Raw genomic sequence first — 285,057 nt, forward strand, 5'->3', positions numbered from 1 at the left:
AGCTGGAGGGGGGTTATATAAAAGGCTGAGTGACATCCTGCCTCTGTGAAGGAAATGTGCTCTGGACATGGAAGGGAGACTCTCTCAAACCTATCCCAAAGATCCGCCCATTGCACATTACACTTTCAATGGGGTGGACTTCAAAAAAACTAAGAAAAGATTAGGGATTAAATAGGAGTGTCTCAACTGAGGAGGGGACAGGGTCCTGACACAGAGCATTCAAAGAGGTTGTTCCTTTTTGTGGGTTCTTAGATGCCTTTGAAGACTGCCACTCTTACAGAAGCTCTTTCCACACTCTGAGCATTAAAAAGGTTTCTCCCTTGTGTGGGTTCTTAGATGCCGTTGAAGATTGCCACTGCAACTGAATCTCTTTCCACACTCGGAGCATTCAAAAGGTTTCTCCCCTGTGTGGGTTCTTACATGACTTTGAAGAGTGCCACTGAAACTGAATCTCTTTCCACACTCTGAGCATTCAAAAGGTTTCTCCCCTGTGTGGGTTCTTACATGACTTTGAAGAGTGCCACTGCAACTGAATCTCTTTCCACACTCTGAGCATTCAAAAGGTTTCTTCCCTGTGTGTATTCTTTGATGCTGCTGAAGATTGCCACTGCTAGTAAATCTCTTTCCACACTCTGAGCATTCATAAGGTTTCTCTCCTGTGTGGGTTCTTACATGACTTTGAAGAGTGCCACTGCTAGTAAATCTCTTTCCACACTCTGAGCATTCAAAAGGTTTCTCTCCTGTGTGGATTCGTACATGACTTTGAAGAGTGCCACTGCTAGTAAATCTTTTTCCACACTCTGAGCATTCAAAAGGTTTCTCTCCTGTGTGGGTTCTTAAATGCCTTTGAAGATTGCCACTGCTATTAAATCTCTTTCCACACTCAGAGCATTCAAAAGGTTTCTCTCCTGTGTGGGTTCTTTCATGACTTTGAAGATTGCTACTGCTAGTAAATCTCTTTCCACACTCTGAACATTCGAAAGGTTTCTCTCCTGTGTGGGTTCTTACATGACTTTGAAGAGTGCCAGTGCTAGTAAATCTCTTTCCACACTGTGAGCATTCAAAAGGTTTCTCCCCTGTGTGGGTTCTTACATGACTTTGAAGAGTGCCACTGCAACTGAATCTCTTTCCACACTCTGAGCATTCAAAAGGTTTCTCTCCTGTGTGGGTTCTTACATGACTTTGAAGATTGCTACTGCTAGTAAATCTCTTTCCACACTCAGAGCATTCAAAAGGTTTCTTCCCTGTGTGGGTTCTTAAATGCCTTTGAAGATTGCTATTGAAGGAAAATCTCTTTCCACACTCTGAGCATTCAAAAGGTTTCTTCCCTGTGTGGGTTCTTACATGACTTTGAAGATTGCCACTGATAGTAAATCTCTTTCCACACTCTGAGCATTCAAAAGGCTTCTTCCCTATGTGTATTCTTTGATGCAGCTGAAGAGTGCCACTGCAACTGAATCTCTTTCCACACTCTGAGCATTCAAAAGGTTTCTCCCCTGTGTGGGTTCTTTGATGCCTTTGAAGACTGCCACTGTCACTGAATCTCTTTCCACACTCTGAGCATTCAAAAGGTTTCTCCCCTGTGTGCGTTCTTTGATGCAGCTGAAGAGCGCCACTATGACTGAATCTCTTTCCACACTCTGAGCATTCAAAAGGTTTCTCTCCTGTGTGGGTTCTTACATGATTTTGAAGACTGCTACTGCAACGGAATCTCTTTCCACACTCGGAGCATTCAAAAGGTTTCTCTCCTGTGTGGGTTCTTAGATGCCTTTGAAGATTGCCACTTAGACTGAATCTCTTTCCACACTCTGAGCATTCAAAAGGTTTCTCTCCTGTGTGGGTTCTTACATGATTTTGAAGAATGCCACTGCAACTGAATCTCTTTCCACACACTGAGCATTCAAAAGGTTTCTCCCCTGTGTGGATTCTTTGATGCACAAGGAGCTGTGATCTGTATCTGAAGTAATTTCCACAAGGAAAGCATTTATGTGCCCCCATTACACTAGGCTTTTGGAAAAGTACATTACCCTTTCTTCCACGAGAGACCATCCTTCCATTCTCCATGCAGATAAATGGCTTTTCTCCTGAATGAATCCTTTGGTGTTGAAAAAGTTTTGATTTCTCTGAGAAAGTCTTGCCACAGTCTGAACAGCTATAAGGTTTATGTGTTATTTGATGTCTAAGGAGCTCTGCTCTGTGAAGGAAGCTTTTGCCACATTCCATGCATTGATGGGTCTTCTTTCCACTGTGTATTTGCAAATGGCTCTCATATTGAGCTTGATCTGAGAAGTTCATTCCACACTCTAAGCACTGGCATGCCGCCTGCACCATGTGGACTAGTTTATGGACATCCTGCTCTTGGCCAGGAATGGGTTTATCTCTCTTCTCGACCATGTGACTTTCTTTTTGCCTCTTTAGTTTGCCTTGACTCCCAGAGTTTCCTTTCAAATATTCATTCTTCACTTTATCTGGCAATAGCTGATGCACCTCTCGATCACATTCATTCCACTGATCATTCCCTGCTGGAATGAAAAGACAGATTCCGTTAGCACCCATGCAAGGAGGTCAGATCACCCACACACAAAACATTTCAGTGGCTTTTCCCTGCTGTACATTGAAGAGTACACTAAAGAGCTTCCGGGTCGGGGAACAGCCGCAGACGTGCGTCGGACCAGCGCTCAGGCTAAAAAGCTGCCGGTGGGCAAGAAAAACAGCCCCCCTCTCTGGCAAGCGGTACCCCTCGGAGAAAGAGGGGATGCTGAATTAAGCGCTGCCAGGCGCTTCGTCCTCAAAGCGCACTCTGCCGAGAAATTGGCGGAGAACACTCGGACGGAAGCAGCCGAGAAGCGGGCGCCATTGATTCTACAGGCAGCTGGGAAAACGGTGGAGAAGCCCCGATTCAAAAAAATAACAGCAAGTTAATTTTTTCTTTATTTAATTAAAAAAATTTCAGAACTGATGTGTCTGACGGACAGTTAAGAAATAACAGTATTCTGATTACCTGCTATAACTCCACTAATAAGTTCTAAAGTGAAACTTGGCTTTTTGCCAGCTGTGGCGCAGTAAAAATTCCAGCTGCCAGCCACTGACACAACATTCAAAGGTGCAGGGGGAGAAAATATTTTGCTGGCATGAGATAATTTTGAAAAAAGCGAAGACCTAGAATGGCTCTCTAAGGTCTGGATTATAAAACAAAAAGGACCTTCAGTTTTTAATGCAGATCTCAAGTGGATGTTTTGAACAGTAAAAGTCATCCCCCCCTCTTGCTGTGGATTACAAATTGCAGCCCAGCCAGCCTAACCAGCTTAACCAGTCTAACTCTTTTCAATGGGAGACAGAGACAAAAAAGGAATATTTTAAAGACTCTAAACAACTGCAACTACAACAGACTTCCCAACAACAAAGGAGAGCTTCTGCCTCTAATATAAGTGTAACTCCAACTACTTCACCCTCTGACAGTGACTTCGGTTGCAGCTAAGATGGGACCAAAACCAAAAGTGGAAGACACTCTCAGCTTTCTTCATGACATGATGGCAAAGACACTTCAAGAGGTTGCAGCCATAAGGCAAGAGATTAGTCAAAATACGGTTGCTATTGGTCAAGATACAGTTGCCATATCTGATCAGAAGGACTCAATTACATCTCTGGCTGTACGTCAAGATAAGGTCGAAAATAAGCTGCAAAAATATTCACAAGATCATAAAGACATAAAAAAAAGATACTTTGGAATTTTCAGTAGAAGCATCCCAAGAATGAGAGGAAAAGAGAGAGGACCATATTGCATGCAATGTTAGAACTCAAAATAAAAGAAAATTGCATTCGTATACGTGGGCTGAAAGAGAAATCTGAAGGAGATTTAAAAGGTTTTTAAAAAACACATCTGGCAGAGTTCTTACAGGAGGTTGAAGAAGTTGTGGAGGGAATGATAATAACAGCTTACAGGATAAATTCTGCTTTTGCAAGTAAAAACAATGTTCCCAGAGACTGTCTAATTCAACTTTTTTCCAGAGCTCATTGTGATCTTATTCTGAGTAAACACTACCAAAACCCACTCATAATAGATGGCACACCAATGAGAATAATAAAGGAAATTCCTGGAAGACGGCTTAGAAAAAGAAAGGACTTTTCTGAGATTGTGGAAAGACTGAAAATCAATGGGATTCAACACAGATGGGAGTTTCCACAAGGTATCTCTTTTTTCTTCAAAGCCAAAAGATTCAGAATCACAGATACTGATAAGGCCGAACAATTTTTAAGAAGATATGATAAGGATCTTCCTAAATCATCAAAACAACCTTCACCAAAAGATCTTCCAGAAGAGGCCAAAGCGGCAGAAGCATATGGTGGGGCACAACCAATAGATGTAACAGAAGAGGTTCTGTCAGATGATAAAGATAGTTGAACTGTTTCAGATGAACTTAGAGGGAATGGAAGGGGGGAGGGAGGATGGGTTTAATAAAGATAATGAAGAAAACTGAAAAAAATAACAATAATGAAAGGGAATAATTGAATATTAATATGTTACAGGTATTGTCTTGGAATGTTAATGGTTTGAATTCTCCCAATAAGAGGAGAAAGATATTTCACCATTTACAAAAATCTAAAGCTAATTTTTTTGTCTACAAGAAACACATATTTTACCAAAGGACATGACAAGATTGGAGTATCAAAAACTAGGACAACGTTTTACATCTTGTAATGAAAAGAAAAAAATTAATGGAATTGCTATGTATGTCCCTTTGGTAATGGAACCAAAGATTATATATAAAGATAATGAGGGTAGAATCTTGTTGATAGAAATTACATTTGGTTATCAAAAGATACTGTTGGTGGGTATTTATGCTCCTAATACAAATCAAAAAATATTTTATAATCAGCTAGCATCAATATTAGCTGAATATGCCACAGAAAAAAAGATATGGATGGGGGATTTTAATGGAGTAACAGAACCAAAGTTGGATAGGTCTGCTAAGAAAAAGAAGGGGAAAAGTGAGGGGAAATAAAGGGATATACGTATTTTTCATCTAGACAGCTTACTTATTCAAGAATAGATATGCTATGGCTTTCAAAAGGATTAATGAACATATCAGACAATGCGGAGATTTTACCTAGGGTATTATCAGACCATAATGCGATTACAATAAGAGTTAAAATAGGAGATAGAAGAAATAGACCTTGGTCAATAAATGAATTTTTATTAAAAAACAAAAAGATAGTAGATAAGTTAAAGACTGATATACACAGTGGCGTAGCGTGGGTTGTCAGCACCCGGGGCAAGGCAAGTAATTTGCGCCCCCTAACCCGTGGATTTTAGCACTCGAGTCTCTTCCACTAGATTAGTTAAAGAAACCCTTACCCCCTAAGCACATGTATTGTTTGTGCTGATGTAATTAAAGTAAAATGACTGAACCTGGGGCCTTCGGTATACCAAGCAGCTGTGGGACTTGCAAATACCTCTGTACTTAATAATTTGTGTTTAAGAGGTGTTTGGAAGATGCAATACAAACCTTATGCCTGCTTGTCTTTGGGCCATACTCCTCCTGTGTTGTTTAGGTGGAAAGCAGCCACTGGCTTCCTTTTGGGACTTCATGTACCCCCCCCCCCCCATTCATTTTCATATGCCCAAAACATATATTTACTGTTTACTGATATGATGCTTGCTATACACCTCTGTGCACATCCTGGCCACAGGAGGCAAAGATGTATAGTAAATTGGCCCATGCTGCAAAACTAAATTAACTGTATACAATTCAAATTCACCAATTAGTAATAAGTGGAAGATGAGTTTGAAAAAGAAAAGTCCAGGAGGCAATTCTCACTAAGCATCAAATTCTAATCCACAAGTGGTTTCTCTAACAATGTGTGTGTGTGTGTGTAAAGTGCCGTCAAGTCGCAGCCGACTTATGGCAACCCAGAGGCCACTTACCGGCATCATCTTCGCCCCGAACCGCATTGAGGCGGGTGGCGCCGGCTCCCACCACCCGGGACCGAGGCGGAGACCAACGGCCGAGGCCTGGAGGAGTGCGGCGGCCTCGCGTGCCCAGGAACCTGTTGCAGGCGGCGCTCCCGGGCCGGTGGGACGGCCCTCGCGGGACCGGCGCCTCTCTCAGGGCCCAGCGCCGCCCCGCGCCCTTCAGCTTTGTCTCGCCTTCGCCCCCCACCCCTCCTTCCCCGCCGCCTCTGCTCGCCACAAACAAGACGGCCGCCGCCCTCCAGCCTCCTCTGAAACTCCCCCCCCCCTTCCGCTGGCCCGGCAGGGAGGAGCTGCTGAGTCCCACCCCCAAGGTGGGCTGGGCCGGGTGAGGCCGACGCTGTGGGCTCCGCCGTGCGGCCCTGCCTCAGCGGCGAGGGGGAGGGAGATTAATGCCTGAGGCGGCCCTGCCGTGAGTTGGGGAGCGGGGCCGCGGCTTTCCCGCCCCCTGGAGGCCTGCTGAGAGTTTGAAAATGTTATACAAAAAACACCGCTTTGAAAGGGTTTTTTGGATACCGCGGCTTATGAATGGTTGGAAGACGTCTTCACTGCAGTGAGAGAGAGTGAGTGAGTGAGCCAGGCAGGGGCAGAGAGCTGCGAGTGCGCCCCCCCAGATGTTGCGCCCGGTGCGGCCGGCCCCCCCTGCACCCCCCACGCTACGCCACTGGATATACAAAATTATTTTATTGACAATGTAGATAAGGGAATATCTGATGAGGTAGTATGGGATGCTGGTAAAGCAGTATTCAGAGGACTCTTGATCCAACAAAATACAAGATGGTTTAAAGAAAAAGAGACTCAAAAGAAAAACATATTAGAAGAAATTAGACAAGGAGACAGACAGCTACAAAAAATACAAGATAAAATACTCAAACAAGAACAGGTAAATAAATTGAAAAGGCTTCAACAACAATATGAATTTTTAATAAACTCAGGAATTGAAAAAAAAATGTTTAATAGACAAAGATTTTTTGAACATGCTAACAAACCGGGTAAATTGTTAGCCTGGCAGCTTAAACATAAACAAAAAAAATTACCAGTATTGAAAATTAAGAAAGAGGGTAAATTAATAACAAATAAACAAAAAAATATGGAAACATTTGTAGCCTATTATACAAATTTATATAGGGAACACACGGTGTTAAGAGAAGGAAATGGATGTCTATTTGAAACAATTTCAATGGAAAAAAATATCACAAGAAAATAGAGAATTTTTAGATTCCAAGATAACCATGGAAGAACTAAATGTTGCCATTGGTAAAAGTAAATTAAATAAATCACCAGGCTCAGATGGATTTACAACATTTAATTATAAAACTTTTAAAGAACAATTATCTCCATTGGTTCTTGTAGGTTATCCAGGTTGTGTAACCGTGGTCTTGGTATTTTCTTTCCTGACGTTTCACCAGCAGCTGTGGCAGGCATCTTCAGAGGAGTAACACTGAAGGACAGTGTCTCCCAGTGTCAAGTGTGTAGTAAGAGTAATACATAGTCAGAAAAGGGTTGGGTTTGAGCTGAATCATTGTCCTGCAAAAAGTATCAAAGGTAATGTGCTAATCATTGTCCTGTAAGTATGAAGATAATGTGCTAATGAGGGTGTGGCATGTTAATATGGAACCATTGTATCCTGAAGTGATCTGTTAATGTGTGAAATCCATAGCTAATCTGCATGGTTATTGTTATTATCTTTGTTAGTCTGGAGGTTTTCAGGACAGGAAGCCAAGCCTTATTCATTCTTAAACTCTCTTCTTTTCTGTTAAGTTTAAGAATGAACAAGGCTTGGCTTCCTGTCCTGAAAACCTCCAGACTAACAAAGACTACAGTCAACAATAACCATGCAGATTAGCTTTGGATTTCACACATTAACAGATCACTTCAGGATACAATGGTTCCATATTAACATACCACACCCTCATTAGCACATTATCTTCATACTTACAGGACAATGATTAGCACATTACCTTTGATACTTTTTGTTAGAAGTTAAGAATTATAGACCTGTTTCATTATTGAATAATGTCTATAAACTTTTTGTTGACATATTAGCGACTAGATTAAAAAAGGTTCTCAATCATTATATAGATGAAGATCAAGCTGGTTTTTACCAGGTAGAATGATTAGTCAAAATGTTAGAACGGTTATAGATTTGTTAGAATATGCAGAATATACTACAATTCCAGTAGCTATGATATTTTTAGATGCAGAAAAAGCGTTTGATAATGTTAATTGGAAATTTATGAAAAAAAATGGAATATATGGGGATGGGAGTAGGTTTTTTGAAAGCTATTGAAAGTATCTATACTTATCAAACAGCTAGTTTGTTATACTGTCGACTAACAAAGACTACAGTCAACAATAGCCATGCAGATTAGCTTTGGAATTCACACATTAGCAGATCACTTCAGGATACAATGGTTCCATATTAACATACCACAGCCTCATTAGCACATTATCTTGATACTTACAGGACAATGATTAGCACATTACCTTTGATACTTTTTTGCAGGACAATGATTCAGCTCAACCCAACCCCTTTCTGATTATATATTACTCTTCCTACACACTTGACACTGAGAGACACTGCCCTTCAGTGTTATTCCTCTGAAGAGGCTACCACAGCTGCTGGCGAAACATCAGGAAAGAAAATACCAAAACCACGATTACACAGCCCGGATAACTTACAAGAACCAAAGCTAGTTTGTTGATTAATGGTATATTATCTTCACAATTAGAAATTCAAAAGGGCACCAGACAAGGTTGCCCTCTATTACCTTTACTGTTTATTGTTTATCAAGGTCCGGGAGCAACCAGAGTCCAGTATAGCAACTACCGCCACTGCATCCCCCCCCCTTGGGACTCCGTAACACAACGGATATCAGGAAGGTGTTTCCCTGATCGCTCACCCAGGTTGGGACCGGATTGGCGGGACCGTGCTGGTCCGCTCACAGAAAGCCCTCCTCGTTTTTTGCCTGCAACAAGTCCCTGGAGCAGCAGCAATGAGTGCAGGGAGCGGGTGCTGGGTCGGCGCGCAGAGCAGTCATCCTGCGGTGGGTGGGTGGGCCCTCCGTTCTCCTCAGATCCGTGATACGGGTCGCTCTGCCAGCAGCCGGTCCTGTAGATCCGCTGGGACATTTCGCCGCATAGTGCCCCACTCTCCCGCAGCGTAGGCAGGCTCCCTCTCTGAAACGGCGCGCTCGCTCTTTCGCGAATCTGCCCCAGGCCCCTTCGTCACGGCGGGACTCCGTCACGGCGCCCCCCTTGGGAGGGCCTCGGGGAGGTTCTTTTGCCGGGCGATCCCTCGCAAATTGGAGCATTGACTTATGGGTCTCGACTTGCGCCGCCAATCGGATCCATTCCTCGACCGTTTGTGGGTTGCCCAGTGTCAAACATCCGTCCAACACTTCCCACCGCAGTCCTTCGCGGAAGTGTTGGACCTTGGTGGCTTCACTCCACTCTCTTATTTTGCAAGAGAGGGACTGAAACTCCTGGGCATAATCCATTACAGAGCGAGCCCCGTTTTAAATTGTGCATGGCAATCTTGGCCCTCTCCCCCCGGTGAGGGTCTTCAAAACGGCGTTGCAGGGCCCCCAAGAATGCATTCAGTGAGTGTAGAATCCGGGGTTCGGATTCTGTCGCCGTGGCTGCCCACTCTACCGCCTCTCTCTTTAGCAGGCTGATGGTGTATCGGACCCGGGCTTCCTCTGAAGGAAAAGTACCTCCTTGGTCTTCCATGAACCCGGTCAGCTGGAGCAAGAAGTGGGGCAGCTGGGCGCAGGACCCGTCGAAAGACACCTTCAGACCCCGGGTTGCAGGCCGCCTAGGTGGGATGGGTGGGGGTGTTCTTGTGCTGACGGGCGTTTGAAGGTCTCTCACCGCTCCCAATACAGCTTCTGTAGCAGTCTCTGACATGATCATGGTATCTTATGAACATGTGCAGAATTAATTCCATATAAAACTTAAACACACATACACATACAGAGGTTTGTGTAATGTATAATGAAAGTCTGTGTCATGCTGACAGGCAACTCTGTGTCATGCTGACAGGCTAGTTCAAGGTTAGCTCTAATCAAAGCTAACTACTAAAGTTACTCTGGCTTGCCCTTGAAGGGGCAGCGTAAAAGCCTTAGCTGCCAGATGTCAGAATCTTAATCTACTAAGAGTGCATTAATAGTTGGAAGTGTGCTTAAAAATAATTCTCTCAACATAAGGATAATATGCTTCCTTGCTCTACTGTAATCTTGCAGCAGAGAATGCAGCAGAGAAAGCGGCAGAATATAAACCTGCTAAACTTATGTAAACAAAACAGTTTGTAAAGTGACAATGTCAGCTAAAATTATGTTTCATGAGTTATATAGTTAAACGTTGTGCTACAGGTTTCTAAGTAGTCTCATTTAATGCGTATAGTCCTAACGAAGAGGATGGTATAGAAATTAAATATGTAACTTGATCATGAAACTCAGAAATAAGGATTTATACTTTAGGCACAGAGGACTGAAAGGAAAGGATGTCCATATTTGGGCAATAAGATATCAGAAGACAGGAAAAGAAACCACCAAAGCTCCTGGTTTTGGATACGAAAGGGAATAAAATTATCCTTTCAAGGGCTAAGGAAGAAAAGTTCCTGAGGGGAAAGGAATAATCTTCACTCTTAATGGGTCTAGAAATAGTATAAATACCAGCCACAGTCCAGCTTGCATTTTAGAGTCCTATGGCTGGCAGACTGCAGCTGTCTGGCGTAGTACCTCCATCTCAAAAGGCTTGAGATGTAAAACATTGAAACTCTGATCCTTGCGTGGACAGAAGTTCTCAGATATCTTGAAATATCAAGATCTGGATATTTCAACATATCTTACTTACAGTCTTCTTGTGAGACTGCTCTATTCCTAGAAGAGGATAGAGACCCTTAGAATTCCTATTCTTTGAATGGGAATCTAAGTGCAGAGATCTTTCCATGTATTGGAACACTGAGAGTCCATCAGATTTATGGATTCTTACAAACTAAGCCTATTTGGCTTACCAATGCTAAGAAGCATCCTGAACACAGGGATAATAGCTAGACCTCTGAGATTGTGTCAGAACGTCCTCTACTTAACAGAGGGACTTCTGAACCTCCTCAGAGCAAGAGACCAGAGAAGGGAAAGGAGATTCTCTGTACTCTGTGAGATATGCACGATGCACATACACAGATGACACAGCAAGGTATAGTGTGTCTGCTGTACAGAAATGTTATGATGTTTTGAATGATTTAAGTTAGGATGTTTCTAACCAAATCTTTCTCTAAAGAATTAACCATATTTTGACAGGATTTCTGTAACCTTATATTCTGAATGAAGGTGCATTGCACTAAGGATACTTTATGAGTATATTCTGACTAAGATACTCCTTTATGGAGGCATAGAGAATGTGAATGATTACTTGCTACATAAACATGTTTAAGACTAATGATGTCTATCCTTATATGATATTTTAAGGCTTTTGCAACCGAAAAGCATATATTGTATAATGTAAATAAATGTGTTTTTTATATATACTTCTACTCTTGTCCATTATTATAAATTTACTGGCGTATTCAAGAGATGTCCTAGAAGCAATAACAAGTTTCTAGGAACAGTTGATTCCGGTCTAGTGGTGTCTCGCTGAATAAGATAACTCCATTTCTTAGTAAATGGTACATTCTAAGAGTGTAGGCACTTAACGGCCCGAACCGCGACACTTCCATGTCCCTCTGGAGGGTTCGCAGCTCTCGCCTGAAGATCCCGGTTCTGGGAAGTCAACGCCTGGTTCCGCTCCCGCAGTAGGGCTTCCTCCTCCCTGGTACCGAGGGCTGGGATACCAGGGGCATGGATGGTCGAGGGGTCGTCCCATCGGTCAGTCATCACCCATACCCGGCTCTGCTCCTCTCTCCCTCCGTACATGGGGGTCAGTGGCCCTCGGTAAAAGCAGTCGGAGTCCGTCACCGTCCGTCGGTTGGTCCCGATCCACCTCTGCGACTCGGTGGGCGTAGGTCCGGAGGTCCGGGCCGGCCTCTCGGGGGGAAAACCGGCGCGCTCGGTCGGGTGCCGCCCCGGAGCTGCTTCTCCCCAGCCCTCCTCAGCGAGGGGGGTTGCCCCTGGCCAGTATTTCTGGCAAAGATCTTCATCAGCAAGGAACGGGTTAGTGGACCGTGCTGACATTCTGTTCAAAACTATTTCGATAGTACAAAAATAATAAAGAAGAGGGGATGCTAGCCTACTGTCAGGCCTCAGCAAGTCGATGTGTTCCTGGCAATAACTTTCCTCCAGACGATGCAGCGAGTTAAAAGTTTATTTCAGAAGAACAGCGATTTCAGCAGGTCAAAAGACTTAAGGCTAGCATACAGGTATGGGGGAATATTGAAACATATATAGGGTGGATACAATGGGGTTGATTGGATTATTGGAAACAAAGACACAATACCAAAGCTAACTACCGGTAAAGACTTGAGCAAAAGTATTCAGAGTTAAATGCGTGCGTTAAGTGGCTGATCTTCCCGGGCTCCCAGTATTGTTCTGCGGGACCCGGTATCAGATCAGCCATTACCGGGGCGGGTCTCCATTGAGCTGCAGATCTTGGGCAGGAGACCAGGTGCAAACGGGGAGGGACGGGGTGCAAAAGGACTCCATTTTGTCCGTGGGGGAAACCATCTTGTTTTTATCCGGGACCGGCGGAGAGCCTCTCTGACAGATATGGAGGAATTTAAAATAACATGGTCAAAGGCCCCGCATATTGGGATAAACTGGCAAGAATGAACTTTGTTAACATAGTAAATGTTATAGATATAATTTTGTAATATTTTCTATATACTATTAAAAAAGAATAATTTAAAACCGTTAAGACACTTCTCCGGAAGTCCATTAATGTGGTGGTGGGACACTATTTTAGGGGGGTGATGGGATTCTAGGGTACTATGAATATTGTAATTTTACGGTATTATGAACTTTTAATAATATGTATGTACCCTTTTGTATTGTTTATTCTTTTGTGTGGTTTTTTTGCTTTTTGTTATGTTTTATGATATTAAAAAATTATTAAAAAAAAGAAAAAAGGAAGAAAATTAAAATACACCTTAAAGGGACATGAAAGCCTTCTGCATCAGAAAGACTTGGTTTCCAATCTACCAATTTATACAGCTCCTCACCTGGGTGCATTCTTTGATGGGAAGTAAGGGCTGATTTCCGATGGAAGGTCTTTCCGCATTCCTCGCAATCATATGGTTTCTCTCCTGAGGGAATTTGAATCTTGGAAATAATACTCCTGTTTTTAATGAAGGTCTTTCCAAAGGCCTCACTTTTATTGTCGATTTCCCTGGAGCGGAATGTCTGGTTAGCACGGAGGCCTTTGTTCCTTCTTGTTTTGGTTGACCTTTCTTCTTGGACTGGGATTTCATGCAAAACCCCTACTTGGAATGGAATGGGCTTATCCCTATTCTTGTCTGCGTGGCTTCCCTCCTGCTTCTGGGGTCCACCTCTGTCGATCAGGTTTCCTTTGGAATCGTTATTCTTGGTTTTTCCCAAAGAGAACCCCTGGAATCCCCTAACAGTCTCTTCTACATGTGCTTCTGCAATAAAGAAAGACGTCCCATCAGCATCTACTGAAGAAGTCAAACCACCCATCACACATTGTTCACTTATGAGTTTGCATTTCTTTGATCAGACCTTCTTTTCCCCCAACTCAACTGCTGGTCATACCTTATTCCCAGCCAGACCTCCCAGGAGAGCAGTTATTATATTCTGCCTATTCCTTCCCTCCTCCTACTCCTCATATGTACTTTTTCTCCTTAAAGTGGCAAAGAATTGTTCCCCCCTTTGTTCAAATTTGACTTGTTGTGCAGCTCTATTGTTTTTCTGCTATTGATTATTAAATAGAAGACAATAAGAAGAGAAAGCTTTTATGCTTTACTTTCTTCTACCCTAGAGTCTCAAAGAGGCTTACAAATAAAATTCCTTTACCCTCTAAACAACAGGCATCTTGAGGTAGGTAGGGCTGAGAAAGTTCTGAGAGAACAATGACTGGCCCAAGGCCACCCAGCTGGCTTCATGGGGAAGAGTGGAGAATCAAATCCTTTTCTCCAGATTCCACTCTTAACCAATACACCAAGCTGTCTCTCCGCAAGAAGATAGAGACAGAGAGAGATGGTTCTTACATGGGGAAGGAACCTGGTCAGGATTAAAGCCCACAATCCCAACCAGTGTAAGGGGCATGGCTGCATTCCAGATCACAGTCAGAGCGGATGACGATAATCCCATCTGGTGGACTAGTGTGTTGGTAACTGAGGAATTAGGATGGGGGCCCCTTCCAGAGTCTTCCTGTGGGCCTCTCAGCCCTGCATTGGCCCTGCATTGGTCTTAGGCCAGGACACCCTATCTGGCTTGGGAGACGGCCACAACACTGGCCTCTGTTGCCCCTGGGCCAGCCAGGACAATCGGGTCACTCTACCCGGCCATGATGAATATTGCTTTCACTGCCACCCCACCACCTCGAGGCTCCCAAAAGGGATCAAGTAACAAAGCAGGCCTCAAAACAAGGTATTGCTGTTTAAGATTTTGATTCACACATCAACCCAATGGCACAATCCTAATGGAAGCAATTTGCACCTTTGACATCTTACCCAGAAATGCCACGCTCCCGTGGTTCTCCAGCATGACTTCCTTGTAGAGAGCTCTTTGGCTTGGATCCAGCAGGGCCCACTCTGCCTCATTGAAATACACGGTGACCTCCTCAAAGATAACTGGAGACTGAAAGAAAAAGCAGATTCCTTCGTCAGACATCATGCAAGGTGGATCTGCAACTGGTTGCACCCAAAGAGTGTTAGTTAATGGTTCCTCATCCACTTGGAGAGAAGTGACTAGTGGAGTTCCTCAAGGATCTGTGCTGGGCCCTGTGTTGTTCAACATCTTTATAAATGATTTGGATGAAGGAATAGAGGAGATGCTTATTAAATTTGCAGATGATACTAAATTGGGAGGGGTAGCAAATACGGTAGAAGACAAAGCCAAGATGCAGGATGATCTTGACAGGCTGGAGAAGTGGGCTAGAACTAATAAAATGCACTTCAACAAAGACAAATGTACAGTTCTGCATTTAGGTAGGAAAAATAAAATGCATATTTATAGGATGGGGGAGACTTGTCTGAGCAGTAGTGTGTGTGAAAAGGATCTCGGGGTCTTAGTAGACCAAACACTGAACATGAGTCAGCAGTGTGATGCGGTAGCTAAAAAGGCAAATGCAGTCTTGGGCTGCATCAACAGAAGTATAGTGTCCAGATCACGCGAAGTGATGGTATCGCTTTACTCCGCTCTGGTTAGACCTCAACTAGAGTACTGTGTTCAGTTTTGGGCACCACAATTTAAGAAAGATGTAGACAAGCTGGGACGTGTCCAGAGGATGGTGAGGGGTCTGGAGACCAAGTCCTCTGAGGAAAGGCTGAAGGAGCTGGATATGTTTAGCCTGAAGAGGAGAAGACTGAGAGGGGATATGATCACCATGTTCAAGTACTTGAGGGGCTGTCATATAGAGGATGGTGCCGAGTTGTTTTCTGTTGCCCAAGAAGGTCGGACCGGAACCAACGGGTTGAAATTAAATCAAAAGAGTTTCCATCTAGACCACTGGTTCCCAACCAGGGGTCCGTGGACCCCCAGGGGTCCGCGAGAACTAAATTAAGGTCCGCAAAACAAAGTTATAAACCCATAATAAATTAATATTTTCAATTAAAAGTTCTCTATTATAAAAATATATATTAAAATATTATTCTAAGTTTAATGTTTAACTAACAGTTATGATTAAAGTTTATTTTCAAATTCCCTGAATTTTTATTTTGAACCTTGGGGTCCCTGCACCGAACAAAAAAGTCCTAGTGGTCCCTGGTCAATAAAAGGTTGGGAACCACTGATCTAGACATTAGGAAGAATTTTCTAACAGAGCAGTTCCTCAGTGGAACAGGCTTCCTCGGGAGGTGGTAAGCTCTCCTTCCCTGGAGGTTTTTAAGAAGATGTTCGATGGCCATCTGTCAGCAATGCGGATTCTGTGACCTTGGGCGGATGATGAGAGGGAGGGCATCTTGGCCATTTTCTGGTCACTAGGGGTGTGGGGGAGAAGTAGTTGTGAATTTCCTGCACTGTGCAGGGGGTTGGACTTGATGACCCTGGTGGTCCCTTCCAACTCTATGATTCTATTCTATGATTCAAGGCAGAGGCAACTCTCTGGAAGAGGGCATTCTGAGAGGGTGCAGGATGGAGAGCTTGGCCTGTATAAAAGGAGTGGCGTTCAGAGCCTCTTGTCTGGGCCTCTTAACAACAACTGTAGAAAAAACCACACCGGAAAAAGGAGGGGGGACCTAGCCCCCCCCCCGGGTCATCTCGCCTACCCAGTCTGGACACTCAGCAGCTGTCTCCACACTTCTGCAAAGAGGACGGATCAACACCCTCTCTTCGCTGCCTGCAAGGGAGAGAAAAGTGGAAGAAAGGAAGAAGGCCTTGACTTCTTGTTTTGTTTTCTTGTGTGAAGCATGCTTCATGCCTCCCTTTCCCCAGGGTGTGAAACCTTGCCCTATCTATACCCAAGTGTTATTGGTAACACTTTGTAGAAAGATGTGGGAGAGGTGGAAGAGAAGCACAAGGAACCAAAGAGCCCCCCTGGGTACTCAAGAAGCTGCTGACATGTTTCAGACTTCTCTGATACTTGAAATCTGTTCTGTGAATGGTGGAGATCAAAAACACAACAGCAGCTCTGCTGGATCAGACCAAAGGCCTCCATGAATTTGTCTAATCCCCTTTTCTTGGCATCACAATTAGTGAACGCTGAGTGCCACAAGTTGCACGGAGGACCGTTTCTCTCTTTTTCCTGACTAGAACTCTCTACCCATCAAATTCACCGGGTGCCTCAATCCCATCCAGGCACAGTGAGTCCTTACCGCATGAGAGGGCATCAAGGGCACACTCCTGGGACTGGGCCCACTGCCCTTCCTCTGAAGGGGCTCTTTCCGTCTCACAGAACTTAGCTTCCATCTTCAGGGATGGTCCCCAACTCTGAAACAGCAGTGAGAGATACGGGTAAGAGATGGAATGGAAGACACCAAGGAATGGATCCTGCCCCATTCCCAGACTCTGCACCTTTCTATCAGGACCAGCTAGGGTTTTCCTCCGACCCTGTGGAATTACCTGAATGGACAAGGAATTCCCTAGAAGAAGTGGCTGCTGAATCAGGTTGTTAAACCTAAACCTTCCATTCGGATGATTAACACTTGGACAAATATTGGGCGGAGAAACTTTAGGGTAATGTCAGATATTGTTGCTTGAATTGGAATACCTGGAAAGAAAAGCCCTCACCTGTTCTGCCTGACTCTTCTCTTCTGCCTGACTCAGGAGGAAACCTTCGGCCAGGGCCACCGCTTGGGAACTGGTCTCCGGCCTGCAACCTCTTATCCAGCGCCGCATTTCTTGGGGCAGGATGGTCAGGAACTGCTCCAGGATCACAAGGTCCAGGATTTGCTTCTTGGTGTGTTTCTCTGGCTTCAGCCATTGTTTGGAAAGTAAATGGAGTTGGCTGCAGACTTCTCGGGGCCCATCAGCCTCCCAATAGCGGAACTGCCGGAAGCGTTGGCAATATACTTCTGAGTTCAGGGGCTCCTGATTCCGGATCTCTGGCACAGCTCTCTCCCAGGATTCGATACCACTCCCAGCCTGGATAGGCAGGGGACCTTTCCTTGCTCTCTTGGAAGGTCCAGGTCCTTCCGGATCCTGCCCTTCCATCTCCTTCCCCTTCTATCGAGTCACTTCCGACTGTGAAAAGGTCCCTTTACTCACTTGGCTATGAAAAGAGGATTCTCCCTGCGGGGAAGGAGGGAGAGACAGATAGCAGCGTGACAGAAGGAAACAAAAGAGAATGGAGACCCACGATGGATCAGAACGAAAGTGCCACTTGTCGTTTGTAATATCATGTTGTTATGTGACATACCAAGCTTTTTTAGAGATGCCTGTTAGGTTCTCTGGGAAAGTTAAGTGTCCCTGGCTCTTTAAAGATGCTACAAGCTTGTGTCTGATTACTTTTCATCAATCCGTCCTCACGGTTTTGGGGATGAGAAGAAAATTCAGGCTATTTAAGCAAGCTCACCTGAAGCAATCCAAAGCAGGCCCACCCATAATCCTCCTATTCAATAGGGCTCATTCCCAGCAAAATGGTTTTAGGGCTGCACTGAACATCTGTGTTCCTGCAGCATCTTCCCTGTTCCTCTACACAACATGCCAGCGAGACCACTCCCTATTACTCCTTTGTGATTCTGCCCTATCGGAGAGAGTCGCCATCACCTGCTCGGGGGATTCCTGGACTTTTTGGGACCGAGCCTTGAGGGGACTTCAGCTTCTCCTAGACTCTGTAGTGTATATTGTAAGGTCCGATTTCCGAAGCTACCCTTTTCTATAGGGGAACTGAACTCGGAGGTCTGGAAATCAGCTGCTGTAATCCCAGGAGAACTCCAGGCCCCACCTGGAACTCAGGATCCCTCTTATTGAACTTTGTGTGTGTGTGTGTGGGGGTCACTTTTCTCCCTAGAGTGGCAGGGTCAGCATCTTGGTTTGGCCGCCTTCTCTGCTCCCAGAGGCTTTTGAGGGTATAAAAATGACCATTTTAAAGTTGGGGGTCCAAGAAAGGGCACCTCTTATATCATTAATTATACTTGAAGATCAGAAGGCGGAAACCCCCAAGCTGGGGGTGGGGGTGGAAGAGGGCATTTCTGGGGAGGGGGAGGAATTTTGTCTCACCATGTCCACCCTCCCAACTCTAAGGTCACCCCCAGCCAAATGTAGCTTCTACTTAAATCAAAGAAGGATATCAAAGAATTTGTTTTTTTTCCCAATGAAAGAACTGAGGGAGTAGTGGAGCTGCCCTAAAATACTAATGTGCAGCTTTATTAAAAAGCCGGAGTCCTTCTGAGGGGGGCGACCGGCAGCTTCAGGCCGTCCAACCACTCTGGGAAGGTTCATATAACATCCATTGCAAAGATTCACAACCACCACCACCACCACAATACAGACTAATAGGCAATGAATAACATTAACACAACTCCCCTTCCAGTAATCAGTATAAGAAATTCTCATACCTAGAATTTTCATGTGCAGTTTTATAATAGAAATCAAATCAATACATAAAAATAAGTTTAAAGGGCTGAAGTCTTTCTGAGTTAAGCTACCTGCAACTTTAGGCCCTCCAATCGCTCTGGGAAGATTGCGCCTTTTCCCCCTTGTGAAGTACCCAGTTTGTTAGCCCCCCCCCCAGTGGACTCGGGGTTACACAAGGAGCATAGGGGTCTCTGCCCCCTTTTCCACAAAGCATCTTTGGTGTTTATGTGTGTGGAGAGTCAGCCTCTTGAATGGGGAGTTGAGGTCAGGGGAGTTGAGGCACTGTCTCCGTGCCCCTTACTGTGCCCATTAAACAATGCTCAACTGATTTCCATCTTCCATAGCTCCTGGAGCGTGAGAAGCATGCTCAGGCCTCACTGCTGGGGTGCTTTGGGGTGGGGGAGGATCCTTTTCTTTCAATTCCCAAACTCTTCTGCATACCTAGGTAGCTGCCCTCCCCCCAATCCACACCCTGCTTGGGTGCCCTACACAGAGAAAATGGACGAAAAAGATTATAGAAATTTTAAATAAAACAGAAGGCATGTCCGATCTTGTTATATGGGACGCCAGCAAAGCTTTTATAAGAGGGAAAATGATATACCTGAATTCCAAAAAGAAAAAAGAAAGACAGAAGAAAATCAAAGAATTACAAGATCAACTAAGAAAATTGGAAAAGAAACTCCAAATTAAGCCGGATAAAACTACCCTACATGACATTAAGATGACTAAGCACCAAATAGAGTTGCTAGAAACAGAAGAAATCAAAATAAAAGTCAAATATGCCAAGCAAAGATTTTTTGAAAGAGCAAATAAACCAGGTCGCTTCCTAGCCAACCAGCTTCGACAACAAGAGAAGAAAAGGAAGATAACAGGTGCTAAAGTTAACGGGATAACTTATAACAAACAAGAAGAAATTGAAAAAATATTTGTGGAGTACTACAAGCAACTTTATTCTAAAGATGACTTGCGAGAACAAGGACTTTCAACCTATTTAGCAGACGCACAACTACCCAAACTATCAACAGAAGAACAAGAGATTCTTAATCAGAAGATAACAACCCAAGAAATTGTAGACGCCATCAATAATCTAAAATTAGATAAAGCACCAGGTCCGGATGGCCTAACACCACAATATTATAAGTTGTTAGAACAACAACTAATTCCGGTTCTACTTTCTCTTTACAACGAGGTAATTGAATACGACAAGATTCCTTCGTCATGGCAGGAAGCACATATTTCTTTAATTCCAAAAGAAGCTGCAGATCAATATCTCCCCCAAGCTTATAGACCAATATCGTTACTGAATATTGACTACAAAATTTTTGTTTCCATAATCACCAAAAGATTTCAAAAATACATCAGAGACTTGGTACACCCAGATCAAACAGGTTTTATTCCTAAAAGACTAATGAGAGACAATGTTAGACTGGTTCTTAGTGCAATAAAATATGCAAAGTCAAAATCATTAAAAACTGCAATGATATTCTTAGACGCAGAAAAAGCATTTGATAACGTTTCTTGGCACTTTATCGCTAAAACACTACAACAAATGGACTGTGGAGAAACTCTACTTAAAGTTTTTAACACGATATATTCGGTGCAAAGAGCTCGTTTATTGATCAATGGTCAGCTGTCAACAGAATTAAACATTACAAAAGGTACAAGACAAGGATGTCCTCTTTCTCCATTTTTATTTGACTTATCTATGGAGGTCCTCTCTAATCATATAAGAAATGATCCAAAAATCAAAGGTTTAACAATAGGAAATGAAGAACACAAAATCAAAAGCTATGCAGATGATGTAGTCCTAATTTGTCAAAATCCTGAACAAACACTCCCACATGTTTATAATCATCTCACCGAATATGCAAAGTACTCCGGTTACAAACTCAACAAAACGAAGACGAAGATTCTGACTTTTAATTTAACAGCAGACGAGGACAAGCATATTGAGGATATCATTGGATGTCGAATTACTAAGGAATCAGTGAAATATTTGGGTGTCAACATATCCTCACAAAACAACACACTTCTAAGGTCAAATTACCTGAAAATATGGGGAGAAATAGAAAAAGATCTGAGCCTATGGTCAAAAATGAACATTTCATGGACAGGAAGGATATCAACGATAAAGATGAATGTTCTTCCTAGACTAAATTTTTTATTTCAATTTTTGCCGATTGACATCCCTGACAGGACATTAGAAAACTGGCAAAAACAAGTCAACAGATTTGTTTGGAATGGCAAAAAACCGAGAGTCAGATTTAAAGTACTTCAAGACGAAAAGAGGAGGACTGGCATTGCCTAACTTTAAATTATACTACCATGCCGCCTGCCTAACTTGGATAACTGAATGGATAAAGCATCCTAAAAGCCGGCATGTCACTCCAGAGCGGGCAGACTTGGGACAAGGTTTCCATAAAGTTTTGTGGGATTCTAAATCAAAAATCCAAAAAGATAAAGTACTAGAAGATTGCGATGTTAAAACAGCGTTACTGAAAGTGTGGAAAAGATACAAAAAGAGAATAAGTCCCTCCCCGCCCTCCATAATGTCACCTATAGAAGCATATCATGATAATGTCAAACTGAAACCGGGTGTTCACTTTACTTACAATGAAATGATAGAGCCCACGGGAGAAATCAAGACTATGATTAAACTTCAAGAAAAATTTCAAAAGTTGAACTGGCTGACATATCTACAATTGAGGTCCAATTTGCAAAAAGATTGCTTATACCCACAACCATTTCATGAATTAACAGAATTTGAGCAGTTAGTATCCAAAAATGAATCACACGTCTTAGGAAAAATATACAAGCTTCTCCTGAAATATGATACAGAAGAAGAACAAGTGAAAACAAATATGATAAAGTGGATGCAAAATTTTGGAGAAATGATCAACATGGACCTATGGGAAAAACTTTGTCTTTCCGAATTGAAATATACTGTCTGTCAAGAAGTGAAAGAAAATTGGTATAAAACCTTCTACAGATGGTACCTGACCCCTAATATGCTTTCCCAGATGACAACTCCAGGGAAAAAAGGTGCATGTTGGAAATGTCAAGAGTCAGACGGCTCTTACTTTCATGTATGGTGGACGTGCCCAAAACTACAACTATATTGGAAAAGAATTCATCGGGAATTACAGACAATCTTAGATGCGAAGTTTACATTTGATCCAAAATTTTATCTACTCAGCATAGTGCCGTCAAATTTACCTTTGAAATTGCATGATGTCTTCAAATATGCTACAACAGCTGCCAGAACAACATTAGCAAGAACCTGGAAACAACCTCACATACCTGAAATCGATGACTGGAAAGAAAAACTTCTGGAATATGCAACTATGGCCAAAATGACTTTTGAATTAAACCCCAAACTTAGTGAATCTACTGAGCAATTTGATGAGAAGTGGGCATCTTTTTATACTGATATGAAATGCTGCTAATTTAAACGAACTAAGTTCAAACATTACTACAAATTCTGTACCATATCCTTTTATTTTAACCACTGCCAAGCAGAAAACGAACGTTTAAAACATTAGAAAGCAGTTTGATGTAAATTTGACAAACCAAAGATACTCTGTAATTATGTACTATCATATATCATTTAACAAGACTGTATTGTTTTTATAATGATAACATTTACCCTTCCCTTTTTTTTCCTGTACCCTCTATAATATAAATAAAATAATAATAATTAAAAAAAAAGATTATAGAAATACCACACCTCAGTTGCAGTTGTGTGTAAAAGAATTTCAAGGGATCCTCATTAAATCATACGATTTTTGCACTGAAAGAAAAGAAAACCACTGTCATGTTGTAGATCACGTCTTAGTCCACAGGCAGCACCACAAAAATCCCACACCCACTGCCGCGTGGTGCTGCCACGGCACAAAGATGAAATTCCCAACAAAGCAGGAATCCTCGTGGATCCTTTTGTGTCAGGCCATACTAAAACCATCCACCCATCAGGCATCCACCGCTTAAGTGGCCCTGCCACGGCACCAAAACATGGCTAAGAACACAAGGAAAGCCCTGCCGGATCAGACCCAGGAGGCCCAGCAAGTCCAGCAGTCTGTTCCCACTCAGTGGCCCACCAGGTGCCCCCAAACAGCAGCAGCACCATCCTGCCTGCGCTCCGCAGCACCTGAGACATCCGGCCTGCCCCTCTGATGCTGGCTGGAGAGAACAGGTGTTCATACCTAGTCTCCGTCTGGACTAGGAGCCATGAATAGCCTCATCCTCCCTTCTGGATGGGGCAGGAAACCTGCCCCCCCCCCACACGCTCATGTGCCTCTCTGGGACTGTGGACACCCTTTAGTTTAACCACTCGGGGGGTATCCTGTCCTCCTGCCCCCCACCCCCAATCCGAGACAGGAAATAAACTGGTGGTTATTCCGATGAGGGTCAACGATGGGGAAAAGCTGCAACCGGCTGGAAGGGGCCAGAGCAAAAGCCTTAAATAAAAAACGGGGCTGCAGAAAGCAGGGGCAGGCATTAAAGACCCCAAACCTCCCAAACCCCCCCCCCCAAACAACATTTTGGAAACCACACCGTGGAAACGGCCTGCCTCTGCTGACCCTTTCCCGGCCAAAATGCCTCCGCAGCAGCCCTGCAGAGGACCTGTCTGGGGGTCTCACTCCAAACACCCCCGCCCCCCCCATCCAGCCCCCTCTCCCCCTGCCTTTCCCTGACTCACGACCCCCCCTCCCAGGACTCACCATCCCCCCCCCAGCTGATGACCCACCCAGGCCCTCCGCCCCTCCTCCCTGCAAACCTGGACCCCTCGCAAAGGCCTCTGCGATGCAAGGAAGGGGGCTGCATCTCTCTCCCCCCCCCCAGCCTCATGCAGAGAGGGGGGAGGACAGAGGAGAGCCCGACGGAGCAGCCCCCCCCCCCGGCTTTTGGGTGTGGTGGCATCGCTCCCTCCCCCGGATTGGGGCCCGCCTCCCTGCATTTCCCACCCACCTTCCAGCCCCGGGACCCCCCCGGACTCAGTGGGGAGGAGGAGGAGCTGCTGCTGCTGCTTTTCCAGGGGTCAGAACCACAAAGGCCTCTCTAAGATGTTAGACTCGCTGCCCTTCATTTCTGTGGGGCGGGGACAGCCAGCAGGGGAGACCCCCCCCCGCCCAAGCCTCGCCCCCTTCCACCGGGGATGCAAAGCCCAGACCCCCCCCTTTCTCCCTGCATTTGCATTTGCTGGGGGAGGGGGAAGGGCAGGGGGAGACCGGGAAGGAATTGCTGGGGGCGACCAGAGACGTTGGAGGAAGGGGAAGGGGAAGGAGCCCCCCCCCAGCCCCGAATTACCTCCAGCAAGAGGAGATGTTGCCCTTCTCTCTCCCCCCCCCCAAACCCCACCTTATGCAAGATCCAGCTCACCTGTCCCCCCCCCCCGCACAGATTCCCTGGGCTTCTTAGATCCCCAGAGGTGGGGGGGGGGGCTGGCAGCAGAGGCCCCTTGCTGCTTCAGGACTTTACTCTCTCCTGCCAAGGGGAAGCCCCTTCCCCCCACGTTAGACCCAGCCAGAGATGGTCTGGTGGAAACAGAGCTGAGACCCTAGCCAGCTCCAGGGGGACGCCTGGTCCGTTTAGGGATCATTTGAAATCCAGCTGCCACTGTTAATGTTGACCAGGAAAGGCCGAGACAATATTTCAGCGGATGCTACTTGAAGGGAGATTGTGAGTGTCTTAACAGCTGCTACACACACACACATTGAAGGACTAGACAGGGAATTGTGGGTGGTTGCCTGTCCATCTGCACACCTGTCAGGATTTCAGTACCTCGTAGCATTCCAGTAACATAAACTCCACTTCAGACGTAACAGAAAGTTTAAAGTTTATTTCAGCAAAGCTTACGAGATCCGCATCCTTGAAATATCCAACGGCAGAATGACCAGAGAAAGACAAATACAGCATATATAGAACATACAAAGAATTAATTACAAGTAAACTTTGAAATGCAAGAACAACAAGTTTCTTTGAAGCTTCCACAAGGTGTTATAAATGACACTAGGAAGATCGATCTCAGATTTACAACGGGAAGGCTTTGAAGTGGAGGTGTTACAGTTTCCAGTCTCTGTCCCTTTTTCCCAGGGGAACAGAAGGGGGGGGGGAAGAGAACAGAGTTTACTCATCCCGGGTCTGACTGGGTACCCTCACTGACAACACCCTCCCCAAGGTTTTTGTAGACAATGCGATAAAATGGGGGTGACCAAAATAAGAGAATAAGGCACTAAAATCAGAATAACGCAGCGTCATGGCAAATCTCATTTTTTGCTATTGGGGGGGGGGGCATCAGAAGGCAACTCTGCCCATTTGCTGGCCAAACACCAGTTAAAGCAAAATATTGTCGAAGGCTTTCACGGTCAGAGTTCATTGGTTCTTGTAGGTTATCCAGGCTGTGTGACCGTGGTCTTGGTATTTTCTTTCCTGACATTTCGCCAGCAGAACGTCAGGAAAGAAAATACCAAGACCACGGTCACACAGCCCGGATAACCTACAAGAACCAACCAGTTAAAGCCTTTCAGTGTCTTTAAAACCCTCAGCAGGAACCCAAGAGGGCCGACCAGGATGGACACGTCTGCCTATTCCTGCTAGCTAGCATGACAGGCTTGAAGAAGAGTTCTGTGGCACCTGAAAGCCTGCATGCTCCTGAACAGAGCAAATAAAATCTGTGATGTTGCCTCTGACAAGGTTTTCACGACTGCTTCTTAACCATCAGCCTGGAGTCACCTTTCTCGGGTATGGCCACCTGCCGGGTTTTATTTGGTTTTGATTCTGTATCGCTGATGGCTGCTGCCTCTGGCCATGAAGGGCTCGAATGGTCCTGATAAGGTTGCCAGCCTCCAGGTGGTACAGGGATACGGCCCGTTTCAAATTTCTTCAATTCAATCCTTCATCAGTCCCCTAAAACGTCTAATAAGCTCAATTTAAATAATTTTTGACTGCAGTTGTTGTATCCCGACGAGGAACATGGTGACTATCCTGTATTTCTATCTGCATTCACAAATTATTTAAATTGAGCTTATTTGACTGTTTAGGGGACTGATGGATTGAACTGAAGAAATTTGAAACGGCCGTATCCCCAAACCATCCATTTAAGCAACGTTACATTGACTACATGACTTTGAAGATATAACTATTAGAATCTCTTGGACTTTGCAGATTGCATTGTATAGCTATAGGGTTGTATTGTATACATTGTTGTTGTCTTGATATAGTTCACTTTTTGGTAGCTTTTCAATAGAATAATTTTTGCCCTTTGTAAAATTGTTGTGTCGCTCCTGTGCTTATTTTCTACCTGTTCAGTATTAGTACAGTGGTCGGTGTCCTCTTTTTCTACCACCAAACTCCAGGTGGTGGCTGGAGATCTCCTGCTGTTACAACTGATCCCCGGGTGATTTCAGTTCACCTGGGAAAAATGGCTGCCTTGGAAGGTGGACTCTATGGCATTATGCCCTGCTGAGGTCCCTCCCCTCCCCCAAACCCCACCCTCTTCTGGCTCCAACCCCAAAGTCTCCAGGTATTGCCCAACCCGGATCTGGACACCCTAGGGCCTGATGAGGATTCCTTGGGAAGCATCTGAGACTGTCTCTGCTTGATCTGGAAAAGTGTGGTGGGAAGCACAGTGCACAATAGGGAAGAAATCCAACAGATGCAGCCCCACCACTGGGAAAGCTGGCCCTCCTGAATTTCTGCCTCTCCTGCCTGTGTTCCTATCGCGGAAGACAGCGGGTTATCAGTTGGTCCAAAAAACCCGCCACCAGACTCCAGCTACTAAAAAAGTGCTTAGTTTATTTTTGCAGTGTATAATACAACACTCACTCCCGGCAATAGCTTCCGAACAATGAGCTTCACTTTCTGTTTAGTTTTATACATTTCCACCCCCAGATATTAATTAGGCCACCTGCTGTTACACCCACAGCGTTACATCAGCCTACTAGCCATATCTGGTTTAATCCAGTTCATTCTGCTGCTTCCAGGCCCTTTCAGCCTCTTACATCAGACCAGATCCTTCTGATCTGACAGTTCCTTGACAGCTTTACTGATCAGCTGTCTGTCACAATATTATAACAGGCTTGTATTTCTGACATCCAGGGGCCCAGCATGGAAGAAGAAAAGAGCCACCCTCCACCCCATCGCTGTGAAAAGGGCATGGCTACAGAAGTAGGAAATCCCTCCCCAGCTCTGCCGGGACACAGAGAGGCAGCCTGAGTGGCGGTTTGGACTGCGCGCTGCCATGGAGACGCTCCGGTTTAGTAGAGCTTTGGTGTCTCTGTTGCGTGCTTTTTGCAGAGTGCCAGGCGCTGCCCTGTCCAAGAAATCAGGAGAGTGTGAAGAAAAGGCCCTGTCCCCTTCGGACACCAGAGGGCGCTGCTGCGACGTCACAGTGTGTAGCTCCTTTCAGAAATGAATGCTATTTTTTACAAAAAAAATTGCCAGGGTCGAACCATAGAAGCCTTTTTCCTGCAGGAACTCCGAGAGGGTGGGGGGATTTTGGCTTAGTCTGAGTGGGAGTTGCTAAGAGGTTCAGCAGAGACGGATCATCCTGTGGATCATCCTGTGAAGGGAGCTGCAATTTGGGGTGGGGGAAGAGAGGCAGTTATGGGGACAGACGAGCACAAGAGGGGACTTTGTGGCTGCTCCAATTATTCCAACCCTTTGGGTCTGGTTGAGGTCTTGAGACCTTCCCCCAGGAACTGGGGCCTCTGCTTTGGAAGCGCGATCCCTCTTGTGGTGTTTCATCTCATAGAATCATAGAGTTGGAAGGGACCACCAGGCTCATCTAGTCCAACCCCCTGCACAATGCAGGAAATTCTGAACTCATGGTATGGTGACGACACTCTGCATGTGCTCAGAGGGATTTTGTTCACACACCCCGAGACAGTGCCTGAATGGCCATGAATCTGGCATGGGGAAATCTAGCACCAGCTGTCAGGAGCACCGCAAGTCTCCTGCCTCATTCTTTAGTGCCATGGCCCTGATTCAGCTGAGCCCCCTCCCCCATGTCAACTCCCAGTCTTAAAGAAGACAGCTGGGGATCGGGACACTTCGACCCTGAGAATGGTTTCCTGCCTGTGGATGTTGCTGCCCTCAGGCCTTCTGTGATGGACTCAATAAACTTTCCTTTCTCATTTCTCAGAAGGCATCTGATGCTTTTTCTGCCAGCACAGAAAGCAGAGAGAGGGGAACTATGCAGTGGAGAAGGGGGGCCCGACAAGGGAGATTTTTTTCGTTGGTTCTTGTAGGTTATCCGGGCTGTGTGACCATGGTGTTGGTATTTTCTTTCCTGATGTTTCGCCAGCAGCTGGGGAGGCATCTTCAGAAGAGTAACACTGAAGGACAGTGTCTCTCAGTGTCAAGTGTGTAGGAAGAGTAATATATAGTCAGAAGGGGGTTGGGTTTGAGCTGAGTTATTGTCCTGCAAAGTATTAAAGGTAATGTGCTAATCATTGTCCCGTATCAAGATAATGTCCTAAGGATAAAACGAATAAAAGTGATGGAGTCATATGCCAATATAACTTTGCATCTGCAAGGATTACGATAGCTAAATCCTAGAAGCAAATAAATAAACCTCTAATTAAAGACTGGAGAGAGAAATTGCGGATTTATGTGCTGATGGCCAAATTAACAGATTTCCTTTATGGGAAGGATATGGAAGAATTCAAAATGACATGGTCAAAGCCTTCACACATTGGGATAAACTGGCAAAAATGAATGTGGTGGGAATTTTTGGTATTGAACATTAGTTTATATTAAAATTATTAGTTTATATTAACTATTATTAGTTTGTGTTATAAACCAATTAATCTGTAGCTTATTAATCTATAACTTAGAAGCCATTCTAAGTGAAGACCTGACATTTAGCTGACATCAGCTCCAATCAGGACTCTGACATAAAGGGTCATAAGAAATTGCATTGCTAGCAGTTAATCACTCAAAGCACATCAGATGGCCCAAATTTATGTTTATAACACTAAGGTCATTAAAACAGAAAACAAATTATCTGTTCACTTAAGCGAGGAGATTGTTTTGGAACATTGATGGATGGACAGGACAATCAGTTAACAGACCCGGACACTGAAAGAATTATTATGGAACAAGGTATTTCTAAACAATTTTAGTCATGATTTGTGAAAACTCAGTTCCTAAAGATTGTAAGAGGGAGGGGTCATCTGAGACCCTCTCCTGATGATCCAGCTTATAAAAAGGACAGTGCAAATATCCTTTCTTTGTCCTTCCACGGAAAGACCACACACCCTTTGAATGGTTGCCATCTCTCTCTCTCTCTGGAAGTGACCCAGAGGCCTCTGTATCTGTTGTCTGTCAATATGTGTACGTTTGTTAAGTGCTGTCATATATATTCAGTTAAATATTGCTTTCTCCTTTGCTTTATATTCCTTTTGTAAGTTCAATAAAACTGTTTGGTTTACTGCTCATATGGTTTGGATCTCTGTATGCAAGGTCCTTTTCTATCCAGATCTCCCTGGGTTGCTTTTTGGTAAGTGAAGCAGGCAGAGAGGGCCATGCACAACGAACTACAAAGGGGGACAAAAGATTTTCGCCCCACAATGAACTTTACTAATATAGTGAATGAGTTACAGATAAAAGTTTAGAAATTTGAATATATTGTTAAAATGTTTAATTTTAAACTGTTATGACACTTTTCCAGAAGTCTTGGTGATGGGACACTTGTAAGGTGGGTGGTGGGTTTTACATTTTCCCAATATGTCTACAAGAACATTATGGGGAACCTTATCAAAAGCCTTACTGAAATCTAGATAAACTATGTCTACAGCATTTCTCTGATGCAGCAAGGTAGCAACTTTATCAAAAAAGGAGATAAGATTAATCTGACATGACTTGTTCTTGAGAAACCCGTGCTGGCTCTGTAATCAGATCCATCCTTTTTAAATGCTCAAGGACTGACTGATGATTTGTTCAAAAACTTTTCCCAGTATAGAAGTCAAGCTGACGGGTCAGTAGTTACACGGATCCTCCTTTTTCCCCTTCTTGAAGATGGGGACATTTGCTCGCCTCCAGTCTTCTGGCACCTCACCTGTTCTCCAAGAATTCTCAAAAAGAATGGACAGAGGCTCAGAAATTACATCTGCAAGGTCTTTCAATACCCTTGGATGCAATTCATCTGGCCCTGAGGACTTCGTTTCATTTAAAGAAGCTAGGTGTTTGTGCACTACTCCAATGCCAATCTTGGAAGGTTTGGTCAATACATATAAATCAGTATTTTAGGCATAGAAAAATGCCCCTAGGTTTTAGAACCTAAACATTCTAAATTGTAGATTAAGATGAAAATAGCTAAATAATAACAAAAGTTAAAACAGATAAAAGTACTATTTACAAAAGGAACAATATATATATAATATTCTGTTCTGTATGAGGCGAGTTGGAAGTCGGTTTCTGTATTGTTTTATATTTCACTTTTTCTTTCTTTTCTTCACTTTCTTTTTTATATTTTCTAAGATGAAAGTACTGGTATTATTTGCATATATTGGCATATTCTGTAGTATTTTCCCTACTTCAATAAAACTTTTTAATTCTCTTGAAGTAGAGATATGGTTGTTCACAGGCCTTGGAGCTGGAGGGGGGCTATATAAAGGCTGAGTGACATCCTGCCTCTGTGAAGGAAATGTGCTCTGGACATGGAAGGGAGACTCACTCTCTCAAACCTATCCCAAAGATCCGCCCATTGCACATTACACTTTCGATGGGGTGGCCTTCAAAAAAACTAAGAAAAGATTGGGGATCAAATAGGAGTGTCTCAACTGAGGAGGGGACAGGGGCCTGACACTGAGCATTCAAAGAGGTTGTTCCTTTATGTGGGTTCTTAGATGCCTTTGAAGACTGCCACTCTTACAGAATCTCTTTTCACACTTTGAGCATTCAAAAGGTTTCTCCCCTGTGTGGGTTCTTACATGACTTTGAACAGTGCCACTGCAACTGAATCTCTTTCCACACTCTGAGCATTGAAAAGGTTTCTTCCCTGTGTGTATTCTTTGATGCTGCTGAAGATTGCCACTGCTAGTAAATCTCTTTCCACACTCTGAGCATTCAAAAGGTTTCTCTCCTGTGTGGGTTCTTACATGACTTTGAAGATTGCCACTGCTATTAAATCTCTTTCCACACTCAGAGCATTCAAAAGGTTTCTCTCCTGTGTGGGTTCTTACATGACTTTGAAGAGTGCCACTCCTAGTAAATCTCTTTCCACACTCTGAGCATTCAAAAGGTTTCTCTCCTGTGTGGGTTGTTACATGAGTTTGAAGAGTGCCAGTGCTAGTAAATCTCTTTCCACACTCAGAGCATTCAAAAGGTTTCTCCCCTGTGTGGGTTCTTACATGAATTTGAAGATTGCCACTGCTAATAAATCTCTTTCCACACTCTGAGCATTCAAAAGGTTTCTCTCCTGTGTGGGTTCTTAAATGCCTTTGAAGATTGCTATTGAAGGAAAATCTCTTTCCACACTCTGAGCATTGAAAAGGTTTCTTCCCTGTGTGGGTTCTTACATGACTTTGAAGATTGCCACTGACAGTAAATCTCTTTCCACACTCTGAGCATTCAAAAGGTTTCTTCCCTATGTGTATTCTTTGATGCAGCTGAAGAGTGCCACTGCGACTGAATCTCTTTCCACACTCTGAGCATTCAAAAGGTTTCTCCCCTGTGTGGGTTCTTTGATGCCTTTGAAGACTGCCACTGTCACTGAATCTCTTTCCACACTCTGAGCATTCAAAAGGTTTCTCCCCTGTGTGCGTTCTTTGATGCAGCTGAAGAGCGCCACTATGACTGAATCTCTTTCCACACTCTGAGCATTCAAAAGGTCTCTCTCCTGTGTGGGTTCTTACATGATTTTGAAGACTGCTACTGCAACGGAATCTCTTTCCACACTCGGAGCATTCAAAACGTTTCTCTCCTGTGTGGGTTCCTAGATGCCTTTGAAGATTGCCACTCCTAGTAAATCTCTTTCCACACTCTGAACATTCAAAAGGTTTCTCCCCTGTGTGTGTTCTTTGATGCAGCTGAAGAGTGCCACTGCGACTGAATCTCTTTCCACACTCGGAGCATTCAAAAGGTTTCTCTCCTGTGTGGGTTCTTACATGATTTTGAAGAATGCCACTGCAACTGAATCTCTTTCCACACACTGAGCATTCAAAAGGTTTCTCCCCTGTGTGGATTCTTTGATGCACAAGGAGCTGTGATCTGTATCTGAAGTAATTTCCACAAGGAAAGCATTTATGTGCCCCCATTACACTAGGCTTTCGGAAAAGTACATTACCCTTTCTTCCACGAGAGACCATCCTTCCATTCTCCATGCAGATAAATGGCTTTTCTCCTGAATGAATCCTTTGGTGTTGAAAAAGGTCTGATTTCTCTGAGAAAGTCTTGCCACAGTCTGAACAGCTATAAGGTTTATGTGTTATTTGATGTCTAAGGAGCTCTGCTCTGTGAAGGAAGCTCTTGCCACATTCCATGCATTGATGGGTCTTCTTTCCACTGTGTATTTGCAAATGGCTCTCATATTGAGCTTGATCTGAGAAATTCATTCCACACTCTAAGCACTGGCATGCCGCCTGCACCATGTGGACTAGTTTATGGACATCCTGCTCTTGGCCAGGAATGGGTTTATCTCTCTTCTCGACCATGTGACTTTCTTTTTGCCTCTTTAGTTTGCCTTGACTCCCAGAGTTTCCTTTCAAATATTCCTTCTTCACTTTATCTGGCAATAGCTGATGCACCTCTCGATCACATTCATTCCACTGATCATTCCCTGCTGGAATGAAAAGACAGATTCCGTTAGCACCCATGCAAGGAGGTCAGATCACCCACACACAAAACATTTCAGTGGCTTTTCCCTGCTGTACATTGAAGAGTACACTAAAGAGCTTCCGGGTCGGGGAACAGCCGCAGACGTGCGTCGGACCAGCGCTCAGGCTAAAAAGCTGCCGGGGGCAAGAAAAACAGCCCCCCTCTCTGGCAAGCGGTACCCCTCGGAGAAAGAGGGGATGCTGAATTAAGCGCTGCCAGGCACTTCGTCCTCAAAGCGCACTCTGCCGAGAAATTGGCGGAGAACGCTCGGACAGAAGCAGCCGAGAAGCGGGCGCCATTGATTCTACAGGCAGCTGGGAAAACGGCGGAGAAGCCCCGATTCAAAAAATAACAGCAAGTTATTTTTTTCTTTATTTAATTAAAAAAATTTCAGAACTGATGTGTCTGATGGATAGTTAAGTAATAACAGTATTCTGATTACCTGCTATAACTCCACTAATAAGTTCTAAAGTGAAACTTGGCTTTTTGCCAGCTGTGGCGCAGTAAAAATTCCAGCTGCCAGCCACTGACACAACATTCAAAGGTGCAGGGGGAGAAATTTTTTTGCTGGCATGAGATAATTTTGAAAAAAGCGAAGACCTAGAATGGCTCTCTAAGGTCTGGATTATAAAACAAAAAGGACCTTCAGTTTTTAATGCAGATCTCAAGTGGATGTTTTGAACAGTAAAAGTCATCCCCCCCTCTCGCTGTGGATTACAAATTGCAGCCCAACCAGCCTTACCAGCTTAACCAGTCTAACTCTTTTCAATGGGAGAAAGAGGCAAAAAAGGAATATTTTAAAGACTCTAAACAACTGCAACTACAACAGACTTCCCAACAACAAAGGAGAGCTTCTGCCTCTAATATAAGTGTAACTCCAACTACTTCACCCTCTCTAACAGTGACTTCTGTTGCAGTTAAGATGGGACCAAAACCAAAAGTGGAAGACACTCTCAGCTCTCTTCATGACATGATGGTAAAGACACTTCAAGAGGTTGCAGCCATAAGGCAAGAGATTAGTCAAAATACGGTTGCTATTGGTCAAAATACAGTTGCCATATCTGATCAGAAGGACTCAATTACATCTCTGGCTGTACGTCAAGATAAGGTCGAAAATAAGCTGCAAAAATATTCACAGGATCATAAAGACATAAAAAAAAGAGTTGATACTTTGGAATTTTCAGTAGAAGCATCCCAAGAATGAGAGGAAAAGAGAGAGGACCATATTGCATGCAATGTTAGAACTCAAAATAAAAGAAAATTGCATTCGTATATGTGGGCTGAAAGAGAAATCTGAAGGAGATTTAAAAGGTTTTTAAAAAACACATCTGGCAGAGTTCTTACAGGAGGTTGAAGAAGTTGTGGAGGGAATGATAATAACAGCTTACAGGATAAATTCTGCTTTTGCAAGTAAAAACAATGTTCCCAGAGACTGTCTAATTCAACTTTTTTCCAGAGCTCATCGTGATCTTATTCTGAGTAAACACTACCAAAACCCACTCATAACAGATGGCACACCAATGAGAATAATAAAGGAAATTCCTGGAAGACTGCTTGGAAAAAGAAAGGACTTTTCTGAGATTGTGGAAAGACTGAAAATCAATGGGATTCAACACAGATGGGAGTTTCCACAAGGTATCTCTTTTTTCTTCAAAGCCAAAAGATTCAGAATCACAGATACTGATAAGGCCGAACAATTTTTAAGAAGATATGATAAGGATCTTCCTAAATCATCAAAACAACCTTCACCAAAAGATCTTCCAGAAGAGGCCAAAGCGGCAGAAGCATATGGTGGGGCACAACCAATAGATGTAACAGAAGAGGTTCTGTCAGATGATAAAGATAGTTGAACTGTTTCAGATGAATTTAGAGGGAATGGAAGGGGGGAGGGAGGATGGGTTTAATAAAGATAACGAATAAAGCTGGAAAAAATAACAACAATGAAAGGGAATAATTGAATATTAATATGTTACAGGTATTGTCTTGGAATGTTAATGGTTTGAATTCTCCCAATAAGAGGAGAAAGATATTTCACCATTTACAAAAATCTAAAGCTAATTTTTTTGTCTACAAGAAACACATATTTTACCAAAGGACATGACAAGATTGGAGTATCAAAAACTAGGACAACTTTTTACATCTTGTAATGAAAAGAAAAAATTAATGGAATTGCTATGTATGTCCCTTTGGTAATGGAACCAAAGATTATATATAAAGATAATGAGGGTAGAATCTTGTTGATAGAAATTACATTTGGTTATCAAAAGATACTGTTGGTGGGTATTTATGATCCTAATACAAATCCAAAAATATTTTATAATCAGCTAGCATCAATATTAGCTGAATATGCCACAGAAAAAATGATATGGATGGGGGATTTTAATGGAGTAACAGAACCAAAATTGGATAGGTCTGCTAAGAAAAAGAAGGGGAAAAGTGAGGGGAAATAAAGGGATATACGTATTTTTCATCTAGACAGCTTACTTATTCAAGAATAGATATGCTATGGCTTTCAAAAGGATTAATGAACATATCAGACAATGCGGAGATTTTACCTAGGGTATTATCAGACCATAATGCAATTACAATAAGAGTTAAAATAGGAGATAGAAGAAATAGACCTTGGTCAATAAATGAATTTTTATTAAAAAACAAAAAGATCATAGATAAGTTAAAGACTGATATACAAAATTATTTTATTGACAATGTAGATAAGGGAATATCTGATGAGGTAGTATGGGATGCTGGTAAAGCAGTATTCAGAGGACTCTTGATCCAACAAAATACAAGATGGTTTAAAGAAAAAGAGACTCAAAAGAAAAACATATTAGAAGAAATTAGACAAGGAGACAGACAGCTACAAAAAATACAAGATAAAATACTCAAACAAGAACAGGTAAATAAATTGAAAAGGCTTCAACAACAATATGAATTTTTAATAACCTCAGAAATTGGGGAAAAAAAGTTTAATAGACAAAGATTTTTTGAACATGCTAACAAACCGGGTAAATTGTTAGCCTGGCAGCTTAAACATAAACAAAAAAAATTACCAGTATTGAAAATTAAGAAAGAGGGTAAATTAATAACAAATAAACAAAAAAATATGGAAACATTTGTAGCCTATTATACAAATTTATATAGGGAACACACGGTGTTAAGAGAAGGAAATGGATGTCTATTTGAAACAATTTCAATAGAAAAAAAATCACGAGAAAATAGAGAATTTTTAGATTCCAAGATAACCATGGAAGAACTAAATGTTGGTAAAAGTAAATTAAATAAATCACCAGGCTCAGATGGATTTACAGCATTTAATTATAAAACTTTTAAAGAACAATTATCTCCATTGGTTCCTGTAGGTTATCCGGGCTGTGTAACCGTGGTCTTGGTATTTTCTTTCCTGATGTTTCGCCAGCAGCTGTGGCAGGCATCTTCAGAGGAGTAACACTGAAGGACAGTGTCTCTCAGTGTCAAGTGTGTAGGAAGAGTAATACATAGTCAGAAAAGGGTTGGGTTTGAGCTGAATCATTGTCCTGCAAAAAGTATCAAAGGTAATGTGCTAATCATTGTCTTGTAAGTATCAAGATAATGTGCTAATGAGGGTGTGGCATGTTAATATGGAACCATTGTATCCTGAAGTGATCTGTTAATGTGTGAAATCCAAAGCTAATCTGCTAATCAGCTCAACCCAACCCCTTTCTGACTATATATTACTCTTCCTACACACTTGACACTGAGAGACACTGTCCTTCAGTGTTACTCCTCTGAAGATGCTATCACAGCTGCTGGCGAAACGTCAGGAAAGAAAATACCAAGACCACGATTACACAGCCCGGATAACTTACAAGAACCAAAGCTAGTTTGTTGATTAATGGTATATTATCTTCACAATTAGAAATTAAAAAGGGCACCAGACAAGGTTGCCCTCTATCACCTTTACTGTTTATTGTTTATCAAGGTCCGGGAGCAACCAGAGTCCAGTATAGCAACTACAGTCACTGCATCCCCCCCTTGGGATTCCGTAACACAACGGGTATCAGGAAGGTGTTTCCCTGATCGCTCACCCAGGTTGGGACCGGACTGGTGGGACCGTGCTGGTCCGCTCACAGAAAGCCCTCCTCGTTTTTTGCCGGCAACAAGTCCCTGGAGCAGCAGCAATGAGTGCAGGGAGCGGGTGCTGGGTCGGCGCGCAGAGCAGTCATCCTGCAGTGGGTGGTTGGGCCCTCTGTTCTCCTCAGATCCGGGATACGGGTCGCTCTGCCAGCAGCCGGTCCTGTAGATCCGCTGGGACATTTCGCTGCATAGTGCCCCACTCTCCCGCAGCGTAGGCAGGCTCCCTCTCTGAAGTGGCGCACTCTCTCTTTCACGAATCTTCCCCTGGCCCCTTCGTCGCGGCGGGACTCCGTCGCGGCACCCCCCTTCGGAGGGCCTCGGGGAGGTTCTTTCGCCGGGCGATCCCTCGCAAATTGGAGCGTTGACTTACGGGTCTCGACTTGCGCCGCCAATCAGATCCATTCCTCGACCGTTTGTGGGTTGCCCAGTGTCAAACATCCGTCCAACACTTCCCACCGCAGTCCTTCGCGGAAGTGTTGAACCTTGGTGGCTTCGCTCCACTCTCTTATTTTGCAAGAGAGGGACTGAAACTCCTGGGCATAATCCATTACAGAGCGAGCCCCCTGTTTTAACTTGTGCATGGCAATCTTGGCCCTCTCCCCCAGGTGAGGGTCTTCAAAACGGCATTGCAGGGCCCCCAAGAATGCATTCAGTGAGTGTAGAATCCGGGGTTCGGATTCTGTCGCCGTGACAGCCCACTCTACCGCCTCTCTCTTTAGCAGGCTGATGGTGTATCGGACCAGGGCTTCCTCTGAAGGAAAAGTACCTACTTGGTCTTCCATGAACCCGGTCAGCTGGAGCAAGAAGTGGGGCAGCTGGGCGCAGGACCCGTCGAAAGACACCTTCAGACCCCGGGTTGCAGGCCGCCTAGGTGGGATGGGTGGGGGTGTTCTTGTGCTGACGGGCGTTTGAAGGTCTCTCACCGCTCCCAATACAGCTTCCATGTCCCTCTGGAGGGTTCGCAGCTCTCGCCTGAAGATCCCGGTTCTGGGAAGTCAGCGCCTGGTTCCGCTCCCGCAGTAGGGCTTCCTCCTCCCTGGTACCAAGGGCTGGGATACCAGGGGCATGGATGGTCGAGGGGTCGTCCCATCGGTCAGTCATCACCCATACCCGGCTCTGCTCCTCTCTCCCTCCGTACATGGGGATCAGTGGCCCTCGGTAAAAGCGGTCGGGGTCCGTCACGGTCCGTCGGTTGGTCCCGATCCACCTCTGCGACTCGGTGTGCGTAGGTCCGGAGGTCCGGGACAGCCTCTCGGGGGTAAAACCGGCGCGCTCGGTCGGGTGCCGCCCCGGAGCTGCTTCTCCCCAGCCCTCCTCAGCGAGGGGGGTTGCCCCTGGCCAGTATTTCTGGCAAAGATCTTCATCAGCAAGGAACGGGTTAGTGGACCGTGCTGACATTCTGTTCAAAACTATTTCGATAGTACAAAAATAATAAAGAAGAGGGGATGCTAGCCTACTGTCAGGCCTCAGCAAGTCGATGTGTTCCTGGCAATAACTTTCCTCCAGACGATGCAGCGAGTTAAAAGTTTATTTCAGAAGAACAGCGATTTCAGCAGGTCAAAAGACACAATACCAAAGCTAACTACCGGTAAAGACTTGAGCAAAAGTATTCAGAGTTAAATGCGTGCGTTAAGTGGCTGATCTTCCCGGGCTCCCAGTATTGTTCTGCAGGACCCGGTATCAGATCAGCCATTACCGGGGCGGGTCTCCATTGAGCTGCAGATCTTGGGCAGGAGACCAGGTGCAAACGGGGAGGGACGGGGTGCAAAAGGACTCCATTTTGTCCATGGGGGAAACCATCTTGTTTTTATCCGGGACCGGCGGAGAGCCTATCTGACAGATATGGAGGAATTTAAAATAACATGGTCAAAGGCCCCGCATATTGGGATAAATCCAAAGCTAATCTGCATGGCTATTGTTGACTGTAGTCTTTGTTAGTCTGGAGGTTTTCAGGACAGGAAGCCAAGCCTTATTCATTCTTAAACTTAACAGAAAAGAAGAGAGTTTAAGAATGAATAAGGCTTGGCTTCCTGTCCTGAAAACCTCCAGACTAACAAAGACAATAACAATAACCATGCAGATTGGGATAAACTGGCAAGAATGAACTTTGTTAACATAGTAAATGAGTTATAGATATAATTTTGTAATATTTTATATATACTATAAAAAAAGAATAATTTAAAACCGTTAAGACACTTCTCCGGAAGTCCATTAATGTGGTGGTGGGACACTATTTTAGGGGGGTGATGGGATTCTAGGGTACTATGAATATTGTAATTTTACGGTATTATGAACTTTTAATAATTTGTATGTATGTACCCTTTTGTATTGTTTATTCTTTTGTTTTTGGTTTTTGTTATGTTTTATGATATAAAAACATTATTAAAAAAAAGAAAAAAAGAAGAGTACATTAAAATACACCTTAAAGGGATATGAAAGCCTTCTGCATCAGAAAGACTTGGTTTCCAATCTACCAAGTTATACAGCTCCTCACCTGGGTGCATTCTTTGATGGGAAGTCTTTCCGCATTCCTCGCAATCATATGGTTTCTCTCTTGAGGGAATTTGAATCTTGGAAATAATACTCCTGTTTTTAATGAAGGTCTTTCCAAAGGCCTCACTTTTATTGTCGATTTCCCTGGAGCGGAATGTCTGGTTAGCACAGAGGCCTTTGTTCCTTCTTGTTTTGGTTGACCTTTCTTCTTGGACTGGGATTTCATGCAAAACCCCTCCTTGGAATGGAATGGGCTTATCCCTATTCTTGTCTGCGTGGCTTCCCTCCTGCTTCTGGGGTCCACCTCTGTCGGTCAAGTTTCCTTTGGAATCGTTATTCTTGGTTTTTCCCAAAGAGAACCCCTGGAATCCCCCAACAGTCTCTTCTACATGTGCTTCTGCAATAAAGAAAGACGTCCCATCAGCATCTACTGAAGAAGTCAAACCACCCATCAGGCATTGTTCACTTATGAGTTTGCATTTCTTTGATCAGACCTTCTTTTCCCCCAACTCAACTGCTGGTCATACCTTATTCCCAGCCAGACCTCCCAGGAGAGCAGTTATTATATTCTGCCTATTCCTTCCCTCCTCCTACTCCTCATATGTACTTTTTCTCCTTAAAGTGGCAAAGAATTGTTCCCCCCTCTGTTCATATTTGACTTGTTGTGCAGCTCTATTGTTTTTCTGCTATTGATTATTAAACAGAAGAGAATAAGAAGAGAAGGCTTTTATGCCTTACTTTCTTCTACCCTAGAGTCTCAAAGAGGCTTACAAATCAAATTCCTTGACCCTCTAAACAACAGGCATCTTGAGGTAGGTGCGGCTGAGAAAGTTCTGAGAGAACAATGACTGGCCCAAGGCCACCCAGCTGGCTTCATGGGGAAGAGTGGAGAATCAAATCCTTTTCTCCAGATTCCACTCTTAACCAATACACCAAGCTGTCTCCCTGCAAGAAGATAGAGAGACAGAGAGAGATGGTTCTTACATGGGGAAGGAACCTGGTCAGGATTAAAGCCCACAATCCCAACCAGTGTAAGGGGCATGGCTGCATTCCAGATCACAGTCAGAGCAGATGACGATAATCCCACCTGGTGGACTAGTGTGTTGATAACTGAGGAATTAGGATGGGGGCCCCTTCTAGAGTCTTCCTGTGGGCCTCTCAGCCCTGCATTGGCCCTGCATTGGTCTTAGGCCAGGACACCCTATCTGGCTTGGGAGACGGCCACAACACTGGCCTCTGTTGCCCCTGGGCCAGCCAGGACAATCGGGTCACTCTACCCAACCATGATGAATATTGCTTTCACTGCCACCCCACCACCTCGAGGCTCCCAAAAGGGATCAAGTAACAAAGCAGGCCTCAAAACAAGGTATTGCTGTTTAAGATTTTGATTCACACATCAGCCCAATGGCACAATCCTAATGGAAGCAATTTGCACCTTTGACATCTTACCCAGAAACGCCACGCTCCCGTGGTTCTCCAGCATGACTTCCTTGTAGAGAGCTCTTTGGCTTGGATCCAGCAGGGCCCACTCTGCCTCATTGAAATACACGGTGACCTCCTCAAAGGTAACTGGAGACTGAAAGAAAAACCACATTCCTTCGTCAGAGATCATGCAAGGTGGATCTGCAACTGGTTGCACCCAAAGAGTGTTAGTTAATGGTTCCTCATCCACTTGGAGAGAAGTGACTAGTGGAGTTCCTCAGGGATCTGTGCTGGGCCCTGTGTTGTTCAACATCTTTATAAATGATTTGGATGAAGGAATAGAGGGGATGCTTATTAAATTTGCAGATGATACTAAATTGGGAGGGGTAGCAAATACAGTAGAAGACAAAGCCAAGATGCAGGATGATCTTGACAGGCTGGAGAAGTGGGCTAGAACTAATAAAATGCACTTCAACAAAGACAAATGTACAGTTCTGCATTTAGGTAGGAAAAATAAAATGCATAGTTATAGGATGGGGGAGACTTGTCTGAGCAGTAGTGTGTGTGAAAAGGATCTCGGGATCTTAGTAGACCAAACACTGAGCATGAGTCAGCAGTGTGATGCGGTAGCTAAAAAGGCAAATGCAGTCTTGGGCTGCATCAACAGAAGTATAGTGTCCAGATCAAGCGAAGTGATGGTATCGCTTTACTCCGCTCTGGTTAGACCTCAACTAGAGTACTGTGTTCAGTTTTGGGCACCACAATTTAAGAAAGATGTAGACAAGCTGGGACGTGTCCAGAAGATGGTGAGGGGTCTGGAGACCAAGTCCTACGAGGAAAGGTTGAAGGAGCTGGGTATGTTTAGCCTGAAGAGGAGAAGACTGAGAGGGGATATGATCACCATGTTCAAGTACTTGAGGGGCTGTCATATAGAGGATGGTGCCGAGTTGTTTTCTGTTGCCCAAGAAGGTCGGACCGGAACCAACAGGTTGAAATTAAATCAAAAGAGTTTCCATCTAGACATTAGGAAGAATTTTCTAACAGAGCAGTTCCTCAGTGGAACAGGCTTCCTCGGGAGGTGGTAAGCTCTCCTTCCCTGGAGGTTTTTAAGAAGATGTTCGATGGCCATCTGTCAGCAATGCGGATTCTGTGACCTTGGGCGGATGATGAGAGGGAGGGCATCTTGGCCATTTTCTGGTCACTAGGGGTGTGGGGGAGAAGTAGTTGTGAATTTCCTGCACTGTGCAGGGGGTTGGACTTGATGACCCTGGTGGTCCCTTCCAACTCTATGATTCTATTCTATGATTCAAGGCAGAGGCAACTCTCTGGAAGAGGGCATTCTGAGAGGGTGCAGGATGGAGAGCTTGGCCTGTATAAAAGGAGCGGCATTCAGATCCTCTTGTCTGGGCCTCTTAACAACTGCAGGAGAAAACCACGCCGGAAAAAGGAGGGGAGACCTAGTCCCCCCCCCCCGGGTCATCTCGCCTACCCAGTCTGGACACTCAGCAGCTGTCTCCACACTTCTGCAAAGAGGACGAATCAACACCCTCTCTTCGCTGCCTGCAAGGGAGAGAAAAATGGAAGAAAGGAAGAAGGCCTTGACTTCTTGTTTTGTTTTCTTGTGTGAAGCATGCTTCATGCCTCCCTTTCCCCAGGGTGTGAAACCTTGCCCTATCTATACCCAAGTGTTATTGGTAACACTTTGTAGAAAGAGGTGGGAGAGGTGGAAGAGAAGCACAAGGAACCAATGAGCCTCCCTGGGTACTCAAGAAGCTGCTGACATGTTTCAGACTTCTCTGATACTTGAAACCTGTTCTGTGAATGGTGGAGATCAAAAACATGGCAGCAGCTCTGCTGGATCAGACCAAAGGCCTCCATGAATTTGTCTAATCCCCTTTTCTTGGCATCACAATTAGTGAACGCTGAGTGCCACAAGTTGCACGGAGGACCGTTTCTCTCTTTTTCCTGACTAGAACTCTCTACCCATCAAATTCACCGGGTGCTTCAATCCCATCCAGGCACAGTGAGTCCTTACCGCATGAGAGGGCATCAAGGGAACACTCCTGGGACTGGGCCCACTGCCCTTCCTCTGAAGGGGCTCTTTCCGTCTCACAGAACTTAGCTTCCATCTTCATGGATGGTCCCCAACTCTGAAACAGCAGTGAGAGATACGGGTAAGAGATGGAATGGAAGACACCAAGGAATGGATCCTGCCCCACTCCCAGACTCTGCACCTTTCTATCAGCAGACCAGCTAGGGTTTTCCTCCGACCCTGTGGAATTACCTGAATGGACAAGGAATTCCCTAAAAGAATTGGCTGCTGAATCAGGTTGTTAAACCTAAACCTTCCATTCGGATGATTAACACTTGGACAAATATCGGGCGGGGAAACTTTAGGGTAATGTCAGATATTGTTGCTTCAATTGGAATACCTGGAAAGAAAAGCCCTCACCTGTTCTACCTGACTCTTCTCTTCTGCCTGACTCAGGAGGAAACCTTCGGCCAGGGCCACCGCTTGGGAACTGGTCTCCGGCCTGCAACCTCTTATCCAGCGCCTCATTTCCTGGGGCAGGATGGTCAGGAACTGCTCCAGGATCACCAGGTCCAGGATTTGCTTCTTGGTGTGTTTCTCTGGCTTCAGCCATTGTTTGGAAAGTAAATGGAGCTGGCTGCAGACCTCTCGGGGCCCATCAGCCTCCCAATAGCGGAACTGCCGGAAGCGTTGGCAATATACTTCTGAGTTCAGGGGCTCCTGATTCCGTATCTCTGGCACAGCTCTCTCCCAGGATTTGATGCCATTCCCAGCCTGGATGGGCAGGGGACCTTTCCTTGCTCTCTTGGAAGGTCCAGGTCCTTCCGGATCCTGCCCTTCCATCTCCTTCCCCTTCTATCGGGTCACTTCCGACTGTGAAAAGGTCCCTTTACTCACTTGGCTATGAAAAGAGGATTCTCCCTGCGGGGAAGGAGGGAGAGACAGATAGCAACGTGACAGAAGGAAACAAAAGAGAATGGAGACCCACGATGGATCAGAACGAAAGTGCCACTTGTGGTTGGTAATATCATTTTGTTATGTGACATACCAAGCTTTTTTAGAGATGCCTGTTAGGTTCTCTGGCAAAGTTAAGTGTCCCTGGCTCTTTAAAGATGCTACAAGCTTGTGTCTGATTACTTTGCATCAATCCGTCCTCACGGTTTTGGGGATGAGAAGAAAATTCAGGCTATTTAAGCAAGCTCACCTGAAGCAATCCAAAGCAGGCCCACCCATAATCCTCCTATTCAATAGGGCTCATTCCCAGCAAAATGGTTTTAGGGCTGCACTGAACATCTGTGTTCCTGTAGCATCTTCCCTGTTCCTCTAAACAACATGCCAGCGAGACCGCTCCCTATTACTCCTTTGTGATTCTGCCCTATCGGAGAGGGTCGCCATCACCTGCTCGGGGGATTCCTGGACTTTTTGGGACCGAGCCTTGAGGGGACTTCAGCTTCTCCTAGACTCTGTAGTGTATATTGTAAGGTCCGATTTCCAAAGCTACCCTTTTCTATAGGGGAACTGAACTTGGAGGTCTGGAAATCAGCTGCTGTAATCCCAGGAGAACTCCAGGCCCCACCTGGAACTCAGGAGCCCTCTTATTGAACTTTGTGTGTGTATGGGGGGGGTCACTTTGGCCGCCTTCTCTGCTCCCAGAGGCTTTTGAGGGTATAAAAATGACCATTTTAAAGTTGGGGGTCCAAGAAAGGGCACCTCTTATATCATTAATTATACTTGAAGATCAGAAGGCGGAAACCCCCAAGCTGGGGGTGGGGGTGGAAGAGGGCATTTCTGGGGAGGGGGAGGAATTTTGTCTCACCATGTCCACCCTCCCAACTCTAAGGTCACCCCCAGCCAAATGTAGCTTCTACTTAAATCAAAGAAGGATATCAAAGAATTTGTTTTTTTTCCCAATGAAAGAACTGAGGGAGTAGTGGAGCTGCCCTAAAATACTAATGTGCAGCTTTATTAAAAAGCCGGAATCCTTCTGAGGGGGGCGACCGGCAGCTTCAGGCCGTCCAACCACTCTGGGAAGGTTCATATAACATCCATTGCAAAGATTCACAACCACCACCACCACCACAATACAGACTAATAGGCAATGAATAACATTAACACAACTCCCCTTCCAGTAATCAGTATAAGAAATTCTCATACCTAGAATATTCATGTGCAGTTTTATAATAGAAATCAAATCAATACATAAAAATAAGTTTAAAGGGCTGAAGTCTTTCTGAGTTAAGCTACCTGCAACTTTAGGCCCTCCAATCGCTCTGGGAAGATTGCGCCTTTTTCCCCTTGTGAAGTACCCAGTTTGTTAGCCCCCCCCCCCCAGTGGACTCGGGGTTACACAAGGAGCATAGGGGTCTCTGCCCCCTTTTCCACAAAGCATCTTTGGTGTTTATGTGTTTGTGTGTGTGGAGAGTCAGCCTCTGGAATGGGGAGTTGAGGTCAGGGGGTGCCCACTGTCTCCGTGCCCCTTACAGGCCCATTAAACAATGCTGAACTGATTTCCATCTTCCATAGCTCCTGGAGCGTGAGAAGCATGCTCAGGCCTCACTGCTGGGCTGCTTTGGGGTGGGGGAGGATCCTTTTCTTTCAATTCCCAAACTCTTCTGCATACCTAGGTAGCTGCCCTCCCCCCAATCCACACCCTGCTTGGGTGCCCTACACAGAGGAAATGGACGAAAAAGATTATAGAAATACCACACCTCAGTTGCAGTTGCGTGTAAAAGAATTTCAACGGATCCTCATTAAATCATACGATTTTTGCACTGAAAGAAAAGAAAACCACTGTCGTGTTGTAGATCATGTTCTTAGTCCACAGGCAGCACCACAAAAATCCCACACCCACTGCCGCGTGGTGCTGCCACGGCACAAAGAAGAAATTCCAAATAAAGCAGGAATCCTCGTGGATCCTTTTGTGTCCGGCCACACTAAAGTCATCCACACATCAGGCATCCACCGCTTTGTGGCCCTGCCACGGCACCAAAACATGGCGAAGAACACAAGAAAAGCCCTGCCGGATCAGACCCAGGAGGCCCAGCAAGTCCAGCAGTCTGTTCCCACGCAGTGGCCCACCAGGTGCCTCCAGGGAGCCCATAAGCAAGACCTTGGCAGCAGCAGCACCATCCTGCCTGCGCTCCGCAGCACCTGAGGTATTCGGCCTGCCCCTCTGATGCTGGCTGGAGAGAACAGGTGTTCATACCTAGTCTCCGTCTGGACTAGGAGCCATGAAGAGCCTGATCCTTCTGTATGGGGCAGGAAACCTGCCCCCCCCCATGCTCATGTGCCTCTCTGGGACTGTGGACTCCCTTTAGTTTAACCACTCTGGGGGTATCCTGTCTTCCTGCCCCCCACCCCCAATCTGAGACAGGGATAAACTGATGGTTATTCCGAGGAGGGTCAACGATGGGGAAAAGCCGCAACCCGCCGGAAGGGGCCAGAGCAAAAGCCTTAAATAAAAAACGGGGCTGCAGAAAGCAGGGGCAGGCATTAAAGACCCCCCCAACTCCCCCCACACAATATTTTGGAAACCGCACCGTGGAAACCGCCTGCCTCTGTTAACCCTTTCCAGACCAAAATGCCTCCGCATCGGGCTTCATGGGGGGCAGAGTTGGGGAAGCTGGAGGCGCCTCTTTTCTCAGTCCGCCCTGCAGAGGACCCGCCTGGGGGTCTCACGCCAAACACCCCCGCCCCCCCAACCCAGCCCCCTCTCCCCCCTGCCTTTCCTTGACTCACGACCCCCCCCTTCCAGGACTCACCATCCCCCCCCCAGCTGATGACCCACCCAGGCTCTCCGCCCCTCCTCCCTGCAAACCTGGACCCCTCGCAAAGGCCTCTGCGATGCAAGGAAGGGGGCTGCATCTCTCTCCCCCCCCAGCCTCATGCAGAGAGGGGGGAGGAAAGAGGCGATCCCGACGGAGCAGGGGGGTCCCCCCAGGCTTTTCGGGGGGGTCTCTCTCTCTCCCCCGGATCGGACCCCACCTATCTCCGACCTCGCTGCCCTTCCACCCACCCCCCATTTCCCACCCTCGAGTTGCCCCCACCCCAGCCCCGGGATCCCCCTCGACTCACTCGGCAGGAACCTCTGCTGCTGCTTCTCCACGTGTCAGAACAAGAAAGGCCGCGTTCCCAGATAAGACAGGAAGTGGCCTCTCTAGGGTCGTCAGACTCGCTGGCCTTAATATCTGTGGGGCGGAGGCAGCCAGCAGAGGGGACCCTCCTTCCAAGCTTTGCCCCTCTGTCGGGGGTGCAAAGCACAGACCCCCCCCTCCCCTCCCTCTCTGCAAAAAACTGGCTTTGCATTTGCTGGGGGAGGGGGAGGGGGAGGGGGAGGGGAGGAATTGCTGGAGGAGACCAGAGACATTTGGGGGAAGGGGCAGCTCCCCCTTCCCCAGCCTTGAATGACCTCTGGCGGGAGGAGTTGTGGCCCCTTCTCTCTTCCCCCCCTCCCCAAGGAGGATCCAGCCCCCCCCCTGTTCCCCAGCACAGATTCACCCGGCTTCTTGCAGTCTCGAAGAAGGGGGGGGGCTGGCACCAGAGACCCCTTTCTGCTTCGGGACTTCATTTTCTCCTAGAAATGGGAAGCCCCCCCCCCTCCATGTTAGACCCAGCCAGAGACGGCCTGGTTGGGAGGCTGGTGGAAATAGAGCTGAGACACTAGAAAGCGCGAGGAGGACTCTTGGTCCTTTTAGGGATCATTTCAATCCAGCTCCCACTGTTAACGTTGACAAGATCTGGAGATCCGTGAAGGCCACCCGTCGTCTCCTGGATCCTTGTCCATCCTGGTTCCGGAAACCATGCCAGGATCACATCAGTGGCCTCCCTCCCTCCATTATTTGCAATAAAAGTGATGGCTTCCTGGAATCCTGGAAGGGGGAATGGCAGCACAGACACAGAGGGTGGAGTAGACCCATTCGATTACACAATAAACCTCCAGCCAATCTGCAAATTAAGACGTCTTCAAGAGCAGGGTGTACCTAGGAATAAGACTCTAGAAGCAGCATCAGCAGAGGAAAATCTAAAGGACTCAACTGCACTGAAAACCGTTATCGTTCTAGGAGGAAAATATGGCCGAACTCTAATTTGGGGGTTAGCACACAGTTCAGGGACACAGCCCCCCCTCCCCTCAGTGCCATGAACAGCTTAAGCTGCCACTGGAGCATACGAGAGAATTTCAGAAGAAAATCAGCTTGTGTTTCATAGATTACAGCAAAGCTTTTGACTGTGTGGATCATGAAAAGCTATGGCTGGTTTTAAAGGAAATGGGTGTGCCACTACATCTGATCGTTTTGATGCACAACCTGTACTCTGGACAAGAGGCTACAGTTAGAACAGAATATGGAGAAACGGAATGGTTTCCAATTGGCAAAGGTGTCAGACAAGGATGTATTTCATCTCCCTATCTCTTTGATCTATATGCAGAACATATAATTAGGAAAGCTGGATTACATTTAGATGAAGGTGGAGTGAAAATTGGAGGGAGGAACATTAATAATTTGAAAATAGCTGATGACACTACATTATTGGCAGAAAATAGTGAAGATTTGAAACGACTACTTCTGAAAGTTAAAAGAGAATGTACCAAAGCAGGACTACAGCTGAACATCAAGAAAACAAAAGTAATGACTACAGGAGAATTACACAACTTTAAGGTTTCACTCCTCCAATTTTCACTCCACCTTCGTCTAAATGTAAATTAGTGGAAAGCATTATTAAAGATAGAATTGTCAAGCATATAGAAGGGAAAGGTCTGCTGGGCAAAACCCAACATGGCTTCTGTAAGGGAAGGTCCTGTCTCACTAACCTATTAGAGTTTTTTGAAAGCGTCAATATGCATGTGGACAGGAATGAGCCTGTGGATATTGTGTATTTGGATTTCCAAAAAGCTTTTGACAAAGTCCCCCACCAAAGACTGCTAAGCAAACTTCATAGTCACGGGATAAGAGGACAAGTCCTCTTATGGATTGAAAGCTGGCTGAAAAATAGGAAGCAGAGAGTAGGAATCAATGGTCAGTTCTCACAGCGGCGGGATGTGAGCAGTGGGGTGCTTCAGGGATCTGTGTTGGGACCAGTGCTTTTCAACCTGTTCATCAATGACATTTGAGGTGTCTCTATCCTGCCCCCTTGTTGGGCATTAAGTAGCGAGCTTTGTTACATGTCAGACAGTCAAGGGTTAATATTGAATGTATAGATGGTGACCAGTTCAAGGAAATGATGTAATGTGTTAATTAGCCTAATGGTCAGCAGAGTAGCCATTGCAATCATGCTTGTTAGTCACGTACACAAGCTATCTGCATTTTTACTGCTTTTTCCCACATCCTTTGTTTGGAAGAGAAAGCAGTATCCAGTCTGAGTTTTGATGCCAACCTGAAAGGATGGAGAGGCAATCTTGTCTTCTAAGAATGCCTACTCATGTGTAAGCTTAGTACCTGCCAGCTTCTGGCAAGGTTAGGAAACTTAGCCATGTAGAAAGGATTATTTGTTTTACTCCCAGTGATCCCCACCCTTGAATTTAGCTAGTAAAGATTGGTTTTTACTAAGACAAACGACTTTGTCTCTTTTGTGCATGTGCCTGACTCATTTTTACTTTCAATAAGCTATAACCATCGATCCTATCCATCTGAAATCGGTAGAAGATGAATAAGTCAGTTCCAGAACTCAACAAAAGTCCCTTTGGGCTGGGAGGGAGGCCGAGGGTAGGGAAGCAATGTGGAAAGAGAGCTCGGATGTTGGGGAGACAAAAGGCCTGGAGTCCAGGGGTGTGGAAGGATGGTAATGACCTTGGGCTTGGAAGCAGGACCTTGTGAGAGAGAGAAACGGGCAAGACACGGATCTGAGGCAGAGGGAGTTGCAGGGGAATCTACCTCGAGGCTGAGGAATGGGGGGAGAAAGGGAGTGGAGAGGAGGAGGCTGAGGCTGGGGACAAGGGGCTTGGCAAAAGAAAAGAGGGCCCTGTAGAGTGCACACACAAATTAGAATGATCTCCAGCTTCAGATCCTGAGTAAACCGATTGCTCTGCAGTAATGTCTTTCCATTTCTTTATTCCTATGAAGCTGCATTGGTCCTCAGCCTGGCAGAGGCTCTCCTGGGTCTCAAGCAGAGGATTTTCAAATCACCTACCATCTTCACTGGGGGAAGGCGGGGTATAAATTGAATGAATTAAAAATATATATAATTGGAGATGCCAGGAATTGAACCTGGGACCAGAGGCTCCACCCCAAGCCACGGCCACTCCTGTTGTGGTGCAGGCAAGGAGCGAGGGCTGTAAGCGTAGTCTGGGGAACAGTCCAAGGTCATTCACAGTGAAGGCAGAGTCCGAGATAGCAATACAGGCAAGGGAAGTCCAAAGCGTTAGTCAAAGCCAGTCCAAGAAGTCAGGATACCAGGAATCCAAAGGATAGCAGGGAAACAAGGCCAGTACACAAAGAGGTTGGTGACAAGTTGCTTGCACAACAGCCAAGCCTAACTGATGGCTTAAATCCCTTCCCCTGCTGCTGTAGCAGAGCCAGCTGATGCTGATGAGGCTGAGTTCACAGGTGGTGCTTCAGCCCTGCTCTTCCTCATCACTGCTACTGGGGAGGTTCCTCTGTAAAGCTTTCAGTCTAGCACTCTGCCGTTTCTGCTGCATTGCCAGACGAACCTGTTTTCTTCTTCAGTGACCTTGGCGAGGCCTCTGGAGACACTGCATGTTGCAAGGTGTCAGGTCCAACTAGAGTCCTTGAGCTGGCAGGCTGCAGGCATGGTGAGTCATCTCCTGACTTTGACTGATCCTTTACTCTGGCAGGCTGTAGGCCCTGTGGTTGTTCCTGTGGGACGTCTGCTTGAGGATGTCCCTCTGTTCTGGCTTCTATTTCCTCTTCGTCAGAGGAGGTCTCTGCAGGCTGACTCATGACACCTCCCCACCCTTCTGTACTCCTCTGGAATCCATTCATCTGGGTCAAATTAAATGTTTTGTTAGGGTTCCAGGATCAGATCTTCTGCAGCATGTGCTTTTTCAACTCTAAAAACCATGGGGAGGGTGTGTGTGATATTCATTTCGGAGCTGAAGGGTTCAGCGTGACTTTCTCCACAATTAAGCCAGTGATGCAAACTCTCTCCCCTCCCCGCTTTTGCAGGAAGTGACCAGGGGTCTGACACCTCCACCAATGGTAAGTGTGTTATGGCTGGGGGGGGGGGTGTCAGTGGGTACCAGCCTCGGAAATGAGGGACCCTTCTTGAGACAGGCTCTGTGGGAAATGTGCCCAGATTTTAAGAGGGTTTCTGTGTTATTTCAACCCTGTTCTCTACACACTGGCCCAGTTAGGATTTCCAGAAGAGTCTCTTGGGGCCATTTCAGATCAGGCAAACAGTGTGGTGGGAGGGAGGCTTAAGGCTCCTGGTCTGCTATGGTCCCAGTCAAAATCAGGCCCCCACGTGCCTGGAAATGAAGTTTCCAACATGGAACTCAGACAAGGCTTCTGTCAGCAGGGACGGCAGGCCCAGAAGCTGTGAATCCTAAAAGAGTCTCCAGAATTCAGTTTCCTTTTTACCATGCCTGTTGGGAAAAGAGAGAGAGAGAATCCTTGTTTTCCTCTCACAAAAAAGAAGGGGGAAAATAAGTCCTGTTTTTTTATCCCTATCCTGACCTGCTGGGAAATGCTAGGATTTCCCAGTTCCAGAATCTTCTGGGTCCCATGAACAATCTGCATTCTCACAAGAGTCACACATGAACACATGAAGCTGCCTTCTACTGAATCAGACCTTTGGTCCATCAAAGTCAGTATTGTCTACTCACACTGTCAGCGGTTCTCCAGGGTCTCAGGCAGAGGGTCTTTCACAACACCGATTTGCCTGGTCCCTTTAACTCGAGGTGCCAGGGATTGAACCTGGGGCCTTCTGCATGCCAAGCAGAGACTCTACCACTGAGCCACAGTCAGTTGTCTGATAGGCTGGCAGCCATTTGCAATCTGGTGGAGTCTGCTCATAGCTGGTTTTCCACGTGAAATCAGAGCTTCTGCAAACTGGTATTGCAACCCTTTAGGGTAGCCTCTGCGCATCAACGAAATTATAGCCAGTGGAGCCGAGGAGTCATTTCCTCACAAAAGATTTTTGCCCTTTATTCAGTCAGTCCATTTTTGCTGCTCTGAACTTTGACCTTGTGAAGAGTCTTCTTCTTCTCTGACTTTGAATAATAGAATCATAGAGTTGGAAGGGACCACCAGGGTCATCTAGTCCAACCCCCTGCACAATGCAGGAATTTCACAACTACCTCCCCCCCCAGACCCCCAGTGACCCCTACTCCATGCCCAGAAGATGGCCAAGATGTCCTCCCTCTCATGATCTGCCTAAGGTCATAGAAAGCATTGCTGACAGATGGTCATCTAGCCTCTGCTTAAAAACCTCCAGGGAAGGAGAGCTCACCACCTCCCGAGGAAGCCTGTTCCACTGAGGAACTGCTCTGTTAGAAAATTCTTCCTAATGTCTAGACGGAAACTCTTTTGATTTAATTTCAACCTGTTGGTTCTGGTCCGACCTTCTGGGGCAACAGAAAACAACTCGGCACCCTCCTCTATGTGACAGCCCTTCATGCACTTGGTTATCATATCCCCTCTCAGTCTTCTCCTCTTCAGGCTAAACATACCCAGCCCCTTCAACCTTTCCTCATATGACTTGGTCTCCAGACCCCTCACCATCTTTGTTGCCCTCCTCTGGACATGTTCCAGCTTGTCTACATCTTTCTTAAATTGTGGTGCTCAAAACTGACCACAATACTCTAGGTGAGGTCTAACCAGAACAGGGTCAGGGTCTTCCAGATAGCCCTCTTGGGGAAGGGGTTCCTGCTCTGAGGTTAGTACCCCAGAGGATTGCCTGCCTTTCCCTGAAGTCCGAGGCTTGACTCGTTTGCTTGAGTGGCCATTTGGAGGCCTTTGCTCTATGGGTCCTCGGTATGGCAGCTGCTCTCTGCTTGTGGCCTGATCTGTGTGGGGAGTGTGGCTGAAATGCCCCCTGCCTTAGCAAAACCTCATAAGATGGCCTTTGTGTTTCCCACTCCCACCCCCTGATTTGGATGCATTTTGATGATTCCCTGGCAGCTTCAAGTCTCTTGTTTTATTTCTTTTTTAGTTTCTATGCCTGACGCATAAGAAGAGAACAAAGAAGGTCTACTCAGGAGTTTCTGGAGATCAGCTATCCCACGCAAAGAGCTTCTGCCACCTTCAACTCTTACTTGTTTTGACTCCTAATCCCTTCTCTGGCAGTGGCTTCGTTTTTGAGGGATTTTTTTTTCTAAGGGATTTGAGTTGATTTTATTTTTCCTCTGATTTTTGAGACACGGGCAGCTCATCCCTGTTGATCCTTCAGGACTTCTTGGTAACTTTCAGTACTACAGAATTCTTCTGGAGACATTGGCCGTTTTTTCAATGAGCCGGGTTGGGTTTCCCCGACCCCGTGTTTATTCACCGCTGTCAAACAGCCGCTTTGGAGGACAAATTCCCAAGTTCCACATGGCCCAACCTGGACAGGGAGAGCAGCGTGGAGCATAAGAAACTTCAGCCTGCCCCATGTGCAGATCCTTCAACCCAAAACAGCATCTTCTTGCTCCGTCCTACAGTCCTTATTGAGACTGAGCCCGTGGCATTTGGGGAATGAGTGAGAGACAGCTGCTGCTTGGATGCATCACATCTGGTTTGAGCCTGACTTGGATGACGCAGTGCTGGACACGAAACAGGTTTCATGATGTACCAACCAATACAAGACGGAAGTAGAAAAGCTTTCCTGGGGAATATGAAAACCGGAGCAGATGGATCCAGCAGAGCACTTATGTTCCCAAGCAATAGTGCAGTTTCAGGATAATTTGGCCCAGATCAATTAATATATGTGCTGGTGTTTTTGTTCACTGGAAGTCAGGATTTTTTGGCCGGGAAAGCCAGTTTCTTTCAGCCAAATGTACCTCACAGGGTTGTTGTGACTGGAATGAGATGGGGTGGATCGTAACCTGCCCTGAAACACCAAGAGCGGGTGGGATGAAACTAAATCCCTTGAACTGTCAGCCTGTAGGAACTAAAAGTCTTGTTGGAAACTCAACTTCAACTGGCCTGTTGAGATCCCCCCTCCCAAGGAGCTGATTGTTCAAGGCTGCCAGAAAACATCTGTAATGAACATGTCAAAAAGTGGCCCTTTCTCAAGGCGTGGGGGGGGGCGCATTTGAGGAAGGAGCTTCCATCCATCCCTTACCAGAAGAACCTTCCTCAGTGTGCTGCTTGAGAAGGGAAGGTCTCTTGTCAAGTAATATGTAATGTTTCAGAATATGGGTGTCGAAATGTCCCTTTGCGTCCCAGCATGGTGTGGTGGTTAAAAGCGGTGGACTGTAGTCTGAAGAACCGGGTTTGATTCCCCACTCCTCCACGAGTGTCGGACTCTAATCTGATGAACCGGGTTGGTTTCCCCACTCCTCCACATAAAACCAGCTGGGTGACCTTGAGCTAGTCACAGTTCTCTCCGAACTCTCTCAGCCCCACCTACCTCACAGGGTAAGCTGGTTTGATTCTCCTTAAAAGGTAGAGCAAGTCGGCATATAAAAACCAACTCTTCTTCATCATCCAGAAAGCATGTTTGACTAGTTTCTCACTCCCTAAGCACTGCTTTTCTCCTCAGTGGGGGCACGGATTGACTTACAGTATTCTCCCTGTCTCCCATTTTATCCTCAGAACAGTCTTGTGAGGCCGGCAAAGTTCAGGATTCCTCACTAGAGATGTGAAGGCCTTGAAGGCTTGGGGGGAAAGGAAGGAATGGGGGGGGGGAGAGAAAGAAACAGCTTTTCATTTTTAAGGCCATATTTCCAGTTTTTCCAATGAAAAAATTGGAAATTTGGTGGAGTGAAAAAAAAATCTTCATTTTTTTTCTCTTTTAGAACTAGTGAAATGCTTTTAAAGACAACGCAGCTCTTAAACACAAGGTGCATTTCTGTACCTAGAAGGATCCCTAATCTTCATGATGAATTAACTCAGCATTTTTAATTGTTTTGAAAATTGCGGGATATAAATAAAATTTCTATAAATTCTTTGAAGGGAGCACACAGGGCTCTCATTGCTTCTCAGCTGCTGCTTCCCTTCTGAAGCTTATTGCCCTGAAGTTGTAAAGTCTGCATTTCATGTCGTGAGCCAGTATGCTGTAGTGGTTAAGAGTGGTGGTTTGGAGCAGTGGACTCCAAACTGGAGAACTGGGTTTGATTCTCTACTCCCCCACATCAGCGGTGGAGGCTAATCTGGTGAACTGGATTTGTTTCCGCACTCCTACACACGAAGCCAGCTGGGTGACGTTGTGCTAGTCACAGCTCTCTCAGCCCCACCTATCTCACTGGGTGTCTGTTGTGGGAAGGGAAGGTGATTGTAAGCCAGTTTGAGTCTTCATTAAGTGGTGGAGAAAGTCGGCATATAAAAACCAGAACATGCCCTTGGGCCCAACAGCAAGGCTCACCAGGGTGAAACGGGGGGGGGGGGGGGAAGAAGGGAAGGAAGGGGCAGTCTGCCACAGGGAAATTCAACAGGTGCGGAGGGAGACTCCTGGTGGGGAGAGCAATGGCTCGGCCCAGGTGTTTCAAGGCAGGGTGTGGCTGTGGAGAGCAGGGACCAGAGGGAAGGAGGGCGGGGCTCAGCTCAAGGGCCAGGTGGGAACCTGTGGCTATCCAAAAGGAGAAATGGGAGGAGGCTGCCAGGAAAAGAAAAAGGGTGGTGGTGGAGGCAGCGGCAGGCTGTGGCTTTTCTCCAATATAATGCCGTGAACCGCATCTTCAGGTGCCTGGAAGGGTGAATCAGGCTACCTGCACAAGGAAACAGTGACTGGGCATGTGATTCCAAGGCCCCCCTGGACTCCAGGTGCCATGTCCCCCCGCCCCCAGGGAGTGCAACCACAGGCAAACCCCCATTCTCATGTTTTTACAGCACTCATGGAATATGCTCAGGCTGGGTCTTTGGTGAGTCTCCAGCGCTGCATGAGCTAGAAACGGAGTTCTGAATTCCCGTTTCCATGAAATGCCACGAGGGGCTGTGGCAGAAGCCAAAGAAGAAGAAAAGAGTCGCCCTCCGCCCCATCGCTGTGAAAAGGGCACAGCTACAGAAGTAGGAAATCCCTCCCCCAGCTCTGCCTGGACACACAGAGAGGCAGCCTGATTTGCTGTTTGGGTTGTGTGCTGCTATGGAGACGCTCCGGTTTAGGAGAACTTTGGTGTGTGTCTGTTGCGTGCTTTGAGCCGAGTGCCAGGCGCTGCCCTTTCCGGGAAATCAGGGATGTGCAAAGAAAAGGCCCCGTCCCCTTCGGACACCAGAGGGTGCTGCTGCAACATCGCAGTGTGTAGCTCCTTTCAGAAATAAATGCTATTTTTAACAACAAAAACTGCCAGGGTCGAACCATAGAAGCCTCTTTCCTGCAGCCAACTCCAAGAGGGTGGGGAGGGGGGGAATCTCGGCCTGGTCTGAATGGGAGTTGCTAAGAGGTTTAGCAGAGATAGTGTGGGGCAGCACACTGGCTATAGCTTGTTCATTGAAGGGGCGGCCATTTTCTCGTGGGTAAAAACAGCAAAACAAAGAGAGACTCTGGGAGTGTTGCCAGCTCTATTGTGGGACACCCTCGAGGGACTTTCCAGCCTGACTCAGTTGTTGTTCTCGGGGCCAAGGCCGGCTTGGGCAAAGGCCGCATTGGGAAGAACCCGTGGGGGGGACGGAGGGAGGGAGGGGGCTCTTCATTGGGGCCTCTGGGGAACTCCCAGGCACAAGAGGAACCCATCTGGCTCAGGGGGTGAAGCTTCACACATCTGGGTGTGAGCAGTCTGGGTTCAAATCCCCCTCTCCCTCAGCCGTGGTGTTCCCGGAGAGGACTTTTGGGCAAACCCACCTCGCAGGGCTGTAGTGACTGGCATGAGGTTAGGGTGTGGATCGTAACCCGCCCTGAGACACAAAGAGTGCAACTCTACATCTCTGCAGCTGCCACCCTCTAGAGAGCCTCAAGCCCCTTCTGGCAGAGGTCTTGCTGGCAACTGAATGTCAATCTCGACTGGCCCGTCTGGACGTTTCCCCCTTCATTGTTCAGGGCTGCCAAAAAACAGCCTAATAAACATGGCCAAAAGTGGCCCTTTCCCAAGGCCTGGGGGGCTTTTGAGGAAGGAACCTCCATCACGCGGTGGAAGAATCTTCCTCAGACAAATTCGGGGTTTTTTAAAGAAGGGAAGGTCTCTGTCCAATAATATATAGTGTTCAAAATATGGGCATCAAAATGTCCTTTTGCTTCCCACCCAGAGAGCACATTTGACCAGTTTTCAGTTTCTCACTCCCCAAACACTTCAGTTTCTCACTCCCGGTAGAGGAGCGACACCGGCCATGTGCAGCGGGGCGGTCGGATGTGGCCCCTTCTCTCTGTAGTGGGGATGGGGGGCTCCTGGAGGATCCGTCATCCCACCGACAAGAGGGTCCCGCTGGCTCTTTCCTCGGCCGAGCACTAAGCCCCGCCCCGCCGGGGCTTTCGGTTTCTGTCTGCATTGCAACCAACCCGGCTGGCCTCGCCTGGCATGGGGTGAGGAGGGAAGGTGTGGGGCGGCAGGGCAGAGCGGTGAAGTCACCTTTCTGGAAAAAAGAAAGCGTTTTTGTGCACGCCAGCCTTGCGGTGATATTAAGACATGAAAGCAAAACGAAGACGTCCTCCTGGGCGCCGTCAGCCATTTTAGGACCTGTGTGCAGCACGGCGGGAGAGCAAAATGGCTGCCTGGAGCCAAACTCCGGCGGCCCTTATCTAAAACCAGCCTTGGTTTGGCCGCTGGGTGAAGAGTGGGACTCCGGGACTGGGGTTTACACGCCCTGAAGATGATCAGGCTGCTGGAACGGTTAGAGCGGCCATGTTTCCTACAGGAAAACAGGCACGTGCCTTTCTTGTTGAGTGAAAGTAGAGTCTCTAGTGTGGCAGTGAGTGAAACGCTTGTGTGTTCTGCACACGCTCAGAGGCACTCTTATGACGATCTTTTGAAACTGCTTGTGGGTGCGGGGGGAATAAATGTGCTCAAAGACTTCTGGCTCTGTCCAGGTGTCTCTGATCAACCGGAGCTTGTTCAGGAAGAGCACGGACCTGATTTCTTCTTGGCTTCTTACACCCCTTCCCCTTCTCCAACAAAAGACCCCCCCCCAGTTTAGGAGGTCCGTTTTTAATTTATTTATATCCCACCTTTCTCCCCAATGGGAATCCAAACTGTCTTACATCCTCCTTCTCCTCTCCTCCGCTGTATCCTCACGCCACCCCTGTGAAATAGGTAAGGCTGCAAGTGTGTGACTTGGCCAAGGTCACCCAGAGAGCTTCCATGGCATGAGTAGGGATTCGAACCTGGATCGTCCAGATCCTAGTCCGATACGCTTGACCACTACTTCAGCACTGACTCTTCAGGCTGCTGCTGTAACTCTGGTGCTTCGACAGACTGAAGTTTCTGCCCCCCTGACCCCTGCCCAGTAACCAGAACTGTGAATCAGACGCCCACCTCTGGCGTCAGCTTCCCCTACCTGAGCAGGTGTGGAAAGTAAGGTCCAAAAGAGGCCCCTGCGATTGTGGCGAAGCAGTTCTAGTGCCAGATCTCTTGGCAAGATCCGAGTTCAAACCATCCCTTACCATGACACTCAATGGGTGACTCTGGGTCAGTCATTCTCACAGGGCTCTTGTTAGGATAAAAATGGAGGAGAGCCACATACACCACGCTGAGCTCCTTGGAAGGAAGTCTGGCTAGATAAACTCACTGAAAGAATCATAGAGTTGGAAGGGACCACCAGGGTCATCTAGTCTAACCCCATACACAGTGCAGGACATTCACAACTACCTCCCCCACACACACACACACACCCAGTGACCCCCACTCCATGCCCAGAAGATGGACTCCTTGGACTGTGACTCTTGGTGTTCAGGTGCCCTTGGCCAAAAAGGGCCCCCCCACACACCTGGGTTGTAGGGCGTGGCCGTGGCTTCTCCCTCCCCTGCTTTCTCAGAAGAGGCAGCAGCTTCTGGAGTCTCACGCTTGGCTTATGTTGCAAGCATCCATTGGGATCGGGGCCAAGGATTTTGCTGGCAAAACCCCTGCTCTTTGCACAGGGGGGTGGGGAGGGGATTTCTTGGAGGGAGAGGTGCGGGGGGGGGAGGCTGTGGTGGAGGTCTTGCACCCTTCAGTCTGTTTCTCCCCTCTTCCCTTTGGCCCCCTGGCTCCTGGGAAGGCACCCGACATCCCTACACACTCATTCTTTCCACAGAGGGCAGAATGGCCTACTGGTTGCAGAATCACTTTGAGGGGGCCCAGAGGGCAAACTGTTGCCCAACCCCCCCTTTTTGGTTGTCAGGGGGGGGGTCTGGGGGCTAGCCACGCCTTGCAAGACAATTTCACACTATGGGGATTTTGAGCTAACAACTGGAATTAGTAAACACTGCACAGAGGTGTCCTTTTGGCATCCTCTGAACATGCAAGAAAACCCTGTTGGCTTTTCAGGCAGCAGAAACTCATGGTTGTGGGGGGGGGGCAGTGGGTTGTCAGCTTCTCCGCCCCACAGACCCCACTGCAGCCAACCCCATAGATTAAACCCGATTCCTGCGTTTTACTGTCCTGCACTTGCTACAATTTGACGTTTTAATTGTGGGCTTCTTTGTGGGGCTCCCGAGGAGTAGGAGCGCAGCTGTGCTCTGACTCCCCAGGACCCAGAAGCCCCGCCCCCCAGTCCACCCCAAACCCCAGGGTTCGGAGTCTGCGCTACACTGCAGGGGTGGTGGTAGCCCATGTAAAGCCGGTCGGACTAGAAAGAGCCCCAGAAACCGGTCTAAGAAGCGGGGGGGGGGAGGGGGAGAGAGACCCTATGTTAAAAATAAAATAAAACCCAGAGCGGCTCTTTGGTCGTCGACCTTTCCCTGCTGCTCTCAAGCGATACTGCCAAGAAACGTCGCTTTGCACCGGCCGCTTCTCGACCCTTCCGGCCCAGGGGGAATCCGGATTGAGGCTGGCACGGAGGGTTTGCAACGGCTCTCCCGCCCTCCCCGCGGAAACAACCTTTGCACGGCCTCCTTCCAGGCAGCTCCCCCCCCCATGTATATAACCCCCCCCCATCCCAGCGGAGTCACGAGTGGGGGGGGGAATCCCCAGCCGAGCTCCGAGCCAACTTTCTCTTTCCAGCTGCCGGTAACGGGTCTGCCCGGCGACTGCTGACCACCTCGGAGCGCTTTTTACCCATTGGTGGATAATCCCCCCCTCGGCCAATCGGAGGCCCCGCTCCGCCTCGCCCCGCCGAAGGAGCGTCGCCAGCCCGGGCAGCGCAGAAGCGGGTTTCGTTTGGGGGCTGCGGGGAGCGGCGATGGGTCCCCTCCTGCTCCTGGGGGGCGCCAGCCTCCTGCTTGCCCTGGGGGGCTCCGGTGAGTACCTGCGGGGGCCCAAAGGGCTCATGCGTTGGGGCGGGAAAGAATTTCCACCGGGACAATGCACAGAGGGAAGGGGGGGGGTCTCTTGATCGTGCTTTTCCTGGACTCAAAGGCGGGTGGGGGGGATTGGTTGCCCCCCCCATCTAGACCTCTTTGCAAAGCCCCCTTTCTTTCACTTGCGTGTTTGCATGCGGGGCGAGGCGGGGGCCGCGGCGCTTTCCCGTCTTCTTCTGCGGCTCCTGGCAAAAGTCCGCTCGTGTGCGCGGGATTGCGAGGAAAGGCTGGACGTGTCTCCCCCCCCCAGTGGTCCCCCCCCCATGGTCGTCTGAGCTCAGCGTGGAATGAATGCGGGACATGGGGGCTGGGAGCATTCTGACGTTTCCCTTTTCCCGGCATCGGACCACCGGGGGGGGGGGGAGAGGGAGAAGTCGAGGGGGTTGGAGGTTTCTTCGCTGGGTGGGGGGGGAGGTGTGCAGAGATGCGTGCAAAGCCTGTGCGCCTGCGGGAGAGAAAAGGTGCTCGGGAAGGTCCCTCCCGGGCTGGGAGCTCACGTGTGAAACCGCTCGGGAGCGACTCGCGGGCAGTGAGTCGGAGGATGTGGCAGCCTTAGCCAGGGCCTGCCTGGCCGGTGGGACTCTCCGCCACCAGAAGCAGGAAGGGCCGCAGCTGGCTGCGGTGGCTGGAGAAGAGGGTCGGAGGCGAGAAGGGCAGGGGAGGCCCCAGGGATGGCTGCTAGCTGGATGCCTCTGGCTGGGGGGACGGGGGGGGGGGGGTTGCAAGCAGGGGCTTCCCTGCTGGCGGGCTCCCTTCAAGCATCTGAGTGGCCAGTGCTGGGAAGGGGATGCTGAGCCAGGTGGCCTAATGGGCGGATCCAGCTCAGCTGCTCTTCTCCTGCGTTGTGCTAGGAGCCCCCCCCCCCTTGGGCTTCCAGAACCCCCTTCTGGGTCAGAACCTGCTGGGAGGGATCAGTTTTATTTCCCGAGGGAGGGCTGGGTATCCCTTTGGATGCCCTCCTCTTCGTTACTTTGCCCCCCCCAAAAAATCTTATTTAGCCATTTATGCCTGTCTATCCCACACTTCAGAGTGGCTCAGAGCCCCCCCCCCCCGCACCCAAAAGCTGGCCTGTGCTGTAGGGGAGGGAAGAAGAACCTCCCGTCCCCCCCCCCATGCAGATGTAAAGTTTGGCCAAGCTTGATGGGACCCCCGGGAGAGAGGTCATGAAGGTTTCAGGCTGGGGGCCTGGCTTTAAGGGCAGGGGCTTCCTTGGCCCAGGCTTGCCTTAAAGGCCAGTTCACGGGCACAGCAGATGCTTTGAGGGCCACGATCCCGGACTGTGCCAGGGCGCTGCTGGGGCTCCTCTTGCTCCAAACCGGCCCTGGCGTGAGAGTGCAGGTCGCCGACAGACACACAATCGGCACATTCACACCCACAGCCCTTGTTGCCTTCCTGACCTTGCTAACTTCACCCCTTGCGGGTAGGTGAGTGAGAAAACCATTGGTCTCCGCTCACCCCTAGAAGAATACAATGAACCGTGAGATGTGTCACCCAAAGTCCAAGGGCTACTTATGACCAGGACTGAGAGCCAGTGGGGCATAGCAGTTAGAGTGTTGGACTAGAATCAGGAAGACCAAGTTCGAATCCTGACCCTGCCATCAATCTCCTGGAGTGATTTTTGGCCAGTCGCTCTTGCACAGCTGAACCTGCCACAAAGGGTTGTTGGGGAGGGGGGAGAGTGGGAGAATGACAAATAGGAAATTATCTCCAGTTGTCCTTGTGAAAAATCTCATCACCCTGTGTCAACCCGGTGACCTGGGCACTGATTTGCAGAAGCGTCTGCTGAAAGAACAGGGCAGTCTTCGAAGCTTGTTTACTGGGAAGAAAGTCCCAAGGAGCTCAGTGGGGCACGACTGCCTCATGAGTGTGTTTAGGATTTTAGACTCAATTTGTTCCCCTTTAAAATGCAGCCAGAGTCCTCCTTGTGTTTTCAAGACCCTGGACCATCTGCCTGTCTAGTCGTGGCAGCCAGACTTTTCCCCCCAGAGGTCAGGCTGGGGTGGGGGCAGAGGGAGGTCTTAAAGGGCTGTGGGGTGGGAGAGACGTGCCTGCGTTTCCTCCTGTGGGGTGATGGAGCTCATTCTGTGGCTTTCTAGATCCAGGCCACAGAGGACAGAAGCTGCCTGATACCTTTTCTTAGGCCCAATCGAAGAAATAGCTTTTGTGCTCACAAGGATTCCTCTTCAGGCCGGACCTTAAAAGGCCTCTTTACCAACATCCTGGGTAAGAAGCTCTTTGCTGACTTCCTTGGATGTGGCCTAGCCTCTTCCCGTGCTTGTGAGGAGACAGAAGCAAAGTACAGAAGCCAGACAATTAAAAGTATTAGGGTAAATTAAATAGCAGGTTTTCCCAGGCTTTTGGGGTTGGACTTTGGTCTTTGCTGATGTGGCTACCTAGGTCTTTTTGCCAAGGAGAAGAGCTTGTCTTTTGAAGGGGAAGAAGCCCCCCACCCCCAGGGTCTCAGAAGTGGTTTCCAACTTCCTCCTGTTCCCCATTGATCTGGTGAGAGAGATCTCAGAGGAGCTGGCAAGCCACAAACTTCAGAGTTCATGTGTGCTTTGAAGAAACCTCACATTCAAGTCTTTTTTTTTTTTTTTAAGTGGCTCTTGAGAACAAGACAGGGTGGGGATGGAATCAGTGGTCTTTTATGCATGGCTGTTTCCCCCTGTGTTCCCCGGCGATTTGCCCAAGTTTTCAGAGACCTGTTTTTACGGCATGCGTAATTAACACAAAGAGCCGAGGTGACAGCAAGCGAAACAGCCTCGGCTCCCTGCAGAAGTGTTTGAAGCCCCAGTTCTGAAGCCCCCCCCCCAGCCTAGCCAGAACAGAGACTTGAATCAGAAGGGAAGACAAAGAAAATTTGTGAGCTTCCTGGGAAAGGAGCCGGCCTGATCGATACTACAGACTTCAACTGGTGTCGCAGTTGTCTTTCTTCCCAGGAACCATAAAAATTGCAGTTTTTTGAGTGGTAGGGTGTGTGTGTGGGGGGGGAGGTCTAGGGATCTCGAAAAGAGAATTTGTACCCCATGAAGAAGCCGTAACAGCTGAAGTAACAGAAGCCTGCATTAACAGAGCTAATAAGGACTAGAAACTTTTTTAAAAAATATTTTTTTATTTTCTTCATTTAATATATCAGCATAAAAACAACATCCAATACTAAATAGTAATAATAAAAATAATAAAAAAGTAGTATCACTAATTTGACAGTAGAATGACTTCCCCCTCTCCCTCTTCCATCTAGAAATAAATTGTATAAACATTTGCTAACGGAGCTAATCCCAATATTATTTTTAATCTGTTCTTATCCAATATTATTAAATCAATACCTAATATAAAATTAATACAAAGTACAAATAAGGGATTCGATCAAAGAATATCCTTTAAGTGATCCCATTGAAAATTGATTTTCACAGTAAGTTCTCCAAGCCTCCCATTCCCCCCAAAATTGTACATTATCATTCTGTTTTATCAAAGGTGTAAGCTTCGCCATCTCAGTCAATTCCAGCATCTTTTTTATCCAGTCTTTTTTGTCTGGTATCTCGACTGTCTTCCATTTAGCTGCATATATCAGCCGTGCAGCCGTGGTGGCATAAATTAAAAAGGTTCGTTGGATAAAAATGGTATCCGTGCAGAAGTAGCGCAGGGAGTGCGAGGACTAGAAACTTGATGGGGAGGGTAGAGCATTTGCACCAGCAATACATAGTGCAATTCTCAGCAGAGTGTTATTATACCCTTTTAATTCCGTGAAAGTCCGAGGGCTTAGAAGAATGCGGCTGTCCTTCTGCGTTGCCCTGACAGTCTGAATTCACACGACAGAAGCATTTTGGGAGTCCCACACTGGCTACTGGTGTGACCAGAAGAGCAGCTTCCAATGCACTTGGTGGAATCAAGGAATAATCGTGTGTAGCAGGATCCTGGATGAAGGGACGGATCTGAGCCTCAGTCACCAACACCCCCCACCCAGCCAAGCGCTGAGACCCCTCCTCTGCCCATTAGGGACCAAGGGGGGTAGAAAAACCCCTTCCGTCAATGAAGGGTGGGAAGTTGGGGTGCTTCAGGGCCAGCGACACAGGCAAGCAAGCGAGAAGGCAGCAAACAGGAGAGTTCCTGAACCTATTGCCCCAGGAAGGGAGAAGGAAGGGGGCATGCCAACAAAATAAGGAAAGCGGTGAAGGCGCTCTGTGTGGGAAGCAGAGCCAAGGCCTCAGACTATCTTGCTGGTCTCTGCGCCACCAATGCCCCATCGAAGCTGCTGTTCCTATAGCTGTGCATTCATGCCCAGGCTTCAGAAGAGGTGTCTGGAGCCTCAGAGCAGAGCTACTTGTCTCCGGGGGAGAGAGCAGATGTGGAGATTCCCCCAGACCCAGTCCAGGGATTTGCCAAGGCCTGTGACACACACACCCCTTTCCTATGTTCTACTTCAGGGGTCTTCAGTGTGGCGCTCGTGGGCACTATGGAGCCTGCCGACAGTTTTCCTGGTGGCCGCTAAGCGTTTTTAGAAAGTGCCTGGAGCCAGGTGGGGCTTTTCTCCAACACAGCTTCTTATTGGCCCTTGGACATATGAAGAAGAAGATTTGGTTTTCATATGCCGACTTTCTCTACCCCTTAAGGAAGAATCAAACCGGCTTGCAATCACCTTCCCTTCCCCTTCCCACAAAACACACTCTGTGAGGTAGGTGGGGCTGAGAGAGTGTGACTAGCCCAAGTTCACCCAGCTAGCCTCATGTGTAGGAACGAGGAAACAAATCCAGTTGACCCGATTAGTGTCCGCCGCCCATGTGGAGGAGTGGGGAATCAAACCCGGTTCTCCAGATCAGAGTCCACCGCTCCAAACCACCGCTCTTAACCACTACATCACACTGACTCCTATATGATTGGCTGTGCAGATTTTTAAAAATGTTGCTTTGGCATCAGCTGTTAACACAACACAAGGATCTTCACTATGTGACTAGAGCAGTGGTCGGCAAACTCATCAGTCAACGGAGCCAAATATCAACAGTACAACAATTGAGATTTCTTTTGAGAGCCAAAACGCCTTTGAGCAACCATTCATGCATGGGAGGTTTTGCCTTGGATTTGCCGCTCTCTAGGTGCACATTTTCCCCATTTGCATCCTCAAAACTCTGCAGGGGGGGCTTATTGTTGAGTTTTGAGAATCTGGATGGGGAAAATGTGCATCTGGGTGGCAAATCCAAGGCAAAACCTCCCGTGCATCAACGGCCATGCACAAACCAGAAGGAGAAAAGCTATCCTCACCTGCACACGCACCCCCCCCCACACACACACACACACCCGGTGCCACACGAAGCTGCCTAATACTGAATCAGACCCTCGGTCCATCGAAGTCAGTATTGCCTGCTCAGGCTGGCAGCGGCTGTTAAAGAGGCTGGGAGTCCCAACTTGGGGGTGGGGGGGGGAAGCCAAGCAGGATGTAAATTTAAAAAGGGAGGGAGACCTGCCTTTGCAAAAGCCCCCCCCCCCCGCAACGGGTAAAGCTGTCAATAAAACCCAGGGGGTCCAACCTCTGGGATCTGTCATTTCTCCCACACTTTGGCTCAGGGCGAAGGTCTTCCCCGTGTCTTCCGCCCCCCCCCCCCCGCGCCCTTAACGCATTCAAACAAAACTTTCTCAAACCCCCGAAACTTGGCAGCCAACTGCGCCCGACGCCAAACTCCCGCCGGGAGACTCCCCCCCCAGGCCAGGGGTTGAGGGTCTGGCTGCCCTCCCTCCTCTCCTGCAGCCCCCCTTGATCCTGACCCCACACCGGGAGGGGAGGGAAGGGTCTGGCGGCGACCTCTTGCAGCCCCCCCCAGATCTCCCCCCCCGCCCCCACTCACTGCGCCTCCTTCCAGCCGGGTCCAGCCATTGTGTGCCGCCCCCCAGCGAAGACAGGAGCCCCCCAACCCCCGGAGAGGGGGGCGCGGGGCGGCCTCTCCCGCCGGATGATCTGGGGGGGGGGGGCGGCGGCTGAGACACGGTAGCGCCGGCCAGCTGCCTCCGCCCGGCTCCCGCGTCCTCGCCGCGCACGTGTGAACGCGCCGCCGTGCCCCGCAGCCACGGGGGAGACTCCTAAGCGGAGGGCGGGGCGGAGGGCAGCGCCCCCGGCCCGCTCTGCCCCGCGTCCCCGCCCTGCCCCGCACCTGCCTTGGCCGCAGTCATTTCCTGGGGGGGGGGAGATCCCTGCCCTGTGGAGATCGGTTGTTATTCCAGGAGATCTCCCGGCCCCACCTGGAAATCGGCAACCCTTTCGGCTGCAGATATTCCCCCTTTCCCCCCTCCCCTTTCCTCCACTTCTCTTTTCTCTTCTTTCAGAGGCCTTTGAGCCCCCTCCCCTCATCCCTTTCTTGCTCTCCTTCTTTCTCCACCAGCCCCCCACCCCACCCCCAGCTTGGCTGCCCGGACAGGGTCGGAGGTCGGGGGGGGGTGCCCTTCTTCGCTTCCAGCCCCCTTAACTCTGCCCCCCTTTCTCTCTCCCCCCCTTATAGGCTCCTCCTCGCATTCCTTCAGGAATTTCTACACGGGAGTTTCGGAACCCGGCCCGGGGCTGCCCCAGTTCATTGCCGTGGGCTACGTGGACGAGCAGCCCATCACTCGCTATGACAGCGACACGAAGCGGAAGCAGCCGAAGGTCCCCTGGATGGAGAAGGCGGGGAAGGACGACCCCCAGTACTGGGACACGCAGAGCCAGATCTTGCAGGGCTGGGAGGCGGGGTTCAGAGCTGACTTGGAGACCCTCCTGGACCGCTTCAACCAGAGCCGTGGAGGTGAGTGGAGGGGGAGGGGCCAGCCAGGGTGTCGCCCCCCCATCCCCCCCCAGGGCAAGAGGAGGGGAGGGGCTTTGCCTTAAGAGAGAGGGGAAGGAGGGCAGCCCCCTCCCCTTTCTGCTTCCCAGGCTTCAGGCTCTTCTCCCCCCCCCATTATGGCAGACACTCCTCTTTGCGGGGGGGGGGGGAGATGAAAGGCACCTTGGCTGCCCTGATGGGCCCCACTGGGGTGGGGGTTTGTGGGACTGGAATTGAGACACCCCCCCCCCAGGGAAGGAGAACCTGGAAAAGCGCACTTCCCTCATCCTGCAATTTGGAGGCTGTTTCCTTGGGGGGGGGTGAATTCCCTCCCCCATTTCTCCCACAGGCAATGGGGGGGGGAAGGGGCTGTTGCCTGTTGCCAGGAAGGCAGGATTGGGGGGAGGGGCTGCTTCTCCCTGGGGAGGAGTCCCATTTTTACTTCTGAAACATGTGATCCCCCTGTCAATGGGGCAGCCCCCCCTTATCCTCAGAGGCAAAAGAAGGCCTGGAATAAAAGGTGACCCCCCCCACACACACACCCTGTTTCACAGTGGCCCCCGCCATGGGAAGAGGGAGGGGCTGGAGATGCCCCCTAGTCCCCCACAGGATCCATGCAAGTTCTCTGCGGAAAGGAGATCCATCAGAAAAACAACCCCCCCAGGAAAGGCCTGACACTACCTCCCCCCCCCCAGGAAGGGGGAACCATTTCCAAAACGGCTTTCGTGGCTTCTGCTGAGCATTTCTAAAAATCGCGTCCCCCCCCTCCCTGGGAGCCCCTTTCGGGGGGAGGGTGGACTGTAACGGAGAAGGCCCGGGCTCCGCTGCATGCCAGGGGGCCCAACCTTTAGCGGCCAGCTAGTTGCAGCCAGTGTATTTGGGAGGAGAGGGTCCTTTTGATACGTGGGCCATGAAAAGCTTCAAGGGTCGTAAACAGCACCATGAATTGGACTCCAAAACAACCTGGCAGGCAAGGCAGCTGTTGTACAACAGCCAAGAGACTTTCTCACTAAATTTAACACACTGTTTCCAGTAATCTGGGTGCTGAGCAAAGAAGTCCTACTCTAAAGTAAGTGTGTGCACACAAATGCCAAAAACAAAAATCAGGAAAAATATCTTTACCTTTCTGAACTCCCCCTGGCCAAGTGGGAGGAGTCTGGCAGACACAGGCACGTGGGTTCTTGCTCACAGATTTGGGGCGAGCGAGGGGGTGAGGGGGCCAGGCAGGAAGAAAAGGGGGATGCTCCAGAGGAAGCTTGTGCCAAGGGCAGCTGCTCTTGCCTCTTGGCTTCCCTGAGCCACCAGCATCTTGGCAGGGCTGAGGGGGTGGGTTGGGCCTATGGACTCCCCTGCAGTCAGCAAGGGGCTACCTCTTCAGCTGAGGAACTTGCTTCAGCCATGGCCCCCTCCCTTTCTCCGAGAGCCCCCCCCCCCCATTTCATTGCGTAAATTTGCCTCCTGGTCCTTCAGGCTCCCTTCCATGGGTTGGTGATGAAGCCTCCATTTTTGTTTACAAGGTTGGAAGAGACCACAAGGGCCATCCAGTCCAACCCCCCGCCATACAAGATCCCACAATTAAAGCACTCCCGACAGATAGCCATCCAGCCTCTGCTTAAAGACGGGGACTCCACCACCCTCCGAGGCAGTGCAGTTGTGAAATGTAATGGAGGGTCTTGTGCTCTGTTGAGGGCCATCAGGACCCCAGTTTCAGTTCCACGCCCAGCTGACAGCAGCATGAGAATGGCAGCGCTCAGAGCTCCTGGGATAGATGCAGCAGAAGTCTTTTACTCCGTTTTGATGCCATCAGACTTGGCTGGCCATGAAAACGTTGTCTGATTGTTCTCTTGTTGGATTGCTCTCTAACAGCTGTGAGGTCCCCCTGCTTCCATCTTCCAGGATGCTGACCAATGAATGGACAGGCAGTGAGAGGACTGACAGGGCATTTTTAAAAAAAGTTTTGGTTTTTTAAAATTTCAAATTAAAAGACAAAAGTAAACACATATAATGTTGGTTGCAGGAAGCCATGTTGGTCTTTTTCAGAATCCAAGGCCAAAAGCCACGTAATGCCTTTTGTTGAGACCACCCCAAATGACACCAAACAGCGCAAGCTTTGGAGTTTGCCAGAACTCTTCATCAGGCTGGAAGCTGAAACAAAGAAAGAGAACACCAAGGTTGTGGGGGAGGAGAGAGAGGAAACGTTTCCAGCCATGATTATGAGGTTGGCACAAATAAAATGGTGCCAGGCTCCATATAAAAAAATAATCCCTCCAGAGGAATCTGGGCAACTCAACTCACATCCCCTTCTTGCCATAATTCATAAAAGGAACACTTTCAAAATTCTTGGTTTTATTTTATCCTTCTCCTTCAGGATACGTTTTGCTATTCCAGAGATTTTTCCAACTGCAAATACACCACTAACGTGCAGCAGAACTATTAATGTGGATTTCCTGAGAGAATGTAAATAGTGCTCAAAGCTCTGGAAACTGGTGACAGGCTAATTTCAGCACACCCCAAGAGCTGCGCATGATGCGCCGTAGACGTGGCTGTCCACTCACCTGTTTCCGCTCTCCTCGGAGGTCACCAGGACCCCTCGTAGCTTACAGGACTTGTTGGTTCCGTATCAGATGGGTGGTGACATCTGCCATGCGAGAAAAGACATAGAAATTGGAATTTTAGCTCTGTTTTTTCTTTGACTCACAGACCCAGCCAGGTGAATTTGTAAGTTAATCTTTAGAAACAGGAAAAATTCTACAGGAAAATAAAGCACTGGAAATTTTTCTGCACAGTTCTCTGGCAAGAACTGTGACACTGTGCTGGCGACCAACTCCTGTGCACCCAGGCGTCAGATTTTCCAGATTTTTATTTAATAAGTCGCGTCGAATCTCTGCCAAGATAGAAAGACCATTGAAAGGAATATGGAAATACAATTAATTTCAGAAATAAACATCTTCCCAAAAGTTATTTTTTGGGGAGTTCCACCATTTTGAATGAAATCAGAGTTATGATATGCCAGTTTCCAAGGACAGCTGTATTTATATAAACTTTTCCTTACTGTATGCAGAATAAAGCCCAGAATAGAGATGTAAAATTTTTGAAAATTTTGAAGCTGCAAAAAAAGAAAAATGGTCCCACTGGGGGAAAATTCAAATATCTGAGGTGCTTACTTTCCTATTACACATAAACTTTTTAACCCGATTAAAAACATTAAATGCATAATTCATTATTTCATTGAAATGCAAAGTAAATGTGCCACCCAGTCGCAACTGACTCTTAGCCCTCCCCACCTCTGCCCCCCTTGTGGGTACTCCAAAGCAAGATATGATCAGGGGTGGACTGCCGTTGCCTTCACTAAATTGGCACACTGATTGAATGTAATAGTATAAGCATCTTTCTTTTCTAGAAGGAAAACTGCAAGTATACTTAAGAAATAGTGGCAAACTGGTGTACCCGATGCTATTAGAGCACACAGATTTTAATTTTTTGCCATCACAGAGGGAGAAAAGATGAGGGTGGAAAAATTATGTGGTCAGCACAAAAAAGTACATTGTTTGTACAGAAACTCTACAACAGTAGAGTCATAGCAGGTAGGAGAATTAAGCTAAACTTCATGATATTGAAAACACTGAGTGCTTTAATAATAGATCATCATTAAACACATTATTTTATATAAATCGTTGCCAAAATTGGTGATCTTTAATCAAAAAAGTTGACAATGTTGCATATGTGTTCAGTGTAAGGGTTTTTTTCAGCATTCCCCCCCCCCAAATTTCCCAGTCTTTTAATGGGAAAATGAAAAAGTACTCAGATGTTTTCATGTTAAGCATTTTAAGAGAAAAAATTAGCCTTTGGAAATATTTCTATCCATGTTAAAATATTTTGTATACGTTTTTTTCCAGGGCGTGCCAAATTGTTCCATTTTATCCATTGGAAGTACTGAAAAGTCCTTTTAAAAAAAATCTAGAGTTTCTCCCTCTGGCCTTCAAATCTCTAACCCAGCAATGTCCTATTTTATACTTTTATATTGTTGTGTGGGATTATAGTCTGGGCCAGTGTAAAACATCCTGCGTTTGTTTGTTCATTATGGAGATTTCTGGCATTCCCCCCACCCCCAATTAGGAATCAGAGTCATAAAAATTATTTAAACTTATTAAAAACTGAAAGAAGTTGGTTATTTCCTGGTTTTAATGGTCTCCTGAAAGGGAGACCATGTTTCCAGAATGCCATCTTGTTTGTCCCATAAAAATGTTTCTCAGTCATGAAATCATTATTGTCCTGATTCTTTGTTTTACTTTGAGTCACCAAGGACGTCAAGATTTTGCCATTTGGAATGTAAACCCCCTCAAGAGACCAGGTGTGGTCCAAGACTAAATGAGATCCAGGGCTGGGCTTGAACTCCTCTAGAAGAGCCCCCCCCACCATCTGAAGCCGGGAAGGGCGCCTGCAGGGGGGGGGACACACACCTGGATCTCTTTTCTGCATTTCTCCCTTCCTTTCAAACCTGAGGGTCATGGAATCATAGAGTTGGAAGGGACCCCCAGGGCCATCAAGTCCAACCCCCTGCACAAATGCAGGAAATTCACAACTACCTCCTCCCTCCACACCCCTAGTGACCAGAAGATGGCCAAGATGCCCTCCCTCTCATCATCTGCCTAAGGTCACAGAATCAGCATTGCTGACAGATGGCCATCTAACCTCTTCTTAAAAACCTCCAGGAAAGGAGAGCTTACCACCTCCCGAGGAAGCCTGTTCCACTGAGGAACTGCTCTAACTGTTAGAAAATTCTTCCTAATGTCTAGATGGAAACTTTTGATTTAATTTCAACCCGTTGGTTCTGGTCCGACCTTCTTGAGGTTGATCTTTTGGATCGTTTTGAATAAGATGGCTTCTCAGTAGTTCTTGGTGGGATCCCTTGGCAGGCCATCTACCCTGAAGGCAGGATGTTTGCAACAAAACAGAAAATGGCAATATTGATCAGGGCTGGAATCCTCCTTCCAAGGTCTCCTCTCCTCCCCCCCCCCCACTCCCTCCGCAATAAATTGAATTCTCCATTCAGCAGCTGCAGCCCTGAAAGTCTTAAGGGGGGTGGGCTTTATGAAGCCCTTCCTGGATTTTGCTCCATGCTGGGAAGCCATTTTCAACATCGAGATCAGCTGAGAATTTCAGGGAAACTCAGACAGAAATAAACACCTGAGTTCTTTCAGGGATTTGTTTCCAGCCATTTCTGAATCCAGCGCCGGGTTTCGCACTTCATTTTTAGCTCTGCCTGACTGATGAGGCTTAAGACTTTACAATGGGGGTTGACCATGTTGAGTCAAGTGGTTCAAGCCAAGGTGCGCAGGACACTTTCAGTGCACCAAGAACTGTCTGCTCAGAAGGAAACTCCGCTGAGACCAGTGGCTCTTCCTCCTGAGGAAGTGCACAGAGGATCGTGGCCTTAATGGGGGGAGGGCTGGCCCAAATCCAGTTTAAGTGTCAACCACGTGATTTTTTATTCCAGTGATGATAACTTGGGGGGTGTCTGGATTGAACATTGGAAGATGTGGGGGTTGCACCCAGGAAAGCGACCCCGGGAATCTCTACTTTAGAGGACCCCAAGCAGGGGGGGGGAGGGGTGCATCTCCTTCCTAGAGATGCTCACAGGTAATGACCCTCCCCTGGCCTTTCTCATCCCAGTTCCCCCCACAAGTGTGCAGAAACCACCATCAATCAGGCTGGGGGGAGGGGGCATCTCCTGAGTCCTCCCCCCCCTTTGTTTGCAGCTTTTCACGCAATTATCCCCCCCCCCTTGGAGGGCTGCCCTCAGCCCCTGCTCCTTCTGGGCAGCCCCTTTGGGAGGGGGGTGAGAAGAAGAGACTCCCGATGGAAGGGGTTTGCCTCTCTGCAGCCTCCCTCCCATCCTTCAAGACCCCCTCCCCGTGTCGCTTTCCTTTCTCGGAAAGGGAGAAGCCCCCCCCCCCAATACACCCCCGTTCATCTCCGGGTGTCTCTTGCAGGGACCCACACGGTGCAGCGGATGTACGGGTGCGAGGTGGGGCCGGACGGGCGGCCCAGCGGGGGGCTTTCGCAGTACGCCTACGACGGGGAGGACTTCCTGGCCTTCGACAAGGAGACCCTCACCTGGACGGCCCCCCTGCCCCAGGCCCAGATCACCAAGAGGAGGTGGGAGGCGGAGGGGATCGTAGCCCAGCGCCGGAAGGCCTACCTGGAGGAGGAGTGCGTGGAGTGGCTGCGGAGGTACCTGGGCTACGGGAAGGAGACCCTGCTGAGGACAGGTGAGGAGGCATCTCTTGGGGGGGGGGGCGGACCGGTTGTGCGGGAGGTGGGTGGGTGGGTGGGTGGGGGGTGTCTGCGGGGCTCCTCCCCGCCTGTCCAGAGACCCTCTCCCGGCGGAGAAAGGGCGGGGGGGGGCTCTTTCCCCTCCTCCCCCGTCCGACCTCCAGGATTTATTGGGGGGGGGGCTGAGCCTTCAAAGACCAGGCTTCTCCTCCCCACCCCCCTTCCTTGCAGGCAAAAGTGGTACAGGCTGCCACCCCCACCTCGGGACTGTGCCGCTTCCTATTGCCCTGCACTGGATGCATCCCCACAGCCAAGCAGGCACCTGGGAAAACTTCTACTGGGGCCTGTGGGGGGATATACCCAGGTAGAAAATAATATTTTAGCCTGCCAATAATTGGGGGAAGGTAAAATAGATGATTCATCAGAATAAATTGGAAAGGCATTCTTTCAATGGGGGGGCATTGAAAGAATGCCTTTCCAATTTATTCTGATGAATCATCTATTTTACCTTCCCCCCAATTATTGGCAGGCTAAAATATTATTTTTCTACTCTTCAAACCCACAATTAATCAATTCATTCTTTTCTATATTACGCTAAAAGTCCATAAATGGTTCCCAATTTTCCACAAACTTAGATCAGTTATTTTCTCTTATCAAAGCAGTCAGTTTTGCCATTTCCACTAATTCTAACACCTTGACAAGCCAGTCTTCTATTGTAGGTATATATGGATGTTTCCAATTTTAAGCAAACACCCATATTTTTTTCCAACTGACTATCCATAAACCCCAAAATATACATTTCTGGCTTCATTTGTATATTAACCTGCAAAATCTTCTGTATTATAGAGTGTCATTGAGACCTTTTTTTTTTACTTTTTTACAAGTCCATCATAAGTGATCGAAAGTCCCTTTATGCTGTTCACATTTCCAACATGTATTTGGGACATTTTTATTCATTTGAGCTAACTTACCTGGAGTCAAGTACCAACGATACATCAATTTATAAAAAAATTCTTTCAGACTAGAACTTAAAGTAAACTTAAGGCCCTTTAACCAGATATTTTCCCATTGTTCCATTCGTATGTTATATCCAAAATTAGTTGTCCATTTCACCATGTAATCAGTTACTTGTTCTTCTTCCGTTTCATATCGCAGCAAGCGCTTATACATTTTAGCAGTAACATTATCATTTGTACACAGTTCTGTTTCAAATTCAGTTTTACCATTTGCAAAACCATAAGATCTCTTGCAAGTTTTAAATCTATCCAATAGTTGTGCATAGAGAAACCAATTCCTGTCTGTCATTATTTCTTCTCTTTTTCATTTTACAATCGTTTTGTGTAAATCCTGATATGTTATCCATCTGTTTTCATGTATCATTTGCCGTCTAAGTAAGGCTTCTTTTGGTGATAGCACAAAGGAGTTTGCCAAACTCTATTTAGCTGAGATATACCCTTCCCTCTTTCTAAGACTGCCCATTTGATTACCAAAAAGGTTTCTTTACATTTCATGATTCATTCTTCTATTGGGGAATATTATCCGACTTCCAATATCACAGAATCATAGAGTGGGGAAGGGCCACACGGGCCCTCAGCAGGTTCCTGTGATGCACATAATTTTTGTAATACAAGATGAATTCATTCCTTGTTGATGGACGAGGTGTTATTCTAATTCCCTTTTCATCTTGGATTACAGTTATCATATTATTAATTTTCCTATACAGTCTCCAAATATCTATTAACATCAATACCTTGAATGCTTTACTAGACATATAAGGCAGAGTAGGAGTGTCTGATTTCTTGAGCAACCTGTCCATCCGTTTATTCATAACACTATTGAAGTCACCCGCAAGAATAACTTTGCCTTCTGCAAAATTTATAAGATCCTCCTGCAATATTTTTTAAAAGGCCCGTTGGTTAGAGTTTGGAATGTAAATGTTCGATAAAGCAATTTGTTGTTTAATGTTTCATTGTAAAAATCATATGAATTCGGGAGGATCCGTGACTTGAATCCATGTTTTATTTGTTGAGTGGGTTTGGCAGAGTGGTGGACCTGTGCTGATTGCTAGGCAGTCTGTGGAAATGGATGTGGTATGTAATCTGGCAGTGAGTTTTGTGGGACTTCCTGGAAAAACAGTGAAGATCCACGAGGATTCGTACCTTGGATCCAAGTTTTTGATCTGTGGAGGAGCCACAAAGCACTGGATCTCTGTTTTCCCCCCAGAACACTCAGTGGAGATGGATGTAATTTGTGGTTCTAAAGTTTATTTCAGATGATTCCTTCAAAAAATCATGAGGATCCATGAGGCTTTGGATCTTTGTTTTTGCACCATATAGTGTTTGTACCATGAAGTATTGAACACACACACACATGAAGCTGCCATACAGTGAATGAGACCCTTGGTCCATCAATATCCGTATTGTTTACTCAGACCGGCAGGTGCTCTCCAGGGTCTCAGGCAGGGGTCTTTCCCATCACCTACTTGCCTAGTCCCTGTATCTGGAGATGCCGCGGACTGAACCTGGGACTTTCTGCATCTCAAGCAGATGCTCTACCACTGAGCCACAACCCCCTCCCATAATTTCTCAGGACTAGCCTGTGAACTTGGGTGTGTTCTTTGAACTGGCAGTAGATTTTAGAAGGTTGCTTGAACAAAATGAGAGGTTCCATGTATTTATACTTCAGTAGCAGCATGGAGTGTAAGAGCCGTGATTTTTAGGATCCAGTCTGAGGACACCCGAGTTGATGCATAGTTTGGTCAGTTTGTGGTGGAGTGTCTGTGTGGAAGGGGGTTTCCTATGTGTAAAAAATCTGGAGGGTCTGTGTACACCTGCCTTTTACTCCCTTCCACCCTCCCTGAGAAGATTGTAGCTTTTTGATGTCAAAAATTGTGACAGCTCAGTATGGAGGAGTCTGGGCAATTGCCATAGGAATTAAGAACTGATGAGCATACATAACATTTCTCCTCTACCTAAATTGAATTTAGAAATTAATTGAAATTTCTAAGATTATTACCCAGAGATTTGCAGAGAAGAGAGAGAGCTTTTGCTGAATTTAAGATCTGAGAGATTCAACCGTGTCACAGGGTGTTAACCATCTTACAGAGAATATGTGTACACAGGCAAACACAGGACTCTGGAGCATTGCCTGATAAGTATCAGCTACACCAGGACATTCCTCTGAGCATAGAATTATACTTTCCAAAAAGGAGCCGTTGCTGTAGTGTTCTGTCCTGAGAGATTTCTGGCCATAGAACCAGAGATCCATAACTCATTGGAACAGTTAACAATGGATTTCTTGAGTCACTCCGCCTATTTATCTGCTTCAGGGCTAAACGGGGAACACAGAAATGGGGGCATGGGGGGAATGCTGGCTTGATAAAGGAAGCAGGTACCAAAGAACCAAATCAAAGGACCACCATTCCCAAGTATGACTAAGATGCTGAGATAGGTTGCAGAATCCCCTCCTGTGGAGTTTTGCATCCTTTGGAGAAGCTGAAGGTTTGCTACATCCAACCTTTGAGGTGGGACTGGATGACCCCATGGGGACCCTTCAGTGCCACCCTCCATCCTGACAGCCTCAGAAGATTGTCCTCTGTTAATACAAACCAGTGTTGCCCTTTCCACAGAGGCTCCAGCAGCGAAGGTAGCTCGCAAGGCAGGCTACGATGGCCGGGAGTCCCTCATCTGCCGAGCCCACGGTTTCTACCCCAGGGAGATTGAGGTCACCTGGATGAAGGATGGGGAGGACCGGAAACCAGACACCTTCACGGGGGGTGTCTTCCCCAACTCCGACGGTACCTACCACACCTGGCTCAGCATCGAAGTGGACCCCAATGAGAAGGACCGCTACCGGTGCCGGGTGGAACATGACGGCCTGCTGGAGCCCCTGGACTTGGCCTATGAAGATCCAGGTGAGAGACCGAGGGGGAGGAAAGCTGGCCCCCTTGGGAGTGGGGGGCTGGCAGAGGTTGGAAGGGGAATTTTTGCCCAGGTGGGAAGGAGGGACTCCAGGAAAAGACACCCCACACACACCTTAGCAGTGTAACAGTTTACAACGGCATCCCCCAGTAGGACCCTGTATGTGGTGTGGGGTACAAACCAGTTGCTTGGATCTCTGTGTTAAAGGGGTGTGGGGCTGATATCTAGTGGGGTGGGGGCAGGAACTGTGTGCGAATTGTGTTGCACTCAGAAAGACCTAAAGGCAATGCCTGCCTCCTCCAGCGACCCGAGATCTTTTTGTAACACTCGGTTTTTCCGACTCACAATATTTAGAGAGAGTATGAACTGAAAATTCTCTGAAGATTTGTTTTTGGTGGTAATTCACAGTATCATAACTCTTCCCTGCTTTATCATGTTAAAGAAGGCTTTCACCTCTTCCAACTTTTCATAATACAATGTTATTTCTAGGACCACAGTTCCTCTGTTTCTCTAATCAAGTAACCAGCAAATGAATCGACACCTGTATGAATCTTTCTATCCTTTATTGGAAAAAGGAAAGGTTCTTTTTATTAAACCAGACAGAATACAATAGAGAACTAAAATTATTGAACTTGCACAGAGTGTAAATATAAAGGGAAGTACAATGAAAGATTATTCTAGTGCATATCAAAACTAGCTGTATGTTAGAACAAATCAGAATTCGGTCTCCGGTTTATTGCTCTTAAGGAATATCAAATAAGCCAAAAGAGTCCCCATATCTTACCAAGCAGGGATCCTTCAATCTCTGACTGCTTAGCTTCAGTCCAGGGAAATCTGATTTGGTCTTCACAAGCATGCATAGTTATAGAGAAATCTATCTGATCAATCTCTGAAGTCACTTATCACAATCATGTGGCTATTTCTAAGTACCTGGTTGGCTATTGTGATAAGCAAAATCAGCACAAACACATCTGTTCACTTTAACAAATGACGAGCACATTTCTGAAATAGCTAGGTAGAAAGTCATAAGCTGTCTCATCAAAATAACTTTCCCAGCTAAAACTCTTCCTCAGCTAAAATACTTGCTCAGGCCTAGAAACTGCAAGCAAAGGATGACATAGCTAACAGGTGTCTCCTTGTACTGGGGTTGCTACTACGACACTTTGGCTGGACAATCTCTACCCGAAGCTTTGGTGAGCTTCCAGGCTGAACAATGATCTTTTCCCTTTCCCTTTCATCCTCAGCATCCAACATGGGGCTCATTGTGGGCATCATCGTGGCTGTTCTGGCTGCTCTCATCCTGCTGGGGATCGGGGTCCCCTGCTACATGAGTAAGTCAACAAGGAATGCCTTGTCTGGGATCAAAGTGTGTGTCTGTGTGATTCTTGCAGTAGATCCCCACTGAGGATTGTGGGGGTGGCAGACAGAGGGCCCCTGGCAGTGGCAGATGGTGCTCCCAGATATGGTGAGCACTCACAACTCCTGCCCACAGACTGGCATTTTGAACATGGACTGGTAACTCTATTCGTTTATTTTAATATGCTTCTACCCACATTTCTCGCACAAGGCAGGACCCCCAGGCAGCATATCTCACACAAGTCATGCTAAACAGACAGGACAGGTCAAGAAACCAACACTAAACTCTCCCATCCAACATGTCAAAGGTAGGGCAGGTTGCAGGCCTTTCCCCCAGGCCTCAAGCCTAGGGGAAGGGAGGGTGGGGCCATGCATCTGGTCTCCCCCCAGCCCTGGCTGGAATTCCCTCCTCTGGCCTGAAGGTCCTCCAGGCCACCCCCATGAGGCAGCAGCAGGGGGTTTCTACACTGAAAGTGGAATCATCCTCTCATGGCAAAACTACAAAATCCACATTTCAGGGTGGAGGGAGGCTAGTGGGACCATCTTGTCCCCTGGCTGGATTTCCTCCCAGAACTTAAACCCACTGGGAATTAATGAAGCCCTGCGGACTTCAGGGGGATGCCTGCTGCATGAACACATTTCTCATTGTAAAGAGGAATCTCCCTTTGATGCTGTGATTCTATGCGGCCTCTCTGCTCCCCTCCCTTCTTCCCTGGCATCTCTCAACAGGGTCACGTCTCTTGCCTGGGGGATGGAGAGGGAGTCTAGTTATGACTTCTTCAGCTCTAATGCTTGAGGGGGGGACACATTTCTGTATTCCTCTGTCAGGATAAACAAGTGGCATCCGCATTCTAACCAAGAATAGCCTGGGGAAACTTCTGGAAGTTGGTTAAAGGGGGACTGGAGGACATCTGCAGGTGTGCGTGTGGTGGGGGGGGGTTGAGAACCCAAGAGGCCATCTTCACTGTACAGGGCATGGATGGATGATCTCTAAGTGTCCCTTCTGGCTCTAATTTCTTGCTTCTTTCTCTGCAGAAAAACGGCAAAAGAAGGGTTACGAAGCACCAGCAAGTGAGTCCTGTCCCTTCCTCTCTGAGGTTTATCTTCAACACAGAAGCTGGGGGCAGGTGGGGGGGGGGGGTCCACTGACGATGACAGACCCATAGCCCTCCCTCCCCACTGAGGTGGTCCAGGGAAGGAAGGGGGGAAGTCTTAGTCCATCTACAGCCAGGCTGCTCCTGGTCCAGGCACGGCCTCCAGAGAGCCGGCCTGGAGGGCAAATTATACCAGAAAAGGAAATAAAGACATTTGAGGTGTCTTTCTTGCCCCCACCACAACGTGCTCCAGGCAGCTTACAAAAACACTAAGCAGTAAAGCACTATTTGTAAAAATTACCATCATACAGAAGTGGGAGAGAGGAAAAACCAGCCCTAAAATACCTCCAAAGGGCTTTTTATGGCCAGGGTGGAGAGCTGTAACCTGGAAGATCCAGCCCCAGAGGCAGAAATGAGACTCGAGGGACTTTCCCAATGGGCACAGATGGGGCCACAAAAGCCCCCCCCCCTTTCTGAGGCCTTGTGCTGGTTTGGGACTAAGTCACGCCCCCTTTCACATCATCTCAGAGTCCACATGAACAGACAGAAGAGGGTTGAACATGGGGCCGTGTTGAGAATTAAATATCTAGATTATATACGTTGTCAAACAGGGCAGCTTCTGCAAGGAAAGTGAACAGTCAGCTGCAGGAAGAAGATGTCAAGAGGTCCAAGAGAGACAAAGAATCCTGTTGGGCAGGGAAGGAGGGCAAACGTAGCGATTCTGTCGAAAGAGGTCCTGGAGGTTAGGGAGACAAAGGGACTGTGGGGGGGGGGTGAATGATGGTGAGGATCTTGGGCTTGGAAGCAGGGCCTGGTGAGAGAGAGAAACAGGCAAGACATGGATTTGAGGCAGTGGGAGTTGCAGGGAAATCTCCCTCAAGGCTGAGGAATGGGGGTGGGGGGAAAGAAGGGTCTTAGGGGCAGGAAGGGAGTGGAGAGGAAGAACTGAGGCTGGGGGCTTGGAAAAATAAAAGAGGGCCCTGTGGGGTGCACACACAAATCAGAATGACCTCTGGCTGCAGGTCCCCAATAGATCAATTTTTCTGCAGGAATCTCTGTCCATCCCTTTGTTCACCTGAAGCTGCCTTATCCTGAACCAGATCCTTGGTCCGTTATGGTCAGTCCGTGGCTACTCAGGCCGGCAATGGCTCTCTTAGGTCTCAGGCAGAGTACTTTCAAATGGCCTACCATCTTTACTGGGAGAAGGCGGGGTATAAATTGAATAAAATAATTTTAAAAAATGAATAATTGGAAATGCCAGGAATTGAACCTGGGATCAGAGGCTCTACCCCCTCCCCACAGCCCCTCCCCATTTTTTGGTACTCGTTTGGAATCCATTCATCTGGGGCAAATTATATGTTTTGCTAGGGATCCTGGCTCAGCTCTTCCGCAGTATGTGCTTTTTCAACTCTAAAAACCATGGGGGGTGGTATTCATATCGAAGCTGAAGGGTTCGGGGTGCCTTCTCCACAATTAAGCCAGTGATGCAAACTCTCCCCCCCCCCCCGCTTTTGCAGGAAGTGACCAGGGGTCTGACACCTTTACCAATGGCAAGTGTGTTATGGGGTGTGTGTGATAGTTGGTACCAGTCTCTGAAATGGGGGACCCTTCTTGAGACAGACTCTGTGGGAAATGGGCCCAGATTTTAAGAGGGTTTCTCTGTGTTATTTTAACCCTGTGCTCTGCACCTCTAGGGAACAAAAACATTTAACCTTCCTGCAGCAGCAGATAGAAATGGGTTTTAGCCCTCCTGTTAATTAAACAAACAAACAAAAAGGTACTTTGATGAAGGTACTTTAAATCTTTTCCTCCAATGAAATCCCACTGCTTTTTCCTGGCTTCCTACTTCCATTTATTCTATGGGGTCAGTTCTTAGGAGCTAAATCTACCTCAATAATAAAAAATCAGGAAGGGGTCTCCCCACTAAATTTAGATTGTGGAAAGTTAGTCATTTATATTGGGGGAGAATGAACACCAACTTTGTAAAAATGGAAAAACAAATCAAAAACATTTGCTTGTAATAAAAAGTCATTGGAAGAAAATTATTTGCCAAGAAAACATTCACTAACAAAAGTGAAAAAGAAAAATATATTTTTAAAAAGCCCATAATGTTGGAACCTAAACTCCTAACTTCACAGTGCCTATTTTCCAGGTCTGTCGTGCTGATCGATTCGTTCTGGGAGTTCTGTGCTTGGAGTTTAATTTCCAGACATACGCTGGCCCAATTCGGATACACAGAAGAGTTAGATCAGGCAAACCGTGTGGCAGGAAGCTTAAGGCTTCTGTTCTGCTATGGTCCTGATTCAAATCAGGCCCCCACGTGCCTGGAAAGGAAGTTTCCAACACGGAACTAAGAGAACACTTCTTTAGACAAAATCCAGGGGCAGCAGTCCCAGGAGCAGTGAATCCGAAAAGAGGTGAGTGTCCAGAATTCACTTTCCTTTTTCCAGTGGTTAGTGGAGAGACAAAGCACGAATCTGTCTTTTCCTCTCACAAAAAGAAGTCCTGTCCTTTTATCCCTGTCCCGACTTGCTGGAAAATGCAAAGGGTTCCTCAGTTCGAGAATCTTCTGGTTCTCATGAACACTTTGCATTCTCGCAAGAAGAGTCAGTTGTCTGATAGGCCGGCAGCCATTAGCAATCCAGTGGAGTCTGCTCATAGCTGGTTTTCCACCTGAAATCAGAGCTTCTGCAAACTGGGTTTTGAGCCACTCATCTTGCAAACCTTTAGGGTAGCCTCTGAAAATCAACTCAATTATAGCCATCGTCATTAACTGTGGAGATGAGGAGTAATTTCCCACCAGAAAGCCTTCTGCCCTTCATTCAGTCGCTCCATTTTTGGCAGCTGCTCTCTGCTGGTGGCCTGATCTGTGTGGGGAGTGTGGCTGAGAGGCCCCCCTGCCATAACAAAACATTAGATTGGGCGTCCTTTAGGTTTCCTCCCCCCCCCCCATTTTGATGCATGTTTACAATTCCCTGGTGGCTTCAAGACTCTGGTTTTCTTTTTTAGTTCCTGTGCCTGAAGCATAAGAAGAGAACGAGGAGGGTCTATTCAAGAGTCTTTGGGGATCAGCTATCCCACGCAAAGAGCTTCTGCCACCTTCAACTCTTGCTTAATTTGACACCGAACCCTGTCTCTGGCAGTGGCTTCTGGTTTCCATCTGTATTGCTTGGATTTTGAGGGATGTTTTTTCTAATGGACTTGGATTGATTTTGTTTTTCCTCTGATTTTTGAACCATGGGAAACTCATCCCTGTTGATCCTTCAGGACCTCTTGGTGAGTTTCAGTACCACAGAATTCTTCTGGAGACATAGGCTGCTTTTTTCAACAAGCTGGGTTGGGTTTCCCGGCCCCGTGTTTATTCTGTGCTGTCAAACAGCCACTTGGGAGGACAAATTCCCAAGTTCCACATGGTCCAATCTGGATGGGGAGAGCAGCATGGAGCATAAGGAACTTCTGCCTTCCCCATGTGAAGTCCCCTCAACCCATAACAGCCTCTTCTTGCCCTGTCCTGCAGTCCTTATTGAGACTGAACTCCTGTGGCGTTTGGTAAATGAGTGATACGCAGCTGCTGTTTGGATGCATTAAAATTTTTAAATGTTACATCTAGTCTGAGCCTGACTTGCAAAACAGGTTTCATGATGTACCCACTGTTACTAGACAAAGAAGAAGAAAATCTTTCTTGGGAAATATAAAAACCGGAGCAGATGGATCCAGCCGGTCACCTATGTACCCAAGCAATAGTGCATTTTCAGGATAATTTCGACCAAATCAATCCTACATGTGCTGGTGTTTCTGTTCATTGAAAGTCAGATTTTTTTGCCTTATTTTCCAAAGTGGTTCCACAGCCACAGTGTTCCCTGCGTGCACCGGGGAAGTCAGTGGCTTTCAGCCAAGTGTACCTCACAGGGTTGTTGTGACTGGAATGAGAGAGGGGTGAATCGTAACCTGCCCTGAAACACCAACAGCAGGTGGGATGACTCTTAATCCCTTGAACTGTCAGCCTCCAGGAACTAAAAGTCTTGTTGGAAACTGAACTTCAACTGGCCTGTTGAGATCCCCCCCCCCACCAAAGGAGCTGATTCTTCAAGGCTGCTGGAAAACATCTGTAATAAACATGTCAAAAGGTGGTTCTTTCTCCAGGCGTGGGGGGGGGGGCGCATTTGAGGAAGGAGCTTCCATCCATCCCTTACTAGAAGAATCTTCCTCAGTGCGCTGCTGAGAAGGGACGGTCTCTGACAAATAATATATAATGTTTCAGATTATGGGTGTTGAAATGTCCTTTTGCTTCCCATCTTTTAGAATGAGTGAAATGCTTTTAAAGACGATGCAGCTCATAAATCCAATGTTTCTGCACCTTAGAAGGAAAGAGTCTGCAACCCAAAACGCAGCTGTTTACAGCACTGATCAGAAACACTTTTAACAGCTGAAAACAGTTAAAACCTTAAAGTGTTAGCTAACGTGCAGTATATACTGTGTTCAATATACGGGTGTTAAGACCTACTTTAAAAATTCAGTTAATCCCACCCCCACCCCCATTTTGAATGATGAGTAAATAAAGGTTTGTTTCTGAATTCTCATTTTTTTCTGACTTGAATGAGTAGGGAAGGGCGGCCGAGCCCTGGTAGCACCAAAAAACACTTGGGCCAGGAGATTTCTATGGGGATGTTTTGGCCCAGCCTGGTCTTTCCAGTAGGAGATTTTCTTCTTCCTTTTAAAGGAAGGCCAGATGCCCCAATTTCGGGGAAATCAGGTGAGCGGGAAGATGTTTATTTGCCTACAATTGGACACCAGAGGGCGCTGCTGGCCCAGAATATGCTCTTGCCCGCCTGCAGGGAGGGAGGGAGTTGGGTAGGACTGGGGGCAGGGAAAGAGGAAAGGCTGGGACAATATTTCGGTTGATGCTACTCGGAGGGAGAATGTGTAGAACCAAAAACGGCTGTGTGCACACATTGGACTGGAGGGGATTTATACACAACAACAGGAGGACTAGACGGAATTGTGGGTGGTGGCCCATCTATTTGCATACCCCTGCCCTAGATTCTTGTTTATTGTCTGTCTTTCTTGCTTAAACTCAAGGTGGATGACAACCATGGAAAACAATGCGATGCAACCAGTTTAGCGCATGCAGTCAATGCAATAAAATAGGGGTGACCGAAGTAAGAGAACAACTCACTAAAATCAGTATAACTCACACAGTCATGACAAATCCCATTTATGCTATCAAGGTGGGGGCATCAGGAGGCGACTCTGCCATTTGCTGGCCAAAACCAGTTAAAGCCTCTCCGTGTATTTAAAAACCTCAGCAGGAACCCAAGAGGGCCGACCAGGCTGGACACGTCTGCCTATTCCTGTTAGCTAGCATGATGGACTTGAAGAGGAGTTCTGTGGCACCTGAAAGCCTGCATACTCCTTAACTGGTCAAATAAAATCTGTGATGTTGCCTCTGACAAGGTTTTCACGACTGCCACATAACCATCAGCCTGGAGTCACCTTTCCCGGGCATGGTCATGTGCCAGGATTTGGTTCGGATTCTGTATCGGTGATGGCTGCTGCTCTGGCCCTGTGAAGGGCTCAAATGGTCCTGATAGGGTTGACAACCTCCAGGTGGTGGCTGGAGATCTCCTGCAAATAAAACTGATCTCCAGGCAATGGAGTTCAGTTCATCTGGAGAAAATGGCCACTTTCAAAGATGGACTTCATGGCATTATACCCTGCTGAGGTCCCTCCCCTCCTCAAACCCCACCCCCAAAATCACCCAGGCTTCATCCCCAAAATCTCCAGGTATTTCCACACCCGGAGCTGTCTACCCCAGGCCCTGATGAGGATTCCTTGGAAAGCATCTTTCTGCTGTGTCAGGAAAAGTCTGGCAGGAAGCATGGTGCACAATAGGGAAGTAATCCAACGGGCCCAGCCTGGAGGAAGAAGAAGAAAAAAGTTTCTATCTAAACATTAGGAAGAACTTTCTAACAGTCAGAACGATTCCTCAGTGGAACAGGCTTCCTCGGGAGGTGGTGAGCTCTCCTTCCCTAGAGGTTTTAAAGAAGAGGTTAGATGGCCATCTGCCAGCAATGGTGATTCTGTGACCTTAAGATGAGGAGAGGGAGGGCATCTTGGCCATCTTCTGGGCATGGAGTAGGGGTCACTGGGGGTGTGGTGGGGGAAGTAGTTGTGAATTCCCTGCATTGTGCAGGGGGTTGGACTAGATCACCCTGGTGGTCCCTTCCAACTCTATGATGATTCTATAATTCTATGAAAAGAGTCACCCTCCACCCCATCGCTGTGAAAAGGGCATGGCTACAGAAGTAGGAAATCCCTCCCCCAGCTCTGCCTGGACACACAGAGAGGCAGCCTGAGTGGCTGTTTGGGTTGTGTGCTGCTACGGAGACGCTCCAGTTTAGGAGACCTTTGGTGTGTGTCTGTTGCGTGCTTTGAGCCGAGTGCCAGGCGCTGCCCTTTCCGGGAAATCAGGGATGTGCAAAGAAAAGGCCCCATCCCCTTCGGACACCAGAGGGCGCTGCTGCTGCTGCTGTGTACCAAGGAAGCTCAATGGCTTGAAATTCGCTGGATGGGGCTTCTGTTACATGTGTCCGGTGGGGAGTCGTGTTAGTCTCCCGCAGGCAGCAGAGGAAAATCTGAGTCCAGGAGCCCCTTAATAAAGTCCCACACAATTTCCCAGGGCATACGTCTCCATGGGTCAAACCTTTGTGTCTGTTGAAGTGAGCTTTTGCTCATGAAACCTTGTGTTGTGTGTGTGCTGCCAAGTCACAGCTGACCTATGGCGACCCCATAGGGTTTTCAAGGCAAGAGACGTTCAGAGGTGGTTGGCCATTGCCTGCCTCTGCGTCATGACCCTGGTAGTCCTTGCAGGTCGCCCATCCAAATTCTAACCAGGGCCGACCCCGCTTAGCTTCTGAGATCTGGCAGGATCAGGCCAGCCTGGGAAATTGTGTTGCCTTCATGGAGGGGCTGCTGGAATCAAATTCTGTCCACTTAAATGTTTCATACTCAAAGTAAATTCAGAAAACTTTTTGTGAGCATGGCGACGTGGCTAAAGCTTGCAGGGGCGGCCATTTTCTTGCGGGTAAAAACAGTAAAACAAAGAGAGACTCTGGGAGTGTTGCCAGCTCTGTTATGGGACACCCTCGAGGGACTTTCCAGCCTGACTCAGTTGTTGTTCTCGGGGCCAAGGCCGGCATGGGCAAAGGCCGCATTGGGAAGAACCCGTGGGGGGGGGGGACGGAGGGAGGGGGCTCTTCATTGGGGCCTCTGGGGAACTCCCAGGCACAAGAGGAACCCATCTGGCTCAGGGGGTGAAGCTTCACACATCTGGGTGTGAGCAGTCTGGGTTCAAATCCCCCTCTCCCTCAGCCATGGTGTTCCCGGAGAGGGACTTTTAGCCAAACCCCCCTCACAGGGCTGTTGTGACTGGCATGAGGTCAGGGTGTGGATCTTAACCCGCCCTGAGACACAAAGAGCAGGAGGGCGACTCTACATCTCTGCAGCTGCCACCCTCTAGAGAGCCTCGAGCCCCTTCTGGCAGAGGTCTTGCTGGCAACTGAATGTCAACCTCGGCTGGCCCGTCTGGACATTTCCCCCTTCATTGTTCAGGGCTGCCAAAAAACAGTCCGTAATAAACATGGCCAAAAGTGGCCCTTTCCCAAGGCCTGGGGGGGGGGGCTTTTGAGGAAGGACCCTCCATCACTCGCTGGAAGAATCTTCCGCAGACAAATTCGGGTTTTTTTTTTTAGAAGGGAAGGTCTCTGTCCAATAATATATACAGTGGGTAGCCGTGTTAGTCTGTCTGCAGTAGTAGTCTTGCTCTTTTCTTGCTCTTTTCTACTACTGCAATAGTATATAGTGTTCAAAATACGGGCATCAAAATGTCCCTTTGCTTCCCATCCAGAGAGCACCTTTGACCAGTTTTCAGTTTCTCACTCCCCAAACACTGAGGTAGACGAGCTGCACCGGCCATGTGCAGCGGGGGTCGGATGTGGCCCCTTCTCTCCGTAGTGGGGATGGAGGGTTCTTGGAGGATCCGTCATCCCACCGACAAGAGGATCCCGCCGGCTCTTTCCTCTGCCCAAAAACTAGCCCTGCCCCGCTGGGGCTTTCGGTTTCTGTCTGCGTTGGCTGGCCTCGCCTGAGGTGGGGTGAGGAGGGAAGGTGTGCAGAGCACAGCGGTGAAGTCACCTTTCTGGAAAAAAGAAAGCGTTCTTGTGCACGCCAGCCTTGCGGTGATATCAAGACATGAAAGCAAAACGAAGGCGTCCTCCTGGGCGCCGGCAGCCATTTTAGGACCTGTGTGCAGCACGGCGGGAGAGCAAAATGGCTGCCTGGAGCCAAACTCCGCCGGCCCTTATCTAAAACCAGCCTTCTTGGTGTGGCCGCTGGGTGAAGAGGGAGACTCCGGGACTGGGGTTTTCACGCCCTGAAGACGATGCGGCTGCTGGAACGGTTACAGCGGCCATGTTTCCTACAGGAAAACAGGCACGGGCCCTTATTGTTGAGTGAATGTAGGGTCTCTAGTGTGGCTGTGAGTGAAACACCTGTGTGTTCTGCAGATGCTCAGAGGCACTCTCACGATGATCTTTTGAAACTGCTTGTGGCTGGGGGGGGGGAGGTAATACACACTAAATGTGCTCCACGACTCTGTTTGGATGTCTGTGATCAGCCGGAGCTTGTTCAGGAAGAGCAGAGGCCTGATTTCTTCGTGGCTTCTTACACCCCTCCGCCTCCCCCAACAGAAGACTCCCCAGTTGAGGAGGCCCATTTTTTAATTGATTTATATCCCGCCTTCCTCCCCAGTGGGAACCCAAACTGGCTTACATCTGACTCCTCTCCTCTCCATTTTATCTTCACACCACCCCTGTGATTTAGGTAAGGATTGAGAGTGTGTGACTTGGCCAAGGACACCCAGCAAGCTTCCATGGCCTGAGTGGGGATTAGAGCCTGGATCTTCCTGATCCTAGTCTGATATTCTTGACCACTACATAAACGCTGGCTCTTCATGGTGCTGCTCTAATCCTGGTGCTTCAACAAATTAAAGTCATAGAAGCATAGAGTTGGAAGGGACCACGGAGGCCATCTAGTCCAACCCCCTGCACAATGCAGGAAATCCACAACTACCTCCCCCCTCCACACACACTCCTAGTGACCAGAAGATGGCCAAGATGCCCTCCCTCTCATCCTCTGCCTAAGGTCACAGAATCAGCATTGCTGACAGATGGCCACCGTCCCCCCCCCCCGACCAGAACTGTGAATCAGAAACCCACGCCGGCATTGCCTTTCCCATACCTGAGCAGGTGTGGGAAGTGGAATCCAAATTAGGCCACAGTTCAAGTGTCAAATCTCTTGGCAAGATCTGTGTTCAAACCATCCCTTACCATGACACTGAGTGGGTGACTATGGGTCAGGCGTTCTCACAGGGGTCTTGTTAGGATAAAATAGGGGAGAGCCACGTATACCACGCTGAGCTCCTTGGAAGAAGATCTGGCTAGATAAACTCACTCATAGGATCGTAGAGTTGGAAGGGACCAGCAAGATCATCTAGTCTAACCCCATACACAATGCAGGAAACTCACAACTACCTCCCCTCCCCCTCACACCCCCAGTGACCCCTACTCCATGCCCAGAAGATGGACTCCTTCCTTGGACTGTGACTTTTGGTGTCCAGGTGCCCTTGGCCAAAAAGGACTTCCCCCACCTGGCTTGTCGGGCGTGGCCCTGGCCTCTCCCTCCCCGGCTTTCTCAGAAGAGGCAGCAGCAGCAGCTTCTGGAGTCTCACGCTCGGCTTATGTTGCAAGCGTCCAATGGGGCCAAGGATTCTGCTGGCCAAGGACCTGAGCTTGGCGGGGTGGGGCGGGGGGAAAGCTACTGCTGAGGTCCAGCACCCTTCAGTCTGTATTTCCCCCCTTCTTTTCGGCCCCTGGCTCCTGGGAAGGCACCCTGACATCCCTACACACTCACTCTCCCCACGGAGGGTAGAATGGCCTACTGAAGAGCCGCTGCCGGTCTGAGTGGACAATACTGACTTTGGTGGACCCAGGGTCTGATTCAGTAGAAGGCAGCTTAATATCTGTAATATGTTGCAGAATCATCCTGAGGGGCCCCCAGAAGGAAAACATTTGCCACCACCCCCCGCCCCGCTCATTGGTTGTGGGAGGGGGTCTGGGGGCTAGTGATGCCTTGCAAGGCAATTGCACCCTCCAAGGTTTTGGTGGTAATAATTGGGATCAGTAATAACCGCACAGAGTTGGCATCTTCTGAACCTGCAATAAAACCATGCTGGCTTTTCAGGCAGCAGAAACACCTGAGCCGGGGATGGTGGATTTTGTCAGCCCACCCCCACCCCCCGCCCCAGGCTCTATAGCAGCCAGCCCTGGAGACTACAACTGACTCCTGTGTTTTACTTTCCAGCACTTGCAACAATTTGAAATTGTAAGTGTGAATTTCTTTGTGCAGCTCCCGAGGATTGAGAGCGCAGCTGCTTTGTGACTCCCCAAATCCCAGCCCCCCCCCCGCGTCTTTGGACTCAATCCCAAATCCCAGAGTATGCCCTACACTGCAGGGGTGGTGGTAGCCCAATTAAAGCGGGTCGGACTAGAAAGAGCCTCAGCGATACAGCCTAGAAATGCCGCTCCGCACCGGCCGCTTCCCTGCCCTGCTGGCCCGGGGCGGGGGGGGGATCCGGATCCAGGCTCGGCCGCCCGTGCAACGAAAGAGCAAGCAGAGGCTCTCCTGCCCTCCCCGTCTGCAACGCCCTTTGCTTGCCCCGCCCCCTCAGGCCAGCTCCACCCCCGATATAACCCCCCTCCCCCCCCACAGCAGAGTCACGGGTGCGGGGGGGGGGAATCCCCAGCCGAGATCGGAGCCAACTTTCTCTTTCCAAGCCTAATCAGCCTGCCGGCAACTAATCTGCCCGGCGACTGCTGACCAAGTGGGAGCTCTTTTTACCTATTGGAGGGAAATCCCCCCTCGGCCAATCAGAGGTCTCGCCTCGCGCCCCTCCTCGCCTCGCAAGCCCGGGCGGCGCAGAAGAGTCGCAGGTGCTGTGCGGAGCGGCATGGGGTCCCTTCGGCGGGGGCTCCTGCTCCTGGGGGGCGCCTGCCTCCTACTTGTGGTGGGGGGCTCCGGTGAGTACCTGCGGGGGCCCACAGGTCTCCTGCGTTGGGGGCGGGAGGGGGGCAGAATTCTCACCGGGATCATGCACGGAGGGAGGGAGGGAGGGAGGGAGGTGTGAGGGGGTCTTTATAATGCGTTTCCTTCACTCAAAAGCAAGGGGGATTGATTCCCCCCCCCATCTAGAGCTCTGTGCAAAGTCCCCTTTCTTTCTTTACCTCGCATGTTTGTACGCGCTTCGGGGGCCGGCAAAAGTCCTGGCAAAAGTCCGCTCGTGTGGGTGGGGTTGAGAGGCAAGGCTGGACCCTCCCCCGAAAGGGTGCTCCCTCCCCAATGCGTCGCCTGGGCGCGGGGTGCAATGGTGGTCTGTGGCCTATTCACGCCTGGCTCCCCCCCCCCCAAGAAAGCTGGCCTGTGCTGGGGGGGGGAGAAGAACCTCCCCCTCCCCCCATGCAGATGGTAAGTTTGGGCCAACCTGATGGGACCCCCAGGAGGGAGGTCATGAAGTATTTGGATTGGGGGCACAGCTTTAAGGGCGGGGGCTTCCCTGGCCCAGGCTTGCCTTAAGGGCCCGTTCACTGGCAAAATAGCCACTTGGGGGGCCACCATCCCTGAGTGTGCCAGGGCGCCTCTGGGGCTCCTCTTGCTCCAAACTGGCCCTGGCGTGGGAGTGCAGGACTTCGATAGACACATGATCAGCACATTCAGAACCACGGTCCTTGTTGACTTCCTGACTTTGCTAACTTCACCCCTTGCGGGCGGGTGAGCGAGAAATCCATGGTCTCTGTTCATACTTGGAAGAATACAATGAACCATGAGATGTGTCACCCAAAGTCCCAGGGCTTCTCACGACCAGGACTGAGAGCCAGTCCAGTGGGGTGTAGTGGTTAGAGTGTTGGACTCGATCAGGAAGACCCAAGTTCAAATCCCAACTCTGTCATCAATCTCCCGGGGTGATTTTTGGCCAGTCACTCTGTCTAAGCTGAACCTGCCACAACGGGTTGTTGTGTGTGTGTGTGTTGGGGGGGGGAGTGGGAGAATGACAAATAGGAAATTATCTCCAATTGTCCTTGTGAATAATCTCATCACCCTGTGTCAACCTGGTCACCTGGGCACTAATCTGCAGAAGCATCTGCTGAAAGAACAGGGCAGTCATCCAAGCATCTTTACTGAGAAGAAAGTCCCATGGAGCTCAGTGGGGCTTCCTTGCCTCATGAGTGTGTTTAGGATTGTAGACTCAACTTGTTCCCCTTTAAAATGCAGCCAGAGTCCTTCTTGTGTTTTCAGGACCCTGGACCATCTGCCTGTCTAGTGGTGGCAGCCAAACCTTTTCCCCCAGAGGTCAGGCTGGGGTGGGGGCAGAGGGAGGTCTTAAAGGGCTGTGGGGTGGGAGAGACGTGCCTGCGTTTCCTCCTGTGGGGTGATGGAGCTCATACTGCGGCTTTCTAGATCTGAGCCACAGAGATCAGAAGCTGCCCAAGACCTTTTCTTAGGCCCAAGCGAAAAAACAACTTTTGAGCTGACAAGAATTCCTCTTCAGGCTGGACCTTAAAAATAGAGGGGGGGGGGACAGAGAGATATTCCAGGTTATGATCTGGAGGCCTCTTTGCCAACATCCTCTGTAGGATGCGCTTTGCTGATTTCCTTGGGTGTGGCTGGGCTCTGCCTTTTCTTGTGAGGAGTGAAGCAAAGAACAGAAGCCAGAATTAAAAGTATTAGGATAAATTAAATAGCAGGTTTTCCCTGGCTTTTGTGGTTGGATTTTGCTCTTAGCCAATGTGGCTGTGGACGTCTTTTGGCCTAGGAGAAGAGCTTGTCTTTTGGAGGGGAAGAAGCCCCCCACCCCCAGGGTCTCAGAAGTGGTTTCCGACTTCCTCCTGTTCACCGTTGATCTGGTGGGAGAGATCTCAGAGGAGCTGGCAAGCCACAAACTCTTCAGAGTTCATGTGTGCTTTGAAGAAACCGCACATTCAAGTCTTTTTTTTTTTAATGGCTCTTGAGAACAAGAAAGGGTGGGGATGGAATCAGTAGTCTTTTATGCATGGCTGTTTCCCCCTGTGTTCCCCGGAGATTTGCCCAAGTTTTCAGAGACCTGTTTTTACGGCAGGCGTCATTAACACAAAGAGCCGAGGTGACAGCAAGCGAAACAGCCATGCATAAAAGACCATTGCTCGGCTCCCTGCAAAAGTGTTTGAAGCCCCCCCCCCCCAGCCTAGCCAGAACAGAGACTTGAATCAGAAGGGAAGACAAAGAAAATTTGTGAGCTTCCTGGGAAAGGAGCCGGCCTGATCGATACTACAGACTTCAACTGGTGTCGCAGTTGTCTTTCTTCCCAGGAACCATAATAATTGCAGTTTTTTGAGTGGTAAGGTGTGTGTGTGTGGGGGGGGAGGTCTAGGGATCTCGAAAAGAGAATTTGTACCCCATGAAGAAGCCGCAACAGCTGAAGTAACAGAAGCCTGCATTAACAGAGCTCATAAGGACTAGACACTTGATGGGGAGGGGAGAGCATTTGCACCAGCAATACATAGTGCGATTCTCAGCAGAGTGTTATTATACCCTTTTAATTCCGTGAAAGTCCGAGGGCTTAGAAGAATGCGGCTGTCCTTCTGCGTTGCCCTGACAGTCTGAATTCACACGACAGAAGCATTTTGGGAGTCCCACACTGGCTACTGGTGTGAGCAGAAGAGCAGCTTCCAATGCACTTGGTGGAATCAAGGAATAATCGTGTGTAGCTGGATCCTGGATGAAGGGACGGATCTGAGCCTCAGTCACCAACACCCCCCACCCAGCCAAGCGCTGAGACCCCTCCTCTGCCCATTAGGGACCAAGGGGAGTAGAAAAACCCTTCCATCAATGAAGGGTGGGAAGTTGGGGTGCTTCAGGGCCAGCGACACAGGCAAGCAAGTGAGAAGGCAGCAAACAGGAGAGTTCCTGAACCTATTGCCCCAGGAAGGGAGAAGGAAGGGGGCATGCCAACAAAATAAGGAAAGCGGTGAAGGCGCTCCGTGTGGGAAGCAGAGCCAAGGCCTCAGACTATCTTGCTGGTCTCTGCACCACCAATGCCCCATCGAAGCTGCTGTTCCTATAGCTGTGCATTCTTGCCCAGGCTGCACAAGAGGTGTCTGGAGCCTCAGAGCAGAGCTACTTGTCTCTGGGGGAGAGAGCAGATGTGGAGATTCCCCCAGACCCAATCCAGGGATTTGCCAAGGCCTGTGACACACACACCCCTTTCCTATGTTCTACTTCAGGGGTCTTCAGTGTGGCGCTCGTGGGCACTATGGAGCCTGCCGACAGTCTTCCTGGCGGCCGCTAAGTGTTTTTAGAAAGTGCCTGGGGCCAGGTGGGGCTTTTCTCCAACAAGGCTTCTTACTAGCCTTTAGACATATGAAGAAGAAGTTGGTTTTTACAGACACCCCATGAAGTAGGTGGGGCTGAGAGAGTGTGACTAGCCCAAGTTCACCCAGCTAGACTATGGAGTCTGCTGACACTTTTCCTGGTGGCCGCTAAGTGTTTTCAGAAAGTGCCTGGAGCCAGGTGGGGCTTTTCTCCAACACAGCTTCTTATTGGCCCTTGGACATATGAAGAAGAAGATTTGGTTTTCATATGCCGACTTTCTCTACCACTTAAGGAAGAATCAAACTGGCTTACAATCACCTTCCCTTCCCCTTCCCACAAAAGACACTCTGTGAGGTAGGTGGGGCCGAGAGAGTGTGACTAGCCCAAGTTCACCCAGCTAGCCTCATGTGTAGGAACGAGGAAACAAATCCAGTTGACCCGATTAGTGTCCGCCGCCCATGTGGAGGAGTGGGGAATCAAACCCGGTTCTCCAGATCAGAGTCCACCGCTCCAAACCACCGCTCTTAACCACTACATCACACTGACTCCTATATGATTGGCTGTGCAGATTTTTAAAAATGTTGCTTTGGCATCAGCTGTTAACACAACACAAGGATCTTCACTATGTGACTAGAGCAGTGGTCGGCAAACTCTTTAGTCAACGGAGCCAAATATCAACAGTACAACGATTGAGATTTCTTTTGCCTCGGATTTGCCGCTCTCTAGATGCACATTTCCCCCATCTGCATTCTCAAAACTCTGCAGGGGGGCTTATTGTTGAGTTTTGAGAATGTGGATGGGGGAAATGTGCATCTGGGTGGCAAACCCAAGGCAAAACCTCCCGTGCATCAACGGCCATGCACAAACCAGAAGGAGAAAAGCTATCCTCACCTGCACACGCACCCCCCCCCCCACACACACACACCCGGTGCCACACGAAGCTGCCTAATACTGAATGAGACCCTCGGTCCATTGAAGTCAGTATCGCCTGCTCAGGCTGGCAGCGGCTGTCCAGAATGATGTTCTAAAGTCGCTGGGAGTTCCAACTTGGGGGTGGGGGTGGGGGAAGCCAAGCAGGATGTAAATTTTAAAAAGGGAGGGAGACCTGCCTTTGCAAAAGCCCCCCCCCCAACGGGTAAAGCTGTCAATAAAACCCAGGGGGTCCAACCTCTGCGATCTGTCATTTCTCCCACACTTTGGCTCAGGGCGAAGGTTTTCGCCGTGTCTCCCCCCCACCCACCCCCCCCGCGCCCTTAACGCATTCAAACAAAACTTTCTCAAACCCCCGAAACTTGGCAGCCAACTGCGCCCGACGCTAAACTCCCGCCGGGAGACACCCCCCCCCCCCAGGCCAGGGGTTGTGGGTCTGGCTGCCCTCCCTCCTCTCCTGCCGCCCCCTTGATCCTGACCCCAGACCGGGAGGGGAGGAGAGGGGAGGGTCCGGCGGCGACCTCCTGCAGCCCCCCCCCGCCCCAGATCTCTCCCCCCCTGCCCTCACTCACTGCGGGTCCAGCCATTGTGGGCCGCCCCCCAGCGAAGACAGGAGCCCCCCAACCCCCGGAGAAAGTTGGAGGGGGGCGCGGGGCGGCCTCCCCCACCGGATGATCTGAGGGGGGGGCGGCGGCTGAGACACGGTAGCGCCGGCCCGCTGCCTCCGCCCGGCTCCCGCGTCCTCGCCGTGTACGTGTGAACGCGCCGCCGTGCCCCGCAACCACGGGGGAGACTCCGAAGCGGAGGGCGGGGCAGGGGGCAGCTCCTCGCAGCCATTTCCTGGGGGGTGGGTGGGGGACCCTGTCCTGTGGAGATCGGTTGTAATCCCAGGAGATCTCCCGGCCCCACCTGGAGGTTGGCCACCCTCTCGGCTGCACATAGTCCCCTTCCCCCCCACCCCTTTCCTCCACTTCTCTTTTCTCTCCTTCCTCCTCCTGGAGGCCTTTGGGCCCCCTCCCCCCTCCCTTTCTTGCTCTCCTCCTTTCTCCCCCAGCCCCCCCCCCAGCTTGGCTGTCCGGACAGGGTCGGAGGTCTGGGGGGGGGGTGCCCTTCTTCGCTTCCGGCCCCCTTAACTCTGCCCCCTTCCTCTCCCCCCCCCTTCCTCCAGGCGCCTCCTCCTCCTCCTCGCACTCCCTGCGCTACTTCTACACAGGGGTGTCTGAGCCCGGCCCGGGGCTGCCCTGGTTCACCTCCGTGGGCTACGTGGACGAGCAGCCCTTCACTTACTATGACAGCGACACAAAGAGGTACCAGCCGAAAGTCCCCTGGGTGGAAAAGGCGGTGAAGGACGACCCCCAGTACTGGGACTGGAACAGCCAGAACTTGCAGGGCTGGGAGGCGGTGTTCAGAGCTAACTTGGAGACCCTGCGGGACCGCTTCAACCAGAGCCGTGGAGGTGAGTGGAGGGGGAGGGGCCAGCCGGGGTGTCGCCCCCTCCGTCCCCCCCAGGGCAAGAGGAGGGGAGGGGCTTTGCCTTAGGAGGGAGGGGGAAGGAGGGCAGCCCCCTCCCCTTTCTGCTTCCCAGGCTTCAGGCTCTTCTCCCCCCCACCCATTATGGCAGACACTCCTCTTGGCGGGGGGGGGGGGGAGATGAGAGGCACATTGGCTGGCCTGATGGGCCCCACTGGGTGGGGGGTTGTGGGACTGGAATTGAGACCCCCACACACACAGGGAAGGAGAACCTAGAAAAGCGCAGAGTTCCCTCATCCTGCAATTTGGAGGCTGTTTCCTTGTTTCCTTCCTACAAAAACATTTCTCCCACCGACAATGGGGGGGGAGGGGCTGCTGCCTGTTGCCAGGAAGGCAGGATTGGGGGGGAGGGGCTGCTTCTCCCTGGGGAGGAGTCCCTTTTTTGCTTCCGAAATTCATGTGATCTCCCTGTCATTGGGGCAGCCCCCCCCCCTTATCCTCAGAGGCAAAAGAAGGCCTGGAATAAAAAGTGACCCCCCCCCACACACACACACCCTGTTTCACAGTGGCCCCCGCCATGGGAAGAGGGAGGGGCTGGAGATGCCCCCTAGTCCCCCATGGGATCCATGCAAGTTCTCTGCAGAAAGGAGATCCATCAGAAAAACAACCCCCCCCCAGGAAAGGCCTGACACTACCTCCCCCCCCCCCAAGGAAGGGGGAACCATTTCCAGTGATAAGCCCCACATGAAAACAATAGTGGGGGCTTCACTCTGCCCATCACACACTCTCCCCCTACTACACTCTGCCCATCACACACTGTTTTTTCCTATAAATGTCCCCCCCCCCACTGTCCAGGGGGAATCGGCCCCTTCCTGCGCTGGGGGCCCCCTCCCTCCCTCCCACCCACCCTCTGGGCTCAGTTTTCAGGCAGAGGGAGGGGGCTGTTTTTGGTAGCCTCCTCCCCAATATTGCTCTTGTGCCCTGCCTTTCTTCCCTCCTGGAGATCAGAATGGCCACCCTCTGACCCCCCCCCCCCCCCGGCTGTCTGCCCCCCAGTCCCAGCCCCACTCAGCTTCAGCACCGTTGCTGGACTCTGTGCCCTCCAACCAAGCTCCGGGACCCTGATGGAGGCCGCCAGACTTCTTTGCAGGGCTGTCGCTGTGGAGGGGGATGCACGAGAAACACCAGGAGCCCTTCTCTGCAACCTCCCCCTTTTTAAAAAAAGGTCCAATGTATATGAGATCTGGCCTGGGGGTGTGTGTGTGGCTGCCTTAGCTTGCTCGTGGGCCGGATAAGAGCTCTTAAGAGGCTGGATCCGGCCCAAGGGCCATACGTTTGACACCCCTGCTGTAAGGGCTTGTAGTATACCTGGACGGAAAGGGGTGTTTGGGGGCCTGCAGCCAAGTTGTTATTCCTCCCCTCTCCCAGTTGCAGGTGTTCTGCCATCACATTGCCTCCGGGAGCGGTCCTTCCTTTGCATCAGATTTTGGTCCTAAAATATGCACACGGACTCCTCTCGATGGTCTCCAGGAGAGAATAAGGGGAGCAGAGAACCGCTTTCAGAGGGACACCCCCCTCACACCCCCAAGAAGTTGGGCCCCCAAAGACCCGCGAGGCTCCTTAGCTTTTATTCTTTTCCCTGGAGCAAAGGCCTGCGTGGTCAGGGTGGCTCCCCCATCTCCTGGAGAGTGGGAGCAGAGGCATGGAGACAACTTCTGGTTGACTGATTTCACCATAACAGGGACAAACACCAGAGACCCATCACATTTTCAAGTATCGCAAAGCAGTATGTCAGAATGAGCATCTCTATATGGGCTGGCTGGCTTATTGATTGATTTAGTTGATGCCCAGCCGGCTGACATCATTCTCCCTGCCTCTGTTTTATCCACAGCACGACACTGTGAAGTGTAGGTTAAGCTGGGTGTGTGTGAGCGGCCCACCGTCACCCTGCAAGTTTCCATGAGAGAGTGGGGATTCAAACCTGGGTTTCCCAGATGCTTGAGCAAATCTGCTTCCTCAGTGGCATCAAGTGGCACGCTGCACTTGGGACGCTGATATTTGGTCAGCTGCATATCCAGACCATTGACAGCATCGTAACATCTACAAAAACTAGTTTAATCCTTACGTTCATTCATTAAATTAGAGCCCTTTTTTTCCTCATGGCTCAAAGCAGGTTACAAATCACAATTGAAAACATGGCTTTTGTGGCTTCTGCTGAGCATTTCTAAAAATCGCACCCCCCCTCCCTGGGAGCCCCTTTCGGGGGGAGGGTGGACTGTAACGGAGAAGGCCCGGGCTCCGCTGCATGCCAGGGGGCCCAACCTTTAGCGGCCAGCTAGTTGCAGCCAGTGTATTTGGGAGGAGAGGGTCCTTTTGATACGTGGGCCATGAAAAGCTTCAAGGGTCGTAAACAGCACCATGAATTGGACTCCAAAACAACCTGGCAGGCAAGGCAGCTGTTGTACAACAGCCAAGAGACTTTCTCACTAAATTTAACACACTGTTTCCAGTAATCTGGGTGCTGAGCAAAGAAGTCCTACTCTAAAGTAAGTTTGTGCACATAAATGCCAAAAACAAAAATCAGGAAAAATATCTTTACCTTTCTGAACTCCCCCTGAGTCTGGCAGACACAGGCACATGGGTTCTTGCTCACAGATTTGGGGCGAGCGAGCGGGTGAGGGGGCCAGGCAGGAAGAAAAGGGGGATGCTCCAGAGGAAGCTTGTGCCAAGGGCAGCTGCTCTTGCCTCTTGGCTTCCCTGAGCCACCAGCATCTTGGCAGGGCTGAGGGGGTGGGTTGGGCCTATGGACTCCCCTGCAGTCAGCAAGGGGCTACCTCTTCAGCTGAGGAACTTGCTTCAGCCATGGCCCCCTCCCTTTCTCCGAGAGCCCCCCCCCCATTTCGTTGCGTAAATTTGCCTCCTGGTCCTTCAGGCTCCCTTCCATGGGTTGGTGATGAAGCCTCCATTTTTTGTTTACAAGGTTGGAAGAGACCACAAAGGCCATCCAGTCCAACCCCCCGCCATACAAGATCCCACAATTAAAGCACTCCCGACAGATAGCCATCCAGCCTCTGCTTAAAGACGGGGACTCCACCACCCTCCGAGGCAGTGCAGTTGTGAAATGTAATGGAGGGTCTTGTGCTCTGTTAAGGGCCATCAGGACCCCAGTTTCAGTTCCACGCCCAGCTGACAGCAGCATGAGAATGGCAGCGCTCAGAGCTCCTGGGATAGATGCAGCAGAAGTCTTTTACTCCGTTTCGATGCCATCAGACTTGGCTGGCCATGAAAACGTTGTCTGATTGTTCTCTTGTTGGATTGCTCTCTAACAGCTGTGAGGTCCACCTGCTTCCACCTTCCAGGATGCTGACCAATGAACTGACAGGCAGTGAGAGGACTGACAGGGCATTTTTTAAAAAAGTTTTGGTTTTTTAAAATTTCAAATTAAAAGACAAAAGTAAACACACATAACGTTGATTGCAGGAAGCCATGTTGGTCTTTTGCAGAATCCAACGCCAAAAGCCACGTAATGCCTTTTGTTGAGACCAACCCAAATGACACCAAACAGCGCAAGCTTTGGAGTTTGCCAGAACTCTTCATCAGGCTGGAAGCTGAAACAAAGAAAGAGAACACCAAGGTTGGGGGGGAGGAGAGAGAAAACGTTTCCGGCCATGATTATGAGGTTGGCACAAATAAAATGGTGCCAGGCTCCATATAAAAAAATTATCCCTCCAGAGGAATCTGGGCAACTCAACTCACATCCCCTTCTTGCCATAATTCATAAAAGGAACACTTTCAAAATTCTTGGTTTTATTTTATCCTTCTCCTTCAGGATACGTTTTGCTATTCCAGAGATTTTTCCAACTGCAAATACACCACTAACGTGCAGCAGAACTATTAATGTGGATTTCCTGAGAGAATGTAAATAGTGCTCAAAGCTCTGGAAACTGGTGACAGGCTAATTTCAGCACACCCCAAGAGCTGCGCATGATGCGCCGTAGACGTGGCTGTCCACTCACCAGTTTCCGCTCTCCTCGGAGGTCACCAGGACCCCTCGTAGCTTACAGGACTTGTTGGTTCCGTATCAGATGGGTGGTGACATCTGCCATGCGAGAAAAGACATATAAATTGGAATTTTAGCTCTGTTTTTTCTTTGACTCACAGACCCAGCCAGGTGAATTTGTAAGTTAATCTTTAGAAATAGGAAAAATTCTACAGAAAAATAAAGCACTGGAAATTTTTCTGCACAGTTCTCTGGCAAGAACTGTGACACTGCTGGCGACCAACTCCTGTGCACCCAGGCGTTAGATTTTCCAGATTTTTATTTAATAAGTCATGTAGAATCTCTGCCAAGATAGAAAGACCATTGAAAGGAATATGGAAATACAATTAATTTCAGAAATAAACATCCTCCCAAAAGTTATTTTTTGGGGAGTTCCACCATTTTGAATGAAATCAGAGTTATGATATGCCAGTTTCCAAGGACAACTGTATTTATATAAACTTTTCCTTACTGTATGCAGAATAAAGCCCAGCATAGAGATGTAAAATTTTTGAAAATTTTGAAGCTGCAAAAAAAGAAAAATGGTTTCCCTGGGGGGAAATTCAAATATCTGCAGTGCTTACTTTCCTATTACACATAAACTTTTTAACCCGATTAAAAACATTAAATGCATAATTCATTATTTCATTGAAATGCAAAGTAAATGTGCCACCCAGTCGCAACTGACTCTTAGCCCTCCCCACCTCCGCCCCCCTTGTGGGTACTCCAAGGCAAGATATGATCAGGGGTGGACTGCCGTTGCCTTCACTAAATTGGCACACTGATTGAATGTAATAGTATAAGCATCTTTCTTTTCTAGAAGGAAAACTGCAAGTATACTTAAGAAATAGTGGCAAACTGGTGTACCCGATGCTATTAGAGCACACAGATTTTAATTTTTTGCCATCACAGAGGGAGAAAAGATGACAGTGGAAAAATTACGTGGTCAACACAAAAAAGTACATTGTTTGTATAGAAACTCTACAACAGTAGAGTCATAGCAGGTAGGAGAATTAAGCTAAACTTCATGATATTGAAAACACTGAGTGCTTTAATAATATATCATCATTAAACACATTGTTTTATATAAATCGTTGCCAAAATTGGTGATCTTTAATCAAAAAAGTTGACAATGTTGCATATGTGTTCAGTGTAAGGGTTTTTTTCAGCATTACCCCCCCCCCCCCAAATTTCCCATTCTTTTAATGGGAAAATGAAAAGTACTCAGATGTTTTCATGTTAAGCATTTTAAGAGAAAAAATTAGCCTTTGGAAATATTTCTATCCATGTTAAAATATTTTGTATACGTTTTTTTCCAGGGCGTGCCAAATTGTTCCATTTTATCCATTGGAAGTACTGAAAAGTCCTTTTAAAAAAAATCTGGAGTTTCTCCCTCTGGCTTTCAAATCTCTAACCCAGCAATGTCCTATTTTATACTTTTATATTGTTGTGTGGGATTATAGTCTGGGCCAGTGTAAAACATCCTGCATTTGTTTGTTCATTATGGAGATTTCTGGCATTCCCCCCACCCCCAATTAGGAATCAGAGTCATAAAAATTATTTAAACTTATTAAAAACTGAAAGAAGTTGGTTATTTCCTGGTTTTAATGGTCTCCTGAAAGGGAGGCCATGTTTCCAGAATGCCATCTTGTTTGTCCCATAAAAATGTTTCTCAGTCATGAAATCATTACTGTCCTTTGTTTTACTTTGAGTCACCAAGGACGTCAAGATTTTGCCATTTGGAATGTAAACTTCCTCAAGAGACCAGGTGTGGTCCAAGACCAAATGAGATCCAGGGCTGGGCTTGAGCTCCTCTAGAAGAGCCCCCCCACCTTCTGAAGCCGGGAAGGGCGCCTGCGGGGGGGGGGGGACACACACACCTGGATCTCTTTTCTGCATTTCTCCCTTCCTTTCAAACCTGAGGGTGATAGAATCATAGAGTTGGAAGGGACCCCCAGGGCCATCATGTCTAACCCCATGCACAAATGCAGGAAATTCACAACTAGCTCCCCCCTGGCCTAAATCCAGTTTAAGTGTCAACGTGATTTTTCATGCCAGTGATGATGACTTGGGTGGGGGGGGTGTCTGGATTGAACATTGGAAGATGTGGGGGTTGCACCCAGGAAAGCGACCCAGGGAATCTCTACTTTAGAGGACCCCAAGCAGGGGGGGGAGGGGGTGCATCTCCTTCCTAGAGATGCTCACAGGTAATGACCCTCCCCTGGCCTTTCTCATCCCAGTTCTCCCCACAAGTGTGCAGAAACCACCATCCATCAGGCTGGGGGGGAGGGGGCATCTCCTGAGTCCCCCCCCCTTTGTGTGCAGCTTTTCAGGCAATTATCCCCCCCCCCCCTTGGAGGGCTGCCCTCCGCCCCTGCTCCTTCTGGGCAGCCCCTTTGGGAGTGGGGGGGGGGAAAGAAGAGACTCCCCACGGAAGGGGTTTGCCTCTCTGCAGTCTCCCTCCCATCCTTCAAGCCCCCCCCCCGTGTCGCTTGCCTTTCTCGGAAAGGGAGAAGCCCCCACCCCCAATACACCCCCGTTCATCTCCGGGTGTCTCCTTGCAGGGACCCACACCTGGCAGTTCATGTGCCGCTGCGATTTGGGGGCGGACGGGCGGCCCAGTGGGGGGCAATTCCAGTACGCCTACGACGGGGAGGACTTCATTGCCCTGGACAAGGAGACCCTCACCTGGACGGCCCCCGTGCCCCAGGCCCAGATCACCAAGAGGCGCTGGGAGACCGAGACCCATGAAGCCCAGCGCCGGAAGTCCTACCTGGAGGAGACCTGCGTGGAGTGGCTGCGGAGGTACCTGGGCTACGGGAACGAGACGCTGCTGAGGACAGGTGAGGAGCCATCTCTTGGGGGGGGGAGGACCTGTTGTGCGGGGGGTGGGTGGGGGGTGTCTGCGGGGCTCCTCCCCGCCTGTCCAGAGACCCTCTCCCGGCGGAGAAACGGCAGGGGGGGGGCTCTTTCCCCTCCTCCCCCGTCCGACCCCCAGGATTTATTGGGGGGGGGCGAGCCTTTAAAGACCAGGCTCCTCCCCCCCACTCCCCTCCCTCGCAGGCAAAAGGGGTACAGCCTGCCACCCCCACCTCGGGACTGTACCGCTTCCTTCGGCCCTGCGCTGGATGCAGCCCCACAGCCAAGAAGGCAGCTGGGAAAGCTTCTACTGGGGCCTGGGGAGGGGATATACCCAGGTCCCCCCCCCCATTGAAAGAATGCCTTTCCAATTTATTCTGACGAATCATCTATTTTACCTCCCCCTCCCCCCCATTATTGGCAGTCTAAAATATTATTTTTCTACTCTTCAAACCCACAATCAATTCAGCCTTTTCTGTATTATGCAAAAAGTCCATCAATGGTTTCCAATTTTCCACAAACCTACATCATTTGTTTTCTCTTATCAAAGCAGTCAGTTTTGCCATTTCCGCTAATTCTAACATCTTGACAAGCCAGTCTTCTATTGCAGGTATATATGGATGTTTCCATTTTTGCCCATATGATATTCTTGCTGCTGAAATCATATATAAGAGCAAACATCCATATATTTTTTCCAACTGACTATCCATAAACCCCAAAATATACATTTCTGGTTTCATTTATATATTAACCTGCAAAATCTTCTGTATTATAGAGTGTCATTGAGACCTTTTTTTTTTTTTTTTACTTTTTTACAAGTCCATCATAAGTGATCGAAAGTCCCTTCATGCTGTTCACATTTCCAACATGTATTTGGGACATTTTTATTCATTTGAGCTAACTTATCTGGAGTCAAGTACCAACGATACATCAATTTATAAAAAAATTCTTTCAGACTAGAACTTAAAGTAAACTTAAGGCCCTTTAACCAGATATTTTCCCATTGTTCCATTCGTATGTTATATCCAAAATTAGTTGTCCATTTCACCATGCAATCAGTTACTTGTTCTTCTTCCGTTTCATATCGCAGCAAGCGCTTATACATTTTAGCAGTAACATTATCGTTTGTACACAGTTCTGTTTCAAATTCAGTTTTACCATCTGCAAAACCATAAGATCTCTTGTCAGTTTTAAATCTATCCAATAGTTGTGCATAGAGAAACCAATTCCTGTCTGTCATTATTTCTTCTCTTTTTCATTTTACAATCGTTTTGTGTAAATCCTGATATGTTATCCATCTGTTTTCATGTATCATTTGCCGTCTAAGTAAGGCTTCTTTTGGTGATAGCCACAAAGGAGTTTGCCAAACTCTATTTAGCTGAGATATACCCTTCCCTCTTTCTAAGACTGCCCATTTGATTACCAAAAAGGTTTCTTTACATTTCATGATTCATTCTTCTATTGGGGAATATTATCCGACTTCCAATATCACAGAATCATAGAGTGGGGAAGGGCCACACGGGCCGTCAGCAGGTTCCTGTGATGCACATAATTTTTGTAATACAAGATGAATTCATTCCTTGTTGATGGACGAGGTGTTATTCTAATTCCCTTTTCATCTTGGATTACAGTTATCATATTATTAATTTTCTTACACAATCTCCAAATATCTATTAACATCAATACCTTGAATGCTTTACTAGACATATAAGGCAGAGTAGGAGTGTCTGATTTCTTGAGCAACCTGTCCATCCGTTTATTCATAACACTATTGAAGTCACCCGCAAGAATAACTTTGCCTTCTGCAAAATTTATAAGATCCTCCTGCAATATTTTTTAAAAGGCCCGTTGGTTAGAGTTTGGAATGTAAATGTTCCATAAAGCAATTTGTTGTTTAATGTTTCATTGTAAAAATCATATGAATTCGGGAGGATCCGTGACTTGAATCCATGTTTTATTTGTTGAGTGGGTTTGGCAGAGTGGTGGACCTGTGCTGATTGCTAGGCAGTCTGTGGAAATGGATGTGGTATGTAATCTGGCAGTGAGTTTTGTGGAACTTCATGGGAAAACGGTGAAGATCCACGAGGATTCGTACCTTGAATCCAAGTTTTTGATCTGTGGAGGAGCCACAAAGCACTGGATCTCTGTTTTCCCCCCAGAACACTCAGTGGAGATGGATGTAATTTGTGGTTCTAAAGTTTATTTCAGATGATTCCTTCAAAAAATCATGAGGATCCATGAGGCTTTGGATCCTTGTTTTTGCACCATATAGTGGTTGTACCATGAAGTATTGAACACACACACACATGAAGCTGCCATACAGTGAATGAGACCCTTGGTCCATCAAAATCAGTATTGTTTACTCAGACCGGCAGGTGCTTTCCAGGGTCTCAGGCAGGGGTCTTTCCCATCACCTACTTGTCTAGTCCCTGTATCTGGAGATGCCGCGGACTGAACCTGGGACTTTCTGCATCTCAAGCAGATGCTCTACCACTGAGCCACAACCCCCTCCCATAATTTCTCAGGACTAGCCTGTGAACTTGGGTGTGTTCTTTGAACTGGCAGTAGATTTTAGAAGGTTGCTTGAACAAAATGAGAGGTTCCATGTATTTATACTTCAGTAGCAGCATGGAGTGAAAGAGCCGTGATTTTTAGGATCCAGTCTGAGGACACCCGAGTTGATGCATAGTTTGGTCAGTTTGTGGTGGAGTGTCTGTGTGGAAGGGGGTTTCCTATGTGTAAAAAATCTGGAGGGTCTGTGTACACCTGCCTTTTACTCCCTTCCACCCTCCCTGAGAAGATTGTAGCTTTTTGATGTCAAAAATTGTGACAGCTCAGTATGGAGGAGTCTGGGCAATTGCCATAGGAATTAAGAACTGATGAGCATACATAACATTTCTCCTCTACCTAAATTGAATTTAGAAATTAATTGAAATGTCTAAGATTATTACCCAGAGATTTGCAGAGAAGAGAGAGAGCTTTTGCTGAATTTAAGATCTGAGAGATTCAACCGTGTCACAGGGTGTTAACCATCTTACAGAGAATATGTGTACACAGGCAAACACAGGACTCTGGAGCATTGCCTGATAAGTATCAGCTACAGCAGGACATTCCTCTGAACATAGAATTATACTTTCCAAAAAGGAGCCGTTGCTGCAGTGTTCTGTTTTGAGAGATTTCTGGCCATAGAACCAGAGATCCATAACTCATTGGAACAGTTAACAATGGATTTCTCACGTCACTCCAGCTATTTATCTGCTTCAAGGCTAAACGGGGAACACGGAAATGGGGGCATGGGGGGAATGCTGGCTTGATACAGGAAGCAGGTACCAAAGAACCAAATCAAAGGACCACCATTCCCAAGTATGACTAAGATGCTGAGATAGGTTGCAGAATCCCCTCCTGTGGAGTTTTGCATCCTTTGGAGAAGCTGAAGGTTTGCTACATCCAACCTTTGAGGTGGGACTGGATGACCCCATGGGAACCCTTCAGTGTCACCCTCCACCCTGACAGCCTCAGAAGATTGTCCTCTGTTAATACAAACCAGTGTTGCCCTTTCCACAGAGGCTCCAACAGCGAAGGTAGCTCGCAAGGCAGGCTACGATGGCCGGGAGTCCCTCATCTGCCGAGCCCACGGTTTCTACCCCAGGGAGATTGAGGTCACCTGGATGAAGGATGGGGAGGACCGGAAACCAGACACCTTCACGGGGGGTGTCTTCCCCAACTCTGACGGTACCTACCACACCTGGCTCAGCATCGAAGTGGACCCCAAGGAGAGAGACCTCTACCGGTGCCGGGTGGAACATGACGGCCTGCTGGAGCCCCTGGACTTGGCCTATGAAGATCCAGGTGAGAGACCGAGGGGGGAGGAAAACTGGCCCCCTTGGGAGTGGGGGGCTGGCAGAGGTTGGAAGGGGAATTTTTGCCCAGGTGGGAAGGAGGGACTCCAGGAAAAGACACCCCCCACACACCTTAGCAGTATAACAGTTTACAACGGCATCCCCCAGTAGGACCCTGTATGTGGTGTGAGGTACAAACCAGTTGCTTGGATCTCTGTGTTAAAGGGGTGTGGGGCTGATATCTAGTGAGGTGGGGGCAGGAACTGTGTGCGAATTGTGTTGCACTCAGAAAGACCTAAAGGCAATGCCTGCCTCCTCCAGCGACCCGAGTTCTTTTTGTAACGCTCGGTTTTTCCGACTTGCAGTATTTAGAGAGAGTATGAACTGAAAATTCTCTGAAGCTTTGCTTTAGGTGCTAATTCACAGTATCATAACTCTTCCCTGCTTTATCATGTTAAAGAAGGCTTTCACCCAACTTTTCATAATACAATGTTATTTCTAGGACCACAGTTCCTCTTTTCTCTAATCAGGTAACCAGCAAATGAATCGACACCTGTATGAATCTTTCTAACCTTTATTGGAAAAAGGAAAGGTTCTTTTGATTACACAAGACAGTTTACAATAGAGAACCAACATTATTGAACTTACACAGAGTGTAAATATACAGGAAAGTACAATTAAAGATCCTAACATTATTCTAGTGCACATCAAAACTAGTTGTCTCTTGTTCATTGCACTTAAGAAATATCAAATAAGCCCAAAGGGTCCCTATATCTTACCAGGCAGGGGTCCTTCAATCTCTGACTGCTGAGCTTCAGTCCAAGGAAATCTGATTTGGTCTTCACAAGCATGCATAGTTATAGAGAAAACTTACCTATCTGATCAATCTCTGAAGTCACTTATCACAATCATGTGGCTATTTCTAAGTGCCTGGTTGGCTATTGTGATAAGCAAAATCAGCACAAACACATCTGTTTACTTTAACAAATGATGAGCACATTTCTGAAATAGCTAGGTAGAAGGCCATAAGTTGTCTCATCAAAATAACTTTTCCAGCTAAAATACTTTCTCAGGCCTAGAAACTGCAAGCAAGGGATGGCATAACTAACTGGTGTCTCCTTGTACTGGGGATGAGATCATTGCTACTGTGACACGTTGGCTGGACAATCTCTACCCAAAGCTTTGGAGAGCTCCTGCCAGGCGGAATAATGATATTTTTCCTTCCCTTTCATCCTCAGCATCCAACATGGGGCTCATTGTGGGCATCGTCTTGGCGGTTCTGGCTGCTCTCATCCTGCTGGGGATCGGGGTTGCCTGGTACTGGAGTAAGTCAACAAGGAATGCCTTGTCTGGGATCAAAGTGTGTGTCTGTGTGATTCTTGCAGTAGATTCCCACTGAGGATTGTAGGGGTGGCAGATAAGAGGGCCCCTGGCAGCGACAGATGGTGCTCCCAGATATGCTGAGCACCCATAACTCCTGCCCCACATACTGACACATGGTAACTCTTTATTCGTTTATTTTAATATGCTTATACCCAGATTTCTCACACATGGCAGGAACCCCAGGCAGCATATCTCACACAAGTCATGCTAAACAGATAGGACAGGTCAAGAAACCAACACTAAACTCTCCCATCCAACATGTCAAAAGTAGGGCAGGTTGCAGGCCTTTCCCCCAGGCTCAAGCATAGGGGAGGGGAGGGGAAGCCATGCATTTAGTCTCCCCCCAGCCCTGGCTGGAATTCCCTCCTCTGGCCTGAAGGTCCTCCAGCCCACCCCTATGAGTCAGCAGCAGGGGGTTTCTACACGTGAAAGTGGAATCGTCTTCTCATGGCAAACATACAAAATCCACATTTCAGGGTGATGGGAGGCAAGTGGGGTCATCTTGTCCCCTGGCCAAATTTCCCCCCAGAATTTAAACCAACGGGGAATTACTGAAACCCAGCTGACTTCAGGGGGATGCCTCTTGCATAAACACATTTCTCATTGTAAAGAGGAATTTCCCTTTGATGCTGTGATTCTAGGCAGCCTCTTTGCCCCCCTCCCTTCTTCCCTGGTGTCTCTGAACAGGGTCACATCTCTTGCCTGGCCGGGGGGGGGGGTCTAGTCATGACTCTTTCTGTTTTGATGCTTGAGGGGGGACATTTCTCTGTTCTTCTGTAAGGGTAAGGGAGTGGAATCCCTGTTCTCTCTAACCAAGAATAGCCTGGGGAAACTTTTAGAAGTTGGTTATAGGGGCCTGGAGGAGCATCTGTAGGCGGGTGGGTGGGTGGTGGTTAAGAACCCAAGAGGCCGGCTTCACTTTATAAGGGCGTGGATGGATGGTCTCTGGGTGTACTTTCTGGCTCTAATTTCTTGGTTCTTTCTCTGCAGAACGGCAAAAGAAGGGTTACAAAGCAACATCAAGTGAGTCCTCTCCCTTCCTCTCTGGGGTGTTTCTTCAGCACAGAAGCTGGGGGCAGGTGGAGGGGGGACCCCTGAATGATCAGATGACAGACCCACAGCCCTCCCTCCCCACTGAAGCACTCGGGAAGGAAGGGGGGGGGTCTTAGTCCATCTACAGCCAGGTCGTTCCTGGTCCAAGCAGGGCCTCCAGAGAGCCAGCCAGGAGGGCAAATTATACCAGGAAAGGAAATAAAGACATTTGAGGCGTCTCTGTCCTGCCCCCTCCACAACGTGCTCTAGGCAGCTTACAAAAACACCAAGCAGTAAAGCAATATTTGTAAAAATTACTGTCATGCAGAAGTGGGGGAGAGGAAAAGCCGGCCCTAAAATACCTCCAAAGGGCTTTTTATGCCCAGGATGCCGAGTTATAACCTGGAAAATTAACAGCCCCAGAAGCAGAAATGAGACTCTGCGTAGGACTTTCCCACAAAAGGCCCCCCCTTTTCGATGCTGTGTGCAGGTTTGGGATTAAGTCACATCCCCTTTCCCATCATAGAGTCCGCATGAACAGGCGTGGGGGGGGTCGAACATGGTTCAACATGGGGCTGTGTTGGGAATTAGATATATAGATTATTTATGTTGTCAAACTGGGCAGCTCCTGTAAGGAAAGTGAATGATCAGCTGCAGAAAGAAGATGTCAGAGGTTCAAGAGAGACAAAGAGTCCCGTTGGGAAGGGAGGAATGCTGAGGGTAGGGAAGACATGGAAAGAGGGCCTGGAGGTTGGGGAGAGAAAGGGACTGGGGGTGTGGGGGTGGTTTAAAGGTTGTGATGACCTTGGGTTTAGAAGCAGGGCCTGGTGAGAGAGAGAAACAGGTAAGACATGGGTTTGAGGTAGTGAGAGTTGTGAGGGAATGTACCTCGAGGCTGAGGAATGTGGGGGGGAGAATGGTCTTGCGGAAGGAAGGGAGCAGAGAGGAAGAGGCTGAGGACAAGGGGCTTTGAAAAATTAAAAGAGGGCCCTGTGGGGAACACGCACAAATTGGAATGACCTCTGGATGCAGGTCCAGTTCGTCTTGTTTGGGGGCTTCCTAGAGGCACCTGGTTTGCCACTGTGAGAACAGACTGCTGGACTTGATGGGCCTGGGTCTGATCCAGCAGGGCCTTTCTCATGTTCTTATGTCCGGAATAAATCAATTATTATGCAGGAATCTCTGTCCCATTTCTTTGTTCACATAAAGCTGCCTTATCCTGAACCAGACCCTTGGTCCATCACAGTCAGTGTTGTCTACTCAGGCTGGCAGAGGCTCTCCTGGGTTTCAAGCCGAGGATTTTCAAATCACCTACCATCTTTACTGAGGGAAGACGGGGTATAAATTGAATAACATAAAAAATAAATAATTGGAGTTGCCAGGGATTGAACCTGGGACCAGAGGCTCCACCCCGAGCCACAGCCCCTCCCCACCCTTCTGTACTCCTTTGGATCCTATTAATCTGGATCAAATTAAATGTTTTGTTAGGGATCCAGGATCAGATCTTCTGCAGCATGTGCTTTTTTAACTCTAAAAACCATGGGGAGGGTGTGTGTAGTATTAATATCGGAGTTGAAGGGTTTGGAGTGCCTTCTCCACAATTAAGCCAGTGATATTTACTCTCCCCCCCTCACCACTTTTGCAGGAAGTGACCAGGGGTCTGACACCTCCACCAATGGTAAGTGTGTTATGGCGGGGGGGGGGTCTTGGAAATGGGGGACCCTTCTTGAGACAGACCGTATGGGAAATGTGCCCAGATTTTAAGAGGGTTTCTCTGTGTTAATTTTCTGTGTTATTTTAACCCTGTTCTCTGTCTAGAGAACAAAAACATTTAACTTTTCAACAGCAGCAGATAGAAATCGGTTGTAGCCCTCCTGTTAATTAAACAAACACACAAAAAGCACATCTTTTTTCATGAATGTACTTTAAATCTTTTCCTCCTATGGAAGTTCCACTGTTTTTTCCTGGATCCAGCTTCCATTTTCTCTGAGTGTGGGTCAGTTCTTAGGAGCTCAATCTATTTTCGAAATTAACAAAAATCCCAAGGGGGTCTCCCCACCAAATTTAGCATGTGCCAAGTTATGCGTTTATATGGGAGGAGAATAAACACCGACTTTGTAAAAATGAAAACAAAAAACATTTGCTTGTAATTAAAAGTCATTGGAATAAAATTATTTGCCAAGAAAACATTTACTAACAAAAGTGCAAAAGAAAAATATCTTTTAAATAAACTCATAATGTTGGAACTTAAGCTCCTATTAAACCGCTCATTGATCGCCTACGCTCAGGCAAAGACCCAGGTCCTGATCTAATTCCCTACGAACTTTTTAAAGTCAACAGCGAATGGTGGGCCAACATTCTTGCTCCTGTATTTACACAAATTAATGCATCAGGAGCCATTCCAAAATCTTGGAGACATACTATTATCGTCCCAATCTTTAAAAAGGGTCAGCGCTCTGACCCAAGCTGTTATCATCCAATCAGCCTTTTGTCTTGCTTAGGCAAATTGTATTCCTCCTACTTATTAACCCAGTTGGACTGGGTTGAGAGTAATGACATCCTTGGCTGGGAACAGATTGGCTTTAGAAGGGGTTGGTCTGTCACGGACCACTGTTTAGTGCTCTCCCATCTAACCGAGAAATATTCCTCCCCCCAAAATGGCACCCTTTATCCGGGTTTTATGGACCTTAAGGGAGCTTTTGATACCATCCAGAGGGAGAAGCTATGGTTGAAACTATCACATCCTACTATGGATAGTAGGTTACTATGGCTTATTCAGCAATTTCATACTGACCTCACAGCTCAGGTTCGCTGTGGCAATTAAGGAGAACTAACCGAGCCCTTTGAACTGGTCAAGGGAGTTAGACAAGGTTGCCTCCTTGCTCCTCTCTTGTTTAATCTATACCTGAATGATATGGCAACCAATTTCTCAGAGTTTTGCCACCCCCCCCAAAGCTTGCAAGTCATCCCACCCCAGTTCTACTCTATGCTGACGATGCAGTTCTCCTGTCCCACACAAGAATTGGTTTGAAAAGGTCTTTGCAAACTTTTTCTGAGTACTGCTCTAGGGAAGGTCTTAAAATAAACCGTCATAAATCTAAGATTATGATTCACTAAGAGGAGAAAAATGCCTCTTTTTCGCTGGGTATTAGATGGCATTGAGGTTGACCAAGTCAAGGAGTTTGTTTACCTTGGCATTCTGTTTTCCCATAATCTAAATTGGAATGCCCATCAAAAAACAGTGTCCAACAAAATTAAACCTGGGGTTGGTGCTATTGTCAACTTTTTTCACACCAAAGGCGGCAAATATATTCCAGGGGCTATTCAGGTTTTTAACCTCAAAATTACCCCAGTTATCCTCTTTGATGTTGCCATCTGGATTACAGTCATCAATGAATCCATAGATCCACTGCTTCAGTTCTTACGAAAACTCCTAAATGCCCCTCGATGTGTTGCTGGCGTTACTCTTCGTTCCGAGATTGGCCAAATGTCACATGAAGCTAGGGCGTGGTTGGCCGCCTTTAAACTACACCTTAAACTGTGCTTTAGCACTGAGGGTTTCCTAGCTTCTCTGAAGCATGACCCTTTTAAATCCTCATGGCAAAAAATCTTAGATGAGAAACTGTCATTGTTGGGCTTCTCGCAGGATATGTTATTAGATCTTGGGAAAACTGAAGCTTTTACCAACATTAAAAAGTGCATTAAAGAGCTCAATTATAACAGCACTACTTTTCATGCTTGTCACGTCTGTTCATCCCAGTTCTTTGGAATACCCCCTCCACGTGGTCTGCTTGCCTATACATATTATCTGACAACTCCTCGTCTCTGTAGAGCTTTTTGCTTGACTAGATTGAATGCTAACCCTTCTATGGTAATGCAGGGCAGAATTCTGAATATACCATACTCAGACAGGATCTGCCCTTGCTCTTCTGGCTCTATTGACTCATTAGCCTATGCCCTTTTGGAATGCCGCTTTTACGAGGAACTTCGATCGCACTATATTTCCCCCCTTTTAATATACAAATCCAATGCATCTGTGACTGACATAATGCCTTTTTTACTAAGCGATAGGGACCCCAAGGCTAAATTGTCAGTGGCAAGATTTGTTTCAATCCTTATATCCCTCCAACACTAGATATATGCTGCTCAAGATCAATTGATCAAGGAGCTTCTAAGGGATAAAAGGAAAAGGAACTTAAGCACCTGACTACCCAATGCCTGGTTTCCAGGTCTGTCCTGTTGGTTGATTTGTTCTGGGAGTTCTGTGCCTGCAATTTAATTTCCAGACACGCGCTGGCCCAATTAGGATGTACAGAAGAGTCCCTTGGGGCCATTTTAGATCAGGGTAACCGTGGCGGGAGGCTTAAGGCTTCTGGCCTGCTAGGGTTCCAATCCAAATTGGGTCCCCACGTGCCTGGAGATAAAGTTTCCAAAATGGAAATCAGACAGTGCTTCTGTCAGCAAAATTCAGGGATGGCAGACTGAGTGAATCCTAGCTGTGAATCCTAAAAGAGGCGAATGAGTCTCTAGAATTCACTTTCCTTTTTCCAATGGTTAGTGGAGAGACAAAAGCAAGAATCCTTCTTTTCCTCTCACAAAAAGCTGTTCTTTTATCCCTGTCCTGTCGTGCTGGGAAATGGCTTTTCAGCCACTTGTCCTGCAACCCTTTAGGTGTAGCCTCTGAGCATCAATGAAATGATAGCCGTTGTCATTAACTGTGGAGCTGAGGAGTCATTTAAACAAGAACGCCTTCTGGCCTTTATTCAGTCGGTCTATTTTTGGTGCTCTGAACTTTGACCTTGTGGGGGGTCTCCTTCCTCAGCATGGCACCTGCTCTCTGCTTGTGGCCTGATGTGTGTGGGGAGTGTGGCTGAGATGCCCCCTGCCTTAACAAAACCTTAAATAAGATGGCCTTTGGGTCCCGTCCCCCTGTCCGCCCTCTGATTTTGATGCATGTTGTCAATTCCCTGGTGGCTTCAAGGCTTTCATTTTGTTTTTTTAGTTTCTATACCTGAAGCATAAGAAGAGAACAAAGACGGTCTACTCAAGAGTCTCTGGGGATCAGCTGTCCCACTCAAAGAGCTTCTGCCACCTTCAAGTCTTGTTTGTTGTGCCACCTAATCTTGTCTCTGGCAGTGGCTTCCAGTTTCCATCGGTATTGCTTGGATTTTGAGGGATGTTTTTTCTAACAAATAGGGGTTTGTTTTTGTTTTTCTTCTGATTTTTGAGCCATTCCTATCAATTGGAAATGAGCGATGTTTGCAACCAATGTGGTAATCTTTTTAAAGATGATGAAATTCATTTATAGCCTATGCTTGGTGTGGCATATCAGCTGCAGTGATTTTGATGTAGTCTGGGGCTGAGGGGTTGCTGCGTTCCTTCCTTCTCCAATGCACTGTCTCTCTTTCTCTGTTCTGACTTAAAAGCAGGACACCAGTGTGAATAGTTAAATTTGCTTCAAATGTGCTAAAGCTCTTTCCTAAAAGCTGTAGGCTAAGCTGATGTGATGTCATGGAATGTTCACAAGTATCTTAGTGTTCAGGCTGGATGTGTTATCAGCAGAAAGTGAAGACCCATAACTTCTGCATAAGTAATAAAAAGGAAGAACTCCACGTCAAAGGGCCAAAAAGGAGAATGGCAGCCGGAAGGAGGGTTGCTAGCAAGAAGAGCAGATTTTGCACCTGGAGCCTAGTGGGGGTAACAAGGCCATTGCCTCTCAGGTGCCACCTCTGGGTCCAGCCAAGACCACAATCCAAGCCCCAGTTCCAAATCAGATTAGATGCCCAGAGGAGTGGGGGGGATTTATTGCTGGCAATAAACTTTTAAGTCTTCAGATTGTCGTATAATTCTTCCTTCCCTGACAAAAGTATTACCTGCATTTTGCCTTGAACATTGTAGATGTAATTTTTTTTTCTGTTCAAATAAACAGCTTGTGGACACTCCCACCCCATGCCTGTCTCTGGTATTTTCTTCTCCAATAGCACAGAAGCTCCCAATGTGCACGTATTCTTGAGAATATTTAGGTTTTGCAGACACTGAGAGCATTTGCAAGATCACCTTCTTCCAATGCCTTTTAAAGTGAGCATCACACTGAGTAATTATTGTTTTAATTTCATTTATAGTCTGCCTGGGATTGCGTAAATTAAACCTCCCTCCAGCTCTTTCCCTTAGTAAAACTATATAAAGTAGTGCACGTAAAAGCTATAGGGCTTGCTGCCATGAGTAAAGTTTGTGATGTGTGAGTAGGATGCTGAGAACGCCAAGGCAAGAACTGAAAATGAGCAAGGATGGTTTAGCCCATGGGCGCCATGGGGCTCATCGAGCTTTTCAGAAAATGGGCAGGGCCATTGTAAGACAGGGCTCGTTATTGGTTAATAAAGGTAAAGGTCCCCTGTGTAAGCACGGGTCATTCCTGACCCATGGGGTGACGTCACATCCCGACGTTTCCAAGGCAGACTTTGTTTACGGGGTGGTTTGCCAGTGCCTTCCCCAGTCATCTTTACCCCCAGCAAGCTGGGTACTCATTTCACCGACCTCGGAAGGATGGAAGGCTGAGTCAACCTTGAGCCGGCTACCTGAAACCGACTTCTGTCGGGATTGAACTCAGGTCGTGAGCAGAGCTTTTGACTGCAGTACTGCAGATTAACACTGCGCCACGGGGCTCCTATTGGTTGCCCTCACTCAAATTAAAGGGTTTTCCGTGACATCTGAGCTTTTTCTTAATCAGTGTGGCTCTATTCCTCCCCACCCTGTCTGTCCTTGATTTCTCATCCTCCCTCCTGCAATTATTTTGCAAAGCGAGGAAGAAAGTATTGCATTTAGTTCCACCTTTAGAGGCAGCCATTTTGGGATGTCGCTCACTACCCTACTTGAAATTCCAAGGGTGTCCTCAGGCTCAAACCATATGCAGACCGCTGGTTTACTTCCTTGAAACTCTGACAGAGGGTGGTGGGCACAACCAGAAAATGGCTGCCACATGTCTGGGGGTGAGATAATGCATAACTAACATTTCAAGCAAAATCTCTGCTTAACAGGATGCCTTTTTAAATTAACATATGGTTTAAAATATTTTCTCGCTAACACAAAGCTTAGCTTGTGCTGTGGTAGCTGCTGCCGCCAAGCAACGTTTTTAAAATCCTGCACAGCCAATCAGATCTCCAGTGGCCGGCCAAAAGCCCCATCTGGCTCTACCTACTTATCAAAACATCTTAAAATGTGAGTGTTAAAAATCAAGCCCTCATTGGAAAAGGTCACCGATCAACTGCTTTATGAAGCCCTACAGTTGCAATAAATATCACATCCTTCCCTTTGTGCATACAATGAAAGCCACAGACTTCTCAGCCCCAGTTTGCTGGGCCTTGCTTGCACGGATCCAAACCGGCTCCTCCACTTCGCTTTTTTGCAGGCAGAAAGTGAGTTTTTGTGGCTTGGAGATGGGGCTGTCAAATCTAGGTTGGGAAATACCTGGAGGATTGGGGGTGGAGCCTGGGGAGGACAGGGTTGATGGAGGGGAGGGACCTCAGTGAGGTTTAACGCCATAGAGTCTATATTACCCAGGAGCCGTTTAGATCAGTTGTAATTCCAGGAGATCTCCAGGCCCTGCTTGGAGGTTGGCAACCCAACCTAGATGTTACTGGTCAACAGGAACAGTTGGGGATTCCCCCCCCCCCAGCCTCTCCTGTCATCTTCCTAAATCCAAGGATCTGGCCAGGTGAGCTAACCACCTGGGCAAAGAGTTGCATACTGTGTTGGGAGTAAAGCAGATGTGGGAACAGGTGCCCATTGAGTCCCTCAAAGGGGTCTGGAATGCAGTGTGGGACTCTGCTGTCCTTGAAGAGACAGAGGGTGGAAATAGTCAGGCTGCCCTTCTGTCAGCACAGGCTGATTCACCAGTAGATAAAGCTGACCCTGTGGCATATCTTGATAGAGTTCGGACTGGACTGCTGTGATGCATTCTCTGTGGGGCAGCCCTTGAAGACAGTCTGGAAGCTCGGTTCACTATTCAGCTGCCAGAGTCCTGTAGAAAGGACCATCTAAACACACTGCAGCTGTCTCAAACACACTGGCTCCCACAGTTGTGTTGAAAACCATTGCTGGGTTTTCCCCTCGCTGGCCAAGGGAAAGGTGGCCGATGTATCCTGAATTACTGGGCTGCCTCTTGCTTCTTGGCAGGGAGGGTGGCGCTGCTGTCCCGGTGCCAGGCGCTGCACAGATTGCCGCAGAGATGCAATGCATCTCCTGCCCCTGCAAAACTAGGTTTCTGAGCGCCTGCAAGTGGTTGTGCACCGTCCCTCCTCTCCCTCCTCCCTCCCTATAGTCCCCTCTCCCATGTAGTGTGTGTGTGTGTGTGGGGGGGGGGTGACCGACTCTCTGAGACAAAAACAACTTTTTTTGTGATGCATGATATAGGCTGTTGATAAACACTCAACATTTCTGAAGGCCTGAAGAAAGCCAATTTGCACACCCAAATGTGAGTACGGTTCTGAACTCGTGCAAAGATTCCATACCAGAGAGCATATGCACACACACAGAGAGAGACAGTCCCATTCATAACATTTATTGGCTGAAAAAGAGGAGTGGGATATCCAACTCATTTATCATAGAATTGGGGGAGCTTGTCTCCCAGGATAACTTCTTCCTTGACGCCAGCTTCCGTGATAGTTACGAGGTAAATGACGCCCCCGCTGGATCCGTCCCGGGACATGGCCAAGGCGATAGCTAGAAGGGTGGGAACAAGGGGTTAAAATTTGCTTAGAACTTGCAATGATGTTTGGATAGGGGTGGGATGTGAAAGGCATTAACAATAAAGACTCTGCAATTAAAAACCACACACATTTCAAGGGAATACAGTTATATTAGAACATTGTACCAAACTCCACATTGTATCTCTGCTTAGTCTAGTGTTGCCAGAATCCATGTGGGGGCTGGAGATCTCCTGGAATTAGATCTGATCTCCAGATTACAGAGATCTATTCCCCTAGAGGAAATGGCTGCTTTGGAGGGTGGATTCTATGGCACTATAGCCTGCTGAGGTCCCTTCCTTCCTCCAAACCTTGCCCTCCCCAAGCTCTACGCCTAAATCTCAAGGAATTTCCCTCCCCAGAGTTGGCACCCTAGCTTAGTCTGGGCTAGATAACATGTCCCAAGCAACAAAAGATCACAGGCCTATCATGGCCTCCCAACAGGTAGCCCAATTCCCCATCTTGGATGGGGGGGGGAGTCAGATCTGATTTCCAAGGACTACCCTCTCCCAAACCACCCAGGCCTAAAAGGAAGGATCCTTGCTTCCAAGCACAGACTTTCAGCCCTTCCCCCCATGAGCCACAGGGCTGCCATCTCCAGGTTGGGAAATATTTGGATATTTGTGGGGGTGGAGCCTGAGGAGGGCGAATTTTGGGAAGGAACTTCAAAGGAATATAGTGCCATAGAGCCCACCTTCCCAAGTGGCCGTTTTCTCCAGGTGAACTAATCTTTATCACCTGGAGATCAGTTGTAATAGCAGGAGATCTCCAGTCACCACAAGAAAGTCGGCAACCTTACCATCTTCTGAAGCCCCCCCCCCCCCCCATCCCTTGCACGCAACTAGACATCTACCATTTTTGGTGAACTGGCGACATTCCTCCTGGGTCATTCCGGGTTTGTAGGCTGAGTCGACGTAGCCGTAAATGTAGGTGCTGCCCGATCCCCCGATGGCGAAGGGCTGCCGGGTCAGCATGCCCCCCATGGTCCCGTAAACCTGTTGGGAACGAAGGTTGTGGAGAAGGGGGGAGGACTGTTAAACCCAGGAAAGAGTTGAAAACTCACCTGTAGAGTAGAGCTGTATAAGACAATGGGTGAGCTGTATCCACCATACCTGCTCCATCACGGGAGGGTCTCCCACTCTGGGTGAAGCCCACTGGCCAAGGGGAACACCCAAGGACTGCCTTAACTGGACAGAAAGCTCCCCCCCACCCCCAGTCCATTTCCTACATCCTTGGGGTGACCTCATTGGATGCGTTTCTGGTCTCAGCAAAGAAAGCCAGTGTGGTGTAGTGGTTAGAATCAGAGTTGGAAGGGACCACCAGGGTCAACTAGTCCGACCCCCTGCACAATGCAGAAAATTCACAACTACCCCTCTCCCCCACACCCCCAGTGACCCCTACTCCATGCCCAGAAGATGGCCAAGATGCCCTCCCTTTCATCATCTGCTTAAGGTCATAGAATCAGCTGGAGAGTTGAGCGAGGATGTGGGAGACCCAGGTTTGATTCCCCACTCTGCCATGGAAGCTTCCAGGGTTGCTGTGGTGATAAAATGGAAGAGAATGCTTTGGGTCCTCATTGGGGAGAAAGGTGGGGTAGAACTAAAATAAATACATAAATAAATTCTTGGGGCGACCTGATCGGATAAACTTCCAGTCTCAGCAAAGACCTGTTAAGTCAAAGGGGCAGTGAATGTGCTAAGAGCTGTGCAAAAATAAGTTTTAAAAAGGGGGTAGTGGGAGGTGGAGGGAACTGCAAGCAAACAAGCCATGGTTGAAAGAGGGTGGCCTCCCGCCGACATCAAACCTCCCCCCCCCCCACCAGACTCACTTGCCCTCCTTGCTTGGGGTCCCATCCTGCCACCATGAGGTGGGCGGAGAGCTCCTCCTTGTATTTGTAGCTGATGTTCCTCACCAAGGTGGCCGCGGCCAGGACCAGCGGGGTCTCGTCCATGTTCAGGCTGCCAGGGAGGGGGGGGGGAATCAGAATTAGGCATTCAGAAATTGTGGTCCCAAGTAGCACAAAATAGCTTTTAAAAAATCATGTTCCACTTTAAAACATGCAGGAGACCCCACAGGGCCCAAATTGGACATTTTTGTCACTCTGTTAAATACTGTTTATCTGAAATGCCAGCATTTCCCCTGTTTGTAGGAGGCTGAAGTTGGTTCCTTATTCCCAGTTCATTCCCTATTCCCAGTTCCTTATTCACATTTCCTAGTTCCTGAATCACTCTGAGGACATTTCAAAAGCTCTGCACCCCAAAATATGGGTTGGACCACCACATATCATACACCCCCACATTCAGGGGACTGTGCCCTTCCAGATGGCACATGCTGGGTCCTGGTCCAAAGTCCGGTTCTTGTGCCAACGGCTCCCAAGTGGGGTGACCCAGGACAAATGCCCATACAGACCCTGCACCCCAAAATAATCTTTGGACCACCCCAACTGATACATCCCCACACTCCAGAGACTGTCCCCTCCAAGAAGACATACAGCGGTGCCCGGTCCAAACACCGGTTCTGGTGCCATTGACTTCTTTTTGGGTCCACCCCCCCCAGAAACTTTTATTGCAAAGAGGTTTTGAATAAGGAGCTGGAGCTCTGCACCCCAAAATATGGATTGGACCACCACATATAATACACCCCCACATTCAGGGGACTGTGCCCTTCCAGATGGCGCATGCTGGGTCCTGGTCCAAAGTCCGGTTCTTGTGCCAGCGGCTCCCAAGTGGGGTGACCCAGGACAGATGCCCATACAGACCCTGCACCAGGGAACGAACTGGGAATAAGGAACCAACTTCAGCCTCCTCCTGTTTGTGTGTGCTGAGTAAAAAAGAACCACGAGGGTTGTTTTCCCTCACATTTGGGATCAGGACCTTTCTGTTCTGTGTTTGCTTGTATAATCTTCCACCTGGCAGGTTTCTGCCCCTCATCCAGCCAAAGACTCCCCCCTTTCATCTTCTCTTCTGCAAAAAGGACACCAGCACAGTCTAGGGTTGCCAACCTCCAGGTGGGGCCTGGAGATCTCCCCAAATTACAACCAATCTTCAGACAGCAGAGATCAGTTTCCCTGGAGAAAATGGCTGCTTTGAAGGGTGGGCTCTATGGCATTGTACCCCACTGAGTTCCCCCCTCTCCAGACCCCTCCTTCCCCAGGCTTCACCCCCAAATCTCCAGGAATTTCCTAACTAACCATCTAAATCACGCACTGCTAGCAAACGGCTACTCCAAGAATGAAATCAGAAGGGCCATTGAACCAAACAAAAATCAGAAAACTCAAGAAAAACAGTCTCCCATAGGAAAGGTATTCTTGCCATTTATTAAAGGAGTCACTGATAGGATGGAGAAACTTTTGACAAAACATAACCTACAAACAGTGTTTAAACCCACCAAGAAAATACAACAAATGCTACGATCAGCAAAAGACAAAAGAGACCCCCTCACCTCTGCAGGAGTATATCGTATACCTTGCAGCTGTGGAGAAGTTTACATCGGGACCACAAAACGCAGCATACAAACAAGGATAAAAGAACATGAAAGATACTGCAGACTTGGCCAACCTGAGAAATCAGCAGTGGCTGAACATGGACTGACACAAACAGGACACAGGGTCTTATTCCAAGACACTGAAAGACTGGACAATTCTACCAACTATTTTGTCAGATTGCACAGAGAAGCCATTGAAATTCATAAACATCAGCACAACTTTAACAGAAAAGAGGAGAGTTTAAGAATGAATAAGGCTTGGCTTCCTGCCCTGAAAAACCTCCAGACAAAGACAACATTCAACAATAGCCATACAGATTAGTTTTGGATTACACACATTAACAGATCACTTCAGGATACAATGGTTCCATATTAACATACCATACCCTCATTAGCACATTATCTTGATACTTACAGGACAATACTTTTGCAGGACAATACTCAGCTCAAACCCAACCCCTTTCTGACTATATATTACTCTTCCTACACCCTTAACACTGAGAGACACTGTCCTTCAGTGTTACTACTCTGAAGATGCCTGCCACAGTTGCTGGCGAAACGTCAGGAAAGAAAATTCCAAGACCACGGTTACACAGCCCGGATAACCTACAAGAACCAATGAACTCTGACCGTGAAAGCCTTCGACAATATTTCCTAACCCAGAGTTGGCAACCCTAGGAGAGACTGATGTTTACTAGGACAACCTCATCAGCGACACCCAGGCCTCGTGGTCTTGGACGTTTGGCAAGCACTTCCAAGAATATGTCCACACCCCTCCAAACAGTATTTATTGAAACAAAGCCCCCAAACATGCCTCAATAATTAAACTTTAAAAAGGACAGCCCCCGTTGAATCAGACACTTGATGATCATCTATTTACACATCATGTTTGTCTCCTGCCCGGCCTCCAAGGCTGTTAAAAATGCAAATATCCCACTTGATCATTACAACCACCCTGTAAGGTGCACGGTTGCCAACAGGCCTGGAGGAAAATGTCCTGCCCCTTTAACTGGGGCATCTCAAGCCTCCCCAGACCTATTGGCAACCCTTAGTGTGATCGACAGTAGAAGAGATATTAATTTTTTTCTTTTGCAAATACAGCTTCCGGGATTGCCTTAAAGAACAGAAAAATTACTTGTCCTGCAGGTTGCAGGCAATCAAAACAGCAGGGAACAAAAAGGTTAAAAGTTCTCCAGCTCTTTGAAAAACGGCTCATAAAGGCTAAATCTTTAATAAGTAAATGTTATTTGAAATAGACGTCATGAGACTACAAGAGTTACTGGAAAAGACAGTCATGCTAGGAAAAATTGAGGGCAGAAGGAAAAGAGGAAGACCCAACAAGAGATGGATTGACTCAATAAAGGAAGCCACAGCCTTCAATTTGCAAGATCTGAGCAAGGCTGTCAAAGGCAGGACATTTTGGAGGACTTTGGTCGCCATGAGTCGGAAGCGACTTGACGGCACTTAACACACACACATTTGAAATAATTCACAGTGGGTAGCCGTGTTAGTCTGTTTGCAGTAGTCAAAAAGGGCAAGAGTCCAGTAGCACCTTAAAGACTTAAAGACCAGAAAATATTTTTGTTAGTCTTTAAGGTGCTACTGGACTCTTGCCCTTTTTGACATTTGAAATAGACAGAGGGCTGGCCCGCGCAGAATTCGCACCCAGCTCTCCCTGTTCCCACACTCCGTTTCACCACATTGCCTCTCGGCCTGGGTCCAAATTATTAATTTTTTGGAAGTCACTTTGTCTCTTCTATGATACTGGATAGCAAAAGGAACTTGCATTACAGCCTTCCCCCTTGAGACAGCCAGGGGAAACTTCTTGCGAGGGGGGAGCGCCAGGCTTCCTGCTGGGCGGTTTCAAAATGCATTGAAATCCAGCTGCTGGAGGAGGGCGGGGCCCTGCTGTCTGCAGACGCCGGGGGTTTCCAGCTGCCCCGAGGCCCCGCCCCCGGACACGCCCCGGATGGCAGGTTGGAAAACAGCTCCGCGGCTGACTCGCCTTTTCGGGGAAATCAGCCCAGAGCGGAGAAACGCCTTTGCCCACTGCGGACACCAGAGGGCGCTGCCGCCTCAGCACAACTTTCCCCCCTGAACACGAATAAATTGCTTTCCTTTCCTTTTATCCCTTCGAAGCTCCTTGATCAATTGATCTTGAGCAGCATATATCTAGTGTTGGAGGGATATAAGGACTGAAACAAATCTTGCCACTGACAATGTAGCCTTGGGGTCCCTATCACTTAGTAAAAAAGGCATTATGTCAGTCACAGAGGCATTGGATTTGTATATTAAAAGGGGGGAAATATAGTGCGATCGAAGTTCCTCGTAAAAGCGGCATTCCAAAAGGGCATGGGCTAATGAGTCAATAGAGCCAGAAGAGCAAGGGCAGATCCTGTCTGAGTGTGGTATATTCAGAATTCTGCCCTGCATTACCATAGAAGGGTTAGCATTCAATCTAGCCAAGCAAAAAGCTCTACAGAGACGAGGGGTTGTTAGATAATATGTATAGGCAGGCAGACCACGTAGAGGGGGTCTTCCGAAGAACTGGGACGAACAGACACGACGAGCACGAAAAGTAGTGCTGTTATAATCGAGCTCTTTAATGTGCTTTTTAATTTTGGCAAAAGCTTCAGTTTTCCCAAGATCTGATAACATATCCTGCGAGAAGCCCAACAACGCCAGTTTCTCATCTAAGATTTTTTGCCATGAGGATTTGAAAGGGTCATGCTTCAGAGAAGCTAGGAACCCCTCAGTGCTAAAGCACAGTTTAAGGTGTAGTTTAAAGGCGGCCAACCACGCCCTAGCTTCAAGTGACATTTGGCCAAACTCGGAAAGAAGAGTAACGCCAGCAACACATCGAGGGGCATTTAGAAGTTTTCGTAAGAACTGAAGCAGTGGACGATCCATAGATTCATTGATGACTGTAATCCAGATGGCAACGAATAAATTGCATTCTTTGCAAGAAAGAATAATATTTAGAGGGTTTTACCTGACAAAGTTCTTATTGTTCCTGCCTTCTGGAGCTGAGCCAGCCAAATCCCGTTTCAGTCAGTTGTTGGAGGGTTCAAAACGTCTCTTTGATCCCTTTCACATGTGCTCTTTAGCCCACTTTGGCTTCTAAAGGCAAAGGTTCCACACACTTTAGGATACTCCCCCCCCCCTAAATTAATGAAGCCCTAATCCGGGTTTAACCAAACCTGTTTTGTTGTTGTTGAGGTTGTGCTTTATCCTTTAGGTATGTGAAACCTTTTTTAGAAAGCCAAAGTGGGTTTAAAGAGCCCGTGTGAAGGGACCTTAGTCCTATGAGTGGCAGAAATACACGGGTTGTCAATTGACTATAGCTTAGCTGTTCTATCTGTAGCAGCTGCTTCATCTGTAGAAAGCAGCAGGTGATATTTATATATTTATTCTTCTTTTCTTTTTTCTTGGAGAGTGAAGCATTGGCAACCCTCTAATGTCTGCAGGTCATCCAGTGGTTATAGGCACAGGAGCAAAAGAGTTGGCAACCCTTGCAGGCTGAGGGCTTTTGCTTACTATGGTTTAACTACCTGATTTCTTTTCAAGGACAAGATTGGGTGGGAAAATGAAAACGAAAACCAATCCTTCCATCAGATTGTGGGGAGGGAGCTGTAAAGTGCCTGCAGACACTAAGCCCTGGCTAGATAAATAAGCACCGTGGACCTTGGAAGTAACACATATCTGATTTTATGGGAGGATATCTGTCTCCCAAGGCACTGGACCATAAAGATTGCCATAACTGTGGAACTCTGGACTCCAGAAAAAACTGAGGAACTTATCATTATTATTTAGTTCATATTTATTTTAATCGATAGTCTGTCTCTACTGCAGAAGATAATTTTTCCCTTTTCCATATCCATTAACACCTTTAATCTTAGTATACAAGTTTATCATTAGTCGGGAGTGGGTTATGTTACAGATTGCCACGTTTTCCTGAACTCAGACGTGCCCTTTGTGCATGCCCCAACCCCCCTTGACCCCCCCCCAAAGTCTTTGGTAGTTTCTCTGCCACCACCTGGAGATCTTGGTTTAACAGATAGACTGCTCCAGGCCTGTCAGTAATTTGCTCCTTGAACATAGGCCTGCATGGATATGTGAGAAGGTCAGGATCCTCACCTGACCCTCCTTTCCCAGGTCTCTGTGGTAGTGTGAGCTTGAAGAAGCAGTTTATAAAGAAAAGAGTTGGGTCTGTTCAATGTCATTTCTTTTGAGACCAATCAAAAGGTGGGGCATCCATTCCAAACTCCTGCCAAAGGCAATCCAGGTGATACGGCCACAATCCCGAGCCACTCCTTACCTGTGGAGTTCCAGCTGGTAATTCACTGTGTCGGCGATGGCCTGGGCATCGGCTGCCGATCCAGAGAGCGCGCAGTAAATCCGGTCATGGAGGCGCTCCAGCTTGTTGAAGAAGCGATTCACCACGGAATCTCTGGGGAGGGGATGGAAGACTTAGAAAGGGGTGCATGCATGTGTGTGAGAGAGAGAGGGGACAGTAGAGCAGAGCCAGGAGTGATACCCCTTCTCCTGAAAAGGAGTCGTGAAAGTTTCCTTCCAGAAGAAACCAGACCTCAGGATTGCCCGCCCATGCACCCACAGGCTGGGATCAGCATACCCTGAGGTGGGGCAGCCTACCAGGGCCCAGGACTTTTGGTGGGGCCCACTGCTAACCCCCACCCACACACCTTCCTTGCCACCTCCCAACTGCCCAGCATCATTGAGAAAGGGCATGTGGGTGGTGCCCAGTGGTGGCACTCCCAGCTGGATACATCGGCCATTGTTGTCAGGGAAAGGGTGTGCAGGTGGTGCCAGCAACTGGGCCGTGGAAAGGCTTGTGAGTGGCAGCCGGATGCATGGGCAAGTTGGGAGAATGTAGGAATGGGAGGGAATAGGAGGACTTGAGAGGGTCCCTGGGGGTGGGCAGATGGGGGACCCCGAGCACTGTCTGCCAGAGACCCCAAAACTGGAACCGGCCCTGTTTCCACCCCTACCCCAGATGTCAGTGCTGCAAAGGATGCCGTACATTTCCCATGCATTGGGCATCGGTTTAATGCTCACCCAGCAGAGACCCGGGAGTCAGACCCCACTACGACCCCTCCGTCAAACTCCACAGCCATGATGGTCGTCTGTAGGAGAAAGAACTGGAAGTGAAGGGGAGGGGGAAAAGCCGGACTGCTGAGAGCCATAACAGCCCCCCCCCCCCAGACAAAATTGCCTCTGGGCCACCTCCCAACTCAAACATCATATTTGGGGGGGAATCACTTGAATCATGCAACTGCATGGGACCCTGGAATTGACCACAGCCATCCAAGTTTTGTCCCCCTAATTCCACTCTTGTGGTATCCGAGGGGGGGGGCAGGGTCCTCTGAAAGGGATTCCTGTTGTGGAAATGTCTTTATGCACACTTGATGGTTGGCTCAGAGGATAACTAAGCAAAACCTCAGCCTTGCCATGCATTGGTCACACCAAGGTTAGATTACCACAATGTGCTTTATATAGCTTCATAATCATAGAGTTGGAAGGGACCACCAGGGTCATCTAGTTCAACCCCCTGTACAATGCAAGAAATTCACAACTACCTCCTCACCCACTGACCCCTACACCATGCCCAGAGGATGGCAAAAAAACCCCACAACCCCCATTGCTGACCAATGGCCATGTAGTCTTTGTTTACAAACCTCCAAGGAAGGGCATCTCTTTGTGTGTGTTCAGTGCCCTCAACTTGCAGCCGACTTACGGCGACCCCAGCAAGGGGCTTTCAAGGCAAGTGATTAAGTAGAGGTGGTTTGCCCTTTGCCTTCCTCTGCAGTCTTCCTTCCAAGTACTGAGGTTGTGTTGCTTATGAGATCTGACAAGACTGGGCTATCCCATGCCACCTTTTCCTCCTTTAAGACCCCCTGAAACAGGTTCACTCATGCCTCTTTGTCATTTGAGGGTTGCATCATCAAGAGACATTTTGCATGTGAGAATAAAGCCTTTTGATACCACAACTGGATCTTTCCTGTCCCCCCACAATACTTTCAAGTGGAGGAGGAAGAGGAAGAAGAAGAGGAGTAGGAGTAGGAGTTGGTTTTTATATGCCGAGTTTCTCTACCACTTAAGGCAGAATCAAACCGATTTACAATCACCTTCCCTTCCCCTCCCCACAACAGACACCCTGTGAGATAGGTGGGGCTGAGAGAGTTGTGACCAGCCCAAGGTAACCCAGCTGGCTTCGTGCGGAGGAGTGGGGAAACAAATCCAGTTCACCAGATTAGTCTCCGCCACTCATGTGGAAGAGTGGGGAATCAAACCTGGTTCTCCAGATCAGAGTCCACCACTCCAAACCACCACTCTTAACCACTGCACCACTCTGGCTCACTTTCTACCCGCACTTTCAGTGGCTATTATTCAAGTGTCCAGGGGATCAAGTATAGAGTGCCCAAGTGGTGTTTTGTGCACGTGTGAACACGTGCTTATGCTTTAAATGTTCACCTAAATTATGGGGGGAAATCTGAATTCTTAAAATTGAGGGGTCACAGATCCTGCCAATATTTTGAGATACACCAGTAGATTTTCACTCCTCTCCACATGGGTTTTTAATGGAGAAACAGGCATTAAAGATGTATCTATAAGTCCTTTCCCCTGAAACTTTCCCCTGAACCTTTACATTTCCTTCCAAGCAATGATTGGGGTAGCAAAATGAAGTGACATGTAAACCAGCCCTGGGAGAAGCACTGTGGTGTAGTATTTCAAGCATCAAACTGGATCTGGAGAAGCTCAGGTTTGGATTCCCAGACAGAGGTCATTTGGACTGATTTGGACTAGTTCATCAGGTCTCTGGAGAGGCGGCACACAAGTTTTCTTAAATACACAAAAAATAAATCTCCTAGCCTACCTCACTGGGCTGTTGTGAGAATAAGATGGGTCGGGGAATCTGCGTATGCCACCCTGATGGAAAACTGCGCTAACAACATGCATGCTGTCAAATTGCCTCTCCAAAGGACAGAAACACTCCTGTCTGGCTGCCTTAGCTCACGGCTCCTTTATCAAACTGTAGAGTTCCAGGCCCCATCCCATTCTTGCCAGAATAAATTTGCAATTGAGATTGGAATAATAATTTAATTAATGCTTACAGATTATAGAATGCAGTTGCCAGCTTCCATTGGTCCCTGTAGGCCTGGCTGCCCCCCTCCAGGGAATGCGGAGCAGCAGATAGAACCTTGGAAATGGGAAACTGCCGATGAAGTCCTGCCTCTGCTGTGGGATCCTTGTCTAGCTGGGGAGGGCACACCATCTGCCTCAGTTGCCCCTCTGTAAAATGGGACTATCAGGGGCTGATCTTACTGCTACATGGGAAAGGTCAACTGCGGGGATCAGCCTGGTGGGTCATCTGCCCAGATCCCCTCCTGGCCAAGAGGTGCATGACCATTAGGAATGGAAGATGGGACCCCTCAGGAATCTCTGGGACAGTCTCTCATTTCCTGCTGGGAGGGAGCAGAGGGCATCCCTCTTGAACTTCGGTTAGCTTGGCTGGGGTTGGGGAAGAGCCCAATTCTGCTTCCCCCTGGGGGGTTGGTGTACCCACACAGTAAGGAAACATACCTAGAGTGTTTGGGGGGCACAGTAAGGACATCTTGTCCAGCTGCCTCCCTCCAATTGTTTTTTTATTGCCCCAGAAGGTCGGACCAGAACCAACGGGTTGAAATTAAATCAAAAGAGTTTCCATCTAGACATTAGGAAGAATTTTCTAACAGTTAAGCGGTTCCTCAGTGGAACAGGCTTCCTCGGGAGGTGGTAAGTGCTCCTTCCCTGGAGGTTTTTAAGAAGGGGTTAGATGGCCATCTGTCAGCAATGCTGATTCTGTGAACTTAGGCAGACCTTGAGAGGTCCCTTGAGGTCCTTTTCAACTCTTGTTTCCAACTGGAAAACGAGACTGCGCTGTGCTTATGTCCAGGCAACCCCATTTCCCCTAATAGGACTACTCACTGTACACTGATTCAGAGGGGCAGCCACAAATTGATATGCGGGGAGGGTAAGTCCATTGAAGATGGGGTTTGTTAAGGAGAAGAAGAGTTGGTTTTTATATGCCGATTTTCTCTATCTTTAAGGAGTAGGGTTGCCAACCTCCAGGTACTAGCTGGAGATCTCCTGCTATTTCAACTGATCTCCAGCCGATAGAGATCAGTTCCCCTGGAGAAAATGGCCACTTTGGCCATTGGACTCTATGGCACTGAAGTTCCTCCCCTCCCCAAACCCCGCCCTCCTCAGGCTCCGCCCCAAAAACCTCCAGCCTGTGGCAAGAGGGACCTGGCAACCCTATTAAGGAGTCTCAAACTGGCTTACAATCACCTTCCCTTTCCCCTCCCCTCAACAGACACCTTGTAAGGGAGGTGGGGCTGAGAGAATTCGTAGAGAAGTGTGACTAGCCCAAGGCCACCCAGCAGGCTTCAAGTGGAGGAGTGGGGAAACCAACCCGGTGCTCCTGATCTGAGTCCAGGGCTCTTAACCACTACACCACATATGCAAAATGCATGTTTTGCGCTCTCTCTCGCACTCACAGGCGCACCTTTTCCCTTTCAATGGCGGTGAAAAATCAGGAAGGGAAGGGGTTAACGGATCGCAAGCCCCCTCCATTCATCCTCCCCCCCCCCCCGCATAAGCGCCGAACACCCGCCAGCAGCCCAGTTGGGGGTTCCTCTTCTCCCTCCCCCTTCAAAATTGTCCCTGAAGATTTGCTCTTGCAGCCCCAGCTGGCCGCCCACGCCCCCCCCTTCCGCCCCCCACTCACCCCGGTGCTGATCTTCTGCGCCCCCCGGCCGTCCATGGCGGGTCTCCGAAGCCCCCGAGCGCCGCTTCTTCCGCGGGGAAGGAAGAGGACCAAGAGCGAAAGTGACAGCGGTCACTTTGCAGTACCAGTCACGACCGTCAGAGGGCGCCCCTCCCGGCCTTCAAGGTGTGAGGCCACCTGCCGGCGCTGGGGGGGGGGAGCCGGTTGCACCTGAACCACGTGGTTAGGGCGTCCAGGTTGGGCGTCCCACGCAGCTTCCCCCAGCGCTCAAATTGCTTCTGGACTCAGCAGTAGCCCGCCTGCAACGAAACTGGGCTTGATCCGGGGCTCAGCTCTAGAACTTGCTGCCAGAATCACATCCCAGCCCTTCCAATAGTGATCGCCAGAGAGCTTCTGAGCAGGTGCAGAGTGCAAACTCTTGGATCGCTTGCAAGCCACTACCATAGATAGAAAACAGAAAAGTCAATACTTGTGTGGGGGTTGGGGAAGCGGAATAAGAAGCAGTGTGGTGTAGGGTTAGAGTGCGGGACTAGGGCTGGGGAAGGGTTGCCAGCATCCAGGAATCGGGGGGAGAAAAACGGCACCTCTGTACTTGTACCGAAAGGTTAAGAAAAACAGTACAGGAAACTTGTATACACACAAAGTGCAAATATTTATAAGCTACTGGGGTGAAACCTAGACCATATACTTGACATATACACAACACAATTATATACGATATATACAATTCACACAGAAAAATTGAATAAAAGTTCCAAAGGTCTCAGCAAACTGAATAAAAGTTCCAAAGGTCTCAGCTGAGACCTTTGGAACTTTTATTCAATTTTTCTGTGTGAATTGTATATATTATATATAATTGGATTGTGTATATGTCAAGTATATGGTCTAGGTTTCACCCCAGTAGCTTATAAATATTTGCACTTTGTGTGTATACAAGCATCCAGGAATCAGCTGGAGATCTGCTATTACAACTAATCTCCAGCCGACAAAGATCAGTTCACCAGGAGAAAATGGCCACTTTGGCAATTGGACTCTATGGTATTGAAGTCCCTCCCCTCTCCAAACCCCACCCTTCTCAGGCTCCACCCCAAAAACCTCCCACTGGTAGCAAAGAGGGACCTGGCAACCCTAGGCTGGGGAGACCTGATTATAAATCCCCCCTTCACTAAGAAAGCTCACTGGGTGACCATGGGCCAGTCACCCTGTCTTGGCCTAACCTGCCTCACAGGGCTGTTGTTAAAATCCGGGAGGGAATCATGTTTGCACCTTGAAGGAAGGATGGAGTAAAATGTAATAAATAAACCAATAAAACATTGATTGTTTGGGGTTTGGCATTCTAGGCCGCTGTAGATTCCGGGCAGTCTTCAACAGCAGCCCCAGGCTGAGTACATTACAGCAGTCCAATCACCAGACTCCCATATGTAATTGTGGCCAGGTGTTAAGCAATTAACAAACCATTCCAGGAAAGGGGGGGCTGATGGGTATGTAGGATGTAAGTGTGGGGGTGGCCTGTCTCTCTCACCCCGAGGTGAGAGAGCTAGGGAGAGTCATTTGCCCGTTGTCATCTCCTTGTCTGCAGAGAGGGGAGTCCAGCATCCCCAAACTGATGGGGTCCCTGTATCTGGGATGCCCACACCGCATGCAAAATCTGGGATTTGTGCATGTTCCCGGGTTACCATGAAAACTGAGGACCTGTATGAAAATCTGTGGGAATGTGTGTAATCATGCACGTTTATGAAAGACGTTCCCATATTCTGTATCGCTATCCACAGTGCCTGTGCTTAGGGCAGGTCATCTTGTAGTCACCAGACCAGATTTACATTGGGCGCACAACAATGGTTGCTACTCCCCTGGAGACGCCACGTGTTTAATAGAATCATAGAGCTGGAAGAGACCACCAGGGCCATCTAGTCCAACCCCCTGCACAATGTAAGATGGGTGGGGAACGTCATGCCCGGGGGCCGTTTAAGGCCCACGAAATCATTTGGTCTGGCCTTTCGTGGGTCTTGGCAGATCTCAAACTCAGAAGGATCTAAGACTGGCGATCCGCCCCCTGCTGCCTGCTTGGGGCTTGGTCAGCTGATTTTTAAGTTGATCATTTTGTATGGCCCACGAATGATGTTATAAATATCCAAATGGCCCTTGGCGGAAAAAAGGTTTCCCACCCCTGATGTAAGAAATTCACAACTACCTCCCCCACACACACCCAGTGACCCCTACTCCATGTCCAGAGGATGGCCAAGGTGCCCTCCCTCTCATCATCTGCTTAAGGTCATAGAATCAACAAGGCTGACAGATGGCCATCTAGCCTCTGCTTAAAAACCTCCAGGGAAGGAGAGCTTACCACCTCCCGAGGAAGCCTGCTCCACTGAGGAACCGCTCTGTTAGAAAATTCTTCCTAACGTCTAGACGGAAACTCTTTTGATTTAATTTCAACCTGTTGGTTCTGGTCCGACCTTCTGGGGCAACAGAAAACAACTCAGCACCATCCTCTATATGACAGCCCTTCAAGTACTTGAAGATGGTTATCATATCCCCTTTCACCTTCTCCTCTTCAGGCTAAACATACCCAGCTCCTTCAACCTTTCCTCATAGGACTTGGTCTCCAGACCCCTCACCATCTTTGTTGCCCTCCTCTGGACACGTTCCAGCTTGTCTACATCCTTCTTAAATTGTGGTGCCCAAAACTGAACACAATACTCTAGGTGAGGTCTAACCAGATACCATCAATTCACGTGATCTGGACATTACTTCTGTTGATACAGCCCAAGATTGCATTTGCCTTTTTAACTACCGCATCACACTGCTGACTCACGTTCAGTGTTTGGTCTACTAAGACCCCAAGGTCCTTTTCACACACACTACTGCTCAGACAAGTCTCCGCCATCCTATAATTATGCATTTGATTTTTCCTACCTAAATGTAGAACTTTACATTTGTCTTTGTTGAAGTGCATTTTATTAGTTCTAGCCCACTTCTCCAGCCTGTCAAGATCATCCTGCATCTTGGCTCTGCTACCGTATTTGCTACCCCTTCCAATTTAGTATCATCTGCAAATTTAATAAGCATCCCCTCTATTCCTTCATCCAACGGCAGGGCTTGCCATTTCCATGCTGGGCTTGGGAAATTTAGTACATTTTTATCCAGCTCTCCTCTGATGAACATCAGTTTTAACTTCACAACAACCCTGTCAGTTACTGTAGGCAAGGCCATGAAAGACTGATTGACTAAAGGCCACCTGGAGAGATTCATGGCCGAGCGGGGCATTTTAAGCTGGATCTTCCAGATCCTAGTTCAACGCCCAGGCTAGCCCGATCTTGGAAGCTAAGCAGGGCCAGGCATAGTCAGTATTGGGATGAGAGGCCACTGATGAAGTCCAGGGTTGCTCTGCAGAGCCAGGTGATGGCAAACCACCTCTGAAGGGCTTCATGCTTTGAAAACCCCATGAGGGCCAGCTGTGACTTGACATTTAAAAAAAGTTTGCCCTACCCACTACACCAAGTGAATCTCTGCCTGTCCTCGCAGCCTTGGTTGTCCTGCCAGGGAAAGAAAAAAAAAAGACTTGCAAACTGCAACTCTCCACCCCCATGGCTCTTTCCTCGTGGCTTCCTCCCCCCCCCTTCCTTTTAGCTACTTTCGTTTTCAAGTTCCCAGAAATAGCCGCTGTTCTGAGAAGAGCGTGTGACAGCAGGTAGACTTCCCCCCTTCAGACAGGAGGGTGGAAGGGGATTTCTGGAAGGCGCCGGGATGGGGGGAGGAAAGGAGCCCAGCCCTCCCTTCCCCTTCCACCTTGTTTCACTTTTCCCTTTATCCATCCCGATTTGACCAAGAAGGCAAGGAGACGAAATTGGCAGCCCGAAAAGGGGCTTTCCGTCGGCCGGGAGGCGGCAGTGCGGCGGGTGTCCGCCAGAGGGCGCGCGCCCCTCCCTCCCTGCGCGCCCACAAGCGGCGGCTCCTTTTGCAACCGGCTCGCGTGTGAACGGGGGAGAGGCGTTTCGAAGCGGAAAGCGGAGTCGCGGTTTGTGGCCGGCGAGGCGAGGCGGCTGCAGCGCCGCTCCTGCAGGCTGTTGAGGCCGGGGCCGCGTTTGCAGCTCCCCCACCCCCGCCCTTCTTGCAACAGCGGCTCCTTTGGGGAAACTTGGCAAAGCGTCGGATGCAGGCAGGTGCAAGTTGTGCAACGGCGCCGCCTCCGCTCTGCCGGCGCTGACCGGAGCCTTTGGCCGCCCGGGCGATGAAGGCCGGCTGGGCGGTGCCCTGCGCCTGGATCCCGGCGGCGGCGCTGCTGGACTTCGTGGCCGTCCGCCTGGCCTGGCTGGCGCTGCGGCCGCCCTGGGGCAGCCCCCTGGCGCTCTGCTGGGCCACCGCCCTGCTGCGGGGGCCCCTGCTGACCCTCTCGGCTTACGCCGCCGGCTGCCTGCAAGGGCCAGGGCTCCCCGCGCCGCTCCGAGATGCCCTGGTGCCCGCCGCAGCCCTCCTCAGCTGCCTGGTCCCTGCCTGTGCCACCTTGCAATACCTGCTCCTGCCCCATGGGGCCGCTGCGGAGCTGGTGCACAGCTGGGGCCGAGGGGATGTCTTTGCCCTGAGCTACCTGGTCGTGGGGGCTGCGGCCCTCCTGTGGCATCACCTGGCGCCCCCCAGCCGGGGAGAGACTGGCGAGAGACCCTTGGCATCCTTTGGGCGCCTCGCCTCTTGCATGAGGCCGGATGCGCTGCGCTTCGTGGCCGTCGCTGGCCTCGTGGTGGTCTCCTCTTTGGGTAAGAGTGCCTGCCCCCACGTGAGTCCTTCCTTCACCCAAGCTCTGTCCTTTTCTAGCTGCAAGAATTGTCCTGGTGGGGTCCCAGCATCCTTGGGTTGGAGGGTGTCATTTTGGGAGGAAGGGTCCCAAGTAGAGTTTAGAAACTGTGAGCACTTGTTCCCGTAGTAGTTCCAACAGCAACATCCACAGACAAGTAGTCCTACAGAGAGTTGATTTATTGGAAAACATACAGGTTTGCAGAGCTTACAGGTATAAAACAGCAGCACTTTAAAGACTAACAAAAATATGTTCTGGTAGGGTATGAGCTTTCGTGAGCCACAGCTCACTTCTTCAGATACAGCTAGAATGTGAATCCATCGGTCTTTAAGTAGAGGAACAGTATGTAAATGTGAATAGCAGGCTTGATGGGATTAGGTGTGATATGCAGAAGAGTCTGTGATGTCCAGGGGAGAGATGGGTGTGGAGAAATCAGCATTGGTAATGGGCCATGAATGCAAGGTCTTTATTCAGCCCAGGTAAATGCATTGACTTTAGTTTGAATATCAACTAATTCAGCAGTTTCTCTTTCCAATCTCCCTTTAAAATTCCTTTGTAAGAGAACTGCTACTCTTAAATCTGCAACAGTATGTCCTGGAAGGTTGAAATGTTCTCCCACTGGTTTTTGAATATTGTGGTTTCTGATGTCAGACTTATGTCCATTTAATCTTTGTCTAAGAGACTGACCTATTTGTCCAATGTAGATTGTGGAAGGGCATTGTTGGTCATATCTAGATAGCATGGGCTGACATGGCAACCCTCCAGTCCAACAGGGTCAGGTTCCCAAGCACTTCAAAGACTTGGGAAGAATGTACCAGTTAACATCACAAACCTTGAGCACAGCATCTGGAAGAGTCAAAACAATCTTAGTCTGACAGCCCTCGCCGAGAGTAGAGAGCCAGCCTGACAGAAACATAGAAATATAGAGGCCTAGAGCTGGAAGGGACCTCAAGGGTCTAGTCCAACCCCCTGCACAATGCAGGATTTTAAATTTTTATTTTATTTTATTAGATTTATAACCCGCTCTCTTCCTGGCCGCAACCGGGCTCAAAGCGGATAACACAACTACCTCCCCCCCCCACACACCCCCAGTGACCCCTGCTGTATGCCCAGAGGAAGGCAAATAGACCTCCAGGATCCCTGGCCAATCTGGTTGGGAAGAAAATTCTCAATGTGGTGAGAATTTGATGGTGACATTCATCCCTCACCCCACTTCTACCAAGGAAATCTGGTTCTTGCCACCCGCTGCCTCCAAACACCCTCTTGCCATCTTGGCTGCAAACACACAGGCACCTTGTGAGGTAGGTGGGTCTGAGAAAGTGTGAAGAGAACTGTGACTAGCCCAAGGTCACCCAGCAGGCTTCATGTGGAGGAGTGGGGAATCAAACCCGGTTCTCCAGATTAGAGTCTGCCACTCTTAACCACTACACCATGCTGAGCCTCTTTGGGTCCCTACTTTGGACAAAGGTGGGGTCTAAATGAAGGAAATAAACAAATAAATGATTTTCAGACCTAATGAAGAAAGGTATAGTCTGGCTGACTTCCTACCCCCACAGCTCACCTCAGATGCCAGATCCTCTCCTCACTTTTAGCTTGCTGTACACCCTCTTCCAAAGAACCCATACGTCCTGTCCCATTTTTCTCCAGGGGAGATGGCTGTTCCCTACTACACGGGACACGTGACTGACTGGGTCGTGACCAAGGCCGGCTCTTCCACCTTCGAGAGAGCCCTTTGGACTATGTCTGTCCTCACAGTGGGCAGGTAGGGAGAGGATTGGGGAGGTGGGGGTTGTGGGAGGGGGCTGGATAGAACGTTTGGGGGCAAGAAGGAAAAAACACAGTTGATGTCAGTTGGAGGTCTCAGTCCAGCCTTTCTTTCTTTCCTCCCTCAGCGCCGTGACTGAGTTTCTCTGCGACTGCCTCTACAACGCCACCATGAACCGGATCCACACCCGCCTCCAGAGCACCGTCTTCAGCTCCGTCCTACGCCAGGACATTGGGTTCTTCCATGCGAACCGCACAGGTAAAGCCCCCCACCTCCCACATCTTCAGCAACGTGCCCTTTCCAAAAAAGAAACTCCCCTCAGTCCTCTACTGCTAATATTATTATGCCTATTTTACATAAGGGAACAAGGGGGGGGGGAGCTGTGGCCGAGGAGCAGAGAGCTCACCTGGTGTGCAGAAGGTGCCTGGTTTAGCCCCAGGAATCTCAAACAGGGCATTTTCTGTGGGGACCCCTCACCTATGGAACACCCTCCCTTGAGGTTCACCTGGTGCCTACTTTTCTTTCTCTTAAGCACCAGGCCAAAACACATCTTTTTACCCAGGCTTTTAATTGGGGATGGGGCCCCATGAGGCAGAGTGGCAAGCTTCAGTACTGCAGTCAAATCTCTGCTCACAATGTGAGTTCGATCCCGAAGGAAGTCGTTTTCAGGTAGCCGGCTCAAGGTTGACTCAGCCTTCCATCCTTCCGAGGTTGGTGAAATGAGTACCCAGCTTGCTGGGGGTAAAGGGAAGATGACTGGGGAAGGCACTGGCAAACCACCCCGCAAAACAAAGTATGCCAAGTAAACGTGAATACACAGTATTCACTGTGTCCTTTCCTTTTTTTTTATCCTACCAGCTTTTAAATGCTCTGCTTCTGTTTTATTGATAGTTTTCATCCTGCTAATGTCCTATTATCATTATTTGGTTATTTATAGTCCGCATTTCTCACTGAGGTGGATTAGGTAGTGTAAATCAAGTACCATAAAGAGGATGGGACATCCTATGAGCAAAAAATAGGGTTTGGACTACAGAAATCTAAAAAACAAACAAACCCAAATCTCAAAAGAAGCTGAACAAAACATGAGCTTTCAAGCACGATACGTTAAGTGGTGTAGAAACTACCTTATTGGAAGCATACTTGCAGTGATAGGTAGCAAAACTGTAGTGTAGTTCACGGCCCCTATCCTTTCACCAATGCTACTTTCTGACCATTTCATTATAGCACAGTTCTATTTACCTGTTCATAAAGCCCTCTTGAATAATTCTGTCCAGCATAGATTGCAGAAAGCCAGGAGAGTGGGAGCCCTCCTGACGGTTCTTGTTTAACAGCTTTTTAAAAAATACTGTGGTTTTTAACTGTAAGCCACTTTGAGCGGACTCTGAAGATGCCGCATAGAAATATCTGAAATAAATAAACTCTGCTTTGCTGCCATCGGGTCTGCTTCTCCATAAGGTACGCTGTTGGTATGGCCTGGAGGCTTGGCTGGAATTCGCACTCTGGTCTTCCTCCAAACATTCCATCACCTCTCGGATTCTTGTGCAGAGGGCTGTTTGCAGGAATGCGAACTGGAGGAGGCGGGGGGGGGGGTACACCAGAGGTCTAAAAAACAATTGTAGAAAAATAAAAAATACCAAAAGTTGTATATATAATTTTAAAAATTACGAAATGTAATGGAAGATACAAAAGTTTGTTATTGTAATTACAAAAGTATAAAGTTGTACCATAATATGTCCAAAAATGGCAACAAATAGGAATACTTATCATAAAAAGTTTTACAAGTCAGATATAGCAACTGACAATTTTCAATACAAATATCATATACAACTCCAATACTGCAATTTTACAAGCTGGAGAAGGGCACTCAACGAAAGACAGGATGCCGGCTAAATTCCTGTTTCAATGTACGAGTCTTCCTCAGTCATGAACGACCTTTCACTGATTAATTTGGAAGCCTGAAAATCAAACGCAAATTCATAGTATGTGGTGCGGTATAACTTCAAAAGACAAAGCAGGCTCTTACCCATAGGTTGATCTGTGTGAATACTGTATATGCATGAATGAAAATGCTGCTTAGGAAAGAGGCTGATAGGAAGTCTCCCCCTGAAAAATAATCATAGTCTGTTTTGAGGGGGGAGCAGATTTCAGCAACTCTGGCTCATCTGTCGGGTTCTTGCATCCCTGAGAGAGACTGGCTTTGGAGATATTCCAGAAATTGGGGAGACTCCCTGTTTCATACTCACCTTGTTCTCGTGAGCCCCATCTTCACCTCCTTCCCCCTTCTCTCCAACCTGACCGACTCTCTCCCTCCGACCAGGAGACATCACGTCTCGCATCACCTCAGACACCGACACTATGAGCGAAGCCCTGTCGGGGGACCTGAGCCTACTGATGTGGTACCTGATCCGGGGGACCTTCCTCTACGCCATGATGCTGTGGGTCTCCACGCCCCTGGCCTTATTTGTCACTGTGGGGCTGCCCTTCATCCTCCTCCTGCCAAAACTCTCTGGGAAATTTCACCAGGTATGCACACACATCAGGATACCACGCTGGATTCTGGCGAGGACCATGTGGCACCTGGTCTCCCGAGAAGGACTAGCCAGGTGCCCTAAAGGGAGTTCGAGAGGAGGGTGGGATTGTGGGAAAATGTTCAGTGCTTAAGTTGCAGAAAGGAAGGGATGGGCAAAACTCTGCAGAGGTCACCGATTTTTACCTGGAAGTGTTTTCCCTTCATGCTGTGCTTCCTGTGATTACGTTCTGCTGGAATTCTTTTGGTAATTTCCCAACCTGGAGCTGGCAACCCTAATCAGGCCTGGTCCCAATGAGTTCTCCCTCAAAGGCCAAAAACGGGCCTGGAAAGGACCCTGCCCCCTCTCTCTGACTTTTTACTCAGAGAAACCCAGCCTTGAATACTGTGGTTGCCTAGTAACAGCCACTGAGGGAATCCATTTCTTAAAGCCATAGGTGCTCCCTTTATCATTTTTGGGTTTTTAAAATCCTCAAATGTATTTTTTTTTTTTAGATTTTACATTTTTCTACAAACTTGGGGCCCTTTTTAGGTTTGTAGAAATATCTATCTTGTCCATTCACAGCTCCAGTCACTGAATTTAAGTATCCAAAGATTTGTCCAACTTTGCTATTCTAATATAAGATGGTGATACTTACTTTCCTATGAAACCTAAACTTCTTTCACCGATTTAACAACATAAATGCATTAATTATAACTTAGTTATGTACTATTTGGTGTATTCATGGAATTTAAAAGTATAAATAACTTTGTTTCATAGAAGAAAAGTAGAAGTACACCCAAGACTTGAGAAAGAGTAGCAACTGCTGTATCCTATCAAACTATAACGCATGTATCTTAAATTTTGTCATCTGAGAGGTAAAAAGTTGGAAGTAGAAAATAATTTCTGTAGTGAACAAAAGAAAGGGAATTCTGTAAATAAAAATTCACTCACCCAGCATGGTGTAGTGGTTAAGAGTGGTGGTTTGGAGTGATGGACTCTAATCTGGAGAACCTGGTTTGATTCCCTACTCCTCCACATAAGTGGTGGAGGCTAATCTGGTGAACCGGGTGGGTTTCCCCACTCCAACACATGAAGCCAGCTGGGTGACCTTGGGCTAGTCACAGCTCTCTCCGAACTCTCTCAGCCCCACCTACCTCACAGGGTGTCTGTTGTGGGGAAGGGAAGGTGATTGTAAGCCGGTTTGATTCTTCTTTAAATGGTAGAGAAAGTTGGGATATAAAAACCAACTCCTCCTTTTCCTCCTCCTCCTCCTCCTCACAATAGGTAAGACTTCCGGCATGTTTGGATATTAAGTTAAACTTTATAATATTGATGACATTGTTCCCACACCCAATGCCCCTCTGGTCAAACTCCCCAGTCCCAGACTGAAACTGACATCTCTCCTCAAAGAGGAAAGATGTTGTGCTTAACAGACACACTTTGTTCCCTGTCCCGCAGAACTTGGCACTTCGCGTCCAGGAGTCCTTGGCCAAGGCCAACGAAGTGGCGGTGGAGACCTTCCAAGCCATCTCCACCGTCCGCAGCTTTGCAAACGAGGTGGGGGCGGCCCAGCACTATGAGGAGAGGCTGCAGAGGACTTACCAGCTTAACAAGTGGGAGGCCGTGGCTTATGCCTCCTCCTTGTGGACTAGCAGCGTAAGCGATGCCCTGGTTTGCTTTGCTTTTCTGAGCAGGAAATGGAACATGGGAGCAGGAATTGGGAGTCCTGTCTCCTCCTTTGGAGTAGTGGCCCTGGTTGAGTGAGGGGACTGGAAGGCCCCTGGGATCATACAACAGGGTTCCCCAACATGGCATCCATGAGCACCATGGCACCCACAGAAACCTTTTCTGGTGCCCTCCAAGAGTTTTGAGGAGGTGGGGGGTGGAGGTGATGCTTTTGCACAGAAAGACTTTTGATAGGCTACTGGAGAATTGATGGAGATTTGATGGACTATACAAATTTTTAAAAATGTTGCTTTGAACACATGAAGCTGCCTTATACTGAATCAGACCCTTGGTCCATCAAAGCCAGTACTGTCCACTCAGACCGGCAGCGGCTCTCCAGGGTCTCAGGTAGAGGTCTTTCATATCACCTACTCGCCTAGTCCCTGTAACTGGAGATGCCGGGGATTGAACCTGGGACCTTCTGCATGCCAAGCAGATGCTCTGCAAACTGAGCCACAGGCCCTTTGGCAGCAGCTGCCACCACAGCACAAGGATCTTCACTGTAGGACTGAAGAAAAGCTGTGGTAGCCATTGTATGGCTGGATCCACCGCCTGTGGCAGCCATTTTATGGAAGCCACTTTGTGGCTGTGACCGCCAAACTGTGTCAGAATTCCAAAGGCGCCTGCAAGCTCCAAAATTTGGGGACCCCGGTCCAATGAGAACAGAACACCATTTTTCTTATGCAGTTTCCTTTCCTTCTTCCCCTCCAGATTTTAGGATTGGCTCTCAAAGTAGGGGTTCTGTATTACGGGGGCCGCCTGGTGACGCTAGGGGCTGTGAGCAGCGGCGATCTAGTGACCTTTGTTCTCTACGAAATGGAGTTCTCCTCAGCGGTGCAGGTGAGACAGCTGTGCAGGTGAGGCAAAAGGGGGATGAACAGGAGAACAGCAGCCCATGGGGGGGTCTCTCTTCCACTGTTTCTGCGGGGGTGAGGGGGGGAGATTGCATGTGACCCTTCTTGGCTGTTTTTTCTTCAATCCCTCTTTCTTGCTCTTCTCCCCCCCCCCCCAGACCCTCCTTCGTTTTTACCCAAATGTGCAAAAAGCCATTGGATCGTCCGAGAAGATTTTCGAATACATGGACCGGACGCCCCAGATCAGCCCCTCGGGGACGCTGGCACCCCCGGATTTACAGGGACACATCGTCTTGCAGGATGTCTGGTTCTCTTACCCGGACCGGGATGATACTCTGGTGCTGAAGGTACTCTCGGGGGTGGTGGTGGATGATGAGCTTGGGGGGTGGCGGAAGCTCCAGGCAACGGGTCAAGAATGAAGGGAACATTGAGCATCGTACTTTCTCACAAGAACGAAAGACAACCGATTGATTGTGGAAAGAGGTGCTGTGATACCTGCCTCTGTCAGGTTTTAGCCGCCCTTGGAACCTGGGTTTAAGCCGTTCTTTCGTTTCGGTACAGCTAGATTTGAGTCCAATGGCACCTTACAGGACAACAATGTTTTTGAGGCATGACTTTGAAGAGTCAAAGCTCCCTTTATCAGCAACTAGTCTGATATGTCAGATACAAAGGGAGTTTTGACTATCAAAAGCTCATACCCCGGAAATTGTGTTGGTCTCTAAGTGGCTACTAGACTCGAATACAGCTCTTGTACTGCAGACCGACTCAGTGAGCCTCTGAAACTGTCATTTTAGTAGCTCCAACATTATATGTTCTTGTTTTAATGCCCCTGCTCCTGAGGCAGAAGTTGAAACAGGTACAGAAATGATTTGACTCAATGACTCGGCTCAACTTCAGGAGAGTTGAGTGGCCTTGGAAGGGGGGGTTGAGCCACAGCTGAGCCTCCCCCCTTGTCGCCATGCTCCCCTCCCCATAGCAGGTGAGAGACATCTCTCCCTAAGTCCGAGCTCACTCATGCCCTCCCTTCTCCACAGGGTGTGACCCTGCAGCTGCGACCCGGCACTGTGACTGCGCTGGTCGGCCCTTCGGGATCCGGGAAGAGCACCGTGGTGGCCCTGCTGGTGCGGTTCTTTGATCCGGAGCGAGGGCTGGTGGTGCTGGATGGGAGAGACCTGCGGGAATATGAGCATCGCTTCTTGCATCGCAAGGTAGGGGACACATCCCCCCCCAAACCTAGGAATGGTGGAACTACCCCCATTTGGCTGCAAGACTGGGGGTATGAAAGGAAGCCCCTCTTCCTCCAGGTTCCCCTGGAGTGGCCCCATAAAGCCTGCCCCCCCCCATTGCTGAATTGGCAGAATTTATATTAATTTCTGCCTTTCTCATACGGACTCAAGGCAGATTACACAGAATAAGCCAGTATAATCAACAAAATGGGACTCTCAATAAACTACGCACAAGGGTTGGAGAAGTCTGGAATCAACCAGAAATGTAAAAGATAGAAACTGAAGCATGGCATAAAGTAAACATCACACAATAAATGATGCAAAAATTACATAGCAGGACCTTACTGACAGTAAAGCTACACATAGCTCTATAGATCACAGTTCTTAATCATTTATCCAAGTAAATTTGCGAACCATTTTGTACAGTGCAATTCTATTATATGTGCAGAAAAGCCCTCTTGAATAATTAAATTTTGTGGAAAGGGGTAAGAGAGGTAAGAATCAAATCTCCCTTCATCAGAGGTCTGGAGACCAAGTCCTATGAGGAAAGGTTGAAGGAGCTGGGCATGTTTAGCCTGAAGAGGAGAAGACTGAGAGGGGACATGACAACCATGTTCAAGTACTTGGAGGGCTGTCATAGAGAGGAGGGTGCCGAGTTGTTTTCTGTTGCCCCAGAAGGTCGGACCAGAACCAACGGGTTGAAATTAAATCAAAAGAGTTTCCGTCTAGACATTAGGAAGAATTTTCTAACAGAGCAGTTCCTCAGTGGAACAGACTTCCTTGGGAGGTGGTAGCTCGCTTTCCATGGAGGTTATTAAGAAGAGGTTAGATGGCCATCTGTCAGCAATGCTGATTCTATGACCTTAGGCAGATTCTTGGCCTGGAGTAGGTGTCACTGGGGGCGTGGGGGGAGCTAATTGTGAATTACCTGCATTGTGCAGGGGGTTGGACTTGATGACCTTGGTGGTCCCAACTCTATGATTCTACAAGCAGCAATAGAGATCCCTGAGTCCTTATATCTCAGTCTGGGCTCATAGATCTCTATTCCTACTTCTATATGAGGAAGGGAGCGTTGGCTCTAGAAAGTTTATACAGCAAAATCTTGTTCATCTGTAAGTGATACTGGACTTGAATCTAGCTCTTCTAGTGCAGGCCAACACAGCCACCCTCCTGAAACTTAATTTTTTGGAGAATCTCATTCCCCCCCTCCCATGTATGTGGACGCAGCAGAGGGGAAAAATTGCTGCATCGGCGTATCTCAGCTGTCATTCCACATCAGTCGGGTTCCGACCTGCTCAAGCCTTCTTGCCCGCCCTGCAGGTGGCGCTGGTGAGCCAGAGTCCTGTGCTGTTTGCTCGGTCACTGCATGGGAACATCGCTTATGGATTGGGAGAGCAGAGTCCGGAGGAGGTACAGCAGGCAGCCCAACGAGCCGGAGCACACCGATTCATCAACGGACTGAGCCACGGCTACGACACAGGTAGAGCTACCCTCCCAGATTATCACCCCTTCGTGGTCCACCGGATCCACAGCTAACTTCATGCCCATGGCTCTGCCAACTACAGGTCTCCAGCTCCACAGTCCCAGCCGCCCCCAGTTCCAATCTCCGGTGTGCTTCCAGAGCAGACTCTTCCCTTCTGCATGAATTCTGGGTGGAACTTCACACCAAGAGATGGGCTGAAGTTGGCCACAGTCTCCCCAAATCCAGGCTTCTTCATCCTCCCCTTCCAATGGGGATGTCAGTGCAGCATCTATGATTCTCTTTTCCTCCATTTTATCCTCACAAAGATCCTGTGGGGTAGGCTGAGAGTGAGTGGTTAGCTGGAGGTCCCCCAGTGAACTCAGCCAAGTGGGTGCTTGAACCCCAGTTCTAGCACTCTAGCAATGGGACAAGGTGGGCTGCTGTGGTGGTGGAAAGTTCCGCTGTCTTATAGTGAATCATCATGGGGTTTTCAAGGCAAGAGACGTTCAGAGGTGGTTTGCCATTGCCTGCCTCTGCACAGCAACCCTAGACTCCCTTGGGGGTCTCCCATCCAAGGACTAACCAGGGCTGATCGCCCCTCTTGCGCTTGTTTGGGGCATGAATGGGGTGCTAAAGAGAATGGGGCCGCAGAATACAGCCTGAGCGGGTTAGAGATATGCCTGGAAAGTTAAAGGGTGCCAGAGAAAGGAGTCTGGAGTTGTTTCTCTTCCTGCAGATGCCGGGGAAACGGGGAGCCAGATCTCTGGGGGGCAGAGGCAGGGGGTCGCCATTGCCCGGGCTCTAATCCGAGACCCCAGAGTGCTGATCCTGGATGATGCCACCAGCGCTCTCGACATGGAGAGTCAGCAGCAGGTGCGTGAGTTGGGCTGGGAGGAAGAGACAGCTGACATGGGGGATGGGGGAGAGATGCCAGAACTGCAGGGAGGAAGAAAACTGGTCTGGAATTCCTGTTTGTGTTGAGTCTCTATTGACCCGTTGCATTTTTAGTTTATCCCTCCCTCCCTCCCTCTCTCCAAGGAATTCAAAGCGGTGTATGTGGTTCTCCCCTTCTTATTCTATTATCACAACTGCCTCGTTAGGCTGAGGATGAGAGGTCCAAGATCACCCAGAGAATTTCACAGTTGTGTGATAATTTGAACACATACCTTGACTATTTAACCAGTATGCTACACTGCCTGCCTTGCAAATGGTTAAAGGCACAGGAGCCCCATCCCCCCAGGAAGGAAACCTACAATACAGTATGTAGTCTGTGGCGTGGCTCACTTGCTTGAGCTCTCTGTTCTAGCTATTTTAGCATCTTGGATCAGGGGTCCTTTTCTTCCTTTTCCATCCAGTGTAGTGGTTAGAGTCACACTAGGGCCTGGAAGACCCCGGTTCAAATCCCCAGACTGCCACAGAAGCTTGCTGGGTAACCTTGGGACACTCACACTCTTAGCCAGAGCTACCTTGCAGGGCTGTTGCTGTGAAGATTTTTTTTTAAAAAGAGGATTATATAAATTGCTTTGGGGGTCCTATTGGAGCAAAAGGCAAAGTATAAATGCAAATAAAAAATTCCAGGTGACACATGAGAGAAAGCATGCTGTGCTCTCGCAGAGAGCCAGCATGGTGTAGTAGTTTAGAGTGGTGGTTTGGAGCAGTGGAGTCTGATCTGGAGAACCAGGTTTGATTCCCCACTCCTCCACATGAGTTGCGGACGCTAATCTGGTGAACCAGGTTGGTTTCCCCGCTCCTACATAGTCACAGCTCTCTTAGAGCTCTCTCAGCCTCACCTACCTCACAGGCTGTCTGTTATGGGGAGTGGAAGGAAAGGTGACCGTAAGCTGGTCTGATTCTGCCTTAAGTGGCAGAGAAAGTCGGCATATAAAAACCAACTCTTCTTCAGTTGAAATAAATGCTGTTTTCTCGCTTAGGTGGAGAAGGAAATCTACGAGGAGGCAGCTCGCTCCGGTCGCTCCGTGTTGCTGATCTCCCACCGCCTCCGCACCGTGGAACGGGCCGACCACATCCTGGTGATGGAAGAGGGGCAGATCCGGGAGGAGGGGACCCACCAGCAACTCGTGAGGAAGAGGGGCGCCTACTGGCAGCTGCTGCAGACTCAACAGAACGGGGCAGAGGGGAAGGCCCAGCAGCCTGGAGAGTGGGCATCTGTGGCCGAGGCTCTCTCCCCGTCCCTTTAGATGCTGCCGATTCTCCTGTTGGGGGGAGAAGGCCCAGGCCCCTCCCTTTCCTGACTGTGAAACTGTTTCGTCCGCACTCAAGGATGCGGAACGCAAAACCAGACTTAATTATTATTTTCTGGAGGGAAAAGCAGAGGGGGGAAATCTTGCCGCCCCTCATCTCCAAGGAGGGATACCTCCGGTTCGGGCACCGGCAGGAAGCAACCTCCCACCGGATCAGATCTGCTGTTTCTTTTGATGCACTCTTCTGAAGAAATGTTATTTAAATAGCAGTGTTGGTGTGAAAGCACTGTGGGGTGGGGCACACAGTCCTAAATCCTAGCACTTGAACATCCATTCTGGACACAAGAAAAAGGAAGACCTGGGGGAGGGAGTGCTTCTCCCAACTTTGCATGATGGAAGAAAACGCCACTGCTTCTCCCAAGGAAGAGCTTGGCGGGGGGAGTTATGGCATTGGGGGGAGCTATTTTTTTAGGTACCCGTGTAAATAAAAAGGGCTTGCTGTTTGAGATTCTGTCTCTTTTATGCTTTATCCCCCAACACCCCCCACACACTGATGGTACCTTTGCAGGATTACTGACAGTCTGTCTGAACAATGACCCCCCCCCCCCATTCTAATTTCTGCAAGGGCTATTTGCGCCTTCTTCCCCTCCCTTCAGTTCTGTGCCTAACAGAAAAATTCTGCTTGCTGCTTCCCCCTCAAGATAAAGTTGCCAATCTCCAAGTTGCACCTGGAGATCTTCCGCTATTGATCTCCAAACAACAAAGATCAGCCCCCCCCCTGGAGAAAATGGCTACTTTGGAGAGGGGGGAATCTGCATTATAGCCTGCCGAGGTCCCTTCTCTTCCCCAAACCCCACCCTTTCTAGGCTCCATCCCCCCCAAATCAGTAGGTATTTCCCAACCCAGAGCTGGTAGCCCTACCCAAACAGGTGAATTGGGGCTTTAGGGTTTCCAGCCTCTAAGGGTGGCTGGAGATCTCCTGCTGTTACAAAAGATCTCCAGGCAACAGAGGTCCGTTCACCTAGAGAAAATGCCCACCTTGGAAGGTGGACTTTATGGCATTATGTCCCATTAAAGTCCCTTTCCTTTCCAAACCCCGACCTCCTCAGGCTCCACCCCCAAAATCTCCGGGTATTTCCAAACCAGGAGCTGGCAACCCTAGGGTGCTTCCTTGTGGAAACTGTTCTTCCATTGAAAGTGCTGGGAGCAGCCCTGCTTGGGAGAAAACGTTGGCAACCCTCGAAGTAGGAACGTGGCTCTGGAAAGTTGCAACCGAGTGAAGGAAGGAAGGGGAGGCCATAGCAATGGGTGACCCCCCCTCCCCCCTGCTGTTGCTGTTGCTTTTGCGGCGCCTGGGACAGAGCCAGGGTTTTGGGGAAAGATGTGCGCTCTACTAACCAATGGCTCCGGAAAGCATGAAACGCGTCATCGGTCGCTAGGGAGAATCGGAGGCGGCAGGTTGGAGCGGCCTGGGATTCCCCTTTGCCAACGCGTGGTGTGTATCCTGCGCCCCCTGGTGTTGGAGAGGCGCAACGTAGGGCGCCAGGAACACGTGTGCGTCTTAAGTGCAGTCAAGCAGTTCTGATTTATGGCGACCCTATGAATTAATTCACAGTGGGTAGCCGTGTTAGTCTGTCTGCAGTAGTAGAAAAGGGCAAGAGTCCAGTAGCACCTTAAAGACTCACAAGAATATTTTCTGGTAGGGTCTGAGCTTTCGTGAGCCACAGCTCACTTCTTCAGATACAGCTAGAATGTGAATCCATCTGTCTTTAAGTAGGGGAGAGTGAATTCAGACAAGCATTAGTATGTAAATGTTAACAGTATGTGAATGTGAATAGCAGGCGTGATGGGATTAGGTGAATGCTCATGGCTCATGACCAATGCTGATTTCTCCACACCCATCTCTACCTGGACATCACAGACTCTTCTGCATACCACACCTCATCCCATCACGCCTGCTATTCACATTCACATACTGTTAACATTTACATACTGATGCTTGTCTGAATTCACTCTCCTCTACTTAAAGACAGATGGATTCACATTCTAGCTGTATCTGAAGAAGTGAGCGGTGGCTCACGAAAGCTCATACCCTACCAGAAAATATTTTTGTTAGTTGTTAAGGTGCTCCTGGACTCTTGCCCTTTTCTATTTCAGATCTGAAGAAGTGAGCTGCGGCTCAGGAAAGCTCCTACCCTACCAGAAAATATTCTTGTTAGTCTTTCAGGTGCTACTGGACTCTGGCCCTTTCCCACTATGCATTCACGCCCTCCAAAAGGTCCTGTCCTTAGCAGCCTCGCCCACGGAGGGCGGTGAGTTCCTTGATGGGCTCATTGTCCAGGGGTGGCCTGGCGCAGCGGGGTAGCATCTCCGAGCCCCGGGTCCGACTCCCCCGCCGCCATCGAGGGGCACGGGGGGAATCGTGGGCCCGCCGCTCTCCCTCCGCCTGGCCCACCTCGCGGGGCGGTTGCAAGGGAGGAGACAAGCACGAGGGAGATAGAAATAGACTTGCAACTGGAGCGGGGCTGGTCTTCCCCGGCTTGGCCCCACCTGGTCCAGAGCAGTCCGGCCGGGGAGACCCCCAGTCTCCCGCCCCAGATCCATCCTCCGGGGGCCCCTCCGTCTGCACCCTCATCTGTGCCCTCCCTCGGAGGGGGGTTTGGGAAGGGGTCTCCCGGCCTCCCCCCGCCCTCTTCCCCGGGGGCGGGGAGGGGCGGGGAGGGGCGCCGGGCTGCCGCTTTCGCTTTCAGCGGCGAGGCGGGCCATGGCGCTGCAGGACGTGTGCGGGCTGAGCCGGGGGGCGTGGGGCGCGGCCGGGGGGGCGCCGGCGCCGGGGGGCGACGCCGGGAGTTACCTCTTCGGGGCGCGGGAGCCCCGCATCGCCGTGGCCCCCGGCAGGCAGGTGAGTCGGGCGGGACTCAGCCCAGATGCCCCCCTCCCCGTCCCCAGAGCCACCCATGCGAGAGGCAGGGGCAGGACGGAGTCGGAAGAGCGCCTCTGAGCGTGTGCAGAGTCTTCCCCATGCTGCTGGGGAAGCCACCTGCCGGGTGGGGACCCCCGGCGATTTGAGGGGTGGGGCCTTGGAAGGGCGAGGTTTGGGGAGGGGAGGGGCCATCGAGCCCACCCACCCCATTTCCTCCAGGGAGACTGATCTCTGGAGCCTGGAGATCCGTTGCAATTCTAGGACGCCCCCGGGTCCCACCTGGAGGTTGGCAACTGGAGGAGGCTCGGCTCTCTGGCTCAGCGGATTGCGCTCCAATACCGCTTTCCAGGGGTTGGAGCTCTTTCCAGGGGTCCAGAAACTCTTTCCGAGGATCAGCCTCTGGAAGTGAAGAAAGGCAGTGCCTCAAAGCATGCACAGAGAACTTTTCCCTTCAGCACTTGTAGGAGGGACAGGGCACAGCTTTAGGATCAAAGCTCAGAGCTTCTGCATGGACTTCAACCTGGAGCCTCTTGTGTCAAGAGGTGGATGCCCAGAGAGAGTCCTCCCCACGGCTCCCTACGGATTGGCAAACAGCGGAGGGGTGAAGGTGGCAGTTGCCAGAGGAAAGAAGGGGGCTGGGCATTATCTTGAATTAAGAAAGTCAATTCCTTTGCTGCTGGCTTCTCCCATCTCTCTTCCCCCCCCCCCCACCAGCCTTCTGAGTTCCTGCAGACCCTCAGCGAGGGCAGCGGAGATGGGCACCGGATCGAGCTGGCTCATGGCACCACCACCCTGGCCTTCACTTTCCAGCACGGGGTGATCGTGGCCACTGACTCCAGGGCTTCAGCAGGAAAATATATCTGTGAGTCGTCCCGCCCTCTTGGCCCTTGCAGGTGTTTGGGGGGGAGGGAAGGGGCGCATTTGGAGACTGGCAATGGCCACTTCTTTCTCCTGTCAGGAGTCTTTGGACACCTGTGCGACAGGTGACCTTTAGTAACAGATGTGAAAAACAGCACAGGTTTGCAGGATTTTGAGCTCTGCAGAAACCTAACAGACTTGTTTGACCAGAGACAACCTAGAGACAAACACACCAAATCATCACTCAAAACTCTTAAAAACTCCCCCGTCTTCTAACAACCTTGCATTAATATTGTTGTCATTATTTAAAATATAAATTTTATATTATAAATAATGACAACAACAATAAAGGCAAGGTTGTTTTATTTTAAATATTATATTTTAAATATAAAAATTTATCCTCTTTGGGGGGTTGTTCTAGTTTTTCATGTAAGCCCCTTGAGAGCTTGTTTGTCTAGCCTAAAATCCACACATCCTTACTGAGACGGGGGCCCAGGGAGAGGCTGAAGCGAGGGCTCCTTTACTGGGTCTGGAATCACCCTTTCTATCTCCCCCCCCCATCCCTCAATTCCTTCCCCTGCAGCCACTCTGCTTTTCAACAAAGTGATCGAGATCAACCCCTACCTGCTGGGCACCATGTCCGGAAGCGCGGCTGACTGCCAGTACTGGGAGCGACTCCTTGCCAAATACTGCAGGTGAGTTTTCAGAGCTGGTCGCAGTGAAATTTCTAGGCTCCACGGTGACCCGCTGCCTGGGATAGGGCCGTGCCTGTTGTATTAGGTGCTGTGGAACACAGGCAGGATGGTGCTGCTGCTGCCGTCTTGTTTGGGGGCTCCCTAGAGGCACCTGGTTGGCCACTGTGTGTGAACACACTGCTGGACTTGATGGGCCTGGGTCTGATCCAGCAGGGCTTTGCTTATGTTCTTATGTTCTTATTTGCCAAGTCCTGGTTCACATCATTTTCACTCTGCCTTTCTCTCCAATGCAAACCTGCTGATGGCGTTCTCCTCTCTCCCGTTTCACTTTCACAAAACCCCCGTGAGATAGGTTAGACTGAGAGACTATAACTGGCCCAAGGTCACCCACTGAGCGTCCATGGCAGAGTGAGGATTCGAACCTGGGTCTCGCAGATCCCAGTCTAACCGTCCAACCACTACACCACAGTGGCTCTCACTGGACTTTTTTCTCCAGGTGGTTGTCAGCGCTGTCCATGCATTTTCACGCTCAACATAGAGCAGGGGTCCCCAACTTTTCTGAGCCTGCGTGCACCTGTGGAATTCTGTCTGCCCAGGGCCCCCCACTACCTGGAACCAGCCCCACACTGACTCCCCCCTTCTCCTCCCCCAGGCTCTATTACCTGCGCAACAAGGAACGGATCAGCGTTTCGGCGGCCTCCAAGCTCCTGGCCAACATGCTGTCCGAGTACCGGGGGATGGGCCTCTCGGTGGGGAGCATGCTGTGCGGATGGGACAAAAAGGTACTGGCCCAGTTGGGGGGGGGAGATGTTTTTTGGGGGTAGGGCGGTCTGCTGGACAAGGAAGGAGGAGCTCATGAGAAGGCATGGAGTAGGGGTCACTGGGGGTGTGGGAGGGAGGTAGTTGTGAATTTCCTGCATTGTGCAGGGGGTTGGACTAGATGACCCTGGTGGTCCCTTCCAACTCTTCTTTGATTCTATGATTCTTGGGATGATGTTCAAAAGATGGGTCACGAAAAAGGGTGTTGGGTCTTCAGTTGCTTCAGTGAGGGTCTGGAAGGGAGACTGTGGGGCGTGTGGGGCTCTTTGCTTGCCCTCCAGAGGGTGGTGGGGATGGGGCATTTGCCCAGGCCTCCAGGCTAGCAAGGGGCTCGCCTGTCTAAGGGCACCCCCAGGCAGAAGCTCCATGACTTTAATAGCTGTTTAGCAGTCCGAAATCCAACAGAGGTAGTCTTTTGTCAGAAGGAGCTGCCGACGGCAGAGATGCTGCTACTGAATAGCAAAGCCTCTGTCTACACAAAGGAGGGTAATTCAGGTTTTTGGGCTGGACCACCCGTCACCCCCCCCCCCCCGCAGAATGACCCAACCCATATCGTGTTACAGGGAGGGGTGGGTGCGTTGCAGAAAAGGGTTGCAGGGGAGGAAGCTGGAGATTGCCCAAGCGAGCAAACCAATCTGTGTTCTTCAAAGAAACGTAATAGGTCATCACCAGTAGGACATAGGGTGAAAATCCCTTCCTGGCCTCAGATGCAAGAATTGGTCAGGGCAGAAGCAAGAGTAGAACTTGTATTGGGGTCCTTCTCAAAGGAAATTTGGGGGAAGGGACGGGGTTTGTCTCTAGGCCCAAGAACATGCTGCTGTGTTTGGTGAGAGCCTGTTCTAGCTTTGCACATTCCACTGGTGTGAAGGAGATGACCACAATATACTTCTCTGCCAGGCCATAGCCTTTGTAGATGCCTGTTTTTAGGAGGCTTGACTGAGAGACCAGGGCAGGGTAGGACTCCAGGGTCCCTTTTAAGGAATGTGGAATGATTGATATAAAGGAGGGATGTTTCTGGAATTAAGGGGTTGAGGGAGAATGGAAGGACTTCTTAGCTTTTGAGGAGAAGACCAGGGTCTCATTTGGGGGGGCACCGCAGTTAGAAGGGGAGCACAGTCTACCGATATCCAGGATCACAGCATCACATGAACACAGGAAGCTGCCTTAAACTGAATCAGACCCTTGGTCCATCAAAGTTAGTATTGTCTACTCAGACTGGCAGCGGCTCTCCAGGGTCTCAGGCAGAAAAGGGTCGTTCACATCACCTACCTTCCTGGTCCCTTTAACTGGAGATGTCGGGGATTGAACCTGGGACCTTCTGCGTGCCAAGCAGATGCTCTACCACTGAGCCACAGCCCCTCCCCTCATCCTCTTCCTTTCCCATCTTCTGTGTCTGCAGGGCCCAGGCCTTTACTACATAGATGACAAAGGGGTACGCCTCTCAGGGCCCCTCTTTTCCACAGGAAGTGGAAACACATATGCTTATGGCGTGCTGGACAGTGGATACCGCCCCGATCTCAGTGTGGAAGAGGCCTACGACCTTGGCAGAAGGGCCATCTCATACGCCACCCACCGTGATGCCTACTCTGGAGGGGTGGTGAACAGTAAGTTCCCTCAACCCCCTATCCTTGAACTGCCCCGGCTCTTTCCACGACACTCATCTCAGTCCTGTCAGTATGTGGCTGAGAGCCTGCAGTAGTTTTGCACATTTTACACTGACGGTGTGGTGTCTGCCTGTGCCCTACAGTGTATCACATGAAGGAAGACGGCTGGATCCGGGTTGGACGCACCGACGTCGCTATGCTGCTCGACCAATATGCAGAGGCCAAGAAGTGATACGGGACGGACCGAGAACTGTACATGGCGGAAGTTCTTTGACACTCAGGGATGAAGGGGGAAAGGAATGGGTGCCCCGTGATAACGGGGACTACAATAAAGAGACCTTGGACATTGGTTTCCTTGGGCTTTGGTTTGTTATTTTAGAAGGGAGGGCATCATGGCCATCTTCTGGGCATGGAGTAGGGGTCACTGGGGGTGAGGGGGGAGGTAGTTGTGAATTTCCTGCATTGTGCAGGGGGTTGGACTAGATGACCCTGGTGGTCCCTTCCAACTCTATGATTCTATGAATCTGTTAAAAATGTTTGGGAGACACAGTCAAAAACATTCAAACTATAAGCCTGATTCGAGTCCAGTAGCACCTTAGCCAACAACAAGAATTTTGGGGTATAAGATTTTGAGAGTCAAAGCTAACTGTCAGGTATAAAATATAAGCCTGTCAATCTTCGGTGGCTAATTTCTGGTGCAATTCCACCTTCACTTCAAGAAACAGGGATTTGGGTCCCATTCCAAAAAATACTCTGCATCAAAGAAAGGGAACTTCATGTACATACTGACCCCAGAAAAAAATTCATTTAGTTTTTTTTGGTAATAATTTTTATTTTCAGAAAATAAAGGAATGAATATAAAAAAGGGGTGTGGGGGGAATAGGTTACAATGATGCTTCAAAAATATATCTATTCAATTATATATTATATATATATATATATATACACACACATACATACTTACTTACACTGAGTGTAAATATACCTTTTGTTCCAATGAAATCTAAAAAAAATTCAGCAAAAAAAAAAATCTCATCGAAACACAGATTTTTTAGGCAAATGGGGGGAAAAGCCAGTTTGCCAAAATAACACTTTGTAAAATCATAGCCTGGTTATCCAAACTGTAGTCTTTGAACTGGCTGTATCTATTGCATTGACGCTCACACCATCCGTGGCTCTTCCGAGGCCCCTTGGGGCACCTGGAAAAAAAGTGAGCCGGCTGTGGAGGAAGGGGAATACCTCTCCCCTGTGACCACTCAGCTATTAAAAGAGCTGGCTTCACTTTACGGCAATGAGCTCTGTCTTGCTCTGAACAGTGAGGTGTTATGGAATGTTAATGAACATTCCAGTGGTGGGGATTCACAAAACTGAGCACACGAAGCCTGGAGACGATCTGGATGTGTGGTTTTGTGGGCAAGGGGTGCGGCAAAGAAGCCACATGCATGAAAAAGAAGTAGGAAGATCTACATCCTTGCAGGTAGACCGCTGGTCTGATCCAGCAGGGCTTTTCTTAACATTCTGAATCCATCCCAAGAATGGCACCCCCAACCCCCTCTGGGCACTTCCTTGCAGGCAATTCCAGAAATGCAAAGTCTGTTTATTGCTCCCTAACCCAATTCCATCTGCAGTGATGGTTTCTTTTAGCCTTCTGTGCCCTGTTGGTTTTTTGCCCCCACCCTAGCAACTTTCTGGGGCAAAGGAATGTCGTTCCAGGGCAGAGGAACCTCACCTGGGCCCCCCAGCGCCCTTTACACACCCACCCTCTGCTCTCGGGTACTGTGGAGGTCCAGAAAGGATGTTCTGCCAACCCTTTGCATGACACAACATTGGGGTGATGGAGACACTGCCAGTCTGAGGACCTTCGCACCATGGTGTAGTGGTTGAGAGTGGTGGTTTGGAGCTGTGGACTCTAATCTGGAGAAATGGGTTTGATTCCCCAGTCCTCCACATGAGCGTCGGAGGCTATTCTGGTGAACCAGATTGGTTTCCGCACAGATTGGTTACACATGAAGCCAGCTGGGTGACCTTGGGCTAGTTACCACACTCTTAGAGCTCTCTCAGCCCCACCTACCTCACAGGCCTTCTTTTTCCTCTTCCTCCTCCTCCTCCGATATCTGTGGTTGGAGTCACGAACTAGGAAGTGTGAATAAGGAACTGGCAACTGAGATTAAATCAAAAGAGTTTCCGGCTAAACATCAGGAAAGAACTTTCTGATAGTTAGAGCGGTTCCTCGGTGGAACAGGCTTCCTCAGGAGGTGGTGGGCTCTCCTCCGTTGGAGGTTTTTAAGCAGAGGCTAGATGGCCATCTGTCAGCAAGGCTGATTCTGTGAACTTAAGCAGATCATGAGAAGGAGGGCAGGAAGGGTTGTGTCAGTGTTTGGCTCTTGTGGCCCGTTCTTCCATGCCCAGGGTAATGCTGATCACCACTTTGGAGCCAGGAAGGAATTTTCCTCCAGGCTAGATTGGCCAGGGATCCTGGAGGGTTTATTATTATTATTATTATTATTATTATTATTATTATTATTATTATTATTATTATTATTATTATTATTTGCTATCTTCTGGGCATGGAGTAGGGGGCACTGAGTGTGTGTGTGGGGGGGAGGTAGTTGTGAATTTCCTGCATTGTGCAGGGGGTTGGGCTAGATGATCCTGGAGGTCCCTTCCAACTATGAACCAACTGCAGCATTGTTTTCTTTCTGTAATATTACTTCCTGTATCTTAAGGATCCAAGCCTGAAAGCCAAATAGGTTCTGAGAGGTGGAGCCTGGAGACCTCTGAGAATATCAACTGATCTCCAAATGACAATGAGAAGATCCCCTGGAGAAAATGGCTGCTCTGGAGGGTGGGACTCTACGGCATCATACCCCTCCACCAAACCCTGTCGCCCCCAGGCTCCACCCCTTCCCCCAAATCCCCAGGAATGTCCCAACCAGGAGTTGGCATCCCAGGTTCTGGAGCTCAGTGGCTCATTTGTAAGCAAGGAAAGGAGGGGAAGGATGCAGAGAAGAAACAGGTCGGGGTTCTGGAAGGTCTAGGCCAGAACGACCACCCGGACGGCACCTCCAGGCACAGGTGAGCACGCAACTCGCAGGTCGTGCGAAAGGTTCCCCGTCCGCACGTGCATTTTGAAAAAACTCGGGTTTGCCGACGCCGGAGGTTTCTTACGCGGGGCGCGAGCTCCTCCTTGTGGCCGCAGGAGGAAATGCCGCGGGGGAAGCCGGCGGGGCGGGGCCGGGGCCGGAGTTCCCCTTGAAAACGAAAGCAGCCAGTTCAAGACCCTCGATCGGGAAGCTCCGTGCTGGAGGCGTCTGGGGTGCGGGTAAGTAAGGCGAAGGCAATGCAATGCAATGCAATGCAAGGCTGGCCGGGGGGGATCGGATGGGTGAATTGGAAGGGGGCTCAACGCCCTGGAGGGGATGCAAATGGGGACCAGGCAGCAGGTAAAGGGGCAGGTTTTCTTTTTCCGAAACGTTGGTTAATTTATCCAGGAATCTCCACCTTCTCGCTGGTGGAGATTTTTTTGCACTTGAGGTGTCCTCTCAGGCAAGACCTTCCTCTCCTTCCTTGGAGGTTTTTAAGCAGAGGTTAGCTGTCAGCAATGCCGATTCGATGACCTCATGAGAGGGAGGGCACCTTGGCCATCTTCTGGGCATGGAGTAGGGGGTCACTGGAGGTGTGGGGTGGTTGTGAATTTCCTGCATTATGCAGGGGTGGAATTGGATGACCCTGGTGGTCCCTTCCAACTATTATTCTATCTAAGACAATAACGACCTCTTTCTGTCTCAGATGTCCCTTTGGGGAAGTTCTGTCGACTTAGGACAGCCACGCACTGTGAAGCAGCTCAGTGATAAGAGCTAGCCAGTCTTTTGTCCATCTGAAAAACGGGAGAATCCTTTGATTCAATAACCAAATGCATGAGGATTTTAGAAGCCTGGTGGTCCCAGATTTCTGCAGTCCTAATGCACTGGACCTGGATGGCCCAGGCTAGCCTGATCTCGTCAGATCTGAGAAGCGAAGCAGGGTCAGCCCTGGTTAGTATTTGGATGGGAGACCCCCAAGGAATACCAGGGTTGCTGTGCAGAGGAAGGCACTGACAAACCACCTCTGTTAGTCTCTTGCCATGAAAACCCCCCCAAAAAGGGGTTGCCATAAGTCGGCTGCGACTTGACAGCACTTTACACACACATACACACAATGCACTGGAATGTCTTATTTTGTTGATTGCATGGACTTGCTCTATATAATCCGCTGTGAGACCCTGTGAGAAAGGCGGCCTGTTAAGAATGTAAATGAATCAAATAAACAAAAAGATTGGATTATTCTCATAACAGGCAAGTAAAAAGAGGTCGAAGCAATGCAACCTTTTACAGATTTTATGGAAAAAAATTAAACAAAAATGGTGGCATAAGGAACAAGCGTGGTTAAGTCAGAGAAGGCTCTTCGGCATCATTTCAGGTTCTTTGTTTCACTAAAAAAAAAAAAAACAGTCTTTTTTTCTAAGCAAGAGCAACAGTTGTTGTGGCTTCCGAACTGGCAAAACAGCTTTGAGCCACAAGGCTGGTTCTCACAAAAGAGCATCCTCTCGACCCTACAGATATCCGTCCCTCAGAGATGCAGGCATAGTTCATCAAGCTGCAGTGAGTCTGTCAGTGGTCAATATGGAAACTGTTTGAAGCCTAGGAAGCCTATGGCAGCTTGTCACACTTTCTTTTCCCCACAGATCCTGCCACCATGGGCCTCTCCACCGCTTTCCACTCAGCTGCCCCACTACTTTTGTGCGATGTCGGCCTCCTCTGCTTGCTGGACCTGTGGCAGCCCTCCTTGGCCCCGCTGGGGGTCCCAGCAACGTGGCTGGAGGCCGGGCTGCGTCTGATGGCTCTCTTGGGGCTCTGGGGGCTGCTCGCTATGGCCCAGCCCTCCCAGATCTCTCCTGCAGCTGTGGCGACTTTGTGTCTGTTGCCCCCTATTTACTACTGGGTGGGACACTGGTTTGGAGACCCCCCTCTCCTGCTCTCTTCAGCCCCCTGGTCCTGGCTGCTGCTGGGCTATGGGGTGGTGTGTCTGGTCTGTGTCACCTGGGGGGGCCTGGGGAAGGGGGGCAGCGGAGGAGAAACCAAGAAAGAAGACAAAGCCACGCTGTGGAAGTTGCTGAAGCTGTTCCGTCCGGACGCCCTGTGCCTTGGTGGGGCTTTTCTGTTCCTCACTATGGCAGTGATTGGTGAGTGAGTGCATGCACAGCCTGTCCATGTGCCCACTGTGCACAGGTCCAGATAAACGTGGAGGTTGGTGGGAGGGCCAGCGGGCAAGATTTTTCTCAATCAAATTGTATTTCTTAAATAAAGGTCTCGGAGCAAGCGATTGCTTCAATCTACCAATTCTTAGCCCTTTTCATTGCTGAGTTATAAGGGGGAATGTTTCCCCTTTATAACTCAGCAACCAAAGGAGCTAGAGATTTAATGTTTTTTCATTTAAAAAAAATGAAAGCAGGAAACTGGTAGACTAGGGCGACAGGATGTTACACCGTTATTGCACTGTTATTGCACTGCAATTGCTACTTTTTAAAAAAAGCCATCCAGCATGCGTGTGTGGGGGGTGGAATGGCAGACTGAGAAAAGCAAAACAGCACCAATGTGGGCAGACACACAAGAAGGCACACTTTTGTGTCCATGTGGCATCCACAGATGCTTTGACCATGATCTTTCAGAAACCAGGTTTGTGAAAGATCTCAGCAAAGCAGGAGAAACACAGAAATGGGATTCTCCCCAAAACAGTGCTGCCGTACGGAAGCCACGGGGGAGCAGAACATCTGCGTGGAAACGGTCAAAGAAGAAATGTGTGCGCATGTGGGGGTGCTTCCAGATTCCCCCACTGCTATTAAAATGTTACCTCCATCTTCACTTCTTTTTCTCCAGCTGAAACATTCATCCCCTACTATACTGGGCAAGTGATCGACATCTTGGGCAAGAAATACGACTCGGATGCCTTCTCGGGTGCCATCTTCCTTGTCTGTCTGGCGTCCCTTGGCAGGTGAGATGCTTCCCCCACACCCCCAGATATTTTCAGTAGGGCAGATTGGTTCGGGCTGGGAAGGGTGTGATAGTCTCTGCTTGTAAGATGGGGAGTTGTTAGCTTTAAAGCATGAGAGTTAAAGATGGAATCGGATCCAAGGATGGATTCAGGCAGGGCGGTGGTCCTGGGTGATGGGGGGGGGGCAAGGAATGCCCCACCTCACTCTGCCTGGGATCTGTTTTTAACCGTGCATCGCAAGCCGTCCTGCTTCAGCTTTCCTGCGCGAAAGAATGTGTGCCTCTGGGCATGAGCTGAACACCTTTCACTCCCCACCAGAAATCACCTCTGCAAGCATTGCCAGCTTTAAACCTGGCTCCCCCTTTATTATCAGGTTGGTCTTTCGCACCACGTGAATACTTATGCAATGCTTCTGTTCTATCTTTTAGATGTTTGGTTGGTTCTAGACTTCTACAATCCTAGTATGTGTTGTTTATTAAACGTCCCATTTTGTGGATGGTACTGACCCCCTGTGTGTAATCCAGCTTGAGCCCCTGTGAGAAAGGCAAACTATAAATAATGTAAGCAAACAAACAAACAAATATATTAGGTGATGTGATTTCCCTCCTTTCCTTGAAAAACTTCAGCTCTTTGTTTTGGTATGTCAGGCCTCTATTAAAGGGACATTTGTCTCCAGATCTGTTGATAACCCTATGGAGGGACCCACAATCTCTCTCTCTCTCCCTCTCTCTCGTGTGCCCATTCCAGTTCTTCGTTCGCAGGCTGCCGTGGGGGCCTCTTCATGTTCGCCATGTCCCGGATGAACATCCGGGTCCGTGGCCTTCTCTTCTCTTCTCTGGTGCGGCAGGATCTGGCGTTCTTCCAGAAAGTCAAAACAGGTGAGGGAGCCGGAGTTGCTAATCCAAACCTATTTTCCAATTCCCCCATGTCTGCTGCTGTTGTAATTCACTATTTATGGAATGCATTTATTTTTTTACTCCACCCATAGCCGTCCCACCATGACACTCAGTTTGTGGTCCACTCAGTATTCCCATATTACAGATGGGAGAGCTGAGGTTTCCCACAGAGCCGGATTCCAGTTCCTCTGCCCCACAGCTGGACTGTGTTGAAAGTTGAGATAAAGCTGTGATAAAAATACATTTTATTATTCTTATTCTTATTATCAAGCTGTCCCCCCCTTAAGAAATGAGGAAAAGGATCCAAATGGTTGTTCTGCAGTTTTCTTCAATATGTTATTTATTCACTGGCTATGTTTTTGATCCCTCCTGTCATCCAACGAGCGAAGGGCAACATACATAGTTCTTTACTTTTCAGTTTTTGCTTCTTAACAGCCCTGTGAGGTAGGCCTGGCTGAGAGAGATTGGCAGGTCCAAAATCACCCAGTGAGCTTCTTGGCAGTGTGGAGATTTGAATCTGGGTCTCCCAGTAGTGTGAGAGGCTTTTAACTGTGGGAGTATGGTGTAATGGGTAGAGTGCTGGACTAGGGCTGGGGAGTTTTGGGGTGAAAGCCAGCGTGTTATAGTGGTCAGAGTGTGGTACCAGGATCTGGGAGGCCAGGGTTCGAATCCCTGCTCTTTCATGGAAGCTTGCTGGGTGACCTTGAGCCAACATCGCACTCCCCGCCTAACCTACCTCACAGGGTTGTTGTTATGAGAGTCGAATGGAGGAGATGAGAATGATGTAAGCTGCTTTGTGTCCCCAGTGGGATAGAAATGTGGGATATCTTCCTGACCCTACCAGTGTGTCCTGCTTTGCCGCGCAGGGGACCTGACCTCCCGCCTCGCCAAAGATACGACCATGATGAGCCGTTCAGTGCCGGCCAACAGCAACATCTTCCTGCGCAGCCTCATCAAGGCCCTCTGGCTGTATGGCTTCATGTTCCTCCTCTCGCCGCGCCTGACTCTGCTGACCTTTGTCGAGACACCACTCATGATGGCCCTCCAGAAGGTCTATGACGCCCGACACCAGGTGTGTGGCCGGAGAGTGGTCAGGCTGGGCCAGACTTGTTTGGGACTTTGGGCAGTGTGGGTGAGAGATTCAAAACAGACAAAAGGAAGTATTTCTTCACACAACACATAGTTAAATGGTGGAACTGCCTGCCCCTGGATGTGGTGATGGCTGCCAACTTGGAAGGCTTTAAGAGCAGAGTGGACATGTTCATGGGAGGAGAGGGCTATCCATGGCTACTAGTCAAAATGATACTAGTCATGATGCACACCTATTCTCTCCAGGATCAGAGGAGCATGCCTGTTATGTTAGGTGCGGTGGAACACAGGCAGAATGGTGCTGCTGCAGTCTTCTTGTTTGGGGGCTTCCTAGGGGCACCTGGTTGGCCACTGTGTGAACAGCTACTGGACTTGATGGGCCTTGGTCTGATCCAGCAGGGCTTTTCTTATGTCCTAATGTTCTTGTTTGGGAGAGCACAGGTTTGAATTCCTCTCTCTAGCATGGAAGGTTTGCTGGGTGTTCTTGGGCCTGTCACAGTCTCTCAGCCTGGCCTATCTTACAGGATTGTTGTTATGAGAAAACAGAGGGAGGGGAGAATGATGTGCTGAGCTGTTTTGAGTTTCCAACTGGGGAGAAAAGTAGGATATAAATAAATAAATGCAGACACAGCGGAGATTCATGTCTGCTCGAGGGATCTATACAATTCTGGAAGTTCTGTACAGACCCATCTAAATGCAACACACATGAACACATGAAACTACCTTATACTGAATCAGACCCTTGGATTATCAAGGTCAGTATTGTCTACTCAGACTGGCAGCAGCTCTCTAGGATCTCAGGCTGAGGTTTTTCACATCACCTAATGCCTGGTCCTTTCAGTAGCAGATGCCAGGAACTGATCCTGGGACCTTCTACATGCCAAACAGAGGCCCTTCCACTGATCCACGGCCCCTCCCCAAAATTATATGACACACATAACTGCATTATACTGAATCAGGCCCTCGGTCCATCAAGAAGAATAAGAGTTGGTTTTTATATGCTGACTTTCTCTACCTTTTAAGGAGAATCAAAGCAGCTTACAACTCTCTTTCCCTTTCCCTCTCCACAACAGGCACCTTTTGAGGTAGGTGGGGCTGAGAGAGTTCGGAGAGAAATGTGACTAGCCCAAGGTCACCCAGCTGGCTTCATGTGGATCAGTGGGGATATGGTTAATATTTTCTACTCAAACTGGCAGTGTCTCTCCAGGGTCTCAGGCAGAGGTCTTTCACATCACATACTGCCTGGTCCTTTTAAGTGGAGATGCTGCCAGAGATTGAACCAGGGACCTTCTGCATGCCCAGCAGATTCTCTGCCTCTGAGCCATGTCCCCTCATGTCCCTTGTAATCTTGCCCCTGCCTCTCTCCAGGCTATGCTGCAGGCGATCCAAGACTCCCTGGCACGCTCCGGGGAGGTGGTGCGCGAAACACTGTCTTCCATTAAGACGGTGCGCAGCTTCGCCACCGAGGAGGAGGAATCCCGGCGCTACGATGCAACCTTGGCTGAGACCCAGCGGCTCAAGAACCAGCGAGATCTGGAGCGGGCTCTTTATCTGCTCGTCCGGCGGGTGAGACCACTGAATCCCAGGGATGAAGGGGGGCAAAGAATGGAGGGTGGAATTCCTTGCACCATTTTGGGGTGTGAGCTTTTGTTCCGGGCTTCATTCATCTCAAGCGGTGTAGAATCCGGAGCAGGCTTAAAGAATCCTTTTATTTTGGAAAGGAAAGCAAAGGAGGTCTTTATCCACACTGGTTTGTTTGCTGAACTGATGCTATGGGCACCGAAGGAACTGCGTGGGGCAGGCAGTGCTGATTCCATCTTTCAGAGAGCCAGCGTGGTATAGTGGTTAAGAGCGGTGGTTTGGAGCGGTGGACTCTGATCTGGAGAGCCAGGTTTGATTCCCCACTCCTCCACATGAGCGGCGGAGGCTAATCTGGTGAACTGGTTTTGTTTCCCCACTCTTGCACACGAACCAGCTGGGTGACCTTGGGCAAGTCATTCTCTCAGCCTCACCTACCTCACAGATCCCTTCCTTGGTCTGTCGCTGCCCGCACAGAGCCCATCAGTGTATATGTGAAGTTAGGATTTTTTGTCCCAATATGCATCACTTTACACTTACTCACATTGAATCTCATTTGCCATTTTAATGCCCATTCTTCCAGTATGCAGAGATCCTTCTGGAGCTCTTCACAGGAAAGAGATGGCGATTGGCCTGCTCACCCCCCAGTTCTTTCTTCTCTTGTCTTCGCAGGTCATTCGTCTGGGCCTCCACCTCCTCATGCTGTATAGCGGGTACCAGCAGATCTCGTCCGGCCTGCTCACCAAGGGGAATCTGATCTCCTTTATCCTCTACCCAAGGGGATGTGGGGATGCATGTACAGGTAGGTGGACCCTCCTCTCTCTGACTGGGCGACCCGGGTTTCAAATCCCCACTTCCACCATAGAAGCTCGCTGGGTGACTTTGGGCTGGTCCCAAGAGCTCAGCCTGACCTGCCTCGCAGGGTTTTTGTGGTGAAGTGGCGGAGGGGAGAACAATGGTCTTAGCCTGCTTTGAGTCCCAGTGATGGAGAGAAAAACAGGACACAGATTTAAAAAAATGCAAATGCATTGAAGATCACGCTGCCATTATGTGTTGGGTGGCTGCGATGTTCCATCTTCTGTGGTTGACTTTGTTCGGAACTTGGAAATAATCTTTTTGAGGTTTGCTGTGGCAATTCCGACTCCTGAAATGCTTCTGATCCTTCCCTCCCTCCCTCCCTCCCTCTTTCTCTTTCCCCCCCTTTCCCCCCCTTTCCCCCCCTTTCCCCCCCTTTCCCCCCCTTTCCCCCCCCTCCCCCCCTTCCCCCCCTTCCCCCCCTTCCCCCCCCTTTCCCCCCCTTTCCCCCCCTTTCTCCCCCCCCTTTCCCCCCTTCCCCCCCCCTTTCCCCCCCTTTCCCCCCCCTTTCCCCCCCTTTCCCCCCCCTTTCCCCCCCCCTTTCCCCCCCCTTTCCCCCCCCCCTTTCCCCCCCCTTTCCCCCCCCTTTCCCCCCCCTTTCCCCCCCTTTCCCCCTCTTTTCCCCCCCTCTTTCCCCCCTCTTTCCCCCCCTCTTTCCCCCCCTCTTTCCCCCCCTCTTTCCCCCCTCTTTCCCCCTCTTTCCCCCCTCTTTCCCCCCTCTTTCCCCCCCCTCTTTCCCCCCTCTTTCTTCTTTCTTTCTTTCTTTCTTTCTTTCTTTCTTTCTTTCTTTCTTTCTTTTTCTTTCTTTCTTTCTTTCTTTCTTTCTTTCTTTCTTTCTTTCTTTCTTTCTTTCTTTCTTTCTTTCTTTCTTTCTTTCTTTCTCCACCACCAGTCTGTGCATCCCTCTTCTAGCATTCTTCTTTGTGTTGCTCTTCTTCTTTCTGACTCTCCTCTTCCTTCTGTCCCTCTCAAGACCCTGGTGTACATGTACGGAGACTTCCTGAGCAACGTGGGGGCCGCAGAGAAGGTGTTTGAATACCTCCATCGGGAGCCGGTGGTCCGCACAGACGGGGCTCTGGCCCCAGCCATCCCCCGAGGCTGTGTCTCCTTCCGAAACGTTTCCTTCTGCTATCCCTCTCGGCCGGATATCCAGGTCTTAAAGGTACTCACTATTCAAGGAACCAATCTTGTTGGGGGAGGGGGCTTTCCTTTGATGCTCCCAGGTCTATTTTAACTTGCACACCTTCCTTTGAAGGTAGTTATTTTGGTAAAGAGAATCTTTTTTCTTTTTGGGCCATCAAAGTTGTAGCCGACCCACAGTGACCCCTCATGGGGTTTTCAAGGCAAGAGACAAAACAGAGGTGGTTTGTCATAGCCTGTCTCTGCATAGCGACCCTGGACTTCCCTGGTGGCCTTCCCATCCAAGTACTAACCAGGGCTGACCCTGATGAGATCAGGCTAGCCTGGGGTCATCCAGGTCAGGGTAAAGAGAATCTACGATATACCAAATTAATAGGAGCATTTGAATGTACTAATTTGTAGTGGCTGTGAAAGAGTCAAGCTTTCTTTTTTTCTTTGTCTGAGCTTGGCGCGATGTTGTACCAATTCACCTTGATATTCCATCCATAATGGCTAAGAACTGCCTTTATTTTTTAAGCAGGCAGCTAATTATAGTGCTTAATCTCACACTCTTCATCTTGCTGGCACTTGACACGTGAAGCCGCCTTATGCGGAATCAGACCCTCCGTCCATCAAGATCAGAGGTCTTTCACACCACCTGGTACCTGATGCTTTTAACTGGAGGTGCTGGGGATTGAACCTGGGACCTTCTGCATGCCAAACAGATGCTCTGCCACTGATCCACCCCCCCTCCCCACACCAAGTTGTGAGATAGACAGAGCTGTGTGCATGCTCTGTTTCTGTGTGGGTGATGAGGCAGAACTAGAGGGTAAGGGATACGTATTTTATTTCAAAAGGAGACTTGGTCAACATGAGTGGCTGCCATTTGATCACCATTGCATGTCTTGGTGGAGAAAATGAGCTTCTGGGAACATGCAGAGTATAAATCATAGAGTTGGAAGGGACCACCAGGGGTCAACTATAGTCCAACCCCCTGCACACTGCAGGAAATTCACAACTACCTCCCCCCCACACACCCCGTGACCCCTACTCCATGCCCAGAAAGTGGCCAAGATGCCCTCCCTCTCATGAACTGCCTAAGGTCATAGAATCAGCATTGCTGACAGATGGCCATCCAGTCTCTGCTCAAAAACCTCCAGAGAAGGAGAGCTTACCACCTCCCAAGGAAGCCTGTTCCACTGAGGAACCACTCTAACTGTTAGTTTCCATCTAGACATTAGGAAGAAATTTCTATTTTGATTTAATTTCAACCAGTTGGTTCTAGTTCTGCTGGGGCAACAGAAAACAACTTTCCAGTCTAAACTTCCTCATGCTGGCGGTCCCCATCCCAGCCAAGGACCAGACCTATAAAAAAACATTATTACTAGTGTCCCAAACAAAAGAGAAGGTTCATGATGGGTAACTGTGTTAGTCTGTCCGTAGCAGTAGAAAAGCGCAAGAGTCCAATAGCGCCTTCAAGAGCCAGCGTGGTGTAGTGGTAAGAAGCAGTGGACCTCCATTGGGTTGGTTTCCCCACTCCTCCACATGAAGCCAGCTGGGTGACCTTGGGCTAGTCACAGTTCTCTGAACTCTCTCAGCCCCACTTCTAACAAAATGTCTGGCAGGGTATGAGCTTTCTTCTCCATATACAGCTTCATCTATTCACATTTGTGTGGCCACAAGCAGATGTCTGGCTTTGACCTGTAGGTAAAATGGAGTAGGCCAACTTAGATTTTTTCCCTAAAGGCTAATACGAACTCCCCGGTCTATGAGACTTTGTCCCTGCTCGAATGATTCTGTAGAGTCAGTCCCTCATGTTTTATTTCATTGTTCTTTGTATGTTGCTGAGAGAACCTCTATTACAGCGTTTTACCTTAGCCTGAAATTCCTTACACCAGTCTGAGAGCTTTTTCTTGAGATATCTCTTGGAAGACAAGAATATGGGGGTTTCACGTTCGGTAGCAAAATTTTTGTTCATTGCAATTACCAAACATAAGGCACTCACAAACCAGGTTCCCCGCAGTCTGATAAATTCTGAGACTTTTTTTATCACAGTGTAAATTATTATGCATGGATTTTAATTGGTTAATCATGTATAAGACCTATATAATGTTTATAATTAATTCTTAGGTGTTTACATGTTTTGGATTACTTTATATTCCTCCTAAACTTAATATTTGTATTTTCTGTATATGTGATGGATATTTTGACTGGTCATGGACCGTTTCAATAAACTGAACTGAACCTAAAGGCTAATAAAAGCTGGGGCTTATGAAATGATCTCCCCTCACCATGCCTGGCAGAACTTGCAGAGGTTTCTTACTCGCATCCCATTTCCCTGTGGGGTTAAGACAAGAGGTGTCCATCTTGCAATACTTTCTGCCTGTTTCCTCATTTATCTCTCTTCTGCCACAGAACGTCTCCTTCGAGCTCCACCCCAGAGAGGTGACGGCGCTGGTGGGCCTGAATGGCAGTGGGAAGACCACCTGCGTGGCCCTGCTGGAGCGGTTCTATGAGCCCCAGTCTGGGGAGATCCTGCTGGACGGGCACCCAATCCAGGAGTATGAGCACAAATACCTGCACAGACAGGTGAGGGGCAGCCCCAGGTTGAGTCTGAGGGAGCACGAGGAACTGGAAATCCCTTCCTGCTAACAAGGAATGGAGTTGAGTGCTGGTGTTGTGCGTGTGTGTTGGTGTGTGTGTGTGGGGGGGAACACGTTGTGTCAATAACATCCACAAAGTACCAGAGATGTGCAAATGTGGGGCATCGATGAATCACCCGTCATTTACTTTTTCCAGAGAAAATGCACATCTTTGGCTGTTAGGACACCTAGCATGGTATAGTGGTTAAGAGTGTGGGACTAGTGTCTGGAAGACCCAGGTTCGAATTCTCCCTCATGCCATGGAAGCTCGCTGGCTGACCTTGGGCCAGTCACACGCTCATCCTTAGTCCCCCCCCCCACAAACAACTGTCTCTAACAAATGCTGCATTTTTGGCTGGCTGATTTGGAACTGCATTTTCGTACTGACCGTTTTTCTTTTAACGGGTGTGTGTGGGGGTGCTTGGGTTTCAAAAATGGATTTTATTTTTTCCATTTCTATTTATTTACTAGCTCCTTTGACCAAAGGTCTTGAGCTTAACCATAACAATAATACGGAAATGGATTTTAAAAGAAAAGAAGCAATTTCGGAGGTATTCTTTGGTATCACCTGCAGGTGGCACTGGTGAGCCAGGAGCCGGTCCTCTTCTCTGGGTCCGTTAGGGACAATATCGCCTATGGGGTGGAAGGCTGCAGCGAGGAAGATGTGATCAGGGCAGCAAAAGATGCCAATGCTTTGGAGTTCATCAAGGAGCTGGAAGGAGGGTTTGCCTCAGGTGGGCAAAAAATGGTTTCCCTCTTGCCCCCCACCCCATGCTTGCAAAATTTGCTTTCCTTTGAGAGAAGTCCACAGTTCTTTGCTGCCAAAGTCCATTCCCTGCTACTTCTCTTGGATATAGCTGGGGTAGGGGCCGGGGAGCTAAATGACCAGGCTCCCCCCTCTAGGGCTCTCTGAAACCCTGCCATCTTAAACCCTTAGCAGCCCTGCCCCCCTGAAATGGAAAACCACGTCCCACTGAGGAAAAGCAGGGCAGTGCCATTGTTGGAGGATTTCCTGCCAACTTTTCCTTCTACCTCCCCGCCATCTTCTTCTTGCAAATGCACACACACATGCAAAGTCTCTTTCTATTGAAGCGGATCCTTGGTCCGTAAAGGTTGGTCTTGTCTACTCAGACTGGCAGCAGCTCCCCTGTGTCTCAGGTGGAGGTCTTTCACATCACCTGTTGCCAGATCAGGATCTGGAGATGTTGGGGATTGAACCTGGGACCTTCTGCATGCCAAGAAGAGGCTCTTCCACTGAGCCACAGCCCCTCCCCAATGCATGATGTTATGGCAGAATTCTGAGCCGGATTCCCCTTCCCGTTACAGATGCTATAAATCCCAGTAGACCCAGGTGTGACTTCTCCACACACACCTTCCCACTCCATTCCAGACACCCAGGCATTTTTCAGTCCCTTCTTCTTGATTTCTAGGACATATTAAGCAAACACACCCCAATTTGCGGTGTACAGAATTTAGCTCAGTCCTCTGATCTCTTTCTTCTCCCTTCCTGGCAGATGTGGGGGAGAAGGGGGGACAGATGTCAGTGGGGCAGAAGCAGCGCCTGGCGATCGCCCGAGCCCTGATCCGTAACCCCAAAGTCTTGATCTTGGACGAAGCTACAAGTGCCTTGGATGTGGAGAGCGAAGCCTCGGTGAGTCGGGGGGGGAGGGGTGGGCAGGATTCACACTCACCACTGGGCAGAGGTAGAGGAGCCTGGAGTGGGTGACGTGTTTTAGCTCTGGACCCTGTTCTTGGTGTTAGGCTTCGTTTCTGATTAATCGATGCAGCCTTGCAAATGAGAGGTCCTCTGAGCACGTGGGGAGTTCCTTTCTGTTATGACTAAGTATTCAGTTCATAGACTTCTGTAACTGAGTCCCACTGCTTTTTAAAGTAAAATTGCTTAAAAAAAGGCTTTTTAGAGCTGAGAAAAGGGAGGGGCACATAACCCGTTCCTCATCTGCCATTTGCCTCCGCCCAGGGCTTTTTCCTTCTCTAGATTTTGAAAGCAAACTGCTTTTATGAGCCCCACAATTGTTTGTCTACGTTGGTGGGGAAAGTTCAGGGTGTGATCACGAAAGCATGTGATGCAGCTGTTTTTATTTATTAATTATTTTGTTCATCAAAATATTTCTATCCCATCTTTCTTCCCTGCTCAAGGCTACCTGCAAGCCAGTATTAAAAGCATCGTGATTTAAAGCCGACAAAGTTAATCCCCTTATTTAATTATTTGATACAGACTTTATTTAAAATTCTGCTTAAAGGTAGAAACGTTTTGCTCTTCCCCCACCTTGGGGGCCCTATTCGGGCGGAAAGGTGGCATAGAAGTGTTTGACACAAATGATGAATAAATAACTTGATTGAGTACAACTGGTCTAGAATTGGGGAGAGAGGCTTTACAGGCAGGTAAAAAGGTCTCCTCGGACCAGGCTCTGTGGGGGGGGGGGCAGGCAAGGGACTCAGCTGTAGGGGCTCAGCACCGCAACCATCCCAGCCCTGTGATTCTGCGCAATCGAACACAAAGGATAGGGATTGTGACTGAATACGGCAGGAGGTCCCTGAATCTTTCCCACTCTGACTCCAGGCTGTTCACGGTTTCTTCCTCTAGATCCAGAAGTCAGTGCTCAGCAGCCAAGGCCGGGCTGTGCTGGTGATCGCCCACCGCATGCAGACGGTGGAGAATGCTGACAAGATCGTGGTGCTGGAAGGCAGGATGGTGGTTGAGGAGGGGACCCACGAGGAGCTGATGAGCCGGAGGGGACCCTACTACAGACTGGTGCAAAGGAACTGGACCCAGTGATTGGTGGTGGTGGAGGCACTGGGTGGGCAGCCCCGTTTTTGGCTGCAGAATTTTGTGTGGCGCACGAAACGCAGCTTGGGGAAGAAGAGCAGGGCAGTCCTTGACTGGTGGAAGGGTGAAATGAGCAGAAGAGAATGTACAGGGCCTAGCATTCCCTGGGAGCGCCCTCGGACAGTTCCTCATTGCTGAAGAGATTTTAGGTACCCCTTGCCGGTTAATGGCTTTTGTTTTTATTGTAATTGTGTTATTGTTAGTGGGATATAAATGATTTCAGTAAACTATGAAGAGTTGTCATTGGGGTGAAGAAATGTGAAACATGAATGGGGCAGGGACGGAGAGGGTTTGAGAGGGAGGGTAAAGAAAAAGGAGAAAATAAGTTGCTAAAAGTTCTGGTAAGGGAAAAGAGAATTCCTTTAGCATTGGAGGAAAGTTCTTTGTAAGAATTTTTGTGTGTGGTCAGAATCAAAATTGGATTTGTCCCTTTAGTGAATGGGGTTTCCCAGAATTGGGGATCTCTCTAAGGCCCGAACGACGTGAAATGTTTCTCCATGAGTCAGGTCTGGGTTCTCCTGCCCTGAGAACAACTGAAGAGCCCTGTTGGACCAGATGTGAGAGTTCCCAACAGAGCTGTGCAAACTTCATAAAATCACTTGCTCAGGCGTTGATGCAGAAACAAGGAGTTTATTGAAGGCTGCAGACAGTACAGGGCAAACACGAGTTAAAGTTGCAAGTGAGCAAGACTCCAAAGCTACAGAATATATCTCCTACAGGGCATCAAGGTTCACACCTATGTTATGGGAAGCTACAAGATAGATGGGTACAATACAGACATCAATTGGCCCCAGAGGGCTTGTTAGGGCTATCTGGCCTCCAAGGCCGAATCTGGCAAGAGGGAGTGAATACAAAGCGCAGCAGGGGAGGCTTCCATAAGGGAGGAGGCATTCCGGCCAGGGCCTAACAGATATGGCGCCTGAACCCAGGAAATGCCAAAAGGTGTGAACTGCTTTTACGAGTTCAAAGCAGAGAGGAGGGGGAGAGCTGGGACTTACAGACAGAGAACAGACAGAGACATGCAGACCCTCACACCAGACCAGTGAGGGTCTGCAAATGACTGTTTTATTTTGATCGTTAACTATTGTTTTTCACCCTTCACAGTTCTGGCCCAGTGAAGATAAATGCTCTGCCGGATAAGACCAGTGAGGGCCCATGTAGTCCAGCATCCTCTTTCACACAGTGGCTAAGAGGTTCCTCTGGAGAGCCAAAAACAGAGCATGGAGGCTGAGGCCTTCCCCAAAGGTTGCCTCCTGGCACTCATATTCAGAGGTTGACTAGTTCACCAGGGCTAGTAGCCACTGGCAGACCCATTCTCCATGAATCTGTCTATTCCCTTTTTAAAGTTCTCTGTTCGTGTGACCAACACTCTGTCCTCTGGCAGAGAATTCCAAATTTAAAGTTACCCAGAGCTGCCTTGCGGTAGCGGGGAATATACTTCTTTACACTGTGAGGACTTTTTTACACTTGTCACGTCATGAGACGACAAGAGTCACTGGAAAGGACAGTCATGCTAGGAAAAGTTGAGGGCAGCAGGAAAAGAGGAATACCCAACAGGAGATGGATTGACTCAATAAAGGAAGCCACAGCCTTCAATTTGCAGGATCTGAGCAAGGCTGTCAAAGATAGGACATTTTGGAGGACTTTCATTCATAGGGTCGCCATGAGTCGGAAGCTACTTGACGGCACTTAACACACACACACAAAGAAGTATAGAAATAGAAGTAATAAAGAAGTATATTCCCTGCTACTGCACGGCAGCTCTGGGTAACTTACCTGGAGAGTCAGCATGGTGTAGTGGTTAGAGTGTCGTAGCAGGATCTGGGAGATCCATGTTCGAATCCCCACACTGGGTGATCTTGGGCCAGTCACCCACTCTGTCTCACAGGGCTGTTGTGAGGATAAAATAGAGGAGAGAACAATGTAAGCTACTTTGGGTCCCCAGTGGGGAGAAAGCTGGGGGTATGAATTAAGTAAATAAAATTATTCCCCCAAGCACCTCAGGGCCTGGTTCAGAGCAGGACCACATTCCTCACGTAGTTTTCCTGATCTGAAATGCTCTTGGGGAGGCATAAGTTGCCTCATTGTGGGGCTTTGTGTGTGTCCTGAATACTGGCATGTGCAGCCCTCTGGTGAACCTATGCAGTGCTTGAAGGGTTAAACCTCCCCCCTTCAATGCCATGGCCCTGATCCAAGTGGAGGCCTTGGGGGACTGGCATTTCTTTGTTTTCTAAAATTCTGGGGAAATCCCAGCATAGATCAGTGCTTCAGCGAGCTGGACTGAGCCTCTTTGACCCTGGAGACCTGCCCAAAACAAACAGACTCCCGGTTGTTTTTATGCCTCATGTTTGCAGAATTGCAAATGGATGCTGAATTTGGCAGAGGTGGTGAAAGGGGGTTAGGTCCTCCCCTTCTTGTCACAGGCAGAGATTGATCCCCCCCACTTGCTTTGTGAAAAATAAAAGTCATAAAAATGTTGTCTAACAGTTATTGCTTTTATAGAGCACTTTACCAAGGAAAAGTGCGTGCCAGGGAGTTGCTTTCCGGGAAACTCTTGGGAAAATGTCCTAGCTCCTTTGTGCAACGGCTGAGTGAAGTCAGAAAGTCCCTTCCAGTGCCCACAACAAGGCTTGGGACCTCTCCCAAACTCTCTCAGGCATTTCCCACTGTCACTCAAGACACATTACACAGAGTGAGTCAATACAATCTACAGGATGGGACATTCAGTAAACACTGCAATAGGATTAGGATTGCAGAAATCTGGAACCAACCAGAATTAAGAACATAAGAAAGGCCCTGCTGGATCAGATCAAGGTCCCCCAAGTCCAGCAGTCTGTTCACACAGTGGCCCAACCAGGTGCCTCTAGGAAGCCCACAAGCAAGTCGACTGCAGCATCATTATCTTGCCTATGTTCCACAGCACCTAATAGAATATGCATGCTCCTCTGATACAGAATAGGTAAGCATCATGACTAGTAGCCATTTTGAGTAGTAGCCATGGATAGCCCTATCCTCCATGAACATGTTCCCTCTTCTCTTAAAGCCTTCCAAGTTGGCAGCCATCACCACATCCTGGGGCAGGGAGATATACAATTTAACTATGCATTGTGTGAAAAAATACTTCCTTTTATCTGTTTTGAATCTCTCACCCTCCAGCTTCTAGTGTTATGAGAAAGCTTCTCCCTGTCCACTCTCTCTGTACCATGCGTAATTTTATAGACCTCTATCATGTCTCCCCTTAACCGCCTTCTTTCCGAGCTAAGCAGCCCTAAGCGTTTTAACCACTCCTCCTAGGGCAGTTGCTCTAGTCCCCTGATCATTTTGGTTGCTCTTTTCTGCACCTTCTCAAACTCAGCAATATCTTTTTTTAGGTGTGGTGACCAGAAATGTACACAGTATTCCAAGTGTGGTCTTACCACAGATTTATACATGGGCAGTATGATAGCAGCAGTTTTATTCTCTGTTCCTTCTCTTAACCATGGCCAACATGGAATTCACTTTTTTCACAGCAGCTGCATAGTGGGTTGACATCTTCATCGAACTATCCACTACCACCTCAAAATCCCCTTCTCGGTCTGCCACTGGCAGCACAGATCCCATTAGTGTATATGTGAAGCTGGGATTTTTCACCCTAATATGGATCACTTTACACTTGCTCATATTGAATCTCATTTGCCATTTTAATGCCCATTCCTCCAATTTGAAGAGATCCTTTTGGAGCTCTTCACAGTCCGGTTTTGTTTTAACCACCCTAAATAATTTGGTGTCATCTGCAAACTTGGCCACCTTGCCATTCATCCCCACTCCAAGTGATTGATGAACAGGTTGAAAAATACTGGTCCCAACACAAATCCATGAATACAGAATTCTGAATACAGAACTGAAACAAAGCATAAGTACTAACACGATGCATTAAATGATGCAAAAATTACATATTAGGATCCTACTTACAGCAAGGTATACGCAATAGTATAGACCACAGCCCCTAATCATGTATCCAAGTATTTAAAAAAACAGTTTTGTTATTCAAGAAAAGTGGTTTTATGCAAGCAACTAAATTGTGCAAGGAATGAAGTAGAGAGTGGAAGGGCATTGCTGACATTTGACGGCATATATAATGATGGAAGATCAACAAGTGAATAAACCTGAGATGGTATGGAAGGTGTTGTTAGGTTTGGTTATTGTGGCATCTTTAGTGTTCAGACAAGGACTTTTGGCCTGCCCTTAACCAGTGAACAACTGGAACCCAGAAACAGTGCAGAAATTAATGTTAGACTACATATTTTAATTAAAAAAAAACAAAAACCTAAGACTTGTAAGTGCGTTTTCCATGTCTGATGTGAAATAAATAACGGGACTGCATTTAAACTGAGATAGGTTAAAAATGAAAGCGTTAGGATGCCACTGTTTGAAAAGTAATCCTGCAGTGCTAGGGATATGTTTACAAACTTTATATATATTTAAATATTGACAAGGGGCTTTGGTGACTGAAACAATAGCTGTGAAAAGCACAGCATTCAACGGAAATAATGAAGAGGCCCAGTCGTCTTCCCTCTTCCATCCATTCAGAATGGTTACACAGGCATTTCCTTGCCACAGTAGTGAGAAACTTGTGTTATTGGCAGCAAGCTGAAAGGGAGGAAGTCTGGGGGTGATGAATGCTGCCTGAGTTGATGCGCAGGGAGAGGTCTGAGATGCCCGGTGTCACTAAAGTCTTGTTTCTGAAGGTGAATCTGTACATTCAGAATACAACATGTAAGGTGCCTTTTCAGCAGCTGATCTGAGATGCCAAAGTCTTACACAGAGAGATTCCAAGCAATCCTGACACTACAAAATCAATGTCATCTAAACAGGAATGGCACATGTGAAGGCCAGAACAGGGCATACAACTCCAGAGAAGGCCTTTCCAGAGCAGAACAGAGCAGAATTCTTTCTTCCTAGAGTGCTCAGCATGTGGAAAGGGTTTCAGTCGGAGAGGAAACCTTAAGTATCATCAAAGAGTTTACACGGGAGAAGCCATGTAAATATTCAGAGTGTGGCAAAAATTTCAGGTACACTACAAGCCTTTCAAGACACCAAACAACCCACACAGGAAATAGGCCATATAAATGTCCAGACTGTGGAAAGAGCTACAGTCAGAAGTTCCAACTTACCAAGCATCAGGTAATCCACACTGGGGAGAAACTATATAAATTCTTGGAGTGTGGAAAGAGCTTTAGTCATAGCTCAGCCCTCACTTCCCATCAAATAATCCACACTGTGAAGAAACCGTACAAATGCTCAGTGTGTGGAAAGAGCTTTATTCGAAACACGCATCTTATTACACATCAAAAAATCCACACTGGGGTGAAACCGTACAAATGTTTAGTCTGTGGAAGGAATTTTGGTCAAAGCGCACACCTTATGAGGCACAAAAAAATTCACACTGCGGAGAAACCATACAAATGCTCAGTGTGTGGAAAGAACTTTAGTCGAAGCTCAAATCCAGTTTTCCATCAAAGAAACCATGCTGGGGAGATACCATATACATGCTCAGAGTGTGGGAAGAACTTCAGTGACATCACAAGTCTTACTTTCCATCAGAAAATACACACAGGGATGAACTCCTTTTCATGCTCTGAGTGTGGTAGGAGCTTCTGTCACAGCAGCTGCCTTTCAGTGCATCAGAGAATCCATGCTGGGGAGAAACCATATTCATGCTCTGAATGTGGAAAGAGCTTCAATTACAGAATACACATGACTATCCGTCAAAGAGTCCACACGGGAGAAACTTTATACATGCACATTGTGTGGTAAGAGCCTCAGCCATAACACTAGTCTTACTTCACATACAAGAATTCACAGTGGGGAGAAACCATATCAGTGCTTAGTCTGTGGGAAGACCTTCACTCAGATCACTAGCCTTACTTCACATAAAAGAATCCACACTGATAAACATGCTCAGAATGCGGGAAGGATTTTCGCTCCCGCAGGCAGCTTACTTCCCATCAAAGAACCCACACAGGGGAAAAACCTTATATGTGCACAGAATGTGGGAAGAGCTTCAGTCACAGTGCAAGCCTTTCAAAACATCGAAGGACCCACATGGGGGAAAACAATACATAGATCCCAAATGTGGAAACAACTTTGCTCATAAGTCATTCCTTATGACAGATTTTATTCAGGAAAGAAACCATACACTGACTCAGAGTGTGGGGAAAGCTTTGGGTGCAGGAAATACCTCAGTGCCCATAAAGCAGCAATAATAATAATAATAATAATAATAATAATATTAATAATAATAATAAATGTTATTTGTATCCCACTCTTCCCTGGCGAACCAGTGGTAAACCAGTGTGGTGCAGTGGTTAAGAGTGGTGGTTTGGAGAGGTGGACTCTGATCTAGAGAACCGGGTTTGATTCCCCACTCCTCCACATGAGCGGCAGAGGCTAATCTGGTGAACCGGGTTGGTTTCCTCACTCCTACACATGAAGCCATCTGGGTGACCTTGGGCTAGTCACAACTCTCTTAGAGCTCTCTCAGCCCCACCTACCTCACAGGGTGTCTGTTGTGGGGAGGGGAAGGGAAGGTGATTGTAAGCCGGTTTGATTCTCCCTTAAGTGGTAGAGAAAGTTGGCATATAAAAACCAACTTTTCTTCTAAATACTGGCAATGTGCAGTGTGGAAAGAATTCTGAGGGACAAGAGACCTTTCCAGTGGAGTGATTCCCGGAGGAAAGCATGAAATAATTTGACTAGAGGGTTTCTGGTTAATCAAATGTTAATAATGAAATAAGAAGCCATCCTTGGAGGGAGAATCTGTCTAAATTCTCAAAACAGTGATAGAAAATGCTTCCTACAGCTTGGTGGTATATAAATTAATTATAGAGAGGATGAGTGAGTGTGGAGAAGAAAATACTTTGGGAGTGAACATTTGTGCGTGTTGCTTACCTTGGTGGTGGAGAGTGCTGTCTAGTCACAGCTGACTTATGGTGACATCTCATGGGGTTTTCCAGGCAAAAATCGTTCAGAGGTGATTTGCCATCCCCTGCCTCTGCATAGCAGTCCTGGACTCCCTTGGTGGTCTCCCATTCAAGTACTAACCAGGGCTCATCCTGCTTACCAGCAGAGATCTGATGTGATTGGGCTAGACTGGGCCATCCAGGTCAAAGTGATGAATAGCTTGCCTCCTTGAATATAGTGCCATGAGGCAACATCAGGGAAGGCCTCAGCCCTCCAGAATAACTAGTTTGCCACTGTGTGAGACAGGATGATGGCCTAGATGGACCATTGGTCTGATCCATTGTTCTGCAGGGCTCTTCTGATGTTCTTATGGAAGCTTCGGCCCCATGCCATGTTGCTGGACCTCCAGAGGAACTGGTTTGCCACTATGTGAGCCAGGATGCTGGCCTACATGGACCACTGGCTCAATCCATCAGGGTTCTTCTTATGTTCTTACAACATACAGGCATCGTTCCTGTGATGTAGCTGCCATTGCAAAGAAAAATCCATGAACAACTGACTTAATCAGCTCTGGCCTTCGGTGCTGTTGTAAGGTGACATCTTGATGCTGTAATTGTGTTTCATACTCTCTGTTTCCATGAGATGAGCAACAGAGATTCGTTTCCTTAAGACAGAGAGAGTTCTGAAGATCTCTGGCACTTTTCCCATGTCTGTCAAGATATATACATGTAAAGCTGGGAGGAACTACATTTTTTTTGATGTCCTGATAATCCTCAGATTGAAGGAAGAATAAGGACCAAGTCCATACAATCACACAGGAGAAGAAAAATAATAATTTCCTGATGGTTCATGTGCTTGTAACAAAAATGGTAGAAATCACAATAATGTTGGAATGAAGATAAATTGTATAATTTAATTTCAGCTTTTGTTTTTGTGCATCATGCTTGCCCCCCCTCCCCCGGTCAGGATTTGGGATGGGAGATGGAGGGAGCCCATTGGCAGAAACAAAGCAAAAAATAACCCTTCAGGATCCCTGGCCAATCTGGCCTGGAGGAAAACTACTTCCTGATCCCAAAGTGGTGATTAGCACTCCCCTGGCCATGCAAGAAAGGGCCACGAGAACCAAACACTGACGCAAACCTTCCTGCCCTCCCTTGCATGATCTGCCTAAGTTGGCTCGGGAGAGGTGAGGGAGGACTCTTGGGGACTGGGTATCTTCTTGTTTGCCAGGAAAGCCCAGGATAGATGCAACAGTTTGGCCAAAGGGGAGCTCACTTTGGTCTGGTCACTGCTGGAATCACATGTCCATTGCCTTGAGTCCCATATGATAAAAAAGTAAAATAATACATTTTGAGGGACCTTTAACCAGCTCTGGCAGTATGGCTGCCAACCTCCAGGTGGGGACTGGAGATCTCCCAGAATTACAGAGATCAGATCCTTAAAGGAAATGGGAGCTTTGAAGGGTGATCTCTATGGCAGAACATTCATCCTGAGTTCCCTCCTCTTTCCAAATCTCACCCTCAACAGACTCTGCCACCAAATCTCCAGGAATTTTCCAACCTGGAGTTGGCAACCCTATCCCATAGTTTCACCATCTGTGACCCTTGAGAGGCACGATTTGGCCCTAGTTATCCACCCTGGAGACATCCAGGCTTGACTACTGCAAAGTGGAGCAGCCCTTGAAGTCTGCTAGGAAACTTTCACTGGTTCCAGATGTAGTGGCCAGCAGTTATGGGCAACAGGGGCCAGAATATGCCCACTTTGCAGCTTTTGGGGTGAGAGATCCCACTTCATCTGACGCATGAAGTGACACCTAGCCAGGAAATTGTACTTCAGCAACAGAGATGACCTGCTGTTCAGTCAGTAGCTAGATGCTGTTTCAGCTTAAATGGCTACTGGAGGAGCTTGGCTCCAAAAGGACAATCTCTTTAAAACAAACAAACAAACAAACCCTTTTTTATATCTTAAATACCAGTACATTTTAGTATAAGATAAATATTATAATATCATACAAAAGGACAATCTCGAACTAGCCGGGTCTTCTCTCGGTCTGCTGGGATATTTCTTTGCAAACAAATTGTTCCAAGAAGTCTTTTATTTCCGCAATGCTTTCCTCGCAGCAGGGGGTTTACCGCACTTGTATTTTCAGCAATGTATTAAGAATTTTCTTTCCTGACGTTTCGCCAGCAGCTGTGGCAGGCATCTTCAGAGTAGTAACACTGAAGGACAGTGTCTCTCAGTGTCAAGTGTGTAGGAAGAGTCAGAGAGGGGTCGGGTTTGAGCTGAGTACTGTCCTGCAGAAGTAATGTGCTAATCATTGTCCTGTAAGTATCAAGATAATGTACTAATGAGGGTGTGGTCTGTTAATATGGAACCATTGTATCCTGAAGTGATCTGGTAATGTGTGAAATCCAAAGCTAATCTGCATGGCTATTGTTGACTGTAGCCTTTGTTAGTCTGTTTTTCAGGCAGGAATGAAAATTTCAGGAAAGAAAGAAAATTCCAAGACCACGGTTACACAGCCCGGATAACCTACAAGAACCAATGAACTCTGACCATGAAAGCCTTCGACAATACTGTTCGCACTTTGTTTGGCCCCTTTAGCTGTGAAGACGTTTTCCAACTATTTATAAGCCGTTATATCCAAAAACCCTTTTACAGCGGTGTTTTTTTATAACATTTTCAAACTCTTAATACATCGCTGGCAATACAAAGTGTGGTAACCCCCCAGATTAGATATAAGCCATGACGCCTCTTTCGAAGTGCACTCTGAGAAAAACCTTTCTCTGTCCCTAGCCTGAAGACAGGCTGCCTAAATTTCTCCTGTAAACGTGGACACAATGATTCCCCTCCAGCATGCATCTGGAAAAAGTGAGCTCCGACTCACATAAACTCATGCTGGAATATAGACGTCCATGGTTAAGATGCCATCGGGCCTCGGTCTTATTTTGCCTAAATGTAGCAAGAGAAGTGCCGCCTTTGCTTTTTGCAGAGAGCGATTCTATTCTAAGGGTTAACGAGACAGATCTTTGCTTGCAGGAGAGGGAGGCGGGACGGTGAGATCATTGCGGCCTTGGGGTTTCCCAGGCGTAGCAGCTTTAGAAGCATCCCCCACCCCCTTGTGCTTAGTGGATCTGGTGAGTGGGAAATGCATGGGGGAGGGAGGAGATAGAGTCCAAGGGCTTTGGGGTTGGCACATGTAGCAGTGCATGTAGCAATGTGTAGAATATTGTCGAAGGCTTTCACGGTCAGAGTTCATTAGTTCTTGTAGGTTATCCGGGCTGTGTAACCGTGGTCTTGGAATTTTCTTTCCTGACGTTTCACCAGGAAGATGCCTGCCACAGTTGCTGGTGAAACGTCAGGAAAGAAAATTCCAAGACCACGGTTACACAGCCCGGATAACCTACAAGAACCAATGTGTAGAATGTAGCAATGCATGGAGACAAAAGGCTTTGAGGGCTGAGGAGAGAACACCCAAAGGAAGGGGCTTGCATGTCATCACCTCACCCCCTTGCAGGTTCTCCAAAACCCCTTCTCGCCTCCCCTCTGCAAAGCCAGGTGATTCCTCCAACCCCCCACCCCCCCGGAAACAGATAGCGGGATCGCATCCTTTTACTTTAGATACAGAGGAATGGGTTTCAGGCCCGGTGGCACTTATAGTGCACAAGAGTACAGGGAGAAGGGGGGTCTGGGGGAGGACTTTTGGTTAGAGGGTCGGACTGGGATCCTGGGTTCGAATCCTCGCTCTGCCACAGAAGCTTGCTGGGTGACCCTGGGCCAGTCATAGAGACATAGAAGCCATAGACCTGGAAGGTACCCCGAGGATCATCTAGTCCAACCCCCGGCACAATGCAGGAAATTCACAGCTACCTCCCCCGCAGTGACCTCTACTCTATGCTGCTTTCTCTCAACCTAACCTACATCACAGGGTGGTGGTTTTGAGGATAAGTGCGGGAGTGTGTGTGTTGCAAACTGCCTTGTTCACCACATTGGCATTCACGGTCTCATCTTTAAATTACTGTAGGTTTAAATAACTTCCAAGCATCCTGAACAGATATGACCTTCTCTGCTCTTTCTTCCTTTCCATCTTCTCTTGAGTAATCCCCTGATTTTTGAGAAGTTCCCTCTTCTGAAATCAAATATTGTGTGCTGGACTTCAGGGGAGGGCAACTTTCCATTTGTATGTGCTTAAATTTATAGCAGTACGGCCACGGTTCTCAACGGATTCTTTTTTTTTTTTTAATAAATTTGTTATTATTTTCACAATTATTTACTGATAGGTAACTTTTCAGCAACACATTCGTTTCAAATATAAGATATAAAAATTTTTTAACAGCGTCGTAGAAAAGCATTTCATCCATTAATAAAATGATATTGAAATAAAAGACTTCCCCCACAACTTCCTCCACCTTGCTATAAATTTATCTACTCTTTTGTATTGAGATTCTAATCCAAAAATATACATCAAACTTAGTTACTAAATCAATTCTGAATTATCTAATTCATTACAGTAGTTACATGTTAATTATTAATTTAATATATAATAAAAAAGAACTTTTTTTCCAAGAATATTCCTTAAGCAAAAGGATTAGATCAGTAGTAACAAAATTCACCAGTTATCATTTAGTTTCTTATTTAACCCTCCATGTCTCTCTATCACCCATGAACTGCATGCTTCCTTTTAATTTTTTTCTTGTTGTAAGCTTTGGTTTTTCCAACACTTCTGTTATTTTTAAGATCCAGTCTTTTTTGTTCGTGTGACAAGGCCAACTTCTTTCCCTCCTCTTCTTGTTCTTGGTCAGGATTAAGGCCAACTAGATCTTTTTCATGGTTTTCCAAAAAAAATTTTTACATCCTCCTGTGAAATGATAGTAAATTTGATCTCTTTATAAGTAAAAATAAGTCCCTGTGGGAAGATCCAACAAAATCGTATTCCATTCTTCTTCAATGTCCCAATAAAATCTTTATAGATATTTCTCTTCGTCATCAGATGTCGCGGAATGTCCTTGAGGATTATAAGTGAGGTTCCTTTCACGGACAAAGGGTTGTCATATAAAGTTTGCATGATACAATCCTTCATCCTGATGTCATAAAAAGAAATCATAATGTCCCTGGCCTTTGTCTTCTCCAATCTGGCAGGTAGAGGGATTCTGTATATTTTATTTATTGCATAATCCAGATCTTGTTCATTTATATGAATCAGGTCAGCCAATGATTTTATAATGGTGGTTCTGGAACCTCCCAATTCTTCTGGAAAATTACGAAGGAGAACATTTGATTGTCTTAGCATCATCTCCAACATAGCGAAATGGTCTGTAAGGGTTTGCTGTTGAGAGTGAATAACTTGAATTTGTTTATCTTTAATTATCTGTTTACTTTTGATATCTTTCTGTTCTTCAACTGCCTGTTTGATTGACATGTCCATTTTTCCCATATCGGTTTTTATTGTAGAAAGATGAGATTTCATATTTTTAACCTCACTTGTCAAAATATCCAATTTCTGGCTGGACTGATTTGTTTGTGTCAGGCTAGTCAATATGCTGGTTAGCTGAACCAGTTGCTGAGATACTTTCTCATATTGTTTGGTAAAGATATCATTATGTTTTACTAACATTTCCTGTATGTCCTTGTCGATCTTGTCCATTTTTGTTTCTGAGATTAATTCCAAACATTCACCAATAGCAAAAGTGTGTTGTAAGTGTGCTGGCAGGAGCCAAAGTCTGTGTCAGTTTTCAATTCGTCAATTTTATGGTTTCCCCAGGGTTAAATGACTGCAAATTCTTTTCTCCTTTGTAAAACAATTAGTGTAATTAGTCGTCAAGTTTTACGGCACTCTAGCTTAGCTGTAAAAGGGGGAGTGAAGATAATGATGTTGTTTTCGTGGATCTTCCTTCGCCTCCTCTCAGTAGATTCCAAGTAGTAGGAATGTTTTAATTGATGCACAAGGGAGGCGCAAATTGGATTTTACGAATTTCCCCTTAATCTCGATGGTTATGCTTAGTAGAGCAGTGAGAATATTTCCTTGCTGTCTTCCGTTTCTCAAGACAAATCTTACAAGTATAAACATGGCAGGAAACTCGTCTTGGATCGGAAAGACGTCAGCTCCATAGGAATTTATCCCAGTTGCTCCCACCCCTTTTAGCACCTCGGCGTCTAATTGGTAGCTAGAGTGTCTTTCAACCGTCCCGTTTGTTTTGTCTGAGTAAAGATCAAATAGATAAGGTTCCTGCCGTTTAACTACAGTCTTTTCAGAACTTTAAAGTCATTTATATTCTGGGCAGAGAGGTACGGATTGCAGTAATGATTCTATCAATCTTCTAAATCATCAGAATCAAGGTAAAACCAAAAGAGTTCTTGTACCTTACTCAGGTCTTGGATGTTGAGGGTATCATTGCAATAAAGTTGTTCCTTAAGTGTTGATAGATACAGGAGAGTGAAGCCTCAGACCAAGAAGCCATTCATGGCGATGTTAATCCTCTCAATTGCCTGTGGGACAGCGTCCATATCTCCGGGAGGCTTTTAAGCACTCTCAGAGCGTATGGGAGTCAAACCACCCTTCGTGGCTGCAGAGGAATATCCTGCTCCCCAGTTCCCTAATTAGAACTGGGGTGGGGTGTTGATTTTCACCCCTATTCGAACGAATCTTGGGGTCTCTCAGGGAGGGAAATCCTGGGAGACATCTTACTTCACCCAGCTCTGAACCGGAAGCCGGTTCTCAACGGATTCTGAGCCACAACTCTCACTAGACCCTGCTCAGCACCACTCAGAATCAGATCCATCTTCAAGTACTTAAAGGGCTGTCATAGAGAGGATGGTGTGGAGTTGTTTTCTGTTGCCCCAGAAGGTCGGATCCAGAACCAACAGGTTGAAAGTAAATCAAAAGACTTTCCAGCTAAACATTAGGAAGAATTTTCTAACAGTCAGAGCTGTTCCTCAGTGGAACAGGCTTCCTCAGGAGGTGGTGGGCTCTCCTCCTTTGGAGGTTTTTAAGCAGAGGCTAAATGGCCATCTGCCAGCAATGCTGATTCTGTGAACTTAGTCAGCTCATGAGAGGGAGGGCAAGAAGAGTTGCGTCAGTGCTTGGCTCTCATGGCCCTTTCTTACACGCCCAGGGAATGCAGATTGCCACTTTGGAGTCAGGAAGCAATTTTCCTGCAGGCCAGATTGGCAAAGGATCCTGGAAGATTTTTTTTTGCCCATCTTCTGGGCATGGAGTAGGGGCCACTGGGGGTGTGGGGAGCGAGGTAGTTGTGAATTTCCTGCATTGTGCAGGGGGTTGGACTTGATAACTCTGGTGGTCCCTTCCAATTGATAGCATACGGGCCTGCCTAAATCTCCAGGACTGGACCTGGCAACCCGTTATGCAAGCGCACTATTACTTTCCAGCCGCGAGCCTGCCCCAAATGCTACTGGGCAGTCGCGGCGCGGTTCATTTGGAAAACTGACACAGCCGCTCTCGCCAGCCCGGGCAACCAGCCGCTAGGAACCAGATGCAAAGGGCAGTCTCAAGCGAACCTGAGAGGAGCCATGTTCCTGCACACCTCTGTTCCAGCAGCAGCCATTTCGCGGAGAGCTGACAGCCACGTACTCAATGTAAATTGCTCCCCCTCCCCACTTCCTCCGTTGCTCAATGGGTCGTTAGCAGCGATCCTGATATCAAGATGAGTCATCCCTCCAGTCCAGTTGCAGTGATCCCTGGACGTTTGCACAGATCACTCCCATTGTTCCTGAATGTAAATCACATCAGCAGAGAGATTCCAGACCATCACGGGTTGCGAAAGCCATTAGATTTAGAATAGATTTCCAAATTCTCACCACCCCACCCCGGCAGACACAGATTAACCCTTTTGTCACCTTTTGTCACCTGGGAACCAAGGAGGGTGAAATCCCTCTTCCTGCCCCCAGAAGAACAGTATAACTGGGGTGCCCCCTGCCCATTCAAGTCACCTTAGGTCTTTCCTGGCACCTTTGCCGTTACTCTGTTGGTTTGGTCTCGCGAACCTAACCACGCTCCCTCCCGCCTTGCTGGTCAAGTCTACGGGATTCCCTGCCCCCATCTCGGTCTTCCTTTTCAATCTGTTTTAGCCTACGTGAATTTGGGACAACACCTCGTCTAGATACGGTAAATATTTGGTCAACGATCTCCTGCCACATTGGCAAATGTCTCTGTACTACTCTAATTTACTAGTCTCTTTGTATGTCTGTGTTGCACCATTTGAATGCTTGAATACATAAACACTGTTTAATTTGGAACTCCTAGTCTCTGTCTTTATTCAAACGTCTCATTAAACGGATTCTGGTATAGTTGAGTGCGATACCGCTATAAAAATACATAGTTACCGATTGCTCAGCTAATTTCCTCATATAAAGGAGCAATTCGGCTAACACAACCCTATGATTCTAGAGTTGGCTTTCCTCTAGTCAGCTCCATGACTAACTGATATCAAGACATTTTGTCCTTCGGTTGTGATACAAATGTTCATTTACAACACATATGCAATCTAGCTCCTCTCTGAGTCTTCGTATTCATCTTTCTTTCTTCAGTCACTTCTTCAGTCACTTCATCTTTCTTTCATCTTTCTTCGTATTCATCTTTCTTTCTTCAGTCACTTGTTGGAATGCCTTTGAAAATAGTCCTGTAAGGGTTATGGTGCAGCCCTGGATAGGCCCTGAATCCAGCAGCAGGGCAGGAAGTTGACAGATATCCAGAAGGGTCCTACCTGGAAAGGAAACATAAGCAGTGTCCGTGTGGCAACAACTGAATGTGGGGTCATCTGCTGAAGCTGGAAGGTGATAAATTCAAAACAGATAAAAGGAAGTATTTTGTCACACAACGCATAGATAAATTGTGGAATTCCCTGCCCCAGGATGTGGTGATGCCTGCCAACTTGGAAGGCTTTAAGAGGGGAGCGGACATGTTCATGGAGGAGAGGGGTATTCATGGCTACTAGTCAAACTTGTGTTGGATTGTCCTTCACTTCCAACAAATGGATACTAGTCATGATGCATACCTATTCTCTCCAGGATCAGAGGAGCAGGATAATGTTGATGCAGTTGTTTTGTTTGCAGGCTTCCTAGAAACACCTGGCTGGCCACTGTGTGAACAGACTGCTGGACTTGATGGACCTTGGTCTGATCCACCATGGCCTTTTTATGTTTGTATGCTCTTACCTCTCGTGGTCCCATACAACTCACAACTCAAACCAACCCAACATATTATTAATGACCTACAGCCAAAGCTGGATTGTGACACTTCCCTCTTCAGAGAAGAGAGCATCTAATGTGAAGCAAAAGCCAGGCCTCTATCATGTCTCCCCTTAACCAACTTCTTTCCAAGCTAAACAGCCCTAAGCGTTTTAACCTCTCCTCATAAGGCAGTTGCTCTAACCCCATGATCACTTTGGTTGCTCTTTTCTGCCTCTTCTTAAGCTCTGCAATATCCTTTTTTAGGTGTGGAGACCAGAACTTTACACAGTATTCCAAATGTGGTCTCACCATAGATTTGTAAAAGGGCAGTATGATAGCAGCAGTTTTATTGTCTATTTCTTGTCTAATTATGGCCAGTATGGAATCTTTGGATAAGTAAGGAGATACTGGGGCAAAATCAGCTGGATATGCACAGACATTGTTGGCATTTGCTACATACTTCATACTACAGTTACTGCTGCTTTTGTTTGGTCATTTGGATGCATGTACAAAAACAAAAAATTGGTGAAGGTGTTGTGGGCCAAGAGAGTGACATGCCCATAGAATCCCATATAAATCTCAGATGTATAAATAAAGCAGAATAATGTCATGCTGTGATTGTGATGTATGCTATTCAAGGCTATTCAATACTTGTTCTCAGTACTCTTCTGAGATAGGCACAGTGCAGCTGCAAGGTTGTGAGATGTAAAGTTGCCTGCCATACGAATGTGTATGGGAAAACACCAGCACTACTTATCAGAGGTGAAGATCTTCTCTTCCTCTCAATGTCCTTAACTAGAAGGTCTTTCTTGTTTAGGACCGAGAGAGCTCTTCTTAAGGTTAGATAAGATAAGTGTGGAATATAGCTTCCCTGTGAAAGTGCTGACTGTGAACTGTATGATGTAATGGTATGGTAGGTTAGCTTCCTAGTAGCTGCTAACCTAGAGGATTAAACTATTCTTCCTATTATATTCCTGCCAAGGATGCAGTATTGAAGCATTGTCAAGGACAAACCTTCTATTCCACAGGTGCAGAAGACAAGCACTTCAAGGCAGCTGGTGCTTTATCCTATGCTCCACAGGTGCAGGGGCAGCAATAGATCAGATAACCACTGATCTTGAGAGGATATAAGGCAGAGCCGAACAGGCAGAAGAGAGAGAGGGTTGATGGAGGATGGCTTTGGCTGTCTGGCCTCACTCTCTCCACATCTCCAAGATGTAAAACTTAGTGAGTTCTTGGAGGACAGTGCTGTCTGTCTGGCCATTGACTTACTTCATATCTTGCATGATATGTAACTCTAACATTTCACAAGTCTCTTTGTGAGAATGGGAAGGACTCCTCTTGAAGGAGATTCATTTCAAGATGACTTGCTAAGGCTGGATGTCTGAAATGAATGCTTGCAGACTACTCCATAGGATGGAGACTCTTAGAATTCCTACTAACCTTAATGTGGGTCTAAGAGTATGGGATCATTCCATATTTGGAAACACTGACATCTCATTCATTCTAGCAAGGATTAATGAGTTCTCACTAAAAGATCTAAATAGTTTAGCTTGATTTTCCTTGTAAAACATGGAAGTTGTGAAATCCAGAGCTTCCTTAAATACAGGTCCTTCACAGAGTTGAAGAGACTAGGAACATGATTCTTTGAGACACTCTTAGAGATTCCTCTAACCAATCAGAGATAACTCTCAGGGTATGAGCCAGAGGTCTCCCCAACGGGCAGAGGACGCTTCTGCACTCAGTGACAATGATAGTACATACACAGTATAGTATATACATGGATTAAGGTCCATGGAGCTTTTGAGCTCTTACACAGAACTATAGGTTCACATATAAAGTTCTCTCTAAGATTGGCATAACCAGAGAGACCTCAAAACAGAGTTGTAAGTAAAAACTCTTGTATATTAAAAGCTTCACATAGCTACAAGTTATTGACTGATTGATAGTCTTACAGAGTACTGACTTCAGATTGGCATGAAGCAGCTTTCTCTGATATAGAACAAGGTAGTTCTATATTTTCATGAACCTAAAGGTGGCATTTAATTTAATGATTATTTGACTTCAGCTCTTAGAAGAATTAGGAACCAGAGATTCTCTGACCTTTGCATATACCCGAAAGAGATATTGTAAAGACATAAAAATACTGGAAATGTTACTATGTCCTTATAGAAAATGTTTGCATATCCTAAACATGATTTAGGACTCTTTACAAAGCTACTTAGACTAAACATATGAGCTAGAAAGGTTTAGAAATAATATAAGATTGAACTTGGTTTATTACAACTTATGTTTTATATTCTAGGTACTCTGAATTAAGATGCTTTTAGCTATAACAGGTCTTCTTCCATTGTACTGATCATATTTTCACAGGATTTCTGTAACTAATATATTTTTGAATTAACTACCATGACAAGATCAAGGTTTGAACTCTTTTATAGAGAAATATAAAGAAACATAGAAACTGCTTATAAAGATTGTTTGAAACTGCTTGCATATATGAACATGAAAAGAATCATAATGTTTGTACTTTATGACATGTTTTAAGAGTGTGTAAATATTCACATGCATATATTTTATGTGAAATAAATGGTAAAATGAAACCCACAGTTTATAAATTTATTTGGCACACTTCAAGAAAAAGACTTGCTTTTTAGAAGTAAGTAAATCATTGATTCTTGCTTTGGCGACTGGCTGAATAAGATAATATATCACTTCTCAGGAAGTGGTCTTTTCTAAGGGCCTAGTCACATCAACAGCAAAGGATCCACAAAGTAACAAATGACACCACACTCCCCAGGAGATTGAAAAACATTCTTTTTAGGAGAGTGCGAACAGGGTAAAATGTTCTCGGGGAAAGCAGAATACAAAGGTGAGAGAGGAGATGTGAGGGGGAAAAATGCGATGTGCTTCCAAGCCTTGCGAATTGACCACAAGGAAAATCTGTTGTGATTGATGTGGAAACAGTCAATGTCACTTGCAGGTTTGCTCTAGAAATGATATTATGCTGGCTACAGCAGAAGACCTCACACCCCTATATGAAGCCAAACAGTGGATCTTTCCTGAACTATGTTACCTGGCCACCGATATAATACGTGTCGCCACTGTTTCAGACATGCAGCAAGCCCTAAACGCAAAGGCAAAGACTCATGCATCACCCCGCAAGACAGGCACCAAGGCTCCACGGGCAGGACGACCCCTCCAAGTGAACCAGAGGGAATCCATTTTCCTACAAACCCGTCTCAGTATTCAGCAGATGCTGTTTTGCAAGGAACAACTAGACAGGTAGCCAGCCCCCCCTCTTTCTTCATCTGCATCAGTAATGATCCATCAGAAGCCCTGAGGCACCCACACCTAAGATCGCACAACAGGCCACCAGGACGTGAATCTTCCCGGACGCAGTCATTAGCGCCTTTGTGTAAACCCATCAGCGATCGTCTCCCGGGTCCCCTAATATTGCGTAAAGTCCATAGGTTTTAGTTAGCCTATCTAAATCGCCCCTCGCCCCATCCCGGTAGCCGATCGTTAATGTCATTATCCGCTTTTGTTTACCCTGGGAACCACGAGGGGGTAAGCCCATCTACCCCCAGCCCCAAAAGAGTATAATTCGGGTAAATTTCAGCCATAAGCGAGTCTCCTTCTACTCCTCCTATACTTGCTGTTACTCTGTTGGCGTAGGCTTTGCGCAGCCTAACCAATATACTCTCCTGACTTGCTGGTCAAGCCCTGGGAATCCCTACTCTTCCCCCACACACACACACACACCCTTTTACTATTGTCGCACGGAACTCAGGACAACCCCGCTTCAGGACAGGTGCAGTATTCTCCGTCTTCACAGGGCCAGTCACATTGGCAGCTGTCTCTATCCTACTTCCTGTTGATTCTCTAGACTCTGTGTGTGCTTTTGTATGAAATTGTTTGTATGCATGTGTACATATTCTAAGTAAACTTCCTAAAAAGAGACCATTGCTTCCGCCTCTTGCTTGAATCTTGGAACGGACTCCCGTAAACATAGGTTAGATCCCCAAGTTATGCCCCTTGCCGGTTATTGATTTGCTAACTTCCCCAAAAATATTCAAAACCGAGCAGTTTGGCTAACAGATACACTGGTGAAGGGGAAAGGAGGCCAAGCTCATGTTCCCCTTCAGTCCAAGCCCATTATTCTGGTGGTGGACTTCCCTGACCACGGCATCTGGGTAGCCATTTTGGATACAGGATGTTGGATTAGATGTGACATTTGACTTTTCCACATTCCACAACATGAAGTTGTAATGGTGAGTTCTCACAAACATGTTTTCTGCAGCTGTGCCCTGGAGCTGAGAGTGATGGAAAGTCCATCAGGTGGTTGTATGTGCAACTTTCCCCCTTATGATTATTGAAATCATAGCAATTTCTTCTCTTCCTCAAGGGATGTGGTTCACTGAAAACCTTGAAAAACCATAATGTCATCATCAAAATACGGCGCCTAGATACCTCTTGTGACATCAAGAATCTGGGCTGGGATTTCAGGCAGGAGAGGGAGCTATACCTGTGGGTGCTTCAGTGTCTTTTGCACCTGATCTGAACTCTTGTCTCTAAAGCAAAAGACTCCTTTGTCTTGGTTTGCAGGGTGGAGCTCGGCTTCTGTTGAGGGCAGATCTGTAGGTGAGGGGTCTGTAGGGGTCGGATCCAGGATGCTGCTGCTGGTGCTAGTGCTGTTGTTGGTGTCCCCCAGTGTTGTCTGTGGGAAGCAGAAAGCCAAATGTCCCCTGAATTTGATAAAGGATAAAAATGATCCCTTGAATTATTATCGTCCAGGAGATCATTTCATTGGCGGGATCATATCTGCGACTCTTTTTCGCTTGGATCACATCACCTTCAGTGAGCCTCCCCATATCATAACTTGGAAGTAAGTAATTTGAGCAGAAAGGTTTCATGTGAGTACATTTGGGTTTCACTGTCTCTCCCAGCGGCTGTCCCTGGAAAAACCACTGGCTTGGTGATTGGTTAAATAACAGAAAGCATATAGTAGGAATAAATGGACAAAGCTCTCAATGGAGGGAAGTAAACAGTGGGGTCCCAAAAGAATTGATATCTGGGCCAGCACTATCTAACGTGTTCATATAAATATAAATATAAAGATGTCTGAAATATTTATAACTACAGAAACATTCAGTCACATCATGATAATACAGGCAGCTTGAAAGTACCAGGCTCCCACGAGTCTCCCAGACCCTGGGAAGCGAAGGCAGCTGGAGTAAACAACCTTGAAGTCAGAGCCGAAATAACGAATTCAAAGTCAGCCTGACAGCAATATCCTTTTTTAGGTGTGGAGACTAGAACTTTACACAGTATTCCAAGTGTGGTCTCACCATAGATTTGTACAAGCGCAGTATGAGAGCAGCAGTTTTATTGTCTATTCCTTGTCTAATTATGGGCAGTATGGAATCTTCGGAGAAGCAGGGAGATACTGGGGCAAAAGCAGATGGATATGCACAAACATTGTTAACATTTGCTACATACTTCATTCTACAGTTACTGCTACTTTTGTTTGGTTATTTGGACGCAGTATACACAGCTCTTCAAAAAAGTAATCTACAGTTCCATCACGCAGACCTTCTTCTTGCTTCTGCACTAATCATACCAATACATGCCAACTATTGGGGTGGGGAGGTAAAGGGAAATTGGGAAGGATAGGTGGGATATGGCAGGAGAGGGTGCTTGTGGGAGCAGCAGAAGTGATAATAGGGGATTAGGATAATATTTGATTTTACTGTAATTTTAAAGATGTAAATAAATAGTTTCCATTGTTAATTAAATGCAAAGTTGTATTTCAGCTGTCTGAAGATCATTTGATGAGCCCCCCCTAAATTTCTGCAGAGCCCCTCCCTAAATCCCCCATAGCCCTTCCTCCATAGATAGTGGCATCAGCGGCCCCTCCCAGTGATGTCACCGGCAGAAGAACAGTTCTATACATACGTCTTGTTATGGCTATTAAAGAGCCAGCTGTTTTCTGTACATAGACTTGAGATAAGGAGTCCCAAGCAGCTTTCGCTTTCAGTTTTCCCGAGACATGGACAAGCTGGTCGTCAGCTACGCTCAGCACTATTGTAGCCAGTGCCTTCTCGTCTTTCACCACGTCTTGAGCTGTCTCAGGGTCTGGGGGGTTGGAGGCATAAATCCACAGTGCCTCTCTTTTAAGGTAGTGTTGCATACGCAGTGGCCACACATCGTAGTTGGTAGAAGTGAGCTTCTCCACAAGCAAGGACGTTGCAGCTTGAGCCATAATTTCCTCCGCTCCCTGCTGCTCCTGCTCTGTGTCGCTCTCCTCCTCCGCCTCAGACGCACTGTTGCTGGCAGACCAGCTGGACACCACCTCTGCTCCGTCTGATTCAACCTCAGACATTCACTCGCCTTCTGCTCACCACAGCCCTTGATCCACAGATAGTACCTCTGCTCAGAACCTCCTCCAGGACGTAGCACAGTTGAGCTGAGCTGGGCCCATAACCCTATTGGCGTTGTTAAGAAGCACTATACAGCTCAATAGATGAGTAATCACAGCAGACTCAGCACATATAAATAAGTGCTCTTTATTAACAGTGTCAGAGTGCTCCGCTTGGTCTCCACAATCCACAACCCACAACTATACAAGTTCTGTACAATATATATACATTTCTGGCCCTGTCCAGCAGCCAATCAACAGTTAGCTGCCCAGTGGTCAGATATCATCCTGCTTAAACCAGTTCAGTCAGCTTTACTGCTAAGTCATCAGCAGTCATCTGACACCAGCTGTCATCTGGCTGTCACTCAGATTACAGCAATCTACATGCTTGCTATGACCACTCTGAAATCCCAACACCCAGATCCCAGTAAAGGCTTTTCCAGGTGCCTACTTGGTTCTGGGGCTGCATCCAGTACAGACCAGAAGGTACAGTCCTGAGGGGGGCGTGGCCGACTGTATCACTTCTGTCTGCAAGGGAGGGGAATGAGGAGGAGCCCGTTCTTTAAATGCCCCCCTATAAACCTGGAAGGTCAGAAGGGGGATGGGGAGAAGCACCCCATTTGTTTTCCCACCCTGAAAAGAGTCCCTGGACCAGCAGAAAGAGCCCCAACGACCCGAGCCCCTCCACAACCCATCCCCTCCACGCAATGATGGCTCCTCACCTGTCCTCAGCAGTGTCTCTTTCCCATAGTCCAGATACCTCCACAGCCACTCCACACAGGTCTCCTCCAGGTAGGACTTCCAGTACTGGGAATTCTCCAGGAACGGGTCCCGCTTCCGCTTGGTGATCTCGGCCTGGGGCACGGCCGCTGTCCAGGTGAGGGTCTCCTTGTCAAAGGCCAGGAAGTCCTCCCCATCGTAGGCGTACTGGAATTGCCCCCCACTGGGCCACCCATCTGGCCCCACTTGTCAGCCTTCCATCAGCTGCAGCGTGTGGAGCTCTGCAAGAGACACCCAGGATGAACGAGGGGGGGTTGCTTTCCCGAGGAAGGAAAACGGCATGGAAAGGGGGCCTTGAAGAGTGGGAGGAGACTGCAGAGAGGAAAAACCCCTTCCATCGGGGTCTCTCCTCTTCCACACCCAAAGGGGCTGTCCAGAAGGACCTGCTTCTGGGGGGGGGAATAGGGGGGCACTTGAGCTACAGGGGCTGAGGGCACCCCTACAATGGGGGGGGGAATAACAGCCTGAAAAAACTCCACACAAAGAGGAGCAGATGTCCCCCCTCCTTCCAGTCTGATTGATTGTGGTTTCTGCACTCTTGAAGGGAGGGATTGGCTGAGATGAGAAAGGAAATGGGGAGTCATTAGCTAGGAAGAAGACACTCCCTCCCACCCCCCTGCTTGGGGTCCTCTCCAGTGGATTCCTGGGGGGGCTTCCTTAGTGCAACCTCCCTCTGCTGCTCTTTTTGTGGTCTCCCCCAACTTTTCTGCCAAAAAACAGCCCAGAGGGAGGGGGCCTCCAGCACAGGAAGGGGATGATTCCTCCTGGACAGTGGTGGGTTGTGGGGGGGTATTTATAGGAGGCAACAGCATGTGATGGGCAGAGTGAGAGACAGGAGCTCCATTATTGTTCTAATGTTGGTCTTCTCACTGGAAATTATTCTATTTCCCCCACAGAACTTGCATTGATCCCAACTGGAACTAGAGAGCATCACCAACCCCTCTTCCCATGGTGGGAGCCACTGTGAAACAGGGTAGGGGTGTCATGGGCCTGAGCAATAGAAGCAATAGATAAAGCATGAACATGTGATTTTCCTATGAATCTATATGAATAAAAGCATATAGAGAGCATTTTGAGGCTTCTCTGAGCAGAACTGGGGTAAAGGTCATGCTAGCTGGCCGGTTAAAACAATTCTGGAAGATAAATAAAACTGCACAGCTACAAGGTTAAGATATGTAATGCTTCTTGCTTAATGTTTGTGTCTGGAATAATATCAGAATCACTTATCCGAAGCGCTTGGCTCTTTCTCAACACTAACAAGAAGGTCATCTCAGCCCAGGAGTTTTAGCCCCTCTGATAAGCTGCCGTGAGGAGGGGATGATGTCATCTAAGTGATTCAGACTTATTCTTTAAACAGTACGACAGATGGTGACCTTGCACTTGTGAATTTGGTGACTTAATGCCACATACATAGTAAAGCTTTGTTCACAGACCAGGTGGAAGTGACAATGCCACTACCAAGAGTGACCAATTCAGCCACCCAGGACAAAGAAGTTTCTGGCCTCTCAGCTCAGATAACCACTGCTCTGAGAGAATATAAATCAGGACCAAACTGCCAGGAAGCAGAGGGTGGGTAGAGGGCAGCTGAAAGCTGCCTGGCTGCCAGCCCTGCCAAACATCCGCCACGATGTAAAACTAGGAAAGCAGGGAGTTGACGGAAGATGGCTGCAAGCTGTCTGGCCTCACTCCCTATATCTTTCTCCATATCTTGCGTGATATGGATGGCTTATTCTATTATTTCATATCTTGTGTGATATGGAACTATACCATTTCACAAGTTCTTTGTGAGAATGGGAAGGACTCTCATTAAGAGAGATTCATTTCAAGATGACCTGCTAAGGCTGGATGTCTGAAATGACTGCTTGCAGACTATTCCTTCATGATGGAGATTCTTAGCATTCCTACTAACCTTACTGTGAGGGCTAAGAATATTGGATCAGTTCCATATTTGGAAACACTGACATCTCATTAATTCTAGCAAGGATTGATGGGTTCTCACTGAATGATCTAAATAGTCTGACTTGGCTTTCCTTGAGAAACATGGAAGTTGTGAAACCCAAGTTACAGAACTGGTCTCTTCAGTTCTCAGAATCAGAAACAGGATACCCTTAGAGATTTCTCTAAGCAACCAGAGAACTCTCTCAGAGTAAAGAGTCAGAGGTTTCCCCAACATAACAGGGGAAGCTTCTGCACTCAGGGTAAGAGGCCAGAGATGTTCCTGGGGAGAAAGGAGAATCTCTGTTCTCTGTGATAATGCTTAAGGCACATATAAAGTAAAGCTTACATAAAAAATATACAAAACCTATTAAGCTTATTCATGGAGACTCTTAGTCAAGTAAACATATTCTCTGAGATTGGCTAAGCCAGAGAATAACTGATTCTTCCATAAGAACACTAATACAGCCTTAAGCTTACACATAATGAATTATATATAACATATAAGCTCTGCATTGCTGACTGCTAAGATACACACATACTTTCAGCATATGTATGTAGCATTCCTGATCTTAACAATGATCAGAAGTCCATAAACATAAAATAGGTTAAATACAAAGCTTATAATATCCTATCCTCTGCACACAGCATTGGGTAAGCTAACACATACTGAGATATATGAATATCCTGAATATCAATTCAGTACCTATAAAGTTGAGATGATTTACAGATGACATGGCAAGGTATAAGCATGTCTTTTGGTTTAGAAATATTGCCATGATACCTGAAATTATTTTAAGATGTTTTTATTAATCATATCTTCTCTCCCATTGTATTAATCATATTTTTATTCTGTAAGAATTACTAACCATGTTTTTACAAGATTCTGTAACTGTAGTATTCTAAATGAATCTAGAGATACAAGTTAAAATCTTGTAGAGAGAAATGCATTACAGGTTTAAGGTTAGAAAACCTTACATAGAGAAATTGCTTATAAAGATTGTAAGAAACCGCTTGCATATATCAACATAAATGAACATGTAAAAGAATCATGTTTGTACTTTATGACATGTTTTGAGAGTGTGTAAATATTCACATGCATATATATTTTATGTGAAATAAATTTTATTTAAAGGAAGTTCATAAATTCTCTGGCACTCTTCAATAGAAAGCCTACAGTAATAGTAGGAATTATCATTGACTTCTGGCTGTGAGGTCTCGCTGAATAAGATAGCTCTACTTCTCTGTAAGTGGTACATTCTAAGAGTGTAGACCCCTTAACGCCACAAGCCGTGACGGGGAATGGGGGGGTGTCACCTTTTATTCCAGGGCTTCTTTTGCCTCTCAGGATAATTTCTGAAGTAACAATGGAACTCTTCTCCAGGGAGAAGCAGCCTCCCCCTCTCAAAAATCCTCCTTCTTTCATGGCAGCAGGCAGCGGCCCCTTCCCCCACTGCCTGTGGGGAAAATGGGGGGGAGGATTCCCCTTCCAGGAAACAGCTTCCACATCGCAAGATGAGGGAACTGTGCTTTTCCAGATTCTTCCCTCCTGGGGGAGTCTGAATTCCAGTCTCACAAACCCCCACCCCAGTGAGGCCCATCAGGACAGCCAATGCGCCTTTGATCCACCCCACCCCATTCCACCCCGTGATAAGAGGAGGAGTGTCTGCCCAACTCCCCTCCCCCAGAATGGGTGGGGGGGAGAACAGCCTGACCTCCTCTTGGGTGGGGACAGGGGGGGGGATCCTGGTTGCGCCCCCCCCCCACTCCAAGGCTCTGGTTGAAGCGATTCCGCAGCATCTCCAAGTTAGCGCTGAACACCGTCTCCCAGCCCTGCACTATCTGGCTCTGCCCTTCCCAGTACTGGGGGTCGTCCCCCCCCAAACTCTTCCATCCAGGGGACACGAGGCACAGCCCTCCTGGTGTCGCTGTCATAGTAATCAGTAAGGTGGTCGTCCATGTGACCCACAGCGATGAACTGGGGCAGCCCCGGGCCGGGCTCTGAAACGGCTGGGTAGAAATTCCTCAGAGAGTGCCAGGAAGAGGAGCCTGGAGAAAGGGGGGAGAGAGAAAGGGGGCAGAGTTAAAGGGGCTGGAAGTAAAGAAGGGCACCCCAGACCTTAACCCCTGTCCAGAGAGCGAAGCTGTACATGGTGGGGGGCTGAGGGAGAAAGGAGAGAAGAACAAAAGGGGCAGGGGGCTCTCTAGTGTCAGAGGAGCATGCCTATTATTTTGGGTGCAATGAAATAATGCAATTATTTTGGGTGCAGGATGGTGCTGCTGCACTCATCTTGTTTGGGGGCTTCCTAGAGGCACCTGGTTGGCCGCTGTGTGAGCAGACTGCTGGACTTGATGGGCCTTGGTCGGATTCAGCAGGGCCTTTCTTATGTCCTTATGTTCTTTGAGTAATGGGAGGAGGGGAGGCCTCTTGTGAGGGATTGCTCTGTTCCGTGTCTGGACTGTCCGTACAAGCGACAGGCCAGGTCTCTGTCAGTAGAAGGGTTCAGGCCTTGGCTGGGCTGTTTCCCATTTAGGCCCCTGCTGGAATGTCCCGTTCGCTTTCCTTTTCTCATTCCCACCTCCCTCCTCCGACCTCGGCTTTCTCAGGCTTGAGTTAACGAGCTCCTCTGATGTCTTTGATGTGTATTCAGTAGCTTAGCTCAGCGCTGTTATCACTTGGTTCTCAAAACATGTAACCGGCGTCTGCAAAATAGAACTGTTTACATTCTAGCCCTTTTGACTATGTGAGCACTTGTAGCTTTGTACCATGTAGGCCCTGACCATACCTGATGCTTTCCAATAAACTTACCTGCTTCTGAATGGTCGTCTGAGCGAGTGATTTTATGGAAATAGCCCAGGGAGGTTGGAGACCCTCACACCTCTGAGAGGAGAGAGGAGAGAAAAGAGAATTGGAGGAAAGGGGTGGAGGGGAGGGATATCTGCAGGCGAGGGTTGCCAACATCCAGGTGGGGCCAGGAGATCTCCTGGAATTACAACTGCTCTCCGGATGACAGAGATCTGCTTTGGAGGGCAGAGTCTATGGCATTATATCCTGCTGAGGTCCCTCCCCTCCCCAAACCCTACTACACCCCCAAAATCTCCAAGCATTTCCCAGCTAGGAGTTCACAACCCTATATAGTGCAGCCCCAGTTGGACTGAACAGACTGGTTTCTTCGGAGGGGGGAACAGAACCCCTTTATTAAAAATATTTAACACATTTACCTAAAACCACTCATGATATAGAAAAAAAAATAGGACCTCCTTTGAGAGGCCTTGAAGAAACCCTTCTTAGGGGGAAATGTCACCTCCCCCTCGCCCCCATAAAACAAGGCCAGTGTCAGAAACTTGGGGGCTCGAACCAATGTCTGAGTTCTGGATCAAAGTTCCCCACAGATTATCCCCCTCACAAGAAGGTCCCTGGGCACACATCAAGGGGCTGATGGGGGGTAACTGCAGGTTTACCCACGAGGCAACGTGTGGCACATGACCCAGTTAGGGCTGCCAACCTCCAGAGAGCCAGCATGGTGATTAAAAGCGGTGGTTTGGAGCAGCGGAGTCTGAGCTGGAGAACTGGGTTTGATTCCCCACTCCTCCACATGAGCAGCGGAGGCTAATCCTTCTTAAATTGTGGTGCCCAAAACTGAACACAATACTCTAGGTGAGATCAAACCAGAGTAGAGTGATACCATCACTTTGCATGATCTGGACAGTATTCTTGATTCTTCCTACCTAAATGCAGAACTTTACATTTATCTCTATCAAAATACATTTTATTAGTTTTAGCCTACTTCCCCAGCATGTCAAGGTCATCTGGTATCCTGGCTCTGTCTTCTACCCTATTTGCTACCCCTCCCAATTTAGTATCATCTGCAAATTTGATAAGCATCTCTTCTAGTCCTTCATCCAAATAATTGCTCGGGTCTTGCAAACTGAGGGCCATGGCTTCCTAAATAGTCGACCCATCTCATGTTAGGTCTTCCTCTTTTCCTGCTGCCTTCCACTTTTCCTAGCATGACTGGGGAGGGGCTGTGGCTCAGTGGCAGAGCCTCTGCTTGGCATGCGGGAGGTCCCAGGTTCAATCCCCGGCATCTCCAGTTAAAGGGACCAGGCAAGTAGGTGATGTGAAAGACCTCTGCCTGAGACCCTGGAGAGCCGCTGCTGGTCTACATAGACAATACTGACTTTGATGGAGCAAGGGTCTGATTCAGTATAAATCAGCTGCATGTGTGACTGCCTTTTTTTCCAAGTTCTCAAGTCTTCTCAGAATGCGACCAAAATGCAACAGCCTCAGTTGAGGCATTTCAGACTCTTATATGAGGAAACTTTTTCTCTGCAAGAATGCAAACCTGGCTCTCAAAGTTTTGCAAAGAGCTCTCGAAGGAGAAACCCCCGCCCCGCTTTTAAACCAAGGAAAAGCATAATGGGGGGATCTCTCTAGTCACACACACACCCCGCGCGCTTTGCACATTACCCCTGTGCAAATTCTGCCCCATCAGTTCTCCCCACCCTCCCCAAACCAATGCAAAGCCCATTTTGCACAGAGAGTGGTGAAGGGGCTTGTGCTTGGCGTCCGCGAAGGAGGGGCTGGGGCGGAGGGTCGCCTCTGCCGGCTGCCCCCTCCCCACAGAAATGAAGGGCAGCGAGTCTACAATCCCAGAGAGGCCACTCGTCCTGTCTTGCCCATAGTCCGCACGTGGGAAAGCTGCCTTTGTTCTGGCGTGTGCAAAAGCAGCAGCAGCAGCACCTTTCCAGCGAGTCGAGGGGGATCCCGGGGCTGGGTTGGGGGGAACTCGAGGGTGGGAGATGTAGGGTGGGTGGAAGGGGAGTGAGTTTGGAGGTGGGCGGGCCCTGATCCGGGGGGGGCAAGGAGGGAGAGCCCCCCCAACACCCAAAGGCCTCGGGGCCCCCCTGCTCCATCTGGCTCTTGTTTCCTCCCTCCTCTCTGCATGCATAAGGCTGGGAGGGTGGGGGGAGATGCAGCCCCCTTCCCTGCATGGCGAGTGACCCAGATTTGCAGGGGTCGGTGGGGAGGAAGGCGTGGAGATCCTGGCTGGGTCCTCCGGGGGAGGTGGGGGGGGGGTTGTGAGTCAAGGCAAGGTGAAGAGGGGGCTGGATTGGGGGGAGGGGTGTCCTGCAGGGAATTTCGGAATATTTGAATCCTTGACCCCATAAGCATAATGACCAATTTGGCATTTCCTGGCTCGGATGGGGGAAGGACAGAAGACCCCAAAATAGTTGGAGGGGGAGGGGGTCCACAGTCCCAGAGAGGTGAGGGAAGTGTAGAATTTTTAATGTATTTGATTTAACAGGAGCACCAAAAAGTATAAAGGTATAAGTTTATAATATCATTTGTTAATTAATACTTGCAAGCTGTCGTTACCTATATAAGCCAGTAGGGAACAGTCTATCCTAAGAAAAGTTTATATAGGTGCCTGATAGAAGGTGGTACAAAGCAAACCAGGCATGAGCTCATTGGTGAGATGAGTTTGCAGTCTACGTCAAAAATGAAATCTGATCTAACAAAAGACTCTAGAAGTGTATAAATATCTCTCCATTTTGTATAATAATTCAGAGGCGTGGTTTTTACGTCGGGAGACACACCTTCTCTCTTATGCTAGCATAAATAAATACACCTCTTGCTTTTAAAAAAATAACCTGTCGTCCCTGTTCTGGGTGGGTCTGTGCCATTGAACAGGGTCTGGCTTTTGCATCCAACAGAGGCTCATGAGCTGGGGGGGTGGAGAGGGGGCCTTTCCTGCTCCCTCCCTACAGAAGGAAGGTTTGAGTCTTCCGGGCCGCTGCAGGAATGGCTGGGAGGGGTCTGGAGGCCTGAAAGGGGCTTTTGGGAGGGGGTTTAAAAGTGGGGCTATGCTAGACCCAAAGGAAATGGAGTCAGCAGTGAACTGGGACAAGAGGCTTCCCCCCACTCACACCCCCCACCATCCTGGGCCAGAAAGAGCCCCTTTGTGCAAAACAAAGAAGTCGCCAAAGAAAGAAGAGCCGGAGAAGGACCCCCCAAAGGAGGTGTGAAGATGAAAGGGACCTTCCAGCTGCTTTTGATTGGGGAGGGGGCTGAAGGGTCAAGGTTCAGGAGGAGCAGGAGATTTGGGGGGAGCCCCCTCGTCTTCTGCCCCTCCTGCTTTCTAGCCTGGCCCCAGGAGGTCGGTTCTTCCTTCCTTCCTCATTAGGATCTCAAGAAACTCCGCCGTCTCCTTGGCTCTTTGGGAAGCAGGTGAGGGAGAGCGGTGGACTCTGATCTGGAGAACCGGGGTTGATTCCCCCACTCCTCCACATGAGCGGCAGAGGCTAATCTGGTGAACCGGGTTGGCTTCCTCACTCCTCCACACGAAGCCAGCTGGGTGACCTTGGACCAGTCACAGCTCTCTCAGCCTCACCTACCTCACAGGGTGTTTGTCGTGGGGAGGGGGAGGTGACTGTAAGCCGGTTTGAGTCTCCCTTAAGTGGTAGAGAAAGTCGGCATATAAAAACCAACTCTTCTTCTTCTTCCCCTACGCCCTTCTTCTGGGTGTGTGCAAGGGGGAGGGAGTTCCCTCCAGGATTCCCAAGATTATGAACCAGAGTTGCAGGCTTTCTTCAGGGTCAGGAGAGTCATGTGCTGGATGGAAGAAGAGAAAGAAGCCCCCCATCCGGCACGCCTAAGAGACATTAACTTCTTTCCTGATTCACACAAGCAGAGACAATGGGCACAACCTTTCTCCTTGCAGTTCTAGCTTTCTGTGTGCGGGGAGTTTTCTGTGATGCAAAGGAACATTTATAGTCGCCAAGTTGGAATCTCCCACCCGCCCCCTTGAGCCAGACACTCTAGTTTTAGCCCCTAAGTTGTGGCTATGGATATGATATGTATTATGATAATAAATTGGAGTGATTCAATAAAGTAATAGTGAGGATCCTTGGTTTTTAACTCTGTTTTTTGCACCGGAGGGTTGCCACAAAGCATTAGATCCATGTTGTTGTTGTTTTGGTGCAATCTGTGGGTATGGGCATCATATGTGATTTGAGTTAGGGGTGACCCAGTACAAAAGCCCTGAAGATCTATGAGGGTCCATGTTTTGGAGCCATGCTTTTGTGCCGTGGCAGTGCCACAAAGCGGTGGCTGTTTGATTTGTGCAGTGCAATCTGTGGCTATGAACATGCTACGTGATTTGTTGGTGATTTTATGGTGACTTAACACAAAAATCATAAGGATCCATGTGGTTTGATGCTTTTGAATTATGTTTTTGCACCATTGAGCAGTGGATACATGATTTTTGTGGTAATGCCTTTAAAACATAAGAAAAAGCCCTGCTGGATCAGACTAAGGCCCATCAAGTCCAGCAGTCTGTTCACACAGTGGCCAACCAGGTGCCTCTAGGAAGCCCACAAACAAGACAACTGCAGCAGCACCATCCTGCCTGTGTTCCACAGCACCTAAGATAATAGGCATGCTTCTCTGATCCTGGAGAGAATAGGTATGCATCATGACTAGTATCAATTTTAACTAGTAGCCATGAATACCCCTTTCCTCCATGAACATGTCCACTCCCCTCTTAAAGCCTTCCAAGTTGGCAGCCATCACCACATTTTGGGGCAGGGAGTTCCACAATTTAATTATGTGTTGTGTGAAAAAATACTTCCTTTATCTGTTTTGAATCTCTCACCCTCCAGCTTCAGCAGATGACCCCGCTTTCTAGTATTATGGGAGAGGGAGAAAAACCTCTCCCTGTCTACTCTCTCCAAACCATGCATAATTTTATAGACCTCTATCATGTCTCCCCTCAGCTGCCTTCTTTCCAAGCTAAACAGCCCTAAGTGTTTTAACCACTCCTCATAGGGCAGTTGCTCTAGTCCCCTAATCATTTTGGTTGCTCTTTTCTGCACCTTTTCAAGCTTTGCAATATGCTTTTAAACTAAGACATGATCTACAGCATGACAGTGGTTTTCTTTTGAGGATCCATTTAAATGCTTCTAGATCTGACTTTTACCAATCCCCTCTTGCACCTACCTTCAACTGAGGTAGGGCATTTCTATAATCTTTTTGATCCAATTCCTCTCTGAAGGGCACCCAAATATGGGGGGGGGGCTTCCTAAGTATGCTGAATAGTTTGCGAATGGAAAGAAAAGTATCACTCTAACCCCACTCAAAACCACCCCAGCAGAGGGGCCTGAGCATGCTTTTCACCCTCCAGGAGCCGTGGAAGATGGAAATTTGTTGAACATTATTTCAGGGGAAGAGAAAGGACAAAGTAGGAGGGGGTTTGGAGACAATGGGCACCCCCTGACCCCCACCCCCAATCCAGGATATTATGAGTTTTTCAGAACAGTTTTTTGGAGCCCTTTGGTCTCCAAATCAGCTCCACAGATGGATTTTATAGCATCCACTCCTAAAGAGCCTGATTCCTCCCTTCACACACACACTGGATGATTTGTGGCAAAGGGGGGGGTGTCTAAAGAATTGGGCACTCCATAGAAGGAAAAAAGATGCAATTTCCCCAGAATAACTGGGGGGCCTGAAGCAGCAAATAGCTTACCTCAAAAGGACCTCAGCTTTTAAAAATTATTTTTATTCAATTATATGATTTGATTTCAATTATAAAACAATACATTAATATTCTAGGTATGAAAATTTCTTATACTAATTACTGGAAGGGGGATTGTGTTAGTTATTAATTGGCTATTAGTCTGTATTGTGATGGTGGTTGTGAATGTTTGCAATGAATGCTCTATGAATCTGGAAGGCTCTGGAGACCAAGTCCTATGAGGAAAGGTTGAAGGAATTGGGTATATTTAGCCTGAAGAGGAGAAGACTGAGAGGGGACATGATAACCATCTTCAAGTACTTGAAGGGCTGTCATATAGAGGATGGTGCCGAGTTGTTTTCTGTTGCCCCAGAATGTTGGACCAAAAACAATGGGTTGAAATTAAATCAAGAGAGTTTCCATCTAGACATTAGGAAGAAATTTCTAACAGATAGAGCGGTTCCACAATGGAACAGGCTTCCTCGGGAGGTAGTAAGTGCTCCTTCCCTGGAGGTTTTTAAGCAGAGACTAGATGGCCATCTGTCAGCAATGCTGATTTTATGAGCTTAGGCAGTTCATGAGAGGCAGTTCATGAGAGGGAGGGCATCTTGGCCATCTTCTGGGCATGGAGTAGGGGTCACTGGGTGTGTGTGGGGGAGGTAATTGTGAAATTCCTGCATTGTGCAGGGGGTTGGACTAGATGACCCTGGTGGTCCCTTCCAACTCTATGATTCTATGAATCATCCCAGAGTGGTTTGAGGGAAGATTGCTGAAGCTGCCAGTCGCTCTCCTCAGAAGGACTCCAGCCTTTTTACAAAGCTGCACATTAATATTTGAGGGCTTCAAGAAACTCCTGAAGAGAAAGGACAGATGACACACCAAGGCAGAGCAGAGCTGCAAGTCTATGCATATTTATGGGATGGGCTGAAGTCCAAAATCAGGCCCGAACTGGTACATGTTCATTATTTTCTTACATACTTAATTGCTGTTCTGTGCCTTATAAAGAAAGAAGAAATTTGCTTAGTGTTAGTTTCAAAAATGTCAGTGTCCCATGTTGGGATCACACTCTCAAAGATGTGAACTCCCTCAGTTCTTTCACTGGAAAAAATATTTTTTGAAATCCCTCTTTGAATTAAATAGAAGTTGCACTTGGCTGGGGGTGACCTTAGAGTTTGGGGATGGTGGACAGGGTGAGACACAATTCCTCACCCCCATAGCCCTCCTCCTCCCACCATTTAGGGGTTTGCACCTTTTGATCCTCTCGTATAATCAATTATATAACCGCCTCCCTTTCTTAGACCGCCAACCTGAAAATAGTCATTTTAAAACCCATGAAAGCCTCTGTGTGCAGAGAAGGCAGCCAAGTTTCCAACTCCCAGACATCAAATTCCTGGACATTTAGAGGTGAATTCTGAGAAAGTCTGGTTTAGGGAGGGCTCAGTGGGGTATAATGCTATCGAGTCCATCCTCCAGTGCTGCCATTTTCACCAGGGGGAACTGATCTCTGTCCCCGGATTGTAATTTTGGGATGACTTATCAGGCCCCACCTGGAGGTTGACAACCTGGGCAGGCACCAGTTTTGCTCCACTTTCCAAGTTGAGTTGGATGGTTTTATTTGAGGGCAGGTTACTGTCAGCATCTTTCAGCACAATAAAAGTTAAATGCCTGGAACTGGCATTCTATCCCTGGTCATTTTAATTCTGGGGGGAAAAAACCAGGCCTTTTTGGGTTTGATGCGTAAAAGTGGGCATGGGGGGAGTGAACTTCTGCCTGCGTTGGGATCACCCGCAGCCCCATCCTAAGACCACTGTTCTTTTGGGGCCAGGGCTGTGAGCTGGTGTCCAAGGCCTGGCCAGCAGAGGAGAGGAAAACTTTAAAAAACCTTTTGCCAAGGTCCAGACAGCCCAGCAATGCCACCAATGGTGTCCATGGAAACTCCACCAATGCCCACCAATCACTGCAGGTGGTGACTCCCATGTTACAGTAGAGGGGGCAGAGCATGCCAGTAAGGCCAGGAGGGACAAATGGCACATGGGCATGCATCACTGTGATGATAATGACACCCCTGCCCATACCTAGAATCCTATCATAGAATCAATGCATTGGAAGGGACCACCAGGGTCATCTAGTCCAACGCCCTACACCAGTGGTGGCAAACCTATGGCACGGGTGCCAGAGGGGGCACGCACACCATCACCCTAGCACATCTAGAGAGTTGCAAATCCAAGGCATAACCTCCCGTGCGTTTTGGCCATTTGGTCCCTCCCGCCGGCCGTGCTAGGACCCTGCGGGATCCGCCCGGACCTGCCTCCCGCCTTCCTTTCCCCCCTGCTTCCCAGAGCCTCCCGATGGGCCTCCGAGTGGCCGCGCGGCTCCGGAGCAGCAGCAGCAGGTGGGGCAGGCATGGAGCTGCGAAGCCGGGGGCTGCTGCTGCTGGCCGCCCTGGCTGGCGCGCAGTATGAGAAGTACAGCTGCTGCTGCTTCCCAGCGGCCGAGATGCTGCCGCTGCAGCCGCCTACGCATTGGAGCAGTATGAGGGTAAGGGCTGGAAGGAGAGCATCAGTGCCCTGGGGGCCAGCCTGCGCCTCCACCTCCTGCTGCACGACAGCAAGGTGCACTGCCACCAGGAGTGTGCTGGCGACGGCGGCAAGGCACTGGGGGAGACCTGGCTCGGGGAGCTGGCCTTCGGAGAGCCGGGCCCCAGCGCTGCGTTGGACGAGGGGCTGGCTGAGCTGGAGCTCTTTGGGCACATCCTGCTGTGCGCCTCCTGCCTGCGGCGCTGCAAGCGCGGCCTGCCAGTCTTCCAGCTCCGCTACCCACCGGCCGAGACCCTGTGCGACTTCCAGCGACACACACCTTACCTGTACCTGCACTACGTGCTCTATAAGGTGAGGGGCACGCCCCCTGGAGACTATCCAGCTGCACAATCCTGTGCAGAGCAACTCTGCTAGCATGGGATGAAGTGGGGATGTTAATGTATGACTTGTTTTTTCTAAACTAAAACCTCAGTATTCATGTTAAATTGCTGTGTTGGCACTTTGCGATAAATAAGTGGGTTTTGGGTTACAGTTTGGGCACTCGGTCTCTAAAAGGTTCGTCATCACTGCCCTACACCATGCAGGAAATTCACAACTACCTCCCCCACCACACCACGAGTGACCCCTACTCCATGCCCAGAAGATGGCAAAAAAAAAAAAAAAAATCTCAAGGATCCCTAGCCAATTTGGCCTGGAGGAATATTGCTTCCTGACTCAAATTGGCAATCAAATTGGCAATCAGTATGCAAGAAAGGGACATGAGAGCTGAAAATTCACAGAGTTTAATTGTGGAACTCCCTGTCCCAGGATATGATGATGGCTGCCAACTTGGAAGGCTTTAAGAGGGGAGTGGGCATGTTCATGGAGGATAAGGCTATTCATGGCTAGTCGTAAAAATGGATACTAGTTACGATGCTTACCTATTCTCTCCAGTATCAGAGGAGCATGCCCATTATATTAGGTGCTTTGGCACACAGGCAGGAAAATGCTGCTGCGGTTGTCTGGTTTGTGGGCTTCCTGGAGGCAACTGGTTGACCAATGTGTGAACAGACTGCAGGACTTGATGGACCTTGGCCTGATCCAGCAGGGCCCTTTTTATATTCTTATGATGCATACCTATTCTCTCCAGGATCAAAGGAGCATGCCTAATATATTAGGTGCTGTGGAACGCAGGGAGGATAATGCAGCTGCAGTTGTGTTGTTTGTGGGCTTCCTAGAGGCACCTGGTTGGGCACTGTGAGTACAGACCACTGGACTTGATGGACCTTGGTCTGATCCAGCATGGCCTTTCTTATGTTCTTATGAAACTTTCCCAAAGAACCCAGCCAGCATATCTAAAAAATCTTGGTGTGTACAAAGGAAGGGGCCATGGCTCAGCGGTAGAGCATCTGCTTGGCATGCAGAAGGTCCCAGATCGAATTCCCAGCATATCCAGTTAGAGGGTCTAGGCATGTAGGTAATGTGAAAGACCTCTACGTGAGACCCTGGCTAGCCGCTTCCCATCTGAGTAAACAATACTGACTTTGATGGACCAAGGGACTGCTTCATGTGTTCATAGGTAAATGATATTACAAACCACAAATGGATCTTTGGTTCTGATCCATTGTGTATTTCCATTCTCTTTTGTCTTCCTTCTTACACATTTCTATCTGACTCTCCCCTCTCTCTGTACTTAAAGGCATCTTTTCACATTCAGAGGTGACCCAAGAGAAAGGGAAGGAGATGGAAGAGCAGGACCCGGAAGGACCTGGCAAGAGATCAAGGAAAGGCCCCCAGCCCATCCAAGCTGGGAGTGGCGTTGAATTCTGGGAGAAAGCTGAGCCAGAGACCTGGGATCAGGAGCCTCTGAATTCAGAAGTACATTGCCAACACTTCCGTCAGTTCCGCTACTGTGAGGCCGATGGGCCCCGAGAGGTTTGCAGCCAGCTCCATGGACTTTGCAATCACTGGCTGAATCCAGAGAGACATACCAAGAAGCAGATCCTAGACCTGGTGATCCTGGAGCAGTTCCTGACCCTCCTGCCCCAGGAAATGCAGTGCTGGGTCAGAGGATGTGGGCCAGAGACCAGTTCCCAGGCAGTGGCCCTGGCTGAAGGCTTCCTCCTGAGTCAGGCAGAGGAGAAGAAGCAGGCAGAACAGGTGAGGGGTTTTCTTTCCATGTATTCCAATTCAAACAATGATATCCAACCATCTCCTAAAACTTCGCTGTCTGATATTTGTTCAAGTGTTAATTATAATACAATACAGTTATCCAAATGGGAGATTTAAGAACCTGCTTTAGCAGCCAGTTCTTCTTGAGAATTTTTTAATCCCTCCAGATAATTCACCAGGGTTGAAGGAAAACCCTACCAGGTCTGCTGATAGAAAGGTGTAGAGTCTGGGAGTCACGCACGATCCATTTCTTGGGGTCTTCCATTCCTTCTCTTACCCCACTCCTTTGCTGCTGTTTTAGAGGTGGGATCTATCCATGAAGATGGAAGCCAAGTTCTGTGAGAGGGAAAGCGCTCCATTGGAAGAAGGGCAGCGGGGCCAGGGCCAGGAACGTGCCCAAGATGCCCTCTTATGCGGTAAGGAGTATGACAACTGACCCCCAGTCGTGTACCAGTAGAGAAATCGAAATCACTGAGTTCAGTAAACTCAAAAACCATAATATTGTCGAAGGCTTTCACGGTCAGAGTTCATTGGTTCTTGTAGGTTATCCGGGCTGTGTAACCGTGGTCTTGGTATTTTCTTTCCTGACGTTTCGCCGGCAGCTGTGGCAGGCATCTTCAGAGGAGTAACACTGAAGGACAGTGTCTCTCTGTCCTTCAGTGTTACTCCTCTGAAGATGCCTGCCACAGCTGCCGGCGAAACGTCAGGAAAGAAAATACCAAGACCACGGTTACACAGCCCGGATAATCTACATGAACCTATAAAGATGTTGTTTCAGGCGACAGAGTGACATGCTGAAAATGAAGCATGGGGAAAGAGTGACCTCCATAAGGCATAGCTAAACTTATGGAAAAGTGGACTCAGGTCAGATGACCCACGACTCCCAATCAAGGTAGACTCTTGGGACGTCTGGATGGTTCTAACCAGTCTGAACTGGAACTATGTTCTCAGGGGAAAAGAGATCTCATCCCCCTCCCATCTTCCCACAGATATGCTGGTTCAACTAATTAGGATGGGATGAGCTAGTGACCTTGATGGTTCTGCCCATTAGTGTAACGAGCTACCAGTGTTGTTTGTGAGAACAGAGTGAGCTAGGCCTATGGAAAATTTCTGAGTGCTGAATCTTAGAGGCACAAAATAGAGAATAGTGATGTATCAAAGAACAAAATGATTCTTCTGTCTTCACAAGAACTCATTGTGCCTGGATAGGATTGGGGCACCCAGTGAATTTGATGGGTAGAGAGTTCTGGTCAGGAAAAAAAAGAGATACTTCACTCAACTTTTGGCACTCAAAGTGATGTCTTTGAAAGGGGATTAGACAAATTCATGGAGGAAGTTCCTCACACTGATTACAATATTCATATCCCACCTTTTTTGCATTAGAGGGACTCATCCTGGCTCAGAAGTAAATATAGACAACTGCCAACCAGTTGCTAGGGGTCAGTAACAGTGGGAGAATGTGTTTTGTGCTCATGCTTAGCGGGGCATCTAATATGCCACTACAGGAAATAGGATAACGGACCAGGGATGCCGGGCTTTGGAGTGGCATGCCCAGCAGCTTTGGGGAGGGGCTTTTGGCGGATGTGATGTCACCTTGATGTTTCCTCTGGCTGAAAACCCAGATGTGGCATTAGTTGGTTAGTAGACGCTCCAGGCACTCACTGATATTGCCATGAATTTCAAGATGTGTTCAATTCACCTCTAGTTCTTTAGCCGGATGTGACCGTGAGGTGCCGTGCAACGTCATTTTCACCTCCCTCTTTTTCTCCCACCAGCCTAGATTCAAGGGCGTGGGTGTGGGAGAATAGCCTGCCTGGGTCTTTTCTCTGATCCAGCAGAGATGCTGATACGTATTTGAGCTCCAGCATTCACAGAACAGGTTTAAAGTATCACAGGAGTCTGAAATGTAGCAGCAGTATTTAGAGCTCCTTGAGGTTGATGGGTGCTTTTTGCTCCTCTTCTGCCTCTCCTACAATTTACCACAAAGTGTTACAATTTTTTTAGCGAACATAGGGCAAAGTGTCATAGCACTATTCAAGTGTGAAGCACTATTCAAACAATCAAACAAAATAGGAAGTCAAGGCTAACACACTTTCTTCCACTTTTCTTCCCTCGCAGGCAGTGAAGAGACAGTGTTGATCCATTTTGTTTGCGAAGGTGTGGAAACAGCTGTTGTACCTCCAGTCCAGGTAAGCAAGATGAGCAGGGGACAGCCCGGGTCCCCCCTCCTTTCTCAAAGGGGCTTTTCTCCTGCAGTTGTTGTTAAGGGGCCCAGGCAAGAGGATCTGAATGCCACTCTTTTTATACATGGCAAGCTACTTTCCCAGAACACCTCCTTCCAAAGTGACATCTCTGCTTGCAATGATCTTTGACAAGGGAATCTGTTTTTTCCTTCAGTCTCCAGTTTCCTTTGGGGAGGTGGCTGTGTATTTCACTGAAGCAGAGTGGGCCTTGCTGGATCCAGACCAAAAAGCTCTCTACAGGGAAGTCATGATGGAGAACTATGGGAGCATGGCTTCTCTTGGTAAGATGCCAAAGGTTCAAATTGCTGTCATTAGGATTGTGCCATTGAGCTTATGTGCGAATCAAAATCATGTACACCAATATGTTGAGGCCTGCCCTGTTAGTTGATCCCTTTTGGGAGCCTCAAGGTGGTGGGGTGGCAGCAAAAGCGATATTCAGTATGCCTGGTAGAATGCCCCAAGCGGCCTGGCTGGCCCAGGGGCAAAAGAGGCCAGTGATGTGGCCATCTCCCAAGCCATAGAGGGTGTCCTGGCTGAGGCCAACATGAGACTGAGAGGCCCTCAGGAAGACTCTGGAAGGGGCCCCATCCTAATTTCTCAGTTTCCAATGTTTGCAACACACTTGTCCCCCAGATGGGATTAATGTCATCATCTCTGGCTGTTTGTGGGATGCAGCCATCCCCCTTACACTGGTTGGAATTGTGGGCTTTCATCTTGACTAGGTTTCCATTTTTCCATTCTCTTTCTCTCTCTCTTTCTCTCCCCCCTCTCCCGCCTGGAAAGGCTCTAGTCTGGAGAAAGTAGCTCAATTCACCACTCCTCCACATGAGGCCAGCTGGGTGAACTTGGGCCACAGTTCATTCAAAACTCTCTCAGCCCCACCTACCTCACAAGGTGTCTGTTGTGGAGAGAGGAAAGGAATGTGATTTGTAAGGCACTTTGAGACTCTTTAGGGTAGAGAAAAGTGGGGTATAAAAGCCTCTTCTATATCTCTTCTGTTTAGTCACACACACAGATCAATAGCAGAGACGCAAAAGAGTTGCATGACAACTCAAGTGTGAACAGTGGGGGACTTATTCTTTGCCACTGTCACATGGGGAGAATGGGGAGGGATAGGAAGAATATAAAAGCTGCTCACCTGGGGGGCCTGGCTGGTAATAAGGTGTGACCAGCTACTCAGTTGGGAGAGAAAGAAAGTCTGATAAAGGAAATACAGACCGATTAGTGAGCAGTGTCTGATGGCTTGCTTGGCTTCTTGCGTAGGTTCTGATTGGACCTCTTTCTTTATTCCAGCAGCACATATAGAGGAGACAGTAGGGGGATTTCAGGGGTTCTCTTTGGAAAAAGCCATGAATGAAGACTCTAAAGAAAATGTCGAAGATGGAGATGAACTACAGAGGCAGGAGGGAAGCCACACACACAAAAGGAGTGATAAGTCCATTCCGTCCCAAGGAGGAGGCTTCCATGTAATCACAGTCCAAGAAGAAAGTTCAACCAAAACAAGAATCAACAAAGGCCTCCATGCTAATCAGAGAAACCGCTCCAGGGAAAATGAAAGTGTGGTCTTTGGAAAACCCTTTAGCAGAAACCTGAGTGTTATTTCTAAGAAAATAATTTCCTCAGGGGAGAAATCATATGATTGCATGGAAAGCGAAAATACTTTCAGTCGTAAATCAGCCGTTACTTCACATCAAAGAATTCACTCTGGTGAGGAGCTGTGTAAATTATTACACTGCAAACCAAACCTTTCTGATGCAGCAGGCTTTCATGTTACTTTAAAATGCATATTAATGTACCCTTCAATATAGAGCAGGAAAAAGTCACTGAAATTTTTTGCTTGTGGATGATCAGACCTCCTTGTGTACGTTCTAACGAGATCTCTCTTTTCATTCCAGCAGGGGACGATCAGTGGAAGGTGGGTGATGAGGAAGTGCACCAACTCTTAACAGATGAAATGAAGAGTGAAGATTTTAAAGGAAACTTCAGGAATCAAGGCAGACCTAAGTGGCAGAAAGGATGTCACATGGCTGAGAAGAACAATAAACCAATTTCTGGCAATGGGCGGGATTTCCGTGAACGAAGCCACACGGTGGAGGAAGCATATAAGTGTTTGGAGTGTGGAATGCATTTCTCAGATCAAACCCAATATGATATCCATTTGCAAATGCACAGTGGAAAGAAGACCCATCAATGCTTGGAGTATGGCAGGAGCTTCCTTCATAGAGCAGAATTCCTTAGACATCAAAGAACACATAGAGAAGAGAAACCTTATAACTACGAAGACTGTGGCAAGAGCTTCTCACAGAAATCAGACCTTTTTGAACACGAAAAAATTAATTCAGGAGAGAAGCCATTTATCTGCACGGAAAATGGAAGAATGATCGCTTGTGGAAGAAAAGGAAATGCACTTTTCCCGAAGGATAGAACAACGAGGGGACATAGATGCTGTTGGTGTGGAAAGAACTTCAGATGCAGATCGAAGCTCCTTGTGCACCAAAAACTACACAAAGGGGAGAAACATTTTCAGTGCTCAGTATGTGTAAAGAGATTCAGTCGCCGTGACACTCTTCAGCAGCATCAAAGAACGCACACAGGGGAGAAACCTTTTGAATGCTCAGAGTGTGGAAAGAGATTTAGTTGCAGTGGCAATCTTCAAAAGCATTTAAGAATCCACAAAGGGAAGAAACCTTTTGAATGCTCAGAGTGTGGAAAGAGATTCAATAGCAGGGGAAATCTTCAACAGCATCAAAGAACACACACAGGGGAGAAACCTTTTGAATGCTCAGCGTGTGGAAAGAGATTCAATCGCAGTGACCATCTTCAGCAGCATCAAAGAACCCACACAGGGGAGAAACCTTTTGAATGCTCAGAGTGTGGAAAAAGATTCATTTGCAATAACCATCTTCAGCTGCATCAAAGAACCCACACGGGGGAGAAACCTTTTGAATGCTCAGTGTGTGAAAAGAGATTCAGTCAAAGTGGCAGTCTTCAAATGCATCAAAGAACCCACACAGGGGAGAAACCTTTTGAATGCTCAGAGTGTGGAAAGCGATTCCGTCACAGTGGCAGTCTTCAACAGCATCAGAGAATGCACACAGAGGAGAAACCTTTTGAATGCTCAGAGTGTGGAAAGCAATTCAGACACAGGAGCAGTCTTCAACAGCATCAAAGAATGCACACAGGGGAGAAACCTTTTGAATGCTCAGAGTGTGGAAAGAGTTTCAGTCGGAATGGCCATCTTCAAAGTCATCTAAGAACCCACACAGGGGAGAAACCTTTTGAATGCTCAGCATGTGGAAAGAGATTCAGTCGCAGTTTCACTCTTCAACAGCATCAAAAAACTCACACAGGGGAGAAACTTTTTGAATGCTCAGAGTGTGGAAAAGGATTTAGTTGCAATGGCGGTCTTCAAACACATTTAAGAACCCACACAGGGGAGAAACCATTTGAATGCTCAGAGTGTGGAAAGGGATTCAGTCGCAGTTTCACTCTTCAACAGCATCAAAGAACTCACACAGGGGAGAAACCTTTTGAATGCTCAGAGTGTGGAAAAAGATTTAGTTGCAATGGCGGTCTTCAATCGCATTTAAGAACCCACACAGGGGAGAAATCATATGAATGCTCAGAGTGTGGAAAGAGATTCAGTCACAGTGGCAATTGTCAACTGCATCAAAGAACCCACACAGGGGAGAAACCTTTTGAATGCTTAGAGTGTGATAAGAGGTTCAGTTGCAGTAGCCATCTTCAACTGCATCAAAGAACCCACACAGGAGAGAAACCTTTTGAATGCTCAGAGTGTGGAAAGAGATTCAGTCAAAGTGGCAGTCTTCAACAGCATCAAAGAATCCACACTGGGATGAAACCTTTTGAATGCTCAGAGTGTGGAAAGAAATACCGTTTCAGTGGTAATCTTCAGCAGCATCAAAGAACCCACACAGGGGAGAAACCTTTTCAATGCTTACAGTGTGGAAAGAGATTCACTTACAGTGGCCATCTTCACAGCCATCAAAGAATGCACACAGGGGAGAAACCTTTTGAATGCTCAGAGTGTGGAAAGAGATTCAGTCAGGGCAGCTATCTTCAAATACATCAAAGAACCCACACAGGGGAGAAACCTTTTGAATGTTCAGAGTGTGGAAAGAGATTCAATAGCACAGGCAATCTTCAAATACATCAAAGAACCCACACAGGGGAAAAACCTTTTGAATGCTCAGAGTGCGGAAAGAGATTTAATTGCAGTAAAACTCTTCAAACACATCAAAGAGCCCACACAGGGGAAAAACCTTTTGAATGCTCAGAGTGTGGAAAGAGATTCAGTCAGAGTAGCCATCTTTATATACATCAAAGAACCCACACAGGGGAGAAACCTTTTGAATGCTCAGAGTGTGGAAAGAGATTCACTCGCCGTGGCACTCTTAAAAAGCATCAAAGAATCCACACAGGCTAGAAACCCTTTGAATGCTCAGAGTTTGGAAAAAGAGTCAGACACAGTTGCCATCCTGAAGGGAATCTATGAACCCACACAATGGAAAAACCTTTTTGAATGCACAGTGTAAGGCCCCTGTCTCCTCCTCTAATCTGATCCGCCAACTTCTCTCAATTTTTGAAGCGTGCCCCCTTGGAAGCCTAAAGTACAATGGGGAGATCTTTCAGATTGGTTTCAGAGGGTCATCTGCCTGCCAAGTCCAGACCACATTTCCATCATGGAGGCAGGATGTCACTAGGGCTTTGATGAAATCCCCCCCTCATAGCCTCTACAAAAATATCTCTACTTAAAAGAAATTTAAAGCAATGCAAGGCAATTTCCAGTTAATGGACCATCACCTCTGAGCAGCCATAACATCTGATCGACTCAGGCACGCCAGCTGCTTTTAAATCCCCCCATCTTTGAATATCGGTTGTCATTCCTGACGCTTCCCACTGAAGTTTGAAGGGAGTTACTTCAAAAAGTGTAATCAAATTCAAATTTTATTTCTTGAATCATTCATTATCATGGAAAAGTCATGATCGTTCATGATCATGAAAAACTGGGAGCCCAGTTTTGTGAGAAGGGTGCGCCAGGTTTTCCCCATTACCTGGGTACTCCTGTAACCTGTAACTGCTTTGCAGGACCCCCCATCACTGGACTTCTGCTGCACAGGAATTCTCGGCTTCTCACTGACCTTGGATCAGGTAATATTGATCTCTTTATCCTTACCTGTTTCCCCATTCCTTTCCCCATTCTTAGTTTTGTATATGTGTGTGCTATTTCTTAGGGAATCAACTCTAAGGTGCTTGCTGTAGATTATTTACAATTATACTGCTTTTTATTCAGTTGTATCTAATAAAATTAAAATTATAATCACTCCACCTTTTTTATAATTTTAGTTTTGGTTTCTGAAAGCTAATTTCCCTACTCTGGATCCAGTGTGGGATGATAGATTTACGGTGGAGAATGCGCTGGGCAAGTCACGGGTCTTAAAGCCTGAAGTGCCTGGCCAACACTTTCTTTAAATTTCATGTACATTGCGGGGGGGGGGAGGGGAATCTCAGTGTGATTCCTTGCTTGATGAATCCCAGGGCATTAGTACTATATTATTCGAGAGAGAATGTTTGGATTTGTTTAGGGGCAGTTTAGGATGTTTTCTTTTCCCCTTTCTCTCTGTGAAGCTGAAGGAGAAGTGACTAGTGGAGTTCCTCAGGGATCTGTGCTGGGCCCTGTGTTCAACATCTTTATAAATGATTTGGATGAAGGAATAGAGGGGATGCTTATTAAATTTGCAGATGATACTAAATTGGAAGGGGTAGAAAATATGGTAGGAGACAGAGCCAACATGCAGGATGATCTTGACAGGCTGGAGAAATGGGCTAGAACTAATAAAATGCACTTCAACAAAGACAAATGTAAAGTTCTGCATTTAGGTAGGAAAAATCAAATGCATAATTATAGGATGGGGGAGACTTGTCTGAGCAGTAGTGTGTGTGAAAAGGATCTTGGGGTCTTAGTAGACCAAACACTGAACATGAGTCAGCGGTGTGATGCTGTAACTAAAAAGGCAAACGCAGTCTTGGGCTGCAACAACAGATGTATAGTGTCCAGATCACGCGAAGTGATGGTATCGCTTTACTCTGCTCTGGTTAAACCTTAACTAGAGTACTATGTTCAGTTTTGGGCACCACAATTTAAGGAAGATGTAGACAAGCTGGAACGTGTCCAGAGAAGGGCAACAAAGATGGTGAGGGGCCTGGAGACCAAGTCCTATGAGGAAATGTTGAAGGAGCTGGGTATGTTTAGCCTGAAGAGGAGAAGACTGAGAGGGGATATGACAACCATGTTCAAGTACTTGAAGGGCTGTCATATAGAGGAGGGTGCCGAGTTGTTTTCTGTTGCTCAAGAAGGTCAGACCAGAACCATCGGGTTGAAATTAAATCAAGAGTTTCCGTCTAGACATTAGAAAGAATTTTCTAACAGAGCTGTTCCACAGTGGAACAGGCTTCCTCGGGAGGTGGTAAGCTCTCCTTCCCTGGAGGTTTTTAAGAAGAGGTTAGATGGCCATCTGTCAGCAGTGCTGATTCTGTGACCTTAGGCAGATGATGAGAGGGAGGGCATCTTGGCCATCTTCTGGTCACTAGGGGTGTGGAGGGGGGAGGTAGTTGTGAATTTCCTGCATTATGCAGGGGGTTGGACTTGATGGCGCTGGTGGTCCCTTCCAACTCTATGATTCTATGCACCTAGGAGGTTACTTTGGTGAACCTTGTTGGAATTGGTTAGAAAAGACATCCCTCTATATCCAAGTGATACAAATGGAAACCGGAAGCCCCTGCCAGAGACAGGATTAGGTGGCACAACAAACAAGAGTTGGAGGTGGCAGAAGCTCTTTGAGTGGGACAGCTGATCCCCATAAATTCTTGAGTAGACCCTCTGTGTTCTCTTCGTATGCTTCAGGTACATGAACTTAAAAAAAGAAACAAAATGAGAGCCTTGAAGCCACCACGGAATTATCAACATGCAACAAATCTGTGGGGTGGGGGGAAATAGTAATGGCAGTCATGAGTTAAGAGGAGGGGTCCTTTGATGGATTACAGATCCGTTATATGACAGCAAGCAAAGGGTATGAATAAATTTGTAGTTCTCACCATGGAGGGAACTCAGCAGTGGGGTCCCACAAGGGTCAGTATTGGGGCCGATACTTTTTCATTTGTTCATAAATGATCTGGAACTGGGGGTGAGCAGAGTAGTGGCCAAGACCGCAGATGACACAGAATTATTCAGGATGGTGAAACCCAAGGATGACCGTGAAGAGCTCCAGGAGGATCTCCCCAACTTGGGTGAGCGGGCAATACTGTGGCAAATGACGTTCAGTGTAGGTAAGTGCAAGGTGATGCACACTGGAACAAAGAATACCAACTTCAGGCATAGGCTAATGAGGTCTGAACTTGCTGAGACATGTTGGGAAAAAGATCTCGGGGTTGTAGTAGATAGCTCGATGAAAGTGTCAACCAATGTGCTGCAGTGGTGAAAATGGCAAACTGTATGTTGGGGATTATTAGGAAAGGGATTAAAAATAAAATGGTAGATATAATGCCCCTGTATTAATAGATGGAAAAGGTTGAAGTGTCTGGGGCTTCTCAGTTTAGAAAAGAGAACACTAAGTGGAGACAGTAGAGGTTTACAAAATTATGCATGGGATAGAGATAGTTGTATTTATTTATATCTTAAATTTCTGACTAGCCCTCCCTGGCAGAACCAGGAATGTAAATCCTTTAAAAGGATACAACAGACTAAACACAAACTAACAATAGATGGCGCTAAAACCAGATTGTCGATAAAGCGGATACAGACCGGCCCCTTAATTTGCAGAACTTGCAGATGTAATTTTGGAACCTCTGTCCATTATTTTTGAAAAGTCTTGGCAAACAGGTAATGTGCCAGAAGTTGTAGGCGGGCAAATGTTGTCCCCATCTTCAAGAAGGGGAAAAAGGAGGATCCAGGTAACTACCGACTCATCAGCTTGACTTCTATACCAGGAAAAGTGTTCGAACAAATCATCAAACAGTCAGGCCTTGAGCATTTAGAAAGGATGGATCTGATCAGGAGCCAGCATGGGTTTCTCAAGAATAAGTCACGTCAGACTAATCTTATCTCCTTTTTTGAGAAAGTTACTACCTTCTGGATCAGGGGAATGCTGTAGACATAGTTTATCTAGATTTAAGTAAGGCTTTTGATAAGGTTCCACATAGTATTCTATTTGACAAATTGGGAAAATGTGAGTTAGATCCTATTATTGTTAGATGGATCTGCCACTGGTTGACAGAGCGTACCCAAAGAGTGCTAGTTAATGGTTCCTCGTCCACTTGGAGAGAAGTGACTAGTGGAGTTCCTCAGGGATCTGTGCTGGGCCCTGCGTTGTTGAACAACTTTATAAATGATTTGGATGAAGGAATAGAGGGGATGCTTATTAAATGTGCAGATGATACTAAATTGGGAGGGGTAGCAAATACGGTAGAAGACAGAGCCAACATGCAGGATGATCTTGACAGGCTGGAGAAATGGGCTAGAAATAATAAAATGCACTTCAACGAAGACAAATGTAAAGTTCTGCATTTACGTAGGAAAAATCAAATGCATAATTATAGGATGGGGGAGACTTGTTTGAGCAACGGGTTAAAATTAAATCAAAAGAGTTTCCGTCTAGACATTAGGAAGAATTTTCTAACAGAGCGGTTCCTCAGTAGAACAGGCTTCCTCGGGAGGTGGTAAGCTCTCCTTCCCTGGAGGTTTTTAAGAAGAGGTTAGATGGCCATCTGTCAGCAATGCTGATTCTGTGACCTTGGGCAGATGATGAGAGGGAGGGCATCTTGGCCATCTTCTGGTCACTAGGGTTGTGGAGAGGGGAGGTAGTTGTGAATTTCCTGCATTGTGCAGGGGGTTGGACTTGATGGCCGTGGTGGTCATAAGAACATAAGAAAGGCCCTGCTGGATCAAACCAAGGCTCATCAAGTCCAGCAGTCTGTTCACACAGTGGCCAGCCAGGTGCCTCTAGGAAGCCACAAACAAGACGAGTGCAGCAGCACCATCCTGCCTGTGTTCCACCGCACCCAAAATAATAGGCATGCTCCTCTGATACTAGAAAGAATAGGTATGCAGCATGACTAATACCCATTCTAACTAACAGCCATGAATACCCCTCTCCTCCATGAATATGTCTGCTCCCCTCTTAAAGCCTTCCAAGCTGGCAGCCATCACCACATCCTGTGGCAGGGAGTTCCACAATTTAACTATGCGTTGTGTGAAAAAATACTTCCTTTTATCTGTTTTGAATCTCTTACCCTCCAGCTTTAGCAGATGACCTCGTGTTCTAGTATTATGGGAGAGGGAGAAAAACTTATCCCTGTCCACTCCTAATCATGCATAATTTTATAGACTTCTATCATGTCTCCCCTCAGCCGCGTTCTTTCCAAGCTAAACAGCCGTAAGCGTCTTAACCGCTCCCCATAGGACAGTTGCTCTAGTCCCCTAATCATTTTGGTTGCTCTTTTCTGCACCTTCTCAAGCTCTGTAATGGTCCCTTCCAACTCTGATTCTATAATTCAGACAAAGGAGGAGGGGGGAAAGGTAGGGAGGCCATTACTGATGACATCGGTGGCTGGTCTTGATCATAGGCCTGGTGCAATAGCTCGGTTACCAGGAAGAGCATTCCACCAGGCTTGTCAAGTACAGCCGCACACTGTTAGGGCTGAGGTCCACCAGTAGATTAGCATCTAATGAGTGCAATGTTCTTCAGGGGTGTATTGGGAGAGGCAGTCCCAAAGATATGAAGGTCCCAGACAGTGAATGGCTTTAAGGGAGAAATCCAGCTCCTTGAACCTGGTCTGAGACTCCAGCAGTAGCCAGTGAAGTTGGCGAAGAACTTGCTGAATGTGCTTTCGAATTAAGGCCCCAGTCGAGCATCACCACAGCATTCTGTACCAGTTGGAGCCTCTGGATCAGTCTCAAGGGCAGCCCTACATACAGCAAGTTACAGTAATCTAAACTAGAGGTGACCGTCACATGACTCACCCTGGCTAGATAAGGGTGGTAGAGATAAGGCACCAGCTGCTAGGCCCAACATAGATGGAAAAGGCCATCTTGACCATGGATGTGACATGAGCCTGCATAGACAAGGAGGCATCAAGGATCACCCTCAAACTCTTGATGGAGGCTGAAGATGTTAACTGCACCTCGTCAAGAGCTGGGAGCCGGCATCCTGTCCCCAAGCCTTCCCAACCGAGCCAGAGGACCTCCATCTTTGCTGGATTAAGTTTCAGCGAAGGTGAAGTTCCTATTGCTTGGTCAGGGCGTTTTGGGGACAAAGATAAAATTTTCTTTCTCCCCCAAAACATTAGAAGTCAAGGGCATCCAATGAAGCTGATGGGCAGAAGTTTCAGGATGGAGAAAAGGAAATACTTCTTTACATAGCAAGTGATTGAAATGGGGCCTTTGTTGACAGAGGTTGTAGAGATGGTCCCAGACATAGCTTTAAAAGGGGATTGGATAGATTCATGGATGATTGTTCTATCAGTGGCACGCAGCCATGGTGGCTAAAGGGACCCTCCACATCCTGAGGCAGTCAACCTCTGAATCCCAATTGCAGGAGGTAACGTGACGGGAAGGTCTGGGCCTTTGAGCCCTGTTGTTGACCCTCCAGAGGAACTGGTTGGACACTGTGTGAGACAGGATGCTGGACTAGATGGACCACTGGTCTGATCCAGCAGGGCGCTTTTCATGTTCTTTTATTTTGCTACGGTAAGGCCTTCTCAGCCACCCTCCTCACACTGATTAGGCCACTTGCAGAGAGAAGGTGTCATACTGAGAAGGCCCTGCAGAAGGCCTCCAAATGACCACTCAAGCAAGGAAGTCACCTGAACACATGAAGCTTCCTTATACCAAATCAGATCCGTGGTCCATCAAGGTTAGTATGGTCTATTAAGACTGGCAGTAGTTCTCCAGGGTCTTTCTCCAGGGTCTTTCAGGTTAGGGGTCTTTCACATCACCTCCTATGTGTAGATGCCAGGGATTGAACCTGGGACCTTCTGCAAGCCAAGCAGATTCTCTGCCATTGAGCCAAAGCCCCTCCTAAGCCACAAACTTCAGGAAAGGCAGGAAATCCACTGGGGCGCCAACCCAAGAGGAGAAATCCCTTTCCCAGGAGGAATGAAAGGGAGACCCTGAGCTAACTGAGAGAGGAAGAAGATCTTCATGAATTCAAAGTCCAGATGACCAAAGATGGGCTGACTGGCTGAAGGGCAGCAGTTGTTCTTGTGGTGAAATGACTCCCTCAGCTCCACAGGTATAATTTTGTACTCTGTTGATACTCAGACGCTAGCCGAAAGGGTTGCGGAAGAAGTGGCTGAAAAACCAGTTTGCAGAGGCTCTTATTTCAGATGGCTCTGAGCAGACTCCACTGGATTGCAAATGGCTGCTGGCCTATTAGACAACTGACTCTTCTTGCAAGAATGCAGAGCAATCATGGTATCCAGAAGATTCTGGAACTGGGGAACCCTTTGCATTTCCCAGCAGGCCAGGACAGGGAATAAAAGGACAAGACATCTTTTTGTAAGAGGAAAAGCAGGATTCGTGCTTTGCCTCCCCCCATCCATTGGAAAAAGGAAAGTGAATTCTGGAGAGTCATTCGCCTCTCGTAGGATTAACTACTCCTGGGTTTGCCGCCCCTGGATTTTGTCCAAAGAAGCATTTTCTTAGTTCCGTGTTCAAAACTTCATTTCCAGGCATGTGGACGCCTTATTTGGACTGGGACCATAGCAGACAAGGAGCCTTAAGCCTCCCACCACATGGTTTGCCTGGTCCAGTGTGGATCAGTGTAAGCCAGTGTGATGTAGAGAGAAGGGGCAACATCTCTTGCGAGAGGTAATTCAAGGCTGAGGAGGGGGACTGAGAAGGAGAGGAGTTGGTTTTTTATATGCCGACTTTCTCTACCACTAAGGGAGAATCAAGCCAGCTTACAATCACCTTTCTCCTCCCCACAACAGACACCCTGCGAGGTAGGTGAGGCTGAGAGAGTGTGACTTGCCCAAGGTCACCCAGCTGGCTGTGTGCGCGTGTGTATGTTAAGTGCCGTCAAGTCGCTTCTGAATCATGGCGACCCTAAGAATCAAAGTCCTCCAAAGTGTCCTATCCTTAACAGCCTTGCTCAGATCTTGCAAACTGAGGGCCGTGGCTTCCTTTATAGAGTCAATCCATCTCTTGTGGGGTCTTCCTCTTTTCCTGCGGCCTTCAACTTTTCCTAGCAGGACTGTCCTTTCCAGTGATTCTTCTCATATGTCCAAAGTATGACAGCCTCAGTATAGTCATTTTAGCTTGTAGGGTCAGTTCAGGCTTGATTTGATCTAAAACCCGCTGATTTGTTTTTGGGCGGTCCAGGGTATCCGTCACACTCCCCTCCAACGCCCCATTTCAAAGGAATCTACTTTCTTCCTATCCGCTTTCTTCATTGTCCAGCTCTCACACCCATGCATAGTAATAGGGAAACAAAAGTGTGGGAGTGGGGAAGCCAACCCTGTTCACCAGATTAGCCTCCGCCGCCCATGTGGAGGAGTGGGGGAATCAAACCCGGTTCTCCAGATCAGAGTCCACTGCTCCAAACCACTGCTCTTAACCACTACACCTGTCTGCCCCTTCCTCTCCCCCCCCCCTCAATGTCTTTGGTTTTCTCCAGCAATTCCTTCTCTGTCTTTCATGGATCTCCCCTCCCCTAGCAATTGCAAAGCCCCTTTTGCAGAGGGGCGGGGGTGTGTGTGCTTTGCATCCCCGATGGAGGAGCCAGGCTGTTGGCTGCCCCTGCCCCACAGACACTAGGGCCAGCGAGTCTTAAGTGCCTAGAGAGGCCACTTCCTCCTCCTTAGGCGGCTGTTGGCTGCCCCCGCCCCACAGACACTAGGGCCAGCGAGGCTAAGTGCCTAGAGAGGCCACTTCCTCCTCCTCAGGCGGAGGGAGAGCTGCGCCCGGGAAAGCGGCCTTGGCTGCTCTGACACGTGCAGCTGCCGCAGCTCCTTCCGCGTGAGTCAAGGGGGTGGGGAGGGGAAATGGGGAGTGGGTGGGAGGGAAGAACCGGGGAGGTCAGGGGCGGGGTCCGATCCAGGAGAGGGAGGGGGTCCGCCTACCTGAACACCCACCAAAAAGCCTGGGGGGTGGGGGGCTGCTCCATTTGGATCTCCTTTTTTCTCCCTCCTGTTTGTATGAGGGTTGAGGTGGGTGGGGGGAGATGCAGCCCCTTCCCTGCATTGCCAGGGACCCAGGTGTGCAGGGGTGGGAGGGAGGAGCGGAGGGTCTGGAGGGGTCTTCATGGGGGGGGGAGGTGTTGTGATGCCTGGCGGAGGAGTGGGTTGGCAGGGGGGGGGAAGAGGGGGCTGGATGGTGGGGGGGGGAAGTGGATGGGGTCAGACCCCCCCCATCCCGGCAGCTCCTCTCCAGAGTGGCTGTTTCGAGGGAGGGGATCTGGGCGCGAGGGGGGGGGAGATAAACGACACCCGGCATGACACGTGTTTGGGAATGAGGGGCACTCAGACGGGGCCGAGTCTGCCATCCCCTTTCATTCCGGAGGGCAAAAGCCCCGAGCAGAGAGCAGAGGGGTCCGTGGGGACCGGAGGAGGGAAGCGATGCCCAAGGAAAGCAAAAAAAAAACACCCCACCTACCTCCCTGCCCGAGAGATGCCAGAGTGTTTGCATTTTGCACCCCATGAGAATAAAAACCAGTTCATTTCCTGGCTTTGATGGGTGGGGTGGGGTGGGGTGGGATGGGGGGGGACACAGAATACCCTGGAATGGTGAAAGGGAACGAGTTCGCAGTCCTAGAGAGACACATGAGCTGGGGGGGGGGGACATTTCCTGCTCCCTCCCTACAGAAGGAAGGTTTGAGTCTCCAGGGCTGCTGCTGGGAGGGGTCAGGTGAGCTGAAAGGGGCTTTTGGAGGGGGGAGGAAAGTAGGGCCAGGGTCTGCTGTGCCAGAGCCACAGCAAAGAGAAAGGAGGGGGGGAGCACTGAACAGCCCCATACCTGCCCCATTCTGGGCCAGAAAGAGCCACTTGATGCAAAACAAAGACATCCCCAAAGAAGGGAGCTGCGGCTCACGAAAGCTCCCACCCTACCAGAAAACATTTTTGTTCGTCTTTAAGGTGCTGCTGGACTCTGGCCCTTTTCTACTATCCCCAAAGAAGGAAGAGCCAAGGAATTAGCACACACGAGATGTGACTAGTCAAGGGGCCTTCTAGCTCCTTTAGACTGGGGAGGGGGCTGATGGGTGACCGTTCAGGAGGGGCGGGATGTTTAGGGGAGCCCCTCCTCTTCTGCCCCTCCTGCTTCTGGCCACCCTGGCATCAGCAGGCCTTTCCTTCCTTCCACCTCGGGACCCCAAGATATGCAGCCGTCTTTGTGAGAGAGAGCCCCGCTCCACTTTTTCCTTCTTTTGGGTGATGGTGAGGGGGGAAGGGGTTCCCTCCCGGCTCCCTGAGATTATGAACCAGAGTAGCGGGCTCTCTTCAGGGTCAGGAGTGCCACGTGCTGGAGGGAAGAAGAGAGAGACAAGGCCCCCATCTGACACGCCTAGGAGACATTAATCTTTCTGACCTGATTCACACCAGCAGAGACAGTGGGCACAACCTTTCTCCTTGCAGTTCTAGCTTTCTATGTGCAAGGAGTTTTCCATGATGCAAAGGAGCATTTGTAGTTGCCAAGTTGGAATCTCCCACCCCCTTGAGCCAGACACTCTAGTTTTAGCATCTGATTTGTGGCTATGGATATGATATGTATTATGATAGTACATCTGGAGTGATTCAATAAAAGAATAGTGAGTATGCATGAGGGTCCATGATTTTTAACCCTGTTTTTATTTTTTTATTTTTTTGCACCATAGGGTTGCCACAAAGCATTGAATCCATGTTTGTTTGTTTTTTTGGTGCAATCTGTGGATATGGGCGTCATTTGAGTTAGGGGTGACCCAATGCAAAAGCCCTGAAGATGTATGAGGGTCCATGTTTTGGAACCATGCTTTTGTGCCATGGCAGTGCCACAAAGCAGTGGATGTCTCATTTGTGCAGTGCAATCTGTGGCTAGGAACATGCTATGTGAGTTGTTGGTGATTTTAGGGTGGCCTGACACAAAAATCAGACGGATCCATGAGGACTGGTGCTTTGGGATTATGTTTTTGCATGATCGCAGTTGCATGAAGCAGTGGATGCGTGATTTATGTGGTGCTGCCTTTAAACTAGGTCATGATGATAGTGGTTTATTTTATAAAAATCATGATTTCACAAGGATCCATTTCAATGCATCTAGATTCGAATTTTATCCAATTCTCTTTTGCGCAACTTCAACTGAGGTATGGCATTTCTATAATCTTTTGGTCCAATTCCTCTTTGAAATGCACCAAAATGTGTGTGTGTGGTGGTGGGTGGGGGCTTCCTAGATATGCAGAAGAGTTTGGGAATTGAAAGAAAGGATCATCACCCCGACCTCACCCCAGACCTTCCCAGCAGAGGGGCCTGAGCATGCTTTTCATCCCCCAGGAGCCATGGAAGATGGAAATTCATTGAACATTATTTCTGGGGGAGGGAAAGGACAAAGTAGGAGGGGCCGTGGAGACAGTGGGCACCCCCTGACGCCAACCCCCCAAGCCAGAATATTATGAGCTGCCAGAGCTCTGCTCCTTGGTCTCCAAATCAGCTACACAGATGGATTTTATAGCATCTACTCCTAAAGAGACTGATTTCTTCCTCCACACACACAATAAATGCTTTGTGGCAAAAGGGGGGATATCTAAGAAAGTGGGTACTCCATAGAAGGAGGAAAAAAGTGTAATTTTCCCAGAGTACTTGGAGGGTCTGAAGCTGCAGGTAGCTTACCTCAGAAGGACCTCAGCTTTTAAAATTTATTTTTATCCATTCATTTGATTTGATTTCTGTTATAAAACTATACGCTAATATTCTAGGTATAAAAATTTCTTATACTGATTACTGGAAGGGGGGATTGTGTTAGTTATTAATTGGCTATTAGTTTGTATTATGATGGTGGTTTTGAATGTTTGCAATGGATGTTCTATGAATCTTCCCAGAGTGGTTTAAGGGCCTGAAGCTGCCGGTCGCCCCCCTCAGAAGGACTCCGGCCTTTTAATAAAGCAGCACATTAATATTTGAGGGCTGCAAAGAAACTCCTGAAAAGAAAGGAGAGACAACATACCAAGGCAGAGCTGCAAGTATATGCATCTTTATGGGACGGGCTAGACTGAAGTCCAAAAACTGGTACATGTTCATTATTCTTTTACATACTTAACTGCTGTTCTGTGCCTTATAAAGAAAGAAGAAATTTGAAATTTGTTTAGTATTAGTTTCAAAAATGTCAGTGACCCATGTTGGGATCACACTCTCAAAGATGTGAACTCCCTCAGTTCTTTCACTGGAAAAAATATTTTTTTATATCCCTCCTTGCATTAAATACAAATTGCACTTGGCTGGGGGTGACTTTAGAGTTCAGGGTATGGTGAGACACAATTCCTCTCCCCCCTCCCACTTAGGGGTTTCCACCTTTTGATCTTCAGGTATAACCAATTATATAACAGATTCTGTTCCTGAGACCCCTAACCTGAACATAGTCATTTTAATACTCATGAAAGCCTCTGTGGCCAGAGAGGGCAGCCAAGTTTCCAACTCCCAGATGGCAAATTCCTGGACATTTAGGGGTGAATTCTGACAAAGTCTGGGTTGGGCTGGGGGTTGCTCAGTGGGGGTACAGTGCTATCGAGTCCACACACCCCCGGTGCTGCCATTTTCTCTTGGGGGAACTGATGTCTGTCACCTGATTGTAATTTTGGGAGAACTTCAGGCCCCACCTGGAGGTTGGCAACCTGGGCAGGCAACAGTTTTGCTGCACTATCCAGCAGAGGAGAGGAAAACTTTAAAAAACCTTTTGCCAAAGTCCTGACATCCTAGCAATGCCCCCAATGGTGTCCATGGAAATACCAACACTCAGCAATCACTGCAGGTGGTGACTCCCATGTTACAGCAAAGAGGGGCGGAGCATGCCGGTAAAGCCACACCCCTGGTATCGAGCTACTGACCACCAGATACGGTAGTCCAGGAGGGACAAATGGCACATGGGCATATTTCGCTGTGATGATCATGACACCCCTGCCCATACCTAGAATCATAGCACAGAATCATAGAATTGGAAGGGACCACCAGGGTCATCTAGTCCAACCTCTTGCACAATGCAGGAAAATCACAACTACCTCCCCCACACCCCCAGTGACCCCTACTCCATGCCCAGAAGTTGGCAAAAAAAAAAAAAAAACACCCTCCAGGATCCCTGGCCAATCTGGCCTGGAGGAAAATTGCTTCCTGACCTCGAAGTGGTGATTGGCATTTCCCAGGGCATGTAAGAAAGGGTCACAATAGCCGAGCACTAACTCATCCCTTCCTTCCCTCCCTCTCATGATCTGCCTAAGTTCACAGAATCAGCATTGCTGACAGATGGCCATCTTGCCTCTGCTTATAAACCTTCAGGAGAGGAGAGCCCATCATCTCCCGAGGAAGCCTGTTCCACTGAGGAACCACTCAAACTGTCTAACCTTAAGGGGCAACATAAAAAAAACTTGGCCCTCATATCATCTCTCAGTTGTTTCCTCTCCTGGTTAAACATACCCAGATCCTTCAACCTTTCCTCATAAGGCTTGGTCTCCTGATCCCTCACCATCATTGTTCCCCTTCTCTGGACACATTCCAGCTTTCTACATCCTTCTTAAATTTTGGTGCCCAAAACTGAACAGTTCATGTTCAGTATTGTGTAAATGAACAAAACACTCCAGGTGAGTGTCTCTACACTAATGTACAGAGCATGGGAAATAAGCAGGATGAACTAGAACTTTTAATAGTACAAAGCAAATATGATAGGCATTACGGAAACCTGGTGGGACGAGTCTCATGATTGGAATGTATTAATTGAAAGGTATGCCCTATTTCAAAGAAATAGACCAAATCTGGTCTATTTCTCTGAAATATTTCAGAGAAATAGACCAAATAAATTGAAAGGTATACCCTATTTCAGAGAAATAGACCAAATCGGAAGGGGGGAGGAGTAGCATTATACGTTAGGGATGATTACACCTGCGAGAAGATAGATACTGGAACCCAGCTTGAAACCATCTGGGTAAAAATAAAGAGGGAGAAAATTAGGGATGTCATTGTGGGGGTCTATTATTGACCCCCAAGCCAGACTGCGGAGTTAGATGATACTTTCCTGGAGCAGATGTGCAAATGTTCAAAAAAGAGAGATGTAGTAGTAATGGGAGATTTCAGTTATCCTGACATCTGTTGGAAGGCTAACTCTGCCAAAACAACTAGGTCTGACAAATTCCTCACTTCCTTTGCAGACAACTTCATAGTCCAAAAAGTGGAAGAAGTGACAAGGGGAACAGCCATTTTGGATCTGATCTTAACCAATTATGATAACTTGGTTTATGGGGTAGAAGGAGTGGGATCTTTAGGTGGGAGTGACCATGTTCTCCTGGAGTTTGTTATACAGCAGAAAGGAGAAGCAAGAAATATTCTAGACTTTAGGAAAGCTGATTTCAATAAATTTAGGGAACTACTGGGTGTGATCCCATGGGTGAGAATATTGAATGAGAAGGGAGTACATAAAGGATGTACAAGAAATGGAAAAAAGGAGAAATCAACAAAGAGGAATTCAGACAAGTAGCCAACACATGTAGGGAGAAAGTCAGGAAGGCTAAAGCGCAGAATGAGCTCCGGCTAGTTAAAAACAAAAACAAAAAAGTTTTTTGGTTATGTCCATAACAAAAGGAAGTTCAAGGTAACGATCGGATCATTGCGTGGAGAGGATAGTGAGTTATTAACAGGGGAGGCAGAAAAGGCAGACTTACCATATTTTTCAGTGTATAAGACGACTTTTTTTCCTTAAAAAATAGCCCCCAAATTAGGGGGGACGTCTTATACACGGAAGGTGGCTGTTGCCGTCGGCCCCACCTATGACAGGCGGAGAAAGAGAGCCCAGCACGGCCACCGGCGTTCAAACCGGTCCCCTCTCACCCTACCGGGATGGCAACAGCTGTTAGGCAGAGAAAGAGAGGGAGGGGAAGAGTCCTGTCTTCCGGCGTTCAAACTGGTCGCTGCCACCCCGGTCGGGTGGGCGGGGACCGGTTTGAATGCCGGACGCTGGTGGCCAGGGGACAGGACTCTTTGGCCAGCTGGCTCTCTTTCTCCACCTGTCAGCTGACAGGCGGGGAAAGAGAGTTTAAGACGCCCCCATGTATAAGAGGACCCCTTTTTTCCTTTATTTTATGTTTTAAAAATAGGGGTGGTCTTATACATGGGGGCGTCTTATAAGTGGAAAAATACGGTAACTCCTTTTTTGTATCAGTCTTTTCCCAAAAGGTGAATAGTGCTCAACCTGGGAATAATGGAGCAGAGGATGCAATAGGGGAATTAAAGCATAGTATAGACACTGAGATAGTACGGGAATACCTGGCTACTCTTGATTAATTCAAGTCTCCGGGGCAGGATGAACTGCCTCCAAGGGTGACAAAAGAAATGGCTGAAGTGATTTCAGAACCACTGGCAATAATCTTTGAGAATTCATGGAGAACAGGAGAGGTTCTCTTCAACCTGGAGGAATAGGCATTAAATGGGAAATGAGATTCAATGTGAGGAAGTGTAAAGTGATGCATATTGGGACAAAAAAATCCCAACTTCACATATACACTTATGGGATCTGTGCTGGCAGCGACAGACCAAGAAAGAGATCTTGGAGTGATAGCGGATAGCTCGATGAAGATGTCAACGCAGTGTGTGGCTGCTGTGAAAAAGGCAAATTCCATGCCGGCCATAATTAGACGATGAATAGAAAATAAAACTGCTGCAATCATACTGCCCTTGTATAAATCTATGGTGACACCACACTTGGTACTGTGCAGAGTTCTGGTCAAGACACCTAAAAAAGGATATTGCAGAGCTTGACAAGGTGCAGAAAAGAGCAACCAAAATGATCAGGGGACTAGAGCAACTGCCCTATGAGGAGTAGTTAAAATGCTTAGTGCTGTTTAGCTTGGAAAGAAGGCAGTTAAGGGGAGACATGGTAGAGGTCTATAAAATTTTGCATGGTGTGGAGAGAGTGGACAGGGAGAAGCTTTTCTCTCTCATAATACTAGAACATGGGGTCATCTGCTGAAGCTGGAAGGAGAGACATTCAAAATTGATAAAAGGAAGTATTTCTTCACACAACGCATAGTTAAATTGCGGAACTCCCTGCCCCAGGATGTGATGATGGCTGCCAACTTGGAAGGCTTTAAGAAGAGAGTGGACATGTTCATGGAGGATAAGGGTATTCATGGCTATCAATCAAACTGGATATTAGTCATGATGCTTACCTATTCTTTCCAGGATCAGAGGAGCGTGCCTAATATATTAGGTGCTTTGGAACACAGGCAGGATAATGCTGCTGCAGTTGTCTTGTTTGTGGGCTTCCAAGAGGCACCCAGTTGGGCACTGTGTGAACAGACTTCTGTACTTGATGGACCTTGGTCTGATCCAACATGGACTTCCATATGTTCTTATGTAACTTTCCCAAAGAACCCAACAGGCATATCTAAAAAAGCTGACTTTGAAGGACCAAGGGTCTGATTCAGTATATGGCAGCTTCATGTGTTCATAGCGAGATGATATTACAAACTGCAAGTGGATCTTTGGTTCTGATCCGCTGTTACCTCCATTCTCTTTTGTCTTTCTTCTTGCACATTGCTATCTGTCTCTTCCCTCTCCCCCGCAGAAAGAAGCCTCTCTCTGTAGCCAAGTAAGTAAAGGAATCTTTTCACATTCGGAGGCGACCTAATACAAGAAGAAGGAGATGGAAGACCAGGACCCGGAAAGACCTGGACCTGGCAAGAGATCAAGGAAAGGCCCCCAGCCCATCCAAGCTGGGAGTGGCATGGAATTCTGGGTGAAAGCTGAGCCAGAGACCTGGGATCAGGAGCCTCTGAACTCAGAAGTACATTGCCAACACTTCCGTCTGTTCCGCTACTGTGAGGCCGATGGGCCCCGAGAGGTTTGCAGCCAGCTCCATGGACTTTGCAACCACTGGCTGAAGCCAGAGAGACATACCAAGAAGCAGGTCCTGGACCTGGTGATCCTGGAGCAGTTCCTGACCCTCCTGCCCCAGGAAATGCAGTGCTGGGTCAGAGGATGTGAACCAGAGACCAGTTCCCAAGCGGTGACCCTGGCTGAAGGCTTCCTCCTAAGTCAGGCAGAGGAGAAGAGGCAGGTAGAACAGGTGAGGGGTTTTCTTTCCTTGTATTCCAGTGATATCCAACCTTCTCCTGTCTGATCAAGTGTCTATTCAAGTGTTTATTATCCAAATGGGAGATTTAACAACCTGCTTCAGCAGTCACTTCTTCTAGGAAATTTTTAATCCCTCCAGATAACTCACCAGAGTTGAAGGAAAACTCTATTACGGTAGGTCTGCTGATAGAAAGGTGTGGAATCTGGGAGTTGGGCACAATCCATTTCTTGGGGTCTTCCATTCCTTCTCTTACCCCCCTCCGTCGCTTCTGTTTTAGAGGTGGAGTCTATCCGAGAATATGGAAGCTGAGTTCTGTGAGACAGAAAGAGCTCCGTTGGAAGAAGGACAGCGGGACCAGGGCCAGGAACATGGCCAAGATTCCCTCTTATGCGGTAAGGACTATAACAACTGACCCCCAGTCGTGTACCAGTGGAGTAACCAAAATCACTGGGTTAGGTCAGTAAACTCAAAAACCATAAAGCTCAAAAAAGAGATTAAAATACAGGTTATACGGTCAAATAGGCAAAAGACATATAAAACAATAAATCCAGCCGGCTACATTATACTTACTAAGATGTTATATAGCTGCTGATCTTAAAAGCTATAAAGATGCTGTTTCAGGCGACAGAGTGACATGCTGAAATTGAAGTATACAGGAAGAGGGACCACTATAAGGAATAGCCAAACTTATGGAAAAGTGGACTCAAGTCAGATGACCCACAACTCCCAATCGAGGTGGACTCTTGGGAGAAGTCTCTGGATGGTTCTAACCGGTCTGGACTGGAACTATGTTCTCAGGGGAAAAGAGAGATCTCATCCCCTTCCCATCTTCCCACAGATGTGCTGGTTCAACTAATTAGGATGGTATGAGCTAGTGACCTTGATGGTTCTGCCCGGTAGAGTAACAAGCTACCGGTGTTGCTTGTGAGAACAGAGTGAGCTAGGCCTATGGAAAATTACTGAGTGTTGAATCTTAGACTAACAAAATGGAGAATAGTTATGTATCAAAGAACAAAATGGTTCTTCTGTCTTCACAAGGAGGCACTGTGCCTGGAGGGGATTGGGGCATCCACTAAATTTGATGGGTAGAGTGTTCTGTTCAGGAAAAAGATAAGAAATACTTCACCCAATTTTTGGTACTCAAAGCGATGCCTTTAAAAGGGGATTAGGCAAATTCATGGAAGAAGTTACATTGATTACAATATTCACATCCCACTTTGTTTGCATTAGAGGGACTCAACGTGACTCAGAAGGAAAGATAGACAAATCTGGGCAGAGCTCTTTAGTCTTGCGAATAACTGGAACCTGCATGTTCTGGGCTGTAAAACTCTGCCAACCAGTTGCTAGGGGTCAGTAATAGTGGGAGAGCGTGTTTTGTGCTAGTGCTTAGCGGGGCATCTGATATGCCACTACAGGAAATAGGATAACGGACCAGGGATGCCGGGCTTTGGAGTGGCATGGCCAGCAGCGTTGGGGAGGGGCTTTGGGCAGATGTGATGTTGCCTTGATGTTTCCTCTGGTTGAAAACCAATATTTGACATTAGTTGGTCAGCAGACACTCTGGGCACTCACTGATATTGCCCTGAGTTTCAAGATGCATTCAGTTAACATCTCATTCTTCAGCCGGATGTGACAGTAAGCCGTCCGATGTCATTTTCACCTCCCTCTTTTTCTCCCACCAGCCTAAACTCAAGGGCATGTGTGAGGGTCCAGCTGGTGGGAGAATAGCCTGCCTGGGCCTTTTCTTTGATCCAGCAGAGATGCTATCAAGTATTTCAGCTACAGCCTTCACAGGACAGGTTTAAAGTATCACAGGAGTCTGAAATGTTGCATTTGGAGCCCCTCCAGGTTGATGGGTACTTTTTGTTTCTCTTCCACCTCTCCTACAACTTACTACAAAGTGTTACAATGTTTTTAAGCATACATAGGGCAAAGTGTCACAGTCATGGGAACAGGGGTGCACGAAGCACGATTCAAACAATCAAACAAAATAGGAAGTCGAGGCTAACACACTTTCTCCCACTTTTCTCTCCCTTGCAGGCAGTGAAGAGACAGTGTTGATCAATTTTTTTTGCGAAGGTGTGGAAACAGCTGTTGTACCTCCAGTCCAGGTAAGCAAGATGAGCAGGGGACAACACGGGTCCCCTCTCCTTTCTCAAGGCGGCTCTTCTCCTGCAGTTGTTGTTAAGGGGCCCAGGCAAGAGGCTCTGAGCACCACTCTTTTTACACAATGCAAGCTACTCTCCCAGAAGATCACCTTTCAAAGTGCCATCTATGCTTGCCATGATCTCTGACAAAGGAATCTATTTTTTCTTTCAGTCTCCAGTTTCCTTTAGGGAGGTGGCCATGTATTTCACTGGGGCAGAGTGGGCCTTGCTGGATCCAGACCAAAAAGCTCTCTACAGGGTAGTCATGATGGAGAACTACGGGAGCGTGGTCTCTCTGGGTAAGGTGCCAAAGGTGCAAATTGCTGTCTTTAGGATTGTGTGAATCAAAATCTTGAACAACAATATATTGAGGTCTGCCCTATTATTTGATCCCTTTTGGAAGCCTCAAGGTGGTGAGGTAGCAGTGAAAGCGATATTCAGCATGCCCTGGTAGAATTCCCCACGCAGCCTGGCTGACATAGGGGGAAAAGAGGCCAGTGATGTAGCCGTCTCCCAAGCCATAGAGGGTGTCCAGGCTGAGGCCAATGAGGGACTGAGAGGCCCTCAGGAAGACTCTGGAACGGGGCCCATCCTAATTTGTCAGTTTCTAACGTTTGCACACACTTGTCCCCCAGATGGGATTACTGTAATCCGCTCTGATTGTGATGTGGAATGCAGCCATCCTCGTTACACTAGTTGGGATTGTGGGCTTTAATCTTGACCAGGTTTCCAGTCTTCCATTCTCTTTCTGTCTCCCCCCCCTCACCCAGCAGACTAGTCTGGGGAAAGGAGTTCAATACTCCACTCCTCCACATGAGGCCAGCTGGGTGAACGTGGGTCAGTCACAGTTCGCTCAGAACTCTCTCAGTCCCACCACCTCACAAGGTGTCTGTTGTGGAGAGGGGAAAGGAATGTGATTTGTAAGGAGCTTTGAGACTCTTTAGGGTAGAGAAAAGCTGGATATAAAAGCCTCTTCTATGTCTCATCTATTTAGTCACATGCAGGGATCAATAGATACTCAAAAGAGTTGCCTGACAAAATATTGTCGAAGGCTTTCACGGTCAGAGTTCATCGGTTCTTGTAGGTTATCCGGGCTGTGTGACCGTGGTCTTGGTATTTTCTTTCCTGACATTTCGCCAGCAGCTGTGGCAGGAATCTTCAGAGGAGTAACACTGAGAGACACTGTCCTTCAGTGTTACTCCTCTGAAGATGCCTGCCACAGCTGCTGGCGAAACGTCAGGAAAGAAAATACCAAGACCACGGTCACACAGCCCGGATAACCTACAAAAACAGTTGCCTGACAACTCAAATGTGACCAGTGGAGGAATGATTCTTTTCCACTGTAAGGGAGAAAAGTACATATGGGGAGAATGGGGAGGGACAGGAAGAATATAAAAGCTGCTCACCTGGGGGGCCTGGCTGGTGATAAGGTGTGACCACTACTCAGTTGGTGGTGGTGGGGGGGAAAGTCTGATAAAGGAAATACAGACCTATTAGTGAGCAGTGCCTGATGGGTTGCTTGACTTCTGGCGTAGGTGCTGACTGGATGTCTTTCTTTATTCCAGCAGCATATATAGAGGAGACGGTAGGGGGATTTCAGGGATTCTCTTTGGAAAAAGCCAAGAATGAAGACTCTAAAGAAAATGTCGAAGATGGAGATGAACTACAGAGGCAGGAGGGAAGCCACACAGACAAGAGGAGTGATAAGTCCATTCCATCCCAAGGAGGAGTCTTCCATGAAATTCCAGTCCAAGAAGAAAGGTCAACCAAAACAAGAATCAACAAAGGCCTCCATGCTACTCAGAGAAACTGCTCTAGGGAAAATGAAAATGAAAGTGTGGTTTTTGGAAAAACCTTTAGTAGAAACCTGAGTGTTATTTATAAGAGAGAAATTCCCTCAGGAGAGAAATCATATGATTGCATGGAAAGTGAAAATACCTTCAGTTGGAAATCAGCTGTTACTTCACATCAAAGAATTCACTCTGGTGAGGAGCTGTGTAAATCATTTTAAAGGGACTAGGCAGGTAGGTGATGTGAAAGACCCCTGCCTGAGACCCTGGAGAGCCACTGCCAGTCAGAGTAGACAGTACTGACTTTGATGGACCAAGGGTCTGATTCAGTATAAGGCAGCTTCATTGGACTGCAAACCAGGCCTTTCTGATGCAACAGGCTTTCGTGTTGCTTTAAAAAGCATATTAATGTACCCTTCAATACAGAGCAGGATAAAGCCACTGAAACGTTTTGTTTGTAGATGACCAGACCTCCTTGTATAGGTGCTAATGGGATCTCTCTTTTCATTCCAGCAGGGGATGATCAGTGGAAGGTGGGTGAAAAGGAAGTGCATAAACTCTCAACAGATGAAGTGAAGAGTGAAGATTTTAAAGGAAACTTCAGGAATCACGGTAGACCTAAGAGGCAGAAAGAATGTCACAGAGTCGAGAAGAAAGATAAATCCATTTCTGGCAAAGGGAGGGATTTCTGTGAACAAAGCCACATAGTGGAAAAAGCATATAAGTGCTTGGAGTGTGAAATGAACTTCTCAGATCAAACCCAATATGATATCCACTTGCAAATGCACAGTGGAAAGAAGAACCATCAGTGCTTGGAGTGTGGCAAGAGCTTCCTTCATAGAGCAGAACTCCTTAGGCATCAAAGAACACACAAAGGTGACAAACCTTATCGTGACTCAGACAGTGGCAAGAGCTTCTCACACAAATCAGACCTTTTTGAACACAAAATAATTCATTCAGGAGAGAAGCCATTTATCTGTCCGGAAAGTGGAAGGATGTTCTCTTGTGGAAGAAAAGGAAATGCACTTTTCCCAAAGTATGGAATAATGGGGGCACATAAATGCTCTTGGTGTGGAAAGAACTTCAGATACAGATCAAAGCTCCTTGTGCACCAAAAATTACACACAGGGGAGAAACATTTTCAGTGCTCAGAGGGTGGAAAGAGATTCAGTCAGCGTAGCCAATTTCAGATACATCAAAGGACGCACACAGGAGAGAAACCTTTTGAATGCTCAGACTGTGGAAAGAGATTTAGTTGCAGTGGCAATCTTCAAAAGCATTTAAGAACGCACACAGGGGAAAAACCTTTTGAATGCTCAGAGTGTGGAAAGAGATTTAGTTGCAGAGGCAATCTTCAAAAGCATCAAAGAACACACACAGGGGAGAAACTTTTAGAATGTTCAGAGTGTGGAAAGAGATTTAGTTGCAGTGGCAGTCTTAAAACGCATTTTAGAACCCACACAGGGGAGAAACCTTTTGAATGCTCAGAGTGTGGAAAGAGATTTAGTCGCAGTCACCATCTTCAAAGCCATCAAAGAACTCACACAGGGGAGAAACCTTTTGAATGCTCAGAATGTGGAAAGAGATTCACTCACAATTGCAATCTTCAAGGGCATCTAAGAACCCACACAGGGGAGAAACCTTTTGAATGCCCAGAGTGTGGAAAGAGATTCAGTTACAGTTGCAGTCTTCAACAGCATCGAAGAACGCACACAGGGGAGAAACCTTTTGAATGCTCAGAGTGTGGAAAGAGATTCAGTTACAGTTGCAGTCTTCAACAGCATCAAAGAACCCACACAGGGGAGAGACCTTTTGAATGCCCAGAGTGTGGAAAGAGATTCAGTAAGATTGGCCACCTTCAACTGCATCAAAGAACCCACACAGGGGAGAAACCTTTTGAATGCTCAGAGTGTGGAAAGGGATTCAGTCGCAGTTTCACTCTTAAACAGCATCAAAGAACCCACACAGGGGAGAAACCTTTTGAATGCTCAGAGTGTAGAAATAGATTTAGTTGCAGTGGTGATCTTCAAAAGCATGCAAGAACCCACACAGGGGAGAAACCTTTTGAATGCTCCGAGTGTGGAAAGAGATTCAGTCGTAGTTTCACTCTTAAACAGCATCAAAAAACACACACAGGGGAGAAACCTTTTGATTGCTCAGAGTGTGGAAAGAGATTTAGTTACAGTGGCAGTCTTCAAATGCATTTAAGAACACACACAGGGGAGAAACCTTTTGAATGCTCAGAGTGTGGAAAGAGATTTCGTTACAGTGGCGGTCTTAAAATGCATTTAAGAACCCACACAGGGGAGAAACCTTTTGAGTGCTCAGAGTGTGGAAAGAAATTCCGTTTTAATGGCTATCTTCAAATACATCAAAGAACCCACACAGGGGAGAAACCTTTTGAATGCTCAGTGTGTGGAAAGAGATTCAGTCAAAGTGGCAGTCTTCAACAGCATAAAAGAACCCACACAGGGATGAAACCTTATGAATGCTCAGTGTGTGCAAAGAAATTTCGTTTCAATGGCAATCTTCAACAGCATCTAAGAACCCACAGAGGGGAGAAACCTTTTGAATGCTCAGAGTGTGGAAAGAGATTTAGTTGCAGTGGTACTCTTCAAAAGCATCAAAGAACCCACACAGGGGAAAAACCTTTTCAATTCTCAGAGTATGGAAACAAATTCAGTCGCAATCTTAAAAGAGCATCAAAGAACCCACATAGGGGAGAAACCCTTTGAATGCTGAGAGTTTGGATAAAGCTTCAGGCACAGTGGCCATCGTCAAGGGAATCTAAGAACCAACACAATGGAAAAACCATTTTGAATGCACAGTGTAAGGCCCCTGTTCCCTCCTCCAATTTGATCCCCCAACTTCTTTCAGTTTTTTGAAGGTCACTCCCTTGGCCTTAAGTACAATGGGGAGATCTTTGGGATTGGTTTCCGCTTCCACACTCCAGTCATGTATCAGTCTTAAGAAAGGTCAGCTAAAACTGAGTTGACACCTATTGGCTTTCTATATATATATATCAGTCTGTATTGCTCTGCCTGATTTTCTAACCACTACATCTAAAAAATGGAGACTGGATTTACCAAACTGCATTTCAAATTTAATTGTAACATATATAGTATTGATATACCAGCCAAATTGGTGAAGTAGTTCTTCAGAGCCTGCCCAAATGAGGAATATATCATCCAGATACCTTTTGTGTAGGATAGAATGTTTTCTAAAGAGGTTAACATTCTGAAGAATAAAATTATTCTCCAATCTATCCATAAATAAGTTAGCCAGTTCATAGGCAAGCCTGTGTCCCATGGCTGTACATAAGACTTGCAAGTAAAAATATATATTTTGAAATGGAAAACAATTTTTTGAGGCAAATCTCTACAATTTGTGGGTGGATCCAAATACTCTCTCCTTTCTAGTGTCTCTTGTAATATTTTGATACTTTCTTCCTGTAGAGTATTATTGTACAGGGAGACCACATCCATGGTGACAAACATCATCTCTTCAGTATGTAATTGTATTTTATGTGGTTCAAAAAATCCATTGAAGCAGGTCAGTGCCTTTCAGTGACTATGCTCTTAGAATCGACCCCTTCCTGAGAAGATGTTATCTTATTCAGTAAGTCACCTAATAAACAGGACACAATTTACTTACAAAAGTAAGACTTTTTATTGTAGTGCTTCAATCTATGTGTGTGTATTAAGTGCCATCAAGTCGTTTCTGACTCATGGCGACCCTATGAATCAATGTCCTCCAAAGTGTCCTATCCTTAACAGCCTTGCTCAGATTTTGCAAATTGAGGGCCGTGGCTTCCTTTATAGAGTCAATCCATCTCTTGTTGGGTCTTCCTCTTTTCCTGCTGCCTTTAACTTTTCCTAGCATGATTGTCTTTTCCAGTGACTCTTGTCTTCTCATAATATGTCCAAAGTATGACAGCCTTAGTTTAGTCAATTTAGCTTCTAGGGTCAGTTCAGGCTTGATTTGATCTAAAACTTTCTGATTTGTTTTTTGGGTGGTCCAGGGTATCTGTAACACTCTCCCCCAACACCACATTTCAAAGGAATCTACTTTTTTTCCTCTCCTCTCCTGTTGTCAATGTATGTATGTATGTATATGGATACTAAGTCTTCAAAACGTTACGAAAGCTCAAACATTATACGTCTTAAACATATTTCATGTTACAAGTAATCTCTAAAGCAATCTCTATCTTCAATCTCTATATTAGAGTTTAAAACCTTAAAACAGTAATCATATTACATTTAGAAAATAAAACAGTTACAGAAATATTGTCGAAGGCTTTCACGGTCAGAGTTCATTGGTTCTTGTAGGTTATCCGGGCTGTGTGACCGTGGTCTTGGAATTTTCTTTCCTGACGTTTTGCCAGCAGCTGTGGCAGGCATCTTCAGAGGAATAACACTGAGGAACAGTGTCTCTCAATGTCAAGGGTGTAGAAAGAGTAATATATAGTCAGAAGAGGGTTGGGTTTGAGCTGAGTAATTGTTTTGCAAAAGTATCAAAGGTAATGTGCTAATCATTGTCCTGTAAGTAAGTATCAAGATAATGTGCTAATGAGGATGTGGTATGTTAATGTGGAACCATTGTATCCTGAAGTGGTCTGTTAACATGTGGAATCTGCATGGCTATTGTGGACTGTAGCCTTTGTTAGTCTGGAGGTTTTCAGGACAGGAAGCCAAGCCTTATTCATTCTTAAACTCTCTTCTTTTCTGTTAAAGTTGTGCTGATGTTTATGAATTTCAATGGCTTCTCTGTGCAATCTGACAAAATAGTTGGTAGAATTGTCCAGTCTTTCAGTGTCTTGGAATAAGACCCTGTGTCCTGTTTGGGTCAGTCCATGTTCAGCCACTGCTGATTTCTCAGGTTGGCCAAGTCTGCAATATCTTTCATGTTCTTTTATCCTTGTTTGTATGCTGCATTGTGTGGTCCCGATGTAAACTTGTCCACAACTGCAAGGTATACGATATACTCCTACAGAGGGGGTCTCTTTTGTCTTTTGCTGATCGTAGCATCTGTTGTATTTTTTTGGTGGGTTTAAACACTGTTTGTAGGTTATGTTTTTTCAAAAGTTTCTCCATCCTATCGGTGACTCCTTTAATAAATGGCAAGAATACCTTTCCTATGGGAGACTGTTTTTCCTGAGTTTTCTGATTAACAAGGATTGGAAAGAGAAACTGCTGAATTACAGTTGATATTCAAACTAAAGTCAATGCATTTACCTGGGCTGAATAAAGACCTTGCATTCATGGCTCATTACCAATGCTGATTTCTCCACACCCATCTCTCCCCTGGACATCACAGACTCTTCTGCATACCACACCTAATCCCATCAAGCCTGCTATTCACATTTACATACTGTTAACATTTACATACGAATGCTTGTCTGAATTCACTCTCCTCTACTTAAAGACAGATGGATTCACATTCTAGCTGTATCTGAAGAAGTGAGCTGTGGCTCACGAAAGCTCATACCCTACCAGAAAATATTTTTGTCAGTCTTTAAGGTGCTACTGGACTCTTGCCCTTTTCTACTAAAAAAGAAACAAAATGAGAGCCTTGAAGCCACCATGGAATTATGGCAACAAAATCTGAGGGTGGGAGTGGGGGAGACAATGATGGCAGTTATGACTTAAGAGGAGGGGTCCTTTGATGGATTACAACTTGGTTAAATGACAGGAAGTGAAGAGTAGGAATAAATTTATAGTTCTCACCATGGAGGGAAGTCAGCAGTGGAGTTGCACAAGGGTCAATATTGGGGATGGTACTATTTCATTTGTTCATAAATGATCTGAAACTGGGAGTGAGTAGAGTAATGGCCAAGTTTGCAGATGACACATTAGGGAGTGATGTTACAGGCTTTGACATATTAGAACATATGAACTGTGGAAATAGTGTTGTACATATGCAGAACTATTCAATGTAAAACCTACACAAAGTAAAAGCTACACATATAAACTGCAATATATAAAGCAGAGGCTTATATTTCCTTTTAAAAGGAAAGAAAGCCTGGATAGTCTTTGCCAGAGGCTTATGTTTCTGAATTATTCTGTCAAAGATTTCAGTGTTAGTGCAGATTTGCGCTCTGCACTTTTCCTCTTTTTTCATGACCTTCCCCAGCCTTTTCAATGGGAAGAGAGCAAAGTATTCGCAGCACTTATTACATATTTTAAGCTAAAGAGCAGAGTGTTTGCCTCACTTCCTGCCCTTTCAATGACTTCAAGTGCAGAAATGCTCTCCACTCTATATGCTGAGTATGATGCAATGAAAACAATATATTGTATTTTATTATTTAAACATGAAAAGACACTAGAAATTAGTGAATGGGTTCAGTTTCAATGTATTTTTATGGAGATGAGGATGATAAAATTGATTTTAAAGAGTATAACAAAACTCAAAACTGACTAAGAAATAGTATGCTTAGCCTAGTGGAAGTGGAAGGCCATATAAGGCCATCTAAAGTAGAGCTACTGAGCATGTGCAGTAACATTCCTAAAACAGTGCAGCAGCGCTGATACTCCATTGCATGGAGATTTTTCAAGGCAGCCACTTTTCAAGGTGATTGAAACAGTATAAATACAGGCAGTAAAAGGGCTAGAACTTCAGACCTCTCTCAGAGGGTCTCAGAAGATGGTATTGGTATGTATGGGTTTACAATTATATTATTCTAGAGTTTGAATTAGATACTTTGAACTAAAGCAGACTTATATTTTAAGTGTGGGATTTTAAAACAATAGTATGTAGAACTTGCTTTACTGTATACATTGTTACTGAATTTTAAGACTGTAATACTTGCATATATACACATATTTATACACAATTACATTGGAGCACATCAATAAAAAGACTTACTTTTTAGGTGAGTAAAGTAGTTGTCCTGCTTAGTAGGTGACTAACTGAATAAGATAACATACCACTTCTCAGGAAGGGGTCAATTCTAAGAGCATAGTCACTCAAAAGGCACTGACCCACTTCAGTTAAAACCAAGGATGACCATGAAGAGCTCCAGGAGCATCTTCACCACTTGGGTGAGTGGGCCCCCTAATTCAAACATTTCAAACAAAGAAGGAGGGGGGAAAGGTGGGGAGGCCATTACAGATGACATAGGCGGCTGCTTTCAATCATAGGCCTGGTGTAATAGCTCCGTTACCAGGAAGAGCATTCCACCAGGCTTGTCAAGGACAGCCACACACTCTTAGGGCTGGGGACCACCAGTATATTACCATCTACTGAATGCAATGTTCTTTGTGGGTGTATTGGGAGGGGTGGTCCCAAAGATATGAAGGTCCCAGACCATGAATGGTTTAAAAGGAGAAATCCAGCACCTTGAACCTGGTCCCAGACTCCAGCTTAGCCAGTGAAGTTGGCGAAGAACTTGCTGAATGTGCTCTCAAATCAGGGGCCCAGTCAAGCCTCGCCACAGCATTCTGTACCTGCTGGAGCCTCTGGATCTTTCTCAAGAGCAGCCCTACATAGAGCCCTACTAGCCTAGATGTGACCGTCACATGAATTACCGTGGCTAGGTCAGGGTGGGAGAGATAAGGCACCAGCTGTTGGGCTCAGTGTAGATGGGGAAAGGCTGTCTTGACCACCATAGGCAAGACCTGAGCCTCCATAGACAAGGAGGCATCAAGGATCACACTCAAACTCTTGATAACTGCATCCCGTTAAGAACTGGGAGCCGGCACCCTGTCCCAAGCCTTCCCAACTGAGCCACAGGACCCCCATCTTTGCTGGATTACGTTTCAGTGAAGACAGAGGTCCTGTTGCTCGGTCGGGGTGGCTTGGGGACAACGAGAACAATTTCCCCCTTTCCCAAAATACTAGAAGTTGGGGGCGTCCAATGAAGCTTATGGGCAGAAGTTTCAGGACAGAGAAAAGGAAATACTTCTTTACACAGCAAGTGATTGAAATGTGGCATTTGTTGCTGGAGGTTGTAGCGATGGCCCCAGGCATAGACAGCTTTAAGAGGGGATTGGATACATTGATGGATGATTGTTCTATCAGTGGCACTCAGCCATGGTGACTAAAGGGACCCTCCACATCCAGAGGCAGTCAACCTCTGAATCCCAGTGGCAGGAGGTAACATGATGGGAAGGCCTTGAAGCGGGTCGTGCTGTTCAGATGATAGGCTCTTAGAATGTTTCACTCACTAGGAAGTGAAGGTATCTTATTCAGCCAATCATCGAGTAAGCAGGACTCAACGACTTTACCTACTTTTAAAATTTTTATTGAAATACTTCTAGTAAAATATGTATAAATGCAGATTATCAAGTCTTTAACACTTCTATAAAAACTCTTGTCAAAGTACAATGTATGTATTACAATGTATGCAGTGAAAGCAATGTATGCAGTTAAAGCAATCAAGTCTTACATACTATTTAGTTATAAAATCCAATTTATAAAATATAACAGGCAGATTATTCTGATTCAGTTCAAAGTATCTAATTCACAAAGTCTAGAGCAGGGGTCCTCAAACTACGGCCCGCGGGCCGGATCCGGCCCGTCAGGGTCCTGAACCCGGCCCCTTTAAAAAATTGCAGCCACAAGGTAATGCTGGGAGGAAGTCCATTTAAATACTCGGGGTGTGGGGGGGAGAGAGACATTCTCTCTCTCGCACAGATTGCGCGCGCACACCCGCGCGTGAAGGAAAAACAAACGGCGCTGTGAGGCTTTTCACTGCCGATTAATATTATTGAGGGGGGGGGCTAGTTTCTCCCGTTCTTCTGAGTGGGCGTGGCATTTCCTCAAGCTCACATAAAAAGGCGAGAAGGGGCGGAGCCCGGCAAGCGGCCTCGCCGGCGACAGAAAGGGGCGGGGCCGTCTGAGGCCCGCGCGCGCCTGGTCTTTGGGCTGCGAGAAGATGGTGGTGGCGGCCACGGCCTTGGCGGCGTTGGGCGCCCGAGCGTCCGTGTTGGCGGCGTCGCCGTTGCTCCGACGGGGCTGGGGGCTGAGGCGACGCCCCCGGGGCGGCCGCGAGGAGAAGCGGGAGGAGGAGGCTGGGCCCGGGTGCTGCTGCCGCGCCTGCCCGCCGGGGCCTGGCTGGCTGGACAGCCTCGGCCGACGCCAGCAGCAGCAGCAGCCACCGCCACTCTGACCTTTCTCGGGAGGGGAACCGCCGATGCCCGCCCAAAGCGACCGAGGTGCTGCGCTGCGTGAGTGGGGAAGGTGCGCATAACGTGTGGATGCGTGCACGGGGCCCTGCCTGCGTGTCTCTCTGTGTGCCCCTGTTGAGGGGCGGAGTTTGGAGATGGGCGGGGCGAGTGTTGGGCAGGGACCGAGGGGTGGGGGGGCAAGTGTGGAAGGGGCTGACGCATGTCTCGTGGAAGGGGCAGAGCTTTGAGCTGGGTGGGGCGAGTGTTGGGTAGGGACCGAGCCATGGAGGAGGGGGTGCACGTGTGGAAGCGGCTGACGCATGTCTTGTGGCGGTGTCTGCTGGGTTTTTTTTTTCCATGTGTAGCGACGGGGCGGGCTCTTCCTGGGTTGCGTTCACACATGCACTCTCAGTCCACTGTCGATGCATTTTGCAGCTGGGTTTTACTGTGTGAAACTGCAAAATCCACTTGCAAATGATTGTTAAAGTGCATTGAATGTGGATTAAAAGTGCGTTATTCAGTAAATGTGAAATTGCCCTCTGTGTGCATGTGACTGTGCATGGAGTAGGGGTCCCTGTGGGTGGGTGTGGGGGCGAGGTAGGTGTGGATTTGCTGCATTGTGCAGAGGGTTGGGCTATAGTCTGGCCCCCAACAGTGTTTGAGGGACAGTGAACTGGCCCCCTGTTTAAAAAGTTTGAGGACCCCTGGTCTAGAGTAAAGTATTTAAGCCATACATTCCAGTCAGCCTTTTCTGAGAGCCTTTAGGAAGGTTCTAAATCTCTGGGCTAACTGTAGGTGTATTTATACTATTTCTAGACTCATTAAGAGTAAAGAAAGATTCTTTTTCCCCCCACTGTTAGACAACTTATTCATCCAACAGGAGGAATACTTTTTACACTTTACATTCCCTCTATCAGATATCATGAGCAGTTCAGTAATGTTTTAGTAGCAGCTGTTCAGCTCCCCATGACCATATATGGGCTTTCTTTCCTTTCAGTCTAGTTTGCTTAAAGTATAAGCAATCATTTCTGAGTTTCAGAATCACATTATATACTTAATTTTTATACCATCTTCTTCGTTAGTACAATACGCATTAAATGAGACTACTTAGAAATCTGTAGCACAACATTTAACTATATAACTCATAAAACACAATTATTGCTTACATTGTCACTTTGTGACCATCTGTCAGTAGCACAGAGCCTTTTGCCAGATTACAGAAAGCAAGAAAGCGTATTATTTTTATCTTTGATAGGACTGCAGGAATCTTTAAGCTATGACTGCACTGAGAAGGGGAAAACTGTTCTGTTTTTTGAGATTTCAACTGACAGCTTACATTTAACATTTTCTAGCAGATAGAGAATTCTGTCTGCCTGTTCTGAGAACATTTATACAGGCTTTTCATTTCACAAACTTTTGCAGCTTTATAATTCAGTTTGCAAGCTTTACATATGGAATTTATATGGAATTCTGCACATGTACACAAAATACCATAATTATGTCAGAGACCGTGACAGCCTTGGCCTCTGAGCCCTGTTGTTGGCCCTCTGGAGGAAGTGATCGGACACTGTATGAGACAGGATGCTGGACTAGATGGACCACTGGTCTGATCCAGCAGGGCTCTTCTCATGTTCTTTTATTTAGCTAGGGTAAGGCCTTCTCATCCACCCTCCCCACACTGATTAGGCAACTTGCAGAGAGCAGGTGTCATGCTGAGAAGGCCCTGCAGAAAGCCTCTAAATGGCCACTCAAGCAAGGAAGTCACCTGAACACATGAAGCTTACTTATACCAAATCAGACCCTTGGTCCATCAAGGTTAGTATTGTCTATTAAGACTGGCAGAATTTGCGGATTAGAATAGAATCATAGAGTTGGAAGGGACCTCCAGGATCATCAAGTCCAACCCCTGCACAATGCAGGAAATTCACAACTACATCCCCCCCCACACCCCTGGTGACCAGAAGATGGCCAAGATGCCCTCTCTCATCATCTGCCTAAGGTCACAGAATCAGCATTGCTGACAGATGGCCATCTAACCTCTTATTAAAAACCTCCAGGGAAGCAGAGCTTACCACCTCCCGAGGAAGCCTGTTCCACTTAGGAACCACTCTGTTAGAAAATTCTTCCTAATGTCTAGACAAAAACTCTTTTGATTTAATTTCAACCCATCGGTTCAGATCCGACCTTCTTGGGCAACAGAAAACAACTTGACACCATCCTCTATATGACAGCCCATCAAGTACTTGAACATGGTGATCATATCCCCTCTCAGTCTTCTCCTCTTCAGGCTAAACATACCCAGCTCCTTCAACCTTTCCTCATAGGACGATCTCCAGACCTCTCACCATCTTTGTTGCCCTCCTCTGGACACGTTCCAGCTTGTCTACATCTTTCTTAAATCGTGGTGCCCAAAACTGAACACAGTACTATAGTTGAGGTCTAACCACAGCGGAGTAAAGCAATACCATCACTTCGCGTGATCTGGACACTATACTATATCTTTTTTCATTTTGGATTGTCTCATCATAGGGTTTTCAAGGTAAAGGTTGGTCAGAAGTGGTTTACCAGTGCCTTCTTCTGCGCAGTACTAACCAGAGTTAGCCGTAGTGGCACTGCCGCTGTCTACGAAAGATCTTCCACCAGTGTCACCTTCCACTACTGCTGCTGCCCAGTAGCTAACCTTTAGGGATTCCTCTACCCCCATCCCCATTGGAACTGCCTGTTCTCTTCTGCGGATGTGGCCATTGGTCCCTTAAGGGGGTGGATGCATCTTCGTCTGGTGTCTCAGCTGTGACCATTCCGTCTTGAGTGACTCTGCTAGGAGTTTAGTCTCTTGATAGAGTCTAGACCCCTTACGGTATTGCTCTCAGCTTCCCTGACACTCACAAACCCCCTCACCACATTAAGGTGTGCATCCAGAAGGGGGTTAAGTAATATAAATGAGCAATATAATACAAATGGGTAAAAAAAGAGTCTTGTTAAAGGATATTGGAAGTTTATTACTATTATTATCAATCAATAGAGTTTTCATGAAGAGTATTAGAATTAAGTAGAAAAATATGTAACCATGGTAGAATGTTATTAATGATGAACAACAGAGCCTCTAAAACATTGATGATGGGGCTCTCACGAGTTAGTGATGTATATCCCCTTCATTCCCCTTCCTCTCCTCCTATCTAATGTATCCTTAAAACCTTCAATAATAATAACAATAATAATAATAAAAGACTGGCAGTAGTTCTCCTGGGTCTTAGGTTAGGGGTCTTTCACATCACCTCCTATGTGTAGATGCCAGGGATTGAACCTGGGACCTTCTGCAAGCCAAGCAGATTCTCTACCATTGAGCCAAAGCCCTTCCCAAGCCACAAACTTCAGGAAAGGCAGGAAATCCACTGGGGTGCAAACCCAAGAGGAGAAATCCCTCTCCCTGGAGGGATGAAAGGGAGACCCTGAGCTCAGTGAGAGAGGAAGGAGCTTTTCGTCAATTCAAAGTTCAGATGACCAAAGATGGACTGACTGGCTGAAGAGCAGCAGTTGTTCTTGTGAAACGAGTCCCTCAGCTCCACAGGTATAATTTTGTACTCTGTTGATGTTCAGAGGCTAGCCGAAAGGGTTGCAGAAGAAGTGGCTGGAAAACCAGTTTGCAGAGGCTCTGGTTTCATATGGCTCTGGGCAGACTACTTCATTGCAAATGGCTGCTGGCCTATCAGACAACTGACTCTTCTTGCAAGAACGCAGAGCATTGGTGGGATCCAGAAGATTCTGGAACTGGGGAACCCTTTGCATTTCCCAGCAGGCCAGGACAGGGAATAAAAGGACAGGGCTTCTTTTTGATAGGGGACATGCCATATTAGATTTTGAATTAATCATTTTCTGTATTAGATTCTGTACTAACCCATGCCATGGTTACACTCTGCCCTACTGTGAAGAAATGTTGTGGGAAAGGAACTCTGACAGGGAAGGCTTATTGAGAAAATGCCAATGGGAGCTTGTGGAAAGAACAGTATATTATGCCTAGATAGAAAACTTGAAGTGCTATCGGACGTCCATTGTTTGGGAACATCACAAGGACACGTTCAGAATGGCACCCAGAAGATACACAAAATGTTTACCATCAAAACTGTGATGTCAATCATGTACTGTTCATTTCAAAGAGGATCTATGCATTTCAAACATGGGTGTGTATTTCAAAAGACTCCCTTAGATGCAATTAATCAGCTACACTTATTATTGTACTAATATTTTATCATTACATTAGTCAACCATGATCATACTTGATGTCAGTAAACACTGCAAAAAGGGTATATAAGATGGTCTCTTTGGTTATGCTCATCGCTCATGGTTATTAGCATCTTTTGTTTTTGCTAGGCCTGAGCCTTATTGTGCACAATAAATCTTTTTCATTTCACTAGTTTGTGTGTCTGGCTTTTGACTTGGGGCCTGAACCTTAGCGTAACCTGTGGGTGGCGCTGTCGTTTTTCTAAGAGGAAAAGCAGGATTCAGGCTTTGTCTCCCCCCCTATCCATTGGAAAAAGGAAAGTGAATTCTGGAGAGTCAGCCGCCTCCCTTAGGATTCACTGCTCCTGGGTCGGCCGCCCCTGGATTTTTGTCTAAAGAAGCATTTTCTTAGTTCTGTGTTCAAAACTTTCCAGGCATTTGGAGGCCTGATTTGGACTGGGACCATAGCAGACCAGGAGCCTTAAGCCTCCCACCACGTGGTTTGCCTGGTCCAGTGTGGCTCAGCGTAAGCCAGTGTGATGTAGTGGTTAAGAAGGATGGACTAGTAGTATGTGAAGGCCCCAGATTCGAATCCCCACTCAGGCCATGGAATGCTCGCTGTGTGACCTTGGGCTGGTCGCACTCTCAGCCTCACCTAGTTCACAAGGTTCTTGTGAGGATAAAATGGGGGAGAATGATTTAACCTGCTTTGGGTCCCCACTGGGGAGAAAGGCAGGGTTTAAATGAGTAAAGCAAATAAATATCTGAAATGGGCCCAAGTGACTCTTTTGCAACGCCTGATGGGGCCAACACAAGTCTGGAAATCAGGTTCCAAGCACACAACTCCCAGAACAAATCTAGGGCAGGTCTTGGGACAGCCCTGGAAATTAGGCATAGTGAAGTGAGTGCCTTGCAGGGCTTCGGGCACCGGTATGGGCTGGGATCCAGGGGGCAAGGGGTGGCCTTCATGGATCCCAAGATCTTGTCAGTGTTAACAGTGGGAGCTGGATTTAAATGCTCCCTAAAGGGACCAGGCGTCCTCCTTGCGTTTCCTCCTGCCTTGGCTCTATTTTCAGCAGCCTCCAAATCAGACCATCTCTGGGTGGGTCTAATGTGGAGGAGGATTGCCCATTTCTAGGAGAAAACAAAGTCCAGAAGCAGAAAGGGGCCTCTGGTGCCAGCCAGCCCCCCCCCCTCCTTTGGGGCTCCAAGAAAGAAGCCTGTTGAATCTGCTCAGGGGAACCGGTGGGCTGGATCCTGCTTGGGGAGGGGGGCTTCAAAGGCGTGGGGGGGGAGAGAGAGAGAAGGGGCCACAGCTCCTCTTGCCAGAGGTCATTCAAGGCTGAGGGGTGGTCTGCCCCTCCCCCCCAATGTCTATGGTTTCCTCCTCGGTCTTTCATGGGTCTCCCCTCCCCTCCCCAGGCAAACGCAAAGCCCATTTTGTAGGGCGGGGGGGGGCGGCGCGGCGGGCTGAGCTTTGCACGTCCCACAGACAGTCCGGCCAGCGAGTCTCGCACCCTAGAGAGGCCACTTCCGTCTTACCCCGCGAGGGCTTCTGGGAAGGCGGGCTCTGTGGTTGCCAGGCAGGCTGCGGCTCCTTCCCAGTGAGTCCAGGGGGGTGGGCGGTGGGGGGGTGCCAGGGGGGTCCGAGGCCGGGCGAGATCCGGGAGGGGTGGGGGGAGATGCAGCCCCTTCCCTGCAGGGCGGAGGCCTCGCCAGGGACCCAGGTGTGCAGCGGTGGGGGGGGGGAGAGGAAGGGGGCCTGGAGGGGTCATCGTGGGGATGGGGGGGAGGGGAAGTGGTTGGGGTCAGAACCCCCCCCCCACAACCCGGCAGGTCCGCTCCAGACTGGCTGTTTCCAGGGAGGGGATCTGGGCGCGGGGGGGGGAAGGGAAGGAGATCAATGACACCTGGCATGTCACGTGTTTGGAAAGGAGGGGCTTTCTGACGAGTCTGCGCCCACGTTCCTTTTGGAGGGCAAAAGCCCCGAGCAGACAGCAAAGAGGCCCGAGGGGACCAGACGAGCCTCTCCGGGGGAGGGAAGCGATGCCCACGGGCAGCAAAAAAAGCCCCACCTCCCTCCCTGCCCGAGAGGTGCCAGAGTGCTTGAATTTGGCCCCCCATGAGAAAAAAACGCCCCGTTTATGGATGAGGGGAAGGGCAGAAGGCCCCCCCCCCAAGAATAGTGCGAGGGAGAGAGGGGTGTCCACAGCCCCAGAGAGGCACCTCAGTGGGGCGGGGGGGGGGACATTTGCTGCTCCCTCCCTACAAGAAGGAAGGTTTGGGTTTCCCGGGCTGCTGCAGGGGTGGCGGGGAGAGGTCTGGCAAGCTGAAAGGGGCTTTGGGGAGGGAGTAGACTTGTGGGGCCAGGGTCTGCTATGCAAGAGCCAAAGCAGAGAGGAAGAAAGGGGGGAGCACTGAACGGCCCCATACCCGCCCCATTCACACCCCCGGCCTTCCAGGGCCAGAGAGAGCCGCTTTGTGTGAGGGGGGACGACGGGTTCCCTCCTGGCTCCCTGAGGTTATGAAGCAGAGTAGCAGGGCTCTCTTCAGGGTCAGCAGGGCCATGTGCTGGAGGGAAGGAGAGAGAGACGAGGCCCCCACCCGGCACGCCTAGCAGACATCACTCTCTGACCTGGGTCACACAAGCAGGGACAGTGGGCACCACCTTTCTCCTTGCAGATCTAGCTTTCTGTGCGCGAGGAGTTTCCCGTGATGCAAAGGAACGTTTGCAGTCGCCAAGTTCCGGGATGGAATCTCCCACCTGCCCCCTAGAGCCAGACGGTCCAGTTTTAGCTCCTGGTGTGTGGCTGTGGACATGATATGCATCATGATAGTAAATCTGGAGTGGTTCAACAAAAGAATACTGAGGATCCATGAGTCGTTTCAAGTCTTCGCTATTCTCTGCCAGTAATGTGGTATCAACGGCATATCTCAAATTGGTAATGTTCCTCCCCCCGATTTTCATTCCACCTTCATCTAAATCTAATCCAGTTTTCCTAATTAAATGTTCTGCATACAGACTGAAGAGATGGGGAGATAAAATACATCCTTTAACACCTTTGCCATTTGGAAACCATTCTGTTTTCCATATTCTATCCTAACTGGACTTATGTCCAGAGTACTGGTTGTGCATCAAAACGATCAGATGTTGTGGCACACCCATTTGCTTTAAAAACAGCCATTAGCTTTTTGTGATCCACACACTCAAAAGCTTTGCTGTAATCTATGAAACAAAAGCTGATGTTCTTCTGAAATTCTCCCGTATGCTCCAATAACCAATGTAAGTTTGCAATATGATCTCTAGTGCCTCTCCCTTTTTTGAATCTAGCTTGAGCATCAGGCATTTCTCGTTCCATATATGATAACAGTCTTTGTTGTAAGATATTGAGCATCACTTTACTTGTCTGAGAAATGAATGTGATGGCCCAATAGTTGCTGTACTCTAGCAAAATGTACTATAGCATAATAATATTACAAGCCACAAGTGGCACTTTGGTTCTGATCCACCATGTATCTCCCTTCTCTTTTGTTTACCTTCTAGCATGTTGCTATCTTTCTCTCCCCCCCCTCCTCCGCAGAGAGAAGCCCCTCTTTGTAGCCAAGTGAGTAAAGGCATCTTTTCACAGTCAGAGGTGAACCAAGAGAAGGAGATGGAAGAGCAAGACCCAGAAGGACCTGGACCTGGCAAGAAAGGCCCCCAGCCCATCCAAGCTGGAAGTGGCATTGAATCCTGGGAAACAGCTGTGCCAGAAATCTGGGATCAGGAGCCCCTGAACTCAGAAGTACATTGCCGACGCTTCAGGCAGTTCCGCTACTGTGAGGCTGACGGGCCCCGAGAGGTTTGCAGCCAGCTCCATGGACTTTGCAGCCACTGGCTGAAGCCAGAGAGACACACCAAGAAGCAGATCCTGGACCTGGTGATCCTGGAGCAGTTCCTGACCATCCTGCCCCAGGAAATGCAGCACTGGGTCAGAGGATGCAGGCCGGAGACCAGTTCCCAAGCGGTGGCCCTGGCTGAAGGCTTCCTCCTGAGTCAGGCAGAGGAGAAGAGGCAGGCAGAACAGGTGAGGGCTTTTCATTCCAGGTATTCTAATTCAAACAATGATATCCAACCTACTCCAAAAACTCCCCTGTCTGATATTTGCGCAAGTGTTAATTATTATATTATTATATTTGCGCAAGTGTTAATTGTTTAATTATTAAACAACCTGTTTCAGCAGCCACTTCTTCTAGGGAATATTTTTATCCCTCCAGATAATTCCCCAGGGTTGAAGGAAAACCCTACTAGGTCTGCTGATAGAAAGGTGGGGAGTCTGGGAGTGGGGCATGCTGTATACCTTGGTGTCCTCCATTCCTTCTCTTACCCGTCTCCCTTGCTGCTGTTTCAGAGTTGGGGTCCATCCATGAAGATGGAAGCTGAGTTCTGTGAGACGGAAAGAGTTTTGTTGGAGGAAGGGCAGCGGGCCCAGGCCCAGGAGCATGCCCAAGATGCCCTCTCATGCGGTAAGGACTATGACAACTGACCCCCAGTTGTGTACCAGTAGAGTAACCGAAATCACTGGGTTAGGTCAGAATACTCAAAGACGATAAAGCTCCTAAAAAGCTTTATTAATAGAGAAGTTCAAAAAAAGAGATTAAAATACAGGTTATATAGTCAGTTTGGCCAAAGGCATATAAAACAATCAATCTAGTTGGCTTCATTACACTTACTAAGATGGTACACAGTTGCTGATCTTAAAAGTTATAAAGATGTTGGTTCAGGCGACAGAGTGACATGCTGAAATTGACACACGGAAGAAGAGTGACCACCATAAGGCATAGCCAAACTTATGGAAAAGTGGACTCAGGTCAGATGACCCACCACTCCCAATCAAGGTGGACTCTTGGGAGAACTGGGTCATCTCTCGATGAAGATGTCAACCCAGTGTGCAGCTGCTATGAAAAAGGCAAATTCCATGCTGGCCAAAATTAGACAAGGAACAGAGAATAAAACTGCTGATATCATACTGCCTTTATACAAATCTATGGTGAGAGCACCCTTGGAATGTTGTGTACAGTTCTGGTCACCACACTTAAAGGATATTGCAGAGCTTGAGAAGGTGCAGAAAAGAGCAACCAAAATAATCAGGAGACTAGAGCAACTGCCCTATGAGGGGCGGTTAAAACACTTAGGGAGTTTTAGCTTGGAAAGAAGGCGGCGGCCGAGGGGAGACATGATAGAGGTCTATAAAATTATGCATGGTTTGGAGAGAGTGGACAGGGAGAAGCTTTTCTCCCTCTCATAATACTAGAACGTGAGGTCATCTGCTGAAGCTGGAGGGTGAGAGATTAAACTAATAAAAGGAAGTATTTCTTCACACAACGCATAGTTAAATTGTGGAACTCCCTGCCCCAGGATGTGGTGATGGCTGCCACCTTGGAATACTATAAGAGGGGAGTGGACATGTTCGTGGAAGAGAGGAGTATTCATGGTACTAGTTAAAATGGATACTGGTCATGATGCATGCCTATTCTCTCCAGGATCAGATGAGCATACCTATTATATTAGGTGCATTGGATTACAGGCAGCATGCTGCTGCTGCAGTTGTCTTGTCTGGGGGCTTCCTAGAGGCACCTGGTTGGCCACTGTGTGAACAGACTGCTGGACTTGATGGGCCTTGGTCTGATGGTATGAGCTAGTGACCTTGATAGTTAGCGTAACAAGTTACAGGTGCTGTTTGTGAGAACAGATTGAACTCGGCCAGTGAGAAATTACTGTGTGCTGAATCTTAGACACACAAAATGGAGTATAGTGATGTAGCAAATAACAAAATGGTTATTCTGTCTTCACAAGGACTCATTGTGCCTGGATGGGTTTGGGGCTCCCAGTGAATTTGATGGTAGAGAGTTCTGGCCGGGGGAGAAAGAAATGCTTCTCCATGCAACTTTTGGCACTCAAAGTGATGCCTATAACGGGATTATATAAATTCATGGAGGAAGTCCCTCACGTTGCTTACAATATTCATATCCCACCTTTTTTGCATTCGAGGGGCACAACGTGGCTCAAAGGAAAGACAGACAAATCTGGGCTGAGTTCTTCTGTCTTGCGAATAAATGGAGCCTGCATGTTCTGGGCAGTATAGCTCTGTCAACCAGATGCTAGGGGCCAGCAATAGTGGGAGAGCGTGTTTTGTGCTCATGCTTAGTGGGGCATCTGTCATGACACTACACTACAGGAAATAGGATGACGGACTAGGAATACCAGGCTTTGGAGTGGCACGGCCTGCAGCTGTGGGGAGGGGCTTTGGGAGGATGTGATATCACACATTTATTTATATATATTGTTTAGTTTGCGTGGGGAGGACACACGAGGTCAAGACGGAGTTCCAACACAATGTGTTTATTGAAGTACAGAACTGAGAACTGTGAAAACCGGCCCCGCTTATATTTCCCCTGGCCTCTTGAAGCCACTCCCCCCCGATCCGTGATGGGGGGGAAGAACCCCCGGGTCGCCAATAGTGCGACCCGGCTTAGGGCCAATGGGGCGCGTTGGCTCCGGCCAATTGTGTGAGCAGGGCTTAGGAGCCTTCGCCTGGGACTCAAGCTCCTAGGTTTCCCCCTGCGTACTATCCTAACTATGTACATACATAACACCCCTCCCCCCTAAGTCCGAACATAACTAGCACACAAAGTCTTTGAGGTGACTAGGTCGTGTTCGTACCCGCTGCGACCTGCGCGGCGGTGGAACCGGCAACAGCTGCTGGCGTGGCGGTCGGCTCGGGCGTGCTCGCGGCGGGAAAGGCGGTGTCTGGCAGTTCCTCTGAGGGGCTGGCCTGCAGACGCTCATCGTTCTGTGAGATCTCTGCAAGCTCTCCTTGCTCCGGAACTCTGTCTTGTCTGGGGGCTTCCTAGAGGCACCTGGTTGGCCACTGTGTGAACAGACTGCTGGACTTGATGGGCCTTGGTCTGATGGTATGAGCTCGTGACTTTGATGGTTCTGCCCATTAGCGTAACAAGTTACTGGTGCTGTTTGTGAGAACAGATTGAACTCGGCCTGTGAGAAATTACTGTGTGCTGAACCTTAGACATACAAAATGGAGTATAGTGATGTAGCAAATAACAAAATGGTTATTCTGTCTTCACAAGGACTCATTGTGCCTGGATGGGATTGGGGCTCTCAGTGAATTTGATGGGTAGAGAGTTCTGCCTTTATACCTTTATACAAATCTAGGGGGGGGGGAGAAATGCTTCTCCATGCAACTTTTGGCACTCAAAGTGATGCGTATAATGGGGATTATATAAATTCATGGAGGAAGTCCCTCACATTGCTTACAATATTCATATCCCACATTTTTTGCATTCGAAGGGCACACTGTGGCTCAAAGGAAAGACAGATAAATCTGGGCTGAGTTCTTCAGTTTTGCGAATAAATGGAGCCTGCATGTTCTGGGCAGTATAGCTCTGTCAACCAGATGCTAGGGGCCAGTAATAGTGGGAGAGTGTGTTTTGTGCTCATGCTTAGTGGGGCATCTGTCATCCCACTACAGGAAATAGGATGACGGACTAGGAATGCCAGGCTTTGGAGTGGCATGGCCAGTAGCTTTGGGAGGATGTGCTATCACACATATTCATTCATATATATCATAAGTGATATTCATTTCCTCAACCCAGATGTGACATTAGTTGGGCAGTAGACGCTCTGGGCACTCACTGATATTGCCCTGAGTTTCATATTTGTGTATCATGGAGGATTTTATCCCTTTATTCCAGTTTTGAACCTCCGCTGCATTTTTATCTTTTGTATTATCAGTCCATAACTATTTATGTATATATTTAATTTCAATTTTTAAGGATATTTGATGGACTGTGACTGCAAATAAAGTCTGTTCTGCCCTGAGTTTCAAGATTCATTCAATTCACATCTGGTTCTTCAGCCAGATGTGGCAGCAAGGTGCCGTGAGACTTCATTTTCACCTCCCTCTTTTTCTCCCACCAGCCTAGACTCAAGGGCGTTTCGAGGGTCCAGCTGGTGGGAGAATAGCCTTCCTGGGCCTTTTCTCTGATCCAGCGGAAATGCTGCCACATATTTGGGCTCTAGCATTCACAGCACTCCCTATTACTATCTATGGGTGTTAGAGCTGGACAATGAAGAAAGCCGATAGGAAGAAAGTATATTCCTTTGAAATGTGGTGTTGGGGGAGAGTGTTACGTATACCCTGGGCCACCCAAAAAACAAATCAGTGGGTTTTAGATCAAATCAAGCCTGAACTGACCCTAGAAGCTAAAATGACTAAACTGAGGCTGTCATATTTTAGACACATTATGAGAAGACAAGAGTCACAGGAAAAGACAATAACACTAGGAAAAGTTAAAGGCAGCAGGAAAAGAGGAAGACCCAACAAGAGATGGATTGACTCTATAAAGGAAGCCACGGCCCTCAGTTTGGGAGATCTGAGCAAAGCTGTTAGGACACTTTGGAGGACATTGATTCATAGGGTCGCCATGAGTCGGAAGCGACTTGACAGCACTTAACACACACACATACATTCACAGGAAAGATTTAAAGTATCATTGGAGTCTGAAATGTTGCAGCAGCATTTAGAGCCCCTTAAGGTTGATGGGTACTTTGTGCTTCTCTTCCACCTCTTCTTCATCTTACTACAAAGAGTTACAATTTTTTTAGCGTACATACGGCAGAGTGCCTCAGCCCTGGGAATGGGTGTGCTTGAAGCACGATTCAAGTCGCTGCTAATACACTTTCTTCCACTTCTCTCTCCCTCACAGGCAGTGAAGAGGCAGTGTTGATCCATTCTCTTTGCGAAGGTGTGGAAACTGCTGTTGCACCTCCAGTCCACGTAAGCAAGATGAGCAGGGGAGAGCCTGGGTCCCCCCTCCTTTCTCAAGGGGACTTTCTCCTGCAGTTGTTGTTAAGGGGCCCAGGCAAGAGGCTCTGAATGCCACTCTTTTTACACACGGCAAGATCTCCATCCTGCACCTTCCCAGAAAGCCCCTTTACAAGGAGCCGTCTCTGCTTGGCATGATCTCTGACAAGGGAATCTGTTTTTTTCTTTCAGTCTTCAGTTTCCTTTGGTGAGGTAGCCATGTATTTCACTAAGGCAGAGTGGGCCCTGTTGGATCCAGACCAAAAAGCTCTCTACAGGGAAGTCATGCTGGAGAACTACAGGAGCGTGGTCTCTCTGGGTAAGGGGACATAGGTGCAAATTGCTGCCATTAGGATTGTGCCATTGGGCTTATGTGTGAATCAAAATCTTGAACCCCAATACATTGAGGCTTTCCTTGTTATTTGATCCCTTTTGGAAGCCTCAAGGTGGTGGGGTGGCAATGAAAGTGATATTCAGCGTGCCCAGGTAGAATGACCCAAACAGCCTGGCTGGCCCAGGGGCAACAGAGGCCAGTGCTGTGGCCATCGCCCAAGCCATAGCGGATGTCCTGGCTGAGACCAATGTGGGACTGAGAGGCCCTCAGGAAGACTCTGGAAGGGGCCCCATCCTAATTTCTCAGTTGCCAACGTTTGCAACACACCTGTCCCACTGATGGGATTATTGTCATCCCCTCTGACTGATCTGGAATGCAGCCATCCCCCTTACACTGATTGGGATATTGGGCTTTAATCTTGACCAGGTTTCCATTCTTCCATTCCATTCCCTTTCTCTTTTTTTTTCTCCCCCCTCCTTGAAAGGCTCTAGATTGGAGAAAGTTGCTCAATTCACCACTCCTCCACATGAGGCCAGCTGGGTGAACTTGGGCCACAGTTCACTCAAAACTCTCTCAGCCCCACCTACCTCACAAGGTGTCTGTTGTGGAGAGTGGAAAGGAATGTGATTTGTAAGGTGCTCTGAGACTCTTTGGGGTAGAGAAAAGCGGGGCATAAAAGCCTCTTCTATGTCTCTTCTATTTAGCCACACAGATCAATAGCAGAGACTCAAAAGAGTTGCCTGACAACTCAAATGTGAACAATGGGGGAATGATTCTTTGCCACTGTAAGGGAGAAAAATACACATGGGGAGAATGGACAGGGGAGGGATAGGAACAATATAAAAGATGGTCACTTGAAGGGGTTGGCTGGTGATAAGGTGTGACCAGCTGCTCAGTAGTGGGACAGGGAAAGAAAGTCTGATAAAGGAAATACAGACCCATTAGTGAGCAGTGCCAGATGGGTTGCTTGGCTTCTTCTGTAGGTGCTGACTGAACCTTTTTCTTTATTCCAGCAGCATGTATAGAGGAGATGGTAGAGGGGTTTCAGGGGTTCTCTTTGGAGAAATCCAAGAATGGAGACTCTAAAGAAAATGACAGAGATGGAGACAGACCTACCAGGCAGGAGGGAAGACACACAGACAAGAGAAGAGAGAAGTCCGTTCTGTGCCAAGGAGGAGGCTTACGTGAAATCCCAGTCCAAGATAAAAGATCGACCAATACAAGAATCAAGAAAAGCCTCCATGTTAATCGGAGAAACTGCCCCAGGGAAAATGAAAATGAAAGTGTGGTCTTTGGAAAAACCTTCAGTAAGAACCTGCATGTTATTTCTGAGAGAAAAATTCCCACAAGAGAAAAATCATATGATTGCGTGGAATGCAACAAGACCTTCAGTTGGAAATCAACCCTTACTTCACATCAAACTATTCACTCAGGTGAGGAGCTGTATAAATCATTAGACTGCAAACCCAGCCTTTCTGATGCAGCAGGTGTTCATGATACTTTAAAATGCCTATTAATGTGCCCTTCAATATAGAGTAGGAAAAAGCCACTGAAATGTAAATGATCAGACCTCCGTGCGTGGGTGCTAACAGGATCTTTCTTTTCATTCCAGCAGGGGATGATCAGTGGAAAGTGGGTGATGAGGAATTGCATCACCTCTTAACAGATGAAGTGAAGAGTGAACATTTGAAAGGAAGCTTGAAGAATCAAGGCCAACCTAAGAGGCAAAAAGTATGTCACATGGACGAGAAGAAAGATAAACCCATTTCTGGCAAAGGGCAGGATTTCCATGAACGAAGCCACATGGTGGAGGAAGCGTATAAGTGCTTGGAGTGTGGAATGAACTTCTCAGATGAAAACCAATATGATATCCATTTGCAAATGCACAGTGGAAAGAAGACCCATCAATGCTTGGAGTGTGGCAAGAGCTTCCTTCATAGAGCAGAACTCCTTAGGCATCAAAGAACACACAAAGGTGAGAAACTTTATAGCGACTCAGACTGTGGCAAGAGCTTCTCACACATTTCAGACCTTTTTGAACACAAAAGAATTCATTCAGCACAGAATCCATTTATCTTCACAGAAAGTGGAAGGATGTTCTCTTGTGGAAGAAAAGGAAATGCACTTTCCCCAAAGCATAGGATAATGGGGGCACATAAGTGCTTTCGGTGTGGAAAGAACTTCAGATACAGATCAAAGCTCCTTGTGCACCAAAAAATACACACAGGGGAGAAACATTTTCAGTGCTCCGAGTGTGGAAAGAACTTCAGTCACAGTGGCACTCTTCAACAGCATCAAAGAACCCACACTGGGGAGAACCCTTTTGTATGCTCTGAGTGTGGAAAGAGATTCACTCAAAATGGGCCCCTTCAAAGACATCGAAGAACCCACACAGGGGAGAAACCTTTTGCATGCTCAGAGTGTGGAAAGAGATTCAGTCAGAGTGGCAAGCTTCAAATGCATCAAAGATCCCACACAGGGGAGAAACCTTTTGAATGCTCTGAGTGTGGAAAGAGATTCACTCAAAATGGGCCCCTTCAAAGACATCGAAGAACCCACACAGGGGAGAAACCTTTTACATGCTCTGAGTGTGGAAAGAGATTCAGTCAGAGTAGCAATCTTCAAAGACATCGAAGAACCCACACACGGGAGAAACCTTTTGCATGCTCAGAGTGTGGAAAGAGATTCAGTCAGAGTGGCAAGCTTCAAAGACATCGAAGAACCCACACAGGGGAGAAACCTTTTGCATGCTCAGAGTGTGGAAAGAGATTCAGTCAGAGTGGCAAGCTTCAAATGCATCAAAGATCCCACACAGGGGAGAAACCTTTTGAATGCTCAGAGTGTGGAAAGAGATTCAGTCAAAATGGGCCCCTTCAAAGACATCGAAGAACCCACACACGGGAGAAACCTTTTGCATGCTCAGAGTGTGGAAAGAGATTCAGTGTCAGTGGCAATCTTAAACAGCATCAAAGAACCCACACAGGGGAGAAACCTTTTGCATGCTCAGAGTGTGGAAAGAGATTCAGTCAGAGTGGCAGTCTTAAACAGCATCAAAGAACCCACACAGGGGAGAAAGCTTTTGCATGCTCAGAGTGTGGAAAGAGATTCAGTCAGAGTGGCAATCTTCAAAGCCATCGAAGAACCCACACAGGGGACAAACCTTTTGCATGCTCAGAGTGTGGAAAGAAATTCAGTCAGAGTGGCAGTCTTAAACAGCATCAAAGAACCCACACAGGGGAGAAAGCTTTTGAATGCTCAGAGTGTGGAAAGAGATTCAGTCTCAGTGGCAATCTTAAAAAGCATCAGAGAACCCACATAGGGGAGAAACCTTTTGCCTGCTCAGAGTGTGGAAAGAAATTCCATTTCAATGGCAAACTTCTACAGCATTTAAGAACCCACACAGGGGAGAAACCTTTTGAATGCTCAGAGTGTGGAAAGAGATTCAGTCTCAGTGGCAATCTTAAAAAGCATCAGAGAACCCACATAGGGGAGAAACCTTTTGCCTGCTCAGAGTGTGGAAAGAAATTCCATTTCAATGGCAAACTTCTACAGCATTTAACAACCCACACAGGGGAGAAACCTTTTGAATGCTCAGAGTGTGGAAAGAGATTTCGTTTTAGTGGTGATCTTCGAAAGCATTTAAGAACCCACACAGGGGAGAAACCTTTTGCATGCTCAGAGTGTGGAAAGAGATTCAGTCACAGTAGCAATCTTCAAAGCCATCGAAGAACCCACACAGGGGAGAAACCTTTTGCATGCTCAGAGTGTGGAAAGAGATTCAGTCAGAGTAGCAATCTTCAAAGCCATCGAAGAACCCACACAGGGGAGAAACCTTTTGAATGCTCCGAGTGTGGAAAGAGGTTTCATTTTAGTGGTGATCTTCGAAAGAATTTAAGAATCCACACAGGGGAGAATCCTTTTGAATGCTCAGAGTGTGGAAAGAGATTCAGTCATAGTGGCAGTCTTCATACGCATCAAAGAACCCACAAGGAGAGAAACCTTTTGAATGCTCAGAGTGTGGAAAGAGATTCAGTCTCAGTAGTAATCTTAAACAGCATCAAAGAACCTTTTGAATGCTCAGAGTGTGGAAAGAGATTTAGTGGCTGTAGCGATTTTCAAAGGCATTTAAGAATACACATGGGAGAAATATTTTGAATGCTCAGAATGTGGGAAGAGATTCAGTCTCAGTGGCAATCTTCAACAGCATCAAAGAACCCACACGGGATAAACCTTTTGAATGCTCAAGAGTGTGGAAAGAGATTTAGTGGCAGTAGCGATCTTCAAAAGGATTTAAGAATACACACAGGGCAGAAACCTTTTGGATGCTCAGAGTGTGGAAAGAGATTTTGTTACAGTGGCGATCTTCAAAGCCATCAAAGAACGCACACAGGGGAGAAACCTTTTGAATGCTCAGAGTGAGGGAAAAGATTCAGTCAGAATGGCAACCTTCAACGGCATTATAGAATCCACACAGGGAAGCCTTTTGTCTGCTCAGAGTGTGGAAAGAGATTTTGTTTTAGTGGCGATCTTCAAAAGCATATAAGAACCAACACAGGGGAGATACCTTTTAAATGATCAGAATGTGGAAAGAGATTCAATGTGACAGTGTTAAAATACATTTTAGAACCCACACAGGGAGAAACTTTTTGATTACTCAGAGAGAGGAAAGGGATTTAGTTGCTATGGTGATCTTCAAAAGCATTTAAGAACCCACACGGGAGAAACACCCACACAGGCGAGAAACCGTTTGAATGCTCAGTGTGGGGAAAGATATTCCGACACAGTAGCTGTCGTCAGGGGAATCTAAGAACGAACACAAAGGAAAAACCTTTTTGAATGCATAGTGTAAGGCCCCTCTTCCCTCCTCCAGTTTGATCCCCCAACTCCTCTCAGATTTTTCAAAAAAAATTGTTATAAAATTTAAGGATACAGCAAAGAGGCGTTGGGTAGGGGAAAGGGCAAGATAGAACAAGTTATATCTTCCAAGTCTTAACAAAAATGGTATTAGAAAAGGAAAGTAACAAATTTATCAAAAATTTAGTCTTATACCATATCCTAGAACACCTAAAAAACTCTTTCAGATAATTTGAACATATCATACATTCGATATATAATCTCATTACAAATTCCCCCTGCTATAATAAAATATTTACATACTGTTTGAATAGTAATCATAAAATGACAGTAATTCAGAATTCAATTCTTGTTCAGTATCATTAGAACGCCTTAAAACTCTTTCAGGTGACCTAAACATACCTTACTCTTAATACTTCAATACATGTTCTCGTAACAAATACCATTTGTAAATACTCATAATAAATACCAACAAATGTTTGTGCTGTTTGAATAGTATCAGTCATCATTTTATTTGCAGTCATAGACCATCAAATCAATTGAATGTACATAACTAAATAATATAGAGTAAAACAAGTACAAAATACAATTAAAATGGGAAAGTATGCAGAAGTACATAGCTAATTCTCTAAAGCAATCTCTATCTTCAATCTATATTAGAGTCAAACCTTGCACAGCAACAGGAATTAACAAAAAAGACAGGTTTTATTATTGAATCAAAAATAAAATATTTGGGTACATGGTTAACCTCAAATAATCTTAACTTATTCCAAAATAATTATATTAAACAATGGCAACAAATTGCTATAGATCTTAAAAATTGGGAAAATATACCGATATCATTATGGGGAAGAATCTCTGTGGTTAGAATGATGGTATTACCTAAGATGCTTTTTTTGTTTCAAAATTTACCAATTTTAAAAGGAGCACAAATTTTTAAAAGTTGGAAGAAGGATATTTTAAATTTTTTATGGGGTAAAGAGAGACATAGAATAGCATATAATAATTTAATTGAATTAAAAGAGACAGGAGGTCTGGGGTTACCTGATTTGAAAATGTATTATGAAGCATCTTGTTTTTTTTGGTTAAAAAATTGGATTTTATTAGAGAATCCCAAATTACTTGAATTGGAAGTGTCTAATTTACGTTTTGGCTGGCATGCATATTTATGGTATGAAAAGGATAAAGTAAACAAAGAATTTAATTATCATATTATTAGATTTAGTTTATTTCAAACTTGGAAAAAATATAGAAGGTTTTTGGAAACTAAAACTCCAGGGTGGATTAACCCAGAAGAAGCATTTATGAAGAGAGGTAATCAACTTAATTTGGATATCAACATCTATAGAGCAGGGGTGGGGAACCTCAGGCCCAGGGGCCGTATGCGGCCCCCGAGGACATTTTTTGTGGCCCTCGGGAGCTCCGGGGCCCTGCTGCAGAGGCGGGGCGCAGGGCAGCCCTCCCAGAGGGTGTTCCTGGCACCATGGCTTACAGCGGTGCTGCGGTGCCCTTTGGACCTCTCGCCGGCTGTTGAGCAGCAAGAGGGAGGGGGAAAGAGGCTGGCAGCTCCCGGCAGCAGAGCTTGCATGCAGGAGCCGATCGGGCTTCAGGGGGGCCCTTTTGTGGACTCTGGGGAGGAGAGAGCATGGAGACTGGGGCCCGGTTGCGTGGGGCTGTGCTCTGTGCGCCGCCGTGTGTGTGTGTGTGTGGGCAGGGGAGGCTGGGGCCCGGTCACACTGGGCCAGCGTGCGCGGGTGTGTGTGTGTGGGGGAAGGCTTTTCTCTCTTTTCTTCCTCTTTTTCTGTCACTCTCTCCTTTTCCCCCTCTCTTTCTCCCTTTCTTTGTCTCCCTCTGTCCTTTTCTTTCTCCCTCTCCATTTCTTTCTCCCTTTCTCTCCATTTCTCCCTCCCTCCCTTTTCCTCTTTCTCTGTTTTCCTTCCTCCCTTGCCGATCGACTGTGGGCTGCACCCCCCTGGCACCTCGTTTGCTCGGGCCCACTGCTGGCTGCCCTTCTGCCTGGGAGGGGGGAATGGGGGCACCCTGCAGGCCTTCTCTGTGTGGCCTCCCCTGGGTTGCCAACCTCCAGGTGGTGGCTGGAGACCTGGCAACCCTAGCCTCTTTCCCCCCACCGGGAGATCTACACCTGGTATGGCCCCTGAATGATGTCATAAATGTGCAAATGGCCCTTGGCAGGAAAAAGGTTCCCCACCCCTGCTATAGAGAAATCACAGAACATAAGGAGGGGGGGTTGTTTCTTAAACGAAGGGAAGAGCTTAACATTAAAGATTGTTTTATGTATTATAAATTAAAAGATATATTTAACTAAGATAAATTGATGGGATTTAGTAAAAATAAATCTACATTAGAAATTATATTAAATAAGGGAAATACAGGTTTGATAGCAAGGATATATAAATTATTAATTGAAGTACATCTAGAGCAGGAAAGGATTAAACCAGTGATGGTGAAATGGATGAGGGAGTTAGGATATAATATTGATTTGGAAATTTGGGGGGAAAAGAATATCAATTTACAATTACTAATGAAATAAGAGAAAATCTTTATAAAATGTTTTATAGATGGTATAGCACTCCAGTAATGATAGGTAAAATGAAAAAAGGTGATATGGATTTATGTTGGAAATGTGGAACCGAAAAAGGAACGTTTATGTATGCCTGGTGGATATGTAACAAAAATAAAAAAATTTGGAGAAAGGTATTAAATGCAACTAACAATCTGATTAATATTAAAGTAAAAAGGGATCCTGCTTTTTGTTTATTGGGAATCCCTAAAGACAATATGAATAGAAGTGACAGAGTCATATGTCAATAAAGTTTTGCAGCTGCAAGGATTATAATAGCTAAATCCTGGAAGCAAGTAAATAAACCTCTAATTAAAGACTGGAGAGAGAAATTATGGATGTATATGCGGATGGCCAAACTAACAGATTCCTTACATGGGAAGGATATGGAATAATTTAAAAAAACATGGTGAAAGGCCGCCGCATATTGGGACAAACTGGTGAAAATGAATTTTATTAATTTAGTGAATGAGTTATAGATGCAATTTCAGTATTTTCCATATTTTGTTTATTCTGAATAATTTAAAACTGTTAAGACGCTTCTCTGGAAGTCCATTAGTGTGGTGGTGGGACACTGTTTTAAGGTGGGTGGTGGGTTTTAAGGGTACTTTGAATATTGTAATTTTATTGTATTGTGAAGTTTTAATAACCTGTATGTACCCATTTGTATTGTTTATTTTTTGTTTTGTTTTATGATATAAAAATAAAAAATGTATATTAAAAAAACCTTAAAACAGTAATAATATTACATTTAGAAAATAAAATTGTTACAGAAATCTTTAAAAATAGTTAAAGAGACCATAAGGACTAGGGAGAGCTGAGAGTCTTCAGTCTATGCAAAGACTGGGTAGACCTCTAAGACCATGTATTAGAGAAATCTCTGAGAATCCCTAGTATATGCAAAGACTAGAGCAGGGGTGGGGAACGTCAGGCTCGGGCCCTTTAAGGCCCACGAAATCACTTGGTCTAGCCCTTCATGGGTCTTGGCAGATCTTTAGCTCAGAAGGATCTAAGACTTGTGACCATCCTCTGCCATCAGGTGGGTGAGTGCACCACCTGTGAGGTTCTTCAGCTGCCCTCGGCAATCCCAAAAAGTCACTTACTCAGACAGGCAAATCAGAAGCAGGTAAACGTTTATTGAGGAGCACGTAGGAATGCAACATGAGCAATCCACAAGTTCAAAGCTGCTAATGGCGAACCAAACTACAAAACATAACTTTAAGCACAGTCATCCCAGGTGCAGAAGCAGGCTGCCTGGGAATTAGGTGATAACGGAGCCTAGCAGGAAGGAGGGAGGGAATTAGGTGATAACGGAGCCTAGCAGGAAGAAGGGAGGGAGTAAGCCATAATACTGTAAGTGCCTACATGAAGCTCAAGGCCAGAGCAGAGGGAGGGGGAAGGAATGGGGCAGCTTGACTCATTCAGAGAAACAAAACGGAAGAATAACACTTGCACAGGAATTGGTCAAACTCATGTCAAGAGCCTGCCTGGACTCCTGGCAGGCTGAACAGCATAACGAATAGACACACTTGAACAGAAATAAGTATGACTCTGAAATAGAAATAAGCATGACTCTGACATTCTGCCCCCCTTAAGCCCCCCCTCCCAGGTCAGAGACAGATCGAGACTGTCGCGGTTCGGGCCGTTAAGTGCCTACACTCTTAGAATGTACCATTTACTGAGAAATGGAGTTATCTATTCAGCGAGACACCACTAGACCGGAATCAACGGTTCCTAGAAACTTGTTATTGTTCCTAGGACATCTCTTGAACACGCCAATAAATTTATAATAATGGACAAGAGTAGAAGTATATATAAAAAACACATTTATTTATACAATATATGCTTTTTGGTTGCAAAGCCTTAAAATATAAGGATAGACATCATTAGTCTTAAACATGTTTATGTAGCAAGTAATCATTCACATTCTCTATGCCTCCATAAAGGAGTATTTTAGTCAGAATATACTCATAAAGTATCCTTAGTGCAATGCACCTTCATTCAGAATATAAGGTTACAGAAATCCTGTCAAAATATGGTTAATTCTTTGGAGAAAGATTTGGTTAGAAGTATCCTAACTTTAACCATTCAAAACATCATAACATTTCAGTACAGAAGACACACTATACCTTGCTGTGTCATCTGTGTCATCTGGAGTCCTTTAAGAGTCTAAGCTCTATGAGAACATATGAAGTTATCCCAGAGTATCTGTATTTGCTAAGTCTTGAATCCTTTAAAGACTTCTATTAATATTCTTAACTGATCATCATTAAGATCAGGCATTGTCTATGTACATGCTATGCATGCTCTTTCTAGTTTTAGACAGCAATGCTGAATGTATAAATACTATGTGTTAGCTTAAAGCTATTTACAGTCTCTTTGACTGTGCCAATCTGTGTATGTGCATTGTGCATATCTCACAGAGTACAGAAAGTCTCCTTTCCCTTCTCTGGTCTCTTGCTCTGAGGAGGTTCAGAAGTCCCTCTGTTAAGTAGAGGACGTTCTGACACAATCTCAGAGGTCTAGCTATTAGCCCTGTATTCAGGATGCTTCTTAGCATTGGTAAGCCAAAATAGGCTTAGTTTGTAAGAATCCATAAATCTGATGGACTCTCAGTGTTCCAATACATGGAAAGATCACTGCACTTAGATTCCTATTCAAAGGATAGGAATTCTAAGGGTCTCTATCCTCTTCTAGGAATAGAGCAGTCTCACAAGAAGACTGTAAGTAAGATATGTTGAAATATCCAGATCTTGATATTTCAAGATATCTCTGAAAACTTCTGTCCACGCAAGAACAGAGTTTCAATGTTTTACATCTCAAGCCTTTTGAGATGGAGGTGCTACGCCAGACAGCTGCAGTCTGCCAGCCATAGAACTCTAAAGTGCCAGCTGTACTGTGGCTAGTATTTATACAATTTCTAGACCCATTAAGAGTGAAGAGTGTTCCTTTTCCCCTCTTCCTTAGTCTTCAAAAGGGTACCTTTATTCCCCTTTCTTATCTGATACCAGGAGCTTAGTGGCTTCTGCTCCTGTCTTATGTCCTTATATGGATTTCCTTTTCTTTCAGTCCTCTGTGCCTAAAGTATAAATACTCATTTCTGAGTTACATGATCAAGTTACATATGTAATTTCTATACCATCCTCTTCGTTAGGACTATACGCATTAAATGAGACTACTTAGAGATCTGTAGCACAACGTTTAACTATATAACTCATGAAACATAATTTTAGCTGACATTGTCACTTTGCAAAGTGTTTTGTTTACATTAGTTAGCAGGTTTGCATCTGGCAAGATTACAGTAGAGCAAGGAAGCATATTACTCTTATCTTTGAGAGAACTATAATGCCTTTAGGCTATATTTTAAGCACAATTTCAGCTATTAATGCACCCTTAGTACATTAAGATATCTTAAGACCTTGAAAAGGCCATTGAGATTCTGACATCTGGCAGCTGAGTCAGAAAGATGACTTTACGCTGCCCCTTCAAGGGAAGGTGCTCAGCTCTGTCCCTTCAAGGACAAAGCCAGAGTAACTTTAGTAGTTAGCTTTGATAGAGCTAACCTTGAGAGTAGCCTGTCAGCCTGACACAGAGTTGCCTGTCAGCATGACACAGACTTTCATTATACATTACACAAACCTCTGTATGTGTATGATGTGTTTAAGCTCTATATAGAATTAATTCTGCACATGTTCACAAGATACCATGATCATGTCAGGGCCTGCCATAGCCTTTTGGGGGTAGGCATCATGGAAATGTACCAGTCGGGGGGCTGCTACATGTGGGGCTGCCACCCACTCATCATGTGCTGGTCCCAAATGCTTCCATCGTACCAAATAGAACAGTTTTCCTTCAGTTTGGAATCAAGGATTTTTGAAACTTCCAGATCCACCTCCCCTCCCACCACAGTTGGTACCTCGGGCTTAGGTTCTGGGTGGAATTGGGGAGCTGTTACATAAGGCTTGAGAAGACTGATATGAAACACTGGGTGGATTCCCCTAAGGGCTTTGGGTAGCGCCAGCTCTACCGCCACCTCGTTGATCACCCTTGTAATGGGCTAGGGACCCACATACTTATCACTGAGCTTTTTACATGGTCATAGGGTTCGGAGGTTTTTGGTGAAGAGGTAGACCTGATCCCCCACCTTAAAGTCCCACCCCGGGGAATGATGTTTGTCTGCATGCTCTTTCTGGAGCCAAGGCCATGTGTTTTGAACCACCTGCACCCAATCTCCCACTTCACCAAAGACAAACCTTGTTCCACTCCCATGAGCTCTAAAAACGCTTTCCAGAACTTAGCCACAAACTGTGGGCCCCGTCAGATATTATTTTGCGTGGGAACGAGTGATATTTCATCACATGTGTAACAAACATATGTGCCAGCTTTTGGGCCATCGGCAAGCCCGAACAAGGAACAAAATGCACTTGCTTAGAAAACAAGTCCGTCACCACCTACAATACCGTCTTCCCTTGGCTGGGGGGAAGATTTGTAATAAAGTCCATGGCAATGACTTCCCAGGGAAAGGACGGGACTTCCAAAGGCTTGACGAGTCCTGGGGTTTTCCCCATAAGTCCTTTAGAGGTTGCGCAGGTGGGGCAACTGCGCACGAAAAGGTCCACATCAGCTCTCATGCCTGGCCACCAAAACTGACACCTCAACAAATGTAAAGACTTGACAAACCCAAAATGTCCTGCGGTTTTTGCCCCATGAGCCATTTCTAAAATCTCCCTCCGAACAGTTTCTGGAACATATAGTTTCACCCCATGATACCACAACTCCCCCCGGCGAGTAAGAGTTTGAGGAAGCTTTTGGACCCCTTCCTCCTGGCACGCGGCTTCGGCCACCTTAGCGCGGAAAGCTTCCAAGAGTCCGCTTGCAGGGTCTGAATTCCCTGCTCGGCTCTGAGCCCGAGTGATCACGGCCAATCCCGACACCTCCCCCCGTTGCTCTGGGGTGAATAAAGAATCCACCGGGCGGTCGATTTGACTGCGGTACTGGGGAAGTCGGGACAGTGCATCAGCTAAACAATTTTCTTTCCCTGGAACGTGTTTTATCACAAATCAGAACTTGGCAAAGAATTGTGCCCAACGAACCTGTTTGGCGGACAGTTTTCTAGACCCTTTTAGTGCCTCTAGGTTCTTGTGGTCGGTCCAAACCTCAAAAGGAACATTAACCCCTTCCAAAAAATGTCTCCAAACCGAGAGGGCATGTTTTACAGCTGCTGCCTCCTTTCCCCACATAGCCCAGTTAAGTTCAGTTTGAGAGAACATCTTAGAAAAATACGCGCACGGTTGTAACTGGCCACCCTCGTCTCTCTGGAGGAGTGCCCCCCCATAGCTACGTCTGAAGCGTCCACCTGTACAACGAAAGGTTTTTCACAATCAGGGTGTTTCAACACTGGTTCAGATGTGAACAACTGTTTTGATGTGTCAAATGCTTGTTGACATTCTGGATCCCACAGTAACTTGGCTGACGGCAGCGTGGCTGCAGGTCCTTGCCTTTTGTCCGTAACAGTGAAGTCAGAGGCAAGGCTATTTGTGCAAAGTTATGAATAAAATTGCGGTAGAAATTAGCAAAACCGAGAAATTGCTGCAATTGTTTGTGGGTAATGGGGACTTCCCACTCCACCACCGCCCGAACCTTTTCAGGGTCCATGGCAAGTCCCTGATGTGACACTATGTATCCCAGAAATGTAATGGAGGATTGATAAAAGTCACACTTGGAAACCTTGGCATACAACCTTTCCTCATAGGACTTGGTCTCCAGACCCCTCATTGTCTTTGTTGCCCTCCTCTGGACAGAGAAAAGGAAATATTTCTTTACACAGGAAGTGATTGAAATGTGGCATTTGTTGCTAGAGGTTGTAGTGATGGCCCTCCTCTGGACACTTTCCAGTTTGTCTACATCTTTCTTAAATTGCGGTGCCCAAAACTGAACACAGTACTCCAGTTGAGGTCTAACCAGAGTGGAGTAAAGCGATACCATCACTTCGCGTGATCTGGACACTATACTTCTGTTGATGCAGCCCAAGACTGCATTTGCCTTTTTAGCTACAGCATCACACTGCCGCTCATGTTCAGTGTTTGGTCTACTAAGACTCCAAGATCCTTTTTCACACACACTACTGCTCAGACAAGTCTCCCCGTCAGGTCCTGCGTCTCGGCCTTAGCCTGACACTACTGCACCCAGCCTCCTGACCTGAGCAGGCCACAGCCTTGGTCATGTGTTCCTGGTTCCCATGTCTTGTACAGTATCTGCGTTGTTTGTGCCCATCCTATTTACCACAATCATCCCAGCTGCAGATCTGTTATGTCTATGTTCATCCTGAGAAAGCTTATCTGTTGTTGTAGCTGCCTGTGTAGTTTGCCCTATCCATCTCCAAAGTCTGAACTGTATTTTAACCCTGTATCCTTGTCTTGATTCCTCATTAGTAGCCTTCTATGCCCCGAAGGCAGCCAGCTTCTTACTTTGTCTGATTTTGCTTGTAATAAAGCCTAAACTGCTTCAGAGCCTTGCCTGATGAGTTTTGCATGAAGGAGACTAAGAAGGACAAACATCTGAGTCTGACATTAGGCTACTAATCCGTTTCTCCGTTCTCCTCTCTTGTGACCGGTGTTGGTTTACTATGGTGGAGGATGGGGATTTGAACAGAGTGCCGGATACTGTCCCTGACCCCAAGGTACCCGACACTGAGGACCAGCCCAAGGACGAGGAACGTCCGGTGGGAGAGCGCCCCGGAGGCGACCCCTGGGGACGTCCGGAATTTCCCCGGCGCGCCTGGCTGGATTCCCCCCGGTTGTTGTAAGCCCTTGGTCAGAGACAGTCAGGTCCAAAGAAGATGGTTTTTACTGGTCAAATAGGTTAACAGAGCACAAAGAAAAGGTGACAGCAATGGAGCTTGCTGGCTTGCACTTGGTAATATAAAAGCATGAAAAAAGCAAGAGATTACAGAACACAAACAGCGCTGTGGTTCCCACAGCTTCAGAGAGTTCAGGTATGCATAACAGTCCTTGAGAGCTGGTCAGTGGAAAACGAAACTGAGATACAGGCCTGACAGTTGTGGATGACTGGGGGCAGATACTCGACGGTGGCGGCCAGTGGTTTCGGGGCTTCCTGAGGATCTGTGGGGTCCTGGACCCATTCCCGGGGATTGGCAACAGCATGAGTGGGACACCGAGCGCCAACACCTCCTGCATCAGAGCCGGAACAGCTTGCCACAATGCGGGAGTTTATGCGGCATATGTGGCTGGAGATGGATGAGCTACGACATGCTCCTCCAGCCAACCAGCCGGTGTGTAGGAGCAGGCCATGAAGACAGTTCATGGTTAAGCTCCCAGGTGTTGTTCACATATACACTGATGGGAGCGACAGACCAAGAAAGGGATCTTGGGGTGGTAGTGGATAGCTCAATGAAGATGTCAACCCAGTGTGCGGCTGCTGTAAAAAAGGCAAATTCTGTGCTGGCCATAATTAGACGAGGAACAGAGACTAAAACTGCTGATCTCATACTGCCCTTGTACAAATCTATGGTGAGACCACACTTGGAATACTCTGTACAGTTCTGGTCACCACACCTAAAAAAGGATATTACAGAGCTTGAGAAGGTGCAGAAAAGAGCAACCAAAATGATTAGGGGACTAGAGCAACTGTCCTATGGGGAGCGGTTAAGGCACTTAGGGCTGTTTATCTTGGAAAGAAGGCTGCTGAGGGGAGACATGATAGAGGTCTATAAAATTATGCATGGTTTGGAGAGAGTGGACAGGGAGAAGTTTTTCTCTCTCTCCCATAATACTAGAACACGGGGTCATCTGCTGATGCTGGAGGGTGAGAGATTCAAAACAGATAAAAGGAAGTATTTTTTCACACAACGCATAGTTAAATTATGGAACTCCCTGCCCCAGCATGTGGTGATGGCTGCCAGCTTGGAGGGCTTTAAGAGGGGAATGGACATATTCATGGAGGAGAGGGGTATTCATGGCTGTTAGTTAGAATGGATACTAGTCATGCTGCATACCTATTCTCTCTAGTATCAGAGGAGCATGCCTATTATTTTGGGTGCGGTGGAACACAGGCAGGATGGTGCTGCTGCAGTCGTCTTGTTGGTGGCTTCCTAGAGGCACCTGGTTGGCCACTGTGTGAACAGACTGCTGGACTTGATGGGCCTGGGTCTGATCCAGCAGGGCCTTTCTTATGTTCTTATGTAAGAGGAAAAGCAGGATTCATGCTTTGTCTTCCCCCTATCCATTGGAAAAAGGAAAGTGAATTTCGGAGAGTCAGCCGCCTCCCTTAGGATTCACTGTTCCTGGGCTGGCCGCCCCTGGATTTCCCACCACATGGTTTGCCTGGTCCAGTGTGGCTCAGCGTAAGCCAGTGTGATGTAGTGGTTAAGAAGGATGGACTAGTAGTATGTGAAGGCCCCAGATTCGAATCCCCACTCAGGCCATGGAATGCTCGCTGTGTGACCTTGGGCTGGTCGCACTCTCAGCCTCACCTAGTTCACAAGGTTCTTGTGAGGATAAAATGGGGGAGAATGATTTAACCTGCTTTGGGTCCCCACTGGGGAGAAAGGCAGGGTTTAAATGAGTAAAGCAAATAAATATCTGAAATGGGCCCAAGTGACTCTTTTGCAACGCCTGATGGGGCCAACACAAGTCTGGAAATCAGGTTCCAAGCACACAACTCCCAGAACAAATCTAGGGCAGGTCTTGGGACAGCCCTGGAAATTAGGCATTGTGAAGTGAGCCTTGCAGGGTTTCGGGCACCAGGATGGGCTGGGATCCAGGGGGCAAGGGGTGGCCTTCATGGATCCCAAGATCTTGCCAGTGTTAACAGTGGGAGCTGGATTTAAATGATCCCTAAAGGGACCAGGCGTCCTCCTTGCGTTTCCTCCTGCCTTGGCTCTATTTTCAGCAGCCTCCAAATCAGACCGTCTCTGGGTGGGTCTAATGTGGAGGGACTGCCCATTTCTAGGAGAAAACAAAGTCCAGAAGCAGAAAGGGGCCTCTGGTGCCAGCCAGCCCCCCCCCTCCTTTGGGGCTCCAAGAAAGAAGCCTGTTGAATCTGCTCAGGGGAACCGGTGGGCTGGATCCTGCTTGGGGAGGGGCTTCAAAGGCGTGGGGGGGGGAGAGAGAAGGGGCCACAGCTCCTCTTGCCAGAGGTCATTCAAGGCTGAGGGGTGGTCTGCCCCTCCCCCCAAATGTCCAGCAATTCCTCCTCGGTCTTTCATGGATCTCCCCTCCCCTCCCCTCCCCTCCCCTAGCAAATGCAAAGCCCGTTTTGCAGAGGGGGCGGGGGGGGGGCCGAGCTTTGCCCCCCCGACGGAGGAGCCAGGCTGTCGGCTGCCTCCGCCCCACAGACAGTCCGGCCAGCGAGTCTCGCACCCTAGAGAGGCCACTTCCTCCTCCTTACGCGGAAGGCGGGCTCTGTGGTTGCCAGGCAGGCTGCAGCTCCTTCCCAGTGAGTCCAGGGGGGGGGCGGTGGGGGGAGGGGCGGGAAGGCAGTGCCAGGGGGGTCCGAGGCGGGGCCCGATCCGGGAGAGAGAGAGAGAGAGAGAGAGAGATGGGGGGGGGGGAATGGGAGTGGGAGATGCAGCCCCTTCCCTGCATGGCGGAGGCCTCGCCAGGGACCCAGGTGTGCATGGGGGGGGGGGAGAGGAGGGAGGAAGGGGGCCTGGAGGGTCATCGTGGGGATGGGGGGGAAGGGAAGTGGTTGGGGTCAGACCCCCCCCCAACCCGGCAGGTCCTCTCCAGAGTGGCTGTTTCGAGGGGAGCAATCTGGCCGCAGGGGGCGGATGAGAAACGACACGTGTCTGGAAATGGGGGGGGGCACTCAGACGGGGCCGAGTCCGCCATCCCCTTTCCTTCCGGGGGGCAAAAGCCCCGAGCAGAAAGCAGAGGGGTCCGAGGGGACCGGAGGAGGGCAGCGATGCTTCCAAGGACAGCAAAAAAAAAAACACCCCACCTCCCTCCCTGCCCGAGAGGTGCCAGAGTGCTTGAATTTGGCCCCCCCATGAGAAACAAAACTCCCCGTTTATGGATGAGGGGAAGGGCAGAAGCCCCCCCCCCCAAGAATAGTGCGAGGGAGAGAGGGGTGTCCACAGCCCCAGAGAGGCACCTCAGTGGGGCGGGGGGGGGGACATTTGCTGCTCCCTCCCTACAAGAAGGAAGGTTTGGGTTTCCCAGGATGCTGCAGGGGTGGCGGGGAGGGGTCTGGCAAGCTGAAAGGGGCTTTGGGGAGGGAGTAGACTTGTGGGGCCAGGGTCTGCTAGGCAAGAGCCAAAGCGGAGAGGAAGAAAGGGGGGAGCACTGAACGGCCCCATACCCGCCCCATTCACACCCCCGGCCTTCCAGGGCCAGAAAGAGCCACTTTGTGGGGGGGGGGACGACGGGTTCCCTCCTGGCTCCCTGAGGTTATGAAGCAGAGTAGCAGGGCTCTCTTCAGGCTCAGCAGGGCCACGTGCTGGAGGGAAGGAGAGAGAGACGAGGCCCCCATCTGACACGCCTAGCAGACATCACTCTCTGACCTGGGTCGCACAAGCAGAGACAGTGGGCACCACCTTTCTCCTTGCAGATCTAGCTTTCTGTGTGCGGGGTGTTTCCCGTGATGCAACGGCACGTTTCTAGTCACCAAGTTCCGGGATGGAATCTCCCACCTGCCCCCTAGAGCCAGACGGTCCAGTTTTAGCTCCTGGTGTGTGGCTGTGGACATGATATGCATCATGATAGTAAATCTGGAGTGGTTCAACAAAAGAATACTGAGGATCCGTGATTTTTAACTCTGTTTTTGTGCACCGTAGGGTTGCCCCAAAGCATTGGGTCCATGATTTTTTAGGGTATGGGCATAATATGGGATTTGAGTTAGGGGTGTGGTATGGGCATAATATGGGATTTGAGTTAGGGGTGACTCAGTGCAAAAGCCCTGAATATGTATAAGGTTCTATGTTTTGGAGCCATTTTTCTGTGCCGTGGCAGTGCCACAAAGCAGTGGCTGCCTCATTTGTGCAGTGCAATCTATGGCTATGAATTTTAGGGTGATTTTAACACAAAAATCATAAGGATGTATGAGAATTTGTGCTTTTGAATTATTTTCCCCCCACCATCGCAGCACCATGAATCAGTGGATGCATGATTTTTGTGGTGCTGCCTTTAAACTAAGTCGTGATCTACAGTATGACAGTGTTTTTCTTTTATAAAAATCATATGATTGCATGAGGATCCATTTAAATGCATCTAGATCCGAATTTTACCCAATCCCCTTTTGCACCCAACTTCAACTGAGGTATGGCATTTCTATAATCTTTTTGGTCCAATTCCTCTTTGAAGGGCACCCAAATACGGGGAGTGTGTGTGTGTGTGGGGCTTACTAGGTATGCAGAAGACTTTGGGCATTGAAAGAAAAGGATCATCACCCCGACCCCACACCAGACCTCCCCAGCAGAGGGGCCTGAGCATGCTTTTCACCACCCAGGAGCCATGGAAGATGGAAATTCATTGAACATGATTTCAGGGGGACAGAAAGGACAAAGTAGGAGGGGGCATGGAGACAGTGGGCACCCCCTGATGCCAACCCCCCAAGCCAGGATATTATGAGGTTTCCAGACCTCTGCTCCTTGGTCTCCAAATCAGCTGCACAGATGGATTTTATAGCATCTACTCCTAAAGAGACTGATTCCTCCCTCCACACACACACAATAAATGCTTTGTAGCAAAAGGGGGGGTGTCTAAAGAATTTGGTACTCCATAGAAGGGGGGGGGGAGCATGATTTTCCCGGAGGGCCTGAAGCTGCAGATAGCTTACCTCAGAAGGACCTCAGCTTTTAAAATTTATTTGATGTGATTTCTGTTATAAAACTATACGTTAATATTCTAGGTATGAAAATTTCTTATTACTGGAAGGGGGAGTGTGTTAGTTATTAATTGGCTATTAGTCTGTATTGTGATGGTGGTTATAAATGTTTGCAATGGATGTTCTATTAATCTTCGCAGAGCGATTGTAGGGCCTGATGCTGACGGTCACCCCCCTCAGAAGGACTCCAGCCTTTTTATAAAGCTGCACAGTAATATTCGAGGGCTGCAAGAAACTCCTGAAAAGAAAGGACAGACAACACACCAAGATAGAGTGGAGCTGCAAGTCTATGCATTTTTATGGGACGAGCAAGACAGAAATCCAAAAACAGGCCCGAACTGGTACATGTTCATTATTCTTTTACATACTTAACTGCTGTTCTGTGTCTTATAAAGAAATTTGAAATTTGCTTACCGTTAGTTTCAAAAAGGTCAGTGTCACATGATGGGATCAAATATTTACCGCACAGTATTCAGTGGTCTGTGTTGCTGTGATTGCATCCTGTTATTTTGCTAAATTCCTGACCCCAAGTGGCAATCGGCACTATCCTGGGTATTCAAGAAAGGGCCACGAGAGCAAAAAAGTGATACAAATGTTCCTGCCCTCCCTCTCGTGATCTGCCGTTGGTCATAGAAATAGCATTGCTGACAAATGGCCATCTTGCCATTGGTTAAAAACCTCCAGGGAAGGAGAGCCCACCACCTCTCGAGGCATCCTGTTCCACTGAGAAACCACTGTAACTGTAAGACCTTCAGGGAACAGAAAACAACTCAGCACCATCCTCTATATGACAGCGCTTCAAGTCCTTGAAGATCGTTACCATATCCCCTCTCAGTCTTCTCCTCTTCAGGCTAAACATACCCAGCTCCTTCAATCTTTCTTCATAGGACTTAGTCTCCAGACCCCTCACCATCCTTGTTGCCCTCCTCTGGACACGTTCCAGCTTGTCTACATCCTTCTTTAATTGTTGCTCCCCAAACTGAACACAATACCCTAGGTGAGGGCTAACCAGAGCAAAGTGATAGCATCACTTTGCATGACCTGGACACTATACTTCTGTTGATACAGCCCAAGATCGCATTTGCCTTTTTAGCTACCGCATCACATTGCTTACTCAAGTTTAGTGCATGGTCTACTATGACCCCTAGATCCTTTTCACACATGCTACTGCTAAGACAAGCCTCCCCATCCTAATAACCTTCCCAGCTCACTTAGTGCAAGTGACCCATGACAGAAGGACAAATTCTCCCTCCTGTGCTGGGGTTTGGGTGGGAGTAGCAGCATCCATTTGCCAGGCAAGAGGTGTACAGACTCCCAGGCAGAACAACAGAGAGAAACACCAGGGCGCAGTCACAAGAGGCATGGGTTCTGGTCCAAGTAAGGATTTTGGCTGATGCTCCCCTGATGCAGGTAGAGCCTGTAGATGACCTGGAATGACAATGGATTAGTTCACATTTAGAAAGGGGCTCCTTTGGGAGGTGGACTCCTAGCCATTATCTCATGCCCTCCCCAGGCTCCACCCCTAAATGTCTGGTAAATTCCAGACCTGAAGTTGGCATCCTTGTACGTTTGGCAGGATTCATTGCCTCCCCCAGCTCCTATTCATCCCAGTAGCCCTTGGGCCCTGACCTGGAGGGTCTTCAGAAAGTCAACTCAGCCCTGCTCCATGCACAAACCACACCCCTGACACAATCCCGCTCTGTGCCAATGTAAGATTTCCACTTGCCCTACCCAAGCAGGAGACCACTATGGCTTTGGGTGGGCTTCTCTCCTGACAGGCTTAGTGGCCATCCGAAGCCCCTAGAACAGCCTGAACAGTAATCAGACGCAAGCTTGTAGCATCTTTACAGAGCCGGAGACAGTTAACTTTCCCAAAGAACCCAACAGGCATATCTAAAAAGGCTTGATATATACTACGTGTGTGTGCTAAGTGCTGTCAAGTCACTTCCAACTCATGGCAACCCTATGAATCAATGTCCTCCAAATTGTCCTATCCTCAACAGCCTTGCATTTTGAGAGCCTTGGCTTCCTTTATAGATTCAATCCATCTCTTGTTGGCTCTTCCTTTTTTCCTTCTGCCTTCAACTTTCCTAGCATGATTGTCTTTTCCAGTTACTCTTCTCATAATGTGACCAAAGTACAACAGCCTCAGTTTAGTCATTTGAGCTTCTAGGGCCAGTTCAGGCTTGATTTGATCTATAACCCACTGGTTTGTTTCTTGGCAGTCCACGGTATCCGTAACACTCTCCTCCAACACCACATTTCATTGTCAGCTTTCTTCATTGTCCAGCTTTCTTCATTGTCCAGCTTTCACACCCATACATAGTAATAGAGAATAAGATGGCATGAATTAACTTGATCTTGGTGGCCAGTGACACATCCTTACACTTAATAATCTTTTCTAGCTCCTTCATGGCTGGCCTTCCCAGTCTCAATCTCCTTCTGATTTCTTGACTGCAGTCTCCCTTTTGGTTGATGATGGAGCCAAGGAATTGAAAGTCTTGAACAATTTCAGTTTCCTCTATGTCAACCTTAAAGTTACGTAATTCTCCTGTAGTCATTACTTTGGTCTTGTTCAGCTGCAGTCCTGCTTTGGCACTTTCTCTTTTAACTTTCAGCAGTAGTCGTTTCAAGTCTTCGCTATTCTCTGCCAGTAATGTACTCTCTACCAGTATCTCAAATTGGTAATGTTCCTCCCCCAATTTTCATTCCACCTTCATCTAACTCTAATCTAGTTTTCCTAATTATATGTTCTGCATACAGATTGAAGAGATAGGGAGATAAAATACATCCTTTAACACCTTTGCCATTTGGAAACCATTCTTTTTCTCCATATTCTATCCTAACTGTGGACTTTTGTCCAGAGTACTGGTTGTGCATCAAAACGATCAGATGTTGTGGGACACCCATTTCCTTTAAAACCAGCCATAGATTTTCGTGATCCACACAGTTAAAAGCTTTGATGTAATCTATGAAACACAAGCTGATATTCTTCTGAAATTCTCCCGTATGCTCCAGTAACCAATGTTATTGCAATATGATCTCTACCGCCTCTCCCTTTTTTGAATCTAGCTTGAGCATCAGGCATTTCTCGTTCCATATGTGGTAACAGTCTTTGCTGTAAGATATTGAGCATCACTTTACTTGTCTGAGAAATGAATGCGATGGTCCAATAGTTGCTGTACTCTAGCAAAATGTACTATAGCAAAATAATATTACAAGCCACAAGTAACACTTTGGTTCTGATCCACCATGTATCTCCCTTCTCTTTTGTTTACCTTCTAGCACATTGCTATCTTTCTCCCCCCCCCCCTCCTGTGCAGAGAGAAGCCTCTCTTTGTAGCCAAGTGAGTAAAGGCATCTTTTCACAGTCAGAGGTTACCCAAGAGAAGGAGATGGAAGAGCAAGACCCAGAAGGATTTGGACCTGGCAAGAGAGCAAAGAAATGCCCCCAGCCCATTCAAGCTGGAAGTGGCATTGCCTCCTGGGAAACAGCTGTGCCAGAAATCTGGGATCAGGAGCCCCTGAACTCAGAAGTACATTGCCGACGCTTCAGGCAGTGCCGCTACTGTGAAGCTGACGGGCCCCGAGAGGTTTGCAGCCAGCTCCATGGACTTTGCAACCACTGGCTGAAGCCAGAGAGACACACCAAGAAGCAGATCCTGGACCTGGTGATCCTGGAGCAGTTTCTGACCATCCTGCCCCAGGCAATGCAGCACTGGGTCAGAGGATGCGGGCCTGAGACCAGTTCCCAAGCGGTGGCCCTTGCCGAAGGCTTCCTCCTGAGTCAGGTAGAGGAGAAGAGGCAGGCAGAACAGGTGAGGGCTTTACGTTGCAGGTATTCCAATTCAAATAATGATATCCAACCTTGTCCAAAATACCCCTGTCTGATATTTGCTCAAGTGTTAATTATCCAAATGGGAGATTTAACAACCTGTTTCAGCAACCAGTTCTTCTAGGGAATTTTTTTAATCCCTCCAGATAATTCCCCAGGGTTGAAGGAAAACCCTACTAGACCTGCTGATAGAAAGGTGGGGAACGATCTATTCCTTGGTGTCCTCCATTCCTTCTCTTACCCGTCTCCCTTGCTGCTGTTTCAGAGTTGGGGTCCATCCATGAAGATGGAAGCTGAGTTCTGTGAGACGGAAGGAGTTTTGTTGGAGGAAGGGCAGCGGGCCCAGGAGCATGCCCAAGATGCCCTCTCATGCGGTAAGGACTATGACAACTGACCCCTAGTTGTGTACCAGTACAGTAACCGAAATCACTGAGTTAGGTCAGTATACTCAAAAAAGATAAAGCTCCAAAAAGCTTTATTAATAGAAAAGTTCAAAAAAGAGATTAAAATACAGGTTATATAGTCAGTTAGGCCAAAGGCATATAAAACAATAAATCTAGCTAGCTACAATACACTTACTAAGGTGTTACATAGTTGCTGATCTTAAAAGTTATAAAGATGTTGTTTCAGGCAACAGAGTGACATGCTGAAATTGACACACGGAAGAAAAGTGACCACCATAAGGCATAGCCAAACTTATGGAAAAGTGGACTCAGGTCAGATGACCCACAACTCCCAATCAAGGTGAACTCTTGGGAGAACTGGGTCATCGCTCAACGAAGATGTCAACCCAGTGTGCGGCGGCTGCTATGAAAAAAGGCAAATTCCATGCTGGCCATAATTAGACAAGGAATAGAGAATAAAACTGCTGATACCATAATGGCTTTATACAAATCTATGGTGACACCACACTTAGAATATTGTGTACTGTTCTGGTCACCACACCTAAGAATGGATATTGCAGAGCTTGAGGAGGTGCAGAAAGAGCAACCAAAATGATCAGGGGGCTAGAGCAACTGCCCTATGAAGAGCAGTTAAAAGAAGGCGGCTGAGAGGAGACATGATAGAGGTCTATAAAATTATGCATGGTTTGGAGAGAGTGGACAGGGAGAAGCTTTTCTCCCTCATAATACTAGAAGAAGGGGTCATCTACTGAAGCTGGAGGGTGAGAGATTACACTAATAAAAGGAAGTATTTCTTCACACAACGCATAGTTTAATTGTGGAACTCCCTGCCCCAGGATGTGGTGATGGCTGCCACCTTGGAAGACTAAGAGGGAATGGACATGTTCATGGAAGAGAGGAGTATTCATGGTTACTAGTTAAAATGGATACTGGTCACGATGCATACCTATTCTCTTTAGGATCAGATGAGCATACCTATTATATTAAGTGCATTGGAATACAGGCAGGATGCTGCTGCTGCAGTTGTCTTGTCTGGGGGCTTCCTAGAGGCACCTGGTTGGCCACTGTGTGAACAGACTGCTGGACTTGATGGGCCTTGGTCTGATGGTATGAGCTAGTGACCTTGATGGTTCTGCCCATTAGCGTAACAAGTTACAGGTGCTGTTTGTGAGAACAGATTGAACTAGGTGTATGTGTGTGACAGCTGGACAATGAAGACAGCCGATAGGAAGAAAGTATATTCCTTTGAAACGTGGTGTTGGGGGAGAGTGTTATGGATACCCTGGGCCACCGAAAAAACAAATAAGTGTGTTTTAGATCAAATCAAGCCTGAACTGACCCTAGAAGCTAAAATGACTAGACACATTATGAGAAGACAAGAGTCACTGGAAAAGACAATCATGCTAGGAAAAGTTAAAGGCACCAGGAAAAGAGGAAGACCCAACGAGATGGATTGACTCTATAAAGGAAGCCACAGCCCTCAATTTGCAAGATCTGAGCAAGGCTGTTAAGGATAGGACACTTTGGAGGACATTGATTCATAGGGTCGCCATGAGTCGGAAGCGACTTGATGGCACTTAACACACACACACACACACACACACACACTCACAGGACAGATTTAAAGTATCATTGGAGTCTGAAATGTTGCAGCAGCATTTAGAGCCCCTCAA

At 47.6% G+C, this 285,057-nt stretch overlaps 11 protein-coding genes and 1 pseudogene across 11 annotated transcripts in view; 8 read left to right on the forward strand and 4 right to left on the reverse strand.

Moving 5' to 3' along the window:
- Nucleotides 1–375: 375 nt before the first annotated feature.
- On the reverse strand, nt 376–9,103 carry LOC130493325 (gastrula zinc finger protein XlCGF57.1-like; the record flags this gene model as incomplete). The annotated part of the gene is made up of 4 exons (XM_056867040.1): nt 8,875–9,103; nt 2,329–2,522; nt 1,433–1,932; nt 376–1,012 (listed from the first exon to the last, which is right to left on the reverse strand). Coding segments are annotated over exons 1-4 (1,560 nt in total), but the record flags the coding sequence as incomplete, so codon positions are not given.
- Nucleotides 9,104–9,415: 312 nt separating this feature from the next.
- Nucleotides 9,416–37,212, reverse strand: LOC130493327 (zinc finger protein 791-like). Its single transcript, XM_056867042.1, has 9 exons — nt 36,984–37,212; nt 32,691–32,884; nt 30,977–32,294; nt 24,883–24,911; nt 17,791–17,814; nt 16,899–17,013; nt 16,353–16,423; nt 11,719–12,093; nt 9,416–9,715 (listed from the first exon to the last, which is right to left on the reverse strand). Exons 1-9 carry the CDS (start codon nt 37,210–37,212, stop codon nt 9,416–9,418), a joined length of 2,655 nt encoding a protein of 884 aa, XP_056723020.1.
- A 23,103-nt stretch (nt 37,213–60,315) lies between these two features.
- Nucleotides 60,316–83,422, forward strand: LOC130493329 (BOLA class I histocompatibility antigen, alpha chain BL3-7-like). Its single transcript, XM_056867044.1, has 8 exons — nt 60,316–60,346; nt 66,919–67,197; nt 73,209–73,487; nt 77,120–77,404; nt 78,656–78,742; nt 79,803–79,838; nt 82,174–82,278; nt 83,379–83,422. Exons 1-8 carry the CDS (start codon nt 60,316–60,318, stop codon nt 83,420–83,422), a joined length of 1,146 nt encoding a protein of 381 aa, XP_056723022.1.
- Nucleotides 83,423–90,926: 7,504 nt separating this feature from the next.
- LOC130493333 (class I histocompatibility antigen, F10 alpha chain-like) lies at nt 90,927–118,137 on the forward strand. Its single transcript, XM_056867047.1, has 8 exons — nt 90,927–90,996; nt 96,420–96,707; nt 103,325–103,603; nt 107,184–107,468; nt 108,697–108,783; nt 109,832–109,864; nt 111,519–111,551; nt 118,046–118,137. The coding sequence occupies exons 1-8, from the start codon at nt 90,927–90,929 to the stop codon at nt 118,135–118,137; spliced, it is 1,167 nt and encodes a 388-aa protein (XP_056723025.1).
- A 326-nt stretch (nt 118,138–118,463) lies between these two features.
- PSMB9 (proteasome 20S subunit beta 9) lies at nt 118,464–130,937 on the reverse strand. Its single transcript, XM_056853357.1, has 6 exons — nt 130,886–130,937; nt 127,174–127,241; nt 126,416–126,547; nt 120,443–120,572; nt 119,468–119,609; nt 118,464–118,591 (listed from the first exon to the last, which is right to left on the reverse strand). Exons 1-6 carry the CDS (start codon nt 130,919–130,921, stop codon nt 118,464–118,466), a joined length of 636 nt encoding a protein of 211 aa, XP_056709335.1. The 5' UTR covers nt 130,922–130,937.
- Nucleotides 130,938–137,324: 6,387 nt separating this feature from the next.
- On the forward strand, nt 137,325–171,326 carry LOC130493334 (uncharacterized). Its single transcript, XM_056867048.1, is given in 31 exon segments — nt 137,325–137,439; nt 137,570–137,700; nt 139,760–139,965; nt 141,411–141,608; nt 142,389–142,517; nt 142,690–142,878; nt 143,566–143,739; nt 145,078–145,237; nt 145,956–146,092; nt 147,151–147,377; nt 149,762–150,057; nt 150,171–150,322; nt 151,058–151,205; nt 151,785–151,896; nt 152,549–152,678; nt 154,115–154,319; nt 154,463–154,547; nt 156,001–156,092; nt 157,519–157,641; nt 159,043–159,540; nt 160,235–160,349; nt 161,097–161,227; nt 162,112–162,317; nt 163,703–163,900; nt 164,585–164,686; nt 164,688–164,714; nt 165,741–165,929; nt 168,302–168,475; nt 169,103–169,262; nt 170,043–170,179; nt 171,134–171,326. Coding segments are annotated over 31 exon segments (5,133 nt in total). The 5' UTR covers nt 137,325–137,329; the 3' UTR covers nt 171,326.
- A 20,700-nt stretch (nt 171,327–192,026) lies between these two features.
- LOC130493335 (class I histocompatibility antigen, F10 alpha chain-like) lies at nt 192,027–200,125 on the reverse strand (annotated as a pseudogene).
- Nucleotides 200,126–209,415: 9,290 nt separating this feature from the next.
- LOC130493340 (zinc finger protein 420-like) lies at nt 209,416–216,534 on the forward strand. The gene is made up of 6 exons (XM_056867055.1): nt 209,416–209,832; nt 210,146–210,260; nt 211,963–212,033; nt 212,242–212,368; nt 213,983–214,606; nt 214,775–216,534. The coding sequence occupies exons 1-6, from the start codon at nt 209,416–209,418 to the stop codon at nt 216,532–216,534; spliced, it is 3,114 nt and encodes a 1,037-aa protein (XP_056723033.1).
- A 16,440-nt stretch (nt 216,535–232,974) lies between these two features.
- LOC130493345 (zinc finger protein 684-like) lies at nt 232,975–238,725 on the forward strand (the record flags this gene model as incomplete). Its single annotated transcript, XM_056867059.1, has 6 exons — nt 232,975–233,172; nt 233,684–233,798; nt 235,447–235,517; nt 235,726–235,852; nt 237,857–238,449; nt 238,534–238,725. Coding segments are annotated over exons 1-6 (1,296 nt in total), but the record flags the coding sequence as incomplete, so codon positions are not given.
- Nucleotides 238,726–238,743: 18 nt separating this feature from the next.
- LOC130488890 (zinc finger protein ZFP2-like) lies at nt 238,744–239,787 on the forward strand (the record flags this gene model as incomplete). The annotated part of the gene is made up of 1 exon (XM_056862572.1): nt 238,744–239,787. A coding segment is annotated over one exon (1,044 nt), but the record flags the coding sequence as incomplete, so codon positions are not given.
- A 21,819-nt stretch (nt 239,788–261,606) lies between these two features.
- On the forward strand, nt 261,607–263,547 carry LOC130493347 (gastrula zinc finger protein XlCGF57.1-like; the record flags this gene model as incomplete). The annotated part of the gene is made up of 2 exons (XM_056867062.1): nt 261,607–261,850; nt 262,019–263,547. Coding segments are annotated over exons 1-2 (1,773 nt in total), but the record flags the coding sequence as incomplete, so codon positions are not given.
- Nucleotides 263,548–282,540: 18,993 nt separating this feature from the next.
- Nucleotides 282,541–285,057, forward strand: part of LOC130488879 (zinc finger protein 586-like) — a gene marked incomplete at its 3' end in the record, with an annotated part of 6,202 nt that continues 3,685 nt past the window's right edge. The window contains exons 1-2 of the mRNA XM_056862559.1: nt 282,541–282,963; nt 283,246–283,354. Of these exons, the coding sequence (XP_056718537.1) occupies nt 282,541–282,963; nt 283,246–283,354 (532 nt within the window). The remainder of the gene's footprint in view (nt 282,964–283,245; nt 283,355–285,057) is intronic.

The sequence above is a fragment of the Euleptes europaea genome, chromosome 1, assembly GCF_029931775.1.
Source record: "Euleptes europaea isolate rEulEur1 chromosome 1, rEulEur1.hap1, whole genome shotgun sequence".
NCBI lineage: Eukaryota > Metazoa > Chordata > Lepidosauria > Squamata > Sphaerodactylidae > Euleptes > Euleptes europaea.

Coding starts and splice junctions, on each gene's coding strand:
- PSMB9 (XM_056853357.1), bottom strand. CDS start 130,921: ATGGACGGCCGGGGGGCGCAGAAGATCAGCACCGGG. Junction 127,242..130,885: donor CGCAGAAGATCAGCACCGGG/GTGAGTGGGGGG, acceptor TTTCTCCTACAG/ACGACCATCATGGCTGTGGA. Junction 119,610..120,442: donor ACCCCAAGCAAGGAGGGCAA/GTGAGTCTGGTG, acceptor CGTTCCCAACAG/GTTTACGGGACCATGGGGGG.
- LOC130493340 (XM_056867055.1), top strand. CDS start 209,416: ATGGAAGAGCAGGACCCGGAAGGACCTGGCAAGAGATCAAGGAAAGGC. Junction 210,261..211,962: donor CCAAGATGCCCTCTTATGCG/GTAAGGAGTATG, acceptor CTTCCCTCGCAG/GCAGTGAAGAGACAGTGTTG. Junction 212,034..212,241: donor CTGTTGTACCTCCAGTCCAG/GTAAGCAAGATG, acceptor TTTTTCCTTCAG/TCTCCAGTTTCCTTTGGGGA.
- LOC130493327 (XM_056867042.1), bottom strand. CDS start 37,212: ATGTCCCAGCGGATCTACAGGACCGGCTGCTGGCAGAGCGACCCGTAT. Junction 16,424..16,898: donor CCTTGATGCCCTCTCATGCG/GTAAGGACTCAC, acceptor TCTCCCTTGCAG/GCAGCGAAGAGAGGGTGTTG. Junction 12,094..16,352: donor CTGCTGAGTGTCCAGACTGG/GTAGGCGAGATG, acceptor GATCTTTGCCAG/AAATACTGGCCAGGGGCAAC.
- LOC130493329 (XM_056867044.1), top strand. CDS start 60,316: ATGGGTCCCCTCCTGCTCCTGGGGGGCGCCA. Junction 73,488..77,119: donor GGAGACCCTGCTGAGGACAG/GTGAGGAGGCAT, acceptor CCCTTTCCACAG/AGGCTCCAGCAGCGAAGGTA. Junction 82,279..83,378: donor AGCAGTGAATCCGAAAAGAG/GTGAGTGTCCAG, acceptor CCTGTCCTGCAG/TCCTTATTGAGACTGAACTC.
- LOC130493333 (XM_056867047.1), top strand. CDS start 90,927: ATGGGGTCCCTTCGGCGGGGGCTCCTGCTCCTGGGGGGCGCCTGCCTC. Junction 96,708..103,324: donor CTTCAACCAGAGCCGTGGAG/GTGAGTGGAGGG, acceptor GTCTCCTTGCAG/GGACCCACACCTGGCAGTTC. Junction 108,784..109,831: donor CGGGGTTGCCTGGTACTGGA/GTAAGTCAACAA, acceptor CTTTCTCTGCAG/AACGGCAAAAGAAGGGTTAC.